Source organism: Notechis scutatus, chromosome 14 (genome assembly GCF_049901735.1).
Source record: "Notechis scutatus isolate UNSWTSFEM ecotype Mainland chromosome 14, rNotScu1.2, whole genome shotgun sequence".
Taxonomy (NCBI): domain Eukaryota; kingdom Metazoa; phylum Chordata; class Lepidosauria; order Squamata; family Elapidae; genus Notechis; species Notechis scutatus.
The window spans coordinates 4,982,552-5,234,269 of NC_142022.1; the positions used below are offsets into that span (position 1 = coordinate 4,982,552).

General features: G+C 46.1%; 14 protein-coding genes across 33 annotated transcripts; 4 read left to right on the forward strand and 10 right to left on the reverse strand.

The window, feature by feature from the left end:
* Positions 1–1,613: 1,613 nt before the first annotated feature.
* Positions 1,614–15,320, reverse strand: FOSL1 (FOS like 1, AP-1 transcription factor subunit). The gene is given in 7 exon segments (XM_026687575.2): positions 1,614–3,894; positions 3,897–4,081; positions 4,083–4,173; positions 4,176–4,344; positions 6,370–6,477; positions 7,811–8,059; positions 15,125–15,320. Coding segments are annotated over 7 exon segments (957 nt in total). The 5' UTR covers positions 15,230–15,320; the 3' UTR covers positions 1,614–3,844.
* Positions 15,321–28,267: 12,947 nt separating this feature from the next.
* LOC113425426 (uncharacterized) lies at positions 28,268–39,042 on the reverse strand. The gene is made up of 5 exons (XM_087943558.1): positions 38,846–39,042; positions 37,046–37,209; positions 31,883–31,957; positions 29,392–29,543; positions 28,268–28,490 (listed from the first exon to the last, which is right to left on the reverse strand). The coding sequence occupies exons 1-5, from the start codon at positions 38,971–38,973 to the stop codon at positions 28,377–28,379; spliced, it is 633 nt and encodes a 210-aa protein (XP_087799684.1). The 5' UTR covers positions 38,974–39,042; the 3' UTR covers positions 28,268–28,376.
* A 4,220-nt stretch (positions 39,043–43,262) lies between these two features.
* On the forward strand, positions 43,263–58,784 carry CTSW (cathepsin W). Its single transcript, XM_087943547.1, has 11 exons — positions 43,263–43,474; positions 44,874–44,940; positions 45,642–45,755; positions 50,231–50,370; positions 51,000–51,096; positions 51,809–51,892; positions 52,948–53,067; positions 54,416–54,480; positions 55,141–55,231; positions 57,164–57,240; positions 58,252–58,784. The coding sequence occupies exons 1-11, from the start codon at positions 43,358–43,360 to the stop codon at positions 58,360–58,362; spliced, it is 1,083 nt and encodes a 360-aa protein (XP_087799673.1). The 5' UTR covers positions 43,263–43,357; the 3' UTR covers positions 58,363–58,784.
* A 3,341-nt stretch (positions 58,785–62,125) lies between these two features.
* Positions 62,126–79,249, reverse strand: BBS1 (Bardet-Biedl syndrome 1). The gene is made up of 17 exons (XM_026687589.2): positions 78,936–79,249; positions 78,397–78,473; positions 77,758–77,792; positions 77,230–77,502; positions 76,313–76,359; positions 76,014–76,052; positions 75,414–75,486; positions 73,901–74,032; positions 72,814–72,920; positions 71,964–72,084; positions 70,724–70,882; positions 68,937–69,006; positions 68,019–68,177; positions 66,715–66,848; positions 65,004–65,138; positions 63,275–63,361; positions 62,126–62,499 (listed from the first exon to the last, which is right to left on the reverse strand). The coding sequence occupies exons 1-17, from the start codon at positions 79,142–79,144 to the stop codon at positions 62,413–62,415; spliced, it is 1,944 nt and encodes a 647-aa protein (XP_026543374.2). The 5' UTR covers positions 79,145–79,249; the 3' UTR covers positions 62,126–62,412.
* A 1,416-nt stretch (positions 79,250–80,665) lies between these two features.
* Positions 80,666–86,034, reverse strand: LOC113425428 (transmembrane emp24 domain-containing protein 10-like). Its single transcript, XM_087943557.1, is given in 6 exon segments — positions 80,666–81,116; positions 83,248–83,374; positions 83,896–83,969; positions 85,339–85,459; positions 85,609–85,725; positions 85,727–86,034. Coding segments are annotated over 6 exon segments (639 nt in total). The 5' UTR covers positions 85,805–86,034; the 3' UTR covers positions 80,666–80,994.
* A 2,775-nt stretch (positions 86,035–88,809) lies between these two features.
* On the reverse strand, positions 88,810–107,399 carry DPP3 (dipeptidyl peptidase 3). 4 transcript variants are annotated; one of them, XM_026687580.2, is made up of 18 exons: positions 107,327–107,399; positions 105,106–105,384; positions 103,971–104,060; positions 102,883–103,020; positions 102,677–102,751; positions 101,952–102,042; positions 100,266–100,393; positions 98,373–98,503; positions 97,415–97,473; positions 96,944–97,138; positions 96,606–96,718; positions 96,268–96,360; positions 95,605–95,667; positions 94,593–94,717; positions 93,124–93,244; positions 91,590–91,769; positions 90,480–90,642; positions 88,810–89,141 (listed from the first exon to the last, which is right to left on the reverse strand). In XM_026687580.2, exons 2-18 carry the CDS (start codon positions 105,373–105,375, stop codon positions 88,996–88,998), a joined length of 2,181 nt encoding a protein of 726 aa, XP_026543365.2. In that variant the 5' UTR covers positions 105,376–105,384; positions 107,327–107,399; the 3' UTR covers positions 88,810–88,995. The 4 variants fall into 4 exon arrangements, with proteins under 4 accessions (XP_026543365.2, XP_087799659.1, XP_087799661.1 ...); XM_087943533.1 differs by having other exon boundaries at positions 107,096–107,336; XM_087943535.1 differs by lacking the exon at positions 107,327–107,399 and adding an exon at positions 107,066–107,324.
* Positions 107,400–109,292: 1,893 nt separating this feature from the next.
* Positions 109,293–131,816, reverse strand: PELI3 (pellino E3 ubiquitin protein ligase family member 3). Of its 6 annotated transcripts, none has more exons than XM_087943541.1 (7): positions 131,584–131,816; positions 120,112–120,288; positions 117,390–117,519; positions 116,260–116,361; positions 114,024–114,221; positions 111,487–111,675; positions 109,293–110,454 (listed from the first exon to the last, which is right to left on the reverse strand). In XM_087943541.1, the coding sequence occupies exons 1-7, from the start codon at positions 131,697–131,699 to the stop codon at positions 109,855–109,857; spliced, it is 1,512 nt and encodes a 503-aa protein (XP_087799667.1). In that variant the 5' UTR covers positions 131,700–131,816; the 3' UTR covers positions 109,293–109,854. The 6 variants fall into 6 exon arrangements, with proteins under 6 accessions (XP_087799667.1, XP_087799670.1, XP_087799669.1 ...); XM_087943544.1 differs by having other exon boundaries at positions 131,579–131,641; XM_087943543.1 differs by lacking the exon at positions 131,584–131,816 and adding an exon at positions 127,689–127,791 and having other exon boundaries at positions 120,112–120,264.
* Positions 131,817–131,912: 96 nt separating this feature from the next.
* Positions 131,913–150,628, forward strand: LOC113429015 (actin-related protein 2-A-like). 3 transcript variants are annotated; one of them, XM_087943549.1, is made up of 9 exons: positions 131,913–132,068; positions 139,968–140,078; positions 141,311–141,526; positions 142,825–142,897; positions 143,593–143,729; positions 145,240–145,389; positions 145,968–146,113; positions 147,026–147,158; positions 148,445–148,600. In XM_087943549.1, exons 1-9 carry the CDS (start codon positions 132,021–132,023, stop codon positions 148,490–148,492), a joined length of 1,062 nt encoding a protein of 353 aa, XP_087799675.1. In that variant the 5' UTR covers positions 131,913–132,020; the 3' UTR covers positions 148,493–148,600. The 3 variants fall into 3 exon arrangements, with proteins under 3 accessions (XP_087799675.1, XP_087799676.1, XP_087799674.1); XM_087943548.1 differs by lacking the exon at positions 148,445–148,600 and adding an exon at positions 149,626–150,628 and having other exon boundaries at positions 131,914–132,068; XM_087943550.1 differs by lacking the exons at positions 147,026–147,158; positions 148,445–148,600 and adding an exon at positions 149,626–149,717.
* Positions 150,629–152,236: 1,608 nt separating this feature from the next.
* DRAP1 (DR1 associated protein 1) lies at positions 152,237–166,979 on the reverse strand. 2 transcript variants are annotated; one of them, XM_087943552.1, is made up of 7 exons: positions 166,835–166,979; positions 162,472–162,544; positions 160,981–161,074; positions 159,876–159,998; positions 158,347–158,437; positions 155,614–155,702; positions 152,237–152,976 (listed from the first exon to the last, which is right to left on the reverse strand). In XM_087943552.1, exons 1-7 carry the CDS (start codon positions 166,874–166,876, stop codon positions 152,940–152,942), a joined length of 549 nt encoding a protein of 182 aa, XP_087799678.1. In that variant the 5' UTR covers positions 166,877–166,979; the 3' UTR covers positions 152,237–152,939. The 2 variants fall into 2 exon arrangements, with proteins under 2 accessions (XP_087799678.1, XP_087799677.1); XM_087943551.1 differs by lacking the exon at positions 152,237–152,976 and adding an exon at positions 154,194–154,478.
* A 2,230-nt stretch (positions 166,980–169,209) lies between these two features.
* C14H11orf68 (chromosome 14 C11orf68 homolog) lies at positions 169,210–173,444 on the forward strand. 3 transcript variants are annotated; one of them, XM_087943555.1, is made up of 3 exons: positions 169,210–169,742; positions 172,095–172,825; positions 173,155–173,444. In XM_087943555.1, the coding sequence occupies exons 2-3, from the start codon at positions 172,112–172,114 to the stop codon at positions 173,230–173,232; spliced, it is 792 nt and encodes a 263-aa protein (XP_087799681.1). In that variant the 5' UTR covers positions 169,210–169,742; positions 172,095–172,111; the 3' UTR covers positions 173,233–173,444. The 3 variants fall into 3 exon arrangements, with proteins under 3 accessions (XP_087799681.1, XP_087799679.1, XP_087799682.1); XM_087943553.1 differs by having other exon boundaries at positions 169,492–169,742; positions 172,095–172,840; XM_087943556.1 differs by lacking the exon at positions 173,155–173,444 and having other exon boundaries at positions 169,492–169,742; positions 172,095–172,880.
* A 2,853-nt stretch (positions 173,445–176,297) lies between these two features.
* RELA (RELA proto-oncogene, NF-kB subunit) lies at positions 176,298–197,133 on the reverse strand. The gene is given in 12 exon segments (XM_087943540.1): positions 176,298–176,555; positions 176,558–177,028; positions 179,196–179,270; positions 180,029–180,109; positions 181,162–181,374; positions 183,998–184,102; positions 184,975–185,109; positions 186,163–186,254; positions 186,354–186,502; positions 187,450–187,601; positions 190,035–190,076; positions 196,856–197,133. Coding segments are annotated over 12 exon segments (1,650 nt in total). The 5' UTR covers positions 196,881–197,133; the 3' UTR covers positions 176,298–176,445.
* A 208-nt stretch (positions 197,134–197,341) lies between these two features.
* KAT5 (lysine acetyltransferase 5) lies at positions 197,342–218,119 on the forward strand. Of its 4 annotated transcripts, none has more exons than XM_087943536.1 (14): positions 198,372–198,535; positions 198,627–198,693; positions 199,666–199,734; positions 201,204–201,340; positions 201,869–202,039; positions 204,983–205,063; positions 206,927–207,001; positions 207,127–207,378; positions 208,466–208,555; positions 209,600–209,740; positions 211,230–211,323; positions 212,852–213,011; positions 214,866–214,947; positions 217,309–218,119. In XM_087943536.1, exons 1-14 carry the CDS (start codon positions 198,524–198,526, stop codon positions 217,441–217,443), a joined length of 1,566 nt encoding a protein of 521 aa, XP_087799662.1. In that variant the 5' UTR covers positions 198,372–198,523; the 3' UTR covers positions 217,444–218,119. The 4 variants fall into 4 exon arrangements, with proteins under 4 accessions (XP_087799665.1, XP_087799662.1, XP_087799663.1 ...); XM_087943537.1 differs by having other exon boundaries at positions 207,130–207,378; XM_087943539.1 differs by lacking the exon at positions 201,869–202,039 and having other exon boundaries at positions 197,342–198,535; positions 207,130–207,378.
* Positions 218,120–218,764: 645 nt separating this feature from the next.
* RNASEH2C (ribonuclease H2 subunit C) lies at positions 218,765–223,307 on the reverse strand. Its single transcript, XM_026690326.2, has 4 exons — positions 223,101–223,307; positions 221,341–221,453; positions 220,026–220,145; positions 218,765–219,198 (listed from the first exon to the last, which is right to left on the reverse strand). The coding sequence occupies exons 1-4, from the start codon at positions 223,264–223,266 to the stop codon at positions 219,169–219,171; spliced, it is 429 nt and encodes a 142-aa protein (XP_026546111.1). The 5' UTR covers positions 223,267–223,307; the 3' UTR covers positions 218,765–219,168.
* Positions 223,308–225,031: 1,724 nt separating this feature from the next.
* Positions 225,032–230,666, reverse strand: AP5B1 (adaptor related protein complex 5 subunit beta 1). 4 transcript variants are annotated; one of them, XM_087943530.1, is made up of 3 exons: positions 230,602–230,666; positions 229,298–229,458; positions 225,032–227,728 (listed from the first exon to the last, which is right to left on the reverse strand). In XM_087943530.1, exons 2-3 carry the CDS (start codon positions 229,448–229,450, stop codon positions 225,158–225,160), a joined length of 2,724 nt encoding a protein of 907 aa, XP_087799656.1. In that variant the 5' UTR covers positions 229,451–229,458; positions 230,602–230,666; the 3' UTR covers positions 225,032–225,157. The 4 variants fall into 4 exon arrangements, with proteins under 4 accessions (XP_087799656.1, XP_087799657.1, XP_087799658.1 ...); XM_087943531.1 differs by lacking the exon at positions 230,602–230,666 and adding an exon at positions 229,836–230,002; XM_087943532.1 differs by lacking the exon at positions 230,602–230,666 and adding an exon at positions 229,887–229,961.
* Positions 230,667–251,718: the final 21,052 nt, after the last annotated feature.

Consider the following 251,718-nt stretch of genomic DNA (forward strand, 5'->3'; position numbering starts at 1 on the left):
TGGAATTAAGGAGGAATTTCCTGACCGTGAGCACAATTAATCGGTGGAACAACTTGCCACCAAGAAGTTGCAGATGCTCCATCACTGGAGGTTCTTAAGAAGAGATTGGACTGAAATGGTATACGGTTTCTTGCTTGAGCAGAGGGTTGGACTGGATGACCTCCAAGGTCCCTTCCAACTCTCTTGTTCTGCATTCTATTCTGTACAGCAGGAAGAATAGAAGAACAGGGTTCGAACTCAAACAGGAGACCTTATACTATGCATGTCCAACCTTGGCAGATTTAAGAGAAGGAGAGGGTTACCCAACTTCCAGAATTCCCTAGCCAGCAGAGCGGGTGGAAGTTGGACCTTAGGGGGAAAATAAATCACCTCATGGTAAGAACCGAATGGGACTTTTTTTCTGGACTTTTTGCTTCTGTTGGATAAGGAAAAAACAGGCCACCCATCCGCTGGCTGGGGAATTCTGGGAGTTGAAGCCCACCAGCCGTCTTAAAGCTGCCATGGTATAGATGTGCTGATGGTGCGAAATTGTAAGGAAGTTGATTTCGGATGGCATGGGGGGAAATTGCTGGTGGGAGCAGGGTTTCTTCCCCAGTGAACATGGGAATACTGCTGGCTGTCCCCGGAATGGAAGATCCTTGCAAATGGGCGGCGGGGGTTGAGACAGATGACCTCTAAGGTCCCTTTCAACTTCATTTCATTCTGTACGAATGAAAATAGGGTTCGGTTTGGGCATCGCCTATTTAGCGAACACAACAGCAGTGTTGAGGGTTACGAGTGGGTGGAAACAGCCAGCAATTCCAAGAATCACACACACACACACACCATCCCAAGGCAAGCCCAACAATCCTGGTTTGTTCAAAATCTCTTTTTGCTCCAGCCCAAGATGTGTTATTCGGCACAAGAGCTGCCTCTGGAGGATTGCAAGGACAAGAATCACGGATTTGCAAAAATCACAACTGAATGGGGCCACCAACCGGACACTTCCTGCCCAGCCTGGATGGAGACAAAAGGACTCCAAGCCAGGAAGCAGGTGGCCGGATCCTGGTTTCTGATAAAGGAAACCTTTACCGTCAATGTGACCGAAATGCAGAGATTCCTTGGTCTGCCTTTGGGACTATTGACATCGTTTAGATCAAAATGAAAATGGTTAATCTGACTTGCAAAAGGAGGAGAGGCAGATTAAATGCAGCAGAAAGTGTGTTTGTGTATGTGGTTTTCTTTTCCCTTGACCTGTGAAAGTTCGCATTCACACAACCTGTTCCACCCAGGGACCGAAATCATCCTTCCCCGGCTTTGCAAAACAACACACAAATTGTAAATTATGCCAACGGCTTGGCTCCTTCTCACCCCAAATCTGAACTCACACACATTTTTTTTACCTACTCGGGGAAACTGGTGGTGTGAATGCAGCCAGAAACGGGGAACGCTGAGCCGATAAAAAGTTTCTGTAAAATTTCTGGCTTTTATCCATCAATTTACTTTGTTTCCTTGGCTGGCCCCCAAGAAAACCACCCTCTGCTATCGCCCTGGGCTTGATCGCTCTGGGCTGAAAACACTCTTACACACACACACACACACACACAAAAAAAAAAACAACACACTCCTGCTGCTGCAATAGAGTTTGTTTTTAATTAATCCCATTTTTCCAAATAAACATTTTCTCCCAAAGGCCGGCCAACACACACACATTGGGAAAAAAAGGCGTGCAAGAGATGGGAAAACGTGCTTTTTGGCAACGCTGGAACTTAACCCTGGCTGTAAACAAAAATTTTCGACTCGGGATTACGGCGTTGGTTCCTGGCAGGGATTTTTCTTGGAAAATGTTCGTTTCTCTTGTGGACGAATGAGCCAAAATACACTCTCTTTTATTTTTATTTTTTATTTTTTTGCTTGCTTCTCTGGTCCAAGGTAAGTTTGAAATCTCCTTTTACGGTTTCGGGAAGCAAAGCTGGAACGGGTTACAGAAAACTCAATCTTGTTCAGCCTGATTTGGCGTTAAAAGTGTCAGAAATATATGGCAGGCAGCTCCGCACGCAGCTAGTCCTCATGAAGTTTTAGGCGAAGTCAGCGGAAGCAAAGCGGCGATCCGATTGGGCTTTGCAAAATGGGAATGTTATCAGGTAGTCCTCGATTTGCAACCATCCGTTTGGCAAGTCTTTGAAGCTATGACGGCACTTGCAAAAGGCGATGTTTACGACCGTGGCAAGGTCCCCGTAGTCGTCACATGATCCAAATCTCGGCGCAATTGGCGTGTATTTATGATGGTTGCAGTGTTTGCAGAGTCACATGATCGCCGGCAGATTCCTTGGGTGTCGAATCGCATTGGGCCGAATAAGTTTGGTTCAATGCAGTTCATTTGCAACCTTTCCGGCCGGTTTCTCACCAGTGAAATCAACCAGGAAAGCTGGATTCGCTTAACGACTGCCTGATTCATTTAACAACGGCAGGAACCGAGTCATAAAATCGGGCTGTGTGGCTTATTGGACCGCTGCCTTAGCTTAGACCTGGAGAATGCAGTCGTAAGTTGAAAACGTAACCATGATTAGATGCAGTTCACTGGAGAATCTTCCACGTCGTCTTTCCCTTTGTTATTCAAGCTTTGTCAAAACCATTATCCTAAGATAGGTATTCTTGGCCAAACCACAGAGTTCATGAGGTCTAGCAGCAGTATGGTTTATTTTCAAGAAAAAGTAAGCCAGAAGGAGAGAAAAAATACCCAGCCCATCTAAAACAACTGGTATTGTCTCCAGCACTGTGAAGTCCTTGTAGGTATCCTAAGCTTATTTTTCAACATGTTTTCAAAATAATAGTAATAACAAAAGTTTACAGAATACAAATAGATAAATTTATCCCACCCTGATCTCTGATGGTACAGTTCTTCTGTGCTTGCTGTTCTTTATTTGTATTTAAATGTCCCACTAAACTCAGATTAATTCTTGGAGGTTTGAAGACACCCCAAAAAATGACCATTTTTTTTGTATTTTTGTATCGATTCCTTTCCCCCCCCTTTTTTTGCACAAGTAACCAAGAACCAGCAGCATCAAAAAAGCGGCACAAAACCATCCACAACTTTTGTCCAAACCTCCCTTGTAATGTAAGTTTCATGAGGCATCAGGAAAAAAGAAAGAAGAAAACTTGCATTGTTTATAGTAATATAAGATATATCCAACCAGCTTCAGTTCTGGACAATAAATGTCCCACGTCATCCTGGCAGCTGTAGGTCATCGTAGAAAAATAAATCTATATTTATGTCTTAAAATTTCTTTTCTTGCTTTCAAAAATCAGGCAGGTATAACAGATAATCAGAGTTGGAAGGGACCTTGTAGGTCATCTAGTCCAACCCACCCCCCCCCAAGCAGGAGACCCTATCAAGTGAAAAATAGGGAGACCCTATCAAGTGAAAAATGACTTTAAAAGGGTGATTTTTTGTGTGTGTATTTCTTGAACGTGATGGAAGGACCCCAAAACTCCTGTTTGTTTTCCAGAAAGAGGATGTCAAAATAAAAAAAATAAAAAATAAAGACTTGTCCGGTCAGTCTTGAGGACTAGCAACTTGGGCCTTATAAATGTGAGGCGTGCGTAAGAGAATCTACTTTAGTGTTTTTGTTTTTTTTTGCGAAAGACCATATAATTCCTGGTTGGAATTCGGGTTTTTCCTGCCCAAAGAACAGAAGCTCCTTGGCTGCTCTGAATTTTGACACCTGCGTGGAGTCAAGCAGGAGTCCTGTTTTAACGACGGTCGGTCACAAAAGTGAAGCCAAAGGGGAATTATAGCCAAAATAACCCCCCAAAAAAACCAGAGGGACAAGGTTCGAGACAAGCCCAAACCGAGCTCGTTTCCTCAAAGTGCCAGCAAGGTTGGAGAGTTGAGGGAATCCGAGGAGTGGTCCCGCTGCTGCTCCTTCGGTGGGCAGAGGAGCAGGCCTCGGCCGGAAACCCGGAGACCGAGGGCCCGTCGGGGTCCCCCGGGGCCGGGTAGGTGAAGACCAGGCTGGGGGTGAAGGGGGTGAAAGACGGGGTGGACATCAGAGTGGGGGTGTGCAGGGATTCGGGCTCCAGCAGGCCGCTGGGGGCAAGGTGATGCTAGGGGCACCAGGGCCGTCCGGCGAGAGCCACGCCGGGGCCCCGGGGGAGAGTCCTGCTTGTCCGGCGGGAGCTGGGAGGGAGGAGAGGCCTGCCGGGGCGGAGGCAGCTCCCGTCCTCATCGCCGGAGGATTCTTCCGGGATTTTGCAGACGGGACGGTGGGCTTCCAGGACTAATTCCAGGCGGTCTTTCTGTTTTTGCAATTCGGCGATTTCTTTCCGGAGACCCGATTGCTCGGCTTCCAACTGGTCCGTCTCCTGGAGGAGGAGGAGGAGGAGGAGGGGGATAAAAAAAGGGGGGGGGGAAGGGGTTTAGATTTGAATCGGGAAGGAGAAGGGATCCTTCTGACGTCTGGGGGGGACTTCCTGGCTAAGAGATTTTCAGGTACAGATTAACAGAGTTGGAAGGGACCTTGTAGGTCATCTAGTCCAACCCCCTGCCCAAGCAGGAGACCCTACACCATTTATCAACGGATTGACAGAGTTGGAAGGGACCTTGTAGGTCATCTAGTCCAACCCCCTGCCCAAGCAGGAGACCCTACACCATTTATCAACGGATTGACAGAGTTGGAAGGGACCTTGTAGGTCATCTAGTCCAACCCCTGCACAAGCAGGAGACCCTACACCATTTATTAACGGATTAACAGGGAAGTTCCAGGGGTGGAAGTCACTGGACAGACAGAGAACCGTAGGTCATCTAGTCCTGACTTAAAATGGTTCACTGAGTGACCCCTGCACAAGCACAGAGATAGAGAAACACAGAATAAAAGAATAGAATAGAATAAAATAGAATAGATATAAATAGAATAAAATAGAGAATAAAATGATAAAATAGAGAATAGAATAGAATAAAATAGAATAGAAATAAAATAGAGAATAGAATAGAAATAGAATGAAGTAGAGAATAGGATGGAGAATAGAATAGAATAAAATAGAGAATAGAATAGAATAGAAATAGAATAAAATTGAGACTAAAATAGGATAAAATTGAGACTAAAATAGGATAAAATAGAGAATAGAATAGAATAAAATAGAGAATAGAATAGAAATAGAATAAAATTGAGACTAAAATAGGATAAAATAGAGAATAGAATAGAATAAAATAGAGACTAAAATAGGATAAAATTGAGACTAAAATAGGATAAAATAGAATAGTTGGAAGGGATCTTGGACCCCCTTCTCAGGCAGGAAACCCTCTATTATTTTTTTAGGTTCAGATTACTTAATTTGAAGTTTAGTGTTTGGAAGATAAGTAAGTTAAATTCACCAACCACACTTACCCAGGCCAGTTCATAAGTACAGGTAGTCCTCGACTTACAACAGTTCATTTAGTGACCGTTCAAAGTTACAATGGCACTAAAAAAAGGACCGTTTTTCCCACTTATGACCGTTGCGGCCTCCCCCGTGGTCACGTGATCAAAATTTAGACCCAAATTGGCAAATTGACTCGTATTTATGATGGTCGCAGCGTCCCAGGGTGACGTGATCCCCTTTGGCGACCTTCCGACAAGCCAAGTCAACAGGGAAAGCCGGATTCATTGAACAACTGTGCAACTCACTTAACAACCACTGTGATCCACTTAACAACGGTGGCAAGAGAGGTCGTAAAACAGGGCAAAGCTCACTTCAGAAACGTCTGGCTTAGCAACTGAAATGTTGGGCTTAATTCTGGTCGTATGTTGAGGACTACCCATAGAAGGTAAGTGGGGTGGTGTCTTTAAGCGTGGCCATTTTGAAGACTTGTGCATTTCAACTCCCAGAATTCCCCAGCCAGCCCCGCTTGCCTAGGGGATTTCTGGGAGTTGAAGTCCACAACTCTTTAAATGTTGCCAAATGCTGGCTGTGAGGAATTCTGGGAGTTGTAGTCCCCAAATCTTCAAAGTGGCTAAGTTTGGAGACGCCTGGTATAAGGATTCCTGCTTCGGGCAGGGGGTTGGACTAGATGACCTCTTCTTAGCCCTGTGATTCTATGTTGTGCAAGACGACATTGACAAGAAGTATGGCTATTGCTGTTTTTTTTTGGCGTGTCCTGATTAACCTGGTTACCAAATGAACCCGTTTCGCAAACTGGCATTGCAAACCAGAATTATACTGCCCTCCAATGCCCCCCTCCAGGAACCGATTGGCCCCCTCCCTCGTTCCCCAATCCACCAAATGAAAACAACAAAACCCCTTCTTTCGTTAGGACCCTGTCCACCTTCAGGAAGCTCAGGCTGCAAGGACCTCAGAGGTCATCCAGTCTGACCCCCCCATCCGCCCACCCATTGAAGCCATTAAACGCACCGCTTGCAACGTGTCGGTCAGCTCTTTGCGCCGATTGCGGCATTTGGCGGCCGCCATTTTGTTCCGTTCCCGCCGTAAACGCCGCCTCTCTTCCTCTTCCGGGGTGAGCTGCGAAGGAGAATCCGGAGTTTAACAACTACACAACCCAAACCGACTGCCTGCGGAACCAGCCCAGGGCACAACACAACCCTGAATGCAACACACACACACACACACACACACACCTGCGAGAAACCGAGATACAGGTAGCCCCTCAACCTTGCGTTCATTTAGCGACTGTCCAAAGTTAGGACGGCCCTGGAAAAGTGACTTACGACCGGTTCCTTGGACTTTTGACCGTTGCAGCATCCCCCCCCCGGTTGTGGGATCAAAATTCAGATGCTAGTCCACCAGCTTGTATTTATGACGGCCGCAGGTGACGTGATCCCCTTTTGTGACCTCCTGACAAGCGAGGTCAATTGGGGAAGCCAGATTCACTTAATGACCGGGTGGTTCACTTAACAATGGCAGTGAATTGCTTAACAACAACAAAAAGTCATAAAATCGGTCCCAACTCGCTTAACAACTGCCTTGCTTAGCAACGCAAATTCTGATCCCAGCCGCGGTTGTAAGTTGAGGAGTACTTGTTCTGGGGGTACATCCCGATTTTTCAGAACCATTTTTAATCCAATTCTGGTTGATTCTAGACTGAATCTCCAGACCCGCAAACCAAGATTATGGTGTGTATAAGGAAGCGGACCGTAAATGCAATTTTTATTTTTTAATATTTTCCAACTTTCAGGATTGGACTACATCTCCCATCGTTCCCTACCCGCTGGCCTGCGCAGCCTGCATTTAAGGGACAGCAGCATCCAATAAGAGCCAAAATTAGAGTGGTGCCCCTCTGTCCATAGATCCATATATTGGAGAAGCCGTTGGTCTAAAATGGTACATAGGGCTGCCTGCTTGAGCAGGAGGGGGGTTGGACTAGATGACCTCCAAGGTCCCTTCCAACCCTGTTATTCGGTTATGGTGGCTTCAACAAATTTGGTTTGGAGTCTCAAATGGTTATGTTACCTAATGGCCAGCAGGGGTCGCAAAACACCAGGAAAAATCCAGGAGAATTTTTTCCTGGTTTTCTGCCAATTTCTTCACTTTCTTTTTTTTCCCTTTCTCCAAACTTTTTTTCCTGTTTTAAAATTATTTTGACACAAGTGTGCAAACTGAAGTGCAACAAAAGGGGCTGTGTGTGTGTGAGAGAGAGAGAACTTCTCAAATCCGGCAACTGTAAATTGTGAGGACTTCAACTTTGCCATGGGGTTCAATGAGTTATTTATACAAATAATAATAATAATGATATATTTTTATTGGTTAAAAATAACGATATTAAAATAATACTTGAAAACAAAGGAAACGTTCATCGAATGGTTTGTGGCAGAGTTTTCCCTTTCCAGATACTCACGTGCTCAGAGTGGCGCCTCCGAGGCACCATGCCGGGGCCCGTGGTGCGAATGACGCCAGGACGGATGCCAGCTGCGTAGTGGGGGCAGCGGTAAGGACGGGGGAATGGAGGAGGGAGTCCCGAGGAGGCGCCCATGAGCGAAGGCTGCACCATCCACTGCAGGTTGTGGCTGCTGGTGATTGTGTTGAGGTTGGGCACGAAAGGGGCGGTGGTGGCACTGCTCCCGGCTGTGGGATCCGGCTGGAATTTCTGCAAGGAAGGAAAGAAAAAGGGAGGGAGGGAGGGGAGAGGAAAAGGAAGGAAGGAGTAATAGAGGAGGAAAGGAGGTTGGAAGGAAGGGAAGGAGGGAGGGAGGGGAGGGAGGAGGAAAAGGAAGGAAGGGGTAATAGAGGAGGAAGGGCAGGTAGGAAAGAAGGGAAGGAGGGAGGGAGGGAGGGGAGAGGAAAAGGAAGGAAGGGGTAATAGAGGAGGAAGGGCAGGTAGGAAGGAAGGAAAGAAAGGAAGGGAGAGAGGGAGAGGAAGAGGAAGGAAGGAGCAATAGCGGAGGAAGGGCAGGTAGGAAGGAAGTTGGAGAGAGAGGAAGAGGAAGGAAGGAGCAATAGAGGAAGGAGCAGGAAAGGAAGGAAGGGGAGGGAGAGGAAGAGGGAAGGAAGGAGCAGGCGGTAGGAAGGAAGGAAGGAGGAGGGAGGAATAGAGGAGGAAGGGCAGGAAGGAAGGAAGGAAGGGAAGGAGGGAGAGGAGGGAGAGGAAAAGGAATAAGGAAGGGGTAAAGGAAGGAAGGAGGGAAGGAGAGGAAGAGAGGAAGGGTAAAGAGGAGGAAAGGAGGTTGGAAGGAAGGAAGGGAGAGGGGAGAGAGGGAGGGAGAGGACGAGGAAGGAGTAATAAAGAGGAAGAAAGGAGGTATGGAGGTTGGAAGCAAGGGAGGGAGAGAGGGAGAGGAAGGAGTAACAAAGAAGGAAGAGAGGCAGGGAAGAAGGGAAGGAGAGGAGGAGGAGGGAGGTAAAGGGAAAAAGGGAGAGAGGGAGGGAGGGAGGGAGAAGGGGCAAGAAGTAGCAAGGTGGAGGAAGAAAGGGATGAGGAGGAGGAAGAGGAAGGAAGGATGGAAGGACCAAAATTATATTGCTGAGTGATAAACATTTCCCCAGTTGCTCAACTAAGAGAAATTCACTTTTGCAAGAGGGGCTGGGAGCCTTTTAAATCCTTGTAAAATAATCTGATTTTTTTAATTGCCCCAATTCCATTTTGCAGCCTGCCTCCCCCCCACCCCCGCCCTTCCTGGCAGGTGAGGCCCCTCCCCTTGAGCCCACCTTCCCCCCAGGGATGCCCCGGTGAGGGTGGGGGAGAAAAGCCGCCCTCCGCGGATTGGAGGTGCATTGCGGGTGCATTGCGGGTGAAAGGTTCCAGCGTGTTCCAGAATGTGCAACCCGCCTGCCCTTTCCACACACTCGGTGACCTAGTTCCCCCGGTAGCCTCTGCCTTGCCCTGGAGGCTCTTGGCACGCTTGGTGGGTCACGCCCGGGCTGTTTGCATGGGGTGCTGGCGTCATTTCACTGGGCGAGGCCTTCGGAGTGGCGTAAACAGGCCATTTCTCCTGACCTCCTTCGATAAGGGTTGGGACCATGCCACCGTCAAGCCGCCATCAAGCCACCATTGCTCCACACAAACCGGGATAGGGGTCTCTCCCCTCTTCAAATGTGTTTGTAGTCCCTCAAGCCTCACAAACCAGGCCTCTCTCCAACCTTTGACCCCTTTAAGCCCGGCAGACTTCAACTCCCAGAATTCCGCTGGTTGGGGAATTCTGGGAGTTGAAGTCCGCCAGGCTTAAAGGGGCCCAAAGGTTGGAGACCCCTGTCGCAAACAACCCTGCGAGGTAGGCTCAAGCGAGGAGCCGGCGGCTAAAATAAGCACAAAGATACGGCGACGGCCGCAACGGAGCGCCAAAATTTCTGTGGTAAAGCGAGATCGTTGGTTAAGGAAGCTAGGCCCCCATGTTACGCCCATCCTTTCGCTGCCGTCGTTAAGGGAGTCACGGGGCTGTTAAGCGAATCTGGCTTCCCCCTTGACTTGGATGGCCGGAATGTCGCAAAAGGGGATCACGTGACCTGCCTCCCCCCCCCCGCCCCGGAGACACAGCGACCGTCGTAAATATGAGTCTATTTTCTTGTTGCCAAGGGTCTCTGAATTTGAATCGCCTGAGCACGGGGAAGCTGCAACGGTCGATGGTGGGGAACAAGGGTCCTGAGTCCCTTTTTTTGGTGCCGTTGTAACTTCGAATGGTCACTAAATAAACTGTTGTAAGTCGAGGATTACTTATTGTTATGAGCTGGGTAAGTGTGGGTCGGTGGGTTTAGCTTACTTTTCTCCCAAACGGTAAACTTTGCACTAAGTAATCTAAACTAAAAAATTAATATAGGGTTTCCTGCCTAAGCAGGGGGGTTGGACTAGAAGACCTCCAAGGTCCCAACTCTGTTATTCTCTTCTGTTCTGTTTTCTTCTCTTCTCTATATTTTATATTTTATTTTCTTCTCTTCTCTATATTTTATATTCTATTTTCTTGTATTCTATTCTATTCTGTTCTATTCTCTATATTTTATATTCTATTTCTCTTCTCTATATTTTATATTCTATTTTCTTGTATTCTATTCTGTTCCACTCTCTATATTTTATATTCACTCTTCACTATATTTTATATTCTATTTTCTTGTATTTTCTTGAATTGCATTCTATTCTGTTCTATTTTCTATATTTTATATTCTATTTTCTTTTATTTTCTTGTATTCTATTCTATTCTATTTTAATTAATTCTGTTCTATTATTATTCTATTCTCAATCCAAATGAGAAGCATTGTACTACTTTTTTCCCAGGTTGTGTAAGGCACCAGGTGTTTACATGACTCTGCAATCGTCGTGCGCAAACACAACAGGAAAGGAATGTTTTCCGGCCTGGTTGTAAAGGATTTCAGCGATGGGAGGGTAGGGATTAATTTAGCCTCTGCTAAGGGCAAGTCCATTTCGCAGCTGCTTCCAGGTTGGAAGGACAAGGGAGTGGAGTGGTTACAGCCATGCACACCTCTGTCGACAATAAGCACTTAGCAAAACATGACAAACTACCAGGGCAGGAAAATGTCTGTTCTCAACAGAGGCAGAATCCATGGAGGACAGAATGGCTGATTCACAGAGGACATTGCTCTCCCTGAGGCAAAATGGATCCTCCGTGGACAGGAGAAGTCTACCTTGACAGACCTTTGCTCAAGGCCCAGGAAGGAAAGTCATTTGCGGACAGGCCCTCCTCTGGGAGAGCTTAACTGGCCACAAAATACCAGTTGAAGCAGACTTGGTGGGGGGGATTAAAACCCTGGATTTTAAACTGTCCAAAGAAACCCTCAAAAGGATTTTATAGAATGCAGAATAATAATAATAACAGAGTTGGAAGGGATCTTGGAGGTCTTCTAGTCCAACCCCCTATTAGAATATAGAATGACAAAGTTGGAAGGGACCCCAGAGGTCTTCTAGTCTAACCCCTGTTAAAATACAGAATGACAGAGTTGGAAGGGACCCTGGAGGTCTTCTAGTCCAGCCCCTTGCCCAAGCAGGAGACCCTATACCATTTCAGACCAATGGCAGTCCGGTCTCTTCTTAAAAACTGAAGAAGGAGAGATTCAACCTGGAAACAAGGAGAAACTTTCTGACAGTGGGAACAATCAACCCATGGAACAGAAGTTGCCCTCGGAAGTTGTGGGAGCTTCACCACTGGAGGCTTTCAAGAAGAGATTGGACTCCCATCTGTCAGAAATGGTGTAGGGTCTCCTGCTTGGGTGGGTGGGGTTGGACTAGATGACCTACAAGGTCTCTTCCAACTCTGTTATTCTGTTATCTGAGAAGTGGCTGGTTACTTTATACCGGTCTACCATCGAGAGCATTTTGGCATACTGTGTAACAGTGTGGTATGCTGCATGCTCTGTAGTGGATAAGAAGATGCTCCAGAAAGTTATAAACACAGCACAAAAAATCATCGGTTGCTCTCTGTCTTCTTTGGAAGAGATTGCGAAGACCAGACTCCTCTCTAGAGCACTAAAAATCTCCACAGACCATTCTCATCTTGGACATTCATATTTCGAACTGTTACCATCAGGGAGGCGTTATAGGTGTCTTAAAATGAGGACTAATAGACTGAGAAACAGTTTCTTTTCCAAGGCAATAATTGTCTTGAATCAAACAGTGCATTTGTGATTTAGTACTATGTGCTGTATATAGTGGCATTTTTAAACTATTTAACTTACTAAATGTTTTAGATAGGTTTTAGACTAGGTTTATTATTATTATTATTAATTATTATTATTATTATTATTATTATTATTATTATTATTATTATTATTATTATTATTATTATTATTATTTTAATTATTTTAATTTTTAAATACTCTGTACTGTGATTGTGATGTGGTATTTGGGGCACTGTGCTGGAGTAGCTTTCAAATTTCATTGTATTTGTGGAACGCAATGACAATAAAGGTATTCTAATCTATTCTATTTATCGGTTTGTCAAAAAAGAAAAGATGGTACTTTTTCCTTACTTTTTCCAACATTTCATTTTCAAACCTGCGTTCCAAGCCAAGGACGGATCCCAAATCCAAATGATTTTTTTTTAAAAAAAAAAAAATTCCACCGAGAGTTTTCCTTACATAGCTCCTGCCAAGTTGACTCTAGACTTCAAAAGAGTTGGGAACTCCTTGTGAGGTAGGCCTGCTGAGGCAAGCCCAGGTACCCATCCCCGTGTGTGTGTGTCTGTCTGTGTGTGTGTGAGAGAGAGATTTCACAAGCCAGGGAAAGGGTGAGAAAAAAAAGGAGGAAAAAAAAAACAAAACCTCCCCAGCCACTTTGAAACTGGGTCCCAGAAGGGCACGGCTCTGTCTGCAGAACTCTGTGTGTGACTCCATTCTGACAAATCTACACATGACTCACACTTATGACACAGCACAAAAAATGACCTGCCCGACAAGACAAGGAATCAAAACCTTGGTGCCTGAAGCAGATGACTCAGGTATTTGGGGGAGGGGATGCGTCAGTGAGAAAGCAACCTTTTCAAAATGCCTTCCTCTCCCCTTGTCTGGAAACCAAAAAGTTACTCAGCGTGGTTATTGCTAAAAGGACTTCCTACTCACCCCCCCACTCCTACAAACGCAGCACACACACAAAAAGAAATCCTGGCTGCAAGAAAGCACCTTGACCTACAAAGCCAGGTCTGAAAAGAAGTAGCCTTCGAGCCCAGGGAACTCCCTGCCACTGGAAGGAGCAGCCGAGATGGGGCAGATGAGGAGAACCTCCATTGCTAGGAGCAGTGGGCACTAGGAGAAAGGGAAGAGGGTGGCTTGTTGCTTGGACAAGATTTGGGGTGGGAGTCCTGTGGGGAAAAGAGGAGGTGGGATAAGGATTGGATGCTTTTTTCCCCCCAACCTGATCTGGCATTTTCTGAAGGGTGTAAATTTTAAAGAATTTAGGCTCCAAATCCCCCAAAACGACCAGCAAACCATGAAATAGGAAAGGCCATTGAATGTCATCGAATCTTATGGTTTATTTCTGGTCCCCCACCCCCAAGTGACAGCTTTCAGACGAGTGGACTTCAACTCCCAGAATTCCACGTGCTCGGCTGGGGAATTCTGGGAGTTGAAGTCCACCCCAAGCTGACAGCCACCAAGGTTGAGAAACATGGATCGATTTAGGGCAGGAAGAGGCTTAAAGATTTAAAATATTGGAAATATTCACCGGGCCAACCCTTGGTGGCATTGAAAAGCTGGCACCTTCCTCCATGCCGTGGTAGGAAGGAAATAACTGAACTCCCTTCGCAAACCTTGGTTTGACATTTTCACCAACCTTGTTTGGCTGAACCCCCAGATCAGCAAGGAAATATTTCCTGGATCAATGCCTCCCCCCACCCCTTAAACTGGATCTCGACACACCTTGCCCAAAAGGTAGAAAGCTCCCTTGATCAGTTCTCAAATTTAAATCTCAAATAACCTCAGATTTCCTCTCTCTTACAGTGGATAAAATGGGGGAGACCCTTTCCCACAACATCTGGCTCCAGGATTAAGCAACAGACACGCGTTTGATCGACAGCTGGATTCCTTAACTAGGGTCAACTTCAAGACACGTGGGAAAAAAAATCCAATTTTGACTCCTTCTTTGACAGTTTCAGTTTCATTCATGTTGGCTTTTTTACTGCCCTGATTTCAGAAATATTCCAAAATCCACTTTTTGGGGGGCGGGGGGGCTTGCTGTAGGTCGATCCCTTGGGGATTCCCGATCTGGAGAGGCTGCCGGACAGCACGCTCCGAAAATGTGGATTAAAAAATATATATATTTTATGAAATGATGAAATTTATACGCCGTCCGTCTCGCTATTCCCATCCTTGTTCCGGGTTAACTTTCTTTCGAACCTCGTAAAAGGGGGCGACGCGTTCGCAGGCCGGCGTAATCCTCCCCCCCTCTCCCGATCCCCGAAGCCCCCTGACCAGTGCCTCTGAGCATACCCAAAGCGCTGTTCGTCTGTCTCCTCCCGCGCCCCGATTTTAGCCCTTGGAAGACGGCGGGAGTTGAAGGACAACCTCAAAAAGACCTTTGGAAGGTCTCTTTGGAAACGGGAGCTGGGCTGGAAGAGGAGTCCAGAGTCCCAAAAGCATGTGCAGAGTTCGAGAGTTCGAGAGAGAGAGTTCGAGAGAGAGAGAGAGAGAGAGAGAGAGAGAAACGGGGAAAACGTCCTTGTTGCTGCCATCCCGGTCAGATTGCGGAGTCTAGAGTCCCCCGAGCATGTGCAGAGTTCACAAGAAAGAAGGAAAGGGGGAAACTTTCTTGTTGCTGCCATCCCCGGCCAAACTGCGAAGTTTGGAGTCGCCCGAGCATGTGCAGAGTTCACAAGAAAGAAGGAAAGGGGGAAACTTGCCAACCTGCGAAGTCTAGAGTCTCCCCCAGAGGATGTGCAGAGTTCAAAAGAGAGAAAGGGGCGGGGGCAAGGCAAAACTTCCCTGCTGCTGAGTTCCTGGGACAGACTGCGAAGACTAGAGTCTCCCACCCCCACCCCCGAGCATGTGCAGAGTTCAACACGGAACTTCCTTGCCGCCTCGATCCAGCCGGACCGCGAAGTCTATAGAGTTCCCCGAGCATGTGCAGAGTTCAACGCAAAGAAGGGAAAGGGGAAACTTCCTTGCCGCCTCGATCTCAGCCGGACCGCGAAGTCTACAGAGTCGTCGTCCCCCACCCCACCCCGCAAGAGCATGTGCAGAGTTCAAAAGCGAGAGCGAAGGCAGAGGGGAAACTTACTTGCTGCTGAGATCCCGGCCGGACTGCGGAGGGCAAGGCGGGTAAAGTTGGCCGCGGAGCTCCGGGAGGAGGAGGTGGTCTTCCTCCTCCGTAACCCTTGAACATGTCAGCCCCTCCGCCGACGCTCCGGCGCCCGAAAGAAACGGCGGCGACCTTGGGCCTTTTTTTTTAATGAATGGGGACTCCCGGCGTGGGTTGTCCCACTTGTCTCCAAAGGGAAGGGGAGGCCGAGGGAGGGACTTCGACTTTCCCACCCGCGATCCGGATGGGGGAACCCCGGCCCGAGCAGCCCACTGCGGGGGCGGGGGGGAACTATTTTAAACCCAACCTGCCCTCCCGCGCCTTCCCACGACCTCCCGAGGGAAACCCGAAGGGGGTTTCCCCAAACGCGCTTTCCCCCCCTACGAGCGGACGCGGTTGGTTTCTCCCGAACCTTGAATCACGAGACGATGACGCAGATGCCCTTAAATGGGCTGATTTCTTCCTGTTTGGCACGCCTGACTGAAGGATTCCCTTCTCGTGCCGGCTTCGCACGTGCGGGATTCGCCACCTGCGCCCCCACCCGTGTTTTTGGGGGTTGGGGGTTGTGGGAATACAAAAACGGGAGGCTTTGGGTGGGGCTCAGAGGAGAAGGGGCGGGCGTAAGAGACTCTGAGTGCTCTCTACACTCTGCACATGCCCAGAGGCTGCTCTTCTTGCCCAAAAGAGCAGATCTGAGAAAGTAACAGTTAGTCCCCGACTTACAACTTTTCATTTAGTGACCAAAGTTACAACGGCACTGAAAAGAGCGGTTGTTCACACTTACGACAGATCAAAATTCAAGCGCTTGGGCAACCGACTCGTACTTATGACGGTTGCAGTGTCCCGGCGGGTCACGTGCGTGCTTGATCCCCCTTTGCAACCTCAAAAGTCGATGGGGCAAGGCCCGGCTCGCTTCCCAACCTGGTTACTCCTTTAACGGCCGCGGCAACCCGCTTAACAGCGGTGGCCAGAATAGTCGTAAAAACAGGGAAAACTCGCTTCACCGCCATCTGGCTTAGCAACAAAAATATTTTTTGCGAGGGGGGGGGAATCGGTTGTGGTCGTACGTCAAGGAGTACCTGCAACAGGTAGTCCTTAATGTAGGACCACAACTGAGGTTTTTTTCCAGGGTTGGAAAAAAATGGAAAAATAACGGGGTGGGGGAAGGGGCAGAAAGCGATGGGGGTAACTGACCACCCTTTCCCCCCCTCCTCTCGTTCATGCTGGCACGTGTCAATCTTATTTGTCTCATCCAAATGGCCTCCGTGCATTCTTCACCCAAGTGACTCATTTTCCCCCACACACCCCAGGCTCCGAAACGGGGAAATCCCCTAACTTTTCCCCAGTGGGAATTCAGCCAGTTTGCAATCCTAAAGCGAAACGTCTTTGCTCTGGTTTCATTTAAAAAAAGAAAGAAAGAAAGAAAGGATTGGAGCAAACCTGGTTTCCTGTTTCCCCCTCTCTCTTAAAAAGCGAGAATTTATTGGCGGATGAATTAGATCTCATCCCTCACCTGTCTCTGTTCGCAGCTTCCTTCCAGCTGTTTATTTATTTTGTTGTTGTGCTTCAACCTGGATGTAAGCATGTCTTGGCTTTGGAAAAGGTGGACCAGGGGGTGACATGATAGTGGTGTTTGAATATTTGAGGGGGGGTCAATCTATTCTCCAAAGCACCTGAAGGCAAGAGAAGAAGAAATGGATGGAAATTAATCCAGGAGAGAAGCAACGTAGAAATAAGGAGAAATTTCCTCATTGTGAGAACAATTAACCAGAGGAACAGCTTGCCACCATAAATTGTGGGTGCTCCATCACTGGAGGTTTTTAAGATGAGATTGGACAGCCATTTGTTTGAAATGGGATAGGGCCTCCTGTTTGAGCAGGGGGTTGGACTGGATGACCTCCAAGGTCCCTTCCAAACTCTTGTTATTCTGTTATTGGGTTGTTGTTGTTTTCCTATTTGCTTGGATCGAGGTACTTACTATTCTTCAAATTCTCGTCTGAGCATAGGAAGGGGTTTCGCCCCCAATCTGAATGAGATGTGTGAGCTGTTAACTTTCCTTTTTTTTAAAAAGGTTTTTAATTCAGTTTTTGGTCAGGGCTGCTGGCCTGAAGGAGGAATAGAAAGCGGTTCAAAAGGAATGCTTCAGAAAGAAGGGGAAGGAGAAACAGAAAGTTACATTGCTTCACAGGATTTAAAAAAAGGGGGGGGGGGAAAGAACCATGGGTCCTCTTGAAGCGGCGGGACCCTAACCCATTAGCCTCTGACAGATGGGACTGATGGTTGTGGATGATGGGACCGTTCCCCCATCCTTCAAGATAAGAAAACTTAGTTAAGGGGGGGTGGGGGCTCCCCTTCTGTAAAATTATTTTTGAGATTCAGACTGATGTGGAAAAAGGGAGATTTTCTTATAAAGGTTTTTTTTTTTTTTTCAGTTTCACCCCCAGAACTTTTGAGACATTCGTTCTCACAAGGGGGGAAACTGCTCTGTCAAAAAAAAAAAAAAAAAACTTGCAGGGGAGAAATCTCATTTTATTAAAAAAATGACAGCCTTTAGCTAATTTACAATATCCAGGCCATACTTGGGAGCAGAATGGCCTCTGCTTCCATTATACAGATGGGAAAACTGAGGCTGGGCCAAAGGGAAAAGATCCAGAGCTGGGACTGTAAATTTGGACCTTCTCTTCCTGGTTGTATTTGATGGGGAGGGAGAGAAGGGGCTGCCTTCGCTTTTCTATCCCCTAGCAAAGGGTAACTTTCCCCCACCCCACCCTACCCCACTCCAAATTCTCCTGCATTTCCTTCTGAATTGCAAGGGTTAATCAGAACTCTTTCTTATTAAGATCCGGCAGGATGTGACACAGGCCTATAGGATTTCGGTGATTCACCTAGGAGGAAAGGACGGAAGACTCAGCCAGCTTCTCCCTGAATCCATGACTGAGCTCTGAATGCAGAATGGCAGAGTTGGAAGGGGTCTTGGAGGTCATCTAGCTCAACCCCCCCCCCCCCCGCTCAAGCAGGAGACACCCCCACCCCTGTACCATTTCAGACAAATGGCTGTCTAATCTCTTCTTTAAAACCGGAATTCCCCAGCCAGCATGGTTTACAATAGGTGAGTTTCATAATAGCATTGGAAGGGACCTTGGAGGTCTTCTAGTCCAACCCCGCACTGCTTGAGTAGGAGAATCTGTATATTGTTTTGGACAAATTGGCTGTCCAGTTTCTTCTTAAAAACCTCCAGTATTGGAGCACCCAGAATTTCTCATTCCACTGGTTAATTGTTCTCACTGTCAGGAAATAACAGACTAACAGAATTGGAAGAGACCTTGGGAGGTCTTCTAGCTCAACCCCCTCAAGTAGGAGACCCCATACCATTTCAGACAAATGGTTATCCAACATCTTCTTAAAAACTTCTAGTTGTTGAAGCATTCACAACTCCCAGAGGCAAGTCGTTCCACCGATTTAATTATTCTCACTGTCCGGAAATTTTTCCTTAATTCTTAGGTTGGCATCTCTCTTTGATAAGTTTCCATCCGTTGCTTCTTGTGCTACCTTCTGGTGCTCCGTGTTGTAAAGGTGACTTTTCGGACCCCTAAATTCATAATTTTAAATCCTGCAGACCACTAATATTATTATTTTTTTTTTAAAAAAAGATAAATCATATTTAGTGTAATATAAAAAAATGCAAATAATTTTTCTGCGGACCACCACAATTTTCTCACGGACTACCAGTGATCTATGGGCCACCAATTTGTGACCGCTGCTTTGGAGAACAGCTTGACCCATTCTTTGGGGCAGCCCCTCAAATATTAGAAGACTGCTACCGTGTCACCCCGTAGTCCTTCTCTTCATTAGACTAGATATACCTATGGTTCCTGCAATCTTCAATCTTCACACACACACACACAATTATTCAAATTTGCACATATGAAACTGACAAAAAGCCAACTGACTTCAAAGCACACCCAGTTGCGTGTGAAGGCATCTGCCAGAAATTGAGTGAGCTTAAAGAGGGAGAGAGCCCATGGCCCATGGTGCTGAGCTGCAAATCGGTTCTTTGCTTGGAATTGCAAAGCAAATCAACCATTCTTATTTTATAAGATGGATTTCAAAAAAGAAAAGTAAGTGGGCACAACTATGTGCGAGTTGGAGGACTGTATAAATAAATAAAATGAAGTGTGTGCTGCTAAGCTGGCTTCGGGTAAAGCAGGGGTGTCCAACCTTGACAACTTTAAGACTTGTGAACTTCAACTCCCAGAATTCCTCAGCCAGCTTTGCTGGCTGAGGAATTCTGGGAGTTGAAGTCCACAAGTCTTAAAGTTGTCAAGGTTGGACACCCCTGGGGTAAAGAGAAGGCCTGCTTTGAAATAGGGTTGGGGAGTGTTTGGATGAGCTTGAGAGGGCCCTCAATGCTGTCCTGCCAATTCCACCAGCTTTCTTTTGACAGGCAGGAACTGGTGAGAGGATTAAATTTGGAAGCGCAGAGGCGGTTCAGGAAAAAAAATGTTTATGCATCTTATAATAAAGTTGATCAGGAAAGAGAGACCCATGCAGAGAGTAGCTGATCTGATTGATCAGGAGAACAGAGCAAACTCTTAAGATCTTTCTTAACCAGTATTTCTAAACCTTGGTCGTTTTCAAGATGAGTAGACTTCAACTCCCATAATCCTCAACTTTGGCAGCTTTACGATAGGTGGACTTCAACTCCCACCATCCTCAACCTTGGCAACTTGTAAGATGGGTGGACTTCAACTCCCAGAATCCTCAACTTTGGCAGCTTTACGATAGGTGGACTTCAACTCCCACCATCCTCAACCTTGGCAATTTTAAGATGGGTGGACTTCAACTCCCAGAATCCTCAACTTTGGCAGCTTTACGATAGGTGGACTTCAACTCCCACCATCCTCAACCTTGGCAACTTGTAAGATGGGTGGACTTCAACTCCCAGAATCCTCAACTTTGGCAGCTTTACGATAGGTGGACTTCAACTCCCACCATCCTCAACCTTGGCAACTTGTAAGATGGGTGGACTTCAACTCCCAGAATCCTCAACTTTGGCAGCTGTACGATAGGTGGACTTCAACTCCCACCATCCTCAACCTTGGCAACTTGTAAGATGGGTGGACTTCAACTCCCAGAATCCTCAACTTTGGCAGCTTTACGATAGGTGGACTTCAACTCCCAGAATCCTCAACCTTGGCAATTTTAAGATGGATAGATTTCAACTCCCAGGACTCTCAATCTCTGCAACTTTAAGATGGGCATGGACTTCAACTCCCAGAATTTCCCAGCCAGGCTTGCAAGGCTGGCTGGGGCATTCTGGGAGTTGAAGTCCACCCATCTTAAAGGGCCACCGGCTTTGGGGAACCAACTGAAAGGAGACACGTGTGGAAAGACACCAGGATGATGGGCCAAACCTAGAAGCTTGGTTGGTGCAGTTTTTTCTCTGTACTTTAGAGCCGAGTCATCCATCCTTCCTTCTTGGGAGTCATTTCACTCACATGCCAAAGGATGTTGGTTGGATCCAAGCTGCCTCTTTCCTCCCATAACCAAAACCAGAAGTGGGAACTGGAGGTCAGCCCAAGGACGAGGAATAGGGAAGTGGGCACTGACCCCCAAGCAGAAAAGGATAGCGTGGCATTAGCTGCCACTGTCCGTTCATGCTGGCTTCCCATGGTTTTAAGCCACAAATCAGGGTTTACAAGGACTGGGTCCCTGGTTGAAAAATTCTGATCTAGGCTGAAACATTTTTTTTAAAAAAATCTAGAACAGCAAGATATCTTTCCTGCAGACACGGACTGATTCACCGAAGTATTAATTTATGACCCTAAACTGGGACTAGAATTTCCATTACTAAATGAGACCGTTGCTAAGGGAGCCGGGTCCAATTTGACGACTGTTGCCACCGCTGTTAAGCAAAGCACGACGGCCGCTAAGTGAATTGCACGCTCCTTAAGGGAATCTGGCTTCTCCCATTGACTTCGTCAGAAGCCGGTGGGGAGAAGCATCCAGATTTTGAGCAATGCTGCAACTATTATAAGTGTGAAGAACGGTAATAATTTCATTTTTTGGTGTTTTTTAGTGATGATGTAACTTCAGTCGCCAAACCAATCGTTGTAAGTCAAGGACTACTTGAACAGTATGAGAAGGAGCAGAAAATACAGAACAGTCAAGACTTGGGAGATTCTGCCATCTCAATTAATCTGCAATCTTGACAGTAGTTTTAGCTTTCCTTCAGAATTTGGTCTAGAAGGGGGTTGGACTAGAAGACCTCCAAGGTCCCTTCCAACTCTGTTATTGTGTATTTCTGTAATTAATTTCTTGGTCTGGTTTATTTAATGGAGCTGATCAGAATGTTAACTGGTGGTGGACTTGCCACCTACAATTGCACATCCTCCTCAATTTACGACAATACTTGAGGCCAACATTTTTGCTGCTAAGTGAGATGGTTGTTAAGTGTTTCACCCCATTTTACAACCTTTCTTGCCACAATTGTTAAGCGGTTGTTAAGTTAGGAACACGGTTGTTAAGTGAATCTGACTTCCCCATTGACTTGGTGTCATGCCCCTATCGGAATCTGATTCGGAGGGGGAGGCCGAGCAGGTGACAAGGAGTGAGAGTGTGGCTCCGTTGGCTGTGGAAGAAACTGGGGAAGGGCACAGTTCGGCTGGGCAGAGCAGGAGAGAGGTAGAACAAGGGAGAGGGAATTCAGAGGAAGACCCAGGCCCAGCCCCTCTTCATCCTAGGGTACGCAGGGAGGAACGGAGAAGGGAGCAATGTGAGTTTTGTGGCTTATGGGGGAGGAAAGGGCCCTGATTCCCTTCATTAACTGCAGCTGGGAACACAGTGTTTAAAAAGGGAAGCTGTGCACAGCAAACTGTTGGGAGCAAATCGTGAATTATCTGGTATCGTTGAGGCTTATCTGGGTTCCTGGCGTCTTCCCAACTGTGTGTGTTTGGCTGGGCTTTCAAGTCTGCAATTCCTTCTCCTGCCCTGTCAAGTTAATTGCTGCAGTGTGCTTTGTTTGGACTTTTATTTAGTTTATATGTACTTTGTTTTCAGACTGAATTTCCTCCAGTTAAAGACTGTTCCTGGTGGAGTTTTGTCTCCAGCAGAAGGTAACTGGACATTGGGGCAAAGTTGGAGGTATTAAAGGGAGTTTTCTTACTTATGTGACTGTGTTGCCTTTGTGCCACGCCCCGGGGTCATCACACTTGGCTTGTGAGAAGGTCGCAAAAGGGGAACATGTGACCCCGGGACATTGCAATGATCATAAATATGAGTCAGTTGCCAAATGTCTGAATGTTGACCACGCGACTGTGGGGACGTTGCAACGGCAGTAAGTGTGAAAAATGGTCCTAAGTCACTTGTTTCAGTGCCATTATAATTTAAACCAAGAGTCTTCCAACTTGGCAAGTTTAAGACTTGTGAACTCCCAGAATTCCTGAGCTAACATGACCGGAGGAGGAATTCTGGGAATTGAAGTCCACAAGTCTTCAAGCTGTCAAGCTTGAAGACCCCTGGAATAGATAAAGAGAAGTAGAATAGATAGATAGATAGATAAATAGATAGAATAGATAGATAGAGGGACAGATAGAATAGATAAAGAGAGGTAAGTTAGATAGATAGATGATAGATAGATAGATAGATAGATAGATAGATAGATAGATAGATAGACAGATAGACAGACAGACAGATGATAGATAGGTAGATAGGTAGGTAGATAGAGATAGATGAAAGAAAGAGAGAGAGAGAAAGAAAGAGAAAGAAAGAAGAAAGAAAGAAAGAAAGAAAGAAAGAAAGAAAGAAAGAAAGAAAGAAAGAAAGAAAGAAAGGAGAGAGAGAGAGAGAGAGAGAGAGAGAGAAGAAAGAAAGAAAGAAAGAAAGAAAGAAAGAAAGAAAGAAAGAAAGAAAGAAAGAAAGAAAGAAAGAAAGAAAGAAAGAAGAATAGATCCAGGGTCTTCAAACTTGGCAAGTTTAAGACTTGTGGACTTCAACTCCCAGAATTCCCAAGCTAACATGACTGGAGGAGGAATTCTGGAGGAGTGGAAGTCCACAAGTCTTAAAGCTGTCAAGTCTGAAGACCTCTGAACAGGTCTTAACCTGTGCAACTACAACTCCCAGCAGCCAGTGGGAAGAGAGGGAGGGGAGAGCAGGATTGGCACCTGGAGGACCGCAGTAGGACCCCCTACTACAGGGGTCTTCCAACTTGACAGCTTTAAGACTTGTGGACTTCAACTCCCAGAATTCCTCCTCCTCCCGTCATGTTAGCTCAGGAATTCTGGGAGTTGGAAGTCCACAAGTCTAAAACTTCCCAAGTTGGAAGACCCTTTCCCTACTACCTGAGATAAAAACTCACCTGCTCAGCCCAGTTGGCCGAGTTCTCGCTGCTAAACCCAAATTAAACAAAATTAGACACAGATTGAGTGACTCTGGTGTCCTTCCCTTCCGCACGAAATGAATCAAGTGTTGACTTTAGGGCTGGCAGGAAAAGAACGATGGGGTTTTCCTTCCTGTCATGTCTAAACGTTCTCCTCGTTCAGTCAACTAATTATTAGGAGAACCAGCCTTAATATGCCTTTCATCTAATCCCCCAGCCTCCAACAACGAACCACTTAGATGCTCCTGGCAGATAGCCTGCTCCTGCCTGGGGAGGATCCATGTTATAAAGGTGACTAACACTTCCAGGAGAGAGTGGACACCTTTAGTGAGTTTTTCCTGAGCCCAATAAAGGGATTTTAAGCAAGGGTCTCCAACCTTAGCAACTTTTAAGCCTGGAGGACTTCAACTCCTAGAATTCCCCAGCCAGCAAAGCTGGCTGGGGAATTCTGGGAGTTGAAGTCCTCCAGGCTTAAACTTGCCAAGGTTGGAGACTCCTGACCTAGAGTATGTATGTATGTATGTATGTATGTATGTATGTATGTATGTATGTATGGTCATGTGAAGTTTGTGTCTTGTGGCAGGGAGTTCCGCCATTAATCTGGGGGTTACTTAAAGAGAGATTTTGTTCACTGACTGGCCCTGTATTATTATTATTTTTTAAAAGATGTACTAGACATACTTAGTTCCTGCAAATCTCCAGGATATCACCAGTAGGTTCACCCCAACTGGGGCTAATCCTGCTTCCTGATTTCTAAGGTCACAAACACACCCCAACACACAGAGACACACAAAGCTAATCAAACGGGGTTTGCAAACTGCCAAAAAAAGCCAACTGATTTCGAAGCTAATTTCTTAAAAAAAAAAAAAAAAACCTCCAGCGACGGAGCTCCCGCAACTTCTAGTGGCAAGCAGTTCCACCGGTTAATCGTTCTCAGTGCCAGGAAATTTCTCCTTAATTCAAGACCGGATCTCTCCTTGATTTGTTTCCATCCAAGTTGCTGCTTGTCCTGCCCTCCGGTGTTTTGGAGAATAGGTTGACCCCCTTCTTCTTTGGGGTAGCTCTCCCAAATCCTGCTATCATGTCACCCCTCCCAAAGTTGGAAAATTTTTCTTTTGTTTCTAGGTTGGGAATTTGGCTCTCAGATAACAGATAATCAGAGTTGGAAGGGGCCTTATAGGTCATCTAGTCCAACCCCCACCCAAGCGGGACCCTACACCATTTCTGACAGGTGGGAGTCCAATCTCTTCTTGAAGGTCTCAAGTGATGAAGCAACTTCTGTTCCATGGGTTGATTGTTCTCACTGTCAGAAAGTTTCTCCTTATTTCCAGGTTGAATCTCTCCTTGATCAGTTTCCATCCACTATTCCTTGTCTGGCCTTTAGGAGCTTTAGAAAATAGCTTGACCTCCTCCTCCTCTCTCTGGCAGACCCTCAAATATTGGAAGATGCTCTCCTGTCTCCCCTGGTCCTTCTGTTCACTAGACCAGCCAAGCCGAGTTCCTGCAACCGTTCTTCATATGTTTGAGTCTCCAGTCCCCTAATCATCCTGGTTGCTCTTCTCTGCACTTTTTCTAGAGTCTCAACATCTTCTTTATAATGTGGTGAATTCTCTTTCATGATCTTCCATCAGTTGTTCTGCTCTTGGGTGCTTTATTTATTTATTTACTTACTTATTTGTCAAGCAAGTATGAGATAACAGGTATAAGTACAGAATAAACATGGTTATGAATACATGAAGTGAATACGAATTTTAAAAAAGAAACAATAGGACAGGGACGGTAGGCACGTTGGTGCGCTTATTCCCGCCCACTACAGACCTCTTAGGAAAGGGGTGAGGTCAACAGTAGACAGTCTAAGGTTAAAGTTTTTGGGGTTTGGGGAAGAAACCACAGAGTCAGGTAGAGCAGTGATCCCCAACCTTTTATGCTGCCCGGTACCGGCATCAGCTGGGCGCCGCCATCTTTTTTGATGAAAAGATGGCGGCATTAGCGCTCGGTGAGCTTTTCCAGGTAGAAATGGCTTTCTACTTGGAAAAGCTCACCAGGCTTTTTCATCAAAAAGATGGCGGCGCCAGCAACCAGCGGCCGGTAGGACTTGTTCCGCTGATCGGGTACGGGTCCCGGACCGTGGTTGGGGACCCCCGAGGTCAGAGTATTCCAGACATTGACCGCTCTGTGGCTGAAGTCGTATTTCCTGCAATCAAGTTTGATGCGATTAACCTTGAGTTTGTATCTATTGTGTGCCTCTTGTATTGTTGTGGTTGAAGCTGAAGTAGTCATTGGCTGGTAGGACATTGCAGTAGATAATTTTATGTATTATACTTAGATCGGACCGAAGGTGGCATGGAAAACAGCTCGACTGGTTGAATGTCCCTTCTGCATGCAATCCCAAAGGCAAAAAAGCTGCACCGCTTGGATTTCTGCCTGGAAGCACCTCTCCCCCCCCCCCCTCAAAGAAAAGCAGAATAAACGGGGTAGAGAGCCCCCCCCCATTGTACTCCACCAAAGCCTCCATTCCCCCCCCCCCACCCCCATTTCCCGTGGGGCTCGGCCACCAACCGTTTCTTTGGTGATTCATGCTCCATTTCTACTTGATCATCCTTTTGGCAGGGGAATCAGAAATTCCCATTCCTGGCGTCTGAATCACCCACCAATGCACAAACGGGCGGAGGGGGGGAGAAACAGGACCTGCCAATCGGTGCCTTCATTTCCTGCTTTCCTTGCCCCCCTTCCCCTTCCCCCCCCCCGCCCGCCCACCAGCCGTAGAGGAAATGGGGGAAATTGAGTCAACTCTTTCGTCCCCTTTTCATCAGCCTGTTATGAAACCCTGCATTTTTGGCCCCGGGTGGAAACGTGATGCGCTCACATGACTCGCCTGGGCACGTGAAGATGCTTCCTTGACTCAGGGAGGGGAGGGTCTTGCCAACTCCGCCCCCCAATTGGGTTCATGTAGTACCTTCATAATGCTTAACGGTGGGTTTTAGTGCGTATCGACGGCAGGGTAAAAGGCATCAGGCTAAGAAACGAGGGGCGTGAGTTCTAGTCCCACCTTAGGTTGGGTGGTCTCTGGCCAGCCGCTCTCTCTCAGCCCCAGGAAGGAGGCAATGGCATGCCAAGGGGTGTGAGTTCTAGTCCCACCTTCTTCCCTCAATCCATCCCTCCTTCTCCTCCGTCCCCCTCCCTCCCCCTTCCTTTCCTCCCTCCTTCACTTAACAACCAGGTGACTAATTTATCCACTGGAGTAATTCACTTAACAACTGTGGCAAGAAAGGGGAAAAACTCACTTAACAAATACCTCACTTGAAATTTGGGGCTCCATCGCAGTCGTAAGTCGAGGACTACCTGTATATTCTGAACCCCAATTCTGCCATTCAAGGAGCTGAGTGGTCCCCCCCAAAAAACTAACAGATTTGGTGCTGCTTTATATTTTTTAACCCCCCTTAAATATGATTGCAGTGCAGTCTGCCCACCGTTCCTCAAACCGAAGACGCCAAGTTGTACTAAAATAGTTGGTGCGTTTTTATTGCAAATCCGTGAAGAGTGATTAAAAAAAAATATATTAAAAAAACAACCCACAAAAACACACAGGCTATTTACAATTCTGTTTCTTTCCCTTCGGCCAGCAGGACAATGGCATCTCAATGGCTGCGTTTTAAATCAATGTTACCATGATATTTGCTAGCTTCCAGGCCTGCTCTGTGCTTGGGTATTTCAGAGCAGCTGTGTCTGCAGAAATGCACAGCGGTAATTTTGTAGTGGCATAAAAAGTAGCTTTTTCTAGCTTGATAAGAGACCACAGAACTTCGCCAAAAGGACTTTGTCAACTGTGGTTTGCCAGTGCGGTGGATGCAAATGATGGCCCAGCAGTGTTTCTCAACCTTGGGAAATTTAAGACGTGTGGACTTCAACTCCCAGAATTCCCCAATCAGACATGCTGCTTGGGGAATTCTGGGACCTGAAGTCCACCCATCTTAAACCTGCTGGCTGGGGAATTCTGGGAGTTGAAGTCCACCCATCTTAAAGCATGCTGCCTGGGGAAATCCTCAAGTCCACTCATTTTAAAGCATGCTGCCTGGGGAATTCTGGGAACCAAAGTCCATCCATCTTAAATCTTGCTGCCTGGGGAATTCCAGAGGTTGAAATCCACTCCTCTTAAAGCCTGCTGCCTGGGGAATTCTGGGAACTGAAGTCCACCCACCTTAAAGCCTGCTGGCTGGGGAATTCTGGGAACTGAAGTCCACCCACCTTAAAGACTGCTGCCTGGGGAATTCTGGGAACTGAAGTCCACCCACCTTAAAGACTGCTGGCTGGGGAATTCTGGGATCTGAAGTCCACCGGTCTTGAAATTGCCCAGGGGGAGAAACACTGCTTTAGCAAATGATGGCTTATAAAAGTGAGAGCTGGGTCTGCATTGAGCTGCTGGTACAGATGTAGGAACAGCTGGAGAAAAGGCTCCCTGGCTCAAAATGTCCTTGTTCCATCAAGGGATCCAAACTCCACGACCGCCATTTGCAGGAAGCGGGAGGTTTGGGCTAAGCTGCCACCCCGCCCCACCTGCCTTGTCCAAACCACAACTCCCAGGATGCCTTGTGCCACCCATAGCTAGTAGAACCTTGTCCCCAGCGGCTTTGTGTAGTAGCGGTGCAGCGGTGCAGCGGTTTTTGCAAATGGAGCGGGGAGCAGGGAATACTTTGGTGCATTTAAACATGGTGAAAGCAACGTTTAAAGTTTGTTTTTCCTCCCCTCTGCAGCGATGTTCTCTCTGCAAAGAGAGGGACCGTCGGTGCTCCCCCTCCTTGTTGTGGATTACTCCTGGGGGGAGGGGGGGGGCTGGGCGAGGGTCTCGGGGTCGGCTCAGGGTCGGCAGTGACAGTCGTGGGCCAGGCGAACGGTCTGGAGGTTCAAGGAGCCGTCCTCTTTGAGGAAGAGAAAGGGGAGCAGGGCCTTGCGGGGCCGACAGCAGCGTCTCTGGCGGGAGGAAGAAAAAGGGGAGTGAATTTGGGGGTCTCCCCTAGGCCACTTGAGCCCTGGGACCTCTACAGGCAATCCTTCACTTATAACCGGTCGTTGAGTGAAGTTACAACAGCACTGAAACAAGCGAGCTACTACCAGAGGTTGGTATTCAGCTGGTTTGGAAGAACCAGTAGTGGAAATGTTGAGTAGTTCGGAAAACCGGCCAATCCCGCCTCTGACTGGCCCCGCCCCCATATCTATTCTCCGCCTCCCAAGTCCCAGCTGATTGGCTGGGTCTCCTTTGGTTGCCCTGCACAGGAGAATGGAGCTGGAAAGCAGGTTAGTGGGGTGGAGAGGGAATGGGGATTTCGCAGTATATCCTTCCCCTGCCACGCCCACCAAGCCACGCCCACTAAGCCATGCCCTCCCAGGCCACGCCCACAGAACCGGTAGTTAAAAAACGTTGAATCCCACCACTGCCTACTACTGTTTTGCACCCTTACGACTGTTCCGGCATCCCCTTGGTGATGTGATCCAAATTTGGATGCTTGGCAAGTGATTCATAGTTATGACGGTGGCAGTATTCCTGGGCGATCTCCTTTGTGGCGGCCTTCCAAACTCATTGGGCATGTCAGATCCACTTGTCAGAACCACCATGTGGTTCGTTAACACCCGCCGCGAGATTTCCTTAACAATCGCGGCGAGGACAAGTCGTAAAACGGGGCCAACATTCGCTTAGCAACTTGTCCCGCTTAGCAACGGAAATGTTGGGGCCCAATGAGGCTTGTAAGTCGAGGACTACCTGTAGGCCACACACGGCTGAGTGGAGTTTCAATTATCCTTTTAGACCCCACCCTCCTGGGTCTGCCTGGAGTCTTGCGCCAGGAACCGCCCGGCATCTCCGCCCCAGCTTTACCTGTTGGGCATCCACCTGGCCTTGGGGGAGGCCACAAGCCAGACTCCAGAGATCCAGCTGCGACTCTTCTTTGATTCGGTGGCAATGGCAGCCCAGACATTCGGTGAAGATGAAGGAAGTGGGGCTCAGCACCCAACTCTGCCAGCCAAGATCTGGGTGAGTGGGATAGGGGAGGAGAGAAAGGGAGAGGGAGGGAGAGAGGAGGGGGGAGGGGGACAGAAAGGGGAGAGAGGGAGAGGGAGAAAGAGGGAGGGAGGGGGAGGGAGAGAAGGAGAAGGAGAGAAAATGAAAGGATGCACACACGTCACTTACACAATATTTCAATTTTAAGAAGAGACTGGACAGTCAACTTGTTTGGAGGTCATTTTGCAGGGCTCTGGCAGTGCTCCTCCTATCCCCCCTTGCACAAAGGCGGAGGTAGCGGTCCTGATGCTGGGTTGTTGCCCTCCTACGGCCTCCTCCACGTCTCCTGATGTACTGGCCTGTCTCCTGGTAGCACCTCCATGCTCTGGATACTACGCTGACAGACACAGCAAACATTCTTGCCACAGCTCGCATTGATGTGCCATCCTGGATGAGCTGCACTACCTGAGCCACTTGTGTGGGTTGTAGACTCATGCTACCGCTGGAGTGACAGCACCGCCAGCATTCAAAAGTGACCAAACCATCAGCCAGAAAGCATAGGAACTGAGAAGTGGACTGTGGTCTGCAGAACCACTCCTTTATTGGGGATGTCTTGCTAACTGCCTCTGCTTTCCACCTGTTGTCTATTCCATTTGCACAACAGCATGCGAAATGGATTGTCAATCAGTGTTGCTGCCTAAGTGGACAGTTTGATTTCACAGAAGTGTGACTGACTTGGAGTTACATTGTGTTGTTTAAGTGTTCCCTTTATTTTTTTGAGCAGTGTATATTAGATTGATATTCTACCTGGGTTTGCTACAACTGAAAGCATGGCCTGTTACACTCTCTTGTCCTGTTCCCCCAATAAACAACCACCTCTGAGAGAGAGAATAATTGTTCAAATCCTGTAAGGCTCTCACCTGCTTGAGCAGGGGGATGGACTAGAAGACCTCTAAGGTCCCTTCCAGCGCCGCTATTCTGAAATTCTTCATTTCTGCCCTAAGCTTAGTTTCTAAATTCAGTTTAGTTCAATGGGAAAACGGCTCTCTGTAGCATTTGCATCAAGACAGAATTAATGTGCGACCTTAGCCACTAGGGAGCATAGTTACCTATTTTTTAACCTGCCATATTTTTCACCTTTTAACCAGTTTTTTAACCCATTGTATTTTTTTACTACTATTTTTTAACCCAATATTTTTTTTTATATTTAGCCTATTTTTAACCCATTGTATTTTTTACTTTCTAACCTAGCTTTTAATCCTCTATATTTTTTTTTACTTCCAACCCATTTTTAACCCAAAATATTTTTTCTTTTTTAGTCCATTTTTAACCTGCTGCATTTTTTTAATTTTTAACCTATTTTGAACCACCTGTGTTTTTTTATTATTTTTCAATCTATTTTATAACCCATGGTATTTCTTTTTATACTTTAATCCATTTTTAACTGACTGTATTTTTTACTTTTTAATGTATTTTTTAAACATACCATCTTTCCTGCTTTTCTAACCTATTTCTAATCTAATGTATTTTTTTTTTTATTTTTAACCTGCTTTTTCAACCTGTCATAACACACTACCCTGACTCATGGCCTAGTTAACAAAACCAGGACTTAAACCAGGGGTGTCCAACCTTGGCTTAAACTATGCTTTAGCACAAGGGTCTTCAAACTTGGCAAGTTTAAGACTTGTGGACTTCAACTCCCAGAATTCCTGAGCTAACCTGACTGGAGGAGGAATTGTGGGAGTGTTAAGTCCACAAGTCTTAAAGCTGTCAAGACCCCTGATTTTAGCAGAATGAACATGTTATTACAAACCTAGTCGATAGTTCCTTAGTTTATTCAACCTGACCAATTCAGGCAACAAACCAGGGTTAAAAATTTTTTTACTTTCTTACAGTGGTGGGATTCAAATTTTTTTACTACCGGTTCTGTGGGCGTGGCATGATTGGTGTGGCATGGTTTGGTGGGCATGGCTTGGTGGGTGTGGCAGGGGACGGTTACTGCAAAATCCCCATTCCCTCCTCACCCCACTAACCTGCTTTCCAGCTCTGTTTTCCTGTGCAGGGCAACCAAAGGAGACCCAGCCAATCAGCTGGGACTCAATGGGAGGCAGAGAAGAGATGGGGTTGGCGGGGCCAGTCAAAGACGGCATTGGCCGGTTCTCCAAACTACTCAACATTTCCGCTACCGGTTCTTCAGAACCTGTCAGAACCGGCTGAATTCACCCCCTCTGCTTTCTTAAAAAGGAAGAGGATATTTTTTTCTTTGGCAGAAAGATTCGCCCACTTTTTTTTTTTAAAGAGCCCGCTAAACATCTTGGATTGACATATTAATAATATTGTGATATTAACATATGATTTATCGCATTACCATCCAGGGTGACGCGTTGCGAGATCTGTAAGCAGCCTCCTCTTCGGCTCACCAACGTCTGATTGGAGGTTATATCTGAGGATCAAAAAAAAAAAAAGGTAGATAAGCAATTTGTAGTCTTTGACTTACGATGGCTCGTTTAGTGACAGTCAAAGTGACAACCACCCTGAAAAACAACAACCTAGGACCATTTTTCACACTTAGTTTAGTTTAGTTTAGTTTAGTTTATTGTTATTGCAACGAAATCAAACACCAACTTCAGTGTACATCTTGACCATGAAGACAACCACACATCCTTCACCCTCCACATTGAATTGAAATCCCCTGATATTGCATTCATATTGAACTATACAGTAAAATTTAATAGAGTTACTGTCCTGGGATAGAAGCTGTTTTTCAGCCTATTGGTCCTTGTTTTTATTATCCTGCACCGTCTGCCAGGTGGTAAGAGTTCAAAAAAAGGGTGCCCAGGATGAGATGGATCTTTGGGGATGCTTTGAACTTTCTTAAGGCAGTGGGAGCTATAAAGCTCTTCCAAAGAGGGGAGAGGGCAACCCGTGATCCTCTGGGCAATGATGTTCACCCTCTGGAGTGCTGTCCTATCTGCCCCTGTGCAATTGGCAAACCCTACAGAGGTGCAGTGAGTTAAGATACTCTCTCTGGTGCGGCGGTAGAAGGTCACCAGCAGTTTTCCATTCAGTTGTTGTTTTCTGAGAAGCCTCAGGTAGGATAATCTCTGCTGGGCCCTTTTGACCAGAGCTGCAATGTGGACCCCCAGGTCAGGTCCTCTTTTAGGGTAACACCCAGAAACTTCAAACTGGCCACTTGCTCCACTCGGTCTCCATGGATAAGCAAGGGCTGGAGGTCTGATCTGTTCCTTCTATAGTCCACTATCAGCTCCTTGGTCTTATTGGTGTATTACTTATGACAGTTGCAGCATCCCCATGGTTGCCTAATCGAAATTCAGGTGCTTGACAACTGACTCATATTTATGACAGGGGGGGCATGGGATGCCCCTTTCGCGACCTTCTGCCAAGCAAAGGAGAAGCCCGATTCATTTAATGACTGTGTGACTTGCTTAACAACTGCTGGGATTCCCTTAACTACTGGGCGAAGACAGGTGATCCAACGGGGCAAAACAAAGGCCTACCCCGAGCAGCAGAAATTTGGGGCTCGGTTTGTGGTCGTAAGGTTGAGGACGAGCTATGTTTATTTGGAAGAAAGGAATTTAAATGGTTCTTGTTTCACTTGAAGCTATCCGGAGGAGTAAATCCTTGAAGCCGACAGCGAGAGAAAAAGAGAGCCGCAGGTGTGCGCTGGGTGTAATCTTTGTGCTAGAAAAGATATTGAATTAGAAATGTCCTTTTTTTTTTTGGTACAGATAACACCAGGCAAGGGTTGTTTTTTTTTTAATTTCTCTAACCAGCTGTTCTCCTTCAAAGCCAGCAGGGAGTAAAAAAAAAATTGTTTCTGAAATAAGAATAACCCTGAGGATTGGCAATAAACACAGAGCGAGGATAAATAAGGCACCCTATCCAGGCGAGAGCTAAAAGAATTCACAGAGTTTCCTATACAATGTCAGATTGTCCAGGGAATTTATTAGACAAGGTTTGGGATCCATGCAATGTTTGGGTTTTCCAAGAGGGGTGAATCTAATGTAGAGTCTAGCAGGGCAGGGTATCTCAATCTTGGCTACTTTTAAGATGGGCAGACGTCTTCAGTGCTCAGAATTCCCCAGCCAGCATGATTTACAATTGGTGAGTTTCATAGAACAGCATTGGAAGGGACCTTGGAGGTCTTCTAGTCCAACCCTCCATCTCTCTTGAGTAGGAGAATCTGTATATCCTTTTGGACAAATTGGCTGTCCAGTTTCTTCTTAAAAACCTCCAGTGTTGGAGCACCCAGAATTTCGGGAGGCAATTCATTCCACTGGTTAATTGTTCTCCCTGTCAGGAAATAACAGACTAACGGAGTTGGAAGGGACCTCATCCCAATTCAGACAAATGGCTGTCCAGTCTCTTCTTAAAAACCTTCAGGACTGTTGGAGCAGGATTAACTGTTCTTACCCATCAGGAAATTTCTCCTTAGTTCTAGGTTAGATCTCCCCTTGCTTAGTTTCCATCCATTGCTTCTTGTCTTGCCTTCAGGTGCTCTGGAGAATCTCTCTTCTTTGTAGCAGCCCCTCAATTATTCACTCGTGTCCCCCCCTAGTCCTCCTTTCCATTAAACTAGACAGACCCAATTCCAGCAACCGTTCTTCATATATTTTAGTCTCCAGTCCCCGAATTATCTTTGTTGCTTTTCTCTGCGTTCTTTCCATCTTTTTTTGTATCGTGCTTCCCGAAACTGGATGCAATGTTCCAAGTGTGGTCTTAACCAAAGCATGATAAAAGTTATTAACACTTCTTGTGATCTTGATGCTATCCCTCTGTTGATGCAGCCTAGGATTGCGTTGGCTTCTTTTGGCACTCATCCTGGAGGGGTGATCCACCAGGATCCCTTTCACAGTTAAATACGCCTTAGGACTAGCCAAGGATGAGAAGGACAGCTTGTATGAATTATGTACTGTATGTAGTTGGCTTTAATTTGACTAAAGTATGTGATTTAAATATTTTCGTCAAAATATTAGGTTCAGATGTTATCTCTTGTTGACTGATCCGTTTCAAGATGTACAAATTCCTACAGCGAGAAAAGTTGTAAACTGTTCATTCCTGTTCCAAATGCCCCGTAAGGAATTTATTATTATTTATTATTAAGTAGGAGGGGTTTTCAAATTCCAAATGCTCAGAAACAAATGTCATGTGTATGCACGTTAGAAGTTTTTCATTTTAATCACAGTTTTCGGTTTTCAATCATAAGATTCCCTTTGGGGCGCTTAACCTTGTATGAGCTTCTTTTAGTCAATTTTGTAATAATACATTTTCATTGTAAACTGCCCAGAGTCACAGGTGAGATTGGCAGTATAAAAACATGATTGATAAACAAACAAATAAATAAATAATAAATGATCTTGAGCCAGGAACCACCTATTCTATACCTGTGCATTTGATTTTTCTGACTGCAAGCATCAACCGCTGCTTTTCAATTCATTTTATGGATGGCCAAACTAAGTTTTCTATAGATTGCCAAGGAAATTCCTTAGAATTATTGTGTTGAAATCTCCGGTTTCAAATGCAAAGTGGCAAGGATTTTCTCCGCTTCCCTAGCGATACTTGTTGAGCATCACAAACCCTGATCGCCATAGATATGGTCAAGACGGCAATTTCCCAGAGTTTCCTTGCTAGAAACCAAACTGGCCAGGAACCCTGGGAAACGCGGTTCTGCCATCTTCAGATTTCCTCATCGGAGCAGTTCCAGCTCTGTGGACTTCTACTCCCAGAATTCTCTGCAGCGAACTTGCTGACTGGGGAATTCTGGGAGTGCAAGGCCACACAGCTTGCGCAACATGGATTTTTTTTTTTAAAAAAGAAGATTTTCCCAGGCTGAATTGCAGCTTAAAAACCGGATAGACGCGAAAGCTGGATCCGTTATGCAGTGAAAAAGCAGAAGTGAGCATTTCGTACCAACTATTTGACGTAAACAGAACGGATGGCTGTGGTGAGTGATGAATGGCAATGATTTTTAAATCCTCAAGCAAACAGCCAGCAAAGTGTAGGCAATTCTCTGGTATGAGAAAGGGCGCTCTTGGTAAGCCCATGCGCACTCTTGTGACTCAACGTCCTTACGACATGCTTAACTGCCTTGGGACTGAATTTTGTCGCCTTTCCTGGGCTTGCATTGTCCAGTAGTTGGGAGTCGTGAAATACAGGTAGTCCTCGACTTACGAACGCTGGTGGGTTAAGCCCAACGTTTCTGTGGCTAAACAGAACATGAATTTTGCCCCCTTTCCCCACCTTTCTTGCCACCGTTGTTAAGTGAATCACTGCAGTTGATAAGTGAGTGATGCAGTTGTTAAATTAATCTGGCTTCCCCTATGGACTTTGCTTGTGAGAAGGTCACAAAAGGGGATCATGTGACCCCCCAGGGCACTGCAACCGTCATAAATACGAAGCAGTGGCCAATCGTCCGAATTTGGATCATGTGACCCTGGGGAGGCTACAACAGTCGTAAGTGTGAAAAACGGTCCTAAGTCACTGTTTTCAGTGCCGTTGTAATTTGGAATGGTCACTAATTGAACTGTTGTTAAGTCAAGGACTACCTGTAGCTCACCATGCTTGGTTTAATCCCACTTGGATACAAGATTTATACAGCTGGTCTTCCAACTTCAAACTGACAGCTTTGAGGCTTGTGGACTTCAACTCCTCCAGAATTCTTCGAGTCGTGTTAGCTCAGGAATTCTGGGAGTTGAAGTCCACAAGTCTTAAAAGTTGCCAAGTTTGAAGACCCTTGTTCTATTCTACTCTAAACTCTATTCCTATTCCAACTTCTATTCCTATTCTACAGTATATTCTATTCCAGGGGCCTTCAAACTTGACAGCTTTAAGGCTCATGGACTTCAACTCCTCCAGAATTCTTCAGAAGTCATGTTAGCTCAGGAATTCTGGGAGTTGAAGTCCACAAGTCATTAAACTTGCCAAGTTTGAAGACCCTTGGTTAAGACTTTTGGAGACCTGGGGAAGTGTGTGAACCCATTGTCTCTGAAATTTAGAAGTGAACCCTGGCACAGGATACAGATAGATACAGGTTAACTGAGTCGGAAGGGACCTTGTAGGTCATCTAGTCCAACCCCCCACCCAAGCAGGAGACCCTACACCATTTCTGACAGAGGGCAGTCCAGTCTCTTCTTGAAAGCCTCCAGGGATGAAGCTCCCACAACTTCCAAAGGCAACCTCTCTGTTCCATGGGTTGATTGTTCTGTTAGAAAATTCTTCCTTATTTCCAGGTTGAATCTCTCCTTGTTCAGTTTCCATCCATTATTCCTTGTCTGGCTTTCAGATGCTTTAGAAAATAGCTTGACCCCCTTCCTCCTCTCTGTGGCAGCCCCTCAGATATTGGAAGACCGCTATCCTGTCTCCCCTGGTCCTTCTCTGCACTAGACTAGCCAGGCCCAGTTCCTGCAACCGTCCATTGTATGTTTTATCCTCCCCTCTGAATCTCACTGGAGTTCTCGGGGAAGGGGAGATGTCAGACAGAGAAGCAAGGAGGGCGCAGAAGGACACTTACCGAGATGCTGTCCTCCGATGGAGGGGTCCAAAGACCTCCTTCCCTCTTTGGCCCAGTCTTCCTGCACCTGGCGAGTCACGCTGGCTGTCAGCCGGGGTGGGTGGTCTAATCGCAGCAGCTGGCACATCACCGTCCTTGCTCGCTGGAGGATGTGCTCCCGACAGCTGTGAGGGGGATACAGTCGGACACGAGCTCAGCCGCAGGGATGGAGCGAAATGTGGGGTAATGGAAAAGAGGGGGAGAAGTTGGGGCCCCCAATTTTCTCCTGGAAGCTGCTAAATAAGGTGTTCCTGCCTCGAAGGCAGAAAGGAATAAATGAGGATAGCTATCTATCTGCCTATGTATTTGTCTGTCCGTCCGTCCACCCACTTGTCCGTCCGCCCATCCATCCATATCTGTCCATCATTTCTCCATCCTTCCTTTCTTCCATCCATCCATCCTGCTCCAGATGATGATGATGATGAATCTATCTAGCTATCTTCTATCAATCCATCATCTATACATTCATCATCTATCCATCTTTTATATTTCTATCCATCCATCCATCCATCATCTATACATCCATCGCTATCTATCTATCTGTGTGTCTCTTTTATATTTCCACCCATCCCTCCATTCATCCATTGTTATCTATCCAACTATCTTTTATATTTCCATTCATCCATCAATATCTATCTATCTATCTATCTATCTATCTATCTATCTATCTATCTATCTATCTATCTATCTATCTATCTATATCTATCTGTCTGTCTGTCTGTCTATCTATCTATCTGTCTATCTATCTATCTATCTATCTATCATCTATCTATCTATCTATCTATCTATCTATCTATCTATCTATCTATCTATCTATCTATCTATCTATCTATCTATCTATCTATCCATTCATCCACCTATCTATATCGGGATCTATCTATCTATCTATCTATCTATCTATCTATCTATCTATCTATCTATCTATCTTTATCTCATCTGTATCTCCATCCATCATTTACTGATCCATCCATCAAATTTTGAAACCACCCATCTCCCTCACAGAGGGACATTGGGCAGCGTACAGACAAAACAGGAAAACATAAAACCAGAAGATAAAAATTGTAAAAGAGGCACGAATGAGTAAAGTACAATGTTAACAGTTAATTTTAATTTCCTGCATCCTGGCGGAGAGATGCAGGAGCAAAGAGCTTTTTAGAAACCCGGCAACGGGGTGGTGGAATCAAAAAGAGGCACAGGAAAAAGGGAAGGGCACGGGGACCACCTCTCCCAGCAGCCTTTCCAAATGGTCGCCCTCAGGGGCTTACTTTCCCCAGCTGTGCCTGGTGGGAGGTATAGTCTGGCAGCTCCCAAATTCCCCCAGCCCCTCAAAAATCCTTTGGAAAAGTTACCTGCCTTCTTGCACCTTTCATCCCCCTCTCCTTTTATTCATCATTACGTTGCCATCTCAACATCCTCCCAGTTTCCAAACATTCCCAAGAAATTCCGCCCCCCCTCCCAAAAAGCAGATCTGTCCCAACCTCCTTGCTTCTCCCCCAAAAACCCTCGATGAGCTGATCCGTGGTATTTACCCCCTCCCCAATTCTCCCCTGCCCAGTTCAGACTACGTGGCTCACCTCCTCACTCAAGGAGAGAGGTGTGGGGTGTCTCTGTCTTTGCAATTAGATCTTTGCAACAGATCTTTGCAGGACTGCGAAGGCCAGGTGGGGATTTGAACCCAGCTCCTCCCAACCAGCCCCTCAACCGCCCTGCCGTTCTCTGGGCTCCCCGACATTTGGGCAGGGGGCCACTGGAAAGCCTTACCTTTCGTTGAGAGTCAGGGCAGAAAACTCAGGGGGCTTCTGCCCTGTGGGGTCTCCCTCCCGGAAGCCAGAGGTGCCAACGGAGGGCACCCCGGCCAGCAAGAGGTGGAGGAAGAACAGGATGAACATGGCACCAGGCTGTTAGAATGGGCACAGGTGGGCACCGAAAGCAAGCAACGCTTGGGGGTTGCCTTCTGAAGGGGGCGATGCGAAGGGACGCTGGGAACCGACTTTTATCTGTCTCTCCTCCAGGCCGGCGGTGACCTTGGCATTTTTCAGGCTCCTCATCCCCCGAGGACAGCAACTGCAGAAGGAGAGTCGGGTGCCAGCGCTACGGTCCACCCGGGGGAAAGCCAGGCATTCTTGCCACCCCCTTGGGACCCTCCCTCTCTATCTCCCTCCCTCCCTCCCTCCCTCCTTCCCCTCGTCCATCCCTCCAAACAGTGGCCCCCTGCTTGCAAGGACCAAGATAAGGATTTCGTGCCCGGGGATTTGCCAGGCACTCAAGGGTGAGCGGTTGGATTTGGGGGAAAGACTGATTGGGATTGGGGGGTGGGGGAGGGGTGAAGGGAGGTGGAGAAGGTGCTCCTGAGCTTGAGCAGAGCGCAGAGTAAACCTTGCCTCAAAGGTGCAACTGGACTTCCTTTTCCCTTCTTCTTTGGAATAGAATAGAATAAGAAAGAATAAGAATAGAATAGAATATAGAGGATAGAAATAATAGAATAGGATTACAAAAATAAAAATAGAAATAGAAATAGAATTCTTTATTGGCCACGTGTGACTGGACACACAAGGAATTGTCTTGGTGCATTCACTCTCAGTGTACATAAAGAAAATAATAAAGTATACTTGTCAAGAATCATAAGAGAATAGAAATAGAATAAAAATAGAATAGAAATAGAAATAGAATAGAAATAGAAATAGAAATAGAAATAGAAATAGAAATAGAAATAGAATAGAATAGAATAGAATAGAATAGAATAGAATAGAATAGAATAGAATAGGATTCTTAATTGGCCAAGTGTGTTTGGACACACAAGGAGTTTGTCTTGGTGCAAATGCTCTCAGTGTACATAAAGAAAATAATAAAGTATACTTGTCAAGAATCATAAGAGAATAGAAATAGAAATAGAAATAGAAATAGAAATAGAAATAGAAATAGAATAGAATAGAATAGAATAGAATAGAATAGAATAGAATAGAATAGAATAGGATTCTTAATTGGCCAAGTGTGATTGGACATACAAGGAATTTGTCTTGGTGCAAATGCTCTCAGTGTACATAAAAGAAAAGAGACATTCGTCCAGAGTCAAGAATCATCAGGTACAATACTTAATAATAGTCATAGGGTACAATAAGCAATTAAATCATATTAGGAAACAGTCAATATAAATCATAAGGATACAAGTGACAAAGTTACAGTCATACAGTCACAAGTGGGAGGGGATGGGTGATAAGGAGTGATGAGAAGAGTCATAGTAATAGTAGTTCAGATTTTGTAAATAGTTAAACCGTATTGAGGGAATTATTTGTTTAGCAGAGTGATGGTGTTCGGGGAAAAAACTCCCCTTGAGTCTAGTTGTTCTGGTGTGCAGTGCCCTATAGTGTTTTGAGGGAGGGAGTTGAAACAGTTTATGTCCAGGATGTGAGGAGTCTGTAGGTATTTTCACAGCCCCCTTTTTGACTCGTGCAGTATACAGGTCCTCCATGGAAGGCAGGTTGGTAGCCATTGTTTTTTCTGCAGTCCTAATCACTCTTTGAAGTCTGTGTCTGTCTTGTTGGGTTGCAGAACCGAACCAGACAGTTGTAGAGGTGCAGATGACAGACTCAATCATTCCTCTGTAGAAGGAATTATTGAGTCTGTCACATGCACCTCTATAACTGTCTGCACCTCTGTAACTGTGAAGACGTTTCACTTCTCATCCAAGGAGTTTCTTCAGTTCTGACAAGTTGGTGGGGAATGGAAGGAGATGAAGAAGCTTCTTGGATGAGAAGCGAAACATCTTTGAAAGAAAAAAAAGAAGGAAGTCCAGTTGCCTCTTGAAAAAAGCACCTTTAGGACAACCAGGACCTGGGAGACTGAGAATCTCCACAGACTTTGCCCTGAAGGAAGCATCAGCACATGGGGGAATGTATAGAGAATGACAGAGAATGAAGGGAGGAGGAAAGAAGAAAAGGAAGGATTGAGGGAGGAAGGGAAGGGAAAAAGGGAAGGAGGGGAGGGAAGAAGGAAAGAAAAAAAGGAAGGATTGAGGAAGGGAGGGAGGGAGGGAAGCAGGGAAGGACATAAGGGAAGGAGGGAGGGAAGAAGGAAAGAAAAAAAAGGAAGGATTGAGGAAGGGAGGGAGGAAGGGAAAGAAATAAAAGAGGGATTGAGGAAGGGATGGAGAAGAAAGGAAAATGTGTTTGAAATGGAACAGGCTTTCCTGCTTGAGCAGGAGGCTGGACTAGAAGACCTCCAAGGTCCCTTCCAACTCTGTTCTTGTGCCCTTCCTTTCTGAAATTCAGGGAGTAAACCCTGGAGAAGAAATCCTGCAGGTCCCCCTCCTCCTCCTCCTCCTCCTCCCTTGCCCCCCTCTGGCCTGACCTTCCTCCTCTAATAGAGACCCCTTGTCCATCCGCTATAAATAGCCCCCCACCCCACCCCAGGTCCGTGGGGAGGAATGTTCCTATGGGGAGGGAGGGTGGAAAAAGGCCAGGCAGCCGTGGGGCCACTCACTGCCGGCGGCGAGGAGATTAGCGGTTCACAAACAGCGCCTTCCAACACCTGCACCCAAGGTCTTCACATCAAAAGGCTTTTCCAGGCGGAGGGGCGCATCGGTGAGCTAGCGGGCCCAGGGATGGGGGGCATCCCCCTTTGAAGATTAAAACAAACCACAAAAAAAGCCCAGCCCCGATTCAGGCCGGAGCGTTGGTGGGGCCGTTCTCTGGCCCTTTTGATCTTTTGGGTACCTCGCCCAGGTAGGAATGTGCAGCCCGTTGCAGCCAAGGCGAATTGTTTGTGCTTGTGTTTGAGAACAGGGAGTACAGAACCCTAGGGATGGAAGGGAACCTTGGAGGTCTTCTAGTCCAACTCACACACACACACACACACCTCTGCCATCCCTTGCCCTGTTTACCATCCTGGTCAAATGGATGTTCAGGCGATTTTTTTTAAAAAAACCTCCGGGGATGGAAGCTAAAACATACAAACAACGGTTGCTAGAATTGGGCGGGTCTAGTCTAATGAAGAGGAGACACGATAGGAGCCTCCCAATATTTGAGGGGCTTCCCCGAAGAAGTGGGGGGTGTCAAGCTATTCTCCAAAGCCCCTGAAGGCAGGACAAGAAGCAACGGATGGAAACTTACCAAGGAGAGAAGCAACCTGGAACGAAGGATAAATTCTCCACTGGAACAGCTTCCTCCAAAAGTAGTTAAGCTTTCAAAAAGCGATGGGCCAACCATTTGTTGTCCAGGGAAATGATATAGGGTCTGCTGCTCAAGCAGAGATTGGATTAGAACAGGGGTCGACAACCTTTTGGACCTCAGGGACCACCAAACTCATAATCCCGCGGACCAGAGACCCTGGGAAAATCCCCCCAAAAAGTCTGCAGGAAAATCCCCCACCCCGTTTTCCTACTGATCGGTCGTTCTTTATTTGGGATTGCAGGATACCGTCTCCAGCTCCGTTCTCAGGGGGGGAGAGAGAGAGAGACTTTTGGCTTCATGCAAGGAAAACAGCAGAAGCAGCCAAAGTCTTTCTTTCTCTCCCCCAAACTCCAACAGAAATGAGTCTTTGCCGGCGCAGCCTCTTGGAGCAGGAGGCCTTGCAGGGTCCCAAAGTCTCATTTCTGGCGGAGTTTGGGGGAGAGAAAGAAAGACTTTTGCTGCTTTCCTTGCATGCAGCCAAAAGCAGAAGAAGAAAGAAGTGGAAAGAAGCAGCCCAGTGGCCAGGCCAGGCGAGTGGGGCAAGTTCAACCCCCCCTCCGCCCTTTCCCCCCTCCCCTCACTACCTCGTGTTGTTCGCAATGCAAGCGTCGCAAGCCTTGTGTTCTCGCGCAGCCTGCATTAATTGCTTTGGAGGTGATATTTCTCTGCAGACCACCAAAATTTTCTCACAGACCACCAGTGGTCCCCGGCCCCCTGGTTGGTGACCACTGGACTAGATGACCTCCGAGGTCCCTTCCAACTCTGCTATTCTATGTTCTACGGAAGAGCAGCCAAACGCCTCAAACTAAATCATAAAAAAATGAGTCCAGTTGCAACGACAACGCTACCTGGATGACTGAGAATCTGTAACGATAAATATTTTGTTGTTCATGTTCCGATCGATTTATTTAGCCATGACTGCAAAAGTTCCAAGTTGTTGGTTTTTTTTTTTTTTAAAGAGAGAAAAACAGTCTGCATGCTTTTGACAGGGAGGGCTCAAATTCACACCTCGCTTTCCTGTCGCTGTGGTTTCCCCCTCCATGCCCTCCCCCAGGTCTTCATCTCTCTTTCCATCCCTTGTCGATACTTTCACCACAAACCCCAGATGCGACAAGACGCACCAGCGATGGGGCTGGCCAAACTCGCCGCTGGCTTGACGCTATGGGCGGCATGGATGCCTGCTCTTCGGGCCAACTTTACCCTTCCTTCAGATCTGGGCACGGTGAGGAGACCCCCCCACACAGGGGAAGGGAATGGGGCTGTCGAAAAAAGGGAGGAAAATGGCTATAAATTCCTTCCCCCCCTCCCCCATCTCTGATCATTGTTGCAACTTGCCTTTAGATAACAGCTTAATCATTTGCTGTGCAGAAAATAACAGAACAACGGAAGAATTGGAAGGGACCTTGTAGGTCATCTAGTCCAACCCCCTGCTCAAAGCAGGAGAACCTACATAATTTCAGACAAATGGTTGTCCAATCTCTTCTTGAAAGCCTCCAGTGATGGAGCAAGCTGTTCCACGCCTTAATTTTTCTCAATGCCAGGAAATTCCTTCTTAGTTCTAGGTTGGTTCTCTCCTTACTGACTTTCCATCCGTTGCTTCTCGTCCCGCCCTCAGGTGTTTTGGAGAATAGCTTGACCCTCCTCTTCTTTGGGGCAGCCCCTCAAATACTGGAATATTGCTATCATGTCACCCCCAGTCCTTCTTTTCACTAGACATACCTAGTGCTCTTAACCATTCGTTGTGTGGTTTAGCCTCCAGCCCCTAACAGAAAAACAGAAGAACAAAAGAGTTGGAAGGGACCTTAGAGGTCTTCTAGTCCAACCCCCTGCTCAAGCAGGAGACCCCATCCCATTTCAGACAAATGGCTGTCCAATCTTTTGCTAGAAACCTCCACTGATATGGCACCCACAACTTGTGGAGGCAAGTGGTTCTACTGACTAGCACCTAGCAATAGCACTTAAGACTTATATACCGCTTTATAGTGCTCTCTCTAAGCGGTTTTACAGAGTCAGCCTATTGCCCCCAACAATCTGGGTCCTCATTAATTGTTCTCATTGTCAGGAAATTTCTTCTTGGTTCCAGTTCTACATCTGTCTTGGACCCATAGAGGTGCTTGATAAATTATCGATCAAAGTCTTTAATTTTCTCCCCAGCTTTCCGGTGATTCTCCATATTATTCTGGGGAGAGAAATTATTATTCTCCATATTATTGGGGGAGAGAAATTATATATTTTTGCAGACTGGAAAATGCAGACTGCTACAAAGTTGATAGAATAACGGGGAAAGCTACTGTAAGTTTGCCACCAGCTTCAGAAAACCTCTTTGAGAAAAATCTAAAAAAATAAATAAATTCTCAAGCAGCCTGAAAATAAAGTAGAAAAATAGAAACTTCTTTGGCCAAGGAAAGAAATGCTTCAGGAATTGCATTCAACTGATCTTTCCTTTTTTAAAATTTTCCTAAATATATAAAAGAGAGTTAACAAGGATAACATGGACGGAACAGCTACGGACAGCATTGTGTTGGTAGAAAACAAAAATTGGGCTGCAAGTGGAAATTTGTCTTTGCAATGTTTTTATTCTGAAGTGGGTTAACTTTTTAACGTGCTGTTGTTTGTTCCAGATGGAACTGGCTGGGAAGTTCCAGGATTTTATGGCGAAGTTTGGCAAAACCTACAACAGCCAAGAAGGTAAGCAATATATATGAATTTTGTGCTTCTCCCTCTGCACCCTGCATGTTAAACCTTAGCCCAATAAATGGGATTCTGAAAAATCGCAGAAGAGGTTGAACCTAGCCATGTTTTTAGTATGTGTGAATGCAACTTGAATAAGAAGAGAAGCAGATCTGAGACCACCAAGTGGATGCTCTCTAGAGCAGTATGTTTCTCAATCTTGGAAGCTGGAAGATTCAGACTTCAACTCCCAGAATTCCCCAGCCAAACTGCTGGCTGGGGAATTCTGGGATTGATGTCCACCCATCTTAAAGCAGGCCAGGTGGGGAATTGTGGGAGTCAAAGTCCACACCACACATCTTCAAGTTGCCAGGGTTGAAAAACACCCTTCCAAAAGTATTAAATTTTGGCTGTGTTAATTTTCATCTGTCCAGCTGCAAATGTAGAAGCATTTCAGTGCACTCCATGAGCTAAAATAAAATTATTTTGACTCCTGAGGTGTTAAAACAACAGGGACACGAAAAGGATTTGGCTACAAGACTTTGCAATTCTCTCCTTCTAGAATGGTTACCTGACTTCCCAATCTAAAAATATTAAAACCACAGCTACCCAGGAAGGGGAGAAGCAGACAAAGCAGGGTCTAACATCAGCTAAGCGTTCCACGTTTGTAACTTAAATGGGGCTTTCTGTTTCCTGTCCCTTTGATTTCTTCATCCTAGAGATGATTTACCGCTTCAAGGTCTTCGCAGAGAACATGGAAACGAGCCAGGTCTTGCAGGACACTGAACTGGGGACTGCACAATATGGGATTACCCCTTTCAGTGACTTGACAGGTAAGATGGAAGGGAAATGAAATGTTTGATCAATGCGGGCGATTATTCAAGGATGCTGAATAACAGAATGCAGAATACGACCTACAGCCGTTCATTTTGCAAACATCCAGTGGAACAGAAGTTGCCTTCAGAAGTTGTGGGAGCTTCATGACTGGAAGCTTTCAGATAACAGATAACCAGAGTTGGAAGGGACCTTATAGGTCATCTAGTCCAACCCTCTGCCCAAGTGCTGAGACCCAATACCATTTCTGACAAATGGCAGTCCAATCTCTTCTTGAAAGCCTCCAGGGATGAAGCTCCCACAATTTCTGAAGGCAACTTCTGTTCCATGGGTTGATTGCTTAGATATTATAGATTTATAGAGTTGGAAGGGACCTTGTAGGTCATCTATTCCAACCCCCTGCCCAAGCGGGAAACCCTATACCATTTCTGACAGATGGGAGTCCAATCTCTCATTGAAAGCCTCCAGGGATGGAACTCCCACAACTTCCAACGGCAACTTCTGTTCCATGAGTTGATTGTTCTCACTGTCAGAAAGTTTCTCCTTATTTCCAGGTTGAATTTCTCCTTCTTCAGTTTCCATCCATTATTCCTTGTTTGGCCTTTGGGTGCTTTAAAAAATAGCTTGACCCCTTGCTCCTCTCTGGGGCAGCCTCTCAAATATTGGAAGATACTGTTATGTCTCCCCTGGTCCTTCTCTTCACTAGACTAGCCAGGCCCAGTTCCTGCAATCGTTCTTCATATGTTTCAGTCTCCAGTCCCCTCATCATCCTGGTTGCTCTTCTCTGTACTTTTTCTAGAGCCTCAACATCTTTTTTATAGTGTGGTGACCAAAACTGGATGCAGTACTCTAGGTGTGGTCTTACTAAGGCTTTATAGAGTGGTATTAGTACCTCCCTTGATCTTGATTGTATCCCTCTGTTAATACAATTTAGGATTGCATTAGCTCTTTTGGCTGCTGCTGCACACTGTTGGCTCATATTTAGCTGGTTGTCCACTAAGACTCCAAGATCCCTCTCATAGTTACCGCTATTAAACCTGGTTTCACCTAGTCTACAGTCTTTCACGAAGAGATTGAATTACAACCTGTCAGAAGTGGTGTAGTTTCTCCTGCTTGGGCGTGGGGGGCGTGGGGGGGTTGGATTAGATGACCTACAAGGTCCCTTCTAACACTGTATCTATTTTGTGACTGTTCAAAGTTACAACAGTACTGGAAAAAGTGACTTACGTCCATTTTCCACTCTTACGACTGTTGTGGCATCCCCACGGTGACGTGATCAAAATTCAGACCCTTGGCCACTGACGCATAGTTATGACAGTGTCCCGAGGTCACGAACTTCTGACAAGCCAAGTCAATGGGGAAGCCGGATTCGCTTAACAACCAGGTGGCCAAGTTAACCGCTGCAGGGATACGCTGAACGACGGCGACGAGAAAGGTTGTAAAATGGGGCAAAAGTAGCTTAAGAAATGCTTCGCTTATCAATGAAAATTTGGGGCATCATCATGGTTGTTGAGTCAGGGACAACCTGTCACGCAATAAACAGAGTTGGAAGGGACCTTGTAGGTCATCTAGTCCAGGGGTCGGCAACCTTTTGGACCTCAGGGACCACCAAACCCATAATTTTAAATCCTGCGGACCAGAGACCCTGGGAAATCCCCAAAAAAGTCTGGAGGAAAATTCCCCACCCCGATTTCCTACTGATCGATCGTTTTTTATTTGGGAACAGGATACCATCTCCAGCTCCGTTCTCAGGGGTAGAGAAAGAGAGAGACTTTTGGCTTCATGCAAGGAAAACAGCAGAAGCAGCAGAAGTCTTTCTTTCTCTCCCCCAAACTCCAACAGAAATGAGTCTTTGCCGGTGCAGCCTCTTGGTGCAGGAGGCCTTGTAGGGTCCCAAAGACTCATTTCTGGCAGAGTTTGGGGGGGGGAAAGAAAGACTTCTGCTGCTTTCCTTGCATGCAGAAGAAGAAAGAAGTGGAAAGAAGCAGCCCAGTGGCCAGGCCAGGCGAGTGGGGCAAATTCCCCCCTCCGTCCTTTCCCCCCTCCCCTCACTACCTCGTGTTGTTCACAATGCAAGTGACGCAAGCCTTGTGTTCCCGCGGGCCATGTGGGCAGCGCAGCCTTGTGTTCCTGTGCAGTCTGGATTAATTGCTTTCGGGGGGTGCTTTCTCTCTGCAGACCACCAACATTTTCTCACGGACCACCAATGGTCCCGGGCCCACTGGTTGGCGACCACTGTTCTAGTCCAAACCAAGGTCCGTTCCAGGTCTAGGATTCTATGATGGGGAGGCGGTGCCCAAGAGGCAGAAGGGAGGGGACATTCCCAAAGCAGCCAGCGGCCCAATAAAGTGAAATGAGTTGAATAAACCGCGCAGCCCTGGTTTCCACATTGGAAAGTGTTGCTGTTGAACCGCCTGTGCAAACAAAGACCCCGAGTTGTCTTTGTGGTGGGCTGGTGGTGAGCTGAGCGTTCCCGTCCTGCAGAAGGGGGCGAGCCTCCGTGTCAACTGTGGTAAGCAGGATGTTTTAGAGACGAGCCCACCACAGAATCCAACCTCCGTTGCAGATCTAACCAACGGAGTTTCAGCCGTGTTGCATCGACACAATGGCTAAATCTCTCTCTTTATTTTTTCAAAAAGCAGCTGGGCTTCTTGTCCAGTTTTCTGTTTTGCAAAGCACCAGAAGTCGAGACAATAAACTAAACAAAGCAAAGAAGCAACTTAGAACTAAGGGAGACCTTTCCTGACAGTGAGAACAATTAACCCGTGGAATGGCTTGTAGGTGCTTCACCACTGGAAGTTTATAAGAAAAGACCGGACAGTCAGCTGCCTGAAATGACATAGGGTTTCCTGCCTGATTAGGGGGTTGGACTAGAAGACCTCTAAGGTCCACTTCCAACTCTGTAATTTTGTTAAACTGAAACAGTGAAGCGTGTTGTAGGAAGCTGCCCTTATCTCAGTGGCTCGCAGGAAACAGCTTGGGACGGCCAGGTCACACAATGGTCCTTTTGTTTGGGCACTGCAAGCGTTGTGTGTTTAAGCAGTGTGTTTTATTCACCCCGGTTGAAGGGATGAGCTTGGAAGGGGGGACAATTTGGCTGGCACTCGGTGGAATACCAAGCCAACGGTCCAAGAAAGTTGAATTCCTGGGGAATTTTGCCCGAGTCTCGCAAGGCTATCGCGCAGGATCAAAAGAATTGGCTTTCCCCGCCCCTCCCATCTTTCTTCCTACTCCTTTTGTGTGTGTGTGTGTGTGTGTGTGTAGGTACACAACACCCAAGGCCGGCCAAATTATTTTGGCAGCCGAGGCTGAAAATTCCACACGGACGTCTCCCTCTTGGGGAAGAGTAAAAATAGAAAACTTAATAAAAAAGAAGGCAGGTTTTCCCACCCCACGCCTGCGGTGGGTCACCTCTCCTTGGTCTGTTTAATAAATGTTTGGCCGGTGTGAATTGCTGAAGGGCAGCTAGGCAGATGGCCAACTGGGAAAGTCTTCAGCATCAACAGGTAGTCCTTGTCTTACATCAGTGCATTTAGGGACCGTTCAAACTTAAATCAGAATTGGAAAAAAAGTGACTTATGACCATTTTTCACACTTCTTGTTGTTGTTAGCTGCGAAGTTGTGTCCACTGCATCGCGACCCCATGGACAACGTTCCTCCAGGCCTTCCTATCCTCTACCATCCCCCAGAGTCCATTGAAGCTCACGCCGACTGCTTCAGGGACTCCCTCCAGCCACCTCCTCCTCTGTCGTCCCCTTCTTCTTCTTCTTCTTTTGCCCTCCATCGTTCCCAGCATTCGGCTCTTCTCCAGCGAGTCCTTCCTTCTCATGAGTTGGCCAAAGTCTTTGAGTTTCCTCTCCAGGATCCGTCCTTCTAAAGAGCAGTCAGGGTGGATCTCCTCTAGGACTGACCGGTTGGATGGCCTTGCAGTCCAAGGGACTCGCTGGAGTCTCCTCCAGCCCCAGAGTTCAAAGGCCTCCATTCTCTGGCGCTCAGCCTTCCTTATGGTCCAACTTTCCCAGCCATACATTGCCACTGGGGGAACCACAGCCTTGATTCTACGCCCCTTTGTTGGCAGGGGGATTTGTCTCTGCTTTTGAGGAGGCTGTCTGGATTTGCCATAGCTTTCCGCCCCTAGGAGCAAGCGTCTTTTGAGTTCTTGCCTGCAGTGGAGCCCAGGAAAATAAAATCTGCCACTACCTCCATTTCTTCCCCATCTATTGGCCAGGAATGGAGAGGGCTCACGATCTTAGTTTTCATGCTTAGGCTCCTTTTTAAGCTTCAGCGCTTTTGGCAAAGTGAAAGTTAGTAAATTAACCAGGTTGCCCAAACTCTGCAACCTCCTCCCGGATGCTTCCTCCACTACAATACCCCTCATCCCCCGCCCTCACGACACAGGCTGGTTAGAGAAGACTGGAGTCATAAGCCCAAGCCACAGGAGGATAATACAGAATGTCTTTTCTTCCCTACGCAGAAAGTGAGTTTGCGAAGAAGTTTGGAAACCCGGTTTCAAAGGCTGTGCCGTTTGGGCCGATGGAGCCGCCCCGTAGCTTCACGGGGGCACCCCGATTCTGCGACTGGAGAAAAAAGGGCTTGTCTCCAGTGAAGGACCAGGTGAGCGTGGACAGAGAGAGCTGCCAACTTATCTTCCGCAAACTCATGTCACATCGGACGCCGATTTCCGTCTTCTCAACCAGCAGGGACTTTTGGTGGTGATAGATGTGACTTACGCAGAGCATAAATTTTAGGGAGATCTTCCAGCCTTGATGATGTTGAAGGGGGAAAGATGGATTTGTCCTGCCTTGTTGAGTGACATTGTCCTGAACCACTAAATCGAAGTCCTTGGAGTAGTTATTTTTGCAACTTTAGACAGTTTAAGTGGGGTGGACTTCGATCCCCAGAATCCCCCAGATCAACTCCCAGAATTTCCCAGCAAGCTGATCTCTTAAAAGAATGCTGACTGGGGAATTCTGGGAGTTGAAGTCCACCCACCTTAAAAGAATGCTGGACTAGGGCCAGGATGAAGGCTAGTGGTGTCCCGGACTAGTTCATGCAATTCTCTCGGCAACTATAGAGAATGGCTTTTCCTTTCTTCTGTGAAATTTGCAACACCTGCTATATGCAACTGATGCTGCAGGGTGAATTTTCCTGCACCGTTAACAGCCCTAGGATACCAGAGCTGTGGTTAGAAATGGGAGGACATGGGCCAGATCCTAGTTTAATGTTTCCGATCTCTTCCCTAGGGAGAGTGCGCATCCTGTTGGGCCTTTGCGGCCGTCTCCAACATAGAGGCGTTGTGGAAGATTCACCGAAATGTTAACTGCAGCCTCTCCGTGCAAGGTATGTCCGATGACGGGAAGGTAGGTGACAAAGGAAGGTTCATTCAAGTGGGTTCTCAATCCCAGCAATTTTAAGATGGGTGGACTTCAACTCCCAGAATTCCTTGCTGGCCAGGGAATTTTGGGAGTTGAAGACCATCCCTCTTAAAGCAGACTGATTGGGGAATTCTGGGACATGATGTCCGCCCCTTAAAGCATGCCAGTTGGAGAATTAAGGGAGTTGGAAGTCCAACCCATCTTAAAGCCTTCCGGCTGAGGAATTCTTGGAATTGAAGTCCATGCATCTCAAATCATGCTGGCTGGGGAATTTTAGGAGTTGAAATCCATGCATCTTAAAGCAGGCTGTCTGGGGAATTCTGGGATATGATGTCCACCCCTTAAAGCCTGCCAGCTGGGGGACTCTGGGAGTTGAAGTCCATGCATCTTAAAGCAGGCTGGCTGGGGGATTCTGGGAGTTGAAGTCCATGCATCTTAAAGCAGGCTGGCTGGGGGATTCTGGGAGCTGAACTCCATGCATATTAACTTTGCCAAGATTGAGGAATATTGGGTAGTTCCCTCAATGGTCTTCTGCAAACTCAGATTGGGAAGTGGGGACAGGTTGGGTGGCAGAGAGGGCTGACTGATTTGGGAACTGGAGGAAGGCAAGCATCTTCCATCGCTGTCCGACAATCTTCTTCGAAATAATCTTTCTCTCTCTCTCTCTTTCATTCTAGAAGTCACCGACTGCACATACCATTCCCGAGGAGGCTGCCTAGGGGGCTATGTCTGGGACGCGTTTCAGTACGTCGTCAACAACAGTATGTGGACATCCCAGTTTGTTGCATTCTTTTGTGGTAGCTTTTAAGTGAGTTCACACAACTCTTTTCTCCCTCGCTGGAGCCCGGGCTGTGATGGCTCAACCCATGCTGGAGCCTCACAACAACCCATCAAGGTGGGCTCTGAGCGAGCAGGTGAGTGAGTTGTGAACCGAGAGGCAGAGATAAGAGAATAACAGAGTTGGATGAGATCTCGGAGGTCATCTAGACCAACCCCCTGCTCGAGCAGGAGACCGTATACCATTTCAGACGAATGGGTGTCTAATTTCTTCTTAAAAGCCTCCAGTGATGGAGCCCAACTTCTGGAGGCAAGTTGTTCCATCGATTAATTGTTCTCTCTGTCAAGAAATTTCTCCTTAGTTCTAAGTTGCTTCTCTATTTGATTCATTTCCATCCATTGCTTCTTGGCCTGTCCTTAGTTGCTTTGGAATTACAGAATGACAGAGTTGGAAGGGACCTTGGAGGTCTTCTAGTCCAACCTTCAGCTCAAGCAGTAAACCCTATACCATTTCAGGCAAATGGCTGTCCAACCTCTTCTTAAAAACCTCCAATTATATCTCCAACTTCTGGAGGAAAGTTGTTCCACCGATTAATAGTTCTTCCTGTCAGGAAGTTTCTCCATAATTCGAGGTTGCTTCTCTCCTTGATTCGTTTCCATCCGTTGCTTCTTGCCTTGCCTTCTGGTGCTTTGGAGAATAGATTGACCCCCTTCTTCTTTGGGGTATCCCCTCAAATATTGAACTTCTGCTACCAAGTCACCTCTTGTCCTTCTTTTCATTAAAATAGACACACCCAATTCCTGCAGCTCTTCTCATATTTTGTTATTTGATGATCAACTCGGCTTGCTTGTAGGCTGAAGGCTGGATTTTGTGCAGCAGGTGGTTAGCGAATTATCTGCCTGGTCATTAAAACAGTTTCAAGGCAGTTACTTAACTGCCGACGTTAGGAAAAATCCAAAATGAAAACGGTAATAAAACTTTTTAAAAAGTCTTTCTCCTCCACCCCCTTTCGTGAACCATCCTCGGTTTCTTTTCCAGGTGGATTGTCACCAAGCACACTTTACCCTTACATTGGGGAAAACCACCGCTGCCAGAAATTCAAGAAGCGAAAACTAACCAAGATTGATGGTTACAGCATACTTCCAAGGGATGAGAAATGTAAGTCTTTGGATAAGGGCTGGACTGAGACGTCTGAATTATAAGCCTCTTGAGGCACCTGAAAAAAATTAGCAGGTTGACTCAAGATTCTTTTTTTTTTTTTTTTAATGTAGGGTTGTGTCTTTTTGCATTTGGAAAAATTGGAGCAAGAATAAAAACATTATTTGGAAGTAGACAGTCTCTTTTTACATGTTCAACCCATTTAAATGCAAGAGGTGCAGTTATATATGTCCCCCCCCAAAAAAACCCCAAACAACATTGTGGCTTAATACAGGTAAGTCATTGTGTTACAACCATTGTGGTGCGGTGGCCTAGAGCTGGATCTCTCGTCTCACAATCAGGAGGCTGCGAGTTCAATCCTAGGTAGAGGTAGATATTTCTCTCTCTCTGGGCACGCTGAAAATATTTCTGCTGAACAAAACTCCACACTGGCGACAGGAAGGGCATCCGGCCATTCAAATACTCTTGTTAGCTCCTTTCAGTTGTTTGGACTCCACCCCTCAAGGGGATTATAGGGCCGTTAAACGAGGATGGTAATTGTCTTACAACCATTCATTTAGTGACCACTGAAAGTTACAACGGCACTGAAAACAGTGGCTTGCAAACAATCCTCACATTTACAACAGTTGTAGGATTCCCACCGTAACGTGATCAAAATTCAACCGGCATTTATTTACAAACCGTTGCAACGTCCTGGGATCGTGTGATCCCCTTTTGGGGATCTTCCCAGCGGGCGTCTTGACATGCCAAGTTAATGGGGGAAGCCTGACTCGCTTAACAACTGGGTGGTTCACTTAACAACCAGGCTGATTTGCTTCACCGCTTTGGCAAAGAGGTAAAAAAGGTGGTGGTGTGACTCATGTCACGTCCTGCCTGGCTTGGCAATGACAATGGTTGTAAGTCGAGGACTACCTGGACTTATGACCACAAATGAGCCCAAAATTTACATTGCTAATTGAGACCTTTGTTAAAAGTGGGGCTTGCCCTGTTTTACGACCTTTCCTTCCTCAGCTGTTAAAGTGAATCACTGCAGTTGCTATCACGCTTCCCCCTGGGACTTGATGGGAGTTGATCCCATGATGCCCTCTGGGACACCGCAACCGTCATAAATATGAGCCCGTTGCCAAGCGAATTTTGATCACCTGACCATGGGGATGTTGCAACGGTCGTTAAGTGTGAAAAACGGCCACAAGTCCCTTTTTTGGTCACTAAACGGGCCGTTGTAAGTCCAGGACAACCTGTACTTGGGAGGGGAAATGAATTTCGCTCCAAAATCCTGATTTTGCTGTTCTAGGTTGTTGCTTATCCAAACTTCCAAATGTTAATTTGTGATGTTTTTTTCTCCCAGATATTGCTAATGTGGTGGCCACCCAGGGTCCCGTGACAGCTTTGATAAACCAAAAAAACATGCAGGTGAGAACGGGGGTAAAATTCGGGGGGAAAAAAGGAACTTTTTCATTAACTGACATCCTTCCCGATTCGCTGCCGAGGTTCTTTTGTGGCTGAATTTTCCCTAACTTGAGTTAATTTGAACTCAGACCAGCTCCTGTATACGGGTAGTCCTCCAGTTACAACAGCTCATTTAGTGATCCAAGTTACATCACTGAAAAAAAAAAGGATTTACGACCGCTTTTCACATTTATGACATTTCCAGCTTCCCCATGATTAGAATTCGGATCCTTGGCAACGGACTCATGTTTACGATGGATCCGCTTAACAACCGTGTGACTAACTTAACAATTGCAGGGATCTGTGGGGAGAAAGGTTGTAAAAATGGGGTAAAATTCACTTAACCGCTGTTTTGCTTAGCGCCGGAAATCTGGGGCTCCATTGTGGTCGTAAGTAGAGGACTACCTGTATTGCAGAAACCTAGGCCACGGGGTTAGTTTGTGGCTCAATTGCAGGAAAAGAAGAAAAAAAATGGTCAAAATACAGATGAAACGTGTGAATTTGGCCACTGGAACTAATTCCGGAAGACTTAGAGAAACAAAGAGACCTAGAGGGGTAACCGAGATTTAATGACCATCCATCTATGGCTAATTGTGGTCTGTTTGGATTCTCTCCGTGGGGCAGCATTACCGAAAGGGCATCATTCAGAGGTCCAAAGTGAGCTGTGACCCTAACTGGCTTGACCACGCGGTCCTAATTGTTGGCTTCGGTGAAGGTAAGCTGTGTTTCCTTGCTTGTTGGGGTTCATGGATCCTGGCTTGATTCTCCCATTCAGTATCCCGCCAGTTTTGAGATGGGTCATCACACCAATTTGAAGGCAGTTGGGTTGTTTGTGAAGGGTTGCAATCACCCAACATCCTAACCTTAGAATCTTAATCCGATTTAGTCCATACAGGTAGTCCTCGTTCAATGACCGGTCGCTTAGCGACTGTCTGAAGTTATGTCAGGGCCACCAGAAGGTACTCCTGATGCGATGTCAAAGTTCTGATGCCCCCCTCCCCCCAATAGTCACAGGATCTCACTGTGGGAGCTTGGCGACTGGATTGCATTTATGGCGATTTGCAGAATCCCATCTTCAAAATCACTGAATTTTCAACAGGTTTTGCCATCGAATAAAATGGATTTGTTTAACAACACAGTGTTCGCTTAATGACCACAGTTGTCTAATGATTTCCACTAAAACAATTCTAAAATCAATATGCGGTCATGTAGTGGACCTGCTTAACAGCTGCATCAACAATCGTAATTTTGGGGTCCATTACAGTCGTAAATTGAGGAACATCAGTATGTGCAAGAGAGAGAGAGAGACAGAGAGAAAGAGAGAGACACAGAGACAGAGAGAAAGAGAAGAGAGAAGCAGAGGCAGAGAGACAGAGACAAAGAGAGACAGGCACAGAGAAGAAAGAGAGAGAGAAAGAGACAGAGAAGAAAGAGAGACACGGAGAGAGAGAGAGACAGAGAGAAGAGAGAGACAGAGACAGAGAGAAAGAGAAGAAAGAGAGAAGCAGAGGCAGAGAGAAAGAGACAAAGAGAGACAGAGACAGAGAAGAGAGAGAGAGAGAAAGAGACAGAGAAGAGAGAGAGACACGGAGATAGAGAGACAGAGAGAAAGAAAGAGACAGAGAAGAGAGAGAGAGAGAGAAACCAAGACAGAGAAGAAAGAGAAAGACAGAGGGGAAAAAAGAGAGAGAGAGAATGTTTAGCTTACTCAGTGAATCTCAGAAGTAAGTCCTTGGCTTACAACTGTTTGTTTACGGACCATTCAAAGTCAGACTGGCACAGAAAAAAGTGGCAAGGCTGGTCCTCATACTTATGACCATTGCAGCACGCCCCCCCCAGTTCATGTGATCAAAATTCAACTGGCGTGGATTTACAGAAGCTGCGGAGTCCCAGGGTCAGGCGATCGCCAATTGTGAGTTGCCCAGCCGGCCTCATAAGCAAAATTCATGAGAAAAGCTAGATTTGCTTAAAAATCACTTTGCTTAGCAACACCCAAAGGTGCTTTTATCTTTTCCTTCAAGAGGCAACTGGACTTCTTGGTTTTTCTCTGAAGACGTTTCGCTTCCCATCCAAGAAGCTTCTTGAACTCTTCGGAGACGAAGAAGCTTCTTGGATGAGAAGCGAAACGTCTTCAAAGAAAATCCAGAAAATCCGGTTGCCTCTGGGGGGGAAAAAAGCACCTTTGAGACAACCAGGGCCTGGATGACGAGGAATCTCCATAGACATTTGCTTCGCAACCGAAATTCTGCTTCCAAGAATGGTCATAAACCCGGGACTGCCTACAATTGCTTAGTTGATGATGGCATGCAATAAGCGAACGAGGTTCTGTTGCCTGAAACAAAGTTTTATTAACGAGAGTGAACCCGTTAACCGGGATCCAAAGTCCGGTGCAAACCTAGAACAAGGTGAGAGTTTTAACGTGCCAAATTAGGCTGAAGTTTTGCGGCTACCTAAATTCAAGTTCCAAATTCAGGTTCTCTTAGGATTTGGGGAGCAGCTAACAAAGTTGCTGAGAGGCTCATGTTTTAGTCCAATTTAGCAAAGATGGACCTTCAAAAACACGATAGCTTTCTTGGGAGGGGTTAGGAGGGAATGAGCACCCATGACCAGGTTGTTACGGTTTACAGGTGTGCTTTTTGGGTTGCAGGTAAAATCCGACGCGGTACCTGGAGTGGATCATACTGGATTATCCAGAACTCGTGGGGAAAACACTGGGGAGAAGAGGTGGGTTGAGTTTTCACTGATTGGTGGGAAAAAGAGAATGGAATTGGAAGTGCCTCTTTGTCTAGTGCAGGGTGTCAACCTTGGCAACTTTAAGACTTGTGGACTTCAACTCCCAGAATTCCTCAGCTGGCTGAGGAATTCTGGGAGTTGAAGTCCACAAGTCTTAAAGTTGCCAAGGTTGGACACCCCTGGTCTAGTGGTTAGATTAGATTAGATTAACAGAGTTAGAAGGGACCTTGCAGGTCATCTAGTCCAACCCCACCGCCCAAGCAGCCCAAGCAGCAGACCCTACACCACTTCTGACAAATGGCAGTCCAGTCTCTTAAGGTAAAGGTATAGCAGGCCAGAAACCAGGAGATGGTGAGTTCTAGTATTGTCTCAGGCAGGAAAGCCGGCTGGGTGATTTTGGACCAATCACCAGGGGATGGGGAGTTCTAGTCCCGCCTTAGGCAGGAAAGCCAACTGGGTGACTTTGGGCCAATCACCAGGAGACGGGGAGTTCTAGTCCCGCCTTAGGCAGGAAAGCCAACTGGGTGATTTTGGGCCAATCACCAGGAGACGGGGAGTTCTAGTCCCGCCTTAGGCAGGAAAGTTGCCTGGGGAATTCTGGGAGCTGAAGTCCACACATCTGAAAATGGCTAAACTTGAGAAAAACTGGCCTCGACTTGGATCACTTGGGGAAGTGAGTTTGGGGAAACCAAAACCCAGTTCAGGGGCAGGGAACGCATCAGTCCCCATCACTGGCATAAATTGACATAAATGCAGTAGAAACCAAACAATGAAGACAATTAACCAGTGGAACGACTTGCCACCAGAAGTGTTCCATCACTGGAAGCTTTTTAAGAAGAGACTAGAGTCTGAAATGGTATAGCGTCTCCTGGTTGAGCAGGGAGTTGGACTAGAAGACCTCCAAGGTCCCTTCCAGCTCTATTCTGATGGATAATTGACTGGTTAGCTGTATCGCTTTGGGATATCTGACAGTTGAACTGAACTCTTTGTATTTTCTCTTAGGGCTATTTCCGGATGGACAGGGATTCAAACACCTGTGGGATTGCCCAGTTTGCCACAATGGCCACCCTCAAAGATTTGGGAGGACAGAAGCCGGCTGTTTGTCCTAGATGATGGTGTGCATGCATCTGCCTGTCTTTAAGACAACCGCTTTGGAGCCCTCAGCCCTATTAATTTTCAAGCTTTTGCAACCTGGTGCCCTCCAGTATTGGTGGCCTGCCACATTTGATTTTCCTCTGAATCATTCAGTTTCTTTAAAATGCAGGGTCTCTCGAATTTTTCCTAATTTTAAGAGCAGCAACCGATGACTAGTGTAACTTTTTAGAATTGCTAAGTATAGCACTTGGAGAAATGATGGACCGAATCCCCAGTTTTGGTGCAAAATCTTTGTGTAGAAAAACCTGGCTATTTTCTCTCTCTGTGTGTGTATATGTGGGTAAGGAGGGGTGTGGAAAGGAACATTTGAATGGAAACGGAATCAAAACGCATGGACAGAATATTATATATCCAAATAAAGAAAGCAGATTGTGAAAATACAGTGAACATTGCTGGTAATCTTCATACGGAATGAATGAAAAGAGATTCTCATCAAAACAGCCGTGTGTGTGTGTGTGTTTGTGTGTATTTATATATTTATTTTCCAATTCTGGAATCAAAACCGTCTTTCGTTATGTATGAGCCATAAAAAAGCAAAATTTCCCCCCCTCCTCATCTTCTTCCCGCCCCTTTCGGCTAAGAAAGGAAGAAATTTGGCTTTTCTGCCCCTGCCTTTTTCTATTCCGATTAGACCTGCGTGGATGTATTTTTTTCACACCTCCAAAGTCACAAGGTCTTTGGGTTTTTGGTTATCTTTATTTCTTTATTTTTTTCTTAGTTTCGCTTCATTTCCACTCTGGCTGGTTAATCTGATGGGGCCACCTCGCATCCCCGTGTTTCTTTAACTTACACATATTTAAACCTAAACACACACACACAACAGAGGGGCAGGCAAAAACAAGAATATATATGGTAGAGACTTGAATATTCCCAGGTCGGAGGCTGCCAGGCCTATCAGGAGGAATGACCAGTTTATTAAACCTTAGTTAAGGCCACACCTCCAATACTGCAACCAATTTTGGTGACCAGACTATAAAAAAGATGGAGAGACTCTGCAAAAAGTTCAGAGAACAGCAACTAAGATGATCAAACGCTTGCCGGGGAATTCTGGGAGTTGAAGCCCACCCATCTTTAATGTTGCCCTACTGGAGAAACACTGCCTTAAATCTCCCCCAAGCCTCTCAAAAGAAAAATAAGTCTTAAAATCCAACTCCATTTAGTGGGGAAAGGGCACGGAGGAGTTGCCCATTCTACCTAGATTAGAACATCTGATCTTCTCGGATATTTTTGGAGGCTGGTTGTCATGATGACGCTTTTAAGGCAGTGAGCCTCAGGCTGTTCTTGGGGCCCAGACCCCCAACTGGGATTAACAGATTTGGAAGGGACCTTGGAGGTCATCCAGTCCAACCCCCAAGCCCAAGCAGGAGACTCTACACCATTTCAGTTTTAAAGGGGTTGAAATGTGGGGAAGGGGGAGGAGAAGGGAGGCTGAATAAATACCCAGAAAGTGCAAGAAAAATCAGAGGCTTTTGGAGAAGGGAAATGAGGCCTCTTCTTATAAACCACTCTGTTACTGCTAGGAAGAATATGACTGTCAGCTTCGAGTTCACACCATGGTGTGAAAAAGGGTGTGAATTTTTTTTAGCCCACACAGCTGCCAGGTTTTTGATGAAGGTTGCTGTTAGGAGGAGGAGGAGGAGGAGGAGGAGGAGGGAGGAGGAGGGAGGAGGAGGAGGAGGAGGAGGAAGAAGAAGAGGAAGAAGAAGAAGAAGAAGAAGAGGAGGAGGAGGAGGAGGAGGAGGAGGAGGAAGAAGAAGAGGAGGAGGAGGAGAAGAGGAGGAGGAAGAAGAAGAAGACGAAGAAGAAGAAGAAGAAGAGGAGGAGGAGGAGGAGGAGGAAAAAGACAAAGAAAAAGAAGAAGAGGAGGAGGAGGAGGAAGAAGAAGAAGAAGAGGAGGAGGAGGAGGAAGAAGACGAAGAAGAAGGAGGAGGAGGAAGAGGAGGAGGAGGAGGAGGAGGAGGAAGAAGAAGAGGAGGAGGAGGAGGAGAAGGAAGAAGAAGAAGAAGAAGAAGAAGAAGAAGAAGAGAGGAGGAGGAAGAAGAAGACGAAGAAAAAGAAGAAGAAGAGGAGGAGGAGGAAGAAGAAGTAGAAGAAGAGGAGGAGGAGGAGGAGGAGGAGGAAGAAGAAGAAGAAGAGGAGGAGGAAGAGGAGGAGGAGGAAGAAGAAGAAGAGGAGGAGGAGGAGGAGGAGGAGGAGAAGAGGAGGAGGAACAAGAAGACGAAGACGAAGAAGGAAGAGGAGGAGGAGGAGGAGGAGGAGGAGGAGGAGGAGGAGGAGGAAGAAGAAGAAGAGAGAGGAGGAGGAGGAGGAAGAAGTAGAGGAGGAGGAGGAGGAGGAGGAGGAGGAGGAGGAAGAAAGCCAGCTGTAGAAAACAGGAAGGGGGAGAAAAGAGAACGCTTTAAGTGACAGGTGGCAGAAAGGGCCAGCTGGCAAGGGAGCAGAAATACAGAGCCTGGCTTTCAGGAAATCAAGGGGAGGAAGGGAACTTCCCAGATACAGGAAATCCTCGACTTACATACATTCGTTTAGCGGCTGTTTGTTAAGTTTCAACAGCACCGAAAAAAAGTGACTCAAGGCCAGTCCTCGCGCAGACGACAACTGTGGTATCCCCAAGGTCATATGATCAACAGTCAGGGGCTTGGCAACTGGCATGGATGTATGACCATCCTGGGGGGTCATGTGATCGCCATGTGTGACCTTCCCAGCTGGCTTCTGACAAACGGAAATGGTGGCCGTTACGTTAACCGTAAAACTAGTTTTAAGAAGCACAAGGCTGGAGCTGTTTGCAAGACCTAAACCCAGAGAGCGTCCAAATTCGGCCACTTTAAAAGACTTGTGGGCTTCAAAATTCCCAGAATCCCCCAAGTCTGTGTTGTGTCCTGCCAGCTGCCAGCAGAGCTGGCAACAGGCTCGGACAATGAGCAGGTTGGGGAGGAACTTGGGCCAGTCCCGGAGTCTGGGGAAGGCTCCGATGGATGCTCTGCGTCGGAAGCAGAGGTGGGGCCAGGACCGTCTGACATTTCCCAGCTGCCTTTGGAGTTGGAGATAAGTGGGGAAGAAGAACAGCTGGAGCCTGTTCCAGATGTGTGTATGCACAGAGCTGTCAGTAGAGGAGAACAACTGAGGAACAGGGGCCAACTCAGGAGGAGGGGCACACGTGGACGCCGAATGGCTCCTCTTTGGGGAATAAATAGAGGCAAAAGGGGAGTGGTGGTTGCAGGAGACAATAGTTCGCTTATTATTATGAAGATTTGCTTAGTTCGTGCCTCAGAGACTCCTTGCCAGGAATTAATTTACAGCTTTGTGACTGGAAGCTCTGGGCCTGGCAATTATCCAAGGACTGATAAATTGCAATTAATCCTTTGAAGGATTATTGCCAGGATTTTTCTGTGTGTGAATGCCATGAATTCACAGTGACTAAATAAAGAGAGGTTTTTCGGGATAAGGAGTCTGTTTCTTGGTTCGGCTAAGCCTGGGTCAGAACAGTCTGATACCTCCTTTCCCCGGTGGTTTGATGGAGGGATATCAACGAGGCACCAAGCCAAAGCTCTGACACTGAATGTCTGGCTGGGGAATTCTGGGATGTTGGAAGTCCATGGGTCTTAAAAGTGGTTGAAGTTTGGACACCCCTGTCCTAAACCAAGTCCAGGAAAGTACAGTTCAAGGGATTTTTTTTTCCCCTTGCAGAACCGTTTGTTCCTGTTAAAACAGGGACGGCTCCTTTTCTTTTAGGCTGCAGGATAAATATAATTTATTGAGCTGTTTTGGCCTCCTAGCCTCGCACTGTCGTTTGGTAGCTAATTCTAACCTGGTTTCTCCCTGTGTGTGGCTCGTTGCTCCTTAGCAGCACACGGGGAATCTTCTTCCTACATTTGAGAAGAAGCTATTCGTTCCAGCATTGCGGTTCCTCTCTCTCTCTCTCTCTCTCTCCCCAGTTTCCAGTCGCCGCGCCGGTCAAGAAAGACTGCGCCGAGATGGATGAGCTCGGGTCTCCCCTCAGAAGGTGGTTCACGTCGCTGCCAAGCCTTCGCTCACGGGCATGCTAATGTGGGCTGTGAGCAGCGGCTGGCTGCTGCCCTCCTTGAGCACAAACACCTGCAGGGGAAAGAGAGAAGACCCAGCTGAAGGCCAAATTGGGGGGAGGGTGGGTATGGAATTGCTTCCTTTGGAGGAAGGGAACCCCGCCATGTTTTGGAAGACAGAAAGACAGGTGGGATCCCACAGTGGGAATTGGGGTACCGAGGTAAACATACCAGATTTCTCCAAACAGCAAAATGGGGAATGGGGGAGAAAGGGTGATTGGCGGGTTAGCGTGGTGTTGCGATGGTTAGAACGCAATGTTGCCGGCTAACTCTGCCCAACTGCCTGCAGTTCGATCCTGCTGTGTGTCCCAAGGTCATGTGATCACCTTTTGCAACCATTCCAAACAAATCTATTCTTAAAATCCTCCAGTGTTTTCAGCATTCACAATTTCTGGAGGCAAGTTGTTCCACTGGTTCGTTGTTCTCACTGTCAGGAAATTCCTCCCTAGTTCTAGGTTGCTTCTCTCCTTGATTAGTTTCCATTCATTGTTTCTCGTCCTGCCTTCTGGGGCTTTGGAGAATAGCTTGACCTATTCTTCTTTGGGGCAGCCCCTCAAGTATTGGAAGACTGCTATCAGTTTCATTAAACTAAGGGTCTTCAAACTTGGCAAGTTTAAGACTCGTGGACTTCAACTCCCAGAATTCCTGAGCTAACATGACTGGAGGAGGGGGAATTCTGGAGGAGTTGAAGTCCACAAGCCTTAAACTTGTCAAGTTTGAAGACCCTTGCATTGAACTAAAGGATTGGGGGCTTGAACAGTGGGAAAAACCAACTTAAGGTCACCAACCTTGATAACATCCGAGATCGCTTGGTCGCTGAGACACTCAACAAAGGTGGCTAAACGATAATTCAGTCCCGGGATCAACATCGGAGCCTGAAAGGAAAATTGAAAAAAGGGGAAATAAATACAGATACTCCTCAACATTCATTTAGCGACTGTTCGAAGTTACAGCAGCACTGAAAAAAAGTGACTTATGACCATTTCTCACACTTGGCCATTGGCTCGTATTTATGACAGTTGCAGGCTCAACTGCGGTCGTTAACACCGAGGACTACCTGTATAGTCAACACCTGGATCTGGAGCTTACAGAAGACAGACTAAAGTCGACCTGGGTGATTTGAAGTCCAGCATATCCTGCGCCCTGAATCAAATTACAGGTAGTTCTCAATTTACAATTGAGCCCAAAATTTCTGTTGCTAAGTGAAGCATTTGTTAAGTGAGCTTGCCCCATTTTACGACATTTCTTGCTACGGTTGTTAAGCAAATCATTACATTTGTTAAGTTAGTAACACAGTTTGTTAAGTGCATCTGGATTTCCTCACTGACTTTGCTTGTCAAGAGGTTGCAAAAGGGGATCCCGGGACCCAGGGACACTGTGACCGTTGTAAGTATGAGCCAGTTACCAAGCACCTGAATTTGGATCATGTGACCATAGGGATGCTGCAAACAGTCGTGAAGTGTGAAAAATGGTCATAAGTCCCTTTTTCAATGATGGTGTAGCTTTGAATGGTCACTAAATGAACTGTTAATAAGTCAAGGACTACCTGTATTGTACTGAGACATACAGGTAATCCTCGACTTACCACCATTTACTTAGTTTAGTTTAGTTTAGTTTATTGTCATTGCACCTCATACAACGAAATCTAACACCATCTTCAGTGCACATCATGACCATGAAAATAAACACAAACACACATCCTTCACCCTTCACACATTGAACCGGAAACCCCTGACACCGCACCAACCCTGCACTCTACAGCAGAATTCAAAAGAGCTACTGCCCTGGGAAAGAAGCTGTTTTTCAGCCTATTTGTCCTTGTTTTTATTATTATTCTGTACCGGCTGCCAGATGGTAATAGTTCAAAAAAAGGGTGCCCAGGATGAGGTGGATCTTTGAGGATGTTTGGAACTTTCTTAAGGCAGCGGGAGCTCTAAAGCTCTTCCAAAGAGGAGAGAGGGCAACCCATGATCTTCTGGGCAATGACCTTAACCCTCTGGAGTGCTTTCCTATCTGCCCCTGTGCAATTGGCAAACCCTACAGAGATGCAGTAAGTTAAGATACTCTCTCTGGTGCAGCGGGAGAAGGTCACCAGCAGTTTTCCATTCAGTTGTTGTTTTCTGAGAAGTCTCAGGTAGTATAATCTCTGCTGGGCCCTTTTGACCAGGGCTGTAATGTGAGCACCCCAGGTCAGGTCCTCTTTTAGGGTAACTTAAACTTAAAACTGTCCACTTGCTCCACTCGGTCTCCATTGATAAGGGCTGGATGTCTGATCTGTTCACCTCAAATTTCAATGGCCCTCAAAAGAAGTTACTTACAACTGGTCCTTTTGCGTTCAAGACTGTCGCAACCTCCTTACTGTCCTGTGATCAAAATTCAGGTGCTTGGCAACTAGGGTGTATATTCATGACAGTTGCAGTATCCTGGGGTCACATGATTGCCATTTGCAAACTTCCCGGACGGCTCCAACCAGGAAAATGAAGGGGGGGGGGGAAACAGAGAAGGGTGCAGTGTTACCTTGAAGAACGGACGTTCGACAGAATAATGGTTTTCGTCGTAAATGAAGCAAACGAGGAGATTTGCTATCGCGCGATTCTCGGACATGTTCTGGAGATTAAGACACAGTTTGAAAGTGGGGCCCATGCCCTGCACCTGGAGGGGGAGGAAAAGAAGAGGAGGAGGAAGCATGAAATGAGGACAAAGGACATGGGGCAAGGAGAGAGACCCCCCGAAATGGAGAGCTTCTCTTCCTAAGCCCAAAAGATCAACTCTGGAAGTGCCAGAGAGAGGGGGAATATATTTTCAATTGTTCTAAATGGATATTTTCTTTTGGAAATCTTTTTACATATTTTTTTAATCTCTTTTTACAAATCTTTTTTACCTCTAGCAACCAAAACCATCTAAACCCGGTATTTCTTAACTGTGGCAACTTTAAGTTATAATTCCCTAGCTGGCTTGGTTTAAGATGGATCGACTTCCATTCCCAGAATTCCCCTACCAGCATGTTTTTAAGATGAGTGGAGCTCAATGCTCAGAATTCCCTAGCCAGCATGCGGGGATTGGAAGTCCACCCATCTCAAAGCATGCTGGCTGGGGAACTCTGGAAGTTGAATTCCTTTAAACTTAATTGCTTAAAATAAATAAGAATTAGCTTTAAGCAGCCAGCGTGTGAAATCTCTCCAGGAGGCAGGGGAAGGGCTGGCTGGTGAATTTGGGGAGTTGAAGTGGCTAAGCTTAATGATATATAGCAGTGATGGTGAACCTTTTTGGCACCAAGTGCCCAAACTGGAATGTGCCAGAGCGCCGGAAAACTGAAGACCAGCTGGCCGGTGCGCGCAGGCCTAGTTTGTGGCCATTTTGGGGGCCGTTTTCAAGCCATTTGGAGGGCCATTGTCAAAACAGCCTTTCTTGGCTGTTTTCTGGGCAGTTTTCAGGCCTTTTTGGGCCATTTTCATGCCATTTTTCAGGGCATTTTCAGGGTGTTTTTGGCTGTTTTTGGTTTGGTATTCAGGCTTCTTTTTGCCCGAAATACGGCCTAAAAATAGTCTGAAAATGGCTCAAAAACAGCCTGAAAAGGCCTGAAAAGGGGCCAGAAAAGCAGCTGGAAAATGGCCCAGAAAAAGGGTTTTCAGGCTATTTTCCAGCGCTCCAATGCCTGCCAAGTCCAGCTGACCAGAAACCAGAACAGCAGCTGGTGATGGCGCGTGCACCCACTGAGAGGGCTCTGCGTGCCACCTCTGGCTTGCGTGCCATAGGTTCGGCATCACGGGTATCTAGGGTCTCTCCTGCTTGGGGGGGTTGGTCTAGACCAGGGGTCTCCAACCTTGGCAACTTTAAGGCTGGAGGACTTCAACTCCCAGAATTCCCCAGCCAGCAAAGCTTCTGGGAGTTGAAGTCCATGCATCTTAAAGCATGCTGGCTGGGGAATTCTGGGAGTTGAAGTTCTCCAGGCTTAAAGTTGCCAAGGTTGGAGACCCCTGGTCTAGATGACCTACAAAGTACCTTCCAACTCTGTTAATCTGAATCTAATCTGAATCTGAATCTAAGATTCAAGAAACATTGTTCTAAGGGCACATTTTAAGAAGCATTGGACTTCAACTCCCAGAATTCCCCAGCCACACAAATGGAAGCAAAGGCATAAAACCCGGATAATGTTGATAATATTAGGATGCATTTGAAGCCCAGGGCATTCATGAGCTCCTCCCTGGTCTTGGAATGGTTTACTCACCACGGCGTTCAGCTTGAGCGGCTCCTGCAGGGACTCAGAGATGGGGGCCATACTGCACTCCAGCGCCCGGACGTAAGCACGGGCCGCCGTGAGACGGATGCGTCTGAGGTCCGTCTGAAAGACTTGGTGCATGGCTGGGAAAGGGAAGAAGAGAGGAGGATGAACGGAAGGCAAGCAAAGGAGCCCTTCGATTTTACCCCCTCTTACCATGACATACCACCACAACTGAGCTCAAAATTTCTGTTGCTAAGGGAGACATTTGTTAAGTGACTTTTGTCCCATTTTTATGACCTTTCTTGCCAGAGTTATTAAGCGAAACACTGCAGTTGTTAAGTTAGTAACACAGCGGTTGATTATGCTGGTCAGAAAGTTGCAAAAGGAGATTGCGTGACCCCAGGAGACTGAAAAACTGTCACAAAGGGTGAAAAATGGTCATAAGTCACTCTTGTCAGCGCTGTTCAGTGTCTCCTGGTGATTGGCCCAAAGTCATCAAACTGGCTTTCATGCGTAAGGTGGGACTAGAACTCCCCGTCTCCTGGTGATTGTCAGGAGCTTTTGTTCTGACCAAGGCTTCCTGAAACCGTAATTAAGCACACGCTTAGTCCGAACAGCTCGTTTTATTTCAACGCTGGGAATTATGTTCATTCCCAGCCCGAAATGAGTCCCAAATAGTCCCTCGAGATAAGCACTCACCTTTATCTCCTTTGAATTGCTGCCAACAAGTAGTGTCAAATTAACTGTAAAAAGCCAAATGGAGTACAAACTCCACGCATAGCTTCAAGGTTTAATCCGAACAGAGCGAATGACTTTGCTTCCTGCAAAGGTTTCTCTACTTTTGCCTGTCCTTTATACCTTATGGGAGGGGCAATCACCTCCAAGCCTTACTCCTGAGTTGCCCCTTTTGTCTTAGCTGCTCTTGCCTTCTGGCAGTTCTGCGCACACGCTTACTGGGAACAGGCTCCCCTTGTTCCTCTGCCTCACTGCTGCCAGACTAGAGTCAGTACATAACTCCCAGATGGTCCAGGCCCCACCTCTGTATCGGACGCAGGACCCTCATCCGAGCCCTCCCCAGACTCCTGGACTGGTCCCTGTTCTTCCCCACTGTCCAATTCTGCACAGGTTGCTGGCAAACCACAACAGCTTTCATGCATAACATGGGATTAGAACTCAGCATTTCCCAGTTTCTAGTCTAGCATCTTCCCCTCGATGCCAAGCTTGCTCTCCTGTCAAGATCCAAACAGTATTTTAAGGTAGAGAATAGACCTGAGAGACGGTGCACTGGATTCCTGGCCCGTTCTGCTTACCCACTCCACACTCTCGTTCCCGCAGCGTCTGGTCCACGTAGAGTTTTGTTTTCTTGGGCACGTTGAGTTTGGTGCTCTGGGTCACAGGAGCACCGGCTGTGGCATCCCCCTTATGGAAAGTGCTGTTGCGTTTCAAGATCTTGATGATGAGACCCCCACCTGGAGACAATAGAAAAGTTGGAAGTGGGATGGATGGATGGATGGATGCAAGGCAGCACAGAGACTGATGTTGAGACTCTAGAAAGAGTGCAATGAAGAGCAACCAGGATGATGAGGGGACTGGAGGCTAAAACATAGGATGAACAGTTGCAGGAACTGGGCTTGGCTAGTCTAGGGAAGAGAAGGACCAGGGGAGGCAGGAGAGCAGCGTTCTAATATTTGAGGGGATGCCCCAGAGAGGAGGAAGGGGTCAAGCTATTTTCCAAGGCACCTAAAGGCCAGACAAGGAACAATGGGTGGAAATTGATCAAGGAGAGATTCAACCTGGAAATAAGGAGATATTTCCTGACAGTGAGAACAGTCAACCCATGGAACAGAAGTTGCCTTTGGAAGTTGTGGGAGCTTCATCCCTGGAGGCTTTCAAGAAGAGACTGGACTGCCCTCTGTCAGAAATGGTGTAGGGTCTCCTGCTTGGGCGTGGGGGGTTGGACTAGATGACCTACAAGGTCCCTTCCAACTCTGTTAGAGAAATCTGTTAAAGGAAGGCTAGCTGTTCTGTTCCCATGCGTGACAAAAAGGCTTAAGCAGCCAGCTTAACCAGGCCAAGGAATAAATGAGAGACTATCTTTGGCCAACAGCATCTACATTCTGGCGAGAGAGACATTCTCCAGTACAAGTCCAAGAGCTCGGAAGGCAAGAGCTCCAGTCCCGGCGAGCAACCCGGATCGGATCCCAAACCTAGCTTGTTTACATTCACACCTTTGGTTGTCATGATGAGGGTGTTGTCCTCTCGTCCGTAGTGGCCGAAAGCGATGCTGGTGACGACGTCCTGCCAAGAATTGGGAAAGAAACAAAAGTAAAATTGGTCAGCAATGAGGGAGCGAAATCAGAAACCTCGAGAGGGGGTATTTGTGCCGGAGCCTCCCGAGCCGAAGCTGGCCATTGTATGTGTGAGACGCTTTCTCGGTAATCCTTGCTTTACGACCGTCGTGGAGCCTGCCATCACTTGCGATATTCATGAAACGGGACCTCACACGTTGGAACCGGTTTCGCAACCTTGTTTTGTTTTGTTTTGTTTTATATATATAAATCCTCTTAAGAAAACAAATACACACACACACACACACACACCACAAACCATTCCATTTCAATTGTGCGTCGACTTGGGTACCTATTTCAATTAAGCATTATAAATGAAAGTCTTCTTATCAAATCTAACAATACATCAATGTTCCCATATATATTCCCATATTATTGAGTTTTGCAGCGATAATTCAGCACCAGAAAAATAAACGCAGATGGCTGATGCTTCATTTAACATCTTTATAAACATAATAAGTAGATTTTACAAACCAGTTGTAGATTTCTCCAACATGGAGCAAACTCAAACAGAAATATGTTGCAAATTCAGAGCAGAGCTCCAGTCAAATTAATTTCATCTTCAATGGACAGACTCAAAGCTCTACACAGCTTCCGAGTTGCAGAACTTAATATAGAGCCACGCCTAAGCTACTTTTAGTTTCAGTTTTCAGCCTAGACTATTTCTAGTTTCAGTTTCCAAACTGTCCTCATTGGCTGACTTAGTTGCTTTGCCTGTTCATTGGCTGACCTTGTTACCATGCTCTATTCCAGTTCATAAATATACTCTGACACATATACATAATAATATCACACATTATCACTTTGCTGAAATTTCTCTAATTGCTTTATAAATACATCAAATCTTTTTTTTAGGTTGTTCTATTCTCTATCCATTGATAGAACATATTCCATACCATGTAATATTCAGTTTCTTCTTTTTCCTTAATTTCTAGTGTCAATCTATTCATTTCTGCACATTCAAATATTTTTCCAATTATCTTTCCCTCTATCAGTATTTTAATCACTCTTTCAATTTGGGGTAAATACAATCCCGATACAATTCAAATGCACCCTTTGTTTTTTCTGGTGGTCATTAAGCGAATCACCACGGTGGTTAAGTGAATCGGAAGATTGCTAAGCCAACCTGTTACGACCACAACTGAGCTCAACATTTCTGTCGCTAAATGAAGACATCTGTTCAATGGGTTGGGCCCTATTTCACCAACTTCCTTGCCACAGTCCTTAAGTGACTCACTTGCCATTGTTCAGTTAGCAACAGGTTGTTAAGTGAATCTGGCTTCCCCATTAACTTTGCTTGTTAATAGGTCGCAAAAGGGGATCGTGTGACCTCCGGGACCCGTCGTAAATACGAGTCAGCGGCCAAGGGTCTGAATTTTGATCCAGGCACCACAGGGGATGCTACAACTGTCTTTTGAGAGTGGAAAAACGGTTGCCAGTCATTTTTTCAGTGGTAACTTCAAACGGTCACTAAATGAGGAGTCAAGGAGTATACTGCTCATGAGTAGCGGTATATAAATTTGAGGCCTGGTTCGGACAACCTGTAATGTTAATTCCTGAAATGAGCAAAGAGATGGAAGGAAGGCTAGTCTGCAGCACAGGAAGTGGGGATTAGCATTAGCTTGACAGGATTTTGACAAATATTCCCACAAAATTTGGACTCTTACCGGCACCTGGATGACATTGACAAGGTTTTTGTCCCGGAAAACATGGATTTCCCTGTTTGCCAGCGACACCAACACAGCCTGGAAGCTTTGCAATTTCTCATCCATGAGGCCCAAAGTGACGGGGGCCGCTGACAACGTCACTGTCCAGAGCTTCTTTCCCTGGAACGAGAAGATGGGGTGGGGGTGGGGGTGGGGAAATGTCAGAAAATCATAGGGTCTCCTGCTAGGACTAGATGACCTCCGAGGCCCCTTCTCACTCTGCTACTCTATATTCTTTGGCTTCCGGGAAGAGTTTGGGCAGAGCGACGCTGCCCTCTGCAGGCTCGTTCAAGGCTTTGTGGGAGAATATAACAGGCAGTCTTTGGACTTCGCCACCACAACGGAGCCCGGATTTCTGCCGTTAAGTGAGACATCGGTTGAGTCGTGGTCGTAAATTGAGCCACCCACCAGTGCACTCAATTTTACAGCAAGAGTGGAAAAGCCAGTCCATGCAGTCCTTCGGTTAATCTATTCTCCTGAATGGTGTGTGTGTGTTTGGTTTTTTTTTCCCCTCCCCTAGAAAATGGGCAGAAAAGGATAGGAAACTGGCAAGGAAATTATTAAATTGTGGTGATGTGACTGAGGGAGGCTACAACTAGTTGAAAAAGGTAAGCCGGTTGCCAAGTGCCCCACAGACCATTACACGACCGCAGGTGTGTGTGTGTGTGTATGTCTCAGTCATAACTTCGAAGATGGGCCTTTAACAGCTTTTTAAAGTCCCACCATAACTTAAAATCCTCACTAGCGACTGGTCATAAATTGAGGACTATCTGGATTTATTTCTTGGAAATCTAGCTGCTGCATAGCTGCAAACAGAGGTGTAGAAGTTTATCAATTGTGAGCCTGTTTTGCAAGGGTAGTGGTGGTGGAAACTTATTGTTGTAATACATCTATCAGGATTCAACTAGGGAGCACAATATACGTATATCTGTTTTTTGCATAGGTATATGTCCCCTTTTTAATGTTTTGTTTCGTCTTTGTGAACATTTTTCCTGTTTAAAGTTTGTACTCTAATTTTTTTGAGGAAAAATTAAATTAAATTACAAGGGAATCGAGCTGCTATAAATGCTGGATAAGTTCGGATGGGAGATTTGATTTGCTTCTCACATGGTACGCCGGATTAAGAGAGCCGCCAAGCTCAGCGCAAACATGCACCCTTGCAGCAACAACTTGCCTACGGGCACAACTCGCTACCCCTAACCTTCTGGTTGTAGCCTCGTAGCGTCTCATCTGAACAAGCCACCATGATGTTCTTCTGGACTCGAACCAAACCCACAGCCTGGGAGCTCAGTTCGATGCAATATTTGGGCCGTTTGGAATCCCTATGTGGAGGAGAAAAAAAAAGCAGGAAAAAATTCAGCCCGAAGACCCGAATAGAACAGGGGGCACGGTTCCAATTGGGCAGAAAATGCAAAAAAAAAAAAACAAAAACCTATCCAAGCACCTCTCATCAATCGACAAGGAGGCTAGAAGCGAAAGTTTCTCAAACTTTGCAACTTTAAAGACGCATGGAATTCTCCAGCCAGCATGCTTTAAGATATCTGGACAACAATTCCCATCATTCTCCAGCCAACAAACTTTAAAAGATGTCTGGACTTCAACTCCCAGAATTCTCCAACAGCATGCTTTACATGGGTTTTGACTCCAAGAATTCTCCAGCCAGCATGCTTTGAGATATCTGGACATCAATTCCCATCATTCCCCAGCCAACAAACTTTAAAAGATGCCTGGACTTCAACTCCCAGAATTCCTCAGCCAGCATGTTTCAAGACTGGTGGACTTCAACTCCCAGAATTCCATGGCTGGCTAGGGAATTCTGGGAATTGAAGTCCAACCATCTTCAAGCTGCTGAGGTGGTGAAACTCTTGATTTATTGTCCGCTTTCCCTTCCATTCTTTTCCCAGTCTGCCACAATCTCACACAATATGGCCAGCTTACACCAATTATGAAATGTCATGCTTATTATGGGATGCTCTGAGCATTGGCTTGAATGGGCTTTCACCTACTGTCTGCTGCAGAACAGCCCCTTTGCCACTGGTGGGACCACATACCTGCGAAGAATGTAAACGCTACCGTTCCGACACGCCACGGTGAGATAGTATTCCACGTCAAACTGGCCTGCGATGTCCAGAAAGGCGGGCACACTTGGTATGGCCACCTACAAGGGGAAAAGAGAGACCTGGGTCATGGTTGGACTTCTGCCCGTGAAACCCGCAAGGACTGGACGCAATATCTGAATTCTCACACTGCATCCAACCAGGTCATTTTAGCCTTCAGTGGTTACCTTCGTACAGCCTGTTAAACTGGATTAGTGTTAATTCAGGGTTGTTGTTTTCTTCTAACCTGGCCTGTTGGGTTGATACAAAACTGGATTTAAGAGATGGTAGGGATCTCGAGAGTGGGTTAATTGTGTAACCAGGTTCGGGGGGTTTGTGTGGAGGGAGAAGGAAGTGGGTTTGGGAAGGAAGGTCTTGGCTCCTCATAAAAGAGGGAGGTCCAACCTTGGCAGTTTAAGACCGGTCGACTTCCAACTTCCAGAATTCCCCCACCAGTCAGAAATTTTAAAGTATGTTGGCTGGGGAATTCTGGGAGTTGAAATCCAGCCATCTTAAGGGACGCTGGTTGGGGAATTCTGGGAGTTGAAATCCAGACATCTTAAAGCATGCTAGCTGGGGAATTCTGGGAATTGAAGTCCACACAACTTAAGGTATGCTGACTTGGGAATTCTGGGAATTGAAGTTCACTCACCTTAAAGTATGCTGGCTGGGGAATTCTGAGAATGGAACTCCGGACATATTAAAACATGCTGGCTGGGGAATTCTGGGAACTGAAGTTCACCCATCTTAAAGTATGTTGGCTGGGGAATTCTGGGAGTTGAAATCCAGACATCTTAAAGCATGCTAGCTGGGGAATTCTGGGAATTGAAGTCCACCCATCTTAAAGTTGCCAAGGTTGGACATCCCTGCCCTGTAACCCGACAAGATCCAGTCTTAAAGCCAGAATCTTCTGAATATGGACATATACCTTCTCTATGTCTTGGGATATTATTTGTGTCAACATGTTTGAGAAGGAAGGAGAGCATACCACATTGCAAGTATTTTGCATACCAGTATGCAAAATTCTGGTATAGAGCCTCACTTTTGACAAGATGGTGAAGGCTTCGGGGTCCAGGATCAGGATTTCCATGTTCTCCGTCCCGACCACCAAGCAGCTGATCGCGTCCTCTTCCACACGGTTCTTCTTCAGAGTGGCCATACAGGTGATCACCGTCTGAAAAACACCCACAGTAGCCCGGGAAAATAAGGAAGGCATTTTATTCCATGAAATCAGCCAACAGAAATAACAGGTAATCCTCGACTTACAGCCACAATGGAGCGCTACCTTTCAGTTGTTAAGCGAAACATTTGCCAGGTGGATGTTTCCCCATTTTACGGTCTTTCTTGCCACAGTTGTTAAATGCATCGCTGGAGCTATTAAATTAGTGATGAAGTTGCTAAGAGAAACTGGCTACACCATTGACTGTGCTCGTTGGAAGGGCGCAAAAGGGATCACGTGACCTTGGGACACAGCAACGGTCATAAGTATGAACCAGTTGCCAAGCACCTGAATTTTGATCATGCGACCAGGGGGAACGCTGTAAAGGTCATAACTGTGAAAAACAGTTGTAAGTCTCCTTTTTTAACTTTAATTTTATTTTTAAAAAACAGTTTATACGTTTTCACATTACATACATATGTGCTTAGTGAACAGCATATTGTCTGGATCATTTTGCTTATATAACAATACTTTTCCAGTTCCTAATTCCTATCTCTATTATCCAACCATTTGTAAAACAATTGCTACCAACCTGCCTTCCATGGCGGACCTGTATACTGCACGAATCAAAAAGGGGGCTGTGAAAATATCTACAGACCCCTCACATCCTGGACATAAACTGATTCAACTCCCACCCTCAAAACGACGCTATAGAGCCCTGCACACCAGAACAATTAGACACAAGGACAGTTTTTTTCCCCAATGCCATCACTCAGCTAAACAAATAATTCCCTCAACACTGTCCAACTATTTACAAAATCTGCACTACTATTACTATTAATCTTCTCATCACTCCTTATCGCCCATCCCCCCCCACTTGTGACTGTATGACTGTAACTTTGTCGCTTGTATCCTTACAATTATTATTAACTGTTTCCTAGGATGATTTGATTGCTTATTGTACCCTATGACTATTATTGTGTTGTACCTTATGATTCTCAACTCCTGACGTATGTCTCTTTTCTTTTATGTATACTGAGAGTATTTGCACCAAGACAAATTCCTTGTGTGTCCAGTCACACTTGGCCAATAAAAGAATTCTCTTCTGTTCTATTTCTCTTTTCTTCTATTTCTCTTCTCTCTTTTCTTATGATTCTTGACGAATATATTTATTTTTTCTCTTATGAACACTGAAAGTTTATGCACCAAAGACAAATTCCTTGTGTGTCCAATCACACTTGGCCAATAAAGAATTCTATTCTATTCTATTCTATTCTATTCTATTCTATTCTACAACAAATCCCATGTTCGAAAAATACTCTGTATCTTTTTCAGTGCCGTTGTAACTTCAAACAGTCACTAAACGAACTGCACTATTGGATTCCAGGGTACAGACCTGACGTTTGATGGGCTGGAACTTATGCTGGTTCACAAAGGACTCCATCTCAGAGAGTTCAAGGGTCAGGAATCTATAGAGAAGAGAAAAGACGGTGAGAGAAATATAGGTGGTCCTCCATTTACAACAGTTCATTTAGTGACCACTCGAAGCTACGACAGTGCTGATGAAAGTGACTTGCAATTGGGTTATTTTTTTCCACACTTACGACCGTAGTAGCATCCCTTTGATCAAAATTGGGACACCGGGCAACTGGTTCATATTTACGACGGTCGCAGTGTCCTGGGGGTCACGTGATCCCCTTTAAGAGACTTTCAAAGTCAACAGGGAAGCTGGATTCACTTAACAACCGCGTTACCAACTTAACAATGGCAGCGATTCACTTAACAACAGTGGCAAGGAAGGTGGTAAAAGTGGGGCAACATTCATGCGACAACGGTCTGGCTTAGCAAGAGACGTTTGGGGCTTAATCCCGGTTGAAAGTCGAGGACCACCGATATAGATTCCCAGTCAAGAACTACCACAAAAAAAAGAGAGAACATTTCCCACAACCGGTGGGATGTCCCACGCAAGCCAACACCTCCAACGTGAGACGCTCACCTCAAAGACTGCACCGAGAGGGGCATTTCGGCATTTTCTCTGGGAAGGAAGAAGAGAAGACACACATTAGAGTGAGCTACGGGTACAGCAAAGAGCCAAGAGGATTTCCCAGCTCAAATTCAAGCTGAACCTGGATGCCTCTAGAAGTTGTGAATGCTCCAACATCGGATGTTTTTAAGAAGAGACCCTTCCAACTTTGTTATTCCTCCCTCCCTCCCAGAAAAGAAGGTTTTAAAGGTTTTTTTTTAATGGATCAGAAGAAGAACAATTCACCCTTTGTGGGGTCGAGATTCTCTTACCTGATGGCTTCCAGCATCTCTTTCATTGACAGAAGATCAACCTTGTCCTGTGCGCGCACACACACACACACACAGAGAGAGAGAGAGAGAGAGAGAGAGAGAGAAAAGGGCATCAGACACATAATGCAACCCCCAGGATTACGGTTGTAAGAGTAGGGGTTATTTAAGTCTCTTTTTTTGGATAAAGAAATAATCTGAACTGAATTGGATACAAGTGTGTGATTAGACACACAAGGAATTTGTCTCTGGTGCAGAAGTACTCAGTGTACATGCAAAGAAACAGGAGCACAATGAGGAGCGGGAGTCAAGGTGGAGAACATAACTAGCACACCTACTTTCCTTCTATTTTCCCCACAACAGCAACCCTGTGAGGTGGGTTGGGCTGGCAAAGAGTGACAGGCTCAGCTGGCTTTCATTCCTAAGGCAGGACTAGAACTCACCATCACCTGATAACTGGCCCAAAGTCACCCAGCTGGCTTTCACGCCTAAGGCAAGACTAGAACTTGCCATCACCTGGTGATTGGCTCAAAGTCACCCAGCCAGCTTTCATTCCTAAGGCAGGACTAGAACTCACCATCCCCTAGTAACTTGCTCAAAGTCACCCAGCTGGTGTTCATGCCTAAAGCAAGACTAGAACTCACCATCCCCTAGTAACTGGCCCAAAGTCACCTTTCATGGCTAAGGCAGGACTAGAACTGACACCTCCTTGTTTTTATCCTGATATCTTAACCACTAGACCAAGCTGGCTCACTCATGGATCAAGAGATGCCAGCACATAAGTGATCAACAGACACTTTTAAGAAGGAGAAAAAAGATACCCCTACCTCCCCAAAGAGCAGGACCATAAGATTCAAAACTTGGCATTTTTGTGCCACTCAAATGCTCTCATTTAAAACCTGTTTCTTCCCTCTCCTCACCTCCTTTGCCTGGTCCCAGACCACTTTCTCCATTGGGTTGGGCTCCATCAGTGGCAGAGTAAATTTGAAGTAGGGACGCAGATTCTTGTAGACGTAGATATACGGCCCAGAAGCCACAGCCAGGGCTGGCGTGCAGGGCTCGTGTAGCTCCATCAGAAAGGAAACCACGCTTGTGGGTAAATCCGGCAGGGTGTTTTCACTCAAAAGGGTGGTACCCTGGTAGACCTTTAGTTTCATCTCATGGCCCGTCGAGCCAAAATTGCCCACCACTAGCTGCAGGTAAGAGAGATAACATGATTGACTTCTTTAAATCATCACCAAGTGGATACAGATAGTCCTCCGCTTATGACCGGGTGGTTAATGACTGTTTAAAGTTATGATGGACCCCCCAAAAAGTACAGGTAGTCCTTCATTTTGAACCGTTTAGTGCCCACTAAGCACTAAAAATGGCTGCGGATTTATATCCGGGGTGGAAATGAGGAAAGTTGGCTAGGCATTTTTTCTCTCTGGTAGGGGCATTTTCTTTACCTTGTCGTCTCCATCCCCATGTAGGTCAGCCAGAGCTGGAAGAAAATAAACAGTCAATGAGAGGACAATTTTATTATCAAAGCCTACCAAGAACTGACAGAGGGAATCTTGGAATATGTTCCAGAGCTGAGGGTTGAATTATGCAGCCTTGGTGCTCTCTGAGGTTAGTTCTTTTCTTTTGCTTTCTTTTCCATTCTAATCTATTATTTCTATTGTTTCCCATTCTATTCTATGTTCCATTCCATTATCCCACCCTTTCTGAATATTTAAAACTCAAGGGAACAAGCATGTTTAATACTTTTTCCTTTTCCTATTTTCTCCACAACAACCCTGTGAGATTGATTGGGCTATGAGACAGAGTGAGTTTTAAAAATCACTGTCTCCTGGTTTCTAAGCCAGAACCTTCATTGTGACACTAAAAACAGCTCGCACTGCCAGTTTAGACACATGGAATCATAGGGCTACAAGGGACCACAGAGATCATTTAGTCCAATCCCTTATTCAAGCAGGAGATTCTCTATACCATTCCGGACAGCCCAGTCTCTTCTTGAAAACCTCCAATGTTGGAGCACCCACAACTTCTACCACCCCTCCCCAAAAAAGAGGAAAGAGGAGGAGGAAAAAGGAGCTCAGACTTACTGACACATGAGGAAAAGGTGTGCAAATTGGCTACTGGATCATAGTAGGCATCCAGCCATTTGGAACTGGTGCGAACACTGTTGGCAACCACAGGAAAAAAAGTTGAAAAGAAATATATATATATGGCAAATTAACATGGCAAATCAGCGTTTCACAACCTTGGTAGATGGGTGGACTTCATTTCCCAGAATTCCCCAGCCAGCATGCTTTAAGATAGGAAGACTTCAATTGCTACATGGGGGATTCTGGGAGTTGAAGTCCATCCACCTTAAAATATGCAGGCTGGGAGTTGGTCCACCGATCTTCAAATTGCCAAAGGTTGGAAAAGGTAGTTTCAATCCAGAGCTAAATTCCCAAATATTCTCCTTTCCATGCACTCCGCCTTCCATATAAATGGATCCCTCCCCCTAAAAGGTGACCCAGGAGGAGGAATGAAGGACAAACCGCTCCTTTTTTCGTCCCCCACATTTTCCCGCCCTGAAAGGCTGTGGTCGCTATATTTCTGGCTAGATGCCGTTGCTTCCAGGGTGTTTGTTTACCCGTCGCCGGCACCTCCTGAAGACGCCGCCATCGCCATGGCCCTGCAAGTCGTCCCTGCAAGGCCGCAAAGCCCGTTGCTATGGTAACCCCACGGTGGGCAATAGGTGTACCGCAAAAAAGAGTCCCTGCCTGCGAAGCCCGTTATCTTGGAAACCCCACGACGGGCAATGGGTGCAACGCGAAAATGAGTCCCTCTCAGCGTGCTCATAAACTTCCAAAAAATTAGAGTGACCCACGCCGGCAAGCTTCCGAGACCGACTTGAAATTTTCCTTTCGTCTTCTCTGCCAGCTATTGAAATAAGGGATATTATGAATTTAGTCCACAGTGGAGAGATTATTTATTCTGATCGTTTTGGGTTTGGGATAGCCCAACATTTATTGGGGGGTGATATAGTGATTCACACACAGGGTCAGTCCTGGGATTCACAGCTAGCAAGGGGTTAGCCCCTTAAAAATAAAGCTTTGCAAGTAATTAGTTGCATTTCCAGCCTTTTTTCTCAATTTGCACAATTATCGGAGGACCCACAAAACCAGCCACACAAAGAATGAAGTCAATAGAAACATGCTGTGTTTGGTGCATATGCTACATATCTCCTTCCGGGAATCCATCTGCTCATCTTTATGGCAAATTCTTCAACAATGGAATAATAATAAAAAGGGGGCTTCTGTCCATGCACAGAGTGCCTTCTTTCCTCCTCCTGGTAGAGCTCAGATTTCTCCAGCTGAGCTCCTTTGAGATATGGGAACAACTTGACTCCCATTTCTTTCTCATCCTGGGTAACAAATATTGGTAGTCGACTTACAACCAGAACTGAGCCCCAAAATTTATGTTGCTAAGTGAGACAGTTAAATGAATTTCTCATTTTAAAACTTGTCCTGCCACTGTTGTTAATTGAATCACTATAGTTGGGAAATTAGTCACCCAGTTGTTAAATGAATTTGGGTTCCCTATTGATTTCGCTTGTCAGGTCACAAAAGGGGATCAACAGGACTATGGGACAGTTATGAGTCCGTAGCCAAGAGACTGTATTTTGGTCACATGACTGTGGGGATGTTGAAAAAGTCTGAAAATGAGTCATAAATTACTTTTTTCAGTGCTGTTGTAACTTGAGTCACCTAATGGGCTGTTGTTAAGTCGAGAGCTACCTGTATCAACCCTGGTTGGGAATTAGGTGTGTTGTAGTCCCAGCACAGCAAGCAGGGACTTGGATGGGTGTGTTGTTTCAATGCAATCTTCAATGCCTGATTGGTAATCAACTCTGCAACAGTGACCCCTTTTTATTTTTCAAATCCAACAGCTCATATTCACATATTTGTATAAACACACCCCGTGGCATAAAATAATAATTTGCTCTCTCAAACCACAGGATGGGAACCAAGGCTTGCTAATAAGCCAGCTCTGACAACTGGCTGAGTTCACACTTAATCATAAACCACAAAGCCATCAAGCCATGGTTTATACACCGTATACTGCTAGGCTCACACAACATCCTAAGCCAGAATTAAATCCAATGGCATTACTGCTTAAAGCAGTATTTATCTTAGCAACTTTAAGATGTCTGGACTTCAAGTCCCACAATTCCCCAGGCAGCCTGGGGGAATTCTGGGAGCTGAAGTCCAAGCATGTTAAAGTTGGAAAAACAATGAGCTAGGGAGATGAGTTCTGACCTTGAAGAATTTTCTTCCCAGCTTGAGTTTCAAATGAGTTCTCCCCACCAACAGCCACCAGTCTAGGAACCAAGATTTATTACTTCCAAATATTATCCAGTGTGCTCAAATTGTGTAACAGTCAGATTGGATGCCCGCCCTCCAACCCCATCCCAAAGAAAAGGTGAGAAAAATCACCCAGATGAGTCCAAGAGAAAAGAAACACACCCAAAACAGAGAGGCCGGGCTGTTTTTTCAAACCAATCTGTTGCCCCGAAAGAGATCTGGTCCAATTTCTGTGTTGACCCCCCACCATTGAGATCAGTGGGCCAGTGAGGGGATAAAAGTGGTTTGTCCTGAGATCTTGGCACAATCAGGTAAGGAGACCAGGGATCCTGGATTGGGTCTCCGTCACTCGATGAGCTTTTTGGCCTTGAAAAACCGTCGTAGGTAGAACACCTGCCACGATGCTAAGCTGACCAGGCACAGCATGGAGAAAATGCTAAAGTAGAAAACTCGAGTGCTGGTGGATTCTGCAAAAAGAAAGCAGAGGAAGGATCAACAACATAGTGATGGCAGTTACTAAGACCATGGTGACTTTAAGACTTGTGGACTTCAATTCCCAGAATTCCCTAGCCAACATGACTGGATGGGAGTTGTGGCCCGCCAGTGGCCAGCAGAGCTGGTGGCAGACTCGGACAGTGAGGCAGTTGAGGTGGAACATGGGCCAGTCCTGGAGTCTGGGGAAGACTCTGATGAGTGCTCTTTGTCTGAGGCAGAGATGGGGCCAAAGATGTCTGACAGTTATCAGCTGCCTTCGGAGACAGAGATCAGTGAGGCAGAAGAACAGCTGGAGCCTGTTCCCAGTGTGAGCATGTGCAGAGCTGCCAGAAGAAGGGAATAGTTAAGGAATAAGGGTTGACTCAGGAGTAAGGGCACAGGTGGACAGTGAATGGCCTCTCCCATAGGAATAAAAGGAGCAAGGAGAGTGGTGGCAATTAGTTCAATTCATTAGGGTGAAGATCTGTTCCTGATAAAGGTCTGTTGTTGTAAAAATCTCGTGAAAAGACCATTTGCCGGGACTTTGCTGGAGAGGGATTCTCTTTAACCTAAATAAAAGGGGTTTTATCAGGATGAGGAGTCTGCTTCATGATCTTGGGAAGTCTAGGACAGAACACTGAGGAATTCTGGGAGTTGAAGTCCACAAGTATTAAAAGTGGCCGACTTTGGGGACTAAACATGGCTGGCTGAGGAATTATGAGAGTTGATGTCCGCAAATCTTAAACTGGCCAAGTTTGGGACCCCCGACCAAGACCACCCCCCAACTTCTGGTCCTGAACGCAGCAAACTAGATTCTCACATTATTCCAAATCATCATTGGCTTCACCAGTTTCTTTGCAAAGCCTTCACTAGGAAACTCACCCAAAATACTAAATTTGACTATAGAGGTAGTCCTTGGACTACGAACTTCTGTTGCTAAGTAATGGGATTGTTAAGTGAGTTAAACCAATCCATCTCTCTTGACAACTCAGTACTTCTCAACTTTGGAAGCTGGAAGATATGTAGACTTCAAACTCCCAGAATTCCCCAGACAGAATACTTTAATATGGGTGGGCTTCAATTCCCAGAATTTCCCAGCCAGCATGCTTAAGATGGATGGATTTCAACTCTCAGAATTTGCCAGCCAGCATGCTTCAGATGAATAGACCTAAACTCCCAGAATTCCCTAGCCAAGATTGAGAAACTCTGATCTAGCCTGCTTGAACAACTGGTTGATGGCTCATATTGACAATGACTGAAGTCTAGTCGGAATCTCCTTGTTTGTTAACCCCAAATTGTCAATCTAAGTCAATACTTTGCTGGTTGGGGGATTCTGGGAGATGAAATGTGCACATCTTCAAGCGGCCAAAATTGAGAATCTCTAATCTAGACCTTGTTAGAAGAACTGGCAGGTGGCTCATATTGACATCATAGCTTGAATCTCCTCATGTCAACTTGTAAAACATTCCTATGCCTGTTTTCAAGTTGCCATAAACAAGGGGGAATGGGAATCAGCAGTAAAACCAGAAGTACATACCACCATTATCTTAAAAAGATTGTAGCTAGGCGACTGGATCTTCTGGCCGGGAAAATCCTTTATTGGAGAATGCGATTGATGACACCCAGCCTATGTGCTTCATTGGAGAATCTGATTTATGATACACCCAGGGGGGAGAAGGGAAACAGGGCCATAAGTGACTGCGAATTACGTATGCCAGAGTTGGTTTCATTTAGGTTAATAACAATAGGACTTAGACTTATATACGCTTTATAGTGCTTTACAGTCCTAAGTGGTTTGATGCCAGCATGTTGCTCCTAATAAATCTTTTGAGTTTTTTTCTGAAGTTTGGCTCGAGGTTCATGCTTTAATTAGGGCTATCGCTGGAACCCTAACACCTTGCTTGTTCACCTCGCTGGCTGGGGGATTCTGGGAATTGAAGTCCACACAGTGGCTAAGGCTAAGGAACACTGAGTTTTGGCTTCCCTGGGAGTTCAGAAGAATTAGAGAAGGTTGGAAGCAAGGGGCAGCTGATCCAGAAGATGGAACGTTCTGCCATTTTTCTTGGGGTCAGCTGTCCAGAAAAGCAGGGGTCAAACCCCCCCAATTAGAAAGCCCGGCCTCACCGTTGGTATCGCGCATCTCCTCTTCCCGTTTTTTCATGAAGGCAAAATCCTTGACAATGGATTCGGAAAGGTCCTCCAGGCGACGGAGGTCGATCTCCAACGGTTTCAACTTCTCCGCTTTTGCGACCTGGCAGAAGAGTTGGAAAAGAACCATAGAGCTTGGCGGGGAAGAGGGCCGAGTGACCTCACGTCTGCAGTGACATCATCAGGCTTGTGATGTCATCCTGATCCCTCCCAGGTGCCAACAGGGAGAAGTGAAAAGTTAATGGTTTGTTTTTTCCATAAATGAGCTTATCCAGCTTATCGAGTTACGTCCATAATTGGGAATCAGAATTTCATTTGCTAAGCAAAGCGATTAAGGAAGTCCTGCCCAATTTCATGACATTTTTCACCATGGTTGTTAAGCGAATCCTTGCAGTTGTTAAGTGAACTTTGTGGGTCATAAGCAAATCCGTTTCCCCCTATTGGCTTTTGCTTGTTAGGTTATTTTATGGTGGGCTGCACCATAAATTAGGTTTGCGCTTTGCAAACCTAGAAAATGAGTTAATTGAGCAACCATGTTAAATCTGTGTTTTGAATGCAGCCTCTGAACCGGCCACAGCACGATCTGAACTTAAGAATATTCACAGCTACAAAAATTTGACTTACATTTTCATAATTCATGGCTTCTACCCCATGTTTAACATTGAGGGTGATCAGTTGGTCCGGCAGCCGAAAGTTCCCTGAAAAAAAATAAAAGGAAAGGTTTGTGTATAGGATGAAAAACACAAGGAGAAAAATCCAGTTAGCTACAGGCAAGGTTGATCCCGCACCCGCCTAAACCAGGATTCATTCTATTTGAAATGGCTGGGTTCCCACGGCGTACTAAGTCGCCAATCATGGTTTACAAATTGTAATATGTGATTTTACTAAACATAGCAAAGCCAAGCTAAGAAAGCCTACAGCAGCTTTGTATGTTCTTATTAATTATATTAATAGCAATATCAGGACTCAATAAGTGGATTAAAAAGGCCAGATCCAATCTGGCTGACTGTGCCATGAACCATAGATTATAATAATAAAGTATGTTCTTAATATTCTTAATATTTTCTATGTTCTAGTGTATTAAGTGAGGTTAGCTAAATGCAATAATGGTAATAATAAATTAATAAACACAAATAAAGAAAAAAGCTGGATAAAATCCCAAAATACAAAGACTTGTATCTAGAACAGGTCTCCAACCTTGGCAACTTTAAGACTTGTGGACTTCAACTCCCAGAATTCTCCAGCCAACATAGCTGGCTGGAGAATTCTGGGAGTTGAAGTCCACAAGTCTTAAAGTTAGCCAAGTTTGGGGACCCTGGTTTAGTGCAAATGTGGCTAAAGAAAGCAAAGATAGAATCAACAGTGATAGGTGCAGTGGGTGCAATCCAAAACATCTGGAGCACACTTGAACACCACTGGCATTGACAAAATCCCCACCAGTCAATTGCAAAAGGCAGCTTGAGTTGGCACAGCTGACATTTTGTGAGTGTGGCCAGACCTTTAATATTATTCAACAACAAATATCAAAAGGTCCTAGGGAAAGATTTGATAGATGGATGAAAAACGCCCTTAAGTTTAAGCATCTGGCTGACTGTATGACAAACTATAACAACAGTAATAAAAATGGGGTTCAGTTTTCTCTGAAACTTCTTTCAGTCCTGAAGCAAAATAAGAAACCTCCAAAAATAAATCTAAAGTTAAAGTGCTTTTGGTCAACATGAGCGAAGATATTTTAAATGATCTAAGTAAATTTAGTAACTAGTGTGGCAAACCCCATTAAACCACGTCAGTTAAACATTTCTTCCATTTTTGCCTTTGCGCAACATGTTACAGTAGTTTGACTTTTTAATCTTAGCTTTGGGGTGATTTATGGGGCTGCAAGACAAATTTTGGGAAAACTCACAACGAAGTAATTAAAAGTTTGTGCTTGGGAGTCAAAAGCAACATATAACCTACTGTACCTCTCTCTCTTCCCAAAAGACCCATTGCCCAGCTGCAGGAAGGCCCTTGATGGGGACGATGGGACCTGTAGTCCGGCAGGTGGATGCCCCACACCCTGACCCTTACCTGGCTGTCCGTGACTCTGAAAGCAAATCTCGTAGATTTCGTAATCCTCGGTGGTGAAAGCGAATTTCCCCTTCTTGGCTTCCTCTTTGGAGTAGAGCAGGTGTCCGGCTGAGTCGGTCACCTGCGGGCAGAACAAGAGAACCCCTGAGCATACACAGAGTGCAAAACCAAGTCAGCTCCAGTTTGCAGAGTGCAGAGTGCATTAAGGGTTGGAGGCCCCCTTTGTGCAAAGGGGGCGGAGAGGAGGAGGAGGAAGGGGATGCCTCTTACCTTTAAGTCTGTTCGGATGCCCGGTGCAGGAGCTTCGGACACTTCATATTCTCCGGTGACCATTACATCCCGGTGCAACTCCTCTTTCAAGCACTTGCGGCTCAGCGGGGGCAGGTGGGAAGGAGAGCCCACGGCAGCGGCCGGCAGACAGGGCCAGCAGCACGGCCCAAGGACCCAGCAGGGCAGGCAGCCACATGGGAACGGTGCAAGAGGGAGACCCTCGCCTTCCCCGGGGCTGATTTGGGGGGAGGGTGTCCAAACGACCCCGGTGCTGATCTTGGGGGGGTGTTGGGGTTCTTCCAACGACCCCGGCCCTTCGGGGCTCAGATCGCACCCAGAACCCGGGTTGGCACGTTCACACGACCCTCTTTTCCCGCGATCGCGCTCTGCACGAGTGCAAACACCTCACCGACCTCCAACTGTTCTGCGCTTCCCCAGGCGCGAGCTCCCGGGATTGTCCGAGCGCGCATGCGCCCCTCACTTCTCTCGCCGCGCCCCCTCGGGCTGCGTCTACGCGCGACGTGGCGCGACCTCCAGCTTCGTTCCGGGTAAGGGCGGGGCCCGAATGAAGGACCGCCCCTCACGAAACCCCGGTGGAAAGGGGCCTGTGGGAAAGGGTGGGTTCGCCATCCGTGTCCATCCCAGCGGAGCGCGCCCGGGATTTGGGGAAGGGAGGGCGGGGATGGGGGGAAAAGGAGGGTGCCGCGGCAGAGGAGGGGCGTTTTGACACCCGGGGCGTTCTTTCCCAAGCTGGGGAAGTTTCAGAAGTGTGGACTTCAATTCCCAGAGTTCCTCAGTCGGCCGACGCGCAAGGATTCTGGGAGTTGAAGTAAATTCACAGGATTCGTTTTCCTTGCCATGTACACGTATATTCGGACTAGAGTGTGTTTATGTGTGGGTATATGCATAATTTTGTATTTATTTATTTTGTCATGTTTTTGTAGTGTAAATTGAAGGTGGTGATCCTTTGAGAACTGTATACAACGAAATTTCATTTTAATGTATGCCAATTAGTGTACAAAGTGACAATAATGTATTCTATTCTAATTCTATTCTCTATTCTACTCTTATTTCTATTTTCTATTCTGTTCTTCTATTATTATTCTTATAATAATATTAATTATATATTAATTATAATTCTTATAATATACTATTATTATTCTCATCCTTCCTATTACCGTCTCTTCCCATTTATAACTATAACCATGTTGCTTGTATCTTTACAATTTATATTGTCTTGTTTTCCTAGTATGTTTTGATTGCGTATTAATAACCTATGGATGATTTGGTTGCTTATAGTAACCTATCACTAAGTGTTGTATCTTATAATTACAATTACAATTCTTATAATGCATTTTTATTTTTTCTTATCTACACTGAGAGCTTAACCACCAGAGACAAATTCCTTGTGTGTCCAATCAAACTTGGCCAATAAAGAATTCTATTCTAATTCTATTCTCTATTCTATTCTAATTCTGATTTTATTCTATTCTGGGAGTTGAAGTCCACTTGTCTTAAAGTTGCCAAGATTGTGAAACAAAGTTTAAAAACCTTAAAACCTGCAAATGCAGTCACTGAGTCACTTCCATCAGAAGAAATGATTATTGAAAAAATCTCAAAATGCGCAGAAATGGATAAATTGACTTTGGCGCTAAAAAACAAAGACACTTCACTATACTACGATAGCTGGAATTGTTGGTATAATTGGATTGACCAAAGATAAATTATATATCATAAGGCATAAAAGAAAAGTATCAACCCATAATGAGGTAGCGATATAAGTTAAAAACAGGTGTGGTTATATGACACAAGTTAAGGTTATGAAAACAAAAGAAGATCTTGCAAACTATTAAAATAAGAATACTTTTTATCTTGTAACCTCTTTCTTTCTTTCTTCCCCCTTTCTTTTTCTTTCTTTTCTCAAAATTCTTTCCCTCTCTTCCTCTTTTCTCTTCTTTCTTTTTCTTTCTTTTGCTTATTTGTGTATGTATTGTGACTGGTTTTAATTGTAAAAATTAATAAACTATATTTATATAAAAAAAGAAAGCATTTGGGGTGAACCTCACCCCACTGTCTAGGCCAGGAAGAAATAAGAGAGTTATGATCTCTGTATCTTGCCCACGTTCTCTGTCCTTATGACAAGGCATTTTCACAAAAGAGTAGGCAACCCTTGGATCAAGATTCTGCCTCCCCCAGCCTGCTCTTCCCCTTCCCCTCGGTTTTCAAGGCCTTTCCTCCCAGTGCTACCAAATTCCCAACCGCCGGAACCCCAGCAGGACACGAATTGTGGCCACCGCTGAGTTGGTGGCAGATGTGATATTCAGCCGGTTCTGGAGAACCATTAGCGGAAATTTTGAGTGCTTCAGAGCAGTGATCCCCAACCTTTTTGACGCCGTGGCCGGTACCGGCATCAGCTGGGCGTCGCGGCCCGGTACCGGCATCAACTGGGCGCCGCCATCTTTTTGGCGAAAAGTGCTTCCGGTGACCTCACCGGAAGCACTTTTCGTCAAAAGATGGCGGCGTAGCGCTTCGTGAGCTTTTCGGTAGAAATGGCTTTCTACCCGGAAAAGCTCACCGAAGCGCTGCGCCGCCATCTTTTGATGAAAAGTGCTTCCGGTGAGCTTTCTACCCGGAAAAGCTCACCGGAAGCACTTTTTCATGAAAAAGATGGCGGCGCCTAGCAACCAGCGGCCGGTAAGACTTGTTCCGCGGACGGTGCCGGTCCGCGGACCGCGGTTGGGGACCCCTGCTTCAGAGAACCAGCAAATCCCGCCTCTGACTGGCCGCGCCCCCATATCTATTCTCCACCTCCCGAGTCCCAGCTGATTGGCTGGTTCTTCTTTGGTTGTCCTGTCCAGGAGAACGGAGCTGGAAAGCAGGTTAGTGGGGAGGGAATGGGGATTTTGCAGTATCCTTCTGTCACGCCCACCAAGCCAAGCCCCACCCACAGAACACCACACCCACCAAGCCACACTCACAGCTGGTTGGCTGGGTCTTCTTTGGTTGCCCTGCACAGGAGAACGGAGCTGGAAAGCAGGTTAGTGGGGCGGGAAGGGAATGGGGATTTTGCAGTATCCTTCCCCTGCCATGCCCACCAAACCATGCCAACACCAATCACGCCACACCTACAGAACCAGTAGTAAAAAAAAATTGAATCCCACCACTGATGGGTGGGAAGGGCAAATCAAACGGAAGCCAACAAACTTTAGAAAAGTCAGCTTTATTCGATTCCTAATGTGACGGCACGATATATCGCCAGCACGGCAATTCTCCCATTAATGAAAGTGATTCGGAGAGAACCGCACACGCCAGGAGGGCTCGCTGGGAAGGGGGAGTCGGGAGGGGAGAAGACCCAGGCCCGCCCACCCTCCTGCCCGTCCTACAGCCTTAACTTTCCCAAAAACGAGCATCGGCGTGAGTGAGCTCCAGCAATTCCCTTTCGAGGATCTCGGCGTCTTCGGAGAAGCGTTCGGAGAAGGAGCGGATCAGCCCCGCGGCGCTGGCTTCGTACTGAGTCAGTCGGACTTTGCCACCTGGGCAAGGAAGGGGGAGACCGAGTCAGCGGGCAAAAATTGCAAAATTTATTCCGTTCCCCAGTTCTCTGATTCGATTTCAATTCCGCCAATGGTCCTTTCTCCTTTTGGTTGCGGGACGCCAAAATTTTATCGGGGGACAATGTTAAATGTGGATGGCAATAGCACTTAAGACTTACATACCGCTTTACAGTGTTTTTACAGCCCTCTCTAAGCGGTTTATAGAGTCAGCCTATGGCCCCCAACAATTTGGGGTCCTCATTTTACCTTTCTCGGAAGGACAGAAGGCTGAGTCAACCTTGAGCTGGTCAGGATCAAACTGTTATTAGTGTGCAGAGTTAGCCTGCAGTACTAATCACTGGGAAGGGAGGGAGGGGAGGGAGGGAGGGAGGGAGGAAGGAAGGAAGGAAGGAAGGATGGATGGAAGGAAGGAGGAAGGAAGGAAGGAAGGAAGGAAGGAAGGAAGGAAGGAAGGAAGGTAGGTAGCAAGGAAGGTAGGTAGGTAGGAAGGAAGGAAGGAAGGAAGGAAGGAAGGTAGCAAGGAAGGTAGGAAGGAAGGAAGGTAGGAAGGAAGGAAGGAAGGAAGGAAGGAAGGAAGGAAGGAAGGAAGGAAGGAAGGAAGGAAGGAAGGAAGGACTGACTTAGACTTATATACCACTTTACAGTGCTTTTACAGCCCTCTCTAAGTGGTTTACAGAGTCAGCATATTACCCCCCACAATTTGGGGTCCTCAATTTTACCAATCTTGGAAGGACGGAAGGCTGAGTCAACCTTGAGCTGGTCAGGATGAAACTGTTGGCAGTGTGCAGTTAGCCTGCAGTACTAATCACTGGGGGAAGGAAGGGAGGGAGGGGGGGAGGGGAAGGACTTAGATTTATATACCACTTCACAGTATTTTACAGCCCTTTCTAAGCAGTTTAGGATTGTTGCCCCCAACAATCTGGGTCCTCATTTTACCGGCCTCAAAGGACGGGAGGCTGAGTCAACCTGGAGCCTGGTGAGATTCGAACTGCCAAATTGCAGGCAGCCGGCAGGCAGCAGAAGGAGCCTGCAGTACTGCACTCTAACCACTGCACCACTGGGAAGGTCGCAACTGGCAATCAAGTGACACACACACACACACACACACCCTCCATAGGATGCTGTGACCGTTGTAAATGCGAGCCAAGTGGCTGAATTGCGACCAGGTGTCCCTTCCTGAATGGAGATCAGCGCTAAATCCCCTTTACGAAGGGAAATCTCTGGGAAGAGCTTTGAGGTTTTTACACAGCAAGTGAAATCAGTGATGTTGGACACCATGAGGGATAGTAAGCCAGGTTCAAATCCTGCCCTTCCTACCTTCCAGCCAGGTGTTGGCTTGGACGAAGAGCTTCCGTGCTTCCTTGCGTAAAAGGACCGTTTCACGTAGGGTTAGAAAGCATTCTGGTTTGTTGTCTGTCACGGCTGAATAGGCTTCATAAAGCTTGCGGCCCCCTTCAACGTCGGCGGTCGATTTCAGGATCTGTAAAGAAAGGGAAAATACTCCTGCTAGAATTATACCTTTTAGTGTGTGGTCGTTAGTTGTGAAGTCGTGTCTGACCCATTGCGACCCCATGGACAACGTTCCTCCAGGCCTTCCTGTCCTCTACCATCTTCTGGAGTCCATTGAAGCTCACGCCGACTGCTTCAGGGATTCCCTCCAGCCACCTCCTTCTCTGTCATCCCCTTCCTTCTTCTGTTGCCCTCCATCGTTCCCAGCATTCGGCTCTTCTCCAGCGAGTCCTTCCTTCTCATGAGGTGGCCAAAGTCTTTGAGTTTCCTCTCCAGGATCCGGCCTTCTAAAGAGCAGTCAGGGTGGATCTCCTCTAGGACTGACCGGTTGGATGGCCTTGCTGGAGTCTCCTCCATCCCCAGGGTTCAAAGGCCTCCATTCTTTGGCGCTCAGCCTTCCTTATGGTCCAACTTTCCCAGCCATACATTGCCACTGGGGGAACCACAGCCTTGATTCTACGCCCTTTTATTGGCAGGGGGATTTGTCTCTGCTTTTGAGGAGGCTGTCTGGATTTGCCATAGCTTTCCTCCCCTAGGAGCAAGCGTCTTTTAATTCCTTGCCTGCAGTCCCCATCTGCAGTGGAGCCCAGGAAAATAAAATCTGTCACTACCTCCATTTCTTCCCCATCTATTGGCCAGGAATGGAGAGGGACGGATGCCACGATCTATGATTTATGATACACCCAGAGGGAGGGAGAAAACAGGGTCACCGGTGACTGTAAATTACATATGCCAGAGTTGGTTTCATTTAGGTTAATGCCGGCATGTCACTCTTAATAAATCTTTTGAATTCTTTCGAAGCTTGGCTTGAGGCTCATGAATTGCCAGAACCCTGACACTGGCTCCCTTGTTATAAAATTAGAAAGCAGATTTTCCATTGCTAAGGGAGGGAAGCCCCCCCAAAAAAAAATCACTTACTTGCAACTTCCGGAGAAAACCTTCCAGAGCTGGTTTTCCCACGGTGGTGATTTTGGTGCGATCCAGCAAGACAACTGCGTCGGGTTTGCCGTCAGTCCCCGTGGTCTGGTTTAAGGACACCAGTCCCTCGCCAGCCTCCAGCAGCACTCTTAAAATCACAAAGCGGGCTTGCATGTGAGCCTGGAGGAGAGACCAGGGGATGTCAGGAAGGAAGACAAGAGTCGTAATGGGTGTAAAGTGCTTTGCACGCTCTGCCCTATCTTACAAGACTGGAAAAGTAGAACCAGCGTGCTATTTCCAAGAGAGCAAAGCCAAATTCCAGATTTCCTTTAGGGGTTCAATGTTGGCAATCAACTCCCAGAATCCCCCAGCCAGCAGGCTTTAGGATGGGTGAACAATTCCCACAATTCCCCAGTTAGCAAGCTTTAAGATGGGTGGACTTTGATTCCCAAGAGTGCCCAGCCAATACGGACGGGGGAAGGAGGAATAATCATAACTCAGTAAATGATAAAGCCAATGTTGAACAAAATCACAACAGAAATAGATAAATAACATGAGCAATAAAGAAAAAATAACAACAGAAACCAAAATGCAACTTTTGTACTATTAGCAATTCAAAAAGAACATTGTGCTCATTGGGGGCCATTATGTTTCACTCATTCATAAATAAAAATAAGATTGAATAGAATAGAATTACCGAGTTGGGACCTTGGAGGTCTTCTAGTCCAACCCCCTGCTTAGGCAGGAAACCCTGCACCCCTTCAGACAAAGATTGGTATTATTCAACCTGGAAAGACCTTGGTGCTTCTGCTTTGGGTGCAAAAATGATATGCACAAATAAAGGAAACATGAAGTTAAAAACAAATTGTCATTAGTGGAGGTTTTCCCAGCTATTTTGTCAGCCTTCAAAATTTTTCTCCCTTTGCTTTGCTTCTTTCGGCTGTCCTAAGTAACGGGGGGAGGAGGGGGGAATGATTATGGGAAGTGAGCTGGAGGTGTTACAAACCAGAACTGTATAAGCTGGGTGTGTGTGTACATTCTTGCTTAGGTTTCTATCCTATGCTATGCGCAGCTGCAACCCTTTATCAAACTATGTCAAAGTCAACGGGCAGAAGCCTCATCACCACCTGGAGATGCCCACATGATGATATACACAACTTTTAAATGGATGAGCCAATTGAACTATTGGGGATGTGAACGTTGCCATTACTTTGTATATGTGATTTACGCGCCCATTTTCTCAGATTCAGAATTCTTTTGGTGCTACCACTTGATTTCCAGTAAAAGGTATCTTTTCTCTGATTAAAAGAGTCTAAGTATTTCTTTCTTGGATTTTGAATGGAGCACCAGCTGACAGGCTGGGGAATTCTGGGAGTTGAAATCCACTCATCTTCAAGCTGCCAAGGTTGAGAAACAGTGCATTAAATTGTTATCATCATCATCAAGTAATAATAATAAAGCCAATATTTCTGTCTTTTGCAAATGGGATACACTGAAACACCAAGGAAATACAATTCCTAAATTGGACCCTTACTTGGCGCCAAGTTCCAGATTCAGGGGTGTAGAATTCCAGAGCCAAGAGTCCCGCCCGGACCATATTTAGCCAATTAATATAGATTACATTTTCAGCATCTTCCCCTTTCAGTTCAAAGATCCTGACAAAGCCGGAAAGAAAATGAACACTCCAGTTAAGAGGGGGGAGGGAAAGACGATAAGCACAAATATATTTCTATTTTTTTATTTTATCTTATTTTTTTGATATAAACAAAAACTTTCCAAGTTATTTTAATTCCCTATAACTATTATATAAGATGCTTATTATTGCTTTTCCTGTTAATTATTTCACAGTTAAGACAAGACAAAGATGATAAATGCAAATATATTTCTATTTTGTTATTTTATCTTATTTTTTGGAAATCAACAAAAACTTTCCAAGTTATTATTTTCATTCTATATGACCAGTATTCATAATTCTTATTACTTTTATATAAGATGTTTATTGTTATTGCTTTTCCTATTAATTATTTAACAGTTAAGATGATAAATGCAAATATATTTCTATTTTGTTATTTTATCTTATTTTTTTTGAAATCAACAAAAACTTTCCAAAAATTATTTTAATTCCATATAACTATTATTCATCATTCTTATTACTTTTATATAAGATGCTTATTGTTTTGCTTTTCCTATTAATTATTTAACAGTTAAGATGATAAATGCAAATATATTTCTATTTTGTTATTTTATCTTATTTTTTTTGAAATCAACAAAAACTTTCCAAAAATTATTTTAATTCCATATAACTATTATTCATCATTATTACTTTTATATAAGATGCTTATTGTTATTGCTTTTCCTGTTAATTATTTTGTTATTGATATGTGACAGGCTAATATTTGTAAATATTTAGCCTGTCACTTATATATATAATATTTTTATAAGTGATAGGCAAATATTTGTAAAGATTTAGTACTTTAGTAGTTTTAAAATTATTTTGGCCTGTTTCGCAAAGGAAATTAACACTGCTGTATTATATTAAATCAACATTCAACTAGGGAGGATATTATGGGTAAAGGTAGTATACTTAGTGACTGTTCAAAATTGCAACAGCACTGAAAAAGTGACTTACGTCCATTTTTCACACTTATGACTGTTGCAGCTTCCCCATGGTCATGCGATGAAAATGGGAGACGCTTGGCAACTGACTCACATTTATGACAATTCTAGTGTCCCTTGTCACTGTTCTGACAAGCACAGTCAACGGGGAAGCCAGATTCACTTAAGAACCGTGTTAGTAACTTAACCACTGCAGTGATTCACTGAGCAAACGGGGGAAGGAAGGTAGTAAAATGAAGCAAAAACTCACTTAGCCGATGTCTCACTTAACAACATATATATTGGGCTCAATTGTGGTCGTAAGTCAAGGACCACCCCTTATCTGCCTCTTTCTGTACTACAATTCAGCTCAGTTCTCCACCCTTCCCAAAGCCCATCACGGCTCACCGGAGAACATCCTTGTTCAAACAGAGGTAGAGACCCACACATTCTGCCCGACACTCTTCGTAACTCGAGGCCACACTGGAGAACTTGCTGTCCCAGGTCTCGCCCCCTTGGTACCAACTCCGAATCTGGATTGGGGAAGAAGGGAAGCAGAGAAAAACATGATGGAAGGCATCTGTCACTCTAAGTCAAGGGTCTTCCAACTTGGCAAGTTTAAGACTTGTGAACTTCAACTCTCAGAATTCTATTCTATTCTATTCTATTCTATTCTATTCTATTCTATTCTATTCTATTCTATTCTATTCTTCTATTCTGTTCTGTTCTGTTCTATTCGGTTCTATTCTAATCTATATATTATTCTATTCTATTTTATTCTATTCTAATTCAATTAAATTCTATTCTTGATTCTTGACGAATGTATCTTTTCTTTTATGTACAGAGAGCATTTGCACCAAGACAAATTCCTTGGGTGTCCAATCACACTTGGCCAATAAAGAATTCTATTCTATTCTGTTCTGTTCTGTTCTGTTCTATTCTATTCTACATATTATTCTTCTACATATTATTCTATTCTATTTTATTCTATTCTAATTCAATTCAATTCTATTCTTGACTCTTGACGAATGTATCTTTTCTTTTATGTACACTGAGAGCATTTGCACCAAGACAAATTCCTTGGGTGTCCAATCACACTTGGCCAATAAAGAATTCTATTCTATTCTATTCTATTCTATTCTATTCTACTCTACTCTACTCTACTCTACTCTATTCTCTTCTTCTGTTTTGTTCTGTTCTGTTCTGTTCTATTCTATTCTACATATTATTCTTCTACATATTATTCTATTCTATTTTATTCTATTCTAATTCAATTAAATTCTATTCTTGACTCTTGATGAATGTATCTTTTCTTTTATGTACACTGAGAGCATTTGCACCAAGACAAATTCCTTGGGCGTCCTATCACACTTGGCCAATAAAACAATTCTATTTCTATTTCTATTCTGTTCATCCTCACCAATTCTCCCGTCTCTGGGTTGATCACAGCAGCCTTGTCAAAGTTGAAAGCCCCCGAATTGTCCTATACAGGAAGAGAAGGGGAAAAGGCCGTTAAAATCCCCACCCTATGGGAAATTAATGTTAAAGCAATGTTGTTGCGGAAAAAAAAAAAACTGGGAAAAGGAGGACCCGCAGAGATTTACAGGTGTGGCACCTGAACACCTGGAAGATATCCAGCCCTGAGGTTAAAAATACTAGAAAAGCAAACGGCTGCAGGGTTTGGGTCATGCTAGACTAAAGAAAAGAACGAGTCAGGGGTGACATGATAGCAATATTCCAATATTTCAGGGGCTGCCACAAAAAAAGGGGGGAGGGGTACAAATTATTCTCCAAAACACCAGAAGGCAGGACAAGAAATAATGGTTGGAAATTGATCAAAGAGAAGCAACCTGAAATGAAGGAGAAATTTCCTAGTGGTGGAGAGCAATGAACATGGAATATCTTGCCACCAGAAGTTGTGGGTGCTCCTTCACTGGAGGTTTTCAAGAAGAGAATGGACAGTCACTTGTCTGAGATGGCATGGGTTCTCCTGCTTGAGCAGAGGGCTGGACTAGAAGACCTCCAAGGCCCCTTCCAGGTCTATTTCTATTCTAGTCAACTGGGGTCTGGTTAACATTCTTACTTGGACAAACAGCTTCCCGCTGCCATGACCGAGAAGTTCATGGAGGCCAACTTGGACTTCAAAAGAGGGTCCTTTCCACTGGATGTAGAGATCCTGCAAAAAGACACCGTTGACGTTAGCAGGGGGTTGGACTAGACGACCTCCAGGATCCCTTCCGACTCGTTTATTCTATTATTCTTCTACAGATTGAAAGGACTGGTTTTTGTTACGCCCTGTGGCTTTTCTTCAAAGGACTGTAATTCAAGTTTTCCTCCTCCCACTGGGTCCCGCTTTCCTCTATCGTGCGCACACACACACACACACACACACACACACACACACACAAAAGGACGCCGTACTTTGTCTTCCTCTGCCAGGAAAGTCAGTTTCTCCTTTTGGGTGGCATAAGCGACCGCCAGCACATTCCCCAACGAGACGTTCTTGAACCCTTCCGTCTGGCGGATGTCGTCATCTGTGGAGGAGGAGGAGGAAAGGGTGGAGTACAGTTCCCATCATCCTCGGGCCAATAGAAGCCGGGCTGGCTGAGAGCAGAGAAAAGCCTCATTTTTTTTCTGCCCCGAGTCCAGACATTAAAGCGCAATGGCTGGGGGGGGAATTCTGGGAGTCGGAAGTCCACCCGAGTTTGAGAAACACTGCTCTAATGAATTAAAAAATCAAAACATTAGCACAGCCTTACAATTTGGGATGTTGATGCCGGCAGGAATCCCGCTTCCTGCGAAAGTCAGGACATCGAGGGAGGTGAAATCCGGCTTCAGGAAGTGGTCCTTCTCGAAGGCGCGGGGCCAAGGCAGTTCTTCCAGGAGGTCTTCGGCCTGGGCCACCAGCTGCGCGAACTTGGCACTCATGGCTTTGTTCACCACAGCCACAAAACCTGAAAAAGACGAAGATCAGGTGAAGCAAAGAGAGAGGAGGAACTTCTTGCAAATTCTCTAGACCGGATTCCTGTTTGTGTCGCTCGAGCGAGGAGAATCGATTTGTGGGAAACGGAACCATTGCTCTGGGTGCAAACCACGTTTCTTCCGCACTCCGTGGGTTTTTCTATGGGGACAGGCAAAATGGATCCTTGACCGTCGCCTCCAAATTTCCCCCTTCGAGTCCACATGAATGGACTGGATCCAAAGATTCCCACGTGTCAAAACAGACGTACCTTCAAACTCTCCCCGGGAACCGTACGGGTCTCGGTAGCTCTCGATGAAACCAATGTAGCTGTGAAAGCAAATTAGACAAGTATCAACAGACATATAGCAATAGCACTTAGCACTTAGACTTATATACCGCTTTATAGTAGTTTCTCAAAGCGGTTTACAGAGCCAGCATATTGCCCCCAACAATCTGGGTCCTCATTTTACTGACCTCGGAAGGATGGAAGGCTGAGTCAACCTTGAGCCTGGTGGGATTCGATCTGCCAAACTGCAGTAGGAGTAGCTTGCAGTACTGCACTCTAACCACTGCACCACCGAGGCTCTTAATCAATTCACAAATTAACATATACGTGCAATACTATTTTATTTTCTTAATTTTTCTATAATTTCATTTCATTTTTAATGTCATTTCATTTCATTTTTCAATTTTTTTTAATTTTTATTTCATTTATTTCATTTTATTTTATTTCATTTCATTTCAATTTTTATTTACTTTTTATTTTGTTTTTTGTCTTCTGACTGAATTTCATTTTTTAATTTAATTTCATTTTAATTTTTATTTCATATTTTTTTATTTTCAGTTTGCCTTTTTATTGAATTTCATTTTTTTAATTCTTTTCATTTTCATTTTCATTTTTATTTCATTTTTTTGTTTAATTTCAGTTTTGTGACTGAACTTTTGATTTGAATTTCATTTTGTAAATTCAATTTTTCAATTTAATTTTAGTTTTTATTTTTAAGTCTGATCATGGCAGTCCATCCTATACGAGTAGTCCTCGAGTTACAATTGAGCCCATAAGTCACTTCCTTCAGTGCTGTTGTAACTTTGAATGGTAACTAACTTAAGAATTAACGATAAATTTCACCAGCTGACATGAGATTTGGAGAATTAAGCAATTATCCGGTCTCATCCCAAGGAAGGACATCAATTTCTTTCCAAGCTCAGCTGGGCCCAAAGCTCACCTTTCCACAATGGGACTTTTGTCGCGAATCCAGCAGCGAGACCCCTCTTTGTGAGCCGGGATGGATCCCTGCTTGAAACTGGTGGTGTAGTGCTCCAACATTTCCGTCTGAACGGGCCTGGCGGTATGTTTCTGGTGAAGAAACAGAGAGGCTGCCGAGCACTGCTTCTAAAAGTCAGATCTCTTAAGATGGGTGGACTTCAACTCCCAGAATGCCTTAGCCAGAATTAGTGTGGGGGTCTTCTGGGAGTTGAAGTTCCCTCCTCCAGACCTGAGTCTTTTTAAGATGGGTGAACTTCAACTCCCAGAATACTCCGAGTGGACCAACTCCCAGAATTCCCCAGCCAGCATCAATTCTGACTGGAGTATTCAGGGAGTTGAAGTCCACCCATCCCAACCTTAAAGATTTTAAGATGGGTGGACTTCACCTCCCAGAATGTCTTACCCAGAATTGATGTGTGTGGTATTCTGGGAGTAAAAATCTACTCATCCCAACCAGAGTCATTTTAAGATGAGGGAACTTCAATTCCCAGAATGCTCCAGTCAGAAATGATGCTGGCTGGGGAATTCTGGGAGTTGAAGTCCACCCATCTCAAAGCAAGCTGCCTGGGGAATTCTGGGAGTGGAAGTACACCCACCCCAACCTCAAACATTTTAAGATGTGTGGACTTCACCTTCCAGAATGCCTTAGTCAGAATTGATGTGTGGGGTATTCTGGGAATTGAAGAACACTGATCCCAAACAGAATTACGTGGGGCCTTCTTGGAACTGCTGAAAGGACTGTGTGGTAGATGGGACATAGGTGGCGTTGTATCCCTCTGTGGAGAGAGGGCTGTTCAATTTTGACATTGATGGCCTCTTTGACCCTGGTTTCAAACCAGCGGTCCAAAATATGGACTTTGTCTTTTAAATGCAGATGGACTGCTGAATCTAGTCCTTGTCTATAACACAGTCCTTTCAACTGTTCCAAGAAGGCTGCACTCCCATTTGCAGCACTCAGGTGACCCTGAGGACACAGACAAACCTCCAAGTGGCCTCAAAGTCTCTCTAGAATAGAATAGAATAGAATAGAATAGAATAGAATTCTTTATTGGCCAAGTGTGATTGGACACACAAGGATTATGTCTTGGTGTAAATGCTCTGTGTACATAAAAGAAAAGATACATTCGTCAGGAGTCTAGTTGTTTTGGTGTGCAATGCTCTATAGCAGGGGTGTCCAACCTTGGCAACTTTAAGACTTGTGGACTTCAACTCCCAGAATTCCTCAGCCAGCAAAGTCTTAAAGTTGCCAAGGTTGGACACCCCTGCTCTATAGTGTCTTTGTTTAAAAGGATGCAAATGACCAGCTGTCGGCAAGGAGTATAAATCCTTCCGTTCCCCACCACCCAGTCAGAGCTGAAGAAGCTTCTTGGATGAGAAGCAAAACATCTTCAAAGCCAAATAAGAAAGTCCACTTGCCTCTTGAAAAAAAGGGAAGCCGGAACACAAAATAACTAGGCTAAGTAGACCCGGAATGAGATATTATATATGTATTATGTCAGTCAAAAATAATTGTGCAAGACCAGCAATGTATAAGTAATAATGTTATTTATCTTTCACTTTGGCGTCTATGGTGGAGGAAACATCAAGATGGTCACACTATGTTCGATATACCTATATGTAAATAATGAATATATATATTTTTAAAAAGACAAATAAGAAAGTCCAGTTGCCTCTTGAAAAAAGTACTTTTGAGACCACGGTGACCTGGATGTGTGAGAACCTCTGTAGACATGAGGGAAGGATTCATGTTTGTTTGCAGACGTCATGGAAGCTTTCAAGAGTGAGATCTTTTGTTCGGAGGACAGCTGCTAACCCAGGTCAACAAGGTAACCTCGTTCCACTCGTTCCTTACCTGCGCTTTCCGCAAATTCTCCACAACCCTCTGCAGAATCGGGCTGTAATCACCTCGCGTGACAGTAAACGTGCAACCCTCAAACTGGAATTGCTTCGGTTTGACCGACGTCTCATTAAGTTGGGGTTCTGAAGAAAAAGAGACAGGATGCAGCGTTTTAAAGATGTGTTGGTCCTCGACTTACAACAGTTCATTTGTTGACTAGTTATCACCTCGCCGAGAAAAGGAGACTTGGGATCCTTTTTCACACTTACGACCGTAGCAGCATCGACATGATTGCGATTTTGATGCTTGGCAACGGACTCAGTTACGACGGTTGCAGGGTTCCTTTTTGCGACCTTCTGGTAAGCAAGGTCAATGGGGAGGCCAGATTCACTTAACAACCGTGTAACTAATTTAACAACTGCAGGATTCACTTAGCAAGAAAAGTCGTAAAATGAGGCAAAATTCACTTAACAAATTTTTTCACTTAGCAACATAAATGGGCTCAATTGTAGTCATAAGTCAAGGATTACCTGTATATATACACACACACATATATATTGCGATGTGTGTGCTTGTATTTGATATATGGATATGTATAATTGAGTATGTATGTATGTATGTTATTCAGCTTTGTTCGGGTATTTTCCCACGTCATTATAATTGTGCTTTTAAAGTTGTGTATATATATATATATATAAAATATATGTTATATATGTTATATATGTTATAACATATATATATGTTATATATGTTATATATGTTATATATATGTTGCAAACTCCAAGACCAATAAACACAGACTGAGACTCCCAATCAATCAGGATGAAGAAAAAACCATTCTAATAAAGCACGAGGCTAGCACCAAATTTAAAAAGAAACGGCTGCGAAAGCCTGACATACACGACAAAGACAAACCCAATATACAAGCCTGATGATGGCAGGTGAGATTCTGCCGAAATATCACAACAACATTAAAAGCACAACTATAGAGACGTGGGAAAATACCCGAATGAAAATATATATATATATATATTCTCTCTCTTTGACTTAAGAACAGAAATAGTCCTCTACTTATGGTTGTAATGGAGCCAGACTATCAGAGACATAAGTAGTGATGGTAAACAGTTGAGCTAAGCCACGCCCAGGCTCCTTGCTCTTTCTTGCTCACACAGCAAATACTGTTTCAGATTCCAAGCAGCCCTCAACTCTCTCACACACTGACAGGACACTAGCCAGATGAATACCGATTAGGCAGAGTCACAACTTTTTCCCTCTTATCTTCCTCCTTAAAAACTAAGCCCAACCATAGTTTTGTAGTGAAGCACGGGAATCGAGCTAGGTTATTTATATGGGAATAATTATATGTGCTGGCCCATATAGATATTTTATTAGTAAATAAAGATATATACAGATATAATTTCATTCTCTACTGGATGGGTTATTTACTTGGCAATACCCTATACATTCTGGTGGTATAGCATGAAAATGTTGCAAATAAATAGATGAGGACAAGGAATGATACCATATTTTAATTAATTGCCCGAAATGACAGGTGGTAGGTCGAGGATTACCTGAACGAATTCACGTCTTAGGGTCATGTTCTTAAAGTTAATTAATGTCATTAATGTTCTTTGTTTAGGGGTCACCATTGCACTCAAACAAGGGGGGGAAGAAGGGATGGAGGGACGCTCCAGCCATTACCATCCAGCAGGACAGAAGCTAGACGGACTTCGTAGCTGGTTTTTCCTCTGGTCTCTGTTTTAAAAAGCCGGGTGTTGTATGCGCTGATGTTCTACAGAAGAAAGAAGAAAGCATTGGAGAAACGTACTTTATTTTTACCCGTCACTATTATATTTATAAATAACGCAAGGCAATGAACATACCAGGACCATCTGGGAGTTGTGTGCTGTCTCTGGAGCCTCCAGAATCTGACAGCAGTGAGGCACAGGGACAAGGCGAGCTTGTTCCCAGCGTGCATGTGCGCAGAGCTGCCAGAAGGCAAGAGTAGCTAAGACAAAAGGGGCGACTCGGGAGTAAGGCTTGGAGGTGTTTGTCCCTCCCGTAAGGTATAAAGGACAGGCAAAGGTAGGAAAACCTTTGCAGGAAGCAAAGTCATTTGGTCTGTTCGGATTCAACCTTAAAGCTCTGTGTGGAGTTTGTACTTCGCTTGGCTTTTTACAGTTAATTTGGCACTTTAGTTGTTGACAGCAATTCAAAGGAGATAAAGGTGAATGCTTATCTCGAGGGACTGTTGGGACTCATTACGAGCTGAGAATGAACATAATTCCCAGCGTTGAAATAAAACCTGTTTGGACTAAGCGTGTGCTTAATTACAGTCTCAGGAAGCCTTGGTCAGAACAGCAATTTCAAACAGCCACTAAATGAACCATTGTATGTCGAGGACTACAGGAGAATTCCTACGGTACCTGAGAATCCAGGAATTTCTGAGCCAGCTTCGCATCCTCCATGGAACAATTTGCAGAGAAGTACGTGGAAACCCCCTAAAGACAAGGAAGAAAACGGACAGGTACCCTGATAGCTCTAGGTGTAGATGTCAGAGCCCCATCCTACAGCCCAAATGGCCGATCCCCACCCCCCAGAAATGGGCATGATATGGGCCCAAGGACAATACCTCCCCACTGAGCCCTAAATGCCTCTGAAGAGGCTCCAGGGAGTACATCAGCTTCTCACAGCTCTCCCACAAAGCTTCCATCTCCTCCCGGTTTTGCAAAAATGCCTGGCTCGCCCACACCACTTTCTTCAGTTTTTCCTAGAAAAAAAAGGAACAAAAGATAAAGTAAAAAAGATAAAGTAGAGACAAGGTTGACTCAGCCTTCCGTCCTTCTAAGGTCAGTAAAACGAGGACCCAGATTGTTGAGGGCAAGAGGCTGACTCTGTAAACCGCTTAGAGAGGGCTGTAAAAGCACTGTGAAGTGGCATATAAGTCTAAGAGCTCTTGCTATTGCTAAAAATTTTAAAAAATCTAAATGAAAAGAATCAAAATAAATATGAAACAGGAGAAAAATGAAGAGAAAAATGAAAGAAAAAGAAAATAAAATTGAAACTAGAGCAAAATGAAAACAAAGGAACTCAAACTAACAATGGAAGAATGAAATAAAATACAAATAAAGGTGAGGAAAGGAATAATGAAAGAAAATAAAAATGAAAATGAAATGAAAACTAGAAGAAAACCAAAGTGAAAACAAAGAAACTCAAACTAACGATGGAAAAATGAAATAAAATTAAAAAAAGATGAAGAAAGGAATAATGAAAGAAAAATGAAAACTAAAAGAAAACCAAAACGACAACAAAAGAACTCAAACAATGGAAAAACTGAAATAAAATACAAATAGAGACAAGGAAAGGAATAATGAAAGAAAATAAAAATGAAAATAAAACTAAAAGAAAGCCAAACTGAAAGTGAGAAAAAAATCAAAATAAAAAATATATATCAGAAATCAGAAAGTAAACATGAAAAATGAAAGAAAAAAAAAATTGAAACAAAATCAAAATAATGAAATCAAAATGGACCTGAGAAAAAAAATGACAAAAAAAATCGAAGTAAAAATGCTCAAGGCCCAAGAGGGGCGGAGCCACTCCCAAGACTCCGCCCCCTCTATCAGCCCCCTTGCCCAATGAGGCCCATGGAGCTTTCTGATTGGCTGCAGGGCAGTAGTTCAAAAGCTGATCCCACCCATTAGACTGTTTTTCAGCGCTCACCTTGGGAAGGCTGGGAACAAATTTGGTGTCCCCGAAGGATTTGTAGTTGCCCATATTGGCATAAATGGCCGCCGTGTAAACCAGTAATGCCTGCAAGGGAGAATTCCATTTTATTTGCCTTAATTTTTACGAAACCAGAGCTTAATTTTTTTACAAAAACTGCTGTCAACCGAAAGCAGGAAAAGAAAGAAAAACGATCTCCTGTATTTTACCACAAAATTGTGTCCAGCACTCTTCAATTCCTTCATAAATGACTTAGATGAGGGGATAGAAGGGAAATTCATCAAATTTGCAGATGACACTAAGCTAACAGGAATAGCCAATACCTCAGAAGACAATCTCAGGATCCAAAAGGATCTTGACAGACTTGAACACTAGGCTCTATCCAATCAAATGAAATTTAATGTGGAAAAAAAGGAAAAGTTTCCACTTAAGCAAGAAAAACCAAAGATACAAGTACAGATTAGGCAAAACCTGGCTCAAAAACAGTAACTGTGAGAGGGATCTTAGAGTCCTAGCAGACGATCCCTTAAATATGAGCCAGCAGTGTGAGGCACCAGCCAAAAAAGCGAATAAGATGCTTAAAGGCCTGGAGACTAAAACATACGAAGAAAGGTGGCAGGAATTGGGTTTGGCTATTCTAGAGAAAAGAATTAGGGATGACACGATAGCAGCATTTCAGTATTTGAGGGGCTGCCACAAAGAAGAAGGGGTTACATCTATTTTCCAAAGCTATGAAGACAGAAAAAGAAACAATGGATAGAAACTAATCAAGGAGAGAAGCAACCTGGAATTAAACGAGAAATTTCTTGACCGTGAGAACTATTAATCAGTGGAACAGTTTGCCACCAGAAGTTGTGAGTGCTTCATCACTGGAGGATATTAAGAAGAAACTGGGAGATAGTGAGTTCTAGTCCTGCCTTAGGACAGACACTTGTCTGAAATGGTGCTCAAACAGCGGGTTGGACTACAAGATCTCTAAAGTCTCTTCCAGCCCTATTCTGATTGACCGATTGATTTTAAAGAAGAGATTGGACAGCCATTTTGTCTGAAATGATATAGGGTCTCCTGTTTGAGCAAGGGGTTGGACTAGAAGACCTCCAAGGTCCCTTCCAGCTCTATTCCGATTGATTACCTGATATTCTTCATCTGTGACGCCGAGCGAACGGGCCACCTCTTGCAACTGACTCGGGTCCTGGGTTCGGAAGATGCGGGAGAGGAGGACGTAAATGGTGGGAGATTCCGGGGACGTTTGTAACAGGACCACGAGTCCCCCATACCAGCAGGCTCGTGACAAGTAGTGAGCATAGAGTTTCTCTTCCGGGGACAGCAGCTCAAACGCTTCGGCGCAATCCAAGGTCGCGATCCCAATGTCGTTGGGTAAAACGTAGTGAGAGTCCACCATGATGCCAACCTGGACAAGAGAGAAACGGAGACGTCGTCCTTCAGCCCAGTCACGGTATGTACTTTCTTATTAAAAAATATCTTTATTATAAAGATAAGGAGAGACAGTTTGGTCTCCACTTTAGTAGTTAAGGCACCAGGTTGGAAACTGGGAGACAGGGAGTTCTAGTCCTGCCTTAGGCATGAAAACCAGATGGGTGACCTGACTTTGAGCCTAACACTGGGAGATGTTGAGTTCTAGTCCCGCCTTAGGCATGAAAACGGGGTGGGTAACTTTGGGCCAATCACCAGGCGGTGGCGTTAGACAGGTGGGCTTTGGGCCAATCACCCAGGGGATTGCGAGTTTAGTCCCGCCCTAGGCATGAAAGCCAGCTGCATGACTTCATTGCCTTCAGTCCTTCCTTCCAATCCATCCCACCTCACAGGGTTGTTGTGGGGGAAATAGGAAGGGGAATGTGTGTTGGATAGGTTTGCCGCCTGGAGTTTATAAATAAAATAAAGTCAGGATACAAATCAATAAATAAAGGAAGAAGGAAGGAAGGAGACAGAAAAAGGAGGGAAGGAAGGAGGGAGACTCAAAGAGAAGGAAGGAGGGAAGGGCTTCTCTTTCCTTATCATATCCCCAATACCTCAGATTCTTCCTGAATTCAAACAGCAACTGCCAGACAAAAACATCTGTTGCTTTAAACCTGGAAAAGAAGGGGGGGAAACCCCGCAAACCCATGTTTTAACATTCTAACTTTTTTCCTGAAGAGGGGCAGTCATTTGGAGGGCAATTTTTATGGCTTTATAGAGGCCAGTTTTCCAGCCCCGCTTTGTATACACAAAATCCTCTCGTGGTTTATGGAGATTCTCCATCCTCCAGGTCATGGTTGTCCCAGAGGTGCCTTTTTTCCCCCCTAACAGCGCAACTGGACTTTCTGGTTTTTTTTTTCTTTGAAGACGTTTCTCATCCGAGCTCTGACTGGATGGTGGGGAATGGAAAGATTTATACTCCTTGCAGACCCTTGGTCGTTTGCATCCTTTTAGCTTATCATTAAGGTAACCTGGAGGTTTATCTGTGTCCTCAGGGTCACCTGAGTGGTGCAACATCATCTTATCGACATCATCTATCTCCAATCTACAACATCCTCTATCCATCTACAACCTCATCTATCTCCAGTCTACAACACGATCCCAAGAAGGCTCCACAATCAATTTGCACCACTCAGGTGTGCATCCTGAGGACACAGACCAACCTCTAAGTGGTCTCAACGACCCTCTAAAAGGATGCAAATGACCAGCTGTGTCCTCAGATAAATGGGTCCTTCCACACCCATTTGCATTACTCGGGTGACCCTGAGGACACAGACCAACCTCCAAGTGGCCTCAAAAAGGATGCAAATGACCAGCTTGTCTGCAAGGAGTATCAATCCTTCTTCCCTTCCCCTTCTTCCCTTCCCCAGAGCTGAAGAAGCTTCTTGGGTGAGAAGCGAAACGTCTTCAAAGAAAAACAAGGAAATCCAGCTGCACTCTTGAAGCGGAGGGGGGGGGGGAGGGAAGCACCTTTGGGACAAAGTCCTCTCCTTCCCTCCCAGCCATTTCCAGGTTAGGGGCGGGGAAGGAATTGCCTTTCCAACACGCTTCCAACATGCTAAATTGGGCCTTCCAAGATTCAGAGGCAACCTTGCTTGGTCTGCCGCTAATCCCACCTTCCTCTCAAAACCATGAGGACTAGAAACTTGCTTTTTTTAAAAAAAAAAACCACGAGGCGGACTGCAAAGCCAAAGAGGGTTCCTTTCCAGGCGACCGCCCTCTTCCTTGAAATCTCCACCGGCTTCGAAGGATGCCCCGATTGCAGGTTGAGGTCAGCAGACCGACACTACACGCGCGTGCTCCCGTCCCCACGAGACTCCCCGCACCCGTGCCCACGTGACCGCCCTCGCCGCCCCGCTCCTCGGCTTCCTCCTCACCTGCAGCCGCTCGCCTCCCTTCCGCGACTTCCCACTTCCTGCCACGCCCCATTCTCGGGTCCTCCATTCGGCTCTCAGCGATCGGGCGGACCACGCCCCGCCCCGCGCACATCCAGCCAATGAGGATGATAGCTGCGTTGCTGGGAGACCGAAGATCCGCCTTTTCGTTTCTTTCTTTTTTCCTTTTTGGCTCGTTTCTTTCTTACTTGCTTCCTTTTTTCTGGCTCTTTTTCTCTTGCTTTCTCCCTCCCTCCCTCCCTTCCTTCCCTCTTTTCTTCCTTCCTTCCTCCCTGCCTCCCATTCTCTTTTCCTTCTTTCCTCCCTCCTTCCTTCTTTCCCCTTCCCTTCTTCCTTTCCCTTTTCTTCCTCTTCCCTTCCCATTCTCTCCTTCTTTCTTTCCCCTCCCTTCTTCCCTTTCTTTCCTTCCTCTTCCCCTCCCATTCTCTCCTTCCTTCTTCCCTCTTTCCTTTTCTTCCCTTTCCTCCCATTCTTTCATTCCTTTCTTCCTTCTTGTATCCTGTCTGTTTTTCTTCTTTCTTTCTTTCTTCCTCCCTTTCTCCTTACCTCCTTCCTTCTTTTCCTTTCTCCCTCCCTTCCATTCTCTTCCTTCTTTCCTCCTTCCCTCTTTCCTTTTTATTTCCCCTTCTCTCCCCTTCTCTCCGTCCCTTCCTTCCTGTTTTTCTTTTCTCTTTTCTTTCTTTCCTCTATGTCCCTTTCCTCCCTCCTTCTTTAGTTTCCCCTCCCTCCCTCTTTCCAGAATCTCGACATCTTTTTTTTTAATAATAAATCTGACCAAAACTGGATGCAATTTTCCAAGTGTGGTGTTAATAAGGCTTTATAAAGCCGTATTAGTACTTCGTGTGATCTTGATTCTATCCCATCTTCACCATTTGAGATAATGGTGAAACTCTTTGGATTAAGTCTCAGGCGAGATCCATGTTGCATTTTTCCTGGTTTCTTCTTTTGGAGGTTCTTGGGGTGGGGTGATGCACGTGCACCCCTTGGGAGATGGCCTGTGCAAAACCCTTTTTCTCATTGGCTGAGCTCACTCCATAACCAAGAAACCTTACTAAAGCTTTCACACATTATCCAACAAGTAGTTTCAATCTCCAGTTACTTTCTGGTTTGTAATATCCTATGTTGGGCTGACACAGCCTCTTCGCTGAACTTATAACTTAACCAGCTTAAAAATCCTGGTTAATTGGAAGCGCAAAACAGGAAGCATGTTAGGGGAATCCAGAGAGATCCTACAAGACCCATACCCCACACATGCACATTTCTTTCTAAGGTCCTTTTTGGGATGGAGAAATGGAACAGAGTTTATCAACCTTGGCAGCTTTAAGATGCGTGGACTTCAACTCCCAGAATTCCCCAACTAGCTTGCTTAAAAGTGGACTTCTTTCCCAGCCAGCTTGCTTTGAGAAAGGGGTGGACTTCACCTCACAGAATTCCTCGGCCAGCATGTTTAAGGTGGGAAGACTTCAACTCCCAGAATTCCCCAGTCAGCTTGCTTTGAGAAGAGTGGACTTCAACTCCCAGAATTCCCCAGGCCCCGTGCTGACTGGAAAATCCTGGGAGTTGAAGTCCACACATATTAAAGTCGTGGAGGTTGAGAAGCATCGCATTGTAAAGTAAAAAATGTTCCTCTCAGTTGGAAGAGGAGAGTTTTAATTTAGACCCAGAGAAGGCCCCCCTCCCCAATTCCAACTGATGACTAAGAGAAAATTAAAATAGAGACGTTTTGATGGGGTGGCGAAGGTGTTGCCCTAGAAACCAGGCGATTGTGAGTTTTAGGCGTGAAAAGCAGTTTAGTGACTTTGGGCGCAGCCTTCTCTCTTAGCCCAATTCATCTTGCAGTTGTGGTGGTGGTGAGGACGCTACAAGGAAGGATCCTTACGTATGCCACCTTGAGTTGTACAAAATAAAGGCGGGAGACAGTACATAAATAAGAGACCCACACCGAATAATGGATATATATATATCTATATATCTCTGTGTTAGCAACAGCAAAGCTCTCCTGGGCTCTCCCCACCGATCCAAACACGGATCTAGGCTGGGTTCACACAACAACGCTAAACCTGGGTTAAAGAAATCGCAACGGCTGCGTGCAGATCGCCTACAATGCCCAAGCAACGGATTTCGAGTTGAGCTTTCTCTGTCAATTCATACCCTGTTTGAAGATAATCGGCTGGCTTTCGTAGCCCCTGACCCCACCCCACCCACAAAAAATGAACCCGGCAGTCCCCCGTCGTGTGAACCTCGGCTTCTCAGAGACCTGGTTCTAGGTGGGAAGAAGGGAAGGACTGGGCCATGGGGAAGGGCGAGGACGGGGAGGAGGACCAAGGAGAATCCGTCTCCCCAAATTGGAATCCACCCCCTCCCACACTCCCACCCACCCCAAAATGCTTGGATGGGAAGAGATGCGGTGGCCGTCCGCCGATGCGAAGTCCAGTACAATCAAATGACGCGGTTGAGCGGTCCACGGCGGCCAGCGGAGGTTGTGGTTTATATTCTCCCACTGTTTCCCCTCACACCGGGCTGCGCCGCCACCCCCTCTTCGGCTTAGTCGAGGGTCCCTGGAAAATGAGTCGCACGAAACCCTGCTGGCCGGTCAGCCAGGTGCCGCAGAAAGGGCAGGCGGCGTGGAAGGCATGGGTGCCGTGCGGCAGCGGGATCTGTGACCAATACTGGACAGTCTTGGCGGAACAGACGTGGCCGCAGGGGCAGAAGGCGTGGGTGGGGCGTCCGGCGTCCAGATACAGCCCGGCCTCGCAGCCCAGCCAGAGAGGCACGTAAGGACCCAGCCGCCGACACATGGGGCATTCGCGCTCCAGCCCCCCTTTCTCTTTACGGAACCCCCAGTTGTGAAAACCGTGGACGTGGCCACAGTTGATGTAGACCCAGGGCTGCTGTTTTTCCACCACACCTCGTTGGGCCAGGCTCGGGAAGGCCAGGGTGCTGAAGCCCACCGGGCACTGGGGCCGGGCAGCGTTGACCTCTTGACGCAGCAGCTCCAGCTGTTGCAAAGTTGGGGTGCGCAGGAGACCTTCCGAAGTGCGCCAGAGGAGCGTGGCCCCGCAGAGGTCAATGAGGGAGCCGTCCTCCAGAATGTTGGACTCCATTTCCACCTAGCAGGGAGAAATAGAAATAATAGAAGAAATAGAAGAAAGAATATAGAAATAGAATATAGAAGTGCTGGAAGGGACCTTTGAAGGCCTTCTAGTCCAACCCCCTGCTTAGGCAGGAAACCCTATTCCATTTCAGACAAATGGTTATCAAATCTCTTCTTAAAAGCCTCCAGTGATGAAGCACCCAAAACTTCTGGTGGCAAGCTGTTCCACGGGTTAATTGTTCTCACCATTAGGAAATTTCTCCTTTATTCCAGGTTGCTTCTCTCCTGGATCAGTTTCCCTCCATTGCTTCTTGTCCTGCCTTCAGGTGCTTTGGAAAATAACTTGACCCCCTCTCCTTTGTGGCAGCCCCCAAATATTGGAAGATATTATCATGTCACCCCTGGTCCTTCTGTTCACTAAACTTAGAGATACCCAATTCCTGCAACCGTTTTTCATATGTTCTATCTTCCAGTCCCCTAATTATCTTTCTTGCTGTTTGCACTCTTTCTCTTAAATCTCCTCTTTCTCCCAAGCTTTATACATCTTGAGTTATAATCCCCCTCTTGATGGATAAATCTTGACTTTTAATCCATTTCTATCGTCTTTTTAGTGTTGCCAATAGAAAGGGAGGGGGGGGAAAGGGGTTTTGAAAGAGCAGCGCGGCAGCTTGGAAATTAAAAGTGCATTCCATAAATAGTTTTTCAAAGATAGTAACTAGGTGACTGAAGTTTCTGCCACGCAAAATTCTAACTGGAGAGCATGGTTGATGACTCTTGGCTATGGAGGTGTCCCATTGGAGAATATGAATTACGATACACCCAAGGGATGGGGGGAAAACCAGGGTCAAAGGTAACAATGAATGATGTGTCTCAGAGTTGGCTGCACCCAGGCAGTACCGGCATGTTAACTCCCAATAAATCCTTTTGAAGTTTTGGAAGTTTGGCTCGAGACTCGTGATTTAATTGGGGTAACTGCTGGAATCCTGACACTCTCAGTGGATAAACCTTGACTTGCAATCCACTCTCCTCCGTTGAGTTGCCAACCTACCAGCTTTCCCCGCTGCTGTGCCGAGCGACTGTCCCGCAAAGCGTAGACATTCCCGCACACCGAAATCTCCCGCCAGACCCCCGGGGTGGAGTCTTCGCTAAAACCGCCGTCGGGGTGCATCACAAGCACACCGTTCGTGGTCAAGCCATCCATGAGCCCGTCGGGTGTCCTCCATTTCGCAGCCCTCTCCTGCCAACGAGAGACGTGGCATCAATGTCCAGTTTTAAGGTCCAGGGTGGACACCCCCCCCATACCCACCCCCCCTCACTCAAACCTACTCAAGTCAAAGACAACCAGACTCTAGTTACAGCTGTTCGTTTAGCAACGGTATGAAGTTACCACACACGTTCAAACATTCTCATTGCCATAGGTGAGAATATTTTGGGTTTAAATGTGCATTCGGTCAGTTGCTGGTTGCAAAAGCAATAAGCACCCTGTTGGGTCCATGGAAAAATAAAGGTAGTCCTTAAATGGTTCACTTAGCGACCACTCAAAGTTACAATGGGACTGAAAACAGTGACATGACCATTTTTCACACTTACAACCATTGTAGCAGCCCTGAAATCACGGGATCAAAATTCAGATAGCACTTGGATTTATATACCACTTCACAGTGCTTTTACAGCCCTCTCTAAGTGGTTTACAGTGTCAGCCTCTTGCCCCCAACAATCTGGTTCCTCGTTTTACTGACTTCGGAAGGACAGAAGGTTGAGTCAACCTGGAGCTGGTCAGGATTGAAGTGCTGACAGTGGGCAGAGTTAGCCTGTAATACAGCATTCTAACTACTGAGGAAGGAAGGAAGGAAGGAAGGAAGGAAGGAAGGAAGGAAGGAAGGAAGGAAGGAAGGAGGGAGGGAGGGGAGGGAGGGAGGGGAGGGAGGGAGGGAGGAGGGAGGGAGGAAGGAAGGAAGGAAGGAAGGAAGGAAGGAAGGAAGGAAGGAGAGAGGAAGGAGAGAGGGAAGGAGAGAGGGAAGGAAGGAAAAAGAGGAAGGAAGGAAGGAAGGAAGGAAGGAAGGAAGGAAGGAAGGAAGGAAGGAAGGAAGGAAGGAAGGAAGGAAGGAAGGGAGGGAGATGAGAGGGAGAGAGAGGGAAGGAAGGAAAAAGAAGGAAGGAGGAAAGGAAGGAAAAAAGGAAGGAAGATGAGAGGGAGGAAGGAAGGAAGGAAGGAAGGAAGGAAGGAAGGAAGGAAGGAAGGAAGGAAGGAAGGAAGGAAGGAAGGAAGGAAGGAAGGGCAATAGCAATAGCACTTAGACTTATATACCACTTCACAGTGCTTTACAGCCCTCTCTAAGCAGTTTACAGAGTCAGCTTCTGGCCCCCAACAATCTGGCTCCTCATTTTACAGACCTCGGAAGGACGGAAGGCTGAGTCAACCTTGAGAGTGGTGAGAATTGAACTGCCAAATTGCAGGCAGCCGGCAGTCCGCAGAAGTTGCCTGCAGTACTGCATTCTAACCACTGCGCCACCGTGGCTCAGATGCTTGGCAACTGATTCATATTTATAACCTTTGCAGTGTCCCGGGGTTACGTGATCCCCTTCTGTGACCGTCTGACAAGCAAAGTCAATAAGGGAATCCAGATTCACTTCACAACTGTGTCACTAAATGATGCAGCGACTGTGGCAAGGAAGTTTCGTAAAACGGGGCAAAACTCGCGTGCCGCCGTTGTTAAGGGAATCAGTGCAGTTGATAAGTTAGGAACCCGGTTGTTAAGTGAATCTGGCTCTCCCGTTGACTTTGCTTCTCAGAAGGTCGCAAAAGGGGATCACGTGACAGTTCCCCCCCGGGGACGCTGCAATGGTCATAAATATGAACCAGTTGAACCAAGTGTCTTAATTTTGATCATTGATGCTGTTGTGGTTAGCTGGCACCAGGTGCAGACGGCTGAGGAGAGCGAGGACTCAGATGAGGGGCCAGGACCAGTAGAGAGTGGACTGCTGCCTTCAGAGATTGTGGGAGCTGGCAGCAGCGATGAGGAGGTTCCCGAGGAGCCTGTGCCAAGTGGCGTGTGCACGCAGGATGATTCGTAGAAGAGAACAGCTGGAGTGGCACAGTCGACTCGGGAGTATGTCTGCAACATAATGGCCCCTCCTTCAAGAAGATAAAAGCCAGCTGTGAAGCGAACGTTCTTTGCAGAAGGCAAAGACGTTTTGAAACTCAGCCTCGTGAACATCACAGTTGGTACTTGAAGACTCTTGTGTTGTAAACTATTTTCTTATCTGTTGGTTTTTGGCAGTCTTGCAAAAACTTGGCAAGGCTAATTAGTTGGAAGCAGCCTTTTAATCTGTGAAGAAACAGAATTCAGAGATGAAACAGCAAAAGGTTGGGCTGCTGTCTTTGTCTTGTGTTGGGTCTCTTGGAAACAGGTTGGGTCAGAACAGATGCTGCAAAGGTCATAACTGTGAAAAATGGTAATAAGTCACTATTTCCAGGGCCGTTGTAACTTTGAACGGTCTAAGTGAACTGTTGTAAGTTGAGGACTACCTGTACACACACACACACACTTGCACGCACACAGAGCTGCTTGGTGACTCACTCACTCCAAGGAAAATGTTGCGGGAAGCGTCGAAACCGGCAGCGTAAATGCGGGCGGTGTACGGAGGGTTTCTTTCACAGATGACCCGGCAGGCAAAGCGGGATATAGTACTTTGGGCTGTCTGTCCGTCCACGGATGAGTTGGTGCCCGGCGTGGTGTCGGTCACCACAAAATCGATCATGCTCTCCGTCGAGCGGCCGATCTGGGAACAAAGAAATGTGTCAACTCATAAAATATTTCTATGGTCTTTTTAAGAGTTGCCAACAGAAAGGAAGGGGAGGGAAGGGGTTTGAAAGAGCAGTGCGGCAGCTTGCAAACCGAAAGTGCATTCCATTCATAGTTCTTCAAAGATAGTAACCAGGTGACTGAAGTTTCTGCTGGGCAAAAATCTAACTGGAGAGCATGGTTGAGGATTCTTGGCTACGGAGGTGTCCCATTGGAGAATATGAATTATGATACACCCAGGGGGTGGAAGAAAACCAGGGTCAAGGGTGACAATGAATTATGTGTCTCAGAGTCGGCTACACCCAGGCAGTGCCGGCATGTTAACTCCCAATAAATCCTTTTGAAGGTTTGGAAGTTTGACTCGAGACACATGATTTAATTTGGGGTAATTGCTTGGAATCCTGACAAGATGGGGAGGAGGAGATGCGATTCAGCGATCAAAACTTTTAACAAGAAGCGAACGTTTTTCTTTTATCATAAAGCAGACATTTTTTTCCTTCTTTTCAAAATGCTGGTTTTATTTTTCTCTAGCGGTTGATCTAAGGTGGATTTTTTTAAAATTGCTGTTTTTAAATTATTTCTGTGTTTCTGGCCAGCGTACAGGTAAGTCTTCGACTCACTATCACAATGGAGCGCTCTCTGACCTTCCCACTGAAGTGGTACCTATTTATCTACTCGCATGGCCATGCTAGGTTGGCAGGAGCTGAGGTGAGGACAGGAACTCGCCCTGTCATGTGGCACTCGGGTCTCGAAACTGAACAGCTGGCTTTCCAGCCGACAAGCCAAGCCTCTTTGACCACTAAGCCACTGTGCTGCCCAGTCTACTGTGTGTCAGGGTTCCAAGTAATACACCCATAGCAAACACAATTCCGAGGCAGGTAGGTTCCTCAAAGAATCATTTTATTGGATATACCATATTGGCACAGGCTGGTGAAAACCAACTCTAAATGTCCCCGTGGTTTTCACCTAATTAAAAGTAAGAGTTTTTGTTCCCCTTCAATCACATGATCCAATCAGGGTGCGACCTGGTTGCTTGGGCAACATCACTCCTCCTTTCTTCAGCAACCTGTGAGTATGTCCTTGATTCTCAAGAGAAACTATTTTGTTTTGGCTACCAAACCCCAGCTATCACTATTCACCCCTCCCTAACCCTCATCTCCATTGTGGCAACCCTGGAGCCTCGAAATGGCCTCAGTCAGGCTGTTTTGACCAAGACTTCCTGAGACACCAACAAACACATATAAAATCCAAAACCCTTTTTATTTTAGTTCAATGGCTGTGAATTATTGTCATTCACAGCCCGGAATGAGTCTTAACCAGTTAAAAATAGTCCCAGGCACGTCTGCCAAAATTCTTCGGGAGACATCTGATAAGAACGCACCTTATCTTACTTGAAGTGCTGCCAATGACTAAAGTCCCAATTAGTCTTTCCAAAACCAGAGAACAAATTCACAATTTCGGGCTTGACACACGGAGCTTTTAGAGTCCAAACTGATCAGAGCGAATGACTTTGCTTCCTGCAAAGGTTTTCCTACCTTTGCTCCTCCTTTATGTCTTATGGGAGGGGCCAATCACCTCCAAGCCTTTCTCCCAAGTCGCCCCTTTTGTCTTAGCTGCTCTTGCCTTCAGGCAGTTCTGCGCATACGCACACTGGGAACAGGCTCCCCTTGTTCCTCTGCCTCGCTGCTGCCAGACTCTGGAGGCTCCAGAGTTAGCACATAACTCCCCGATGACCCTGGCCCCATCTCTGTATTGGACACAGGACCCTTGTCCGAGGCCTGCCCAGACTCCCGGACTGGCCCCTATTCTTCCCTGCTGTCTGATTCTGCTTCCATCTACGCAGGCTGCTGGTGGACCACAACACAGGTCAGCTCCAGAGTTGACACTGTGAGTCCATCCCACCCCCCAAATTTGCCTTTTATAGGGGCTAAACAGCTTCCCTTTGGACTGTCCATCACATCAGCTCAGGAGGCCCAGCAAAGGTTTTCCTGCCCTCCTCCGGACTTGATAAATACCTGGAACATGTCCGTCTCGCCATCTTGAGTGTATTCGACAATGACCGAATGGCTTCGGGAAAGCGTGTAGGAGATACTGTGCTGACCTCTGTCGCTCAGCGCCTATGGGACAAGATAAGGAGTCCTCGACTTACAACAGCTCATTTAGTGACCATTCAAAGTTACAATGGCAATTGAGCCCGAGATTTTTTTAAAAATAAATTTTATTAATTTACTATTCATTACATTTCTTAGTGCTTAATAAGCATTGTCTTTTCTGGGTCATTTAATTTGCTTAACAATAGAGATTCCATTCTGACTCACTACCCCTTTTTTTTCAACCACTGGCAGAATAAGTTCCACGTTTGATAATATTCAGTATCTTCTTTCTGTTTGATTATCTTGTCTTTCTTAAGGTCAGTAAAACCCAGACTGTTGGGGACAGGAGGCTGACTCTGTAAACTGCTTAGAGAGGGCTGTAAAAGCACTGTGAAGCACTGTCTAAATGCTATTTCTATCTATCTATCTATCTATCTATCTATCTATCTATCTATCTATCTATCAGCTGTGATAGCTCAGTGATTGGAATGCAGTATTGCAGGCTAATTCTGCCCACTGCCAGCATTTGATCCTGACCAGCTCAAGGTTGACTCTGCCTTCCTTCCTTCCAAGGTCGGTAAAATGAGGACCCAGATTGTTGGGGGGGCAAGAGGCTGATTCTGTAAACCGCTTAGAGAAGGCTGTAAAAGCACTGGGAAGCAGCATATAAGTCCAAGTGCTATTGCTATTTATTTATTTTTATTTATTTATTTATTGAATTTATGTTGCCGCCTATTCGCCCATGGCGACTCGAGGCGGCTTTTCAGAATGTAAAACCGTATTTTTTAAAAAAAACAATAACAAAATAACAAAAAGAATCAAATAAATTAATAAAGTACAGTAGAACAAAATCTGGAGAGAGAAAAAGGAAGTCTTTTACTACTATTCACAGCAATTGGTGGTGGTTCTGGATGGGTCAGGGAAGGCATTTTGCCCATGCTCAGAATCCCTCTTTACACACAGCCTGAGATTTCAATCGCTCCCCCTGTGAGACCTGGCAATGTCATTGCTGGGTGTGGGGGCGGAAGTGGGGGGACATTTCTGCGACTTACTTTGGACATCAGTGGCGTGGAGATATGGTGGATGACGTCGGGTTTTACCCCGTTGGCTTTGGGTCGCTTGTAAAGGGCCAGCCGGCTGCGGTGACGCCCTTTGTCTCCATTAGCCAAAGAGCCATTGTACCTGCATTGGGAGAGAGATCCCGACAGCGACAGTTACGAACCTGGACAAGATCAAACACAACATCTCTATCAAAGTCAACCAAGCCCAATGATCTTACTGGATTCCCACTTTGTTAAAAAAAGAAATGGGTTGAAGTTTAAAGGCACAAAGATGTTTTTTTTAAAAAAAACCAACCTACTCTAAACTTGGGAAAATTGCAAAAAGGAACGAAAAAAAACAGTACAGAGAGAAAGGGAATGGAAATACTGTAAAGAAGAAAGGGATGTACAGAAAGGACTTCCCCTTCCATCAGGACAACTTGAAACGATTGGAGCAACTTATCGCCTTTTCTACAGTTTCAACCCAAAATCTCTTCATCTCATAGCTCGTCTCTTATCTTTTTTTAGCAAATAATAAAGTCTCATCCTTTGGTCTTAATCAGCAAAAGTCCATTAAGAGTTACCAGAAAAATCTCTCTCCATCACTCTGTCTTTTTTTCTTTCTTTCTTTCTTTCTTTCTTTCTTTCTTTCTATCTATCTATCTATCTATCATCTATCTAACTATCTATCTATCTATCTATCATCATATCTATCTATCATCTATCTATCTATCTATCTATCTATCTATCTATCCATCTATCCATCTATCCATCTATCCATCTATCCATCCATCCATCCATCCATCCATCCATCCATCCATCCATCTATCTATCTATCTATCTATCTATCTATCTATCTATCTATCTATCTATCTATCTATTCAGCTATCATCCGTCCTCTGTCTATCTGTCTGTCTGTTTATATAATTATCTATCCATCCATCTCTCTCTCTCTATCTTGCTGCCTATCTATCTATCTACCCATCCATCCACCATCCATCCATTGCTATCTACCTACCTACATATCTATCCATCCATCCATCCATCCATCCAATCAGAGGAGGAGGTGTCTGTTTCTCTGTCTATCTATTCATCCCTCCCTCCATCCCTCCCTCCATGATAGGAAAGCTAACACAACCAAGTTTCTGGTCAGCTATAATATCTGGATTTGGAGTCAGGTCAGTCAAAGCTTCTCTTTAGCTCTCCTGAGCTGTGAAAAATGTAAATTTCTACCTGTGGATCTGTGTATAGGTCTCTGTCTCCTACCTGGAATACTGCATAGATCTAAATTGTGTGGTTGGTCTGCCGCCTTACAGTTTGTGCATTGCATGGAGCCCAACACATCTTTTGCAAAAAAAAGCATGGCAAGGCTAGGAAGCAACCCAACTAGATGGTCTTGCAAAGTTCTGCTTACCCTCTGCCCCAAACATGCCAGAGCGGCGATATTTGAAACCAATAGAAAAATGACAGACTTGGAAGGGACTTTGGAAGTCATCTAGTCCAGGGGTTGCCAACCTCTTGGACCTCAGGGACCACCAAACTCATAATTTTAAATCCCGCGGACTAGAGACCCCAGGAAAATCCCCCAAAAAGTCTGCAGGAAAATTCCCCACCCCGTTTTCCTACCGATCGATGATTCTTTATTTGGGATCGCAGGATATTGTCTCCAGCTCCATTCTCGGTGGCGGTGGCGGGGAGACTTTTGGCTTCATGCAAGGAAAGCAGCAAAAGCAGCAGAAGACTTTCTTTCTCTCCCCCAAACTCTGCCAGAAATGAGTCTTTGCCGGTGCAGCCTCTTGGAGCAGGATGCCTTGCAGGGTCCCAAAGACTCATTTCTGGCAGAGTTTGAGGAAGAGAAAGAAAGACTTCTGCTGTTTTCCTTGCGTGCAGACAAAAGCAGAAGAAAGAAGCAGCCCGGTGGCCAGGCCAGGCAAGTGGGGCAAGTTCCCCCCCTCCATCCTTTCTCTCCTCCCCTCACTACCTCGTGTTGTGTGCAATGCAAGGGACGCAAGCCTTGTGTTCCCACGGCCATGTGGGCGGCACAGCCTTGTGTTCCCGCACAGCCTGGATTAATTGCTTTGGGGGTGACATTTCTCTGGGGACCACCAACATTTGCTTGCAGACCACCAGTGGTCGCTGGCCCACTGGTTGGCGACCACTGTTCAAAACATGACTTATGACCATTTTTCACACTTATGACTGTTGCAGCATCCCCACAGTCATGAGAGGCCAGGCGAGGAGATGCGTGCCTCAGTATGAGTAATGTTGAGTTGGCCATGCCCAGCCAGTCACATGACCACCAAGCCATGCCCACCAACTCAGCCATGCCCACAGAACCGGTTGTTAAAAAATCTGAATCCCACCTCTGGTCGAAAGTATGAAAAATGGTCATAAGTCACTTTTTTCCGTGCCATTGTAACTTTGAATGGTCACTCCACACAAGCAAAGTACCAGCAAAGGAGGGGAAAAAAACTCCAGAGAGGTTCCTGAGACAGGAAGTCTAGTCCTGCAAGAATGTAATAAGGGTTAACAGAGAGGCAGTTTCTGTAAGCAACACCAGAATGTTTCCTTCCTGCCTTCCTTACAGGATTAGCCCAGGAATTTCTTCTAATAACCGGTTCTCCGAACTGCTTAGAATGTTAACAACTGGTTCTAGCGAATAGGTGCAAACTGGTAGAATCCCACCCCTGCCTCAACAAGAAAAAATAACCTAGAAAAAAATGGTTTAACTTACCCCAGGACAATCAATTCTCCGTACTTCACTGGTTTTTTGGTGAACAGAAGACTATCCCCTGCCGAAGAGTAAAAACGCCCATTCTGGGCACAGGTGCGACGCAGGTGCAGCGAATGAGAACTCACAGCTTCAGCACTTCCTTCAAGCACCATCCTAGGAATACAGAGTTGTGTGAACCTGGAGGGGAACGCAGGTTTTTTAATTAAAGGTACAGGGGGGGAAAAGAAACTTTCTTTGGCTTAAATTCTTGTGGCCATTGGGAGTTTTGCAAATGTGTAGTTTGGCACGGAGAAACAACCCCCCCAAAAATGAAAGAAAGGAACGAAGAAAAGCAATGTTTAAGGATCTCAGGAATGCGTGGCAAGCAAAGTAGATTTGGCAATCAGGCCGAAGTGATGCAGCATTGTTTTCTTTTTAAGATTTTTTTTTTAAAAAAAGATCCCTAATTGAGTCTGTAGTTCTGTTTATTCTAAGGACTAAAAGCCAGTCTGGATCAGCTCCAGGAGACAATCCGGATGGATTTCCTGACTTTTAACAGCTTTTAAGATGCGTGGACTTCAATTCCCAGAATTCCCCAGCCGTCTATACTATGAATTTTTGGAGTTGAAGTCCACACATCTTAAGCCAAGAAGATAAAGCGACTTAAATTGAATTGGACTGGGGAAAGATATTAAAAAGAAAAATAAATATGACTTAGACAATTTGCTACTGTCTTCTTTGGAGATTAAATTTTTGGGCTTCCCAGTTTGCTTTTTCTGGTGGAACTTCCATCCGAACGTTAACCAGGTTTGGCCTGGTTTAACGATGCAAGATTATAGCTAAAGTCAGATGTTTATAGCTAAAGTCTTTTCAGAATCCTATGCACTTCTATCTTAGCACAGCACAAGATGTAGTTTTTTTTTCTCCTTGCGCCACAACACTCCTGGAAGGCAGGCTCAGTGGAAGATATTGCCCCAGAATCCCCCAGGGCTTTCCATAGCTGTGGGAGGATTTGAACTGGGTCTTATATATCCTCCCCCTCGCCTGGCATCTTTCCAGCGTCTGAATGCAAAACCTGGGTTTGTCTGAATGCCTAAAACCTCTTCAACACCATCCCTGGCGGACAAGCATCCATTTAGCCAAATTGCAACAGCGCTGAACCAAAAAACCACAAACAAACAAACAAACCACAAACCAGCGACTTACCACCGATCCTCGCATTTACAACCGTCGCGGCATGCCCACACGGTCACGTGATCAACATTCGGGAAACCTTGGCAACCTTGGGTATATTTACAACGGTTGCTGTGGTCCTTGGGTTTTGCCGATTCTTCTCTCCGACAAGCCGAATCGTCACGGGAGCCTAAACCCTAACCCTAAAAGAACTGCTTGATTCACTTAACAGACGGAGTGACTCGCTTAACAAACCGTGGCAAAAATAAAATAAAAATGATAAAACCGGGATCAACTCACTTAAAAAAAACAACAACCCTCGCTTAGCAACGGAAACTCTGGCCCCCAACTGTGGTCGTAAGTCAGAGACTACTCATATCGGTTGAGCCTGGCTAGAGATTGACTCTCTAGGATGCAGTGAGCAACCACAGCCTAGCTTGGTGCTCTAGACATGCTCAGAAATTCACGGAGACCGAACGTCACCCAGCAATTCTTCCCTTCTCTGCATGGCTTTGTTGTTTCTGCGATATTGGATTTTTTTCCTCCTCCTCCTCCTCCTCCTCCTCCTCCTCCTCCTCCTCCTCCTCCTCCTCCTCCTCCTCCTCCTCCTCCTCCTCTTCTTCTTCTTCTTCTTCTTCTCCCCCCTCCCCAAGGATTGTAAACACATTTTGCATCTCCGGGTTTCAAAAGGGTTCTTCCCAAGTTGCCATGGCGACAGCCCTAAACTACCTCCGCTGCTGTTACTACGGCAGCATTTCAGATATTTAATGCCTCTCTGTTGCCAAGGCAACATGCTCTTTTCCATCCTGCTCCCCACCAGAAAAGGAAGCAGTCGAGGCTTGGTGGTGTTGGGGGGAATAAAAATATTTTTTTAAAAAAAATTCAACCATCTCCTGTTCCGGATCTTGGGTTTAGTTTAACCAAAACCTGCATCCTTTTTTTTTTAAGGTTGTTGTTGGGTTCGCAACGTGGCCTAAGCAGATAAGGTTAAGGGAAAAATCTCACGGCTGCATTCACACAAACAAAAGCCAGAAGAGTTTGAACCTTGGGGTTTTGTTTGGGTCTTTTTCCCCCTGGCTTTGAGTCTTGTGTGAACGAATCTGTTTGGTTTGCGGGTGTTTTACAGCGGGATGCCATTTTGGACGAGGGATGAATTCAGGCACAAAACTGCAGGTCGTGTGTGAACCCAGCTACGGCAGACACGCAGAACATAATAATAATAATAATAATAATAATAATAATAATAATAATAATAATAATAATAATAATCCACCTTTCTCTAACCCCAAGTCTAAGAAAACAGAATGGGGATTTTGCAAAAGGCCACACTTTTTGCATTTCCTCCCCTTACTCTAGAACACAATAGAGAACACGCCAAACCTAAATGGCTTTGCGCCAGCTCAGTAATCTTAAATCACTCAGAGAATACGGAGAAAATAACAGCATCTGTCTCGCCTTTTCTTTTTTTTTTTAAATAAAAATAAAACAGACACAAAGCAACAGAATCAACCCTCCCTTGTTTGCTCGCTAGGATCCTGAACTGAGTGTGTTCTTATTACCTTACATTTACAGATCGCCGGATTGGTATCTGGGCCTTAACACTTTGCAAAATTGCTCCTGCCAATAACTGCAACGACACCAAACCTAGGTTGCAAAGATGCAAAGATCCTTCCCCGCCCCCCACCCAAATAAATTAGATTTTTTTTAAAAAATCATCATTTATTGGAGAGAAACCCCCATTCTGGCTTAGGGTCAATTATTTGAAAGGCTAACCTCATTCCTTTTAAAAAGTAAAGCTACCTCTCCTGAGAAGCAGAAGAATTTTTAAAATAATCCCTAGATTATTTTGTGGGTGGGTGGGAGGAGGATATTTGTGGGCACTGTCACAAAATGGCTCCTGGGGGGAAGGAAACATGCGGGTCTCCCAATATTAAGATACGAGGGGCAAAGCTCGTATTTTAATTTTGGAAGAAAGCCACAGTGCTAGAGGGTGGTGTTTTTTTAAAAAACCCAAACCAAACCAAAATTAAATAATTATTCCAAAATGCAAAATCTCAGAAGGGAAGGGGTAAGCACCCCACTGGAGACCATCAACTCTGAAGTATTGCTAGAAGAGATGGAGGGACAGAGAATGCTTGGAAGAAAGAGGCAGAAATTAATCAAAATTGTGCAGACTTAATTCCAATTTCAATGTCTTAATGTGGAGTTATGAATTTTGGAAGTTTGGGATTTAAAAAAACAACAACTAGATTTTGCCAACCCCTCTGCCAAATTTTTAAGATTTATTTATTTAAGATTTTGAGCCAGAGGGACAGGAAGAGGCTGTAAAGGATTAAACTCCAAATTTATTCCTTCCTTCCTTCCTTCCTTCCTTCCTTCCTTCCTTCCTTCCTTCCTTCCTTCCTTCCTTCCTTCCTTCCTCTTTCTTTCTTTTTCTTTCTTTCTTTCTTTTACACTTTCTCCCTCTCTCTCTCTTTCCTTCCTTCCTTCCTTTTTTCCTGTCTGTTTCTCCATCTATCCATCCATCTTTATTATTTATTAAATCCGAAATGGGGGCTTAAGCAAACCTCTCTTTCTAGATGTGTGGACTTCAAACCCCAGAATGCTCAGCAACGGCTGTTCTAGCTTGGAATTCTGGGAAATAATGTCGACCCATCTGGGGAATTCTGGGAGATTAACATCTTGGTGAGACAGCCAAGTTGGTTCAAACAATAAACAAACCATCATAATGAGAATATATATATATATATATTGTACAGGTACACACACACAAAATAACTCCAATACTGAGATTCTAACCGGATTTGTAATCATATATTGTGCTTAAACCATGGTTAGTCAGGCATGGCTGTTGAACAAAGCACAATTGACTTAGTTCTCATTATACACAGTGCGCTAAATCTGGGTTCATAATCCACGATAATTGGGATTCCAGCCATTGGGCAGATCAAAATCATTAAATTACTATACATTATGCCAATCACAATAACTCCAGCCAATTAAACACCCCAATACAGATTAATAATGACTGATTCATACTAATATTTTCCAAACACAAAAAGCGAAAGTTGGTTAGATTACCGTGGACCTTACTTAATGGTGGTTTTAAGAAATTAATCTAGCATCCCGGTTTGGGATGATATACTACAGCATCAATTTCACTGCAGAAGCTACATTCGCACAGTTTTTAAACCCATGGTTCTCAACCTTTCTGAATTTACAACACTGGATATAATATTAATTCTGGGGCAACCCAGAAAATTATGAATCATATGTATGTATTTTTTTCAATCTGTAAGACACAGTTTGATGGGAAGTGTTCGATTTTATGAAGCATACCAGCGCAATACTGAATATAAGTAATCTCAACTTATAACAGTTCATTGAGCGACCGTCGACATACGACCATTTTTCACACTTATGACCATTGCAGCATCCCCATGGTTATGTGCTCCACATTCAGACACTTGGCAATTGACTCATACTTATGGCAGTTGTTCTGTCTCGGAGTCACGTGATCGCCTTTTGCAACAAGGAAATTCAGTAGGGAAGCCAGAGTCATTTAACAACCACATTATTAACTTAACGATTCGCTAAACAACCATGGCGAAAAGGTGGTAAGATGGAGCAAATTCACTTGACGTCTGTTTCACTTAGCAACAGAAATGTTGGGCTCAGTTGTGGTCATAAGTCGAGGACTACCTTAGGTGGCTTATACAAGATATACCTATTTTTTTAATGAAAATAAAAAGCAACAAAAATTTTGTGGCACATTACATACAAGCCCACAGCACAACTACCTCAAGATTACATGGTCCAGGATGTGGTTTAGGGTATTGTGTGAACACAGCCAACAACAAGGGATCAGAAAACAATCTGAAATCAGCTTGCACACAAGAAGGTTTCCCCGTTTGCATTACAACTTCCAATTTTACATGTTCTGGAAGCCCCTACTTTTTCCAAACTGTCGCAAAAGACGAAGTAAAAACATAAAAATAAATATTTTCCTTGATTTCAAACTGCCGCCTTTTTGCCCTGAGTACAGCACTGCTAGCAACAACCCCCAGGGCACAATCTGCACGTGAGAAGCTATACAATACGGAGTGCAAAAACACACCTTTTATATATGTATGTACACACACCACACACACACACACACACACACACACACACACACTATCTGCACTTGAGAAGCTATGCAATACAGACTGTTTATATACAAACAGTCCATATTGTGTAGCTTCTCATGTGCAGATTGTGTGTACACACATACGTACATATATATATATATATATATATATATATATATATATATATATATATATATATATATATATATATATATATATATATATATATATATATATATATATATATATTATACACACACACACACATATCAATTTAGAGGCAGGTAAGTTTTTCCTCTTTTCTTAAAATCGAGGACAAGCACTTTTTTTGGGCAATTGATGGTTTTTGGGAACTCTGGATTTTGGGGACCAGGAAAACCTTAAATTGATCATATATTAGGAACACACACACACACACACACACACACACCACATACACACACCACACACACACACACACCCCTGATGAAGCTTTCCAGAAAAGTTTGGCCTGAAGGACTTTTAAAAACATTTTCTACATTAGCAAAGGGACCCCCAGATTTTATAATTTAAATAGAGAAACGTTAGTTTGCATGGATGTACAGATTAAAATTACTGGATGAAATCAATCTATGATGAAATCAATCTTGAAATCAATCTCCCTAAGAATCAACAAAGACTCAGTGACACCTAATCAACCAACCAACCAACCAAATGATAAAGTAACCACCAAAATAAAAGTGCCCCGGAGCATGTGCAGAATATATTTCCAAGGAGCCCGTAAGCTTGAAGGAGGAATCTGTGCTCTTTCTGCAAGGAAAGAAAGCAGAATCCTCTTTCTGTGTTGGCTTTGCTACTGGGGAAAAAAAAAATCAAATCCAATGATCATTTGGATGGAAGACCAACAGGTAAAGCCATACGAGGAAGTCAAAGAAACACAAAAACAATCCTGGGGGAAAAAAATAAAAATAAAAGCGAAGATCAGCCTGTTTCATACCGTACCCCAAAATTAAAAGAAAATTAAAAACCCAGGAAGGGGTTCTTAAACACAAGAAGGGTGCCAGCCAGAGATAAATGTTGGCTGAGGGTTCAAGGTTGAAGAAGTGACTCCGTTCTCCAGGACTGCTGAAAGGACAACCTGTTGTGGAACAGACCTGAGATGGCTGGTCCACTAGCCCAGGGCTCTCCAACCTTGGCCACTTTAAGCCCGGCGGACTTCAACTCCCAGAATTCCCCAGCGGGCCAAGGTTGAGGACCCCCTGCACTAGCCTGCATGTTTATTCCCATCTGAAATCTGTTCAGTTGACTTCACCGCCTCCATTGACCCAGGTCAGGCTAACCGTAAACAGGTGCGTTCACACAACCAGCCAAAGGTTTGGCTTTGCCAACCCTAATCCCACTTGGTTGAACGGAGGGAGGCTAGTGGTCGTTTTTTGCAGAAAATGGAGGGTTCTCCTAGCCCGAGTTACCCAGGTTGTGCGAACGCAGCCAGCATCCAGGTTTGGGGAAGAGGAGGGGGCTATGGGAATAGGGGAGGAAGGGGGCCGAAGGGAGGAAAACCAAGTCCAATCCATTGCAATCAATCCAGGTTTTCTATCCCTTGCAAGCCCAGAGGTAAACAATGACAAATCCACGGGTTTTGAGGATTGGGGAGGGAGGGGGGAGGGAGGAAGAAGAGGCGGGTGGCTGAAATTGGAGGTGGGGCCTCAAATATTGGGGTGCAGGGGGTCTAGGAGAGATTGGGGTGCCCGCATTAGGGAACAGAGGCATGAAAAGGCAGCCGGAGGCGAAGAAAACAACAGAAGAAATTCAGAGTCATTGCTCACAGCATCTCATTTTTTGGGGGCGGGATTAAATGGATGTTAGGATTAGTAATTCTTGACCAGTTTTTTTTGGGGGGGCAGTTGGGGTCCCAAGGAGCAGGCAGGGGTCCGGAAGCCCCCATGGACGTCTAAAGAGAAGCAACAGGAAAGGTGCCCCCTCCTTTTCTCCAGATTGGAGGGTGGGGGGCAGAAATGGGGGTGGGGGGTTAGGAAAATGCCTGTCTCTTCCCCTCCCCCGTCAGATTGGCAGGTGAAATGGGGAGGGGGCTGAACCTCTGCAGAAAGGGGAGATTTGAGGGTGCAGGGGGTCCCCACCAGAATTGCAGAAGGTCCGGGATTAGAAAAGGGGGGATCTAGCTGTGCGAGGCTGCCCCTGGCCGCCCCCTCCCTCCCAATAGGGTTGGGGGGTCTGCCTCCCCGCCTCTTTCACCCTTCCCCCCGCGCCACTTAGACGCCCCCCACTTCCCCCCTCCCCTGCGGCGGGTGTTCTCACTCAGCATCCGCCGCTCGCGTCGGATGGAGACCCCACCATCGAGCCCGATCGCCGCGGCTGGTTCTCCGACGCCGGGCTGAATCACAGATTCATTGCCTCCCCCACTCCCTTCCCTCTCTCCCCCCCCCCGCCCTGCCACGACGCTCCGCTCCCGGCGATGCGAGTCTGCAATCCACGCAGCCGCCGAGCCCCCGCTCCCCGTCCACCCCCGCGCCGAGAAGCCAGGGAAGAAAGGGAGGGGGGAACCTGCCCGCCCTCCCGCTCCCCATCCAGAAAGGGGAAGGGGCTGGTGGGCTGCCTTGGGGAGGGGGAATCTATCCATCCATCCATCAAAGGAGGGGGTATCTATCTGCCTCGCTTATATCATCTCCATCCCTCCATCCATCAAACAAGGGGTAATCTATCTATCTATCTATCTATCTATCTATCTATCTATCTATCTATCTATCTATCTATCTATCTATCTATCTATCTATCTATCTATCTATCTATCTATCTATCTATCCATTCATCCACCTATCTATCTATCCATCTATTCACCCATCCATCTATCAAAGGAGGGGGTATATATCTGTCTCTCTTATTCATCTCATCTATATCTATCGGAATCTATCTTTCTATCTATATCTATCTATCTATATCAGTGTCTGTCTGTCTGTCTGTCTGTTCTATCTATCTATCTATCTATCTATCTATCTATCTATCTATCTATCTATCTATCTATCTATCTATCTATCTATCTATCTATCTATCCATCCATCCGTCTATCTATCTATCTATGTATCTGTCTGTCTGTCTGTCTGTCTGTCTGTCTGTCTATCTATCTATCTATCTATCTATCTATCTATCTATCTATCTATCTATCTATCTATCTATCTATCTATCTATCTATCTATCTATCTATCTATCTATCTATCTGATCTCCCCCTTGGATGAATGGATGGATGGATGGATGGATGGAATATGCAGTCTTCTTTCCTTGGGGGATAAATAAATTGATATGGATGTGAATATGCACAGACACACACACCTATTTTCAATATTCTTGGAATGCCTAGCAAGACAGTCCAAAATATGTGTCTTTCTGGAGGGGGGTGGATTTCATTTCATTTTAAAAAGGTGCCCCCACTCGGCTTTTCTCCCTGGCCAGCTCTCCAAGTAGCTGACGTGAAGTAATCCCAAGAGGAACAAAAGGATAGATTTGTTGGGTTGGCGTCACCCAAAGGGATCGACCCTTTGTATGTTTGTGTGTGGGTCCTTGTGTTTGTTGTGTTTGTGTTTGTGTGTGTGTGTTGTGTGTGTGAGTGAGACCTTCCCTGAGGCATGAGGCGGGGAGTTAGATGAATTGCAGAACCCTATTGGTTGGTTAGTTCCCAGAATTCTCAAGACCTTGCTGGCAGGACAAGGGGGATTGTGGGAAGTCAATTCAAATTCTTCTTTTTAACTGTGGAATCTTTTGCAAAAGAAATTGGGGGTGCAGCCAGAATAGGAAATGGGGTCGCCAGGCCTAAATTGCCTACTCTGGAATAGATAATGCAAGGTTATCTCTGGATTAATGAAGAGCATGGAGTTTGAAAGGAACATTTATTTGATTTATTTTTTTTCTCCTATTTTTGTAAAATAACTAAATAACAGTCTCCTACTTTCCACACAACAACAACCCTGTGAGGTGGGCTGGGCTGACAGAGAGGGACTAGCTCAAAGTCACCCAGCCGGCTTTCATGCCTAAGGTGGGACTGGAACTCCCAGTCTCCTGGTGATTGGCCCAAAGTCACCCAGCTGTCTTTCACTTTTGACCAGAGGTGGGATTCAGATTTTTTAACAACCGGTTCTGTGGGCATGGCTTAGTTGGTGGGCATGGCTTGGTGGTCATGTGACTGGCTGGGCATGGCCAACTCAACATTACTCATACTGAGGCATGCATCTCTTCGCCTGGCCTCTCATGACTGTGGGGATGCTGCAACCGTCGTAAGTGTGAAAAATGGTCATAAGTCACTTTTTTCTGTGCCATTGTAACTTTGAATGGTCACTCCACACAAGCAAAGTACCAGCAAAGGAGGGGGAAAAAACTCCAGAGAAGTTCCTGAGACAGGAAGTCCAGTCCTGCCAAGAATGGAATAAGGGTTAACGGAGAGCCAGTTTCTGTAAGCAACACCAGAATGTTTCCTTCCTGCCTTCCTTACAGGATTAGGCCAGTAGTATCTCCTAACAACCGGTTCTCCCAAGTGCTTAGAATGTTAACAACCGGTTCTAGTGAATAGGTGCGAACTGGTAGAATCCCACACCTGGGTATATCGAACGCAGTGTAGCCATCCTGGAGTTTCCTCCGCCATACAAACCAAAGTGAAAAACAAATAACATATTTACTACTTATACATTGCTAGTATTGTACAATTATTTTTGACCAACATACTCATTCTAATCCATATAGAATATCTCATTCCTGGTCTATTTAGCCTCGTTATTTCAAGTTCCAACTCCCACCTTAGTTCCAACCATTGATAATATCTATTCCAAGTGTCCTAATACTCTATCTCCCCTTTGTTTTTTAATTCTAACGTTCGTCTGTCCAGTTCTGCACAGACTAATATTTTCTTTAATATCTCCTTTTCTGAAGGGGTGTTTTCACTTTTCCATTGCTGGGCATATGCCATTCTCACTGCCGACAGGATGTGTAATATTAAGTACATTGACCCTTTACTATAACCATCTGATATGATTCCAAATAGAAATAATTCTGGTTTAAATTCAGTCCTGAGATCGGAGTCTTTTGTCATCGTAGGTTTAGGAGGGCTGTCACAGCTAAGTTGGCTAAAACGTTCTCCTAATTTAAAACTAGTTTGCGTATTTACATGGACTGTCAAAAAAAGCACCCAAGTATAGAAAACTAAATTATAACTACAGTATTGCAAGCTGTCTTGAGGTTTTATGCAAACAGAAAAGGAAGCTGTAAATGCACCAATAATTAAAAACACTCGATGATATGGATGAGATTAAAAGTATCCGTACGTGGAGGACTCTAGTTTTGCTCTATGACAGTGTTTCTCAACCTCAGCGTGAACTTCAACTCCCAGAATTCCCCAGCCAGCATGGCTGACAGCGGAATTCTGGGAGTCAAACTCCACCCAGAAAGCTGGCTGGGGAATTCTGAGAGTTGAAATCCACCCATCTCAAAGCAAATTGGGGAATTCTGGGAATTGAAGTCCACCCATCTCAAAGCAAATTGGGGAATTCTGGGAATTGAAGCCCACCCATCTCAAAGCAAGCTGGCTGGGGGATTCTGGGAATTGAAGTCCACCCATCTCAAAGCAAGCTGGCTGGGGGATTCTGGGAATTGAAGTCCACCCATCTCAAAGCAAGCTGGCTGGGGATTCTGGGAGTTGAAGTCCACCCATCTCAAAGCAAGCTGGCTGGGGGATTCTGGGAATTGAAGTCCACCCATCTCAAAGCAAGCTGGCTGGGGGATTCTGGGAGTTGAAGTCCACCCATCTCAAAGCAAGCTGGCTGGGGATTCTGGGAATTGAAGTCCACCCATCTCAAAGCAAGCTGGCTGGGGATTCTGGGAGTTGAAGTCCACCCATCTCAAAGCAAGCTGGCTGGGGATTCTGGGAATTGAAGTCCACCCATCTCAAAGCAAGCTGGCTGGGGATTCTGGGAGTTGAAGTCCACCCATCTCAAAGCAAGCTGGCTGGGGGATTCTGGGAATTGAAGTCCACCCATCTCAAAGCAAGCTGGCTGGGGATTCTGGGAGCTGAAGTCCTCCCATCCTAAAGCTGCAGTATCCGTGCTATAAAACTGAGGTTTCTCTTTCCTCTGAAGACCTATATCCCCCCCAAACTTACTGTTTTATTTCATTGGACTTGCCTGATTATAAAAACCAACCAACAAACCCTACTCTGGCCGGTCCTGGAAGGATCTGCGTTCAAGTCCACGTTGCACCGTTCCCACAACCCGATGCCAACCTCGCAGGGCTGTTGTGCGGAGGCAGGACGGTAAGGAGCCACGGCTCATTCTTCTGGCTGCAGGTTCAATGGCACGGAAGCCTATTCAGCCCCCAGGGGCCAAGAAGACGCCCGTGGGGAGAGCGCCCTTTCCAAGGGAAGTGATGCCTAATGGTCACAGCCCGAGGCCTCACACACACACACATACACACACACACACCCTCCTCGGCCCTTCCCCGCCATTCCTCCAGCCCAGGATGTTGCATCACGGCCGGGGGGCTGCTTTGCCCGCAGCCCAGCCCAGCCCTGCCTGGAAGCGAAGCGCTGCGCCGCTTTCCCCGATCGCCCGAGGCGGAAGCGAAGGAGACAGCCGCCGCCCAGGCTGCGCACCATGGACAGCCGGGGACGGCGGCTGGTGGTCTGCGACAACGGCACCGGGGTGAGCCACGGAGAGTCCAAGCAGGGGGGTTGGACTAGACGACCTCCAAGGTCCCTTCCAACACTGTGATTGCTGTGTTCTACTTAAATCCCAGATTAAGGGAGGAGGAGCGGGGCTGGTTTCCCACGACTACTTAGTGGAACCCGGGTTTCTTTGCTGCGCGATCCCGGAGTTTTAGCCTGCCGAGGTTCGTGGGAACGCAGCCTTCGGTGCCTCCTGCCAGACCTAAAGGGCCGTGGATGATGGGCCCTCTTTGCCTTGTGATGTTATAACCAGAACCCTCCAGACTAGGCTGGGCTGAAAGAGAGGGGGAAGGATTTGGTGCATAAATCTGGTGCTTGGCTCTTCTTCCAACTATGACTTGTCTGTGGGTGTGTGTGTGGGGGTGTTTGAACAAACTATGGTTTGTTTTGTAGGGAGCAGGCACTGATCGGTAACTGATAAAGGAGAAGGCTTGCAGGGGGGGTTTTCAAACATGGGGGTTTCTTTGAACTGGGATGTTTTCTTGCAGACGTTTCATCCACAAACTAGGTAACGTCATCAGTTCAAAGAAGGGGTGGGGTTTATATTGTACTGTTGAACAGGGCAAGCCTCGAGACTGGAATATCCACAAAGAGCAAACCCCACTCCCTACTAGCACTGATGATGTTGCCTAGTTGGGTGGTGAGATGTCTGTAAGAAAACGAGCTCAGGGAGCACCCAGGACTCGTCTGTGAATCTGTAAATTTTACGTGTCGATTTGTGTCTTATTTTATGAGAAGCCAGCAGGAAAGAATCAAGGTGTCTCCGATGAGAGCTTGTCACGCTGAGTTCAGGAAACCATGATTAACTGTGATTTAATGCCGTCAGGTCCAAGATTGGTTCTGCAATGTTTGGAGAACTTCAGAGTGGAAATGGGAGTTTGAACCCAGGGCTGACGTGCCTGTCCCATACAGCCCTTGGATTCTCCCAGAACAAGCAGTATTACAAGGGCAATGTTCCTCAAGTGTGTGTGTGTGTGTGTGTGTGTGAGTGAGTGATGTGTAAATATTTCTTTGGAAACCGGCTAGGTTGAACACATCTGGGACGCTCGACAAGAGTGCCTCTGCGGACGTACAGAGTTCTCGTGACAAATACAGGTAGTCCTTGACTTACGAGCACAATCGAGCCCAACAGTTCTGTTGGCAAGCGAAACAGTGGTTAGGTGTGTTTTGTGCCCCATTTTACGAACTTCCTTGCCACCGTTGTTAAGTGAACCATTGCCGTTTAGGTTGGTTAGAATGTTATTAAGTGAATCTGGCTTTCCCCCTTGACTTGGCTTGTCCGACAGTCGCAAAAGGGGATTATGGTACGCTGCAACCATCATAAATAGGAGTCACTTGCCAAGAATTTTGATCATCTGACCTGCAACGGTCGTAAGTGTGAAAAATGGTCCCAAGTCGCTTTTTTCAGTGCTGTTGTAACTTTGGTCACTAAACGAACTGTTGTAAATCAAGGGCAGCTTGTAACTGACACAGAAGGCAGAAAACATATACAGAAAACCTATCCATTTAGAAACGCATGCTGAGTTTATCACATACCAGTGTTTTGATGGTCGTTTGTTCCAGTGTGGCAAAAAACAGGTGTGTTTGGCACAAGCGGGCGTTGCAATGCTCCAGTTGGGCTGACGCTCACCAGTGTGAGCGCAACACACACCCAAAGGGCCACACACAGCATTTCGGACCCTTGGGTTGTGAATCCATCCTTAACCGTGAAAGCATTTTTCCCCTTCCTGGGTTCATGCAAGGCAAGTCAGCTGAACACAATTTGCTTGTGCAACGCGTGAACCTCTCACTTGGGTGTGAGGGAGTTACTGGAGCTCCCGAGATTTGAAACAGGAAATCTGTGTTTTTGGTACTGGGTGGGTGACTCGCCACCCCCTCGTGTCCTTTCAAATTTGTGACATGCATTGTGTGCCTGAACCCTTTTCCTTAATTTTTTTTTAAATCAAATCACGATCAGGCTGATGAATAATCCCTTCTCTTTCTCTTTTATTTATTTTATTTTATTTAAAAAAAAAACCAGGGGAAGGGTTCTTTTTCTTTCCCATTTTATTTTATTAAAAATTAGCACGATACCCATGCTTCGCTACAAAACTGTGTGGTCGGGCTTAATTTGGGGGGAGGAAAATAAGGGGGAAAAATTCTGCCTCTGCCTACCAGCATCCATCGGTATTCATCTGGCTAGCGTCCTGTCAGTGTGTGAGAGAGTTGAGGGCTGTTTGGAAACTGAAAGAGAATTTGCAGTGTGAGCAAGAAGGAGACAGCAAGGAGCCTGGGCGTGGCTTAGCTCAACTGTTCTGTACTAAAGCTGCTTGGTGCTGTAAAACTGAAACTCCTCTGCTTGTGTTTTGCATTTGGAAGAGATTTCTTTCCAGGTGGGGAGGGGGAGTAGAACTCCTTAGCATCAGAGCATGTTAATAATAATAATAATATAGGAAATACGAATGCTCTGGTGGTCTTTTCGAAGAATCCTTTCTTAGTGAGCCCCTAGAAACCAAGAGGAACTTAGGTGCATATATATATACAGGCTTCTGTATAGTGTTCATCTATGAGTCAGACTTTTACAGTGGTTTCAGATTTAAATTTGGGGCAGCCTATTGCTGTGCCAGAATGGTTTTTTCTTCATCCTGATTGGTTGGGAGTCTTGGTCTGTGCTTATTGGTCTTAGGAAACTACAGACAAAATCAGCAAGATCCTCCAAAAACACAACATTAAAACAGCATTCTGCACTAACAGAAAAATATCCACCATCCTAAGAAACCCTAAAGACAAAATCGAGTTAGAAAACCAAGGAGTATACGAAATCCCTTGCACCGCCTGTTCCACCACATACATCGGACAAACTAACAGAAGAATAAGTGCACGCATTGAAGAACACAAGAACTCAATCAAAAAAGAAGAACTGACCTCTTCCCTGGTCCAACACCTCAAAGCCACAGGACATGAGATTGACTTTAAAAATACCAGAACTATCGCCAAAACCGAACACTTCAACAACAAAATAATCAGAGAAGCCATAGAGATAGAAAAACGCCCACACAGCATGAATAAAAGAGATGACACCTCCCGCCTACCAGCCATTTGGAAACCCGCCCTCATGAACAGACGAGTACCTAACATGATGAATGACACCAGACCCACACCCACGAGGGCCACACAAGATGCCACCACCACACTTCCACGTAAAAAGCAGACTCACACCCACACAGAAGATGAGACACGACCACGGACCAGAAGCCGCACTGCAGCTGCATCACTACCCACTTCAAACCCCTCCGAGCCATACATGAAGCGAACTGACCCCCACCATGAAGATGCGGCACGACCACGAACTCGAAGCCAAACAGCAAGATCACAGCTCACCAGCTCAAATCCCCCAGCAACTAAGACTAATCTGAGCACAACCAAGCCCCCACCCGAACCGAACACACCTCCAGCCAATCAGAACACGGCCAACCTCCCAACCCAGGGGTCCCCAACCGCCGGTCCGCGGACCGATACCGGTCCGCGGAACAAGTCTTACCGGGCCGCTGGTTGCTGGGCGCCGCCATCTTTTTTTGATAAAAAAGTGCTTCCGGTGAGCTTTTCCGGGTAGAAAGCTCACCGGAAGCACTTTTTCGTCAAAAAAGATGGCGGCGCCAGTTGATGCCGGTACCTGGTCCGCGGCGCCCAGCTGATGCCGGTACCGGGTCACAGATAAAAAGGTTGGGGATCACTGTCCCAACCAATGAGAACACATCCCCACCCAATCAGAACACAGCCAAGCCCCCACCCAATCAAGTCACACCCCCACTAGCAGTTAAAAGGAAGAAGCAGCTGCAAGCTCACATCACTCTGAGAAGCACAGAGCTGAAGACACAAGCCTGAAGATGATGAATGAGACTTCATCGAAACATTGCCTAGATACTTCCAATCTTACGCGGGAGAAAACCCGAATAACCAAAGATCCACATACAAATACCATGAGAACCTCAGAAAACATATATATATATATATATATATATATATATATATATATATATATATATATATATATATATATATGTGTGTGTGTGTGTGTGTGTGTGTGTGTGTGTGTGTGTGTGTGTTATAGTTGTGCTTTTAAAGTTGTAGCAACGTTTCAGCAGAATCTCATCTGCCATCATCAGGCTTCTGTATTGTGTTCGTCTGGTTCATCAGAAGCCTGATGATGGCAGATGGGATTCTGCTGAAACGTTGCTACAACTTTAAAAGCACAACTATAATGACGTGGGAAAATACCCGAAGTTGAATACTATATATATATATATACACACACACACATAGATAGATAGATGGATAGATAAGTAGATAAATAGATATAATAGATATAGATATAGATATAGATATAGATATAGATATAGATATAGATATAGATATAGATATTGATACTGAAAAATAAACAAACAGGGGAAAAAGAGCCTTAGAAGGTACCTGCAGATTTCCTTCTAAGTGAGAAAGGCCAGAAACTCAGATGTTTTGTGCAGGATGCATTAAACCCAGATTAGGGTTGGGTTGACACATAGCAGTTCAACTGTATTTTTTTTTTTCTTCTTGCTTGATGCTGAAAATGGCTCTTTTTCCAAAATCAGTTTTCTTCCAGATGCAAACCCAGAAATGAATTTATTTGCAGTGAAAAACCTGATCCAACAGATTCTTCCTATTTCCCAGCCCCTCTCCCACCCCACCATGGATGGATAGATAGTCGCTGTCCAAGATTTCAGGGAAAAAAAATGTTTCCCACTCCCTCGGTTGAACTTAAAGAAGCAAAGTGGGTTCCTTCCTTTGAAGCCAAGCTGCTAGTCCTCATGGCTGGTTTTTAGTGCAATGGCCGATTCCCTCCCCCTCCCCTGGTGTAAATGACAGTCATAGATCTAACATCTCTTGTAGGTGCTTGATTTTTTGTGTGTTTAGATGGACACGCTAAGCACTGTAAGGAAAGTTGATTTAAAAGAAGAAAAGAAAAGGTTTTAAAACTGTCATTCTATAATTCTGAGACTTTCAGTCCCTCTTGGTTTCCAGCCTTGGCTACGACTTTGCCATCATCATCATCATCATCATCATCATCATCATCATATTATTATTAAATTTCAGCCCAACATTACATTCTTTGAAATACCTGACTTACCAGATCCCATGCCTGATTTGTGAATCAGTATAGTCATTAAGTGAATCACAACGGCATTCAGTGAATCCGGGCTCCATCCGCCCCCCCCCACACACCCAAATTTTGATCATTTGACAATTAGGAATGCTTCAACAGTTGTGTAAGTGCGAGGACCATCGTGAGTCACTTTTTTCAGTGCCGTTGTAAGTTCAAGCGGTCACTAAATGAACCATTGTAAGTCGAGAACTTCCTGCATTGTCTTTTCATGAAACGAGAACTGGGTTTTGACCTCTTCACTCTCTTACTGTTGCTGTTGAGTACATTATTTTTACTCCTTATAGAATAGAATAGCAGAGTTAGAAGGGACCTTGGAGGTCTTCTAGTCCAACCCCCTGCCTAGGCAGGAAACCCTACACTACTTCAGGCAAATGGTTGTCCAACATCTTTTTAAAAACGTTGGAGCATTCACAACTTCTGGAGGCAAGTAGTTCTACTGATTCGTTGTTTTCACTGTCAGGAAATTTCTCCTTAAGTTCTAAGTTGCTTCTCTCCTTGATTAGTTTCCACCCATTGTTTCTTGTTCCCTGGAAGTCACTTTACTGGGCACAATGAGGACTAGCGTCTTAATTCTCCCCCCTGGAAAAACAACACGCACATGCTCAGAGGAATGGCTGCAGGGCCTGAGATTATAGGAATGGCTTGTTTGTAGCAGTTTTTTTAAAAAAATTCTTCCTTAAATTCTTCCTCTCCCAGTTTAATCCAGTCTTAAATTCAGGGGCCTGGCTTACCACCAGTTCCCCTCAAGGCCCCCTGCCCACTCCTGTCTTTTATTTTGGACCCTCCCCTTATAAAAACAAACAAACAAGCCCTTTCCAACCCACGGATTGCAAGCCACAAGTGTCTCCTTTCCTCATTTTATTTCCTCTTTCTCTACTTCCTCCGTTTCCCTCGGTGGTGAAAATGAGCACACAAAGCTGCATATTTGAACGATTAAGGTACAACAGAAATCAGATTATTTCCCTCCTTCCCCTCACTTCAGCAACAGAGTGGTCAATGTCTGGAATACTGTACCTGACTCTACCTGACTTTAACCTTAGACTGTCTACTATGGACCTCACCCCTTTCCTACGAGGTCTGTAGGGGGCGTGCATAAGCGCACCAACGTGCCTACCGTCCCTGTCTAATAATTGTTTCTTTTATTTTTTCTTATATGTACCCATTTCATGTATTCATAACTATGTATATACTTATACCTATTATCTTGTAAGCGACTGACAAATCAAATAAACAAACAATCAAACACTTTTGGGGATGGATGGTTAAACAGTTGGGGGAAAGAAATTGTGCAACTTTCTCTGACGGGTCACCGCAGCAAGATGACGGCACGCCCAAAGATGGAAAAATTTGGCATTGTTGGTGAAGATGATGGAATTTGTTGAGATGGCCAAACTGGTCTGTATGATTCAGGGGAAAATCCCAGTATCCTCTCTTTGCCAATCAACTTTTAACAGGGTTAATTGCTCTTGCAAGCTTCCATAAAAAATAATTACATATTTTTTACTCCAAATTTAACATTTTTTTCCCCACACTGTTTTCTATTTCAGTGTATTATCGTGCCCAGGGAGAAGGATGGTTTAGAAAAGCAAAATATAGATAGATAGATAGATAGATAGATAGATAGATAGATAGATAGATAGATAGATAGATAGACAGATAGACAGATAGATAGATAGATAGATAGATAGATAATAGATAGATAGATAGATAAAAATAAATATCTGTGTTTATCACTGACTGGAATGCCCTGATGGACTTTTAGTATGAAAGAAGAAAAAAAAAAAGAACTTACGATCTGTGGTTTTGACTATTAACTGTAGCTAAAGAGGAAGAAGTAAATTTAGAATTTTTCTTATAATTCCTGTAAAGATCCGAAGTCACTTCTTTATGTGATTTTTTTCCTCCTTTTTTCTTCTCTTTTTCTTTTTGCACCTTAACTTTCTCACTTATTTCTTCTTCTTTTTCTTCTTCTATTCTGATTCATATTAATTTTTACTCTTGTAAACTTTCAATAAAATTATACTTTAAATAAAGTATAATAAAGTCACATGGAAACCTGACAGGAGGACAAATTGCATTTGGAAGAAGAGGTCCAGCAGTCCTTCCTTCCTTCCTTCCTTCCTTCCTTCCTTCCTTCCTTCCTTCCTTCCTTCCTTCCTTCCTTCCTTCCTCCCCTTCCTTCCATCCTTCCTTCTCTTCCTTCCTTCTCTACCTTTTCCTTCCTTCCTTTCCTCCCTCCCTTTTCTATCTTTTCCTTCCTTCCTTCTCTATCCCTCCCTCCTTCCTTCCTTCTGCTTGGCAACAGATACAATTCACGTAACAACTGCTTTGCTTAGGAAATACTGGTCAAAGCAGTAGTTGTAACTTAAGGAATACTTGCCCTTGTTTTAATGTATTGTGTGAATATTGTAATAGGATGTATTTCTTTAGAAAAAATCATTATGTGAATGCAGCCTTGGCATTTAATGATCCCTGCATATGTTATATAAACCCAGCCATCAATTTCTTTTTCTTCTTTCTCTCTCTTTTCTTCTTATTTTATTTGGAGGAAGAAGAACCCATCCCTTTAAACCACCAAGAATGATCGATTGTCAATAATGTGAACCTCCTCTACTTGTTCATTCTTCTTGCCATTTCCCCATCTTGCAGGGCCAAAATAAATTCAATTTATATTCTCTCCTCTCCCCATTTTTGCAGTTTGTGAAATGTGGTTACGCCGGATCCAATTTCCCGGAGCATATTTTCCCAGCTCTGGTGGGACGTCCTATTATTCGGTCCAGTGTTAAGGTTGGCAATATTGAGATCAAGGTGAGCGATCATTAGGAGGGAGATATTATTGCCAAATTGTGCCTGGAGACTTTGTGTTGAAAGAAGGCAATTTAACAACATTTGTATTGTTTATTTTATTCTGTGTTGTTTTGCAATGAAAGCAACTTGCCCACACTACTTATGTTTTTTTTAAAATCATGAACCATAATAATCTGATTATCTACCAATACTCTTCTCATCCCTCATCTATTTACCTACCTAGCAGCCTTTTAAGGTAGGCCAGATGCCAAAATAGAAATACTGGGACTCTATTGGTGGAGGTCAGTGTTTCTTAACTTTGGCAACTTTTAAGATATGTGGACTTCAACTCCCATTAATTCATCTAATAAAATAAATAATAATAAACTCCCTGAATTCTCCATCCAGCATTCTTTAAGATACCTGGACTTCAACTCCAGAATTCCTCAGCCAGTATGTGGGCTGAGGAATTTTGGGAGTCGAAGTCCACCCATCTTAAAGGATATTGGCTGGGAATTCTGGGAGTTGAAGTCCATCCATCTTAAAGCATGCTTGCTGGGGGATTCTGGGAGTTGAAGTCCATCCATCTTAAAGCATGCTGGCTGGGGGATTCTGGGAGTTGAAGTCCATCCATCTTAAAGCATGCTGGCTGGGGGATTCTGGGAGTTGAAGTCCATCCATCTTAAAGCATGCTTGCTGGGGGAGTTGAAGTCCATGTTAAATCACACAGGCTGGGGAATTCTGGGAGCTGAAGTCCAGGCATGTTAAATCACACAGGCTGAGGAATTCTGGGAGCTGAAATCCACCCATCTTAAAGCCTGCTGACTGGGGACTTCTGGGAGTTGAAGTCCACCCACCTTGCCAAGTTGCCAAGTTTGAAAAACATGGGCATAGGCCATAATAACAGAAAGTTCAAAGCCTGACAGTGTTTTCTCTTCCCTCTCTTTAAAATTTAATGAAGGCTGAGTCAGTTCTTTCTAGTTATTTTACTGTCCTGGGCTAAAATTATGTTTTTTCTCATTGCTGTTGCTGTTCTCCAAGATTGTTGGTCTTCTGTGCTTCCTATCTGTGCATCTCCTTCTGTCTCACAAGTGATGCAGTTTCTGCAGACTCTGTGTATGTGTGTGTGTGTGTGTGTGTGTGTGTGTGTGTGTGTGTGTGTGTGTGTGTGTGTATGAATGTATGCCCACTTCATCCAGGTGGGCATTGTTGCCACCTAGATAACAGGCCTCTGTGGCTTTCCTCCCTGGTAGGACCTCATGGTGGGCGATGATGCCAGCAAGTTGCGTTCCATGTTGGAGGTGAACTACCCCATGGAGAACGGGATTGTGCGCAGCTGGGAGGACATGAAGTACTTGTGGGACTACACCTTTGGCCCAGAGAAACTCAACATTGACCCCCGTAACTGTAAGGTCTTGCTCACCGAGCCGCCTCTGAACCCCACCAAGAACCGAGAGAAGATCATTGAGGTAAGCAGGACCATCAGAGAGTCTTACTGGAGGACTTGATCAAGGTTTTTTGAACAAATTACAGTCTTTATCCCAGCCACTGTTTTTTGTGATGTCTGGTGTTTATTATCCATGATACCCATTGTGTTATCTGCAGAAAAATGTATCATCTCAAATGTTTGTTAACCAACAAAAGGTCTCTCTCTCTCCCTCTCCATCGATGCATCCATCTGTCTGTCTGCCTGTCTGTCTATCCATCCATCCATCCAATCATCATCCATCCAGCAATCATCTATTCATCCATCCATTATTTATCAATTCCATTCATCTATCAATCATCTATCTTTGTCTCTCTCTCTCTTTTCTCTATCACCTATCTCATCTCTTTCTCTATTGATCATCTACCTCTATCATCTGTCTACCCATCCATCATCTTTCTGTCTGTCTATCTAGCTTATCTATCTATCTATATCTACTATCTATCTATCTATCTATCTATCTATCTATCTATCTATCTATCTATCTATCTATCTATCTATCTATCTATCTATCTATCTATCTATCTATCTATCATCTATCATCTATCTATCTATCTATCTATCTATCTATCTATCTATCTATCTATCTATCTATCTATCTATCTATCTATCTATCTATCTATCTATCTATCTATCTATCTATCTATCTATCTTCTCTATCACCTATCTCTTCTCTTTCTCTATTTATCATTTACCTCTACCTCTATCATCTATACACCCATCGCCTGTCTGTCTGTCTGTCTACTATATCTACTGTATCTATTTATCCATCCATCATCTGTCTCTATCTTTATCTGTCTGTCTGTCTATCTATCATCTATCTATTTTCTCTATCACCTATCTCATCTCTTTATCTATTGATCATTTACCTCTATCATCTATCCATCCATCATCTCTCTGCCTGCCTGCCTGCCTGCCTGCCTGCCTGCCTGCCTGCCTGCCTGCCTATCTATCTATCTATCTATCTATCTATCTATCTATCTATCTATCTATCATTTATCGCCTATCTCTATCCATTACACACACACACACACACACACACAGAGTCCTTGAGTTATGACTGCCCATTACAGTGATAAGTCGTGACAGTCATAAAATAGATTGATAGACTAATTAACACAATTCATAAAACAATTAACCATTAATGCTTTGATAGGAAAAAGCTATTGTTGTGAGGTTATTATTGGCAGCCCCTGAAAGATTTATTCCAAGTGGTAAGGGACTGTAAAAGGTGGCTTATTTATGGAATGCTCTCTCCTTGTCTTTCCTTGTACAATCCAGGTTATGTTTGAAACCTACCAGTTTGATGGTGTCTATATTGCGATCCAAGCTGTGTTGACACTTTATGCTCAGGGTAAGACAGCTTTTTGTGGAGAAATTGAGAGTTAAGCCTTTAGCCACAAAACTCTGGGTTGCACTCACAATTTTGCCAATCTGGTTACTGAACTAGATGATTCATTTTCTGGGTTTCAAACCTGGAACCAGCAACAAACCAAGCGGGTGGGGTTCACACAACAGGCTAAGCCACAGAGCAACTAAATTACATTAAACTTGACATTGTGTTGATAAGTCGAGGAGTAGCTTGTAGGTATCCCATTTTTTAATGGAAAGGCAGGAAGTTGTTTCGATAGCAGAGAAACTCTGCCTTTCGGAGCTCCGATTTCTATGGTTTCAGCATTCAACATCCTTGCACTGATGGATGCTATTTAGTTGGGTTGTGAAATGTCTGCAAGAAAATCACCAAGCTCAGAGAACCCCAAGAACCCCAGAGTCCTTCTCCTCCTCCTCCTCCTCCTCCTCCATCTCTTCCTCCTTTTCCATCTCCATCTCCTCCTCCTCCTCCTCCTCCTCCTCCTCCTCCTCCTCCTCCTCCTCCTCCTCCTCCTCCACCACAAAGCCCCCTCCCTTCTAGCACTGATGAAATTCCCTAGCTGGGTCATGAAACATCCACACGAAACCCACCAAGATTAGAGAGCTCTAAAGACCCCTCATTTCAACCCTAAGCTAGAAATATTCTCCTTTATTAATTCCACTTTCTCCCCTTTGCAGGTCTGCTGACCGGGATAGTGGTGGACTCTGGAGATGGGGTCACCCACATCTGCCCCGTTTACGAGGGTTTTTCATTGCCGCACCTCACCCGCCGGCTGGATATCGCAGGGCGTGACATCACGCGCTACCTGATCAAGGTGAGCGCCACACGCGTTTCTGATCTCCCCCCCCAAGATCATTTTTTTTAAAAAAATATTTTTTATTAAAGTTTTACAATTAAAAAAAAATACAAATCATGTTTGCATTTCTTGCAATACATTGTGGCATCGTTTTTTTCCATCTTTCATTATTCATATCTATATACATATATACGTACATTATTCATATTTACATTATATACTCACTATTATTATTTTTATCTATCCAAATATATACATTTTCCCAGACCGTATAGAATTCTCTTTTTTCTTTCTCTTGCAACTCCATTCATTTCCGCACAATCCATATTTTTTTTAATTAACATATGATCCATGGGATTACCCTCCACTTTCCCATTTTGAGCATAAGTTATTCTCGCTGCTGTCAGAATATGTACTATGAGATATTCAATTTCTTTTTTATATTTGCCTCTAATTATTAATTATAATTATAAAAACATTTCCGGTTTGAGTTCTATTTTTTCATTTGTTATTTCTTGCAGCCAAATTTTAATTTTATTCCAGAATTTTTTGGCTTTGGAGCACAGCCACCACATGCAAAAGAAGGTACCTGTTGTTTGTTTACACATCCAACATATTGGACTCCAATTCCCGCCCCCCCAGATCATTTTAGTGACCGTTCGAAGTTACAACGGCCCTGAAAAAAGTGACTTACAACCAATCCTCAGACTTACAACCTATACAGCATCCCTAACGCCATGGGATCAAGTTTCAGGGACCTTGACACCAAGCACGCATATAAGAGAATTTTAGCATCCCAGTTTCCTCTGATTGTCATTGGCGGGTTCTAAGAAGCAAAGTCGACGGGGGAAGCCAGATTCACTTTAAAAATGTGTGATTCACTTAACAACTGCGCTGATTCACTTAACAACAAAAAATGGTTGCAAAATCAGACACGACTTTCTTAACAGCTGAATGGAAATTCCATGTCCAATTATGGTTTGTAAGTTGAGGATTGCCTGGATAGTCAGAGATTTGTAATTTGTTTTGCACTGGTAGAAAGATAGTCCTCAACTTACAACAGTTCATTTAGTCACCGTTTGAAGTTACAACAGCGCTGGATAAAAGTGACTTACGACCATTTTTCACACTTATGACCGTTGCAGCATCCCTGTGGTCACGGGATCAAAATTCAGACGTTTGACAACTGGTTCATACTTACGACCATTGCAATGTCCCATATTACACGGGATCTTCTGACGAGCAAAGTCAATGGGGAAGTCGGATTCACTTAACAACGGTGTTACTAATTTAACAACTGCAGTGATTCATTTAAGTGGAAAGTCGTAAAATGGGACAAATTTAACCAGTGTCTCACTTAGCAACATAAATTTGGGGCTTCCATTGCGGTTGTAAGTCCCAATCAGTATTCCTGCACAATACTGATTGGGAAGCCATAACCCAAAGTCTGTTTTGGATGGTCATGAAACCGAAACCCAGAAACTCCAAAAGTAGAATTTTGCACTGTTATTTTCTCTCTTCCCACCAGCTCTTGTTACTTCGCGGCTACGCCTTCAACCACTCGGCTGATTTTGAGACGGTCAGGATGATGAAGGAGAAATTGTGTTATGTGGGTTACAACATTGACCAGGAACAACTGTTGGCCCGCGAGACAACCGTCCTGGTGGAATCCTATACGGTAAATTGCCTTTCGGCTGATAGATAATGTCAGGCCTTGGAGGTAGGCCAGGTCGGGATAGAGCTGAGGTAAGGTAACTTCAACTCCCAGGAAATTTTTTTTCCTAATGTTTCCTGATTTCAAGCCATAAAACATAGCTAAAACTTCCTAATTTCTGCAAAGTCATCTCTCCCATTTTCTACAGGTGCAGTGTTTAAAACAGAGCAATACTTGGTGTTTTGTTTTTGTTTTTGTTTTTAAAGAGAGATCAGGGTGCATTGGGCATTATTCCCCATTTCAATCCTGCTACCACTGATAGCAATAGCACTTATATCCCGCTTTACAGTGCCTTATAGGCCTCCTTGAGCTGTTTACAGAGCCAGCCTCTTGCCCTCAACAATTGGGGTCCTCATTTTACTGACCTCGGAAGGATGGAAGGCTGAGTCAACTCTGATATGGTCCTTTGGATGCAGAAGCTCTTACGACAACATAGCCCCCACCCATCAAATAAAAAGCAAAGGAGCATGTTGGATGTGATTGCTTTTGGGGTGTATTTAGAGGTGGCCATCCTTCTCGCCTTCTCCTCCCTCCTCTTCCAGCTGCCAGATGGACGTGTGATCAAACTTGGGGGGGAACGCTTCGAAGCCCCCGAAGCTCTGTTTCAGCCTCACCTCATCAACGTGGAAGGAATGGGGATGGCTGAGCTACTGTTCAACACCATTCAAGCCTCCGCTGTGGACACCCGGTAAGTGGCATCCTCTTGAGATAGCCTGGACTAGAACAAGGTTCCTCAAACTTGGCGCCTCTTAAGGTGGGTGGACTTCAAGTCCCAGAAACCCCCATCCAGCATGGCTGGCTGTGGAATTCTGGGAGTTGAAGTCCAGATCTCTTAAAGTATGCTGGATGGTATTCTGGGAGTTTGTTGTTATTTTATGAAACTAATTTCACAAAATTAAATGGGGGTTGGCATCTGAAACCATGCTGGCTAGGGAATTCTGGGAGTTAGAAATCCATACCTCTTAAACAATGGTGGCTGGGGAATTCTGGGAGTTGAAGTCCACTCATCTTAAAGCAGGCTGCCTGGGAGATTCTGGGAGTTGAAGTCCAGATCTCTTAAAATGTGCTGGCTGGGGAATTCTGGGAGTTTATTTTTATTTATTAAATAAATGTGATAAAATTAAATGGGAGCTAGCATTTTAAAACATGCTAAATGGGGAATATTGGGAGTTGAAGTCTAGAGCTTATAAAACATGCTGGATGGGGAATTCTGGGCGTTTATTTTTACTTTATTAAACAAATTTCACAAAAGTAAAAGGGAGTTGGCCTCTTAAAGCATGGTGGCTGTGGAATTCTGGGACTTGAAGTCCAGATCTCTTAAAAGTATGCTGGAGGGTATTCTGGGAGTTTATTTTTATTTTATTAACCTAATTTAATAAAATGAAAGGGGAGTTGGCATCTTAAACCATGCTAGCTAGGGAATTTTGGGAGTTCATTGTTATTTCTTTAATAACGTTAAATGGGAGTTGCAGTTCAATGCTAAACCATGAATGAAGCGCATCTGGTTTATGTCGATTACGTGAAGCCAGCTTTCTCTGGTCCTTGTATGGCTGCAGCATCTGATCACTCTCTTCCGCCACCCACCCTTGTCTTTTCGCAGGGCAGAGTTTTATAAGCATATTGTTCTTTCGGGGGGCTCCACCATGTACCCTGGTCTGCCATCCCGCCTGGAGCGTGAGATCAAGCAGTTGTATTTGGAGCGGGTGTTAAACGGGGATGTAGGGAAGCTGTCGGTAAGTGGGCCAGTGTGGGATTCCATTTTTTTTACTACCAATTCTGTGGGCGTGGCTTGGTGGGTGTGGCTTGGTGGGTGTGGCTTGGTGGGCGTGGCAGGGGAAGGGTTACTGCAAAATCCCCATTCCCTGCCCACCCCACTAACCTGCTTTCCAGCTCCGTTCTCCTGGGCAGGGCAACCAAAGAAGAACCCAGCCAATCAACTGGGACTCAGGAGGCGGGGAATAGATGGGGGTGGGGCCAGTCAGAGGTGGCATTGCCCGGTTCTCCGATTTTTTTACTACCGATTCTGTGGGCGTGGCTTGGTGGGCGTGGCTTGGTGGGTGTGGCTTGGTGGGCGTGGCAGGGGAAGGTTACTGCAAAATCCATTCCCTGCCCACCCCACTAACCTGCTTTCCAGCTCCGTCTTCCTGTGCAGGGCAACTAATCTAAGAACCCAGCCAATCAGCTGGGACTCGGGAGGCGGGAATAGATGGGGGCGGGGCCAGTCAGAGGTTGCATTGTCCTCCTCCTGGCATTCTGGGCGATGCCAGGCAGGTATGAACCAGTCAGAACCCTGAATACCCCTTATTGCCATATTTCGATGAAAGGAGAAGTATGGCTTTTTCTGACACCAGGCTATGATTTAATCCCCTCAACTTATTCCCAACTCACTGAGTGACTGTTTGAAGCGACAACGGCACTGAAAAAAAAGTGACTTTTGACCCTTTTTCGCACTTAACAGCCATTGCGGATCCCTGCGGTCACATGATCCAAATTCAGACCCTTGGCCGCTGACTCGTACTTACGACAGTTGGAGCGTCCCGGGGGGGTGTCACAGGATCCCCTTCTGCAAAATCAGTGGGGAAGCCAGATTCACTTAACAAATGGGTTACTAACTTAACATCTGTGGTGATTCACTTAACAACGGTGGCAAGAAAGGTCGTAAAATGTGGCAAACCCACTTCACAACTATCTCGCTTAGCCACAGAAATTTTGGGCTCCATTGTGGTCATAACTTGAGGACTATCTGTAATTGGCTCTGCTGTTGACTGCTGTAGCTGGGGAGCATAGCGAAGGTAGCCGACAGGCCTTGATGATTCAAAGAACTGGTTGGCAGGGGTGAAAAATGCTCTTTTTTTAAAAAAAAAAAAGAAAGTTTATTATGAGATTAAATATAAATGGAAACCAAAATCAGGGAAGAGAAAGAAGGGAGAAGAGAGGTGAAAAGAAAAATAAATTAAGTCACTTTCAATTTGTTTTCCAGGGCCATTGGACGCTTTCACTTTCTTCTTTATATTTCTAGCTATTTCAAGCCATTTCTATAACCACAGAGTCGATCCGGTCATCGTAACCTCAAACCAGTTTCATTTTTGCCCCCCCCTCCCCCAACCTCAAGGACAAATTCCAGAAGCGATTTCCAAGCAGAAAACAGATTAAACAGAGAATCAGTGTAGCAAGGGACCTTGTAAGTCATCTAGTCCAACCCCCTCCATCCCAGCAGGAGACCCTACATCACTTATTAACAGATTAACAGAGTTGGAAGGGACCTTGTAGGTCATCTAGTCCAACCCCCTGCCCAGGAAAGGAAACCTTACACAATCTCTGACAAATCACAGTCCAATCTCTTCTTGAAAGCCTCCAGGGATGAAGCTCCCACAACTTCTGAACGCGACTTCTGTTCCTTTGGTGGATTGTTCTCCCTGTCAGAAAGTTTTTCCTTATTTCCAGGTTGAATCTCTCCTTGGTCAGTTACTTGGTCATTACTCCTTGTCTGGCCTTCGGGTGCTTTAAAAAATAGTTTGACCCCTTCCTCCTCTCTGGGGCAGCCCCTCAAATACTGGAAGGCTGCTCTCCTGTCTCCCCTGGTCCTTCTCTTCACTAGACTAGCCAGGCCCAGTTTCTGCCACCGTTCATCGTATGTTTCAGCCTCCGGTCTCCTCATCATCCTGGTTGCTCTTCTCTGCACTCTTTCCAGAATCTCAACATCTTTTTTATAATGAGGTGACCAAAACTGGATGCAGGACTCTAGGTGTGGCCTTACTCGGGCTTTACAAAAGAAAAATAGATTAGTTGTCTTCTAATGAAAGTCAATTTTGCCACCTCTATTCTCCCGTTGTGGGAATCAGTCAGTCTTTCCATCTTCGTGCATATAGATAAATCCTCGACTTACGACGACGATTGAGCCAAACGTTTTCGTAAAACGTTGGTCGTAAAATGGAACGGAACTCTCTTTTCACAAAACGTCTCACCTCAGCAACAAGGAATGTGGGGCTCAACTGTTTAAGTCGCTCAAGCCAAGGATGATTGCTTTGTACGATTAAAGTTCTTGTGTCTGTTGGATCGTTTGTAACTTTTATTTGGGCCAAACTGTCTGAATCGATGCATTCCCCCCTCCCCACCCAGATAAGCTACGTTAAAGAATGCGTCGCCAATCCGGGAACCGTGATCTCTTGGAAATGATTGAATGCTGGTTCTCTCTTTCAGAAATTCAAGATTCGCATTGAGGACCCGCCATGCCGAAAACACATGGTGTTCTTGGGGGGCGCTGTGCTCGCCAACATCATGAAAGACAAAGAGGGATTCTGGCTACAACGGTCCGACTACCTGGAAAAGGGGACCCGAGTTCTGGAGGCGCTCGGAGGGCCTGTGCGATAAGAGGGGAGGCACTCCTCATGCTTTCCAGCCCACTTTTCCTATCTCCTTTTCTTTTTCTTTCCTTCTTTCCTTCCTCTTCCTTTTTCTTTCCTTCCTTTCTCTTTTTCCTCTTTCCTTCCTTTCTTTTCTTTCCTTTTTCTTTCCTTCCTTCCTCTTCTGCTTTCCTTCCTTTTCTTTCTTCTTTTCTCTTCCCTTCCTTTTTCTTTCTTCCCTTCCTTCCTTTTATTTGCTTCCTTTCCTTTCTTCCCTTTTTTTTCTTCCTTTTCTTTTCCTTCTTTTCTTTCCTTTTCCTTTTTTCCTTTTCCTTCCTTTCTTTCTTCTTTCTTTCTTTCTTTCTTTTTCTTTTTCTTTCTTTCTTTCTTTCTTTCTTTCTTTCTTTCTTTTCTTTCCTTCCTTTTTCTTTTTTCTTTCTCTTTATTTTTTCCTTCCTTCCTTCCTTCCTTCCTTCCTTCCTTCCTTCCTTCCTTCCTTCCTTCCTTCCTTCTCTTCCTTCCTTCCTTCCTTAACCAGAAAGCCGAGTATTTTTTGGAAGGGGGTGCTTTGGAAGAGCAGCTGATTGTTTGGGGCGCTTTTGCTTTTCAAGTCGCTAGTCATCTACAAAAGGGGGAGGAGGGAGAGGCGTCCCAAGGGAACGTCAAATCGGCTTCTCTTGAAATTTCAAAAGTTTGCCTTTCTCCGGTGCAGCTCAGGCTCTTTCCCGATAATTCGAATTCTGATTCGAATTCTAAGTTTGATAATTCATTCATTTCTGTCCTGACTTTCAGGGGAAATAGGTTTTTAGGCCTTGTTGTTGGAAAGGAACATACTGCCAACTTTTCAACTCACATCTCAGGGATACCAGTGGTTAGAGTGCAGTACTGCAGGCTGCTTCTGCTGACTGTTGGCTGCCTGCAATTTGGCAGTTCGAATCTCACCAGGCCCAAGGTTGACTCAGCCTTCCGTCCTTCCGTGGTGGGCAAAACGAGGACCCAGATTGTTGCGGGCAAGAGGCTGACACTGTAAACCGCTTAGAGAAGGCTGCAAAGCACTATAAAGCGGTATATAAGTCTAAAGGCTACTGCTATTCTTGCAAGATACAGAATAAAATGCAGAATAACAGAGTTGGAGGGACCTTGGAGGTCTTCTAGTCCAGCCCCTTGCTTGAGCAGGATACCCTATACTTATATTCTACTTTTTCCCTGACCATCCCATTTTAACTTCTTCCACCTCTAAAAATAACCATTTTTGCTCAGGACCAAAGCTCTGCTTGCTTTCAAGATGTAATTTATGGCTTTTTACTGAATCAGGGTATCTTTCTGAGGCTTTTGGGGGGTTGGGGGGGCTATACCAGCTATTTTAAAAAAAAATCATTTGAGCCCCCCTCCCCGTGAGATCCGTGCCCTCCACAAAAGATTACTACACTTGAAATGTAATTCATCTCTTTCTCAGTTTTCCTTTAAATAAATAAATAAAAATGAACATTCCTTTCTATTTCTGAAACCTAAAAATGTAATTTTTAAAAAGATGTCGTTAAACGGATTGCTGCAGTCATTAAGTGAATCTGGCTCCTCCCACTGTCTTCCCTTGTCGGAAGCTGGATGGGAAGTTCATAAACGGAGGTCACGTGACATAAATACCTGCCGGTTGCCAAGTGACCACATTTTGATCAGGTGACTTGTGTGGCTGCTGTGATGGTTGTTAAGTGTGAGGACTGGCCACAAGTCATTTTTTTTCTCATCTGAACCGCAAGGTGAACAGCAAATAAATTTAGTAGTTTTTTTTTCCAGCCCTGTTGTAACTTCGGACAGTAAACAAGTGGCCATTGTCTTAAGTCAAGGACCTCTGTACAGGTAATCGAGTTACAACGGTTCGTTTAGTGACTGTTGTAAGTTACTGAACAAAGTGCCTTATGACCCTTTTTCACACATGACCGTTGCAGCATCTCATTGGTCATGTGATTTATATTCGGATGCTTTGACAACTGACTCACATTTATGACGATTGCAGCGTCCCGGGGGGGTGTGTGTCTCCCAATCCCCTTCTGTGACCTTCTGAAGAACAAAACCAATTTGGGGCAGGGGAAACACCCAATTCGCTTAACGACCGTGTGACGAATTTAACAACAGCTTTGATTTGGTGAACAACCGAGTCGAGAAAAACAGAGGCAAAACTCAAAATGTCTCACTTAGTGTCATGCCCTTGGTAGAGTCGGACTCTGAGGGAGAGGAGAAACAGCGGAGGGGGAGTGGAGGTGTGGCTGTGGGGGTTGTGGAGGAGGCTGGGGAAGGGCAGAGGCCCGCTGGGCAGTCAGAGGAGGACCCAGGCCCATCCCCTCTTCATCCTAGGGCATGCAGGAACGGATAAGGGAGCAACTTGGCTTACGAGAGAGGAAGCGGCCATGATCCCCCTCGTTGGTTGCAGCTGGGGAGAATAGTATATAAGAGAGATGATTACAACAGAGTTGCCAGAAGCAAAGCGTGTTTTATTTTTGGCTGAAGTTATCTTGGTTGGCGTCCTTCCACAGACTGTGCCTTGTTATCTCTTTGAAGTTGGTAATTACTTATCCTGGTCCATTGTGGAAATTCCTTCATTGTAGTTTGTTTTAGGTTTTTATTTCACCGCCATCTGCTCATTAAGTTCAGACTGTATTGCTTTCTTTTGAAGACTATTCTTGAATACGTTTTATCTCCAACTGAGAATTATTGAACAGTGGGGCCAAGTTGGAGGCATTAAAAGACATTTATTTACCTTTTGGATTTTGTTACGTTTGTGTTACACTCCGGGTCATCACACTTAGCAAACTAAATTTGGGGGTCAATTGCAGCCGTAAAGTCGAGGACCAGCTGTACCCTTCTGGAAAAAGGGAGACGAAGTTTGCTTTTGAACGTGTGACATTTTTCTGATTTAATCGACCCATCTGGAGGCCAGGAAAAAAAAAAAAAAGCTCAGTTTGGAAAGGCAGAATTCAAAATGAAAAGTTGTGTTTGTAGTTGGCTCTAGTTGTAATCGGGCCGGTTTCTTTTCGGCTTGTGTGGTTTAGCGTCGCTTGCAAACCCAGCTGGCTGGGTGAGTTGTTGGCTGTGTGTGTTTGCAAACGTGGAAAAAGAGGGCTGAATCACAAAACAGGTTCAACGGGCTGTGCAAACGGAGTCATTATATTCCCTTCACTCGCTGGGAAAACGCCTCCAAGTTTCACACCAGCTGGATTAAAAAAAAAACAGAGTTGGCCTCTTTGCAACAGCTGGAGTACTGTACAGATGGTCCTTGACTTACGACAGCTCGTTTAGTGAGGAATCCCACTTTTACAATGGCACTGGAGAAAGTGACTTGGGGCCGTTTTTCACGGTTACAACCGCCATAGCATGCCCACAATCCTGGGATCAAAATTCGGACGCTTGGCAACTGGTTCATACTTACGACCGTCGCAGTGCCCTGGGGTCACGCGATCCCCTTTTACGACCACCTGATAAGCAGTGGGGAGAGCCACATTCGCTTAACAGTGGGACTAACAGCCCCTGCACTGATTCACTTAACAACAGGGGGACTAATTCAGCCCCTGCACTGATTCGCTTAACAACGGGGGGACTAACTCAGCCCCTGCACTGATTCGCTTAACGACAGTGGGGCTAATTCAGCCCCTGCACTGATTAACGACGGGGGACTAACTCAGCCCCTGCACTGATTCGCTTAACGACGGTGGGACTAATTCAGCCCCTGCACTGATTCGCTTAACGACGGTGGGACTAATTCAGCCCCTGCACTGATTCACTTAACGACGGTGGGACTAACTCAGCCCCTGCACTGATTCGCTTAACAACGGTGGGACTAATTCAGCCCCTGCACTGATTCGCTTAATGATGGGGGAGTAATTCAGCCCCTGCACTGATTAACACGGGGACTAACTCAGCCCCTGCACTGATTCGCTAACGACGGTGGGACTAATTCAGCCCCTGCACTGATTCGCTTAACGACGGGGGACTAATTCAGCCCCTGCACTGATTCGCTTAACGACGGTGGACTAAAGCCCTGCACTGACGGAGGGACTAATTCAGCCCCTGCACTGATTCGCTTAATGGGGGACTAATTCAGCCCCTGCACTGATTCGCTTAACGCACGGGGGACTAATTCAGCCCCTGCACTGATTCGCTTAACGCACGGGGGACTAATTCAGCCCCTGCACTGATTCGCTTAACAACGGGGGGACTAATTCAGCCCCTGATTCGCTTAACGACAGGGGGACGAATTCAGCCCCTGCACTGATTCGCTTAACAACAATGGCCGAACTCCCTTAGCAACAAGAAATGCTGGGCTCCATGGCAGCCATTAAGCCGAGGACTAGCTAGAAATTCCATTCTGCCATTCCCAGGTACGGGTAAAATATATATATATATAAATATATAAATAAAAATCCCACTATCGCCTTTTTCTCTTTTTTAATAAATTTAAGAACAGCCCCTTTCAAACCCCCTGTGATTCTCCCCCACCCCCCCGCCCCTCCCATCCCGAATGGCAGCAGTGAAAACGGAACCAGGGTGCGTTGTGTGTGTGTGTGTTAAGTGTCATAATCTTCCTCTTCTCCTGCCTGGACTGGCGCGCGGGACACGGGCGGAAGTGCAACCGGGACTGTTCCTGTTGGAGCTGGTACAGGTAAGGGGACAGCGGAGATGGGAGGGGCTGTAAAATGGAGGTAGGGTGCAGGGGCTCTGTAGGGAGGAGAGAGAGAGGAGGGGAGAGAAAAATCAGCCAGGTTTTCAGGCACCACAAGCTGAACATCGAGATAACGGTGCATTAAAGTGCATTAAAATTAGAAGAGCATTTGGTCTAGTGGGGAAGGCTCTAGGTTAGAAAGTAGGAGACGGTGAGTTCTAGTTCTGCCTTAGGCAGGAAACCCAAATGAGTGACTTTGGGCCAATCACCAGGAGACGGCGAGTTCTAGTTCTGCCTTAGGCAGGAAACCCAAATGAGTGACTTTGGGCCAATCACCAGGAGATGGTGAGTTCTAGTCCCACCTTAGGCATGAAAGACAGCTGGGTGACTTTGGGCCAATCACCAGGAGATGGTGAGTTCTAGTCCCGCCTTAGGCATGAAAGACAGCTGGGTGAGCTTGGGCCAATCACCAGGAGATGGTGAGTTCTAGTCCCGCCTTAGGCATGAAAGACAGCTGGGTGAGCTTGGGCCAATCACCAGGAGACGGTGAGTTCTAGTCCCACCTTAGGCAGGAAAGCCGACTGGGTGACTTTGGGCCAATCACCAGGAGACGGTGAGTTCTAGTCCCGCCTTAGGCAGGAAAGCCGACTGGGTGACTTTGGGCCAATCACCAGGAGACGGTGAGTTCTAGTCCCGCCTTAGGCAGAGGAAAGCCGACTGGGTGACTTTGGGCCAATCACCAGGAGATGGTGAGTTCTAGTCCCACCTTAGGCATGAAAGACAGCTGGGTGACTTTGGGCCAATCACCAGGAAATGATGAGTTCTAGTCCCGCCTTAGGCAGGAAAGCCGACTGGGTGACTTTGGGCCAATCAATGTCCCTGAAAAAAGTGACTTGTGACTGTTTTCTCACACTTCTGACCAATGCAGCCTCCCAAACACGGTCACATGATCAAAATCCGGATGCTTGGCAACCGGTTCATATTTATGACGGTCGCAGTATCCCAAGGTCACATGTGATCCTCTAGTTGCAACAGGAAAGCTGGATTCCCTTCACAGCCATGTGATTAACTTCACAACTGCAGCGATTCACTTAATGACCGTGGCAAGAAAGCTCATGCCATAGGCCACTTAACCAGCGTTAAGAAAGAAGGGGGGGGGCGGGGGGAGAAAAATAAGAAAAGATGAATTACGGAGAGAGATGCGTAGCAGCTGGTTGTGTAGAGGGAATAGTCTGCATAGCTTCCTCTTCTCCGTTGCTTTCACTGTCTTCTGAATCATCCTGTAAAAAACAAGCAGAATAACAATAGTTGGAAGGGACCTCAGAGGTCTTCTAGTCCAACCCCGTCTATACAGGTAGTCCTCGATTTACAAAAGTTCGTTTAGCAGATCTGTATCTAATTATACATATTATCACAGCCACAAGATTATCGATTGCCCAAACATGGAAATTAAAAGAAATACCTAATGATGAAATAATAATAATAACAATTCTACACTGCGCTGAGTTAGACCGCTTAACGTTAGAACTGAAGGAACGAGATACTTCAGAATTCTATGAAAGATGGGAAAAAATTTTTACAATTGGAGGGATATGAAAGGAAGTCAAAAAAATGTAAAATAGAAATTAGAGTTTATACTGCAATAAAATTTCCAAGATAGAAATGAATATAAAGATTTACAATGTAAAGATGTGTATGTATGTGTATGCTGATATATGTCAAAAGATCACCATGTTCAAATGTTTTTAAAATTTAATTTTCAATAAAATTTATATATATAAAAAGGAGTTCGTTTAGTGACTGTTCAAAGTTGCAATAGCGCTAAAAAAAAAAGAAAAAAAGAAGGGACTCAGCACCGTTTTTCACACTTAGGACCACTGCAGCATCCTCAGGGTCACCTGATCAAAATTCAGGCGCTTGGCAACGGACTCATATTTACGACGGTGGCAGTGTCCCGTGACCCTTTTGCGACCTTCTAACAAGCGAAGTCAACAGGGAAATCAGATTCGCTTCATAGCCATGTTACTAATTTAAACAACGGCAGGGATTCCCTGAAACAAACAGGGCACGGAAGGTCGTAAAATGGGAGATAAACTCACTTGACCCATTTCTCACTTAGCAAGATAAATTTTGGGCTGAACAGTGTGCGGCGGCAGCCCAAAAAGCCAATGCGATCCTAAGCTGCATTAACAGAGGGATACAATCGAGATCAAGGGAGGTACTAATACCACTCTATAAAGCCTAAGTAAGGCCACACCTAGAGTCCTGCATCCAGTTTTGGTCACCACACTATAAAAAAGATGTTGAGACTCTAGAAAAAGTGCAGAGAATCAGGATGATTAGGGGACTGGAGACTAAAAGATACGATGGACGGTTGCAGGAACTGGGCCTGGCGAGTCTAGGGAAGAGAAGGACCAGGGGAGACAGGAGAGCATCTTCCAATATTTGAGGGGCTGCCCCAGAGAGGAGGAGGGGGTCAAGCTGTTTTCTAAAGCACCAAGAGGCCAGACAAGGAAGAATGGATGGAAACTGACCAAGGAGAGATTCAACCTGGAAATAAGGAGAAACTTTCTGACAGGGAGAACAATCAACCCATGGAACAGAAGTTGACTTCAGAAGCTGTGGGAGCTTCATCCCTGGAGGCTTTCAAGAAGAGACTGGACTGACATCGGTCAGAAATGGCGTAGGGTCTCCTGCTTGGGCAGGGGGTTGGGCTAGATGACCTACAAGGTCCCTTCTAACTCTGTTCATCTGTTAAGAACTGCTGTAGGATCTCCTGGTTGGAATGGGAGGGGGGGGCAGTTGCACACTAGATTATCTCCTGCAAGGTTGCTTTCAACTCTGTTGATCTGTCTGCCTGTCTGTCTGACTCCATGTACCATTTCACAGAAGGAAGGCAGACTTGAACTGAGGCGTTAGGGAATTAAGTCCCCCCAAGCAGACTTTGCAAGAGATGGGCTTAAATTCAGGATTCCAGGTTTTGCGGCTCAGAATGCTGCAAATTCTGGGAAATATTTGGCGTCACTCCAGATCCCCAGCTGAAGGACTTGCTTGGAAGGTTTAGAATAATAGAGTTGGAAGGGACCTTGGAGGTCTTCTAGTCCAACCCCCATTTCACACAAATGGCTGTCCTGTCTCTTCTTAAAAACCTTCTTTTCTGGGAGGGAGGGAGGGAGGGAGGGAGGGAGGGAGGGAGGGAGGGAGGAAGGAAGGAAGGAAGGAAGGAAGGAAGGAAGGAAGGAAGGAAGGAAGGAAGGAAGGAAGGAAGGAAAAACAGAACTGCAAGGGACCTTGGAGGTCTTCTAGTCCAACCCCCATTTCACATAAATGGCTGTCCTGTCTCTTCTTAAAAACCTTCTTTTCTAGGAAGGAAGGAAGGAAGGAAGGAAGGAAGGAAGGAAGGAAGGAAGGAAGGAAGGAAGGAAGGAAGGAAGGAAGGAAGGAAGGAAGGAAGGAACAGAACAGCAAGGGACCCTGGAGGTCTTCTAGTCCAATCCCCTGCTTAGACAGGAAACCCTAGACCATTTCAGGCACAGGGTTATCTAACCTCTTCTTAAAAACTTCCAGTTTTGGAGTATTCACAATTTCTGGTGGCAGGCTGTTCCACTGATTAATTGTTCCAACTGCCAGGAAGTTTCTCCTTAGTTCTAAGTTGCTTCTCTCCTTGACTATCTTTTCTCCAATAACATCACCAAAACAGGAGAAACCAGGGTGGGAGGAGAATTAACAGGAAAACAAATGGATGTTGCTTAGCTGCTACTTCCTGTACCCCTCCCTTAGACCCAAGCAAAAGGACCCAGAGCATTATGGGAAATTAATGCTCCTTGCATCACTGGTCTTGACCCTGGAATAGGTCTTCGATTGCACTGCACAAACTCCACTCAGCCACGCCTGAGAAAATACCACGTTTTGCCACCAACTTACGTCCTGTTCCGAGTCTGTGCCAGATTGTTTCGGATCTTTTCCTTTTCCTGCCGTGCCACCGTTCCTTCGCCCGCTGCCAGGTTTTCGGCCCCTGCCGTCAAAGAGGGAGACAAATAAGGTTTTTATAAAAAGAAAAATGGTGGAATAAAATCGTTTGGATTTTATTATAGGTAGGACTTCACTTAGGTGCACAATTGGCACCCGAATTTCCACTGCTAAGCGAGGCAGCTGTTCAGGGACTCGTGCCTGAGTTTACGACCTCTTTTGCCATGGTTGCTAAGTGAATCATTGCCGTTCTTAAGTGAATCATGCAGTTGTTAAAAGTGACTCCAGCTTTTCCCCATTGCTTGCCAGGAGTGAGCTGGGAAGTTTCAAATGGCAATCCCGTGACTCCCAGGATGCTTGCAACCGCTGTAAATACATGCTAAATTTTGGTCATGTGACCGCGGGGGAAGCTGCAACAGTCATAAGTGTGAGGACTGGTGACAAACCACCTTTTTTTCGGTGCCGCTGTAACTTGGAACAGTTGCTAAATGAAATCTCCGTAAAGCAAGGACAACCTATACATCCTGTCGAACAGGATGGCTTTCCTTTTAACAAGTAGCAGGCCAGTTCACCGAAATCTCTGGGATGACCCAAAGGGGCGTGGCACAACGCAACACAGTCAAATAAGCAAGAAGAGTCCCTTTATTAGCTCCAACTTTGCCCCCAATGTCCAGGTTACCTTCTGGCTGGAGAAAAACTCTCCCAGGAACAGCCTTTTGCTGCAGAGAATCAAGTCCAAAACAAGGTACACACAAACTGTAACTTAAAATCCAAACAAATCAAACTGAAGTAATTAGTTTGGCAGGGCAGGAGCAAGAATTTCAGACTTGAAAGCACGCCAAAACTCACACAGTTGGGAAGATGCCAGGAACACAAGATAAGCATCGATGACACAAGATAAAGTCACGTTTGCTCCCAACAGCTTGCTGTGCGCAGCTTCCTTTTTTTATAGTACACTGTGTTCCCAGCTGTGGCTAATGAAGGGAATCAGGGCCCTTTTCTCCCCCGTAAGCCATGCAACCCACACTGCTCCCTTCTCCGTTCCTCCCTGTGTGCCCTAATATAAAGAGGGGGTGGGCCTAGGTCTTCCTCTGAACCCCCCCCCCTTGTTCTCCCTCTCCCCTGCTCTGCCCAGCTGGACTTTGCCCTTCCCCAGTTTCCTCCAGTCAACGAAGCCACACTCCCACTCTCTGTCAGCTGTTCGGCTTCCTCCTCTGAGTCAGATTCTGACCGGCATGACACTGACTTTTGCTTGTTGAAAAAGGGGAATCTCCTGACCCCAAGTTACTGCGACCGTCATAAATATGAATCAACCACCAATGGTCTGAATTTTTAATCACAGGGATGCACTGTGAAAACAGTCAGTTTTTTTCACTCGTAATCTCGAGTGGTCACTAAATGAACAGTTGTAAGTCAAGGACTATCTTATATTTCCCAATCTCGCTGGAAGGTTGTTCCTTTTGGGATTGATTTTCGTGACCTACCGACGGGAAACTCTCTCTCCTCCTTCCGTGTGGTTGTCCTCGGCATCGCCTTGCATGTCGGGTACCGAAGCCACAAGGTCCTTCAGGAAATCGAACTGCTGCTCCTGTTCTATGCATTGTTTCCTGCAAAATATCACGCCGTTCGGGTTACCTGGATTGGCCCACCCAACCTGGCGAGGTGAGAAAGGAGGATTTCGCTTTTAAACCTGGTGAGATTGGCTCCGGATTTTGGAGGAGGGCAAGGGCCTTGGGATGCCCTCGGGAAGCCATATCGGTGAATAGTTAAGTTAGAATAGAATAGAAAATAGAATAGAATAAATAGAATAATAGAAAATAGAATGGAATGGAAAAGAATAGAGTAGGATAATAGAATAATAGAATAATAGAAAATAGAATAGAAAATAGAAAATAGAATAGGAATGAAGAACAGAGTAGAATAAACAGAATAGAAAATAGAACAGAATACTAGAAAATAGAATAAAATATAGAATAGAATAGATAATAGAATAGGATAGAATAGAATAGAATAATAAAATACTAAATAGAATAGAAAATAGAATAGACAGAATACTAGAAAATAGAATAGAATAATAGAATACTAGAAAATAGAATTGAATAGAAAACAGAATAGAATAGAAAACAGAATAGAATAGAATAGGAATAGAAGGAATGAAGAACAGAACAGAATAGAATAGAATTCTTTACTGGCCAAGTGTGATTGGACACACCAAGAATTTGTCTTCGGTGCTTAAGTGTACATAAAAGTGATAAATCATAAATCATAGCCATCATAAAAACGTCATAAATACATAATAGACAGTTCTCGACATACGAGTACATTCGAGACCCAAATTTCTGTGGCTTATGCCTATATACTTATACTTAACTCTGGAGACGGACTCTGAGAAAAATGGCATGCATTGCCTTGTTCCGCAACCTACCCAAAGTGCCCTTCCCCTTAAATCCCCAGACAAGATTCTAGTCCTCATGGGTTATAAAGAAGGGGGGCGCCTGATACTTCAGTCCTGGGAGCTCAGCAAGGCCCACCACGATGGCAGCCGTTCTGATGAGCAAGAGAGGGGGCCCCTCGGCCGCCAATACTCACAGGTGGGACGTTGTCATCGTTTTGGCGTTCCTGGATTGGGTGACGTGGCAAGCCGTCTTCAACAGCGATTCCAGGAACAGCTCCAACGCTCGCGCTGTGGGTCAGAGTTCAGGGGGAGAGCAAGAACGATCCCCTTTCCCCCCTCCAATCAAAGCAGATGGTTTTTAGTAATGTCTTTACCAACGAGGTAACGTCACCGCTACTAGAAAGGAATAGGGTTTGCTGTCTAGGAGCACGGATGATGTAACCTAGTTGGGTCACAAAACGTCTCTAGGAAAACACTCAAGCTCGGAGAGCTCCTCCTCCCCCCTGCAAACTCCACCCCCTTCTAGCACTGAGGATGTTACCTAGTTAGGTTGTGAGACGTCTGAAAAAGCAAAAAAGCTCAGAGAGACCCCACAGTCTTCCTCCTCCTCCTTCTCCTCTCGGAAACCCCATTCTCTTTTAGCATTGATGATGTTACCTAGTTGGGTCCTGAAAGGTCTGCAAGGAACCCAGGTCAGAAAGCATCAAAGACCCCACAATCTTCTTTCTTTCTTTCTTTCTTTCTTTCTTTCTTTCTTTCTTTCTTTCTTTCTTTCTTTCTTTCTTTCTTTCTTTCTTTTTCTTTCTTTCTTTCTTTCTTTCTTTCTTTCTTTCTTTCTTTCTTTCTTTCTTTCTTTCTTTCTTTCTTTTTTCTCCCTGTCTCTCTTTCTTTTCTCCCTTTCTTTGTTTCTCTTCCTTTCCCTTTCTCCCTTCCTTCCTTCCTTCCTTCCTTCCTTCCTTCCTTCCTTCCTTCCTTCCTTCCTTCCTTCCTCCTCTTCCCTCTCCACTCCACAATCCCCATTCCCTTCTATTACTGATGATGTTACCTAGTTGGATCCTGAAAGGTCTGCAAGGAAATGACCCAGGTCAGAGAGCCCACAATTATCTCTGACCCCACAATCATCTCTCTCACTCTTTTCTTTCTTTCTCTCTATTTCTTTCTCTCTTCTTTCCTCCTTCCCCCTCTCCTCTCCACAATCCCCACTCCCTTCTAGCACTGACAATGTTACCTAGTTGGGTCCTGAAAGGTCTGCAAAGAAATGACCCAGGTCAGAGCATCAAAGATCTATCTATCTATCTATCTATCTATCTATCTATCTATCTATCTATCTATCTATCTATCTATCTATCTATCTATCTATCTATCTATCTATCTATCATCTATCTATCTTTCTTTCTTTCTTTCTTTTTCTTTCTTTTCTTCTTTCTTTCTTTCTTTCTTTTCCTTTTTTTCTTTTTCTTTCTCCCCCCTCCCCTCCTTCCTCCTCTTCTCTTTCCTCTCCACAATCCCCACTCCCTTCTAACACTGATGATGTTACCTAGCTGGGTCATGAAACGTCTGCAAGGAAAACCACCAAGCTCAGAGACCACCAAGGACTCCGCAGTCCTAGAACGTCTGCAGTTCCAGAAGAGAGAAGACCTCCTACCACCACGCTACCTTCCCCCAGGCAGGGCATAAGAGGATACAAATGATAACTGGGACCGCAGCAGCCACCTTGCCGATTTCTTCATCCGTCTGCATGATCTTCTTGATCCGAGCCTTTCAAATGTAGGGAGCGGGGAGGAGGAGGAAGAGAACGTTTTATTGACTGGTCCTACAACATAAAGAAGCTTCAGAATACAGGGAGTCCTTGAGTTATGACCACAACTGAGCCCAAAAGTCAATGGGGAAGTCAAGAGTCATTTCACGACCGTGTCACTAATGTCACCACTGCAGTGACTCGCTTAACGACAGCAGGAAAGGTCGGAAAATGGGGCAAAAAGTCACTTAATGAGTGTTTTGCTTAGCCATAAAAATGCTGGGCTTAATTGTGGTCGTAAGTCAAGGATTATCCATATGCATGAAGATGGAAAGACTAACTGATTCCCCCACAATGGAGGGGAAACGGATGATATAAAGATGATGGAGGTGGCAGAGATGGCAAAACTGACTTTAATTAAAAGGGGAAAAAATCATCTAGGTGAGACTGAGAATTATGAAGTCTGGAGCAAAAGGTATCAATGGTTAAAGTCAAGGAAAAAGAAAGAAAGGATTGACGCTTTATAGGGATGAAAATTAAAGTTTTGTAAACCAAAGAGCATGGAATATAATGGACAAATACGAGATGATACGAATGCAGGAGTATAAAAGATGGTGGTAAATAGGTATATAAATGTATGAAAATACAAATAATATGCAGCTAGCACTATACTAATAACATAAGGGAAAAAGGAAATTAACTGTTATGTGTATCTCTATTGTATCTATTGTATTGTATTGTATGTTGTTTGGCTTGTATGGCCAAAATGATGGCCAAGAAAGTCGCACTGTGTTCAACTGTTTTTAATGTTTATTCAATAAAATTTATTATTTGAAAAAAAATCTAGGTTTGTTTATTACTTGGAAACGGTTTCTGGAATTCGTCCTTGAGGCTGAATGTATGTATGTATGTATGTATGCATGTATGTATGTATATGTATATGTAATGTATATGTATATACGAAACTCTGATTTGAGGTTACGATGACTGGACCGACTCTGTTGTTATAGAAATGGTTTGAAATAGCTAGAAATTTAAAAAGGTTAATTAAGGCTTCCTACTGGAAAAAAAAATTGAAAAGCCACTATTGAAAGTCCTTGACTTACAACAGTTCATTTAGTGACCAAATTTACAACGGCGCAGAAAAAAGCGACGTCCGACCATTTTTCAGAGTTACAACCATTGCAGCGTCCCCATAATCACATGATCAAAACTGATTCATATTTATGATGGTTACAGCATCCCGGTGTCATGTGATCTGCTTTTGCGACCTTCTGACAATGGGGGAAGCCCTGATTCACTTAATGACCGGGTTACTAACTGATCAACTGCAGGGATTCGCTTAACAACTGTGGCAAGAAAGATCGTAAAAATTCACGGGACCACCGTCTCGCTTAGACCACCGAAATTTCGGGCTCCATTGTGGTCGTGAAGTCAAAGACTGCCTGTAATTACCAACTAGATCTGAAAGATCAGTCCAGCTGCCTTTTCAAAAAATAAAAACCACTTTTGATACAACTATTAACCTGGGTAACTGAGAATCTTATTAACAGATTAACAGAGGTGAAAGGGACCTTGTAGGTCATCTCGTCCAACTCCAAGCAGGAGACCCTACGCCATTTCTAACTGATGGCAGTCCAGTCTCTTCTTGAAAGCCTCCAGGGATGAAGCTCCCACAAATTCCAAAGGCAACTTCTGTTTTTCATACACATCAAAATAAGAAAAAAAATTCCTTTTATATCTCCAGAAAACAGAGGTGTAAAAGCTAATATTGGAATTGTTTTCACTGTACAAAAAAGGGGGGAAAAGTTAAAATGAAACAAGGCTGTTCACAGATAGCACAAGTGTATTTATTTTAAGGCGAGTTTAAACAAAGACAGATGAACAAACATAAAGAGAAAAAAAAATAGGTTGTATGAAGAAGAGCCAAGTTTCTCTATAAAAGACTTATGGATTAACCTAGGTTTGTTGATTTAACCACAACTTGGTGGATAGCACAATGCCCTCTAACATGAACTATGATTGACAAACCGAACGTTTAGCTTGGCGTAACAGCTAAACCACCAATCCACCATATTATGGACTAATTCAGTCTGAATCCCAAGCGATTCGAGTTCCTGTAAATAAACCAGAGCTAGAACAAACCATAGTTTAATATACAGCCATCATGGCTGTCAGCCTTCAAGATCTTCTACTATTGCTTTGCATCTTTTGGCTGCCATAAGTAACGGGGGGGAGGAGGGGGTAAAGTCTGGGAAGCGAGCTGGAGGTGTTACATTCTAGTGTTGTAAAAATGAGGAGGGGGAGAGTATAAATTCCTGTTTAGGTTTCTATTTCTTGCTTAGCTTTCCTTTCTATGCGCAGCTGCAAACCTTTATCAAAATATGCCAAGGTCAACAGAGGCCTCATCACCACCTGAAGATGTCCACCTGATCATATTCACAACGTTTAATTGGAAGAATCATTTGAACTATTGGGGGTGGGAACATTTCCATCACTTTGTATATGTGATTTGCGCGCCTAATTTCTCAGATTCAGAATTCTACAGTTGCTACCACTTGATTTCCAGTAAAAGATATCTTTTCTCTAATTAAAAGAGTCTAAGTATTTCTTTCTTGAATTTTGAATGGAGCACCGACTGACAAAGGCATTCTAAAGATGGGAAACAAAAGTTTTCCAATTGGAGAAATAGAACATAAAATGAGGTCCTTCTTTAAGCTATCAGAAATAAAAACACACTAGATCACAATACAGATAGTCCTCGGTTTACGACCGAACCCAAAATTTATGTTGCTGAACGAGGCAGTGATTGAGTTTTGCTCATTTTACAACCTTTCTTGCTAGTTGTTAAGTGAATCTGGCTTCCCCATTGATTTTGCTTGTCACACTGCAACCATCATAAATGTAAGTCAGTAGGCAAGTGTCTGAATTTTGATGATGTGACAATGGGGATGCTGTAATGGCCATCAGTGTGAAAAGCGGTAACCTTACTTTTTTTTCAGTACTGTTTGAACAGTCACTAAACGAATTGTTGTAAGTCCAGGACTAACCATCAGCAAGAAATTGTTGTAGATCAAGGACTAACAGAACCAGCAAGAAATGGTTATGTGTGTGGTAGAAGGATTAAAATATATATAAAAATTCAAGGGTAACACCAACATATTTCAGTGTGTCCTAACATATAGCAAAATAAAAATATTATTGTAATGGTAATGGCCTAATTAAGGTGAACATTATCAAAATAATTTGAGATTTTAAATAGCGCTGGGCGATAAACCTTATAATCTCTCCTCGCCATCGCAGGCTGCAACGCCCATAATCCTCAGCCAGCCTGACCGATGCTATTGCTGTCTAGGAAATGACAGGGGTTACCCATCTGGAAGTGCCCAAAGAAGCCTGCTATGTACTATCATGAAGCCATAAACCATTGTTTACCTACAATACAGACAATAAACCATAAAGTTATGGCTTTGCCAAGGCTGGGAAGACTATTTATGGGGGTGTCTTCCCCCCACCCATTGCAAAAGTCCCCAACATCTGTTTCTGCAAGGGGGGGGGCTTAAAACCCAGAGATGAAGGCAGGAAACAGCAGTTGCATCAAGGATGGTTGCAAGAGAGAGAAGGAGGAGGAGGGGGCTGGCTTTCGTGACCCCCCCATGCCCTCCCCAGGAAGCACAATGGGGAAGGGGCTCATCATCATTCTGGAGAAGCAAAATGGGGGTGGGGTGGGGGAGTGAGGGAAACCCACGGGCGTTGCTGGATCCGATGCAAAAGGGGGCAGCATGGAAAGAGGGCCAGGGGGCTGCAAAAGAGAGTAGGGGGCTGAGGGGAAGGGGGTGCCAAAGGGGAGAGGCGGATGCAAAGGCGGGGGGGGGGAGAAGGGAATTGCAAAAGAGGCGGAAAGTGGGGGGGCTGTCACAGAAGAGGGGGCTGCAAAAGTAGGAGAGGGGCTTTTAAAGGGGAGGAAGGGGGCTTTAAAAGGAGGAGGGGGGATGCAAAAGGAGAGAGTTGCAAAGGGGGGAAGGGGCTGTAAAGCGGGAGGGGGATCGCAAAAGGAAAAGGGGGTCGCAAAGTGGGAAGAGAGCGTTGCAAAGGGGGGAAGGGGTCCGCAAATCAGGGGAGGGGGCTCCAAAAGCAGAAGGGGGGTCTCCCCGGTTGCAATCAGCCCCCTCCCTCCCCCGATTATAGCCTGCCCTCCCCCTCCTCTCCAAGGCTGGGGAGGGGGCGCCCCATCCTTCGGGTCCGGGGCTGCGATGGGCTGAGCTGCGGGGAGGAGGAGGCGGCGGCGGCGGCGGCGGACGGGCTCTCACCGGCGGGAAGCGCGCGTTGTACTTCTTCTTCTTGCTCGGCATGGCTCCCGTCGCGCCGGCGGCTGCAGCGGCCGCTCCGCCCGGGCCTGTCGCGCGAGCCCCGCACCGGACGAGCCTCCAGCAGCGGCCTGGGAAGGAGCCGCCCGGCCGGGCCGGACGCCTCCGCGCGGTCCTAGCGCCGGCCGGCTCCCCGCGCAGCAAGGCGGCCAGGAGGGGAAGGGCGGGGGCGGCCGGCGCTCCCATTCCTCTGCAGACCCGGATAAGATTTTGGGGGCGGGTGGCGGAGAAATGCCTCCTCTAAGCATGTGCAGAGGGCCTAGGGAACAAGAGGCTGGAAACCTAGCCCTGCATTAGCCCAATTAACAGAAGAATTGGAAGGGGCTTTGGAGGTCTTCTAGTCCTACCTCAAGCAGGAGACGCTGCTCCTTCTCCTCCTTACATTCTCCTACTTCTCGGACTAACAGAGTTGGAAGGGACCTTGGAGCTCTCCTCCTCCGTTCTCCTTCTCCTTTTCCTCCTCAGAGGGAATGCCTCCTCTAAGCATGTGCAGAGGGCCTAAGGAGCAAGAGGCTGGAAACCTAGCCCTCCATTAGGCCAGGTAACAGAAGAGTTGGAAGGGACCTTGGAGGTCATCCAGTCCAACCCCCTGCTCAAGCAGGAGACGCTGCTCCTTCTCCTCCTTACGTTCTCCTACTTCTCGGACTAACAGAGTTGGAAGGGACCTTGGAGCTCTCCTCCTCTGTTCTTCTCCTTTTCCTCCTGGGGTGGGGAATGCCTCCTCTAAGCATGTGCAGAGGGCCTAAAGAGCAAGAGGCTGGAAACCTAGCCCTCCATTAGGCCAGATAACAGAAGAGTTGGAAGGGACCTTGGAGGTCATCCAGTCCAACCCCCTGCTCAAGCAGGAGACTCTATACCATTTCAGGTAAATGGTTGTCCAGTCTCTTCTTGAAAACCTCCACTTGATGGAGCACCTACAACTATTGGTGGCAAGCCGTTCCACTGGTTAATTGTTCTCGCTGTCAGGCAATGTCTCCTTATTTCTAGGTTTCTTCTCTCCTTGATAAGCTTCCATTCATTGATTCGTGTCTTGCCTTCAGTTATTTTGGACAAGAGGTTTTCGGAGATGGTTTTATACAAGAGGAGTAACTTGGGTTTTGGAGTAAATCTTGGTTGGGATTTTGCAATCTTTTGAGCTTTGATCCAACCTTGTAACTTTAAGATAGGACAACTTCAACTCCCAGAATTCCCCAGGCAGCGTGCTTTAAGAGGGGTGGGCTTCCAGAATTCTCCAACCCGCATGGAAAATGTGAAATATTGTTTACTTATTGATGTTTGTATAGGTAGTCCTTGACTTACAACAATTCATTTAGTGGCTGCTCAAAATTACAATGGTACTGGAGTGACTTACGAGCGCTTTTCACAGTTACTTACAACCAGCATCACCATGGTCACCGAATCAAAATTCAGACGCTTGGCTACTGACTCATATTTATGACGGTTGGAGAGTCCCAGATCCCCTTTTGTGATCTGACAAGCTGAGTCACTTAACTTATCAAAATTTTGAGCTCAATTGTGATCGTAAGTCAAAGACTACCTGTATAAATTAACATCCCAAACCACGCATCATTTTCATCCTTAATGTATTTGGTTCACATCTTCTCTTTCTATTCCTTTTACAGTTTGGGTGCTCATTATTAACTCTTAAATCAGTTAAAGGCCAGGGAATGCATTTGCAAAATATGTTTAGCTGATTTTTATTTTTATTTATTTTTATTATTTGAATTGTCAAATGCTTACAATATAACAGAAATAAGAATAAACATAAGTATAAATACATGAAATAGGTTTGAATACAATAGGATGGACGATTGTGCACTTACGCACGCCCCTTACAGACCTCTTAGGAATGGAATGAGGTCAATTTTAACTAGGTTATATATTTTGGGGGTTGCTTAGCACATTAAAATTGAACTTAGTGACTTTAGAAAATTGGGTGATTTGATAACTAAGTCAACTATTGAGTGAAGTTAGGGGAGTGAGAATGTGCTATTGTAATAGAATTGTCTAATTTATATGTATTTATATATTTACTCTTATTTATTCCAGGAAGCCCAGAGCAGAGAAATAAGGAATTATTACATTGATTTTAACCAATCATTTTCCAACCATAGCAACTTTAAGAGGGGTGAAATTTTGAGGGAATTCTGGGAGTTGAAGTTCACATTTCTTAAGGAAAATATTTAGTTGCATCATCATGAACCCAACCCTTCTGTCACTTCCGTTGTAAAACGGAAGTGACTCCTCCCTGTGGAAACAGGGATGGGTGCGTGGGCTGATCCATAGGGCGTGTCAAGTCCTAGAGCGGGCGGTGCTCCAAGCGCCCGTAGAGAATCGTGACCAAAATGGCGGCGACTGGCTTGATGGAGCCTTCTTCCCCTTTTATGCTCAGCCGAAGTGGATAATTCTTCAGTATGCAAATTAATAAATGACAAACATCAACATAGTAATGCTTAGACGATATAGAAGTAATAAATCCAACAGCGTAATAAAAATAGAAGCCAAGCAGCTCAGGCCTCATTTCCGTTCCTTAGGCCTTCCGGTCATGCAACTATTTCGGTCCCCCATCCACTTCCGGGGTGTGCCCGTGCGTTCTTCCATTTGTTCCGGGCCGTTGCGACGGTAACGGGAGGCCGAATTGTAGAAGACGAAGTGGGTTTGGGGTGCTGCTGAGGTTGCGGGGAGCGGCGGTGTTGCTCGGTTCCCCTCCAGCCGTGGGCCGGCCTGAAAATGGAAGGGGGCGTGTGGGTGTAGAAATGGGTCCTCGCCAATGGCGACCGTCGTAATCCCGTAACTTTGCCGTAAAGCCGTGGAGTCTCCTGACCGCTTTGCCTCAACACAGCCCTGCAAGGTAGGACGGTGCCATCCCCGCCCTGGCTTTTATTGTTATAGGAATTTGCTCGTGCCGAGGAGTTGCAAAAGAGCGAAGGGGGCTTGTCTGAGGGAACAAAATGAGGAAATAAATAAATAAATATGTATATGTATATGTGTTTAAAAGACGTGATGTATTCCCAAGCTCCCTTGGGGGACTTGAGGCGTTATTACGACCATAACTGTTCTTAATATATTAAAATATTTAATGCATTAACTTAATGAATTAAATGTATTAACTCTCCCAACAATAATACTAATGCCTAAAGTCTAATAATAATAATAATAATAATAATAATAATAATAATAATAATAATAATAATAATAATAATATAAACAGCTAATAACTAATAAGTAATTAATGCATTTAACACTTTAAGCATTAATACTATTGTTGTAAGACTTCATGTATTTTCATTCATTAAGTTAATGTAAAATTGCCTAAAGTCTAATAAAATAATAATAAAGTATTTAATACTTTACTATTATTAGGAGATTTTAGGCATTAATAATATTGTTGGGAGACTTCCTGTATTTAATTCATTAATATTAAGTTAATGTAAAATTGCCTAAAGACTTCCAACAATAGTAGAAATGCATAAAGTCTAATAACAACAACAATAATAATGTATTTAATACTTTACTATTATGGGACATTTTAGTCATTAGTACTATTGTTGGGAGTCTTGTATTTAATTCGTTGCTGTTAATGTAAAATTACTTAAAGTCTTTCAACAATGGTACTAATGCCTAAAGTCTAATAAAATAATAATGTATTTAATATTTTACTATTATTAAGAGATTTTAGACATTAGTACTATTGTTGGCAGTCTTTAGGTGTTATTGTTGGAAAACCCTGGGCATTTTTATTATGAGATTAGGTATTACTACTGCTATAGTATATTGGAAGACTAAACATTATTAGTACTATTATTGGGATTTATTTTAGGCATTCTTACTATAATTAGGAATCATTATGCATTACTGCTATTATTATTGAAAAACTTTAGGCATTTTACTATTAGTATTAAAATTAAGATGCTTTAGGTATTATCTATATATCCTAAAACTCTCATGCCCATTCACTTGAATGGCACCTATTTTTCTACAATATTACCCCCTTCAAAAGGTTTTACAACAGCTTTCTGCCAATAGGTATCTCCTTGATATTTTGGAACTCCAGTTTTCATAATTCCACCCTTTAACTCTAGTTCCAAGGCTGTTTTTTTCTTTCTTTCTAGAAATTGCTCTTCCTACATTTTCTGTAAGTTTTACAGATCTGGGTTGCTCACTGATTTTGAACACCTTAAATTCTGGTCTTACCCACTAATTCGATACTGGGTCCAATTATAGACTGATCTTGGCTATGAATGTAACTTTAAGATGATTGTCTCCAGCTGATGCCTTTGAAATTATCTGTTCCTTGGGAGAGTTCCCCAGGGAAGAGCAAATGGGGAAAAATGATCTCAGGATGCAACCTGGTTTAAAATAGGAGTGTGGAAACCCAGGTTAAGCTGAAAATACAGGTTGTCCTCCACTCACAACCACAATTGATGCCCAACATTTCTGTGTTGCTAAGTGAGGCATTCAAGTGAGTTTTGCCCCATTTTATGATCTTCCTTGCTACAGTAGGTGTTAAGTGAATTATTGGAGTTGTTAAATTAGTCACCCGGTTGTTAAGTGAATCTGGCTTCCCCACTGACTTTTGTTGTAATGACGAGGCAGTCGAGTTGTTTGATCATGAACAACTGAATCATGATGATCTTTATTGGAGTCTAGTCTTGCATTTATACACATTTTTAATTATCTTCCATCATTGGTTAACTTTGGTTACTGCTTAACTTTCGTTACTGTTTAGCATAGTAATCCATACAATTAATTATCTCTAGTTAAAGTCTAACATATGTTTACTTCCTCTCTCTAATCCTCCTTTAGTGACTTTGTTTACCTGAGTTGTATTTGCTTGGAAACATTCTTTATCTGAGGTTTGCCATCCGAGATTGGAACATTCCTGCAATTACAACTCTACAGACTTTGCTTGTCGGAAGGTCGCAAAAGGGTATTCCTGTGAACCCTGGGACACTGCGACCGTCATAAATATGAGTCAGTTGTCAAGCACCTGAATTTTAATCACATGACTGTGGAGATATTGCAACGGTTGTAAGTGTGCAAAACGGTCATAAGTCCCTTATTTTTTGGTGCCATTGTAACTTTGGTCAGTAAATTAACTGTTGTAAGTTGTAACTGTTGTACAAAGGGCCAATTTAAACTTGACTCCCAGCTGTGGCCTGAAGTGGGTTGATCCCTTTCTGGTTTGACTTTTTCCCCTCAGGTGCCTTGCCTCAAACCATGGCTGGCCAGCACAACGAGACGGGAAAGGACGGGAGCTTTACCAGCGAGGACCTGGCGGCTGAAGCCATGGCCGCAGACATGGACTCCTGGGTGGTCTTTGACGCCCGCAAGACCCCCAAGGCTGAATTTGAGGAATGGCTCCAGACTTACCAGCCCTCCCGCGTCTCTCGCTATGGCAACCCGGAATGCAACACTGAGCCGGTGGGCTGGATTGCCATCTACGGCCCCAGCTTCTGTCCAGAGTCTGGTGATGTCATTGGGCTTCAGGAGGACTGGGAATGCTTGCAGCTGAGTGGGCGCCACGTGACTTTCGAGTCCATCAAGGAGCTGGCCCTTAACAGGCGTGTCCTGACCGGCAAGTGGCTGATGCACCTGGACAGCGGCTTCAAAGTGGATAACGCTTGGTACGGCATCGCCCGGGCCGTCCTCGAAGGGCGTGTCGGGGTGGCCAAGGTGAGCCCCTGCTGCCCCGACTCAGAGCGCAAGCACGTGATCTGCGTGTACACCGACGACTTCACCAACGAAGAAGAGGTGCTGGTGGCCGATTCCGTGATCCGGGCCACGGGGATCAAGTGCCTCCTCTCCTACAAGCCCGATGCTTACACCTACTTGGGTATCTACCGCGACAACCGCTGGCACCTCTGCCCCACCATTTACGAAAGCCGGTTCGATTTGGAATGCGTCCCTCGTCGCTCGCGTGTCCTCAACAAGGTGACCAACAGCGAAGTGACTTAAACTCCACTTCCAGGAGGCGTGGCGCTCCCGGGAAACCACATGAAGGCTGGGGGCGACTACAAATCCCACCCCTGCGGTGTTGACTTTTCTTTTCTCAGAGGAGGTAGATTTGCCCATTCTGCCTCCGTCATGGGGCTCTTTGTGGTGGCCAAGCAGCTTTTTTGGTGACGCTACTCGAGTGGACGTCTGCATTTATCATTTAAACCGCTAAAAACTATGCGAACTGATCGGCTTTGTAAAAGCCAAAGGAGCCCAACAGATGATCACTAGCGATCCCCCACCTTTTTTCCCCCTTCTCTCAACAGAATGGCTCGACTACAGCAGCAAGGAATGATTTGCTGCTGTGTTTAGTTCCTGCCCATCGAGGGGAGGGTTGGGGTTGAGGGGAGATACCAGAATCTGAAGGCAGCATCGAAGAAAAGGGTGGAAAAACTAGTTTTGATGCAGGCGTGAAATGGAAACGCCAGGGCAAAGAGGTAAGCTGTTTTTTCCTTTCCGGTCTTTTGCTCAGAAAGTCATTGAATTTTATTTCTGTGGCTCTTGGCTGCGTTCGCCTGTAACGGGACTGAAAATAAAAAGGCATTCTCTTTCCGCCCCCATTCCCATTCCGTGATGGTTTGCTTTTGGAGTTTGTAGATGAAGCCAACTTTCAAAAAGCACCTTTGAGGGGAACCAAGGTTGCAAAAGGTTTGGGGAAGTCCTCAGCTCTTGGTGTCAGAAAGTGTCTCTTTGGCTGTTTCAGGAGCAGAGAGAACGAAGAGAGGCCCTACGGTTTTGCAATCAGGAGACATAAGTTTTCTTCTAATGGGCTGAAAAGTGTACAAAACTGAACGCTGAACTGGAAATTGGGTCTCTTTGACTATCACACCTCTGCTATATTAAGCAGGTAGCTCTAGAGCAGGGTTTCACAACCATGGCAACTTTTAAAATGGCTGGACTTTGACTCCCAGAATCCCCCAGCCAGCATGCTTTGAGGGGTGGATTTCCACTCCCAGAATCCCCCAGCCAGCATGCTTTGAGAGGTGGACTTCTTCTCACTCCCAGAATCCCCCAGCCAGCATGCTTTGAGGGTGGACTTCCACTCCCAGAATCCCCCAGCCAGCATGCTTTGAGGGGTGGACTTCCACTCCCAGAATCCCCCAGCCAGCATGCTTTGAGAGGTGGACTTCCACTCCCAGAATCCCCCAGCCAGCATGCTTTGAGGGGTGGACTTCCACTCCCAGAATCCCCCAGCCAGCATGCTTTGAGGGGTGGACTTCCACTCCCAGAATCCCCCAGCCAGCCAACATGCTTGCCACAACTGTTAATTGCTGCAGTTGTTAAGTTAGTAACGCAGTTAAATGACTCTGGATTCCCCGTTTTCTTTGCTTGTCAGGTGGCGGCAAAAGGGGATCGCGTTATCCCTGGGCACTATGACCGTCATCAACACAGGCCAGTTGCCCTTGTCTAAATTTTGATCACATGACTATGCGGATGATGTCATGGTCCTAAGTGTGATAAACACAGTCATAAGTCAGGTTTTTTCCCCCCAGTGTTAATTCTTGTAATTCTGAACGGTTCCCTAAACGAACGGCTGTAAGTTGAGAACTACCTGTAAAACTTTGGGTAACTCACTCAGCCAAAACACACACCTTGCTACCACATAGCAATGCTGAGGCTTTAGTTTATTTAGAACCTGCTACAGTGAGGAGAAGACAAAATAAAGTACAGTCAATTTACATTGCCAAAAAAAAAAAAAGAAAAAGCAAAGAAATGCATTGAAAAAGTTAAACAGCAGGTTAACTACGTTTTAAACATCCACTCCCTTTTTTCTTTTTTTAATAAAAATTAAAAACATGTTGCATAGTACAAAAAGAAGTAAGGCACCAACACAGCTCCCTTCTCTGCACCCTCCAGGACTGATGTGCGGGATCCCATCAGAATCCACAACTAAGGGATCGTTGTTACTCTCCCTCCGGCCTAAACTGACTTAACTTTTCAACTCTTTTGCTCAAGCCAGAAAGCAGAAGGCAGGCAAGAAAAAGCTATTCTGATCTCTTTGGGATGTCAGTTTGCATTCACACACAAAACGCCCTACGCTTCAGATTATTTTCCCGTGGCTTTGGGCCTTGTGTTAACCCAGCCAGCGTGGTTAATATATGCCAGGGGTGTCCAACCTTGGCAACTTTAAGACTTGTGGACTTCAACTCCCAGAATTCCTCAGCCAGCTTTGCTGGGAGTTGAAGTCCACAAGTCTTAAAGTTGCCAAGGTTGGACACCCCTGGTATATGCTTTGACCTATTAGGGGAACCTTGCTTGCTTCTACAAAGCCAGATCCCTCCCCTTAAATCAAATTCAGTGCATTAAATCCCTTTAATTTTTCTTAACTGTGCCTGAACATCACCCAGCTAAAAGAAACGAAGACTTCCTTCACTTCTGCGTCCTTCACTGTCTGGTCTAGTTTTGTGGCTGACCTACAGAACACACACACACACACACACACACAAAAGACCTGGCTCGACCAACAACACACAGTTGCAGAGCCTAACAAGAGCCATTTTTCGACGGAAGGATCTTTGTGCCTTTGTTTAAAAACATCACATCCCGCTTGGTGGGGGGGGAAGATTCCAGCATTTTAACTTGGCAAATCAGAAAAGCGACAGCAGCTGAAGGCACAAAACGAGTCTTTATACAAAATATAGAAAGTTTCTACCCAAAAAACAGAACAGGCATTTCATCAGTCCCATACGGGTAATCTTCGAGTTACGACTACAATTGAGCCCAAAGCTTCTGTTGAGTGAAATATTGAAGTGAGGTTTGTCCCATTTTACGGCCTTTCTGGCCACAGGTGTTAAGCGAACCACTGCAGTTAAGGTAGTAAAAACGGTGGTTAAGGCGAATCTGGCTTCCCCACTTACTTGTCAGAAGGTCGCAAAAGGGAATCGCGTGACTCCCAAGACACTGCAACCGTCATAAATACGAGTCGGTGGCCAAGCGGTCTGGATTTGGATCACGTGACCCCTGGGGAATGCCCCAACGATCCTAAGTCGCTTTTTTCCAGGGCCGTTGTTACTTCGAATGGCCGCTAAATGAACTGTCGTAAGCCGAGGACTACCTTGTAGCCGATGGGCCGCCTTGTTTCAAAAGGCAAAGAGAATTCTGCAGGGTTTTTGGGTTTTTTTTGTTTTTTTAAAAGTGGGCCAGCGTCGTGGGGAGAAAAGGCAAGCTGGCAACAACCAAGTGACATTTTGTTTTGTTTTGAAAATTATTTGAAAATTAGTCTTGAAACTTTCAGAAGTTTGGGGCTTTTTTTAAAAGAAAAGAAAAAATGAGAATTGCATTTTGACAGGAAAGTCCGAAGAGCCAACTCTATGGATGTCAAACTCCCCTCTTAACGTTCGTACTGTCAGCTCCCTGAAGAGGGCGGCTTATTGGTGGGGGGTATTTGGGGGAGACGGGCACAGAACGTCCCGTCCAAGTTGCAGAGGGCCAAGCCCACCCACCCCCACTGCCTTTTGAAGGCTGCCTGCCCCCCCCCCCCCCACTCCCTTGGAATACAACCGGAAGCCCCCTGTAGCCTGAAGAGCGAGAGGCCAGTCTCGGACCACCGGGAATCCTTACGAGTTGAGGAGCGAGTTCAAGTCCAGGTCCAACATGGACGAAAAGCTGTCCTCGGCCTGGAAGGTCCCCAAAAGGCCATTGAAGCTGCTGTTGGCGGAATTGGCGGGGGGTCCCCCCCGCCGGGCTCCCCTCCCGCCCTCCGCTGGCTGACCAAGCGCGTGATGGATTCCGGGTAGGTCATCAGAGTCCCCTGGGCATCCGGCATTGGGGCCGGGCCGGACCCTTCGTTGAGCAGCTGCCGGAACTCGGTGGTGTTGATGCTATCCAGGCTGCTGTAGGGGGCGTCGTCCAGGAGGCCCCCCAGGGTGTCCCCGCCTTCAAAGTGGAGGTGCAGGAAAGCATCGGTGATGCTGGTTTCGGTGTCCATGGAGGGCGGGGCCTGCGAGGAGACGCCCAGGCACGACAGGTCCTCCATGTTCACGGTGCTGAAGCTGGAGGCGGCCGTGGCCATGGGAGGCGGCGGGGCGGGGAGGCTGGGCCCGGCGAAGAACCCGGCCGGCGGCTGAGCCATGACTTGCGGCTTCTGGATGGGGCGCATAGGTGGCTGCCCGGAGGATGCTCCTAGGAACCCTGGCACAGCTGGAGGGGAGAAAGCAAAGCGTGGCTGGATTAAAGAAACCGCAGACAAAGCAAACCAGAAACCAAAGAGGGTTTTTTTCTCCTAAATTGGAGACTGGTTCAGAGTTTTAGGTCCTACACGAGCGGTGGCTGGACGTTGCTCAGGGGGCTAAATCAGAGAAAAGAGGCAAACGAGGCCCGTTTTGTGTCTTTCCTCGCCCAGCAGGAAAAGAGAACTGGAACCAAGGGGGGGAGAGAGAGAAGGGAGAGAGAGAGGAGAAGGAGCAGGAGAAGAAAAGAAGGAAGAAAGGAAGGAAGGAGGAGGAGAAAAGGAGAAGAGGGGGAGGAGGACAGGAAGAGGAAGGAAGAAGGAGGAGGAGGAAGAAGAGGAAGAGGAAGAAGAAGAGGAAGGAAGGAAGAAGAGGAAGGAGGAGGAGGAGGGGAAGAAGGAGGGGAAGAAGGGAAAGAAGAAGAAGGAAGGAGCAGGAGAAGAAAAGAAGGGAAGGAAGGAAGGAAGGAAGTAAGGAGGAGAAAAGGAGAAGAGAAGAGGAAGAAGAAGAAGGAAGGAGGAGGAAGAGGAAGAAGAAGAGGAAGGAGGAGGAGGAGGAGGAGGAGGAGGAGGAGGAGGAGGAGGGAGAAGAAGAAGAAGAAGAAGAAGAAGAAGAGAAGAAGAAGAAGAAGAAGAAGAAGAAGAAGAAGAAGAAGAAGAAAAGAAGAAGAAGAAGAAGAAGAAGAAGAAGAAGGGAAGGAAGGGGAGAAGGAAGGAGGAGAAGAAGAATACAGAATACCAGAGTTGGAAGGGAACTTAGAGATCTTCTAGTCCAACCCCTGCTCAGGCAGGAAACCCTATACCATTCCAGACGAGGGGCTGCCCAATCTCTTCTTAAAAGCCTCCAGCGATGGAGCACCCACAACCTCTGAAGGGAAGCCATTCCACTGGTTAATTGTTCTCCCTGCTAAAAGGGAGTGGGCTTTGCCCCTTCTTGCACTAATCTCGAAAATAATCTTGTTCCCTAGTTGGGTCATGAAACATCTGCCAGAAAACAACCAAGCTCAGAGAGCACCAAGGACCTCACAGTTCAACCCCTGAGCTACAAACATTGTCTTGTACGGCTGCATTACTTCAACCAAAATGCAGGTTTACAAAGCCTGTGTCAGTCGGTGCTCCATTCAAAATCCAAGAAAGAAATACTTAAGACTCTTTTAATTAGAGAAAAGATATCTTTCACTGGAAGTCAAGTGGTAGTGTCAGCCTTCAAGATCTTCTGCTACTGCTTTGCATCTTTTGGCTGCCATAAGTAACCGGGGGATATGGTCTGGGAAGAGAGCTGGAGGTGTTACATTCTGTGTTGTGTAAATGAGAAGTAGGGGGGAGTATAAATTCCTGCTTTTAGGTTTCTATTTCTCCCTTAGCTTTCTTTCCTCTGCGCAGCTGCAAACCTTTATCAAAATATGCCAAGGTCAACGGACAGAGGCCTCATCACCACCTGAAGATGTCCACATGATCATATCCAGAACTTTTAATTGGAAGAATCTTTTGTACTTTGGGGGTGGGTGGGAACAATTCCATCCCTTTGTATCTGTGATCTGCGCGCCTAATTTCTCAGATTCAGAATCCTACTTGATGCTACTACCACTTCATTTTTCAGTAAAAGAATTATTTTCTCTAATCTATGGAGTCTAAGTACTTCTTTCTTGGATTTTGAATGGAGCACCGACTGACAGGTAGCAACAAAAGAATTCTGAATCTGAGGAAATAAGCGCGTAAATCACATATACAAAGTGATGGAAATGTTCCCACCCCCAATAGTTCAAATGGTTCTTCCAATTAAATGTTGTGAATATGATCAAGTGGACATCTTCAGGTGGTGATGAGGCCTCTGTCCGTTGACCTTGGCATAGTTTGATAAAGGTTTGCAGCTGCGCAGAGAAAAGAAAGCTAAGCGAGAAATAGAAACCTAAGCAAGAATATACTCTCCCCCCCTCACTTTATACAGTCCTAGTTTATAACACCTCCAGCTCACTTCCCATAATTTTCCCCCCTCCCCCCCCCTTACTTATGACAGCCGAAAGATGCAAAGCAAAGGAAGAAAATCTTGAAGGCTAACAGCCTTCCAAATCTTTCCAGGTCTCTCTCCCGGCAGTGTCCGAAAATATTTGGGGAGGAGGAGGAGGAGGAGGAGCTTACCGCTGGTATTTGGCCGGGGTGCTCCGTGTTTTGGAACAGCAATACGGCGTGGAGATTGTGCTTCTGCGCTTCCTACTGTTGAGGAAGGAAAACAAGAGGTAAACCCGTGAATGTCAGCTTTGGAAATGCCCACCTTTAAAAAACAAAACAAAACCTGCTGCTTCAAAGAGAAATTCTGGTTGTTTTGAAGAAAAATGGAGGTTTTTTTTTTTTTTTTTAAAAAAAACCCACTGTTCTTTTGAATAGAAATAATATAACATAACATACAATAATAATAATAATATACTGTAGTAGGAAGGGACCTTGGAAGTCTTCTTGTTTTGGGCTGAAAGGGCAAATATCTAGAATTCCTCACAGCTTCCCTTTTTCTGTTTCCTTTTAGCTCTGTTTCCGTCCAGCTCTGGCAACTGTAAGACTCCTGGACTTCAGTTCCCAGAATTCCCCAGCATCCCCCCCCCCCCGGCCCTAAATCACTCAGCTGGCTGGGGAATTCTGGGAGCTGAAGTCCACCAGTCTTACAGTTGCAAAGGTTGGACACCCCTGTTCCAAATCTCCATTTTAAGCCTTTTGACCACATTACTCCTGAAATAACGAGGTCATCGCATCTCCTCAAAGTCCCATCCATTTTAATGTGAGTTTATTTGCCTGACATAGTAGACCAGGCCTGAGTTGATGGGCATTGTAGTCCAAGCCCCCTGAAGGATGTGCCCTGCTCACTTTGCCCAACCCCAACTAAATCAAATCCCCACTTCCCAGGTTAGCTCTTTCAAATGGGGCTGACCCCCTTTTCTCTCTCTCGCGCGCGGTTTCTTTAAACTTTTCCACCTTTTTACCTGCAAAAGGTGTTTTCTGTACAAAGTTCTTGAAAGTGCCCAGCGTCCGTTTGCGCTTCTCTTCGATTCGATGGAAATCGCCTGCCAAAGAAAAGAGAGGAAGGGCAGGGGAAACATCAATTTAAATAGGATAGATAATATATATATATTTTAATTATGCCTTTATTAGTTTTATAACTGACTTAAATTATCTAATATTCCTTCCTTCCTTCTCCTTTTCTTCCCACAAATATCCTGTGAGGTGGGTTGGACTCAGACTGACTGGCCTAAGGTCACCCAGCTGGCTTTCATGCCTAAGGCGGGACTAGAACTCACCACCCCCTGGTGATTGGCCGCAAATCACTCAGCTGGCTTTCAGATCTAAGGCAGAACTAGAATTCACCGTCTCCTGGTGATTGGTCTCAAGTTACCAAGCTGGCTTTCATGGGTAAAGAGGGACTAGAACTCACAGTCTCCTGGTGATTGGCCCAAAGGAACTTCCCCCAGCTCTCATGTCTAAAATGGGACTAGAACTCACGGTCTCCTGGTGACTCGCCCAAAGGGACAGAACCGATTTTCATGACCAAGACAGAACTAGAATTCACAGACTCTGGTTTCTAGCCTGATGCCATAACTACTAGGCCAAACTTATTTTTTAATGGATAGAAAAGATTTCACTTAATTATCCTGCATTTGGCAGGCACTCAAAGGATCAGCAATTATATATTCTCGCCAATAAGCCAAGAACATGCCAAAATATAGCCCTGAATAGATTGTGCCCAATTTATGCACTTCTCCTGCGACGCAGCTGTAATATTTTTCCCCCATTGCTGGCAACTGACAGGGGCTGGCAACCTTAAAACAATCAAAGAGCCACAAAAGTCCACACCGGAAGCCCCCCAATTAAATTCTGGAGCTGACCAGAAGTCCCGTTCTCCCACCATAGAGTTTCCTAGCACAGCGTCCTTTTTCCGCCACCTATCCTAACCAAACGACCCATCAATTGTGGCGCCGACTGGCAACAAGGAGCTGCAGCAGAGGGATGAAAGAGCCACATGCGGCTCCAGAGCCGCGAGTTGCCTACCCCTGGACTAAAGAGAGAGATTTTCCCCTGATCTCCAGGGCAACAACTAAACATTTTAACCAACGGATACCTTCATCCGGGAGGTAACGGAACTCCATGGAGCCACTGACTTCCTTGTCAGAGGGGCGGTGCAGTTGCATCTGGACCGTCACGGGTTCACGGATGGTCTGATCCGCATAGGGCGGCGTCTTGAAGACGATGGCCACCTGGCGGTGGACATCGGCCTGCGAGAAGGACCCTTTTGCTTCCCAGGAATCCTTGAAAAAGCGAACTTCGATGTCCTCTGGAACAGAAGCAGAGAGGTGGAGAAGCCACCTGTGATGATCCGAGGCATGGCAAAAGGTAACACAGTCAGATAAGCAAAAAGAGCCTCTTCATTATCTCCAACTTTTCCCCCAATGTCCAGGTTACCGTCGGACTGGAGAAAAACTCTCCCAGGAACAGCCTGACTGTAGAAAATTCAGTCCAAAACAAGGTACACACAAACTGTAACTTAAAATCCAAACAAACCAAACTGAAGTAACTAGTTTGGCAGGGCAGGAGCAGGAATTTCAGACTTGAAAGCACAGCAAAACTCACACAATTGGGAAGATGCCAGGAACACAGTAAGCCACAATGATACAAGATAAAGTCACGTTTGCTCCCAACTGTCTGCCGGACACAGCTTGCCTTTTTTATAAACTGTGTTCCCAGCTGCAGCTAATGAAGGGAATCAGGGCCTTTCCTCCCCCGTAAGACAAGCAACCCACGTTGTTCCCTTCTCTGTTCCTCCCTGCGTGCCTTAGGATGAAGAGGGGGGTGGGCCTGGGTCTTCCTCTGAATTCCCTCTCCCTTGTTCTCCCTCTCCCCTGCTCTGCCCAGCCGGACTTTGCCCTTCCGCAGTTTCTTCCACAGCCAACGGATACTCCCACCCCGCTTCCTCCTCCGAGTCAGATTCCGACAGGGGCATGACACCATCAAGAGAGGACATTCCTCTCCCTGAACTGACACAAACAGTTTTCTGGGTGTTCGGGAACACGCAGGAAAAAGAAAATGCACAATAAATAAATAAAACTACCTTCTGGAAGTCCCAAAGGTGCTTTTTTCCCCCAAAAGGCAACTGGACTTTCTTTTGTTTTTCCTTGAAGACATTTCGCTTCTCACCCAAGACGCTTCTTCAGTTCTGACTGAACGGTGGAGGACGGAAGGATTTATATTCCTTGCAGTCACCTGGTCGTTAGTACTCTCTCCGAGAGTCGTTGAGGCCACTTGGATGGTTTGTCTGTGCCCTCAGGGTCACCCAAATAGTGCAAATGCGTGTGGAACCTTCTTGGAATTGTTGAAAAGGAGTTTTAGTGTTTTACAACAGTCTTTTCACAGCAGTTCCAAGAACGCTCCAACACCCGTTTGCGCTATTCAAGTGACTCGATAGTTGATTGGCATCCTTCAGTCTCAAGAGACGATGGCATCATGCTCTGACAAGAGGTCCTAAAAGAGCATCTAGTGTGGCTAAAAAGGCCAATTCGAGAGGAGCAATCCCTTCCACACTGAGGACAGACACAGCCTGTCCCCTGTCCAGTCCCCCCGATTTTTCTGGTTCCGGGGCGGCCTCTTTGCCTCAACCTGCCCAACGAGTGTCTCTTCTTCGAATTGGAGAAGGCCATGCTGCGTCTTCAGCCTCCAAGCCGAACGATCAGAGGTCAAGGTTTCCCAGCCGTTGGTGTCCATTCCCAAGGCCTTTAGATCCCTCTTGCAGGTATCCTTATATCGCAGTTGGGGTCTCCCTCTAGGGCAGTGATCCCCAACCTTTTGCGCGCGCCGGCACGGCATCAGCGGTGCGCGCGCGTACCGGCATCAGCTGGGCGCCGCCATCTTTTTGATGAAAACGCGCCGTGACCTCACGAAGCCGTTCATCAGCGGCGCGCCGTGAGCTTTTCCAGGTAGAAATGGCTTTCTACCGAAAGCTTTGAAGCCGCCATCTTTTGATGAAACGTGCTTCCGGTGAGCTTTCTACCGGAAAAGCTCACCGGAAGCACTTTTTCATGAAAAAGATGGCGGCGCCAGCAAGCCAGCGCCCGGTAGGAGTTGTTCGCGCCCGGTACCGGTCCGCGGACCGGTGGTTGGGGACCCCTGCTCTAGGGTGCTTTCCCTGCGCTAATTCTCCATTCTTCATCCATCCTTCGGAATCTGCCCATCGGCCATCCTCATGCCCAAGCCAGCGTAGACGTCACTGTTCCAATAGTATACACTTATGATGGCGAACCCGTGGCACACTTGCCACAGGTGGCACGCACAGCCATTTGTGCAGGCATGCGAGCCCCACGCCAAACTACCTGCACTGCGCAGGCACGCACCTCCCAGATGATTTTCGGCCCGTTTGAGGACGTTTTCGCCCTCCCAGAGGCTTGAGAGAAACCTCTGAAGCCGAAAAACGGGCCTTCTGGAAATACCAGAATTGACGAAACGGGCCCGTTTTTCGGCCTCCCAAGATTGCAGAGGCTTCCCTCGAGCCTCCAGGAGGGCGGAAATGACCTCAAACAGGCCGAAAACCAGCCGGGAGGCGCACGCGTGCGCAGTGCAGGTAAAGGAGCGGGCTGGGGGTGTTGCATGCACATGCGCAGGGGTGGCGCATTGCATTGTGGGTGCCAGCACAAAAGTTTGCCATCACTGGTATATACTGTGACTCTTAAGGGCACAGATGAAACCATCCAAGTGGCCTCCACAACGCTCAGAAAAGAGTACTAACGATGAGATGACCGCAAGGAATATAAATCCTTTCATCAACATTCCGTCAGAACTGAAGAAGCTTCTGGGATGAGAAGCGAAATGTCTTCAAGGAAAAACAAAGTCCAGTCGCTTTTGGAAAATCTCCACAGGATCTGGAAGACTTTTAAACATTTCCCAGGGGTGTTGGGGAAAAGCCCTACCTTTCTGGACTTTGTCACAGAGAAGGAAGATTTCATCTCCCCCTAGGCAAGTCCCCGAATTGCGGTTGACACGGCAAATTTTCAGCTCAGCTGTATTGGGTGCACCTATAGAAAAATTAAGGGAAAACAAAAAACAAAAACTCAGGACAGGTCAATCCTTGACTTACAACCATTCTGTTTTGCAACTGTTCGAAGTGACAACGGCACTGAAAAAAGGGGGCGGGTGTGCCATGGCGTGACCAGGATGGGCGTGACCAGCTCGACATCACTCATGTCGGGGGGCACCTGTGGTGGCCAAGTGCTAAAGTAGGACTTCCCTGAGACCCCCCTCACTCTCATTATAACCCTTCCTTCCTTCCTTTCCTTTCCTTTCCTTCCATCCTTCCTTTCCTTCCTTCCTTCCATCCATCCTTTCCTTCCTTCCTTCCTTCCTTCCTTCCTTCCTTCCTTCCTTCCTTCCTTCCTTTCCATCCATCCTTTCCTTCCTTCCTTTCCTTCCATCCTTCCTTTCCTTCCTTCCTTCCTTCTTTCCTTCCATCCATCCATCCTTTCCTTCCTTCCTTCCTTCTTTCCTTCCATCCTTCCCTTCCTTCCTTCTTTCCTTTCCATCCATCCTTTCCTTTCCTTCCTTCCTTCCTTCCTTCCTTCCTTCCTTCTCTCTTCATTCACCTTTCTTCTTCCTTCCCCCTCTCTTCCCACCTTCCCTTCTTTTTCTTTGCCTTTTCCTCTTTCCCTTTCTCCTTTCCTGTCCCTCCTTGCACGCTCAAATGCAAAAGGGGAAACATTTCTCCTTTTTGTTTTGTTTTGAGCTTGTTTTGCTAGCCCTCAGGGCCCCGCTGAGCTCTGTTTCCGCTGGCAGAGGCACTACGGGACCAGTCCTTCGCTGGCGGAGCTGCGGGCCAGATCTAAGCACCCCTTGGGCCGGATCCGGCCTCAGGCCTTAAGTTTGACACCAAGGGTTCTGGCCAAATACTCACGATTGTCATAGATCGGTTGGGAGACCACCAGAGGGAGCTGCATCACGTGCCCCGTGCCCGTATCCCGAATCCAGACCTGGAAACAGAGTCGAACTGCATTCAGGTCGTAATCTCCTTTGAGCTCCTCCATCGGCACTGAGGAAGAGGAAAGGAAAAAAGAAAGGAAAACATCAAGGGATTTAGAAGACCATTAGAGAATTAAAAGCTGTCGACTCTTGAATTGGGAGGTAGGGACTTCAAGGGTCGAGTCCCCATGGAGCCCACTGAAAGATTGCAGGGACAACACCTGTCTCCTCCTCCCAGCCCAAGATAGAGATGTCAGGATTCCAACACTTAACCCCAATTAAATCACGAGTCTCGAGCCAAACTTCCAAAACTTCAAAAGGATTTATTGGGAGTTAACATGTCCGGCACTGCCTGGATGTAGCCGACCCTGAGGCACATCATTCATTGTCATCCTTGACCCTGGTTCTCCCCCCCCCTCGGTGTATCCTAATTCATATTCTCCAATGGGACACATCCATAGCCAAGTGTCATCCATCAAGCTCTCCAGTTAGAATTTTGCCCGGCAGAAACTTCAGTCACCTAGTTACTATCTCTGAAAACATTTATGGAATGCACTTCCGATTTCCAAGCTGCCGCTTTCCCCCCTCCTTTTCTGTCGGCAACTCTAAAAAGACCAGAGAAGTATTTTATGAGTTGACAGTAGGATGGTTATTGGGCGGATTAAATAGGTGTTTTACCAATGAGCCCTCCGGGGGGGAAAAAAAAAGGCAAATATAAAATACAGCTAAGAAAATACAGCTCAGGCAAAGTACAGGAAGTCCTTGACTCAACAACAGTTCATTTAGTCACTGTTCAAACTTACAACATATCCCCTGAAAAAAATTGACTTAAGGTAGAATTGGCCACGTCTCACTTAACTCTTGCTTAGCCCTTGGAAGTCCTGTCCCCAGTTGTGGTCATTAAGTCGAGGACCACCTTGTATAACGCGAAAATCAGCCGCTTTAGTTAATAGAGCAGTTAGGGAGAAAAAATAGCCGGATTTAACTGATGCCTGACAGCTCCTCTTGGAAAAGAAAGTTATGAAAAATATTACTCTGAGCCCAAGATTGCTACAAAGCATTTTTACACATTTTTATGGCAATTACACACACACACAACCATGCAAGGTTCAGCCTTCCTTACTGTTGAACGGATTGTTCCCGGTCTCGATCCGCTTTGCCACGGCCTTTTCCAGATCCCGTTTCCGTACACACTGGATTCCCAGGTTCTGGAAGCTGGGGACAAAGGCAGGCATTGAGTGCCTTGACCCGGGGAGGAAAAGAGGCCAAGAAGCGATGTCCTTGCGATTTCTACCTCCCAATACCCGGACTCACCTGTGAATGGAGCGCTCTGGAGACAACTCGGCTTCGTAATAGCCTTCTTTGCAATCCTTGCCCACCAGGTCGTGGGGGTGAGGCCGATGTGGGGCTTCCTTGGTTACCAGGGAGATGCGGACCTTCCCCGGGCCCTGGTAATTGTGAATCTGGGGGGCAAAAGAGGGGAAAGAGTTGGGACACGGGGCAGCCAAACGGCTCCTCTCTGTTTGTCATGCCCCTGTCGGAGTCTGAATCTGAGGAGGAAGACGAACAGCTGACACAGGGAGTGGGAGTGTGGCTCCATTGGCTGTGAAGGAAACGGGAAGGGCAAAGTCCAGCTGGGCAGAGCAGGGGAGAGGTAAAACGAGGGGGAGGGAATTCAGAGGAAGATCCAGGCCCACCCCCTCTTCATCCTAGGGCACGCAGAGAGGAACGGAGAAGGGAGCAACGTGGGTTGTGTGGTTTATGGGGGAGGAAAGGGCCCTGAATCCCTTCATTAGCCACAGCTGGGAAGAGAGTTTAGTTATCTATGTTCCTGGCGTCCTCCCAACCGGGTTGAATTACTGCCATTCATTCACGTCTGGAATTCCTTCTCCTGCCCTGTTGGACTAATGACCTCATTTTCCCTTGATTGGACTTATAGTTCCACTTTTTATTGACCACATTTTGGACTTGATTCCCTGCAGCCAAAGGCTGCTCCTGGGAGTTTTTCTCCAGCCCAGAAGGTAACCAGGACATTGGGGGCAAAGTGGAAGCTAATAAAGGGACTCCTCCTGATTATCTGACTGGGTTGCCTTTGTGCCACGCCCTTTTGGGTCATCACAGTTTGGGGAAGGAACAGTTTGGTTTCGTGGGGGCGCATTCGCAAAATGGCTGCCCATCAGAGTTAGCACGTCCGGGTGTAACTTTTCCACCCAGCTGGATGGCAGAAAGGCTGCCCAGGAAGGCTCCACCATCCCTGTCTTCGTGGCAAACGTGCTGTGACATCACACCAAGTTTTCCTTTGGCCGGGATGGCATTCGGATTTTAAAAGCGACCCAGTTGCAAAGGCTTCTGGGAAATGGGGGGGGTTTCTTTTCCGGGCAGGTGAGGAAGGGGAGCAGAGAAGGCTGACCTTGATGGTGGGGTGCGTCTTGGTGGTGTCAGTGCTGCGTTCTCCCGGGATGGAGCCAGCCAAGCGGCCCTCACACTGGTAACGGAAGCGCATCCCACGCTGTTTGGGCTGCTCGATGATTTCCACCATGGGTGTGCTGCTGGGGGTGGGTTCTTGAGGGAAGGAGCCAAGGAGGACGGGAAAAGAAGCCAACGAGAAGGAAGAAGGAAAGAGAACAGAGGAGGAAAGGAAAGGGAAGAAAGGAAAAGAGAATTGAGAAAGTAGGGGGAAAGGGAGAGAGGAGGGAAGGAAGGAAAAAAGGAAAGTATGAAGCAAGGAAAAGAGAAAGAAGGAAAAGAAAGAAGATAGGAAAGAGAAAGAAAGAAGATAGGAAAAGAAAAAGAAAGAAGGAAAAGAGAAAGAAGATAGGAAAGAGAAAGAAAGAAGATAGGAAGAGAGAAAGAAAGAAAGAAGAAGGAAAAGAGAAAGAAGATAGGAAAGAGAAAGAAAGAAGATAGGAAAGAAAGAAAGAAAGAAAGAAAAGAGAAAGATAGGAAAGAGAAAGAAAGAAGGAAAAGAGAAAGAAGATAGGAAAAGAGAAAGATAGGAAAAGAGAAAGAAGATAGGAAAGAGAAAGAAAGAAGATAGAAAAAAAAAGAAAAGAAGCAAGGAAAAGAAAGAAAAGATAGGAAAAGAGAAAGAGAAGCAAGGAAAACAGGGAAAGAAGGAAAAGAAAGAAGCAAAGAAAGAATGGGAAGGAAGGAAATATAGGAAGGAAGGAAGGAAGGAAGGAGAAAGAGAATGAAGTATTAATACTGTAGAAGGCAACCTCTTTCCCAGGCCAACACACTGCATGATTCACTTAATAATAGCGATTCGCTTAGCAACCATGGGCAAAAAATGTTGTAAAATCAAGTTAGCAACTCCCTCATCGTCTCCAACTTCCCCCCCAACGTACAGGAGGAGGTAGATAAAATTTGGAGTTTGGGGAGGGGGAAATTAAGGGGAGAGACAAAATTAAATAAAAAGGAACCAATTTCCCCTCGAGAGATTTTTTTTTTAAAAAAACCCACACATTCAGTTGTAAGAGGCCTCGGCTGCGAGTCTCCTTCTCCAGATAATGCACAATGGCCCAATTTTTTTTAAGCGGGTCAGGCCTCGCCTCCTGCTTGAAAACCTGGGGATTTCCTCCATCCTAACTTTTGAGCAACATTGGAATTTTTTGCCTCTCTCTTCTTTGAATAGCCTGCCATTAAATCACCAGCTGAGGGTTCGGCTGCCCCATGCAAGGGTGAAGCCACCCACCCACCCACTCCTCTCTGTCTTGTTTTGTTTGCATTGTTTGGAAGCCAAAGGAAAAAAGGAAGTATTTGAACCACTGGAAAAATCACTCCAAAGCAATCTTGACACAGGGAAATCCCCCAAAGTTGCTGGAACTACAACCACGAATGTCACGAATGAGAGAGGCAAAAACAAAAACAAAAACCAAGATTTCCTGGCAAGGAGATTTTTTTCCCACGTTGAAGATCTGGTGACTTATTCGTCTCTGGAGCTTTGGATTTGTAGAGGTTCTCAGTCCTCCAGGTCCTGGTTGTCTCCCAAAGGTGCTATTTTTTTCAGGAGGCAACTGGACTTTCTTCTTCTTCTCCTTTTTTTTCCTTTTGAAGATGTTTCGCTTCTCATCCAAGAAGCTTCTTCAGTTCTGACTGGATGGTGGGGAATGGAAGGATTTATACTCCTTGAGGGCAGCTGGTCATTTGCATCTTTTTAAGAGTGTCATTAAGGCCGCTTGGCCCCTCTCTCAATAGAGTGGGAGGGATATACGACCTCGTCTATCTCCAGTGTACAACACGGTCTTTTCAACAGTTCCAAGGAGGCTCCACATCCATTTGAACCACTCAGGTGACCCTGAGGACTCAGATCAACCTCTGAGTGGCCTCCACAGCCCTCTAAAAAGGATGCAAATGACCAGCTTGTCTGCAAGGAGTATAAATCCATCCATTCTCCATCATCCAGTCAGAGCTGAAGAAGCTTCTTGGATGAGAAGCAAAATGTCTTCAAAAGAAAAATAAAGTCCAGTTGCCTCCTAAAAAAAGCACCTTTGGGACAGAGGTTGGATTAAACCACGCCTGAAAAGCGGTTGAATCTGTGACTGAATTATATATAATTGAATATATATATAATATAATACTAAAGTAAAATTATTAAAGGCCTGGAGACTTAAAATATGTGAAGAACGGTTGCAGGATTTGGGTTTGGCCAGTCTCCAGAAAAGTAGGACTAGGGGGAAATGAGAACAGGAAGGCAGGATAAGAAGCAACGGGTGGTAACTGATCCACGAGAGAAGCAACTTAGAACTAAGGAGAAGTTTACTAACAGTGAGGACAATTAACCAGTGGAACATCTTGCCTCCAGATATTGTAGCTACTTCATCACTGGAGGTTTTTAACAGACTGGACCGATAATGATATAAGATTTCTTGCTTAAGCATGGGGCTGGACTAGAAGACCTCCAAGGTCCTTTCCAGCTCTATTCCGATTCTAATCGGCATTCTTTGGAGAAAGATTATTTTTTTTTAAACAGAACACTTGGGATGTGCAACTTACCATGAAGCCCCCAGCTTGATGGGAAAAGCAAAGGAAGAAGATCTGAAAGAAAAAGGGGGAAAAATAGTGGGTTTTTTCCCCATGTTTGGTTTTGCCACACTTTGTTTAAACCATCATTGGTTGAATTAAGCCAGCACTACTGGGTTTACAAGTCCCGAGCCACTACGATTTGTGTTAAATACAAAAGCTTTCCATGATTCCAAAGAGGGGTATCTCTTAGGCTGGATTTCAATAAGTTTGAGGTGAAACAGGCCCTGTGCCAACTAATTAAAAAAAATAAATCAGAATGCTAGTCCTCGTGGTTATAAACAGCTGGCTTGAATATGGACCGCCTTTTACCAAGACAAACTATCACTCCATTATTATTATTTTTTTCACAGATAGCAACAGTAATGTGGATTTAAGTGTTGCAGGAATGTTTGCAGAAATTTTTTTTTGGGGGGGGTGGTGGCTTCTGGGCATAAAATCCTTTCGCTCTGCTCCACTATAGGCAGAGTTCAACTTACAATCAAATATAAACAAACTGTTTGAAGTTTGTTTATTGTGAGAAGCAACTTTCCCAGCTGTCTTCTTCTGACAAGAGAAGCCAATGACATAAAGAGCGCACGGCTCATGTAACCACTGCGGTTGATTCACTTAATGACTGTGGCAGAAAGATCGCCAAATTAGGCAAACCGCCTTGCTTAGCGACAGACTTTTGGGCTCAATAGTGGTTGTACGTCAAGGACTACCTGCGCAGATCATGCAGCGTCATCATATCCGAGACGCTGAAGAAGGAAATTTGGAAAAGAGAAGCAGACTGAGAGTCCGTGTCGAGACCAAAAGGAGGAAGTTGCAGATGAAACTTCACGGCCAAATATTTCACAGACTGACAAGCGTATACACAACTGTAAGAACTTCTTAAATGTCTTTTTAAAATGGGGTTTTTTTCCCCTTCCCCCAGTTGAGGAAATTCGCTGCTCCAATTATACTTTTGAAGATTGCTTTTATTTATTTACTTCTGAAGACATTTCAAGGTCTAGATCACCTGTGGTTTCTCTTAGGATTTTTCAAACTTTTAAGATGGGTGGACTTCTATTCCCAGAATTCCCCCGCAAGTATATGCCGGAAAGGGGAATTCTGGGAGTTGAAGTCCACCCCTCTTAAAATACTGGCTGGGGAATTCTGGGAGTGGAAGTCCACCAGTCTTAAAGCATCCTGGCTGGGGGATTCTGGGAGTGGAAGTCCACCCGTCTTAAAGCATCCTGGCTGGGGGATTCTGGGAGTGGAAGTCCAGACATCTTAAAAGCTCTGGGATTGAGAAGTACTGATTCAGAAGAATGAGAAGGCGGCTGTAACTTGGAAATGCACTGGAGCGGGGATATTCTGGTTAGATTTTGCACCCCAATGGAGTATCCGAGAAAGTGAGTTTGTTAAATAACCAGAACTGGATTCTCTCTGTCGAAATGTTTGGTTCTGTCAAAAAGGAGTAATTAAAGCCAATTTCGGCTCCCAAGTTCTGAAACAGGAGTCCATCAAAAATAAATAATAAATGTATGTATGTATGTATGTATCTTGGTGGCCTTTTCGCTTTTTATCAAGCGGTGTTAAATGCAGGTCAAATATGTCGCCACATTCTTTGTTTTATCATTTTGCAAGCTGACTTCTGTTTTTTCTTCTTTTTAGCAATAGGGAAGAGTCACCCAAGGGCCATGACCTGTGTAGCCGTTTTCCTCTCCAGGTTCTGGGAATCCTGGAAACTGAAACCCTTGTTCAAATTTTAAATTTTAGTTTCAATTTAAACCCTAGCTTAAATGGCCACACACGCTGCTAATTTTAAGCCTAGTTTAAATTTTAATCCTTGCTTAAATTTTAATTCTACTTTAAATAGTTTTAAATAGGGTTTTCAATTCAATTGTAGAGAATGTGAAGGTATGTTTTATTTTTATAGTTATAACGTACACTGAAAACGGCATTTCATTTCATTGTACGAGGCACAATGACAAGAAACTAAACTAAATTTTAATCCTAGTTTAAATGGCAGCACGCACTGCTAAGTTTTAATCCTAGTTTAAATTTTTAATCCCTGTTTAAATCTTAATTTTTAAAAATTTTAATCCTAGTTTAAATGGCAGCATGCAATGCTAGTTTCAATCCTAATTTATGTTTTAATCCCACTTTACATGGCAACACCCATTCCGCCCGGTTACTCCTTTGGGTTTTGAAATTTCAGCAGGCTTTGTCTCCACTGAGCTGTGAAGTCTCTGAGGACTAGAAAACTGATTTCCAGCCAATGAACTTTGCGGAGCTGAATGGCACTCCTATCAGGGCTAATATTCCACATTCCTTAGATTTCGCAGTCACGGATACCAGATACACACCCCCGTCACAACAAACAATTAGCCTCTTAGAGCAGCCGAGCTCTGTGGTTGTAAAAGGTTAGCGCAAATTTGTCGGGCTGCGATTGGGGGAAAAAAAAAATAGCATGAACCAAATCCTTGAGGACTAGAAACTTGGGCCCAGTCAATGATTGGTGCAACGCTGAAGGGGCCCTTTTCCCACATTCCTAAGACTTCCTAGCAAAGTCTGCTTCACAGGACGTGCTAAAAAAAGAAGTAGTAAAAAACCTGGGGCCCACAAACACAACATACTGCGAATGACACAAACACACAGCTTACGTTTTAAGTCTCATCTAAACAGGGGTCTCCAACCTTGGCCACTTTAAGCCTGGAGGACTTCAACTCCCAGAATCCCCCCAGTCAGACTTACGACCGTCGCACAATCCTGATGGTCAGGCGGTCAGAATTGGGGAGTTTTTTCCCAACCAGCATGTATTTATGAAGGTTGCAGTGTCCCAAGCCAGATTATGACAGGCAAAGTCAACTGGGTAGAGAGCCCGATTCATTTAATGACATGATTCACTTAACAAAACTGCAGTGATTCACTTAAGCCACCCCCATGGCAAAAAAAAAGATCATAAAATTGAGCGCAACTCCCTTAACCACCGACCTCACTTAGCAACGGAAATTCTGTTCCCCATTGCGGTGGTAAAATAAGGCCTGTCTGTATTCCTAACTGCCAAGGTGTGTAAAAATATTTGTTTTATCTCTCTGCTGTTTTTTTTTTCCTGAAAACCTGGCTTGTTCTCTTACTAATTTTTGCATAAAGCTGGACTGTTTTTTAAAAAAAGCAGATATTTATTGCATGCTCGTAACTTTGATGTTACTTAGTTACAAATTTTATTTCCTGCCTCACCCTATTATTGAAAAGACTGGCTAGGAGGTGGATATCTTTTATTACAGTCACCAGTTTAGTATTTAACTGTGCTGGATGAAAATGCCCATTTTAATCCGGAATTAAAATGGAATCCATTTTAAACTCCTCCTTTCTGAATAATGTACCCGTATCATTTGAATTCCTTGATATTATTGAATTTTAGCTCGAGCTGAGCAGCATAAAAGTTTATTATTATGGCGAGTACAAGTATTTTACACGGATTTGAGCTGGCCATTGTAGAGTCAACGTTACAAAATGGGTTAAATAATCACGAATGCTGGCTGACAGAAATTTGCAGAAAAACGGGACAAGGTTACTACTGTAATTATACAAATTTAAGAACATATACATTCATTACATTTTAAGTACTATTTTTTTATTAAATTATTATTTTTATAACGCTTGAGTTTTTCTCCATGTATACATAATACCAATAGTTATTAAACAGTGCTGTGACATTATATATACATTTATATATAAAAAACTTACAATACACCATACTTTCATACCCTCTTATCTGTTATATACATTATTTACATTTTCTATTCTTATACCTATTATCAATCCAAATAAACCATGCTTCCCATACTGCATTGTATTCTGTGTCTGCTTTCCCTTTTAATTCCATAGTTAATTTATCCATTTCCACACACTCTAATTTTTTTTTGATTATTAAACCTTCAGGTGGTATGGAGTTTTTCGTCTAGTACTGAGCATATGAAATTCTTGCTCCTGTTAATATATGTAAATATAAGATATTTTGTCTTTCTGTTATAGTTTTTTTTTTAGTTATTCCGGGAAGGAATAATTCCGGGACAAAATCAATTTTGTTTTTAGCTAACTCATGTTTGAATCATTTTCCAGTATTTTTTTTCGCTTTGGGGCATGTCCACCAAGAATGAAATTATTTTAAGGCATCCAAAATCATGGGGAATTCAGGCAGCCTCTGAATTAACCAAGGTCTCACCAATATCAATTTTGGACTCTATTGTGGTCATAAGTCAAGGACCACCTGTATAGAGTAGATATAACTATACCGACGCTAGAAAAATAATACAAAATCAGAGCATGACGTCATGGAATAATGAAATTCCTAAACATAATCAGGAATACAAAGATGTGTTTTGGTCACATGTTTTTTTTTTATTAACTCACTTGCCACTCAAGTGTCCATCACTTCTAAAGGGCCAGTAACTTAAAAGCCAATTCAAACGGTCCAAAAATACAATTTAAATCTCCCCTCACTCCCCAAAGTGAGAAAATCCCAGAGACCTAAACAAGGAAATAGCTAAATCTCTGGTAAAGTTAGACTCTTTGAAAATGCAACCTGCTGGGTGATTTATGTAGCACATCTGGTACATTTTAAAGGCAGACACTAAAGTGGGTTAAGCAAGGAGGCTTGTGTGTTGTGGTTGTGTGTGTGAATCACTCAAGCCTGTTTTTTTCAGGATATTGTTGCTTAACTTTTCTTCCCCCCCCCCCAATGTGCTGCTTTGCAAAGAAGCACCAAGGCAGCACAGGCCAAGTTAAAATAATAACAAACACAAGCCAGCATTGTAAAACCATCTCCTAGCAAAACCGGAATGCACGACTCCCAGAATTCCTAGCTGCTTGTTCCCCTTTTCCTAGGAATTCTGGGATTTGCAGTTTCCCAAGGCCCCTGGCACACCATCCGTTAAACCAAGGGTCTTCAAACTCGGCAAGTTTAAGACCTGTGGACTTCAAACTCCCAGAATTCCTGAGCTAACATGACTGGAGGAGGAATTCTGGGAGCTGAAGTCCACAAGTCTTAAAGCTGTCCAGTTTGAAAGACCCCTGCATTAGAGGAAGATGCTTCCAAAGGCCACCTGGGTTAGGATGGCGAGGTAATCTTTTGAAGCAATGGAAAAGGTCAGGGCAAGTCAAAAGACGATGATCTGGTCTTTCTTTACATCCCCCCCCCGAAAACCCTCCCAATTCCCTCCCAAACAAACAACTGAAAGCAAATTACACAGAGAGCATTTGCACCAAGACAAATTCCTTCTGTGTCCAATCACACTTGGCCAATAAAGAATTATATTCTGTTCTGTTCTATTCTAAAATATTCTTCCAAAAAGACCCTTCTTTCTTGTAAATAAAATAGAGGAGATGGAAGGACATTTTCTACTCAAACTGAGCTTGTTTTTTTTTTTTTTGGTAGGGAATTCAAGTCGTCCTCGAATTACAACCACTCCTTTAGTGACCCTTTGAGGTTACAACCACCCTGTGGTGACAAAAACGGATCGGTCCTCACGCTTACGACCGCCGCAGCATTTCTTCCAGTTCTCGATCAAAGTTTGGCCGCTGTGTTTATAACAGTGGCAGCATCCCAGAGTTGCGTGGCCGCCATTCGTGGCCTTCCCAGTGTGATTGGACAAGCAGCAACAACAACAACAACAGGGGGATGCCAGATTCACTTAAGGACCGGCATGATTCACTTAACAACTGCAGTGCCCAACCGAGGCCCAAGAAAAGGTTGTAAAAGGGAGCGCGGATCTTTTGACAAATTGCCTCGCTTAGCAGCAGAAATTCTTGTCCCAAGTAGGGTTGTAAGTGGAGGACTCCCCGTGTTTGTGTGTGTGTGTTGATGATGATGATGATTATGATGATGAAGGAGATAAAGATCTGCCCATTAATCAGTTTCCTGATATGTACAAAGGGGGGAGATAATGGGGAGAAAGTGACAAGGGGCTATTTTTTGGGGTGGGTGTGTGTGTGATGTGTTCCCCCACCCCCAAATCAAGGGGAGAAAAAGGGGGTCTCAAAGGAGAAGGGGGTCCCCTCCATTGCAGCCACAGGTACCTGAGGGGAGGGGCAGAGCCCCCAAAGGGAGGTCGACATTGAGGGGGGAGGGCAGCTCCTTTCTGGGGAGGGAGGGTCCGATCCCTCCATCGAAGGAGGGGAGAAAAGGGGAGGGCTAAAAGGAGAAGAGGGTCCCCTCCCCTGCAGCCAGAGGTTCCCCCTTTCTGGGGTGGGTGTCTCATCCCCCCCTTAATCAAGGGAGGGGGAAAAAGGGGGAGGGCTAAAAGGAGACCGGGTCTCCTCTGAAGGAGCCACAGGGGGGGGGGGAGGCAGAGCCCCAAAGGGAGAGATGGGGGACATTTGAGGGGGAGGGTGGGTCTGATTCCCCCCATCAAGGGAGGGGAAAAAAAGGGGGTTCTCAAAGAAGAAAGGGTCCCCTCCACCGCAGCCACAGGTCCCCCTTTCTGGGGGATGCTTGACTCCCCCTTTAATCAAAGGAGGGGAGAAAAGGGGGCTCAGAGGGGAAGGGGGTTCCATAGATGCCGGGGTCAAAGCCCCCAAGGGGGACATTGAGGGGGAGGGCAGCTCCTTCCTTGGAGGGGTCTGATCTCATCAAATGAAGGGACAAAAGGGGGGCTAACAGGGGCACAGGTACCCCTTTTTATGGGGGTTTCTGACTCCCCCTTAATCAAGGAGGGGCTAAAAAGGAGAAGGGGGTCTGCAGGTGCGTGGTGGGAGGGGCAAAGCCCCAAAGGGAGGGATGGGGGGGCAGAGAGGGGCGGGGCAAGGGGCTAAGGGCCACTCACCGTTCATGCTGGTCGAAGGCGGCATCTGGGGCAGGGGCTCCCCATGGCGGGCGAGGGAGGGGCCCAGAGGCCTGGGCCAGGCCACGCAGCAGCAGCGGCTAGGAAGGCCCGGAGGCCCCGCTCGGCCGGCTCCACAAAGGCCGGGAAGACGGGCCGGGGTCTTTCCCGGGCCCCTCCCCTTCCCCTCCCCGCTTCTCTCGGCCGGCGGCGGGAAGAAGCGAGCGGAGGCCGCGGCGGCGGCGGCGACGGAACCTTCGCGGCTACAATGTATCCAGCCCCAAAAGGAAACACCCTGCCCCACGTGACGCGGGGCCGCCTGCTGGGAAAGCCCCGCCCCGGCGTTCTGACCACGCCCCCGTATGCAAAACGTGGGGGCGGAGGGGCGGGGCGCGAGGTTAGTGGGGGAAAAAATATTACCAAAAGAAAAGAAAAAATAGCGCAGACGGCGGACTGGGGATCCCGGGTCCTACCGCCCGCCGGGTTTTCGGACAACACGAGAGATCCGAAAGCCCCACCCGCAGGAAGCGGCTCCGGAAAACAGCTTTGCAAGCCGGTTTTTAAGGGCGCTCGTGGGAACGCGGCTCCAGTGTTGCGTCCGCGCACCGGAGCTTGCGGGACACGAGCCCGCAAGGGGCCGAGCGCCGAGTCGAAAGACTTTCCCAGTTTCGCGTACTGTGGGAAGGCGGCTTTTGAGAGTTGGTCGGCGGGTCGAGCATGGAATGCTTCGCCTTTCAACCCGTGTGTCCGTCCCTGGGCTTTTTTGGAGGTCTTTTAAGAAGGGTTCGACTTGAAGACCTCCAAGACTCCTTCCAGCTGTACTCTGATTGATTTTTAAGAAGAGACTGGACAGCCACTTGTTAATGGTATAGGATCTCCTGCTTGAGTAAGGGGGGTGGACTATTAGACCTCCAAGGTCCCTTCCAACTCTTTTCTGATTGATTGAACTGATTGATTGACAGCGAGGACAATTATTCAGTGAAACAATTTGCCTCCAGAAGTTGTGGGCGCTCCATCACTGGAGGCTTTTAAGAAAGAGACTGGACAGCTACTTGTCTGGAATGGTATATAGGGTCTTCTGCCTGGGCAGGGGGCTGGACGAGAAGACCTCTAAGGTCCCTTCCAGCTCTATTCTGGTTGATTGAATTAGTCCCGCGAAGCAGCCTTTCTTCCAACCGATGAACGACTTTTTCATTTTTTTCATTCTGCAGTCAGACGAAGCGTCCTGTGCGACCTGCAAGCTTGCTGCGTTTTTTCGCCCCCAGATCCTCCGCTCCCACCCCTCTTGCAACTGCAAGGTCAGCCTTGCAACGTCTAGGATAGCTGCCTGCCCAGCCTCGCGGTTGACACCTACCCAGGAATATTGTCAATTACATTTCAATAGAATCAATTGTAATAGACCCACAAAGCACTTTGAACTACCCACATCCGGGGCTCACTGCCAGGAGACGGTCCCCAACTTCCGCTTCGCTTGCAGGCCCTTCCGGTCGAACTAGGCCGCTCCTCTCTATGGTACGCCCCTTATTCTACAACCGCGACGCCACGGTTAGGTTGGGCCTCCAGAAACCGGAAATCGGACTCCACGGATACTGGAAAGAGCGGTTCCGCTCCCGGGAAGTAGTTTCGGCAGATGCCGGAAGAGAAGGCCCCGGCAAACGGCGAGAGCCTAAGATGGCGGAGGTGGTGAGTGCGGAGCCGAGGGAAAGGTAGAAGAGCCGGAGGCGTCCCGAGGCCTCGACGGCCCACTCAATTTCTCCTCTTTTTTTTTTTGCAGGAGGAAGTGACCGAAGGGTGTAACCTCCCCGTATTGCGCCGTAACCAAGAAAACGAGGACGAGTGGCGTGAGTAACGGGGGGGGCGGGTTTAAGGAGGGAGAGGCGGGGCTTGAGGAGGGAGAGGCGGGGTTTGAGGGAGGTGGGCGGGGCCACGTGAAATGGTCAATGGAGCCTGCAAGTCCCATTCAGACTTTGGGGAGGAAGAATTTAAAGGGGGGTACAGCCAAAAAAGTGGAGACTCCTCCCCAAGGAGGAGACTATCCCTAGAGGGGTCCCCAAGATCAGGACTGGGATAAGAAAAAAAAGGCAGTGCAGTATAGTGATCAGAGCACCTGGATCTCGCTTATTTAAACATATTGGCTGCAAAAATCCAGTGGGAATTGCAAAGAAGAACAGAAGAGTTGGAAGGGACCCTGTAGGTCATCTAGTCCAACTCCCCCCGCTGAAGCAGGAGACCCTACACCGCTTGTTAACATTAACAGTTGGAAGGGACCCTGTAGGTCATCTAGTCCAACCCCCCCAGCCCAACCGGAGACCCTACACCACTTATTAATAGTTGGAAGGGACCTTGTAGGTCATCTAGTCCAACAGGAGAACCTACACCGATTACTAATGGATGAACAGAGGGAAGGGACCCTGTAGGTCATCTAGTCCAACCCCCCAGCCCAACCGGAGACCCTACACCACTTATTAATAGTTAGAAGGGATCTTGTAGGTCATCTAATCCAACCCCGCCCAAGCAGGAGACCCTACCCCATTTCTGACAGACGGCAGTCCAGTCTCTTCTTGAAATCCTCCAGTGACCATTTTAAATCTGATTTTTCCTCTTAGCCTCGATTTTTCAGGCTTATCTCTCTAGTGCGTTATTCGGTTCTTAGTCAAGCCAAATTTACCTCTTTAAGCCTGACCTCTTCCTATCCTGGTGGAAAAAGTGTTTTCTGGGGTAAATCAGAGTTTTTGTAAGCCTTTAGAAAGGAGAAAACCGCCAGCTTTTGCTTTCTCCTGAAATAACCTGCTTCCCCCTTTTTCTTTTCACAGCGCTGGCTGAAATCCTGAGTGTCAAAGACATCAGTGGCCGAAAACTTTTCTATGTTCACTATATCGACTGTGAGTAAACAAATCAGAAGTGGAACCATTGGATGGTTGGGAAGGAAAAGAATATCCAGGGCTTATCTGGACGGAGATTATGAAAATTGGGGGCTGGTTGGGTGTGAGTGGAGGGCCTATCTGGACCTCGATGGAACTCAAGTCAAGATAATTTACGACTTACAGGTTGTCCTTGGCTTACAGGTGTTCATTTAGTGACCGAAGTTAACGGCAGTGAAAAAAGTGACGACCGTTTTTCAGACTTAACATTGCAGCATCCCCATGGCCACGGGATTAAAATTCAAGTGCTAGGCAACTGACTCATATTTGTGACAGTTGCGGTGTTATGTGAATCCCTGTTGCAACCTTCTAGCCAGTAAAGTGAGAGGGGAGTCCAGATTCACTTAACAAACAGGTTCCTCACTTAACAAACACAATGATTCACTTAACAAGTGTGGTGAGGCAAGTGTGAGGCAAAATTCACTGAACTGTCTCACTTAGCAACATAAATTTTAGGCTCAGTTGCAGTCGTAAGTTGAGGACTACCTGGATAACCACAGGGGTTAGCAACACCCATTAAGACCTTTCAGTTCTGATGCCTACATCAGCCTTTCCCAGTGAGCCCTTTCCCCAGACATAGGAATGACTGTCCCACACATTTGGAGGGCTTGGGATGTGTATCCTGGGTTCCTGCATCTTGGCCTGTTCTGACTCTCTCTCTCTGTGTGTGTGTGTGTGGTTAAGAAAATAAAACAATGAAGATTTAGGCATCTGTCAGCTACTATGAGAAGCGCAGGAAAGAGTGGAGAATGGGAGGATTTTCTGTTTATTGGATTGGATTGTTATTTTATTTTGTTTTTATTATTTTTTATTATATATATATAAACTGGGTGACTTTGGGCCAATCACCAGGAGACAGTGAATTCTAGTCCCGGGTGACTTTGGGCGATTAGGAAGATGGTAAGTTTTTATATATATTTAAAAATTAATATATATATATATATATATATATATATATATATATATATATATATATATATATATATATATATATATATATATATATATATATATATATATAATATATATATTATATATATATATATTAATTTTTAAATATATATAAAAACTTACCATCTCCTAATCGGCCCAAAGTCACCCGGGACTAGAATTCACTGTCTCCTGGTGATTGGCCCAAAGTCACCCAGTTTGCTTTCATGCCTAAGGCAGGACTAGAATTCACTGTCTCCTGGTGATTGGCCCAAAGTCACCCAGCTGTCTTTCATGCCTAAGGCAGGATTAGAACTCCCAGTCCCCTGGTGATTGGTCCAGTCACTCACATTCCTACCTAACGCAGGACTAGATCTCACCGTCTCCTGGTTTCTAGCCTGGTGCCTTAACCCCTAAAGAACCCCCTCTCACTTAACGACCGTGTCCCTTTCCATAAAGAGAGGGGGGGGGAAAAACCGTGCCTTGCCTTCCCCTTACAGTCAACAAGCGCCTGGACGAATGGGTCACCCACGACCGGCTGGACCTGAAGAAGATCCAGTTCCCCAAGAAGGAAGCCAAGACGCCCACCAAGAACGGGCTGCCAGGATCCCGGCCCAGCTCTCCGGAACGCGACGTGGTAGGAGGCGCGGGGCTTCGCGGGCGGGAGAGGCGTTCACACGGGAAGGGCACGTTTGGGAGGGGGGGGACAGTCCTGCGGGAGGGGATGGGCGAGAAACTCCGTTCCTCTTGCCCAGCCTAGAACTCAACCCAGGTGTTCACGGAAGTGTCTACGAAGTAAGGACGGGGCGTTTGAGACAGTGGTGGGATCCGGCCGGTTTGCACCAGTTCGGGAGGACCGGTCGTTAACTTTCTCGGCCGTTTTAGCGGACTGGTTGGTTTGGAAGAAAATCATTCAGGGCAGAGAACCGGTTGTTAAAATTATTGGAATCTCACCACTGGGTTTGAGAGCATTGATGATGGTTCCCTTCTGCTTCTTCCCCAGTGAGATCTGCAGCTGCCTGCAGCTTGGCCTGGAGACGGGGGGGAGGGGGTGTCTCCCCATACGTCTGCCCCCACTCCCCCTGCACCCACCCCGAGCAGGACTGGCGTCCTTTCACCCCCCCGCACACACGTGTTGGTAATGCCCGCCTTCCTCTCTACTCAGAGGAAGACTTTGGATCTACAACCGGCCACTCCATCCAGCGGTAAAACCCTACCTATCCCGGTGCAGATTACCCTCCGTTTTAACCTATCTAAAGAGAGGGAGGCCATCCCTGGCTCGCCCGACCAACCCCTCTCCTCCAGCTCCTGCGTCCAGCCAAACCATCGTTCCACGGTACAAAACTGGCACTCGGCCGCCACGGCTCGTTCCTTTGATTTGTCTCGTTTGCTCGGCCCGTTTTCTCAAGAGGCCGCACCAGCTGGGGAGGGGTTGAGTTAGGTCTGGGCTAGCGAGGGAGACCTCCGTGGGGAGGGGGTGGTTGGGTGTGGGTGTACCCCCACTTCTAGGGCCCCCCGAGTCCAGGGCCCCCCCCACTTCCCTCCTGAATCAAACCAGAACAGGACCAAAAACAACAAAAAAAAAAAAGGATTTAAGAGAGCAGGCCTGGCTCGGCTGGATGTTAAGTTTTAAACCACAGAGGAAAAGGGCGTGGTGTTGCGTTACCTTTAAGCCACAGGTGAATCGTGCTAGGCTTGCTTAAACAGGTAGTCCTCGACTTAGCGACCGCAGTTTCCCGAAGTTTCCGAGGCCGTGGTTAAGGGAGTTTCGCCCCACCCGTTTTACTACCGTTGTAACTTCGAAACGGTCCGTAAGTGAATGGTTGTAAAGTCAGGGACTGACCTGTACGAAGTTTAAGGCAGAAATGGAATGGGCTTGACCCTGAATATGAAGAATTTGACAGCCGTAAATTGTTTGTGGCGCAGTGGTCAGAATGCAGTATGGCGGGGCTCGCTCTGCCGACTGCCAGCAGTTCGATCCTCACTGGCTCAAGGTGGGCTCAGCCTTCCATCCTTCCGAGGTCGGTAAAATGAGGAGGACCCAGATTGTTGGGGGCAAGAGGCTGACTCAGTATACCGCTTAGAGAGGGTTGTAAAACACTGTGAAGCAGTATATAAATCTAAGCGCTATTCCTGTTGCTGTTCTCTTCTGTTCTATGTTTTGTTCTAGTCTCTTCTATATTCTATTAATCTCTTCTCTATTCTATTCTATTGTATTCTGAACCTATTCTATTCTATATTCTATTCTATATTCTATTGTATAATCTATTCTATTAATCTATTCTATATTCTATTCTGTTCTATATTCTATTCTGAATTCTATCCTATCCTATCCTATCCTATCCTATCCTACTATTAAATTATTCTGTTCTATATTCTATTCTTCATCATTCCATTCTATTCTATTCTGGTGTTTTTCCATCTTCTGTACCCTTTCCCAGCTGTGGCAGACCCAACTTTTTAACCCCTCCTCAGCCACAGAACCGAAGTTTGAGTCAGTCCCTCCTTTCTCAGCCCACCCCCCCATCAGGATGGGTTCGATGAGGAAGGGGCTGCGCTAAGGGAACGGGAGACCCGGGTTCAAATCCTGCCCTGGAGCTCCCTGAGTTGACATTGGATCCAGTCACACTTCCTTATCCCAAGCTACTTAGGATAATACTTACGTAGGGAGCCTCTGTGGCGCAGCGGTTAGAGTGCAGTACTGCGAGCACCTTCTGCAGCCAGCTGCCTAGAGTTTGGCAGTTCAAATCCCACCAGGCTCACGGTTAACTCAGCCTTCCGTCCTTCCCAGGTGGGTAAAATGAGGACCCCGATTGTTGCAGGGGATAGGCTGACTCTGTAAGCCACTTAGGGAGGGCTATAAAGCACTATAAAGTGGTATATAAGTCTAAGTGCTTTTGCTAAGTGCTACTTCCCGGCGTTACGGAGGAATCGGGGGCTCCCAACGCTGTTTTGTGTACTATTTTGAGTTGCCAAAAAAGAAGATTAAATCGATAAGGCCAGACCCCCTCAAGCCCTGAAGCAACGTCACCATACCACCCCTACTGGTGGGGTTCAGTGTCCAGGGAGGCCAGGCCGTTCTTCTGAGGGGCCTTTGTGTAACTTTCCTTTCTCCAGCCGGGGAGAGACGGGTTTACAGGTAGTCCTCGACTTAACGGCCACAGCTGAGCTCAAAACCTCTGCTGCTAAATGAATTCCCCCCCCCCCCCCGCATTTCCCCCCACCTGGATGACCACGGTCATTAAGCGAATCACTGCGGTGCTTCAGTGAGTCACGCCGTTAAGTGAAACGGGCTCCCTCACCGACTTTGTCAGTAGGTCGCAAAAGGGGATCATGTGACAGACAGACAGACACACACAGACAGACAGAGGACACATCATCCTAAATACGAGTCAGTTGCCAAGCGGCTGAATTTTGACCACGTGCCTGTGAGGATGTTGCAACGGTCATAACGGCCAAAGACTCACAACTCGCTGTTTTCAGTGCCATTGTGACTTCGAACGGCCACTAAGTGAACTGTTGTAAGTCGAGGACTGCCTGTAGTCTTGTGTGAAGCAGCTTTCCTAAGCTACCCCTATCAGTCAAAGTTGTGGTGGTACAAGGATAGGTTTCTAATAGGTGGGCAAGGGTAGAATCAGAGTCCCATCCATCTTTCTGAGGCATTAGATCAATCTTTCTTAACCTCACCCACTTTAAAATGGGTGGACTTTGATTCCCAGAATTCCCCAGGCAGCTTGATTTAAAATGGGTGGACTTTGATTCCCAGAATTCCCCAGGCAGCTTGATTTAAAATGGGTGGACTACAACTCCCAGAATCCCCCAGGCAGCTTGATTTAAGATGGGTGGACTACAACTCCCAGAATTCCCCAGGCAGCTTAAGATGGGGGACTACAACTCCCAGAATTCATTCCCCAGCCAACAAGGTGATTGAGGAATTCTGGGAGTCGAAGCTCACCCATCTTAAATCAAGCTGGCTGAGGAATTCTGGGAGTTGAAGTCCACCGTCTTAAAGTTGAGAAGCTCTGGGCTCCAGAGAGAGCCCAGCCAATCCATCAGAGGCCTCGTAGGATCCCTCTTCTCACCTCCAACTTCAATTCACCTGGACAGTAGTGGCAGAAACTCCTGCAGGCCAAACCCTCCCACCACATCCGGTCTGAGTCTCCCCATTTTTTGCGGTGCTGGTGGAACCTTGGGGAGGGGAAGAAGAGAGGAGGGGGAGGAAGAAGAGGAAGAGGAGGCAGGCTGCCCCCTAGAGCTTGTCTGCTTTGGTCTCTTCCAGAAACGGAAGGTGGAGGTGGTCTCTCCCGCGACCCCCATCCCTGTTGTGAGCGAGACGACCCAGGCCTCGGTTTTTCCCCAGGTAAGTGCACAAAAAGGGAATACAGGTGCGACGTACGGCCGCCATGGAGCCCAAAGCTTTTGTGGCTAAAGCGAGACATTTGCGCAGTGAAGTTTGGGACTTTCTCGCCACCGTTGTATAAGTGAATCGCTTGCTGTTGCTAAGTGAGCAACGTGGTTGTTAAGTGAATCCGGCTTCCCCCATTGACTTTGCTCACCAGGAGGTCGTAAAAAAGGTGATCGCGTGACACACTCGATCACCTTAGGAATGCCGCAATGGTCGTAAGTGTGAAAAACGGTCCTAAGTCACTTTTCCCGGGGCCGTTTTAACTTTGAGCAGTCACTAAGTGAATTGCTGTCCATGCTCTTTGCTGAGGCTTATGGAGACGCTCACAAACACACGTTAGTCCCCTTTTTCTTTATTTCAACGGCTGTGAATTTTAGTCATTCCCTGCCCTAATGAGTCTACACAGTTCGTAAATAGTCCCACGGAAGCCTGCCAAAATCCTTCGGGATAAGTCTGATAATCACGCACCTTTATCTCCCTTGAAATGCTGCCAGCGACTAAATGTCCAATTAGTTATACGAGGCCAACTGGAGCACAAATTCAACACCGAGCTTCAGGCTTCAAACCGACCAGTACGAACAAAGTTGCTTCCTGCAAAGGCTCCTGTCCTTTTGCTCCTCCTTTATGTCTTATGGGAGGGGCCAATCACCTCCAAGCCTTACTCCCGAGCCTCCCCTTTTGTCTTAGCTGCTCTTGCCTTCTGGCAGCTCTGCGCATACGCACACTGGGAACAGGCTCCCCCTGTTCCTCTTCCTCGCTGCTGCCAGATTCTGGAGGTTCCAGAGTCAGCACATAACTCCCAGATGGCCCTGGCCCCATCTCTGTATTGGATGCGGGATCCTTGTCCGAGCCCTCCCCAGACTCCCGGACTGGCCCCTGTTCCTCCCCACTGTCCGACTCTGCTGCCGTCTCCGCAGGCTGCCGGTGGACCACAGCAGATGCATCGGTGCTGGGCATGACTCAGTGGGACTCTAGCCTGCCCCACATTGAGGTCATCCAGTGGAGAAAAGCTGAGCCAAAGGACCCCCCTGGTTCCACACACACACACCCAGGGGTCTTTTGTAGCTCTTTGGTTGGACAGCTGCACCTTCTGGGGATCTTATGGCCTTCAAAGCCGTTTTTGACCATATCGGAGCTGTAGAAAGACCCCCCAAACTTTCCCTTCAGATGTCTCCTCCTGCAGTCAACTCATAATGTCAGGTCTCCAAGTGATGAAATCCATTTAAAAAGAAAAGAGCAAAGTCCGTCTTTCAAAACAATTTATTTTATTTAGGAAAGCATCAAATTGGCAAAGTCCGTGGTAATTCCGGATCTGACACAACCTGGAATTACCCCACAATATTACAAGTTAGAAACAACCCCCCCAAAGTCACATTCTCCAACAGAAGTAATTCAACGTTGCTTGATGTCATAAATCTCCCCACCAAGGGACCCCAGTACGGACAGTTTTAATCAGAGTCTGTACAGGGAACAACGGTTCTCTAAGACACGGGGGGGGAAAGTGACTTCTTACGAACGTTTTTCACACTTAACGTCCGTGGCAGCACCCCTGTGGCCCTTCAATTGACATTCAGATCTTCGGCTCACAGTTGCGACCGTTGCAAGGTCAACGGGGGGAGGCCAGATTCCCTTAACAATCACCTTGCCTAACTCAACAACCACAGCGATTCCTTAAAGCGACGGGAGGCAAGAAAGCTCGTAAAAAAATAAAAACAAAACGGGAGAAATCTCACTTAACATAATGTCTCGCTTAGCAGCGGAAACTGGATTGCGGGTTGTCATTCAAGGTTGTCATTGCGGCGCCCTCCTCTTTTCCAGAATGGCTCCGCCCGCCGAGCCGTAGCCGCCCAGCCGGGCCGGAAGAGGAAATCCAACTGCCTCGGGACAGACGAGGTACATATCCGGGCCAGGGAGTCGGCGGCGGCCGTCTCCGTTGGCCACTTGGGAGGGGAGCCCGCCTGGCTGCTTCTCCCATCCCGAAACGGAAACCCCCCCCCTCCCTTTTCGGTTCTCGCAAGCAGGACTCCCAGGACAGCTCGGATGGGATCCCGTCGGCGCCGCGCATGACGGGCAGCTTGGTCTCGGACCGCAGCCACGATGACATTGTCACCCGCATGAAGAACATCGAATGCATCGAACTCGGGCGCCACCGCCTGAAGCCCTGGTACTTCTCGCCCTACCCTCAGGAGCTGACCGCCCTGCCTGTCGTCTACCTCTGCGAATTCTGCCTTAAGTATGTCAAGAGCCTCAAGTGCCTCCAGAGGCACCTGGTAAGGGGATCCTCCTTTCCTGCGTGTCCCCCAAGTCAGTCAGTCCAGTCTTGGGTCCAAGTGGTTCCCGTCCTCTAAGCCCTTCCGTTCTTTGCAACACCCCCATGTCAGCTGGAGGGTAGCAGCAGCACGTAGACCTATATGCCACTTCACGTTGCTTTTATAGTCTCCGCTAAGCGGTTTTACAGAGCCAGCCTCTTGCCCCCCAACCATCTGGGTCCTCATTTTGCCCACCTCGGAAGGATGGAAGGCTGAGTCAACCTTGAGCTGGTCAGGATCGAACTGCTGGCAGTGGGCAGAGTTTGCATTCTAACCACTGGGAAGGAGGGAGGAAAGGGAAGGAAGGAAGGGGAGGGAGGGAGGGAGGGCAGGTAAATAGCACTTCACAGTCTTGACATGCCTCTAAGTCAGTGTTTCTCAATCTTAAGATGCGTGACTTCAACTCCCAGAATTCCCCAGCCAGCTTTGCTGACTGGGGAATTCTGGGAGTTGAACTCCACGCAACTCAAGGTTGGGAAACCCTGCTCTAAGTGGTTTACAAAGTCAGCCTCTTGCCCCCCAACCATCTTGGGTCCTCATTTTGCCCACCTCAGAAGGATGGAAGGATGAGTCAACCTTGAGCCGGTCAGGATCGAACTGCTGGCATTGGGCAGAGTTAGCCTGTAATGCTGCACTCTATCCACTGTGTCACCACGGCTCCTGCACTCTTCCATCATCCCCAGCCCCACCTAGCTGCTCTTTCCTGGCAGCAGTTCTGTCTGTCTCTTAGTTCTGGCTTCAGTGTAGTTTTTAAAATCATCTTCTCTCTTTTAACCTTTCTTCTGTTTTGACTTAAAATCTTCATCTCTGCAGTTTTAATGTTTTAACCTCCTCCTGTTTAATTTAAAATCTTCACCTCTGCAGTTTTATTGCTTTAATCATTCTTCTCCTTGTTTTATAACTTTATTAAGCTGCCCAGAGTCGCCTTAATAAGGTAGATGAGCGGCATAAAAACTTAACGTGTAAACAATACACAGGCAGTCCTTGACTTAGCAACCATTTTTCTTTGTGAGAAAGACACCCAACTCTGTGGTTTTCCTCTCTGCAGATGAAGTGTGACTTGAGGCACCCTCCGGGCAACGAAATCTACCGCAAAGGAACCATTTCCTTCTTTGAGATCGATGGCCGGAAGAACAAGGCAAGAAAGATGCCCTTAGGGCTACATCTGGTCTTCTGCAGCCTGGAAGCCACCTGGTGCATTGGGACTACGTTTCCCAGAGTTCCTTGCGGATCCTCTGAGGGGGAAAGCTCCATTTTACTAGATTTGTCCTATTGGCACATCTGGGAAAACCAGAATCTGAGGATTCCAGGTTTTCCCTTCCCAAAAGAAAATCAAAGATTTTCTTTTTCCTTCACGTGGCCCAACCAAACCAACTGGAGCCATCCTTCCAGCCATTCCCCTCCAGGTGCAGGGCAACATGTCCTTGACTCTCTGAGAAAGGATGTCGTTGAGTCTCATCTCCCACCTCACTATGAAATCCCCCCTCCCAAATCCCCAGGCCCTAAATGTGGCAGCATCGAAAGTCTGCTCTCACCCATGTTAAGCATGCCATTTTCTGTATTTATTTCAATTCTGGATATTTAGTTAATGAGCTCTCGTATAAAGGGACGCAGTGGCTCAGTGGCTAAGACACTGAGCTTGTTGATCAGAAAGGTCAGCAGGTTGGCGGTTCAAATCCCTAGCATAACGGAGGGAGCTCCTGTTCCTTGTCCCAGCTTCTGCCAACCTAGCAGTTCGAAAGCATGTAAAAAAGGCAAGTAGAAAAATAGGGACCCCTTTGGTGGGAAGGGAACAGCGTTCCCTGCGCCTTTGGTGTGTCTGGATTCCGGCTGTTACCCCCATTTAAATCATGAGTCTCGAGCCAAACTTCCAAAGGGGATCACGTGACTCCATCACAAATACGCGCCAGTTCCCAAGCATCCAAATTTGGATTCCCATGACCAGGGGGATGCGGCCATGGTTATACATATAGAAATCAGTCGTACATTACTTTTTTTCCCCCAGTGCCGCTGTAACTAAGAACGGTCGCTAAACAAACCACTTATAATTCGAGGACTCCATGTCCTCTTGTTCCCGTCCTTAGTCAAGTTCTCGACGCCCCAAAGGAATGGGTTAAATCCGAACTTCCAACAGTGTATTCATCCTGTCCCCTCTTTTATTCTTTCCTTTTTCCTCTTCTAGAGTTATTCGCAAAACCTTTGCCTTCTGGCGAAATGTTTCCTCGATCACAAAACCCTCTACTACGACACGGACCCCTTCCTCTTCTACGTCATGACCGAATACGACAGCAAAGGCTTCCACATCGTCGGCTATTTCTCCAAGGTGCGTCTCTGCTCGATTCCCCCAAAATCAGTTTTTCTGTTCCAGCGCTGCCGTTTGCATTCTCTCACTCTCTCTGTATGGAGAGCCAGGGGATCAGTGTGCGGTGTTTAAGCACACGTATTTCAGCATTAAGCTTCGCACGGGATGGTTTTCCACGCTTTTAGGCCCTGAAAGTCAAAAGTGGCAAAGAATTGGGGGTGTCAGTCAATCAGGATAAGAGCTGCAAGGGACCTTAGAGGTATAGAATAAGAATAAGAATAAAAATAAGAATAGAATAGCAATAGCAATAGAATAGAACAGAATAGCAATAGCAATAGAAGAGAATAGAATATCAGAATATAGAATAGAATAGAATGTAAAATAGAATAGAGTAGAATAGATGTAGAGAATAGAGAAGAGAAAATAGAGCAACAGAACAAGAACAGAATAGAACAGAATAGATGTAGAGGAGAATAGAGAATAGAATAGAAATAAGAATAGGATAGAACAAGAATACAGAATAGAATAGAATAGAATAGAATAGAATAGAATAGAATAGAATAGAATAGAATAGAATAGAAAGAACAGAATACAATATAGAAGAGAAGAGTAAAGAAGAGGAGAGAATAGAATAGAATAGAAATAAGAATAGAATAGAATTGGGAATAGAATAGAATAAGAAATAGTATAGAACATAATAGCAATAGCAATAGAATAGAATAGAATATCGGAATAAAGAATAGAATAGAATGTAGAATAGAGTGGACTAGAATAGATGTAGAGAATAGAGAAGAGAGAATAGAACAACAAGAACAGAATAAGAACAGAATAGATGTAGAGGAGAAGAGAGAAGAGAAGAGAATAGAATAGAAATAAGAATAGAATAGAACAAGAATACAGAATACAGAATAGAATAGAATAAGGAATAGAATAGTTGGCCAGCCTTTTCTTAAAAACCTCCAGTGATGGAGCACCCGCAACTTCTGCAGGAAAGCTGTTCTACGGCTGAATTGTTCTCACTGTCAGGAAATCCCTAGGTTGCTTCTCTCCTTGGTTAGTTTCCATCCACCTAGTCAGCTACAACAGCTAAAGCCAGGACTAGAACTCACCATTTCCTGGTGATTGAGCCAGTCATCCAGATGGCTTTTTTCTTTTCTTTTCCTAAGGCGGGACTAGAACTCCGCTGTCTCCCGGTTTCTAATGTGGCACCTTCACCACTAGACTAAACTGGCTAATTCGCTTCTTGTTTGAAACTCTTTATGTCAGAGGTCTCCAGACTTGGCAACTTTAAGACTTGTGGACTTCAACTCCCAACAAGCTGTCTGAGGAATTCTAAGAGTTGAAGTGTACAAGTCTTAAAGTTGCCAAGTTTGGAGACCTCTGCTTTATGTGATAAAAGCCAGGGAAACTTGGCTTGTCAGGCCGGTCTGCCTTTGGCCAAAAATCTTGGCCAGGTTGGAATGAGAATGGCCCGATCCTTAAACCCCGTTTGTGTCATTCTTCCTTGCAGGAAAAGGAATCCACCGAAGATTATAACGTGGCCTGCATTCTGACATTACCTCCCTATCAGAGACGGGGTTATGGCAAGCTATTGATTGAATTCAGTAAGTGAGCCTTCCTGTTTTGAATTAGCCTCAACTTACAACCATTCTTAGAGTGGCTGTTCACAGTTACAACGGCACTCCAAAAAGTCACTTATGAATGAATGAATCGCTTTATTGGCCAAATGTGATTGGACACACAAGGAATTTGTCTTGGTGCAAATGCTCTCAGTGTACGTAAAAGAAAAGAGACATTCGTCAAGAGTCAAGAATCATCAGGTACAACACTTAATAATAGTCATAGGGTACAATAAGCAATCGAATCATATTAGGAAGCAGTCAGTATAGATCATAAGGATACAAGCGACAAAGTTACAGTCCTACAGTCACAAGTGGGAGGGGATGGGCGATAAGGAGTGATAAGAAGATTAATAGTAATAGTAGTGCAGATTTTGTAAATAGTTGGACAGTGTTGAGGGAATTACTTGTTTAGCAGAGTGATGGCGTTTGGGAAAAACTGTTCTTGTGTCTAGTTGTTCTGGTGTGCAGGGCTCTATGGTAAGAGTCTTCCAACTTGGCAAGTTTAAGATTTGTGGACTTCAACTCCCAGAATTCCTGAGCTAACATGACTGCAGGAGGAGGAATTCTGGGAGTTGAAGTCCACAAATCTTCAAGCTGTCAAGTTTGAAGATCCCTGACGTAATTTTGAGGGTAGGAGTTGAAACAGTTTATGGACCTGTCCTGTCCTCACACTTACGACCAGCATCCTCATGGTCATGTGATCAACATTCCGACAACTGGCATGTATTTACAATTCAGGTAGTCCTCACTTAGGGACCGTATGAAGTTACAACGGCACCTGGGAAAAAAGTGACTTACGACTGTTTTTCACACTTACGACTGTTGCAGCATTCCCGTGGTCCTGCGATTTACATTCGGATGCTTGGCCACAGACTCAGACTTACGACAGTTGTAGTATCCCCATTGCATGTGGTTTTCATTCGGATGCTTGATAAGTGATTTGCATTTATGACGGTTGCACTGTCCCAGGGTGTGTGTGTGTGTGAGGTCATCCCCTTTTGTGACGACCTGGCAAGCAGAGTCAGTGGGGGGAATCCAGATTTGCTTAATGACCTGTGTTACTAAATTTAATCACTGCGGTGATTCGCTTAACGAACACAGCCAGAAAAGTCGCAAAATGAGACAAACCCACTTAACAAATGTTTCGCTGAGAGGGCGACCTAAATGTTGGGCTCAGTGGCGGTCGTAACTCAAGGACTACCGGCAATTGCATCTCGGGGTCAAGTGATCACCATTTGTAACCAACTCCAGCTGGCTTCCAACAAAACAGCGAATAGGAGAAGCTGGATTTGTTTAATGACCGCATGGTTCACTTAGCAGCGGCGGCAAAAAAGGTGGTAAAACGGGCCAAAGCTCATTTAAACATTGAAGTCACTAAACAACTGTGTTGCTTAGCAGTGGTAATTGTGGTTGTAAATAGAGCACCCCATGTACTTCAGTCCGCCCCAAACGATCCTGGATCTGTTTCTTAAAATCCTGGCTAGTTCTTAACTTGGTTCCGTCTTTCCAGGTTACGAGCTCTCCAAGGTTGAAGGGAAGACGGGTACGCCCGAAAAACCCCTCTCGGACCTGGGTCTCTTGTCGTACCGCAGCTACTGGTCCCAGACCATCCTGGAGATCCTCATGAATCTCAAACTGGAGAACGGCGAGCGGCCACAGATCACCATCAAGTGAGGGCCAAGATAGCAGGGGACGTGCGGAAACTGTAGGGAAGGACGGTTTTAATCCCCCCCAAAACTTGAGAGCGACCACCTGCCTAGCGTGACAAGTTGTTTGTGATGGGGGTTTCCCAGACTTGTCAGCAAATTGTGGTATCGGGGGAGGCGGGGCGGAAACATAAGGCAAGGATGAAATACGGAAGATTCTCAAAAGAGCGGGTTGGACTAGATGACCTCTGTTTAGCTCCCTTCCCACTCGGTGACATTATACAGTCTGATCTTCCCATTCGGCTCCGTGATTTTATTTATTTATTTTTGGGGGGATTGCCGATTGGGCCCCCAAAAGCCGTTTCATTTTTGCCTTCTCCTGTTTGCCAACGGGGAGAGGGTTGGACTAGATGACCGCTCCACTCTCTGGCCTTAATTCAGTCTGATCTCTCCATTTGGCTCCATGATTGAGATAGATGATAGATAGATGATAGGTAGGTAGGTAGGTAGGTAGATAGGTAGGTAGATAGATAGATAGATACTGATAGATACTGATAGATAGATACTGATACCGATAGATAGATAGATATAGATACTGATAGAGAGAGAGAGAGATACAGATAGATTAGATAGATAGATAGATAGATAGATAGATAGATAGATAGATGATAGAGAGAGAGAGATAGGGATAGGGATAGATAGATAATACTGATAGAGATAGATTTATTTATTTCTTTGGAGGTTGCCGATTGAGCCAAAAAAGCAGTTTCATTTTTGCCTTCTCCTTGTTTGCCAACAGGAAAATCAGCAATTTTTTTGTCCCCAAAATGTAAGCAGCAAAATTGCCCCCAAATTTAGCTCTCCGTATTCATTGGGATGGCTCTCTCTCTCTCTTTTTTTTTCCTCAACACTGCTTTCTCCGATCCTGTCTTTCCCCAACTGAAGAATGTTGTGTTAAAATTTGACAGATCAAACTAATCATTACCCATTAAAGCGTTTTTCGTTTTGATTATTTTTGGGGTAACTAAAGTTACGAACAAAAGCCGCAATCCACTTTATTTTTTATATTACCAAGTCCAGCCATCCTCTGACCTAAAGTATCTAACCCAAATACCTCATCTACTGCCTTTGATATACCATGTTTCTTGTGACTGTTTTGGGATAGGGGTGGACAGGCCTTTTAAACTACCTTATCACCATTGTTAAAATCTTCATCCCTGTTAGGGATACACCCTAGCAGAATTTGCACGGCAGTCAGGCAGGCAGGCAAATATGTGAGATAAACGTTTTTGTAGCTTACACAAATACACTGTGCTAGTTAAATAGTTTATTCCAGTAAGAGTTTTATCATAGTCAAACAGTCCATATATCATTCACTAGTTCAGTCCGTTCGGGGATTATTCAGTTGCAAAGTCCAGTGTTGAAAAAGAGGTTAGTAAACTTACAAATATCAGTCCAGTAATATATCTCCTCGCAGTAGAGATATAAAGAAGTCAAACCTCCTTTCTTCCTTCGACGTTCAAAAACTCAGCAGCAGGGAACACGCAGTTAGCAAACCATCAATCCAGCATAGTCAGCAATCCAGCAGGTTCTCTTGCTCCCTCTTATGGCGGTTTTACAACCGCACCCAAAATTACATGCTTTGCAGTTTAAAGTGACACACACTTAAACTTACTATCATAGTTTATATATATTATTTTACCCAAACTACGTTAGGTAACCTTGTTATTCCTAACAATCCCAATTATGCAAACATGGGTTAGAGATCCATTTTGGATGGTGGAATCCTGGGAATCTGAAATGGCCTCTAAGCACAGCGGTTTCTCTTCCCATTCAGCATTTCAACTGTGTTTTCTTCCCCCGCCCCGTCTTTTCCAGCGAGATCAGCGAAATCACGAGCATCAAGAAAGAAGACGTAATCTCGACGCTTCAGTATCTGAACCTCATCAATTATTACAAGGTAAATTCACCATTCGGGGGCCCTTGATCGTGGAGAAGCAAGAAGCATTTGCATGGATGGCCTAGGTGGGGCTTCTTTGCCATTTTTTCTTTTGGTAAAGTTTTATTATTTTTAAACATACATCAGTACCATTCCGTGGACAGTGTGGTATCTGAGTGTCATTCATTTTGATACAAAAGCAATATTAATGCAGTGAGCATTATTCCTAGATTAATCCGACTTACGTGCTCTAATGTTGTTATGCATAACTGTATCAGCACACAATCCTTCACTTTTTCAGTTATTCAATATTTGCTACATCCTTCTAATAGTAAGAGCGTTATTTTTGAGCAGCCCTAATAACATCCTTTTTCAAACTCTGCTCTTAGCCTCTAATATTCACTTTAATTTTTTTTAAAAGTTTTAAGTGTCTGGGTATTACCCTAAAAGAGGACCTGACCTGGGGTGCTCACATTGCAGCCCTGGTCAAAAGGGCCCAGCAGAGATTATACTACCTGAGGCTTCTCAGAAAACAACAACCAAATGGAAAACTTCTGGTGACCTTCTACCGCTGCACCATAGAGAGTATCTTAACTCACTGCACCTCTGTGGGGTTTGCCAACTGCACAGGGGCAGATAGGAAAGCAGTCCAGAGGGTGAACGTCATTGCCCAGAAGATCACGGGTTGCCCTCTCCCCTCTTTGGAAGAGCTTTATATCTCCCGCTGCCTTAAGAAAGTCCAAAACATCCTCAAAGATCCATCTCATCCTGGGAACCCTTTTTTTGAGCTATTACCATCTGGCAGACGGTACATGATAATAAAAACAAGGAGAAATAGGCTGAAACACAGCTTCTATCCCAGTAACTCTATTGAATTCTACTGTATAGTAAAATATTAATACAATATCAGGGGTTTTCAATTCAATGTATAGAATGCGAAGGATGTGGGTTTGTGTTTTATTTTCATAGTCATAAATTGTACACTGAAGATGTCATTGTATGAGGTGCAATGACAATAAAGTAAACTAAATTAAATGTGTTCAGTAAATATATGTAAAACAACATTCCCCCATTTCTAATTTTTTTATCTATTCTAATTTTTCATTTTGCCATTTTGATAAGATGTCATTTGGGGAGTTAGTTAATTTTTTCCAACAGAGGGTTAATGATGGTGTGAGGACCTAAAAATGGGATTAGCCTGCTTTTTTTAGAATACAATAGAATTCTTTATTGGCCAAATGTGATTGGACACACAAGGAATTTGTCTTGGTGCAAACATCGCTTTGCTTTTGCTGGTTTTTGCAAATGAGCATAATCCACATTTTTGGCAGCAATTGATAATAATGCAAGTAATGTTAATAATAATACAACCACTCATTTAGTGACTGTTCGAAGTTAAAACAGCACTGAAAAAAGGGACTTGTGACCGTTTTTCACACTTACGACCATTGCAACATGATCACAATAAAAGTCAGATGCTTGGCAACTCATATTGAGGATGGTCGCAGCCTCCCGGGGTCATTTGAACCCCTTTTACGACCTCCTGACCAGCAAAGTCAGTGGGGAAAGCCAGATTCACTTAACAACCGGGTTGCTATCTTAAACAACGGCAGTGATTCACCGAACTGTTTGCAAGAACGCCCGTAAAATGGGGCAACATTCACTTCACAACTGTTTTGCGTAGTAATAGAAATGTTGGGCTCAGTTGGGGTTGTAAGCAAAGGACTAGTTGTATTTGTGATGACAACTTATAGACTGTAAGTCAGAGAAGAGCAACCAAGATGATTAGGGGACTGGAGACTAAAACATACGAAGAACGGTTGCAGGAACTGGGTATGTCTGGCTTAACGAAAAGGAGGACCAGGGGAGACATGATAGCAGTAATTCCAGTATTTGAGGGGCAAATTCCCAAAGGGGAGCAAATTATTCTCCAAAGCACAAGAAGGTAGGACAAGAAACAAGGGACGGAAGCTAATCTAGGAGAGAAGCAACTCAAGAAATAGAGCAATTAACCGGTGAAACGGCTTTGCCTCCAGAGGTTGCGGATGCTCTGTCACTGGAGGTTTTAAAGAAAATATTGGACAACTATTCGTTTGAAATGGTATAGGGTTTCCCGCTTGAGCAGGGCGGGGGTTGGACTAGAAGACCTCCAAGGTCCCTTCCAACTCTGTTATTGTTATTCAATGAACCGGTATGGGCGGCTTCCCTCCAGAAGTTGGGGTTGCTCCATCACTGGGAGGCTCCCGAGAAGAGATCAGGCGGGCATTTGTCTGAAACGATAACAGGGTCTCCCGCTTCGATCGGGGGGCGCGGGGTGGGGTCAGACTAGAAGACCTCCAAGGTCTCTTCCCACCTCTTTTTGTCGTTCCGTTTATTCCCCAGGGCCAGTACATCCTGACTCTCTCCGAGGACATTGTGGACGGGCACGAGAGGGCCATGCTGAAGCGGATCCTGCGCATCGATTCCAAGTGTTTACATTTCACCCCAAAGGACTGGAGTAAGAGAGGGAAGTGGTGAACTCAAAGGGCCCCTTCGACTGGCACAAAAGGACAGAATTTTTTTGGGGGGGCGAGGTTGGTGTCCCGGACCTCGGTGTACAGCGGTAAGCAGGACCGGGCTGACCTCCCTGCCCCTTAACCTCCCCCCCGCCACGGACTCTGAACCTTCCCGCCGCCTCCTGGATGGCCTTTTCGAGACGGGACTCCTCCGTGTACAGTAGTTGAAAAGCACAGACGGCTTGCGTTCGCCCTGCTTTTATCGGTCCAGACATTTCTGAATGCTGCCTCCCCCCCCCCACTTACCCCCGCCCCCCCGAAGGCTCAGGGTTGGGGGCCGAGGGGTTTCCACGGGGGGCGGACGAGTCGCAAGGTGGAAGAATGGATTTGCGGGGTGCTCCTTCCCAGCGGCCAGAGGGAACCGATCCCTTCCAGCTGCTGATTCCGGAAGGGGTGTGTATGCAGGAGACACAGCACTCTGGGGCTGGAAACCCACCTCCCCCGGGGGGGGCGGGGGAAGAAGGCAGGACCCCTCCCATCGTTTCCCGCTCAGAAGAGGGTGTCCGCGGGCCTCTGCGCCCAGGAAAAAGCCCGAGAGCCGGAGACGAGACGCCTATTTCTCAAAGAAGCGACGACTTGCCTCATGTCTCTGATCGGAATAAATGAACAAAATCCTTTTTTTTTTAAAGGAAAAGAGACCCTTCCCTTGTTTTGCAATTATTTCTGTGGGGTTTTTTTTCTTTCTCTTCCCTCCTCTTCTCTCACTCCCTTTTTCATCACTTCTTCCCTTTAGCTCCTTTTCCCTTATCTATTTCTTTTTTCCCTCTTCTGTTTCCTTCCTTCTCTTTTTCTTTCCCATGTCTTCCTTTTTTCCTTTCCTTCCTTCTCCCTTTTCTTTTTTTCTTACCTCTCCTTTTCTTCTCATCTTTCTCCATTTGTCTCGTTCCTTTCCTTTCTTCCTCCCTTTCTCCACCCTCCTTCGCATCCCCTCTCCTTCCTTCCTTCCCCCCCACATTCCCTCTCTTTCTTTCCTTCCTTCCCTCCCTCTCTCTCTCTTTTCTTTATTCATTTGGTTTGGAAAGCAAGGGCCAAAGAAAGTGGATTTGCAGGAAAAACCAACAGTCATAGTTACTGAAAGTGTTAAAGGTTGTTTCCCCCCCCCTCCGAATTGCACTGAAAATCTCAAATCTTTCAAGAGAGAAGTTTGCTGTTACGAAATGAAAAGGCCTTGTGGCAACGCTAATTTCTCACAAAAAAGTTGAGGGGGGATTTTTGGCAGTCCCCCCTTCCCCATTCTGTCCCTGAAAGAGTTGATGGAGGAGCCTAAAGTGAGACCATCAGCCCTTTCAAAACGATGAGAAGTTTTATTTGTTGTTTTTGTTTTAAAAATGCCAGAAGTAGAAGGAACACTCAGCAGATACCAAAATTTTAAAACAAGACCCTGTTCGTCTTCAATTGGAAACAAGATGTGCTCAAATCATTAAGGCCCCAGAAGCAAAATAATAATAATTAAAACTCAGCCCAAGATCCACAGAAGGCTGCAATTCTTCCAAGAGGCTGTAAAATAAGCATAAATTGCAAATACAGTTTGGAAGAAAAAAGAAGCAGCAAAGGAACTTCCTTAACGCAGCAAAGAAAGGGTGAAGATTTCTTCCATGTTCTTTTTCACCCAAGTCCGCCTTGTAAAGTCCGAGCACAACGTGTTTTTTTCTCTCCAAGATTCCTTCAGACAATGCTGTGGTCTTCCTCACTCCTCATCGGCCACGGGGGCATGGATCTGTAAGCAGACCCATACAGAGAATCAGTGCCTTGCCTTGTGCCCAAATGCATACAGGTAGTCCTCAACTTACGACCATGTGACGGTTGCATCACTGGGGAAAAAAGTGACGGTCCTCACACTTACGACTGACACAGCATCTCCTTAGTCGCTTAATCAAAATTTGAGCTTTTGGCAACCAGGATGGTCCCAGCGTCACCCGATCTCCACTGGCAATTTTCAAGCGAGCAAAGAGCCAGGTTCGGTTAACGACCATGGCCAAAAAAAAGGTCATAAAATTTGAGCATTACTCTGCATCCGTTAGCAACGGAAGTTTCCGAGTCAAATTGTGCGGTTAAGTCGAGGACTACCTATAAATTTTAGCACAAGAATGAATTCCCATAATCCTGGCGGGTAGGTCTCAAAGAAAGCTAAAAATGAAGCAGGTGCCCAGTAGACGAACGCAATTCAAACCAAGATCCAAGTTTCTAGCCCTCAGGGACACCGTTCAGCTTTTGCTCTGCTTTGTTTCCCGCACTTCTCCCCAAAACCTTTTTGTCTGTCCCGGTATTGTATTTTAAGCACGTTGGTTTGCGTTACCCAGTTAAAAACAGGAAAAATAATAATAACAACCCCATGTGGCTTAATACAGATTTGTGAAACCAGTTTTTGATCCCGCCTCAATCCCGTTTCGCATTTCTGGATCAAACTCTGAACTCGTTGAATGAACTCTTCAGCCAGCGCGGACTTCAACTCCCAGAATCCTCTGGTTAGACCGAGGAACTCTGGGAATTGTAGTCCGGGGGGCGTTTTCTTCTTGATGCAGAAGTCATCAACCCAACACTCACCCCTCGAGCGATCGCTGGCCAGGCGAGAGCCATGACGATTTCATCGCTGTGATTTGGTGTCCGTTCGAGATTCCACACTGTCAGGGAACTGAAAGTCGATTTCACACCCACTTCCCGTTCCTGGATACAGGGAGGGGGGGGGCAAAAAAGGGGATGGTGTTGGAGGGGAGCACTGGATTTATTTGCCCACCCTACCCCAGTGTGGAAGGGTGAGGATAGGAATGACAACGAGGTGAGCTGCTTCAGGAAAAGAATCTTGCAGGCCTGAAAGTCCAAATCTCCCACTGTCTCTTTTACAGTCTGAGAAAGTAGGAAAAGTCCCGTCTGAGTCTGTTGCCCTGCCTGTTATACGTCTGAGGGCTATGCTGTCTCTGACTGTTCCTGGACGAGATCTCTTTGCTCTGTCTCCCAAGGTCTTCCCAACTTCCTCTACATAAAAGCGAAAGGCCACTCACGTATCATCATCAAAATCTCCAGAACCGTAAAGCCTACAAACTTGAAATTTGGCACGTGTGTTCCTCTTGGCTTCTAGGTGCTCACTAAGAAAGGATTTTTCCAAATGACCATCAGAGCATTAGAATTTCCTATATTATTATTTATTATTATTATTATTATTATTATTATTATTATTATTATTATTATTATTATTATTATTAACACATTCTGATGCTAAGGAGTTCTACTCTCCCTCCACACCTGGAAAGAAATCTGCTCCAAATGCAAAACACAAGCAGAGGAGAGGAGTTTCAGTATCACAGCACCAAGCAGCTTTAGTACAGAACAGTTGAGCTAAGTCACGCCCAGGCTCCTTGCTGTCTCCTCCTTACTCACACAGCAAATACTGTTTCAGTTTCCAAATAGCCCTCAAAACTCTCACACACTGACGGGACGCTAGCCAGATGAATACCGATGGATGCTGGTAGGCAGAGGGAGAATCCCCCCCCCCATTTTCCTCCCCCAAAACTAAGCTTGACCACATAGTTTCATAGCGAAGTACGGTTATCGAGCTAGATTTATTCCCCACCCCCCTTTTTATAGTCTCATGTTCTATATGCTGTCTCTTATCTGACAGGGTCTCTTTGCTCCGTCTCCCAAGGTCTTTCCCCCATATCCTTGCAGATGCCAGCACACACACTGAACTCTTTCCATAGATCTAGATCCCCCCCATTTACAGCCTGAGAAATTAGGGAAGGTCTCTTCTGCGCCTCTTTCTCCTCTCATTATGCAGCTGAGGGCTCAGCTGCCTCTTATCTGATGTTCCTTGACCGCTGCCTTCTGCCTTGTGTCTTCCCCACATACCATTCCAGGAACAAACCTTGGACGTTAGGCCTAAGTTGGCCTCTTCCAGCACTAACCCGACGTATCCTTTGGGAAGACAGCTTTCCTTCCCCTTCAGGCTTCGGCCACGGAAGGACACCGAGGCCTCTCCTGGATGAGGGAGATAGGTAGGAGAGAAATCACAGTGATGACATTCGTACAGGCTGCGGCTGCATTCACAAGACCACCTTTTTTGAAACCTATAGCACACTAACCACGATAAATATATATATATAAGAACTGAATCATAAAACACCCACAATAAACTAGAAATACAGCATGCTAATTAAATTGCAAACACACACACACATACGAGAGAGGGAGAGAGATAGGTAGGTAGGTAGGTAGATAGCGATATAGATAGATAGATAGATAGATCCCGATATAGATAGATAGATAGATAGATAGATAGATAGATAGATAGATAAGGTAGATAAGGTAGATAAGGTAGATAGATAGATGAGATGGATGGTGAGATGGATGGATAGATAGATACCAATATAGACAGACAGATAGATACAGATATAGATTGATAGATGAGATGGATGGTGAGATAGATACCGATATAGACAGACAGATAATACTGAGATATAGATAATTTATCTATTATGTATTATTCCACTAATAATTCACCAGCATGAAAATCAATCAAATTGGTGAATTGATCCTCGTATCACACACAAGGGTTTGAAAGCTTAAAAAGGGACCAAAAGGGCCGGATAAACTATATCACAAAAGATAAATCAAGATTAATCTTCATCTATTTAGTACGTTGTGTGAATGCAGCTCCTAGGTTTCACCAACCTAAGCCACTAACCTTAAATTCTGGTGGCCTTTTCTGCTGGACACCGGATATATATATACTGTACATATTTTAAAATGGGAGTAAAATTGATTTTTTAAAGTTTATTTTGATTTGTCAATCGCTTACAAGATAACAGGTGTAAATATAAACATAGTTATGAATACATGAAATGGGTACATGTAAGAAAAATAAAAGAAACAATAGGACAGGGACGGTAGGCACGTTGGTGCGCTTATGCCTGCCCCCTACAGACCTCTTAGGAAAGGGGTGAGGTCCATAGTAGTTGGTGGTCAAGTCTTGGAAAATCCCTTTTTTTAAATTTGGAGGGAGGGAGGGAGGTTTTGAGGCAGGGACCAGATTCTATCTCCATCTTATTATAAAATGCAAAGGGAGAAATTTGAGAGACATCTCAAATGTTTCAAGGGCACAGGAGGTCCCAGTTCTGGAACAATAAGCCAGGATTAAACTGAAGCCTGCATGCAAAGGAAAGCTGCTCCCACCAACCCAGTTTTTCTCAGGCTTGGCAGCTGAACTCAACCCCCCTCCCCCCCCCAGAATTTGCTGGCGGGAGCATCATGGGAGTTGAAGTCCTCCCAACCCCCAAGCTTGAGAAACGCCGCGCCAAGCAAGGCCGGAGTCCCATTCACGCAGCGCAACAATTCCGGAATCTCAAGGCGGATTCGCCAGGAGGGCCGAGGTCCCAGTGCTCGGATGGGATCGCATCCTGGACGACCAGCCAGGCAAACGGGGGGAGGAGGGGTTGCAGCTCCCCCCGAACTGGGGTTGCAACGTCCTCCAAGCTGGAGGGCGCCCGGTTGCAGAAGCTGGTCCCGCGCAAGGGAGAAAGGAAGCGGGGGGGGGGGGGGAAGGTCGGTTCAGGTCCGCCGCTTTGCAGCTTTTTGCAACCCCGGCGGGACTTCGCTGCTGCAGCCCCTGCAGCCCCGCGCGCCTACCGTCTGGCCCCTCTGGATGGCGGCGCACGGCGGGCGCAAAGTAGCGCTCCACGGCGGCGGGGCCCTGGTGCTGGACGGAGCAAGGGAGAAGATGCAGGGGGTCCCGGGGCGCCCCCGGCAGGGAAGCCAGCGCCAGCCGCGCTGCGCCCCGCTCTTCGCCCGCCATGGAGAGCCTCGCGCGCCTCGCCGGCTCCGCCCCGGCCAGGGATCCACCCCCGGGTGGGAGGAGATCCTCCCTCGCCCAGGGATCTACTCCTGGATTGGTAGGAAATCCTCTCACCCAGATCTACTCCTAGGTTGGTGGGAGAGATCCTCTCACCCAGGTCTACTCCTAGGTTAGAGAAATCCTCCCTTGCCCAGGGATCTACTCCTGGATTGGTAGGAAATCCTCTCACCCAGATCTACTCCTAGGTTAGAGAGATCCTCCTCGCCCAGGGATCTACTCCTGGATTGGTAGGAAATCCTCTCACCCAGATCTACTCCTAGGTTGGTGGGAGATCCTCTCACCCAGGGATCTACTCCTAGGTTGGTGGGAGATCCTTCCTTGCCCAGGGATCTACTCCTGGATTGGTAGGAAATCCCCTCACCCAGATCTACTCCAAGGTTAGAGAGATCATCCCTTGCCCAGGGATCTACTCCTGGATTGGTAGGAAATCCTCTCACCCAGATCTACTCCTAGGTTAGAGAGATCCTCCCTTGCCCAGGGATCTACTCCTGGATTGGTAGGAAACCCTCTCACCCAGATCTACTCCTAGGTTAGAGAGATCCTCCTCGCCCAGGGATCTACTCCTGGATTGGTAGGAAGCCCTCTCACCCAGATCTACTCCTAGGTTGGTGGGAGATCCTCCTCACCCAGGGATCTACTCCTAGGTTGGTGGGAGATCCTGCCTCGCCCAGGATCTTCTACTGGATTGGTGGGAGAGATCCTCTCACCCAGATCTACTCCTAGGTTAGAGAGATCCCCCTTGCCCAGGGATCTACTCTTGGATTGGTAGGAAATCCTCTCACCCAGATCTACTCTTACATTGGTGGGAGATCCTCCCTCACTCAGGGATCTACTCCTAGATTGGTGGGAGATCCTCCCTCTCCCAGGGATCTACTCCTAGGTTGGTGGGAGAGATCCTCCCTCGCCCAGGGATCTACTCCTGGATTGGTAGGAAATCCTCTCAGACTTACTCTTAGGTTGGTGGGAGATCCTCCTTCACCTAGGGATCTACTCCTAGGTTTGTGGGAGATCCTCCCTCACCCAGGGATCTACTCCTGGATTGGTGGGAGATCCTCTCACTCAGACTTTCTCTTAGGTTGGTGGGATCTACTCCCCCCAGGGAGGGAGGGATCCTTAAGATAACATAAAGGAGCTCTATAGGGCTGGGGGATTCTGGGAGTTGAAGTCCAGCTGTCTTAAAATGTCCATTTTGGGGGGGGGGGGGAACCACAACTCTAAATCAAACCAATCGCTTTCCTTGGACCTTTATTGATCTGCTTTTGCACAACGCATGAATCTGAGAGCGAAATGGGCGGCTCGTCCTTCAGCACAAAGTAGCAACTATCTTAGCCTGTTGTGCCTGTTGTTGTCCCCTCAAGACTCAACTTAGTTTGTAGATTTGAGTCGTAGGTGTCACTCCGTTCCCCGTTTCCCTCCACTTCTGTCACGGGGATCCAATCTTGGGTCACTTTTAAGACTTGTGGACTTCAACTCCCAGAATTCCCCAGCCAGCACGACTTCTTCCTGCTGCTGTCAACTCCGCCCCAGCCAGGGAGCCACCCCTCCCTCGGGAAACCCTCCCTCGGAATTCTGGGAGTTGAAGTCCACAGGTCTTCAAAGCAGCCAAGGTTCGGCCCGTCTGGACTCCGTCAAATCTAAATGCAACACTGGGCCTCCCCAAATCTCTTCCTCCTCCTCCTCCTCTGTCCAATTCACCACACTGGGGTTGCCAAAGGTCATTTCTTTATTGGGAACCTTTCTGAGAAATTTTCGAATTCCACCCAAAAGCAGGTGAGAGCGACTAACCTTGTTCCCATCAGCCCTCCCTTCCCTCACAGGAGGCCTTGCGCTGTCAGCTGGCCTTCCCCAGACTCTGCAAATAGTGGTTAAGGCAGGGCAGGAGCTTCCAGTTGTCGGTGCGGATGCTCACCCGGGCCGCATCGTCCACACTCCGCACCTGGAGCAGGATGTGATCCCGCGGAGGTAAAGTCAGGGCGATCCTATACTCGTCGCCTTCCTCAGACAGGATATACCTGCCAAAGGGGTCGCGCACTAAGCCTTCTAAGGATCGGGGCGACAGGGGCCAAACCGTGAGGCTCTCGGCGTGCGCCTCTTTGGCGTCGGGGTGCAGGCGCCGCCAGAGCGCATCGAAAAGTTGGCGACGTTTCTCTGGGGACCAGGAGGAGACCGGCAGGGGTAGGAAAAGATCTGGGAAGGCCACGTCCAGATTTTCAAGCTGGCTCCAACGCGTCAGTCCGTCTTGCGTCGTATAAAGGGCGGAAACGTTCAGCCGTGTCGGGTACGGGCAATGAGGCTGCAGCGTCAGTTTCACTGTCGGGGACGGGCGATGGGCGGAAAAGCACGGGATGCAGAGTTCGGGCACCGGCTCGTAATGCTGGCTGGCGCAGGTGAACCGAAGCACCATGCAGAGGAGGAGTTCGTAAGGAGGCGTGCCAGGCCCCGCAGGGACCAGCCGGTATGCCAAACTGAGCCGCGAGGGAGAGCGGTCCGCCAGCAACCACTGGCAGTACCCGTCTACCTCCTGCTCGGCGGGAGGAACCGCCGGGGCATCCTCTGTAATCTCGACACGCTGTAGCTTCAAAGGGGCCAGATCCACCGGGTGGACAGTCAACGCAGCGACGAAGCTCTCGCTGTCGGCAACGATGGACGAGGAGAGCGACCGAGTCTTGATGGGACCTTCGGGGACCAGGACGGACCTTAATTTTTCAGCCGAAAGGTTGGTGAGGAGCGTGTAATAAAAGCCAGCCCGGTCTTGGACGTCCACATCGGTGTGGCTCAGGGAGATGGCATGCAGGAGGGCCGCCAGCCGGGACAGGGCAGGCGATGGGTGAAGCACCATTAGGTTGCGGCAAACGCTGAGAAGGATCTGGCCAGAGCGCCAATCCCCAAGTTTCCCCGAGGCGACCAGACGCGCTAAGAAGTGCATGGTGCTCGCTTGGGGAACGTCCTTCTCCTTCGCCAGCCGGGCTAAAATCTTGAGATGCCAACTTAGGTCGTCCTCTCGCAAGGGGACGCTCACGACAAATTCTTGCAGGGCCTGAGCGAGGGTCCTGGCCCAACTGGACTCCTCCAGCCTCTTCCACGCCTCATCCAACAGATTGATGATGTTCGGGGCTAAGGTGCAGTTGTGACGGTAGAGATCCAGCAGGCACCAGGTCAGTTCCGCCATGGGCTGGGCCTGCGAGCCGAAATATTGGGCAAAAATGAAGGCTGCTTGGAAGAAAAGGCGCGTGGCGTCCAATCCTCCGTCTCGGGCCACCAGGCCTCCAAGGGCCAGGACATGCTCCAGGAGGTAGCCCGCTCCACGTTCGGCACTGGGCCCCTCATTTTCCATGCACACGAGGCACAGCAGATTCATCCGGGCCAGGACGGTCCCCTGATCTTGGAAGAACCCGGGGAAAAGGCCCGAGGTAGCTCGCGGCGTGAGCAGGACCGGCAGCCGCTCGTCGGTTCCTGAAACCAGTGGCCGGTTTTCGGGGAAGTGCAAAAGACAATCCAAGTGGAAAAGCTTCACGGCATCCGGGAGAGCCGGGTGCTGCGCCAGTCCCACCAGGTGTCGCAGGAGGAAGGACTCGTCCTCGGTGGTGAAGAGACTATCGGTGAAGAGCGATTTCAGCTGCAGGAGGGCATGCTCCAGAGTCACGCTGGCTGTGCCGAAGAGACGGGCCAGCTGGGCTTTGAAAATGGCGGGCGACTGGGTGCGCACGACGCTCACCGCCTGAGCCAGGTGGCACAGGAGGTGGCTCTGGGCCGCGGAGGTTAAGAGATAGCTGCTCTCCAGAAGAGCTGAGAGCACCAGTTTTAGCTCCTTGAGGTCCGCGGCGGATGGCAAGAGGACCAGCTGGTCAAGGGCCGCCGGCGAGAGCTTGCCGACTTCCTTTGTAGCCTCCCACACCAGCTCTCCGTTGCTTGCCAGAAGGTCCCCCAGGCAACCTTGCCCATTCTGGGCCAGGAGGAAGATGGCGTTCCGCAGCGCCACGCCGTACAGCAGGGTGTACCCCTGGTGGACACTCGAGACCTCCTGCTGTTGCAGAGACCGCAGGATTTCCAGCCGGTGCAACAGGAACCCCGAGTAGCAGCTCTCCAGCTCTCGAAGGCACTCGCACGCTGCGGCGCGGATGGGCCGCTCGGCCACTCCCCCGCGGCTGTCGTTCAGGTCGGACACCAGGTGGAGCAGTACGGAGAGCAGTTCGTGTGAGGTCGGGCAGTCTTCGGCCAGGCTGTCGGTCGCCACCAGCACCGTCTCTGCGGCGAAGAGCAGGGAGCGACGGAGGCCGACGTGCTTGGGGGAGAGGCTGAGCTGGGCAAAGAGGGAGAGGAAGGAGGCTGCGGCTTCCCGACCCGTCTTGGCATCGGGGCACAGCAGGGTGGGATAGTCCAAGAATAAGGACAGGATCGAGAGCTGCAAGACAAGAAAAAAGAGCCGTCGGGGACGATGGGGAGGGATGTCGAGGCAGCCAGACCATGGGGAACCTCAGCAGCTTCAAGAGAGATGGACTTCGACTCCCAGAATTCCTCAGCCCATGTTCTTTAATGTCTGGCTTTCAACTCCCACAATTCTCCAGCCAGTAGGTTTTAATGTCCAACTCCCAGAATTCTCCATTTAGCATGCTTTAAGAGGGGTGAATTCCCTACCCAGAGTCCTTTAAGAGGGGTGGACTTCAACTCCCAGAATTCCCTAGCCCAGGGGTCTTCAAACTTGACAGCTTGAAGACTTATGGACTTCCAACTCCCACAATTCCTCCTCTAGTCATGTTAGCTCAGGAATTCTGGGAGTTGAAGTCCACAAGTCTTAAACCTGCCAAGTTGGAAGACCCTTGTGATAGATGATAGATAGATAGATAGATAGATAGATAGATAGATAGATAGATAGATAGATAGAGATGGAAGGAAGGAAGGAAGGAAGGAAGGAAGGAAGGAAGGAAGGAAGGAAGGATGGATGGATGGATGGATGGATGGATGGATAGAGATAAAAGGAAGGAAGGAAGGAAGGAAGGAAGGAAGGAAGGAAGGAAAGATAGATAGATAGATAGATAGATAGATAGATAGATAGATAGATAGATATAGATGGAAGGAAGGAAAGAAGGAAGGAAGGAAGGAAGGAAGGATGGATGGATGGATGGATGGATAGATAGAGATAAAAGGAAGGAAGGAAGGAAGGAAGGAAAGATAGAGATAGATAAAAGGAAGGAAGGAAAGGAAGGAAGGAAGGAAAGATAGATAGATAGATAGATAGATAGATAGATAGATAGATAGATAGATAGATAGATAGATAGATAGATAGATACGGTAGGTAGGTACGGAGAGAGATGATAGATCAGGGGTCTTTCAAACTTGACAGCTTTATGGCTTGTGGACTTCAGCTCCCAGAATTCCTCCTTCAGTCATGTTAGCTCAGGAATTCTGGGAGTCGAAGTCCACAAGCCTTAAACTTGTCAAATTTGAAGACTCTTGCCCTAACCCAGGGGGTCTGCAACTTTAAACACTCAAAAGAGCCATTTGGACCCGTTTCCCACAGAAAAGAAAGCACCGGGAGCCAATAATTTAGCAAGCGGTGTGACTGGGTAGGTGTAGACAACTCAACATCACTCACTCCCACCCAGTCACCCCCTGCTCTGGAATATGGAGTGACGGGGAAGGGAGGGACCAGCCAGTGGTGGGAGGAGCCAACAGGGAGCCGCAGCAGAGGGCCAAAAGAGCCACACGTGGCTCCAGAGCCACAGTTTGCAGACCCTTGCCCTAACCCATGTAGTTTTAAGTGGGTGGACTTCGACTCCCAGAATTCCCCAGCCAGCATGCTTTAGGAGGGGTAAATTCCTTACCCAGCATCCTTTAAGAGGGGTGGACTTTAACTCCCAGAATCCCTCAGCTCTTCTGCTGGCCAGGGCCTTCTGGGAATTAAAACCCACCCACTTAAAAAAAAAGTTTCCACGCGTCATTTTGGTCACCTAAGCACAGGGCCTTGGCTTACCTTGATGGCTTCTCCCAGCTTTTCGCTCCGCAGTTCATTCCACAGGTCGGCCGCCAAGGTGTCCGCGGCCCCGTGGGATAAGAGGAAGGCCGTGGGGGACCCCCGGAAAGCATCCACGGTAGCAGTCCAGCTCTCTCCGCCTCTGGAGCCCATGGCCAAGACTGGGAGACACACACACATCAGAGATTGTTATGGGAAGGAAGGAAGCAAGCAGGTGTCTGCTAAAAGTACAGGCAGTCCTTGACTTGCAACAGTTGGTTCAAAGTTAGGACACTGAAAAAAGTGACTCCTGTTTTTCACAGTTACGACCTTTACGGCACTTCTATGACCAGGTTTTCATACTTATGACTATTGCTGGATCCCTGGGGTCCCGTGATCCCCTTTTGCGACCTCCCGAGAAGTAAAATCCCCGGGGCAAAGCCAGGTTCACTTAATGACCGGGTTAGTCACATCCACTACCGGGAGGGAGGGGGGAATTCGCTTAACGACGGTTGGCCAAAAGGCCATCAAAGGGGGCGAAACTCAACCCATGTCTCACTTAACACTCAAATGTTGGGCTCTGGCGTGGTCCTAAGTCGAGGTTTACCACCTGTCCTCGGTTTTGGATCCGAATCCAGACGATTTCTAGGCCAGGACAACCCAAACGGGCCTCTTTTGAATCTCGCTTCGGATTTGTTTGCGCGGACGATCGACTCGCTCTAGTCCAGGGGTCTCCAACCTTAGCAACTTTAAGACTTGTGGACTTCAACTCCCAGAATTCTCAGCCAGCAAAGCTGGCTGAGGAATTCTGGGAGTTGAAGTCCACAAGTCTTAAAGTTGCTAAGGTTGGAGACCCCTGCTCTAGTCTACTATAGTAGAGTGCGCAAGGGAGGGGGTGATCGCGGGAGATCCGCGCATGCGCCCGGAGAGGTTCAGCAGCTGGAACAACCCCCTCCCTGGTGGCGCCCGCGGGCGCCCAGGGCTTCTCCTGCGCTCCCAAGCAAAGGCAAACCAAGTTATGGAGCGGCTGAAAGGAGCGATAGGGGCCCAGGTGGGCCGGGGTCTCTCTCCCTCACTGCCCTGCTCCCTTCCCAAGCCCCCTGCCCCGTTCCTCGCTTCTCTGGACCCCCACCCAAGCTCGGGAGGATCGGTGGGACCCAGAGCGCAATTTTGCAAATTTCCAAACGCCCCACCGGCCTTTGCAATGCAGCCCCCGGCCCGGGAAGACCCCCCAGGCCCGCAGACGCCCCTCCGGGCCTTCGGAGCACCAAGGCCAGGCTGCTTTCCTCGCCCACCGCTCCCCAAAAGCCACGCAGCGTCCCGACCTGGGCTCCCCCGCCGCCGCCGCTGGCTTGCAGACCTCCGCCGCTCGCTTCCGTGTTCCTTTGGCGGCGATTCCGCGGCGGCGCGCTAGAGGGCGTGCGAGGAACGGAGACCCGCGCCAAGTCGGATTTACCAGGCGGGGGAATTAATTCGGATTTAAGAATAAAATAAAATAAAAAGAATGTAGTGGTTTCGCACGGCCTGCATTGCTCCTTGGCTTGCAGAGGCATCGTTTGTGGCACCAAAGCAGCCCCAGTGTATGAATTTAGGTGATCCCCGACTTATGACCACAATTGAGCCTGTTATGAAGTGGGACATTTGATGAATTTTGCTCCATTTTACCAACCTTCTTGCCGCAGCTAATTGAATCGCTGCCTTCCACAAACGAGTAACCAGGTTGTTAAGTGAATCTGGCTTTCCCCTTTGACTTGGCTGATTAGGTCACTAAAGCGGATTGCGTGCCTCGGCGATCGTCATAAATATGAACCAGTGGCCACGCGTCTGAATTTTTTAAAAAAATATATATTTTATTGTTTATAACTATAAACATCAAACACAATGCAACTGTTCTGGCATTAATCTGCCATACATACAAAAATATTACTAAACCATTAACATTCATATTATTAGTACAATATTCATAATCTAGGTCTATTTATTGTCGCTATTTTTGTTCCGACCTTCCCTTCTCTTCTGCAACCATTGATAAAGTAACATCCTACTATTCCGATTCCCCCTTATTTTTCAGTTCTAAAGTTAGCCTATCAAGTTTTGCACAAGCCAATATTTCCCTTACTATCTCTCTTTCTGGTGGTGGATTTTGATTCTTCCAGACCAATATTGTACACAGACCATTCTCGCCGCTGTCAGTACGTGTATTATTCAATAATGCTATATACCTTTGCTGTGACTTTCTGTCGTTATTCCTAAAAGGAATAGTTCTGGCTTAAATTGAATATATTCGCCACGCGTCTGAATTTTGATCGTGTGGCCGCAGGGATGCTGCATAACGGTCGTTAAGTGTGAAAAACCGGTCCTAAATCCCTTCCCCCCCCCAGTGCCATTATAAACTTTGAACGGTCACTAAATGAACTGTTGTAAGTTGAGGACTACCTGTATTTCAGGTGGAGTTGTATAAATATTAATCAGCTCCTTTACAACCTTAACTTCAAGGGAAAAAAGTTTTCCCAGCTCATTAAGAGGATAATGTATGTATGAAGCTTTTTTTTGTTTTTTTGAGAGTCATCTCTACGCTGCCTAAAACCGTAATAATCGCTTTATTCATTCACTTCCCAGTTTGTGTCTTGCAAGAATACTTTTAGAACGCCACACCTCTGTTTATTTCTTGCTGGCATATTTTGCCATATTTTATTCTGTTTCAGGCTTTGCCCAATGGAACCTAACTGCTTCTGCAACACGGAAACCGCACGTTGCTCTCTAAGGAATGGAATGGAATATACCGTAGAATAGAAGACGAGAGAAGAGTTGAGTGGGAAGGGACCTTGGAGGTCATCTAGTCCAACCCCTCTCTCACCCAAGCAGACCCTACACCATTCCTGACAAATGGGCAGCCCAGTCTCTTCTTGAAAGCCTCCAGGGATGAAGCTCCCACAACTTCTGAAGCCAACTTGGATTGATTGCTCTCACAGTCAGAAAATGTCTCCTTATTTCGAGGTTGAATCTCTCCTTGTTCAGTTTCCACCCATTCTTCCTTGTCTGGCCTTCAGGGGAGGCTTTGGAGAATAGCTTGACCTCCTTCCTCCTCTCTGGGGCAGCCCCTCAAATATTGGAAGGCTGCTCTCCTGTCTCGCCTGGTCCTTCTCTTCCCTAGACTAGCCATGCTCCTCATCATATTTTTTCATAAGAGGAAAAGAAACAGTCTAGACCACGGTCAGATCAAAGATCTGTCAGCCCTAATTTGAATTTCTAACTTGGAAATCCTTGTCGGGCAAGCCCAGATGATCCACCCAGGCCAAGAGCTAGATTTGTTTCGACCTTGTCTCAAAGCCCTCTCTGAGATCCTTTAGACTAAACCATTGCTTGTTTAACTGTGGTCTGTTGAGTAAACCCACAACTGACTGGGTTGCCCTGATGTCCTGGAGCTGGATAGCAACCCTCAACTGACAATCGTTCATGTAGGGACTGTTAGAAGTTGTAAGGGCACTGGGGAAAAAAAGTGACTTATAGCCAGTCTTTGCACTTATGACCGTTGCAACATTCCCAACAGTTGCACGTACAAACTTTTCGGTGCTTGGCAAGGAGCAGCAGGTATTCAGGATGGTTGCATTCTGGGGTCATCATGGGATGGCTGGTTTGAGACTTTCCCAGCTGGCTTCCAAGAAGCAAAATCAACTGGAGAAGTCAGATTCTTTTAATGTTTAATTCTTTTTGTTAGTGTTTTAAATGTGGTTTTATATTCTATAAACTGCCTTGAGTTGCCATGGGCGAATAGGCGGCATTATAAATTCAATAAATGAATGAATGAATGAATGAATGAATGAATGAATGATTCGTTTAACAACCGTGGCCAAAAAAACCCCAAACCAGATCGTTAAAATCAAGCCTGACTTTAAACTGTTCAAAATATCTCTTTGCGGGCCTGCTGTTGGGAGAGGAAAGATTCACCGGAGGCATCCTCAACATGTGCAGAGTGCAAAACACGGCCTGACAGGAGTCAGGACCGGCCCCTTTGGAAGGACGGCTTGTCTGCCTGGGGTTTTTTTTTTTGGGTGGGGGGGGAAGCACATGAAACGGTTTTGTGAACTGTTAGCAGGCCGTACGCAACGAAACTGCTACAAGCCACGGCTTGTTCTCTCGTCACCTGCACCCGGGGCCCAGGAGGCATTGCAAGCCGACTTCTCCTTCAGCCGTTGTGCCGGTTTTAATCGGCAGCCCCAGCCTGTCTGCCTGGCATAAATCTTGCAGCGAACGGGACTTTTGTTCCGTACAAAACGGGTTTACCAAAAAATCTGGATGCAAACCGAAGTTCAGTGGCACAGAGGTCTCCCATTTCAGCATTGGAAATAGTCCTCAACTTACAGCTGTCTGTTTAGTGACGGTTCCGAGTTACCGCGGCACTGGGAAAAAACCGTGATTTACAACTGCTCCTCCCGCTTACAACCGACAGTCCCGTGATCGGAATTCAGGCCCTGGGCAACCCGCATCTATTTAGTGATGGTTGCAGGAATACCTGAGTGGTGTTGGTGACTTTCGTGGGCAAGAGAAGTCGTTTGGGGGGTGGATCTAGATTCATTTAAGGACCGTGTGATTCACTTAACAACTGCAAGGGTTTGTTTACTTGTGGCTACAAAGTTGTAAAATCCGGCATGCCTCCTTTAATGGACAGAAATTGCAGTCTTAATTGCGGTCGTACGTCGAGGACTGCCTGTACTAATGTCCCGTCCACTCAAGCCGGGTGAACTGGCCATCTTTCCACTGGGATAGTTAATTAGGCTTAATTGTGGTCTGTGTCAGGGGTCACCCAGCTTTTGGATCTCAGGGACCACTAAACTCATCATATAAAATCCTGCGGACCACTAATATGAATTTTGACTGACGGTGGCTTGCTGACATTTTCCCAGGGTCTCTGCAAAGACCCTGGGAAAATCCCAAAAGAAGTTTGCAGGAAAATTCCCCACCCCATTTTCCTACTGATCGATCGTTCTTTATTTGGGATTGCAGGATACCGTCTCCAGCTCCGTTCTCAGGGGGAGAGAGAGAGACTTTTGGCTTCATGCAAGGAAAACAGCAGAAGCAGCAGAAGTCTTTCTTTCTCTCCCGCAAACTCCGCCAGAAATGAGTCTTTGCCGGCGCAGCCTCTTGGAGCAGGAGGCCTTGCAGGGTCCCAAATACTCATTTCTGGCAGAGTTTGGGGGAGAGAAAGAAAGACTTTTGCTGCTTTCCTTGCATGCAGCCAAAATCAGAAGAAGAAAGAAGTGGAAAGAAGCAGCTCAGTGGCTAGGCCAGGCGCGTGGGGCGAGAGGGGCAAGTTCCCCCCCTCCGCCCTTTCCCCCCTCCCCTCACTACCTCGTGTTGTTCGCAATGCAAGCGACGCAAGCCTTGTGTTCCCGCACAGCATGGATTAATTGCTTTGGGGGTGACATTTTTCTACAGACCACCAAAATTGTCTCACGGACCACCAGTGGTCCCTGGCCCACTGGTTGGCAACCACTGGTCTTTGTGGAATAAGCTACCCTGAGTGAGATGCCTCGAAACTGGAAGCTACGGACCGTCTTTGATTATCCGGCTGTGGATTTACCGGCTGTGTGTCAGCCAACCAGTCCGTGACAACACAATCACACGATGTTGTGATCTGGCTTTGTTTATTAATAGGCCAACCAACTCCTAAATGACTCAGGCCAGCTAAGAGCTGAAGAAAAACAACACACAAAAGAATACAATCCACCGGAAGACCAAAATTTTCAAACAAACCCCAGCAAAGCAAACAAACACTAAACTTCATCGCACCACGCAATTTCAGATGAGCAAGTTGCATCAAGCTAGCCAGGGTTAGTTTGTGGAGCCAATTATGGTTAGGTAAGCCACGGGGGAAGGAAGATTCTTTGTGTCCTGGGATTTAATGGCTGGGCTTACACAACACAAAAAGGGAGTAAGCAATAGCAGTTAGTTAGCCCAATGTTTTTCAACCTCAGCAACGTTAAGGTGGGTGGATTTCAACTCCCAGAATTCCCCAGCCAACAGGTTTTTTTTAAGGTACTTTTGAAATTCTCAGGATTTCTCATCCCACCTGCTTTAACGACCGGACTACAACTCTCATAGTTCCCTGCCATAATGCTTTAAAAAAGGGTTGAACTTCAACTCCCAGAGTTCCCCAATCAGCATGGTTATAAAATGGGTGGACTTCAACTCCCAGAATTCCCCAGCCAGCGTGCTTGAAGATGTCTGGTCTTCAACTCTCACTTAACTTGATTTCATCAAAAATTGAAATCAATTTTATTTCCTAAAATAAATAGAAAGCAAGCTGGCCAGAGTATTCTGGGAGTCGGAGTTCATCCCCCTTAAATCAAGCTGGCTGGGGAATTCTGGGAGTTGAAGTCCACCCATTTTAAATCAAGCTGGCTGGGGAATTCTGGGAGTTGAAGTCCACCCATTTTAAATCAAGCTGCCTGGGGAATTCTGGGAGTTGAAGTCCACTCACCTTAAATCAAGCTGCCTGGGAATTCTGCCTGGGGGGAGTTGAAGTCCACCCATTTTAAATCAAGCTGCCTGGGGAATTCTGGGAGTTGAAGTCCACCCATTTTAAATCAAGCTGCCTGGGGAATTCTGGGAGTTGAAGTCCACCCATTTTAAATCAAGCTGCCTGGGGAATTCTGGGAGTTGAAGTCCACCCATCTTAAAGTTGCCAAGGTTGACAAAACACCGTTAGCCCGATGGCTTGTTGTTGTTTTTTCTTCTAAAAATCCTGGCTGTGTTTAAGGTGACCCACCAATGCAGCTGTTGCAAAAGTTGACAAAGTTTCCCCGGGGGCTGAATTGAGCTGGTGGCTGCACCCCGTTTGACCCACCTCCGTTTCGGCTTCTCCATCGCCTGCTGGTATGGGACCCGCCTTGCAACCCGTCCCGAGACCAGTTTTCCAAGCCCGGTCCCCACCCATCCTGCCTCCAAGATTCGGCTCCGGGCGAGGGCAGGGACTTCCAGCCTGACTAAACACCTCTGTCCATCAAAACAAATTTGTCCTGGAAACATCCTAGAGGAGGAAAATGGCGGGAGGGGGTGGGTGGCCGGGAGAGAGAAATTACCGCTTTTGGTGGGGTGTCCCATCTGCAGGATGGGGGCCAAGGTCATTTTTATTGATTTTCAGGTAGTCCTCGACTTATGGCCGCAAATTGAGGAGGGCTTCATTTCCACTGCTTTGGTGAGGCAGGGAAGTGAGTTTTTGCTTCATTCTAACGACCTTTTCCTGCCACAGTGATTAAGGGAATAACTGTTGTTAAGCGAACCGGGCTTCTCCCTCGACTTTTAAGAAGGTTGCAAAAGGGGATCAAATGACCCCGGGAACGCTGCGACCGTTTTAAAGATGGATCAGTTGCCAAACGTCCCAATTTTGATCCCGTGACTGTAGGGATGCTGCAACGGTCGTGACTCGTAACCGTCATAAAGCTTCACTAAATGAACGGTTATAAGTCAAGGACTATCTGTATTTGTATCCCACCTTTAATTATATTTATAAGCAACAACAACCCTGTGAGGAGGACTGGCCTGAGAGAGAGAGAGGGATTGGCCCAAAGAAACCCAGTTGGCTTTCGTGCCTAAGGCGAGAACTAGAACTCACCGTCACCTGGTAATTGGCCCAAAGACACCCAACTGGCTTTCGTGCCTAAGGCGGGACTAGAACTCACCGTCACCTGGTAATTGGCCCCAAAGACACCCAGCTGTCTTTCGTGCCTAAGGCGGGACTAGAACTCACCGTCACCTGGTGATTGGCCCAAAGACACGCAGCTGTCTTTCGTGCCTAAGGTGGGACTAGAACTCACCGTCACCTGGTGATTGGCCCAAAGACACCCAGCTGGCTTTCGTGCCTAAGGCGGGACTAGAACTCACCGTCACCTGGTGATTGGCCCAAAGACACCCAACCGGCTTTCGTGCCTAAGGCAGGACTAGAACTCACCGTCACCTGGTGATTGGCCCAAAGACACGCAGCCGTCTTTCGTGCCTAAGGCGGGACTAGAACTCACCGTCACCTGGTGATTGGCCCAAAGACACCCAGCCGTCTTTCGTGCCTAAGGCAGGACTAGAACTCACCGTCACCTGGTGATTGGCCCAAAGACACCCAGCTGGCTTTCGTGCCTAAGGCGGGACTAGAACTCACCGTCACCTGGTGATTGGCCCAAAGACACGCAGCTGTCTTTCGTGCCTAAGGTGGGACTAGAACTCACCGTCACCTGGTGATTGGCCCAAAGACACCCAGCTGGCTTTCGTGCCTAAGGCGGGACTAGAACTCACCGTCACCTGGTGATTGGCCCAAAGACACCCAGCCGTCTTTCGTGCCTAAGGCAGGACTAGAACTCACCGTCACCTGGTGATTGGCCCAAAGACACCCAGCTGGCTTTCGTGCCTAAGGCGGGACTAGAACTCACCGTCACCTGGTGATTGGCCCAAAGACACCCAGCCGTCTTTCGTGCCTAAGGCAGGACTAGAACTCACCGTCACCTGGTGATTGGCCCAAAGACACCCAGCTGGCTTTCGTGCCTAAGGCGGGACTAGAACTCACCGTCACCTGGTGATTGGCCCAAAGACACCAGCTGGCTTTCGTGCCTAAGGCAGGACTAGAACTCACCGTCACCTGGTGATTGGCCCAAAGACACCCAGCTGGCTTTCGTGCCTAAGGCAGGACTAGAACTCACCGTCACCTGGTGATTGGCCCAAAGACACCCAGCTGGCTTTCGTGCCTAAGGCGGGACTAGAACTCACCGTCACCTGGTGATTGGCCCAAAGACACCCAGCTGGCTTTCGTGCCTAAGGCAGGACTAGAACTCACCGTCACCTGGTGATTGGCCCAAAGACACCCAGCGTCTTTCGTGCCTAAGGCGGACTAGACCTCACCGTCACCTGGTGATTGGCCCAAAGACACCCAGCTGGCTTTCGTGCCTAAGGCAGGACTAGAACTCACCGTCACCTGGTGATTGGCCCAAAGACACCCAGCTGGCTTTCGTGCCTAAGGCGGGACTAGAACTCACCGTCACCTGGTGATTGGCCCAAAGACACCCAGCGGCTTTCGTGCCTAAGGCGGGACTAGAACTCACCGTCACCTGGTGATTGGTCCAAAGACACCCAGCCGTCTTTCGTGCCTAAGGCGGGACTAGAACTCACCGTCACCTGGTGATTGGCCCAAAGACACCCAGCTGGCTTTCGTGCCTAAGGCGGGACTAGAACTCACCGTCACCTGGTGATTGGCCCAAAGACACCCAGCCGTCTTTCGTGCCTAAGGCAGGACTAGAACTCACCGTCACCTGGTGATTGGCCCAAAGACACCCAGCTGGCTTTCGTGCCTAAGGCGGGACTAGAACTCACCGTCACCTGGTGATTGGCCCAAAGACACCCAGTTGGCTTCGTGCCTAAGGCGGGACTAGAACTCACCGTCACCTGGTGATTGGCCCAAAGACACCCAGCTGGCTTTCGTGCCTAAGGCGGGACTAGAACTCACCGTCACCTGGTGATTGGCCCAAAGACACGCAGCTGTCTTTCGTGCCTAAGGCGGGACTAGAACTCACCGTCACCTGGTGATTGGCCCAAACTCACTCATTCGGCTTTCCTAGCTAAGGCAGGACTAGAACTCACCGTCACCTGGTTTTCAGTCTGGCGCCTTCACCCCTGGATCAAACATTGCAAGAAATGCAGCCACGTGATTGGTGGCAGGTGGCCATCTGAACTTCAAAAACAGGTCATAAGTACCTTTTGCAGGAGTCCGTGGCAACTTCGAACTGGTCGTAAGTCGAGGACGACCTGAAAAATATTGGTGGAAGAAACCACTCAGTTGCCCTGCCCAGATTTTGAGCCTGACAATATGGGGAGATCTTTTTTGTGGCCAAACCTATGCAACTAACCCCGATTCGTGGTTTTCCTGAATCTGTCTTCTTCTTCCTTGGGGAGGTTTAATGGAACCAGGTTAGGTTTCCATATCCTATTGAGCCACAGACGAGCTGATCACCGTTGTTACCTTAGGGGTTATGCAAAAACTAGACTCTGGGTTTGTATTACGCACTTACTCGGGGTTTACTAACAGTGGTTTACTTTGCAAACGCAACAGCCCGTGTTTGCACCATCATAATCTCACAGATTTGAGTTTATAGGTTAACAGAGTTGGAAGGGACCTCGTAGGTCATCTATTTTGTTTGGGCCCGACCGTTCATGGGAAAGGGTGCCTCTGAGGAGGTGCAGAGTGCTTTCTCTTTCTGCCATGAAAGCACCGCTGACGTGCAAACCCCGAGGATTAGCCAATGGTCCAAATAAGGTGGTTGGGTGTAGCAGTCAAAAGGATAACATCGCGTATATCTTAATTAAGGTCAAACCTATTAATTGTGCTTGTGAAAGGCCGATTTGGGAAAGCAGGGATCGGTGCGACACGCTCCACAAACGCCTTACACACAACGAGGGGCTCGCTTGTCATCGATAAACCAGGATCAGAGGGGGGCGGCCTTGGTCCAGATCCTCCCCCCCCCCATTGGAAACAACGCAACGGCTGGTTTGCAGCCCCAAGTTTCTAGTCCATAAGGCGAAAAGAATGCAGGTAGTCCTTGGTTTACGACCGCGGGGGAGCCCCAAATTTCCATTGTTAAGTGAGGCATTGGGGAAGTGAGTTTTGCCTCATTTTACGACCTTCCTTGCCATAAGCGGTTCAGTGAATCCCTACAGTTGTTCAGTTAACCACACAGTTGTTAAGTGAAGCTGGCTTCCCCTATGGACTTGTCAGAAGGTCGTAAAGGGAGATCACATGACCCCCCTGGGACACGGCGACCGTCATAAATATGAGTCAGCTGGGCCAGCGTCTGAATTTCGATCCCATGACTGTGGGGAATGCTGCCATGGTCCTGAGTGTGGGAAAAAACGGGCCTAATTCGCCTTTTTTTTCAGTGCTGCCGTAACCTCGAATGGTCATTAAACAAACCGTTGTAAGCCAAGGACTACCTCTAGCTGGCCAGAGCAAACTTTTTTTCCTGCGGGAAGTCTCCTTCCATGACCCCCCCCCCCACATGGACCGCATGAGCTGGGGATGATGGAAGCTGTGGTCCAACGCCTCTAGAAAGGCAGGCCTGGTGAGGTAATCTCCTGCTTGGATGAGGGGGGGCGTGTTGGACTAGATGACCTACAAGGTCCCTTCCAAGTCTTAATCTGTAAGTAAGTAACTAAGTCTGAAAATCTCCTGCTTTGGGTGCAGGGGTTGGACTAGATGACCTACAAGGTCCCTTCCAACTCTTAATCTGTAAGTAAATCTGAAAATCTCCTGCTTGGATGTGGGGTTGGACTAGATGACCTACAAGGTCTCTTCCAAGTCTTAATCTGTAAGTAAAAGTAAGTAAATCTGAAAACCTCCTGCTTTGGGTGCAGGGGTTGGACTAGATGACAAGGTCTCTTCCAACTCTTAATCTGTAAGTAAATCTGAAAATCTCCTGCTTGGATGTGGGCTGGACTAGATGACCTACAAGGTCTCTTCCAAGTCTTAATCTGTAAGTAAAAGTAAGTAAATCTGAAAACCTCCTGCTTTGGGTGCAGGGTTGGACTAGATGACCTACAAGGTCCCTTCCAACTCTTAATCTGTAAGTAAGTCTGAAAATCTCCTGCTTGGATGTGGGGTTGGACTAGATGACCTACAAGGTCTCTTCCAAGTCTTAATCTGTAAGTACGGTAAGTAAGTAAATTTGAAAATCTCCTGCTTGGATAGGGGGTGGGGGGGGGGTTGGACTAGATGACCTACAAGGTCCCTTCCCACTTTTAATCTGTAAGTAAGTCTGAAATGGGCCACCCTGCGGCCTTCTCCTCTCCGTGCCGGATTTTGGGGTTCAGCCCGACACGGCGCGAAGGTTGCTGAGCCTTCATTTCTTTGACCTGTTGTTTTGGCTGCCCTGCCCGCTTGCCTGCCTCAGTTTCCCTCCTGCAGAGCGAGGCTAATTGCACACCTCCCGTCCCCAAGGAGGGGGCGGCAGTTTCACTAGCGAGGCCAGCCGGAGATGAAAGCACTTTGGGGAGACAAGACGCGCAGCAGCACGGCGGGGCTGTTATTAAATTCACATATCCTTCAGGACACCCGGATGCAGGGCCCAGCCTCACCAGCCTCCCGCCCGGAGCACGTGGGGAGGAGGGGAGGCCCTGCTTGCTTATGGGCTGCCCCCCCACCCCTCCACTGGCTCCGGATTTGGGTGGGTGGGTTGCAAACTGGGGTCTGTGGGTGGGTGGGTGTTAGTTTGGACGGGGTCCCTTGCGAATCCTTTTTCTGTAGGAAAGCATGGAAATTGTAGGCGAGGGACGGAGGGAGGGAAGGAAGGAGGGAGGAAGGAAGAGAGAAGTGAGGGAAGGAGGGAGGGAGGGAAAGAAGGAAGGAAAAGGGAGGAAAGGAAAGGAGGAAGGATGGATATAGGAAGGAAGGAGGGAAGGAAGGGAGGGAGGGAGGGAGGGAGGAAAGGAAAGGAGGAAGGATGGATATGGAACAGAAGGAAGGAAGGAAGGAAGGAAGGAAGGAAGGAAGGAAGGAAGGAAGGAAGGAAGGAAGGAAGGATATACAACAGCAGGAAGGAAGGAAGGAAGGAAGGAAGGAAGGAAGGAAGGAAGGAAGGAAGAGGGAGGAAAGGAAGGAGGAAGGATTGATATAGAACAGAAGGAAGGAAGGAAGAGGAAAGGAAAAGAGGAAGGATGGATATAGAAAGGAAGGAAGGAAGGAAGGAAGGAAGGAAGGGAGAGGAAAGGAAAGGAAAGGAAAGGAGGAAGGAAGGATATGGAAGAAGGATGGAAGGAAGAGGGAGGAAAGGAAAGGAGGAAGGATTGGAAGGAAGGAAGGAAGGGAGAAGAAAGGAAGGAGGAAGGAGGATATAGAAAGAAAGGAAGGAAAGAGGGAGGAAAGGAAAGGAGGAAGGATGATATAGAAAAGGAAGGAAGGAAGGGAGAGGAAAGGAGGAAGGAGGAAGGAAGGATAGGAAGGAAGGAAGGAAGGAAGGAAGGAAGGAAGGGAGGAAGGAGGAAAGGAAAGGAGGAAGGATTGATATAGAACGGAAGGAAGGAAGGAAGGAAGAGGAAAGGAAAAGAGGAAGGATGGATATAGAAAGGAAGGAAGGAAGGAAGAGAGAGAAAGGGAAAGGAGGAAGGATGTATATAGAACTGAAGGGAGGGAGGGAGGAGGGAAGGGAAAGAAGGGAGGGAGGGTGGAAGAGAGGAAAAGAGAAGGGATGGAAGAAAGGAGAAAAGGAAGGAAGGAAAGGATGGGAGGAACGGAAAGAAAGGAGAAGGGAGGGAGGGAAGAAGGAGATAAGGAAGGAAGGAAAAGGGAGAGGAGGAAAGGAAAGGATGGATTATAAGAAAGAAGGGAGGGAGGGATGAGGAAGGAAGGATTGCCAGAGGAGAGGAAGGGAGGTGAAAGAAGGAAGGTGAAAGAGAATCAAGAGAGCAATCAACTCCTTTCGCCCTTTCCCAGTTTCTACGCCCCATTTCCACCCTAAATGGAAAACTCCCCCAAGCCAAGATTTGTGAGTGCAGAATCCTGTTAACTTCCCAGCTGTGCCCACAACCTCACACGCCAGCCTGTTAGTTTTCTCCCTTCCTCCTCCTCCCGGTATTTGGAAGAACCTGTTACTCTGGAGTCACAACTTAAGCCCTTTGGGCAGCCGCCGCGTCGCTTCGTCCACCGACACTCCGCATTTCTGGCTGACAGGCTGGGCCGGGCCAGGCAGGAAGGTTGGGCACGGGGGTAGGGGGGTCCGGGTGGGGGGACGACGACAAGCAGACTGCAAGCCGAGCAGCCCCCTCTGCACCCTCCAAGCCCCCTTGGAAACCACCACCACCCCATTTTAAAAAGTTCCTTGCCTGTGTCCTGAACTGATACAAGCTGCAAATATCCCGAGAACCATCAGAGGGCGCCAGAGTGGAGCAATTCTGCCCCTCTACGGGGCCCTCTGGTGGCTGCCTGGGGTTTTGCAGTTTATTAAATTACAGGCGTAAAAATAGAAAAGGAAAATCGGGCCCAACTTTGCGACTGTCTTGTGCAGTAACCTCAATTCTGGCCCCGATTGCAGTCGTAAGTTGAGAGGCATCTGTACTTCGTAGGTAAAGTGCTGCCAAGCAAGGAGTCTCCGCTTAGGTGGAATTACTAAAGGCAGCTGAGTTCTCACGATGCAGGCAGTCCTCGACTTACAACAGTTCCATTTAGTGACCGTTGGAATTGACAACAGCACTGAAAAAAGCGACTGACGCGTGGTCACTGACCAAAACATAGACATTTGGCCACTGACTCACCTTTATGTCCCCCAAGGTGATCCCCTTTTGCGACCCTTCAGACAAGCAAAGTCAACGGGAGAAGCCAGATCCATTGAACAACTGTGTGACTTAACAACCGCAGTGATTCCACTTAACCTTGGGGGCAAGAAAAGGCCGTAAAATGGGGGCAGAACACTCCTTTAACAAAAGGCCTCACTTAACAACAGAATTGGGGGAGGGGGCTCGGTTGTGGTCGTAAAGTCGAGAACCACCTGCACTTTGGATGGAGAAACTTTGTTCTTCTCAACGCTAAACTGAGGTTTAAGAAAACAGCCTGGCTAGACTCTCCCGGCTTCCGTTGCCTAAATAATACAGAATTAAAGCATCTTTCTCTTCAAAGCATGGCACGGGGTTTGTACCACATGCCAAAGATAAGGGCCGAGTTTTGACACCACAACTGCCGACAACCAATTTGTGCAAAGTTGGCCTTCAAGAGATGAATCTTTTGTTCCCTTTGGAAGCTTGATGGCCACATCTTGTAGCCGTGAGTTCCAAAGATTAACCATGGGGTGAGTCAAGGCGTGCCTTGCCCCCGCTTGCTCCTGGGGTTGGCTTGAGCAATCCAAGGTTTACGCCTATCGGGGATAGGATCCAGGCGAGGTTTGTGTTGAATTTACAGGCAAGTCCTCGACTTACGAATAGTTTGCTTAACGACGGTTCGAAGTCACGACAACACCGGGGGAAAGGAAGGGGACTTGGGACCGCTTTTCACATTTTGTGACCGTTGCGGTATCCCCATGATTGTGTACAAGGGAGTCCTTGACTCACCGTAGCTCACTGAGGTTACCACGGCGCTGAAAAAAAGGGACTTACGGCCATTTTTCACACTTATGACGGTTGCAGCTGTGATCAAAATTTAGAGGCTGGGCAACGGACTTACATTTGCGGCCTTGGGACAATGGGTCCTTTTTCCAGCGCCGTTTGAGCCGTCACTAAATGAAAACAGCTGTAATAACGGGGCTACCTGTAATGAAAACCAAGCCGCAAAAGTTCTCTGCAATTCTCTCTAAAATTGGGGTCTCTTTGTGTGTGTGTGTGTGTGTGTGTGAATGGAGCAAATCCTGTAGAGGTGAGATGCTACAGGACCTTTTGAGCTTGTGTTTCCTCCCGTAGGAATGGAGGGCAGGTCAGGTGAGGCCACAGGTGTTTTAAAGCAGCATATACCTGTCCTTCCCTCTGCGATTGCCCAACGAAATCGGTGCCCACGTGCAACGTAGAAATTGGATGTCCCTCCCTTAGGGAACTTCTGAGGACCGGCCGCTGGTTTCAAAACACGGTGGCTTTGTTCTTGCAAGGCTATGCTAACCACGAGTTGCATCACACACACACACAACCAAGTCACAGTTTGCTTCATCCAAATTTCTCGCAGAACACCCCAACGGCGGAATTCGCACAATAGCGGTCGAGCGGCGGATTACAAACCAGAGCCGGCGAGCTTCCAACGAATGGTTGAGCCAAGAAAAGAAAGGAGAATCTCTGATCTGCTGAGTGATGAGGATAAATCAAGATTTGGCGCCCTCCCTTTTTTTATTTTAAACCCTGGCCTGGCCACCGGATTGCAACTGACCTCCATTCCCGGCTGACTCATCCTCGCCGGTCAGGAGGATAGGAGGTGGCATCCATCCATCGGCATTGGGCCCGACAATTAATTGGCAAAACCCCCCCCCTTTTTTTACGTCATCTCTTAAAATTATGAAATTGTAAATTCGTCGGCTGAGCTGGTTTTTACACGACATGCTAAGTTGCTCTCTGACATCTAAGCTGGATTAATACTAACCCGGCATGGAATGTCAGGTTTGAAAGGGACGTCGGAGATCATCTAGTCTTGTTCAAACTGGGCAACTTTATGATGTGTGGACTTTTAAGAGGTGTGGACTTCCCCGGGATGGCTAGGCGGTTCTGGGAGTTGAAGTCCACCCATCTTAAAAAATGGTGGTTCGGGGATTCTGGGAGTTGAAGTCCACCCACCTTAAAGCATGCTGGCTGGGGATTCTGGAGTGGAAGTCCACCAAAGCATGCTGGCTGGGGATTCTGGGAGTGGAAGTCCACCAGTCTTAAAGCATGCTGGCTGAAGAATTCTGGGAGTTGAAGTCCACCCATCTTAAAAAATGGTGGCTGGGGGATTCTGGGAGTTGAAGTCCACCCACCTTAAAGCATGCTGGCTGGGGGATTCTGGGAGTTGAAGTCCACCAGTCTTAAAGCATGCTGGCTGGGGGATTCTGGGAGTGGAAGTCCACCAGTCTTAAAGCATCCTGGCTGGGGGATTCTGGGAGTGGAAGTCCACCAGTCTTAAAGCATGCTGGCTGGGGATTCTGGGAGTGGAAGTCCACCAGTCTTAAAGCATGCTGGCTGGGGGATTCTGGGAGTGAAGTCCACCAGTCTTAAAGCATGCTGGCTGAAGAATTCTGGGAGTTGAAGTCCACCCATCTTAAAAAATTGTGGTTGGGGGATTCTGGGAATTGAAGTCCACCCGTCTTCAAGCATGCTAGCTGGGGAATTCTGGGAGTTGAGTGCCAGACGTATTAAAGCACTCTGGCTAGGGAATTCTGGGAGTTGCAGTCCACCCATCTTAAAACTTGCCAAAGCTGCTCTAGTGGTTTGAATTTTTCTTTGAGTTTGCTCAGACTACATCAAGAGTCTCAACATGGTGAATGGGCTGTTCAGACAAGCCGACCTGAGCCAGGTGCAGATTAACCTTTCAAAATGCCAGCTAACCGAATTTACGGTGTACCCGAATCTCCAGCCTGTACAAGGATGCCTAAGGCACACTCACCAAATAACAGACTGGTCTCCCTCCCCACATCCCAAATGGTACACAAGGCTGCACATACAGGGCACAGGTGAAAAGCCACAGGTGCTCCTTTGGAGGCCTCTTCCAGGTTGAGGAGAAAAAAAACTATTGGAAGTCACTTTTTTTAAAGTGCCGTTGTAACTTTGAACCATCACTGTGTGAACTGTTGTAAGTCAAGGGCGACCTGTAGTGCAAGATCATATAAAATGATATGATAAGATAAGATGAGAAGATAAGATGATGAGAAGATAGCTTTATTGATATTTTTTTTTACTGTGAGCAAACTGGCCCACATTAAAAATGAAATTCTGTAGCCTGCTCTCAAGAGAAAATGTATATCTACCCCAACATATACATGGTATATACATACATAAATACAATATATACCTATCTTCTTCTTCTTATCTTCTATATATATAAAAGCGAAACACCACTCACGCATCATCACAAAATCTTCAGCACCATAAAGCCTACAAACTTGAAATTTGGGACCTACGTTCCTCTTGGCTTCTAGGGGCTCACTTAGAAAGGATTTTTCCAAATGACCATCAGAGCATTTAGAGTATTTCCTATATTATTATTATTAACTCGCTCTGATGCTAAGGAGATCTACTCCCCCTCCCCACCTGGAAATAAATCTCTTCCAAATGCAAAACACAAAGAGAGGAGTTTCAGTTTCAGTTTCAGAGCAGCAAGCAGCTTTAGTACAGAACAGTTGAGCTAAGCCACACCCAGGCTCCTTGCTGTCCCCTCCTTGCTTACACAGCAAATACTCTTTCAGTTTCCAAACAGCCCTCTACTCTCTCACACACTGACAGGACACTGGCCAGAGAAATACCAATGGATGCTGGTAGGCAGAGGCAGAAATCCCACCCCCTTTATTTTCCTCCCCAAAGAATAAGCCCGACCACATAGTTTTGTAGTGAAGCATGGGTATCGAGCTAGTACACACACACAACACACACACACACAATATCACTATCCATTTTATGCAGAAGAGGAAGAATATGGGGTCCTTCATGCTCTCTGAGCTTGATGGTTTTCTTGTAGACATCAGTGAGATATATATATATATATTTCTTAAGTTTTGTAGGTACTTACATGTATGGTATTCAGCTTTGTTTGGGTATTTTCCCGTCATTATAGTTGTGCTTTTAAAGTTGTAGCGACGTTTCGGCAGAATCTCATCTGCCATCATCAGGCTTCTGTATTGTGTTCGTCTGTGAGTCAGACTTTTACAAAAACTGAAACAACTGTAAAAGTCTGACTCACAGACAAACACAATACAGAAGCCTGATGATGGCAGATGAGATTCTGCCAAACTTGCTACAACTTTAAAAGCACAACTATAATGACGTGGGAAAATACTCGAACAAAGCTGAATACCATGTATGTAAGTACCAAAAACTTAAGAAAACAAATATATATATACAAATAAATATATATACATATATACATACATACACACACACACACACACACACACACACACATATATGGCCTTCGGCTTTGTATTTTCCCACGTCATTGTAGTTGTTCTTTTAAAGTTGTAGCAACGTTTCAGCAGAATCTCATCTGTCATCATCAGGCTTCTGTATTGTGTCCGTCTGTACAGAATACAGAATACAGAATACAGAACAATACCCGAACAAAGTACCTCATGAAAACTTAAGAAAACTTAAATAAATATATATATATATATATATATATATATATATATATATATATATATATATATATATATATATATATATATATGATAGGAACGGGAAGGCAGGTAATGAAGATTGGGAAACGGCAGCCCCGCCAGATGGAAGGAATGGCTGATAACAGGGACAGGTGGGAAACGGGATCCCCGAAAGGCGGCATACCACCCACAAGTTATGTTTCGGTTTTCGGCTTCACCTAGCCATTAGGGCTGATCGTGGTTTTGTGGCCCAGAGAGCAGCAGATCCGTAAACAAATAGAGCCGCGCGTAGGGTGGATTGGCAAAAGCAAAGAGTCCCTAAAATGAAACCGGCTGGTGTTTTCTAACGTTTTGTTTAATAGCTCTTCGGTTTAAAACGGAGCCGAACAATTCGGGGTGTTTCACATCCGGTGGGACTAGTTTTAGTGACTGGGTTAGGGTGTGTTTCTCCCCTCCCTATTCCGAGCCGAACTCATGGTTAACAAACCGTATCATGGAATAGAGTTGCTTGGAGTCTGGTGGCATATACATTTAATCAATTATTATTACAGTTGTGGGGGGGAGGACTTGATTCTCTCTGAGCTTGGTGGTTTTCTTGTAGACGTTTCATGACCCAACTAGGTAATATTATCAGTGCTAGAAGAGAATGGGGATTGTGGAGAGGAGGAGGAGGAGGAGGAGGAGGAGGAGAGGAGGAGGAGGAGGAGGAGGAGGAGGAGGAGGAAAACAAGAGGAAGAATATGGGGTCCTTCATGCTCTCTGAGCTTGCTTGTTTTCTTGCAGACGTTTCATGGCCCAACTAGGTAACATCATCAGTGCTAGAAGGGAGTGGGGATTGTGGAGAGGAGGAAAAGGAGGAAGAGGAGGAGGGGAGGAGGAGGAGGAGGAAAAAGAAGAGGAAGAATATGGGGTCCTTCATGCTCTCTGAGCTGGATGGTTTTCTTGTAGACGTTTCATGACCCAACTAGGTAATATTATCAGTGCTAGAAGAGAATGCGGATTGTGGAGGAGGAGGAGGAGGAGGAGGAGGAGGAGGAGGAGGAGGAGGAGGAGGAGGAGGAGGAGGAGGAGGAGGAGGAGGAGGAGGAGGAGGAGGAGGAGGGAAAAAAAGAAGAGGAAGAATATGGGGTCCTTCATGCTCTCTGAGCTTGGTGGTTTTCTTGTAGACGTTTCACGACCCTACTAGGTAACATCCTCAGTGCTAGAAGGGAATGGGGATTGTGGAGGGGAGGAGGAGGAGGAGGAGGAGGAGGAGGAGGAGGAGGAGGAGGAGGAGGAGGAGGAGGAAGGAGGAGGAGGAGGAGGAGGAGGAGGAAAAAAAAAAGGAAGAATATGGGGTCCTTCATGCTCTCTGAGCTTGGTGGTTTTCTTGTGACGTTTCACGACCCTACTAGGTAACATCCTCAGTGCTAGAAGGGAATGGGGATTGTGGAGGAGGAGGAGGGGAGGAAAAAACAAAAGGGAGGAAAGGAAAGAACAGAGGAAGGGAGGGAGGAGGAAAAGAGAGGGAGGGAAGAAAGAAGGAAGAAAGGAAGGGAGGGAGGCAGGAGAAGGAGAGGAGGAGGAGGAGGAATCCTGGGTGACCTCTGAGCTTGCTTGTTTTCTTGCAGACGTTTCATGGCCCAACTAGGTAACGTCATCAGTGCTAGAAGGGAGTGGGGTTTGCTGCCAATGCCCCTTCTTGTACTGATGATGTCACCTAGTTGGCTCATGAAACGTCAGCAAGAAAACCACCAAGCTCAGAGACCACCGAGGACTCTGCAGTTCAACCCTGCGCTACAAATATTGCCTTCTATTGGCGTTATTAAAGTTGGCTTTAAACTTTAATAGCTGCCGAAGCTTCACCAGCGTAATCCTTCCGTCCTCTTCATTTCTGAACCAAATAATATTGACTCTGATCAAAGTGATCGATAGCCAAGCCTTAATTTGATTCAATTGCGAAGATGATTGGGGGACTGGAGGCTGAAACATACGGAGAATGGTTGCAGGAATTTAGAATAGGTCTAGTTTAATAAGAAGAAGGACTAGGCAGGGACATGATAGCTGTCTTCCAATATTTGAGGGGCTGCCACAGAGAATAGGGGGTATTCTCTTAGTCACCTGACTGCAGGACAAGAAAATGGGAATTAATCAAGGAGAGATCCAACCTAGAAATAAGGAGAACTTCCCTGACAGTGAGAACAATTAACCAGTGGAACTGCCTGCCTCCAGAAGATGTGGGTGCTCTCCATCACTGGAGATTTTGAAGAAGAGACTGGACAATGATTTGTCTGAGAAGTGAAGGAAGATAAAAGGGGATGGCCAGAGAAAAAGCAGAATATAAGTATAGGGTCTCCTGCCTGAGCAGGGGTTGGACTAGAAGACCTCCAAGGTCCCTTCCAACTCTCTGTATTTTGTATTTAATTGTTGGGAAACCCACCAATTCTGGCTCTGCAAAGGGGCTAGGGCAGGGGTGGGATTCAAATGTCTTAACACCTGGTTCTGTGGGTGTGGCTTAATTGGTGGGTGTGGCTTGCTGGTCATGTGACTGGGTGGGCACGACCAACTCAATGTCACTCACGTCAAGGGGTGCCTCGCCTGGCCCCTCCCCTCCCAGCCATTTCTTGTCAATTTATCTATAGGGATGCATTGCTTCTACACGCCCCCTTAAATTGGAACCCTCTTCAGAGCCAACTTTGCATGGCATCGCCAATGCCAAATTGTGGTTTGTTGAACTGGGTTGACCGAGCAAGCCATCATTGGCTGGGTATGTAGAATGGAATGGAATGGAATAGAATAGAAAATAAAATAGGAAATAGAATAAAGTAGAATATAGAATAAAATAGAAAATAGAATAGAAAATAAAATAGAAAACAGAATAAAGTAGAATATAGAATAGAATAGAAAATAGAATAGAAAATAGAATAAAGTAAAATATAGAATGGAATGGAATGGAATGGAATAGAATAGAATAATAACTTTATTGTCCCTTTGAATATACACTAATCGGCATACATTAAAAATGAAATTTTGTTGCATGCAGCTCTCAAAGGGTCACCACCTCCAATATTCACTACAAGACCATTAAATCCAGAAATAATTGAAGACCATTAAATCCAGAATTTAAGAATTGCTATGCCTTGTTGTTTTCTTGAATCAGGTTATGGGTTGTGTTCACACAACTGGCACGGCTAGTCTAGGGAAGAGAAGGACCAGGGGAGACAGGAGAGCGGTCTTCCAATATTTGAGGGGCTGCCCCAGAGAGGAGGAAGAGGGTCAACCTGTTTTCCAAGGCACCCGAAGGCCAGACAAGGAATAATGGATGGAAACTGAACAAGGTGAGATTCAACCTGAAAATAAGGAGAAACTTTCTACAGGGAGAACAATCAATCCATGGAACAGAAGTTGCCTTTGGAAGCTGTGGGAGCTTCATTTCTGGAGGCTTTCAAGAAGAGACTGGGCTGCCCATTTGTCAGAAATTGGTGTATTGGATCTCTTGCTTGGGTGGGGGTTGGACTAGATGACCTCCAAGGTTCCTCCCAACTCTGTTCATCTGTATTTCTCCTATTTTCCCAAACGGCCAGGGAAAAAAAAAAAAAACGTTAACCAAGCTTATGAGTAAGCGAATGAAAACTCTGGTGGAAAGGAAGAGAGGGTGGAGAATTTAAAGCGGTTGTGTCTACT

Excerpts from the sequence above, each read along its gene's own strand:
- LOC113425426 (XM_087943558.1), bottom strand. The coding sequence starts at position 38,973 with ATGTTCATCCTGTTCTTCCTCCACCTCTTGCTGGCCGGGGTGCCCTCC. Across the intron at positions 37,210-38,845 it reads GCCCTGACTCTCAACGAAAG|CTGTCGGGAGCACATCCTCC; the intron begins GTAAGGCTTTCC and ends TCCCCCTCACAG. Across the intron at positions 28,491-29,391 it reads GCCAGGTGGATGCCCAACAG|AGACGCTGCTGTCGGCCCCG; the intron begins GTAAAGCTGGGG and ends TCCTCCCGCCAG.
- C14H11orf68 (XM_087943553.1), top strand. The coding sequence starts at position 172,112 with ATGGCTGGCCAGCACAACGAGACGGGAAAGGACGGGAGCTTTACCAGC. Across the intron at positions 172,841-173,154 it reads ACAAGGTGACCAACAGCGAA|AATGGCTCGACTACAGCAGC; the intron begins GTGACTTAAACT and ends TTCTCTCAACAG.
- CTSW (XM_087943547.1), top strand. The coding sequence starts at position 43,358 with ATGCGACAAGACGCACCAGCGATGGGGCTGGCCAAACTCGCCGCTGGC. Across the intron at positions 51,097-51,808 it reads CTGCAGCCTCTCCGTGCAAG|AAGTCACCGACTGCACATAC; the intron begins GTATGTCCGATG and ends CTTTCATTCTAG. Across the intron at positions 54,481-55,140 it reads TAAACCAAAAAAACATGCAG|CATTACCGAAAGGGCATCAT; the intron begins GTGAGAACGGGG and ends TCCGTGGGGCAG.
- PELI3 (XM_087943541.1), bottom strand. The coding sequence starts at position 131,699 with ATGAGCCGTGGCTCCTTACCGTCCTGCCTCCGCACAACAGCCCTGCGA. Across the intron at positions 117,520-120,111 it reads GGAGAATTGATTGTCCTGGG|GTACAATGGCTCTTTGGCTA; the intron begins GTAAGTTAAACC and ends CTCCCAATGCAG. Across the intron at positions 110,455-111,486 it reads CACAGCAGCGGGGAAAGCTG|GTGGAAATGGAGTCCAACAT; the intron begins GTAGGTTGGCAA and ends TCTCCCTGCTAG.
- LOC113429015 (XM_087943548.1), top strand. The coding sequence starts at position 132,021 with ATGGACAGCCGGGGACGGCGGCTGGTGGTCTGCGACAACGGCACCGGG. Across the intron at positions 140,079-141,310 it reads TTGGCAATATTGAGATCAAG|GACCTCATGGTGGGCGATGA; the intron begins GTGAGCGATCAT and ends CCTCCCTGGTAG. Across the intron at positions 146,114-147,025 it reads GCCTCCGCTGTGGACACCCG|GGCAGAGTTTTATAAGCATA; the intron begins GTAAGTGGCATC and ends GTCTTTTCGCAG.
- BBS1 (XM_026687589.2), bottom strand. The coding sequence starts at position 79,144 with ATGAGCACGCTGAGAGGGACTCATTTTCGCGTTGCACCCATTGCCCGT. Across the intron at positions 77,793-78,396 it reads CACCTTTTCCTCATGTGTCA|CTCTGGCTGACCTACATGGG; the intron begins GTAAGTCTGAGC and ends ATTTTCTTCCAG. Across the intron at positions 76,053-76,312 it reads GAGATGCTGGAAGCCATCAG|AGAAAATGCCGAAATGCCCC; the intron begins GTAAGAGAATCT and ends CTTCCTTCCCAG.
- DPP3 (XM_026687580.2), bottom strand. The coding sequence starts at position 105,375 with ATGGTGGACTCTCACTACGTTTTACCCAACGACATTGGGATCGCGACC. Across the intron at positions 98,504-100,265 it reads AGAATTTGCGGAAAGCGCAG|AAACATACCGCCAGGCCCGT; the intron begins GTAAGGAACGAG and ends TTTCTTCACCAG. Across the intron at positions 89,142-90,479 it reads AGCCAACACCTGGCTGGAAG|GTGGCAAAGTCCGACTGACT; the intron begins GTAGGAAGGGCA and ends TTCCTTGCCCAG.
- AP5B1 (XM_087943529.1), bottom strand. The coding sequence starts at position 229,477 with ATGTGTGTGTGTCTCCCAGTCTTGGCCATGGGCTCCAGAGGCGGAGAG. Across the intron at positions 227,729-229,297 it reads AGCTGGGAGAAGCCATCAAG|CTCTCGATCCTGTCCTTATT; the intron begins GTAAGCCAAGGC and ends CTTGTCTTGCAG.
- DRAP1 (XM_087943551.1), bottom strand. The coding sequence starts at position 166,876 with ATGCCGAGCAAGAAGAAGAAGTACAACGCGCGCTTCCCGCCG. Across the intron at positions 161,075-162,471 it reads TGCGGTCCCAGTTATCATTT|CGCGAGCGTTGGAGCTGTTC; the intron begins GTATCCTCTTAT and ends TCTGACCCACAG. Across the intron at positions 159,999-160,980 it reads ACGATGACAACGTCCCACCT|GAAACAATGCATAGAACAGG; the intron begins GTGAGTATTGGC and ends GATATTTTGCAG.
- KAT5 (XM_087943536.1), top strand. Across the intron at positions 198,694-199,665 it reads AGAAAACGAGGACGAGTGGC|CGCTGGCTGAAATCCTGAGT; the intron begins GTGAGTAACGGG and ends TTCTTTTCACAG. Across the intron at positions 213,012-214,865 it reads CGGCCACAGATCACCATCAA|CGAGATCAGCGAAATCACGA; the intron begins GTGAGGGCCAAG and ends CGTCTTTTCCAG.
- RNASEH2C (XM_026690326.2), bottom strand. The coding sequence starts at position 223,266 with ATGGCGGGCGAAGAGCGGGGCGCAGCGCGGCTGGCGCTGGCTTCCCTG. Across the intron at positions 220,146-221,340 it reads ACTTAGGCCTAACGTCCAAG|GAACGGGAAGTGGGTGTGAA; the intron begins GTTTGTTCCTGG and ends CCCTGTATCCAG. Across the intron at positions 219,199-220,025 it reads GGCCAGCGATCGCTCGAGGG|ATCCATGCCCCCGTGGCCGA; the intron begins GTGAGTGTTGGG and ends GTCTGCTTACAG.